A 288,358-nucleotide genomic window follows, 5' to 3' on the forward strand; every position below is an offset into this window, starting at 1 on the left:
ATGAGACCTTACTTGTCCACTGGGGTAACCTAGAGGTTTAAAGGGCATGTTGCATATGCTAAATGGAATCATGATTCCTACGAAAGTAAGTTAGGTTTCTGCTTGTTTTATTTTGTTTGAGTCTGTTTGCTTGAGGACTAGCAAACGATAAGCATGGGGGAATTTGATCATGCATAATTTTATGCATATTCTTTACATGTTTATGTGCATGACTAAGTGTGAAAAGTGGTAAATAATACTTGTTTGTTAGAAGATTTACTAATGTCAATCAAAAAGTAAATTGAGCAAATTTGTGCCACTTAGAGTTTTTAGCAAAATTTAATAAGCTTTTAGGAACTAATTTTAGAAAAGGGTGTCTTTTAAAAATTTTGAAAATTTACAGATTCTTTTAAAAATTTTCCTAAAAAAAAGGTTTAACCCTAATCTTTTTTTATAAATAGCATCATTAGAAGAGAAGGGAGCCTCTTTCCCACCTTGAAGCTCACCCCCCCCCTCTCTCTCTCTCTCGGTTTTCTCTTCCCCTCTCTTAGACCTTCTTCCTCCTTCTCTTCTCTTCTCTTTTCTAGCCTCTTCTTCGTCGGCATATTCTTTCTCTTTCATTTGGGGAGGGGTAACGTGACGAGCACACATTAAAAGGCCACTCTTTTCCTCAACCACTCCGTTGGAGGCAAGCCGCAAGGTGAGTGTTATCTCCCCCTTCTCTTTAGATTCATAGCTATTTTATTTTTTTTGTTACTACATACATATAGATTAATATGCTGAAGTTTTGCATCATAGCTTAAGGTTTAGTTTCATGGTTATTGCATCTAGGTTAGTTGACTTATTTCAATTATTTAAGCATATAGTTTAGGTTAGTTCCTCTTATCTTTCTATTGTAAGAGAGAAACATTATCTACAAATCCTGTAGAATTGCGCGATTCATAGATTACGGTTTTTTGGTCTGTAGAGCTGTGATAAATTAGTTTGGAAACCTAGAGTCACGTGCATCATTTTCTTATGGAGTCCAGTCTCACGTTGAACCAGAACAAGCAATTAACGTGTGTATTCAGTTCTGCGTGAAGAGCCAGCCATATCACACTGAATTCACAGTGAGTTCTGAAATAGCAATCAGCTGGTTTGCCAGATAAGCAGCCTAGGCATCATATGTTTTTGTGAAATCTGGATTTGGCTGAAATAATTGAGTGAAAACTCGGGTTTGTCAATCTCAACTGCAGCCTTTTCTTGATCTGGCAACTACAGATCGCAGTTTCGATTGGAGCGGACTGTATCTGTCAAGTCTGCAGCCTATGTTAAATGTTTTTCTTTGCAAGATACAGATTTGGCATGAAGTGTTGATTGAAAACCTGTGTTTACCAGTCCCGCCTACAATTTCATTTCTGATCTGGCAATTGAGTGTTGTTCTCATGGTAAAAAAATGATAAACCACTTATTTGCAAAGCCACATCTTTCCAACGTGAACTGCGAATCATGATTTTGATTGGAGCATACTGTACCATGCAAATCACGCAGATATGTACACGAGTGATCTGCGCAGTATTGGCTGCTTATTGCATGGTATTTCGATCTATTTTAAGAGTGTGCAATGTTCCATTTACTAGCAGCATAATGTATAGCACGAACTGCACGATCCAGTCAACTGTCAAGGTTGATCATGCTGAGCCCGTGACGTCCAATTGCTACCACAAGAGCACACGTTAATCCAATGTGTGTGTTTCCAGCTATCAGTGTGGCTAACATTGTTTCTCATCTACAGACCTGCAAGAATGCATTCACTATGTTAATAGTTAGCCATATTAAATTGATGCATTCAACATTTTCTTAGCCAGTTCTGTTAATATTTCTTGCAGTTAATCTAGATCTTTAATTGTCCATAGGCACATAGTAGTTAAGGAATGTCATGTGTTGATAGTTTATAGTAGTCCATTAGTTTTAAGTTTGCTACTAGTTACTTTCAATTAGTTAGTTTACAAAATGTTTTTATCAAAAATATCTCTTTAAAAATTCATTTCATAAAACTTACACCAAAGCATATGAATAAACTTTATATATAATCAATTTGGATCCATATAGAGTTGCTTAACTCAATGATTGTATCAAGCCTATTTTGAATGTCTGAATGATAATATCTCAACTTGGTGTGGATATGTAAATCCATAATAGCGTAATGAGATTTTATATATATCTTGAGGGTTATGCTTTATAAATAATTTATGATTCGTTACAAGAATCATGTAATAGGTCTGAATAATTGAGTATTGGATATTTTTGGATCCATGTCCTATATAACTCATGATTTTGCTCGAGCTTTCTAGCCTTGTATAAAGTTCAAATTTTAACTTGATGATAATGTCTCAAGTGAATTTCATGACTCATGTGAATTCATTGGAATCAGTATGCTAATAACATGGGTTTGGATTGTAGTCAAATCCTGTATAACCCATAATCGAATGCATAACCAAGTAGATATATTCTATAACTGGATATAGTATTATATTCATTCGACTTAGATGATAATCATATGAATTTTACATGATAGTCAAATTTTGAATGATATATGGTTGTTTGGCTTGATGAGAATATTCCAAGCCGGATTTGAATATCAATTGAATCTAATGAACTTGGTATTAGATCCATATATGGATATACATACTCATGTGTTTATATGATATCTCAAGAGTCTTAAAATAGGTTTATAACCTTTGACATAATCATTGTGATGAGATGAAAAAAAAATTATCATATTTTGATACAATTTATATCAAATTGATTAAAAGACTTATGTTTTATCCTAATAAATAATACATGATTTGGCATGTAATGTTCTACATTGATAAAGTGATATGTATGGGAAAAGTGAGAGCATATTAAGTTTTGATTTTCCATGTGAATCTCCTTATATGGTTTATGAAAAGTTAGTTGAATATCATAAGGCCAATGCATTGTGTCTAATATAAATTGGATAGACCAATTCATGACGATTTGGATATATATATATATATATATATATATATATATATGGTGAATGCACACAATATTGATTTTCTTTGTTATTTTTTAATGGCGCATATGTATAGTGAGAGTTTAGTTTACCAGTAAAAATGATATGTACTTATCATGGATCCATGCAAGTGATAAATATTTTCCATTAATGTGCATGTAAGTGTTATCTTTAAGTCAAAATATGACTTAATACAAACTATGTAAAATGTTGGCACAAGATGCTTGGAGGTCATGGAAGAGTCATAGGAGATCACAGTTGACCAATTTATACATATGAGATAAGATAATGTTGTCTATATGTGATGTATGAGCAAAAGCTTGTTGAAAATTTACCATGTAATACTATAGAGAAGAGTATAAGTTTGTTTGTTTTATTAAAATGCATAAGTTTGATGCATTATTTTGCACTAACGGTTGTATTAAAACGATGATTGAAAATTCTATATATCTATGTGAGATAAACATGACTTAGATCATGATAGTGGAATGCTAGCAAAAATGCCCTCATGATGTCGTGAAAAATGCATAGTATATGTGAATAAGTCTCAATCCTTAATATGCATGTTAATATGAAAACTCATATATCTTGAAAATTGTTATTCTCAAGATATTATAAAAAAATCTGTTTTATGCATAGTATGACAAATATGAGATGAGTATAAAATTTCATGTCCATGAGAGGTACACTGATGATGATTAGTATAACAACTAATATCATAGATAATTTCATGGCATGTAAATTATATCCCATAATTAACCTTTTGTTTAGTGCATGATGAAAATGATAACACTGGATTATTTACTTCCCTAAGATATGGAAGTTGATTGAAAATAAATGACCTTTAAGGCATGAGAGTCTCAGAAGACTCAAATTTTTATAAAAGCCTTATGAATAATAAAATAACTTTTGATTATGTTCCTTTAGGTGACATGGTAGCAAATCCGAAGATGTTTTTACTAGACATGTGACTCAGGTATATCTAAGTGAAAAGTGAACAAGTTCACATGGACTGTGTGAATAAAATATCACTCAAAAGTATGTATGCAAGGTTCATGTTGGGAACAAGTATGAAAACAAAGGGTGCATGCAAGGCTCCTATTGAGAACAAACATGAAAACACAATTTATAGCCAAGTAAGAGATGCAAAGTAGTGGCCATAAGAGGATTATTAGGAAGCCACCCCAACGGCCCCTCTCCCAAAAGGTTATAATTGTTCATACATATAACAGTTAATAATAAAGTTAATTCACTTAAAATTAGTCAATTAATCAATATTAAGATACTGTTACATGTATAAACATCAACAAACATATCTCTTAGGATGAAGAAATTTTTCTCAAGGATGTGTCTCAAATCAACCCCTTACAAGTTTATAAAAATGACTCTTTGAAGCCAAGATCAATGCAAGAAATCATATGAAAAAGACAAAGCAAGAGAAATTGAATTCTCTAGGTTTATAGAGAATTTCTGCATATTGAGTAAGACAGTTGGGAAGGACTCCGATGATTCCAAGCATAACTGTGCACACTTTAGCCTACCAAATACACACTTCCGTATTTGTAGTTTCCTACAATAAAAATTGCAGTTGATTTTAAAAGAGTTTGTTTTTAATTTACATAAATGAATGTTTATCACCTTCCTTTTCATTTTGAAAACATTTAGTGCATTTTTTTAATTACAAAAGGCATTTAAGAGAGTCATGTTAAAATGTTTTTTACTATTCATGAAATGATTGGTGAAGCAAGAAAAATTCTCACGGGACAAAAAATTGCTTATGAAATGTTTTGATATGATAACTTTTCTAAATAAAAAAATTTCACTTGTTTATGTAGTGTGAGAAATGTTGTGGGTGAATGGTTGCCCTAATCAAAAAGAAAAAATTCCTCCACCTATTCCGGTGGAGGAATTCTTCTTATAAAAAATCACACTTTAAAAAAAAACTATTCTTTCAATTTTTTTTTAAGCTCGTGTCATTTTAGTGGCAAGTCAAGCCAAATTCGAGATGACTTCTTACAAAAATATTACATTTTTTAGAGCTAGAAATAATAAGATTTGAAATCTAAACCAACTCCAGCTGAGTTGTTTAAAAAATATACATTGTTCCAAAATTGAAGGCAATAGGAATTGAACTCTAACCTATTGCTTGCAAGAAAAATGTTTGACCTGTTTATTTTGCACTTTACTTTATGACATAAAATACATCTATGAATATACATATTTTTGAAAGGCAAGCTGGGGTTAGGCAGACCCCTACTAGTTATACAACTATTCCATTGGGTTTTGAACCTGCAACATCCCAACACAAGGTGACGTGCACTAGCTATTCCTACCAACAAAGCGGAGGCCCCGATGGTTCATCTATGATATATTTATTACTGCTTAAGAATGTCAACCTTGTGATCGACTGGCAATCGCCATCACAACTTTAACTTTTTTTTATGTTCGACTAACCTTGAGAAAGTACGGTGATTATGATTTACAATCACAGGATCCAAGAATCATATATAAGGCATTGCAAACATGCCCCTACTGTTCATTATTTTGTTTCTCAGCCCTACTTGGAGGCATAAGTCTTGGTAATATTGGTATTATTGAAGACCCAAGCCTAGCTCTTTTTGTTTTTTGTTTCTTTTGGCTTGGCTAGTTGGAGCTAAGCGCGCGCACACACACACACACACACACACACACACACACACATATATGATTCGGTTTTGACGAGCCTCAAATTAATTACTATGTTTTTTTTTTCAAATTTGTGCAAAATTGTCGATTTAGTAAGCAACAAAGTAGTGATGGGAGTGTAGTGAAGCTTGGTGAGCAAGAAATACCGGTGGATGATTGTTTCAAATATTTGGGACTATCATTCAAAAGTATGGAGAAATTGATGAAGATGTAAATCATAGGATAAAGGTTGGGTGGATGAAATGAAAAAGTTCAATTGGAGTGTTGTGTGATCGTAGAATGCCATTGCGACTAGTAGGCCCACTTTACTATATGGTACAGAATGTTGGGTTGCCAAGAGATATCATATTCAAAAAATGAGTGTAGCTGAAATGCGTATGCTGAGATGGATGTGTGGAAATACAATAAAAGATAAGATTCAGAATGAGGAGATACGTAAGAAGATAGGCGTTGCACCTATTGAAAATAAGATGAGAGAGAATCATTTACGGTGGTTTGGACATATTCGGCGAAGGTCTAATGATGCTCCAGTTAGAAGGATAGAGAAATGGGAAAATATATTAGTTAAAAGAGGTCGGGGTAGGCCTAGGAAGACATGGATGGAGGTGATAGGAAAGGATATAAATGCTTTGAACCTCACCGAGGACATGGCATTGGATAGAAATGATTGGAGGAGAAGGATTCATGTGGAAGACCCAGAATGATTTTCTTTTTTGGTTCATATCGCCGACCCCAATTGTTTTGGGATGAAGGCGTAGTTGTTGTTTGTGCAAAATTGTTATCTTTTGCACATTTTCTTTTCTCTATGTTATAATGCGCTTATTATTAATATTAATTTTTTGTTAAATGTAAGTTTGATTTAACATTTAAACTTGATAACATGAGTGTCAAATTCTTTAATTTTTGTCCGTTTTCTGTTGACTTTTATTTTAAGGTTTACATTTAAATGGATCTGAAAATGAAATGGATCAGCAATGGTTCATCAGATATTGAAGAATTGACTAATCAGGATAAGTTTAACTTGCCTTATCACGATAAGAGACGGTCTAAGTAATGTCTTGAAGGCTCACCAAGACATTTGGTGTTCATCAACCCAGATCCCGTATTGAGTCCAGATCCATATGGTTATAAATGTATAATACAAATCTGACCAACCCTATTGGACTCCCAGGATCCAGCATCTCTTTGGGAAACTGTAAATGAAACACCCACTTTGGATTTAAAGTATGGGTTAAATTGCATAATAATCCTCTTTTTCCTTTGTTTTAGATGGATTTTTTTTATATAGAATTAAATTCCAATTTCACTCAATTCCATGAATCCAAACACACCCTAAAAAGCCAAGCATCACCCATACTGCAAATCCATTAACTTTTGATTACATAAGCAAAGGGTTCATATGTCTCACATGAACCCACATCCTGGTCCCACGCGCTCAACCAATCAGAGTGCCTAATGGGGCCTACAATTCTTGTAGAAATATGGAAATGATTGGGGTGGCCGTAGGGATGGCAGTGGACCGGGGCGGGGGACAAAGTCTTTACCCCTGCCCGCCTGTTTCAAAATCCGAACCTCCACCCCTGCCTCCATCCCCGCACAGAGATGGATTTTAACCTCCACCCCCGCCTCCATCCTCGTTTCATGTCCTCCATCCCCGGTCCAAACGGGGGCTAGGCGGGGCCCCGTTTCCCCTTAGTCTATAGTCATTCCTTAAAGGATTGGGGAAGGGACAGGACAGGTCGGATGGGGCGGGGCGGGGTTAGGCGGGGACGGGGCGGGGAAAAGCCTAAGTTCATCCCCGCCTCCATCCCCACACGGGGATAGATTTTAACCTTCATCCCCGCCTCCATCCCCTCACGGGGATAGATTTTAACCTTCATCCCTGCCTCCATTCCCGCTTCATGCCCTTCATCCCCGGTCCAAACGGGGCGAGGCGGGGCGGAGCCCCGTTGTCCCCCGGTCCACTGCCATCCCTAGGTGGCGGCCCCCTTGTTGTATCTGAAGAACAAGTCACCCTATCACTTTTCTAGTAACATGTAGGGGTGTCAACGGGTTGGGTTTGGTTCAGACCCAGGTGGAACCAGACTTGGACCTGATTTTTGGGTATGGTATTGGGTCTAATCAGATCCATTATAAGGGAAAACTATACCCAGACAAGATAAGAACTATATGAACCAAACCCAAACCATACCCTGTAAAATAATAAATTTTATCATTTTTATAATGAAAATTTGTGGGTCTTAATCGGAACTCAGGTCAGGCCAGAGTCTGGTATAAAATTTCACAAACTATAGCCCGGTCCATGAATTAATCAAACGTTCGGGTCTGGACCATAGTCTTAATCAGGTCTTCTTATTTATCACCATATCCGGATCCTATAAGGTTTGGTACTGGTCCCGTCCAGGTAAACCCGACCCGTTGACACCCCCAGCAATAAGTGACAGGGCTATCAACCTGTAAAGTTTGTCCCGAACCAACCTGAACCAGAATTTCTGGGGTATTGGCATAAAACACGCATACCTGAATAATATGCCACTTGATGGTTGGAAGAGAAAAAGTGAAAAAATAGTGTGATTATTATTTTAAAAACAAAATAAGATAAAACTTGCAGGCGTTTGGTCAATTTGACACCAACTTTTTCTCAGGATGACTACCCGTGGTGTGAATGGGCTATCAACCGGCCAGAGCCCCGCTAAAATGGATGAGTCCAAACCCAGATCCTACTAAGTGATGCGGGTATCAGATTCGGATCTGGATTTGTGTCTGACAGGATTTTTGATAAGAAAAACCATACCCCTATCTGATAAGAAATACATGAACCAGATTCCGTCTATACCTGGTCAAATAATATTTTTTTAAGTTTTTTACAATGAAAATTTGCAGATACTTAATAGGAACTCGGGTCTGACTCAGGTTTGATATAAAATTTCTTAAATCATACCGGACCCATTTAATAATTGGACCTCATGGGTCCGACGTGGGACCATTTTCTTTGTAACCAAACCCGAACCCTATCACATCTGGTATGGGTCAGAATTGGGTCATACCTGATCCATTGACACCCCTATCCCTAACTGCCCTGCACGAATGGTTTCCTTCGTTATTCAAGCAAATTTTAAAATTAAAACTTGATCAATCATATCATTCTTCACGATTATATCCCTACAAGAATTGAGTAAAGGTGACAATAGATTATTGAGAAATTTCCTCTAAATTAGCATTTGATTGGTGGAATGCACTTGTCCTTCAGACGAGCATAAGGTCCCCACCAAAGTGGGACGCAAGTAGAGCTGGTAAATAAGCTGAATAAGACGAGCTTGAAGTGTTCAAGCTTGACTCATTCATGGCGAGCCAAACCAAGTTCAAACCCATAATCAAACCGACTTAAATAAGCTGGGTTCGGGCTGGCTTGTTTATAGAAAAAATACATTGTTTTAGAGCTGGAAGAAAGATGATTGCAAAAAAAATAAATGTAAAATACATATCAATATATATAGATAGATATTTTACATGTACCTAACAAGCGTATAAGAGTTGAGTCAAGCCAAATATCTATTATTCATATTCAGTTTGTTGAGCTTATTTTACAAGTTTGAATGAACTCTTTATGAGCCAAGCCATGAGCGACTCATCTTGTTCCTGAATCGTAGATGCAAGGGGTGCAGCAATTGCGTCCAAAGTATCAAACAAACCCTTAATTACAGATTCAACTCATTTTACCATAATGAGAAAATGCCCCTTTTTTTCATGATGGGAAAACTATCCTTGGGATCAGAGACCTAATCGCGTTGGCTAAGCCTATCGTACTTACAATTGCTTTTTCGGCGGTGTAAACACATATCCCACTCATTGGTCCCAAGGAGTTGAGTAGCTTCGGCTGACCAGGCTTTATCCCTTGCCCTCGTTAATGCAAGAGATTTGACACTTATGGAAATGGAACCCGCCCATCTAGTGACAAACACCCCCTCAACTTAGCCAAAACCCTTTGGAAAAAGTTGCATAGTGGGTTGGGAGCTTGGCTGCTAGACGGGCAATCAAGGTTCAATTTTCATGGGTGTCGCCCTTCTGCGCAAGCCAACGCATAGCAGGCTCCATAGGCAGGGGTCTTAGCTTAGGAGTTTTACACTGTTGGCATGACAACAGTTGGTATGGCAGGCTGATCCAGCACGGCCAGGTCTCCGTGCCAGGTGTGGTTTCTTCGGGTTATAAATCCAAGAAAAGTAGCACCCCTTAACCCTAAGGAAGTGTTGTCATATGATTTTGACAAGTTATTGAGTTAAATTGCTTTCCTCAAATAGAGCCAAACCAGCCCCACCATGATGTGCACAAATGAAGACTCAAGAGGTCTTCATCTTGTTAACGTGGATTACAAGCAAATGCTTCGATAGAGGAAAGAGCTAAATGATGGAGGAGGAAAGATGATACAATCTGGAAACTGAGATCGCAAGGAGAAATCTACAACTTTGAATTAACTAGGGAAAAAACAAAAAAATCAATAAAAATATAAGAAATTAAGTGAACTGAAAATATCATAAATAAATAGAAATTAAGTGATGCTTATGTGTAGATGAGTGCTTCCAAATTCTAATTAAATCAAAATACTTAATTTGGTAAACTTTTAATTAGGTCAAACATAACAAAAAAGACATGAACCAGATAAAATAATTAAACTCATAACCAAATATAAAAAATCTAAAAATAGAAAGTAGGCCCAATTAAACTATATGGACCCAGATCTATCTAGCTATGCTCCTGCATCAAAAAGATTAATAGGAATTCCAATTTGTTCATTGTTGGGTCGTGGATATATTTTCTCAACATGAATACTTAAAATATGTTGTGTATGTGTGACTGTGTTAGAAAACCATTTTTTCTAACATATCTCAAGATTTTCCCTTGTCAAAAAAACTTGAGAATCAGATTTGTGACTGTGTTACGGATTGGACAGTGGAAAGATTTATCCAACATGAATATTGATCCCAGCGCCGACCCATTATTTAAGCTAAAAGATTAGCTTTCCAATGACATAAGAGATTATTCTATTTATGTTTTTGCATGAGGTATTCTATTTAAATTGGTGATGAAGATTATTTTTCACGTCCTTTTAAATCCATGAACTGACCAAGCTTGGACAAACATTCAATTAGGACTGCTGCTTGACCCATTACATTATACTGGGACCTACCCAAATAACAAATCATCGGGTTTGGGTTCGTGTTTTGTTGGGTCACGAATATGAAATCTCAACCCTAACCCGCATAATTTCAAAACTTTATTTTTATTAAAAACACATAAAATACTCGAGTCGGTTCGGGTACTTGAAAAAAAGTCGGGTCAGATCGGGTACCCAGCAAAAATCATGACCCAAACCTGGCCTGCATAATGCTAAGGTGGGGTTTCGGTCAATCTGAACATTATTTGGGTTGGAGTTTTTCAAAACCATACCTGAGAATTCGGGTTCAGGTACCCGATACCAATCCTTTAACAGCCTACATTCAATAACTCTAGCACCTTGAGCAAGCTAAGTTCAGGCTACATTTGCAACCTACTCTTACCAACTGATCTGCTATACATGACAGCCATTAATGTTTTCATGCATCCTCACCATAGTGACAAATATAGCGTGATTTATGAAATTCTTGCGATAATATCTCGAGAAATGGCCTGAATGTTTAAAACGGCAATTTCTTGCAAGATTTTCAAAATATCGTGAGATTTATGAAAAACATAAATACCACGATTTAAACACAGTATTTGTGTTTTAAAGGGCTATTTATCATGAAAAACTGTGTATTTTTATTTTTAAATATTTTTATTAATATTTTCTTGTAAAAATAATTTTTTAATTTTTTAATTTATTTTTTTATTGCCGAGATTTTGCCAAAAAAATGCAAGATTTATGTAAAATTTTCAATTTTTCACAAGTTTTTGAAAAACGAGATTTTGGCGAAAAAAACGTTTGTCACTATATATGATCCTCACTAACTAAGATTATTTTCAAAACAATAAGGGGGCATTTGAATGCCTTCAGAGATCCACACATGAAAAAATAGGGGATTATTTGGTTGGTGATGCTGAAAAGCTAATAGCACACAACATGCAAAAAATGTGGACATATTAGCAGGTGTCTAACATGTTAATAAGCTTTTTAAACATTCAGCGACATTATATCGTCGCTGAAAAGAATTGTAACAATTTACACTAATTTATCACCGTGAGGTCCACCCAATTGGCCAGCAGGATAGTTGTGAGGGTACTGAGCTGAAGGCATCGGATCAAACCCCACTGGTGCACGGGTGTGTCTGTAGCTTCAAGAGGTGAACCACGTAAGGCAGGGTGATCATGGGCCCCATCCGGGGTTTTCCTCGCTTAGGCAAGGGTTCCTTATCATAAAAAAAAAATCATTCAAAAGAACACACATCAAATTTGCCTTCATCTTGAAACTTTTATGGAATTAAGACAATGTAGAATCAGCTTCTGCACTAAGATTATATAAGTTTACACCAAACCGTATAACATATGATTTGGTGATTATCAAAAGCTGAAACTCATGTTTCCCTTGGGAACTAGGTCCATTTGTTTCACACTTGGCCGTGGGAAGCACCTTACATATGAAAGACCCATGACCATGAGAAACAACCAGGCTTACGTGGGGCCTGTCTTTTGCTGCAGGAAAATCCTTTCTCAGGGCAGGAGCTACAACCAGGCTTTCATATAAAACCCCTGCACAGTGAGTGAAAAACGCAGAGCCCATGTCAGCCAACCTTTTCCCCAGATCCGATGTGCCCAACACCATATCAGACTAATCGGATGTTGGATAAACGGACTCAGATGGTGAAAAGCTCTTACCATATCCGATTTTCCACATGTAATCGGATTCAGATATCCATCAAAATCCAGAAATTTGTAGCAAAAAATCAAAACCATATCGGCATCCAATTATAACTGGATATCATTTTGGCTTACCAAATCCGAGTAAATAAAGTCGGATCCAGTTGGATATTGGATAAAATCTGATCCATTGACATCCCTAGTTTTGCAGTCTGTGGGGAAACAACCATTTTTATAGTAAAATGGTGACAAATTCAGCAGCTTGTGGCAGATAATCTCAGGGTGTGAGAAATTCAACTAGAAGTTGTGACTTCGGAACTAAATTCTTAACCTCATTATAGAATAAGCTTTCAAAGAACTCTTCTGGATCTTTTTCGAGAGAATAGATAACATTTGTTTAACAGATAGGAAGAATTATGCACAACAAATAGAAAGAATAGATGATGAGTGATCACTCTACAAGAAAAATAGGAAAACCCAACTCAAGAAAAAAGAGCATAGAACAAATGAACAGAGTAAGAAACAGAGCACATTAGGAACTCTCCACGCCTAGTCGAACAAGTATAACATGAGTCAGAAACATCGACCAGTGCCAGATCCATTTAGCTGATCTAGGGCTGTCAACATGTTCAGTTTTTATTGGGTACCCGAACCAACCAGAACCGAATTCCTGGGTATGGGCATGGAAAGTGTCAAACCAAATAATATTCAGGTCGACCTGAACCTGACCTGAGCAATATGTGGGCTGGGTTTGGGTCATGATTTTTGTCAGATACTCGATCTGAATCAGCTTTTTTGTTGGGTACTCGACTCGACCTGAATATATTATATATGTTTTTAATAAAAATAAATTTTTAAAATTATGCAGGTCCGAGATTCGATCTTTATGACCTGACAAAACCCGAACTTAAACCCGGTTATTAGCTATATTGGTGTGTTTGGGTCAACCCTGACCCAACCTTAACCCTAAGCTTATCCACATAAACCCTAAAAGAGTAAAAATATATTATTGTTTACAGCAATTTGCATCCTTCTTAGATCTGAATTCTTTCTGCACTGCCAATAGCAAAACGTCCAGCCATTTCCAAAATCTTGGCCCTAGTGCAGCCATTTCCAAAACTTAATCTTGGCATTTCTTGTGATGGGTGTGGTGTCCATCTCCAGGAATGTTGAGATGAATGCTCGGCTGTAATGGAGCTGCATGCAGCACTGCTGCATAAAAGGTGACAATGAGCTATACATGCACAACAGGCTAACTAATTATGTAAAAAAACAAATCAATACTCTTACAACTCAAGCACTTCAATTCTTCTCAGAACAAGGGCATTACACACTAGCGATTCTTCGTGTTCTCAAGTACTTTACAAAGTACTCGTGCTCGATCACTGGATCTGCTCGGCACTCCCCCCCTTTACCAACTGGGGCTCCACTTGTCTGGTAGGAGCAGCTAGTGCACCTCACCTTGTGTTGGGAAGTTGCAAGTTCAAAACTCAATGGTATAGTTGTATAACTGGTAGGGGTTGCTTTAAAAAAAAAAAAGAATACTGCTCTTTGTTTCCCAATAAAAACCCTTAGAAATGAGGCCATAATGCCACACTGGATGAAGTGAAAAGTGGTTTCTTAACACTCTTCGAAGCGTTAAATATGCTCATTGAGTTAGCCCTGTCACGAAAAATGATCCAACTAAAAAAAAACTAGAGATCGAGCGGATATTGTGCTCGATCTGAGTAGGGCCAGTTGGGTAGTCACCGTCTTAGAGGCGTTTGGATTGAAGGGACAGTGACCACTCTCTTGGAGAAAGTAATGCAAATGGGTCGGATCCAGGATAGAGGTTTTGCAATTTTGGGCTTTTTTTATTTTAATATGAATCCCCATGTATTAGCTGTTCTGAATCTGAACCATTTGCATCATGGAGGGCCCCGAGATGCATGGTAGCATCCTGTTAATACGGATATCTATCCGTTTCCTAGGAAGCCGGTCCACATTTGGCGTGAAACTTTCCTTTCTTGTGTAGCGTCCATTATTGTTGTTTGGGTGATAATTATCTCCATAGAGAGAGTCTATCACCAGTCACTTGTTTTCTTGTTTAGTGTGGTTGTAGCTGCCTATATTATATTGTAAAGGGTAGTAAGCTCAGAATAAAGTATGAGGGAGCGTCATCTTCTTTGTGGATGTAGGTTGATTTTAATTTTGTTTGTGAGTGTGTCTTTCCTGAATAAGGTGTAAATCGTATCATCGTGTCTCCTGCAAATCACGATAACCCAGCAACCACACCAAGAAAATCGTATCTCGAGAATGCTTGTAAATCGTGTCACGATTTACACTTCGCCAAGTATATTGTAACCCGGTGTTGCTCATAAATTGAGTCACTGTGTTGCTTGTAAATCATAACACGACTCGTAACATGGTATCAAAGCCAGGTTGCTGAAGCAATCTTGCAGACATCTATCCTTTGCAGAAAGACAGAGCGGACATGGCCGACCAGTCTATCAATCATAAGGTCGGTTGCCATGATCAAAGTTTTTTGCTTAAAATTACAAACTCGCTATTTTCGGACTGACTACCTGAGTTGGGCAAAAAACATGAAGTTGGTCTTAGTGGTAGATCCAAGCTAGGATATATCACTGAAAAAAATCTGAAGCCAGACATCTAAGATCCCACATATGAAAAATGAGAATTTGAGAATGATATTGTTATGAGCTGGATTTTAAATTCTATGGAACCAACTATTGCAAGAAGCTTCTTATTTATGAACACTGCAAAAGAGATTTGGGATGCGGTTCATGAGATTTATGGCGAACAATTTAATCTCGCCAAAGTTTATGAACTCCAACTCGAAATCGCCAAGTTAACTCATGATGACAAGTCGTTCAACGAGTACATAAGTACCCTTAGAGGAATATGAGACGAATTGTTGCAATATCGTCCTCCAATCGGTGACATACTAGAGAGTAAAAGGAGGTTTGAAGAAGATAAAGTGTTTAAGGTTCTTGCTGGCCTCGGTCCAGACTATGAAACTCTGCGAAGTCAGATCCTGATGACGACGTCGATGCCCTTATACAATGTTGTATGTGCCATGATACAACGAGAAGAAACTCAGCGAAAAGTGATGAATTCAAGTGCAAAAAACGAAGATGAACTACCTGAAAAAATGGCATTTCAGGTAGGATATAAGAAAAGGATGTCTTACACTGAGCCCATCAATAGCTCTAGTCGCAATCAAGATCCATTCAAAACCGGATCAAAACTCAAATGTTCCTACTGTAAGAAAGTGGGTCATTCCAAAGAACGATGTTGGGATCTGGTGGGACGTCCCAACCATGATGTCAAGTCTAAACCAGAAGCTGCAAACTTTGTTACCAAAGATGAACTTGCCCTATTTTTCCAATAAATGACAAAAATCAATTTAGCATCCACAGCTTCTATCAAAGATGATATCGCTACTCAACAAGGTAAATCTCATGTGTTTCTGTCTCATATTTCAAATAACGAATAGATTGTTAACTCAGGAGCCTCAGATCACATGACGAACCATGATACCAGTTTAGCCGATTTTTCAAAACTGGTTTACACTGCCGATGGATCTATCATGATGGTCACCGGCATGAAAAACATGAATCTTATTAATCAAGAGTAGAAGTCAGAAGTTCTCATTATACCTAAGCTCACTGCTAATCTCATGTCAGTAAGTAAGATCACTAAAACTTATGATTGTTTGGTTGTTTTTTCTTCAAAGGGTGTAAAGTTTCAGAACAGGAGAACGAAGAAGACAATTTGGTAGAGGCATAGAACGCGATAGATTATATGTCTTCAGCCGACCGTTGCAGGCCTTGCTCAGCTACGCTCAATCTAATAATGTCTATAGTCTTTGGCATTCTCGTCTTGGACATGCACCAGCCAAAGTCATCAAGATGTTGTTGCCTGAAGTAAGGGATGACAACTTGGCTTGTGATGCGTGCGAATTTGCTAAGTCCTCTAGACTTCCTTTTCAAAAAGTCGTTCACCAAAAGTAACAATTTGTTTTAACTAGTTCATTCTGATGTGTGGGGTCCAGCCCCTATAGACTCAGTTTTTGGGTTTAAGTATTATGTCACTTTTATTGAAGATAAATCTTGGACTACATGAGTGTATTTTTTAAAACAAAAGAAGAAAGTGAACTCAGTTTTTAAATCCTTTTATAATCTTGTGCTCACGCAATATGAACACAAGATCAAAATCCTGAGATCTGATAATGGAGGTGAATACCTGAATGAAGTCCTTGATGATTTTTTGAAATAACATGGTATAATCCCTCAAAACACGTGCGCAGGGACTCCCCAACAAAATAGAGTCGCTGAAAGGAAGAGCCGACACCTTCTCAATAATGACCGGTCTCTCATGTTTCATATGAACATCCCTCAGCCCTATTGGGCTGATGCCGTAATTGTCACGGCTTGTTACATCATAAATCATATTCCAAGTTTGAGTTTGGAAAACGGTATCCCAATGAAAAAGTTAAGGGGCCATAAAGTGTCTAGTTAGCATTTGAAAGTTCTTGGATGCAAGGTGTTTGTACATGTCCAAACCAACTTTCAAAATAAGCTTGAAAAAAGAGCCGTCAAGTGCACTTTCATTGGATATTCGTCCTCAAAAAAGGGTTTGAAATGCTTTGATCCTATTAAAAAAAAACTCTATGTATCTCGAGATATGAATTTTTTTGAAAATGAACCCTACCTTCAGGGGGAGATTCAGGTCGAGCCTACTCTAGGTCCAAGTTCCATTTTACCTATTTTTGAAGATCTAAAATTGTTTGTTCAAAATAATACTCCTACCTCTGAAGCAAGTCCTTTTGATACCGACACTGAGACAAACCCTTCTAGTGTTGGTTATGAGTCTGGTATCGATCCAAATCAGGCTACGATTATGCCCAACCTTGGTCAAAAAAGTGGCCATATTAAGAAATCATCTCGATCCACTCAACCACCAGTTCGCCTGAGAGACTACTACTTATATTGTGCTAATGAATCCCCTAAGTGTCATTCCATAGAACAACAATTTGATTTTTCAAATTTGACAAAGTCCCATCGAACCTATCTGACCAAGATCTATACACATCATGAACCAACACACCTCAACGAGGCTCTCTAAGATGCTTAATGGAAGGCGGCAATGGACGATGAGTTAAAGGCATTACAAAAAAATAACACTTGGACTCTGGTCAAGCTGCCACATGGGAAGAAAATGGTAGGATGTCGGTGGATATACAAAATCAAGTACAACAGTGACAACTCTGTAGAAAGATATAAAGCAAAGCTGGTTGCTAAAGGGTATACTAAAAAATAGGGAATTGATTTCACTGAAACTTTTGCTCATGTGGCCAAGATGAGCTCTATTCGTATTCTCCTGTTAGTTGTTGTCAATAAACGGTGGGGCATCTATCAATTAGATGTAAAGAATGTCTTCCTTCATGGCGAACTAAAAGAAGAGGTGTACATGGTTCCTCCTTCCGGATACAACTATGATATCGAAAAAGTATGCAAATTAAACAAGTCTATCTACAGCCTCAAGCAATCTCCTTGGGCATGGTTTGCAAAACTCAGCGAGGTTCTCTCCAATATCGATTTTAAGCGCAATACTTCAGATTATACTATGTTTGTTCACCAGTCTAATCAAGGCACTGTGATATTTTTGGTTTACGTTGATGATATAATCCTGACAAGGGATAATAGAACTATGATACAGAAAACCCAATAAATCTTACATGCCCGATTTGAGATCAAGGATCTTGGCAAACTAAGGTATTTTCTTGGCATCGAAGTGGCATTCTAAAAAAAAAGAAATATTCTTGTGCCAACGCAAGTATACTCTAGACCTTCTTAAAGATACTGGAATAATTTAAGCGAATGTTGCCGAAACACCTCTTGAAGCCAACTGCAAATTTAAGAAAAATGACGGAGATCTGATTGACAATACTGAAAGTTTCTAACGTCTTGTGAGAAAATTGATATATCTCACTATTACCCATCCAGACATTTCCTATGCGGTGAGTGTGATTAGTCAATTCATGCATGAACCTCGATCTTTTCATGTTGAAGCCGCTCACAGAATCCTAAGATACCTCAAGGGGACCCTTGGTAAAGGAATTCTTATGAAAAAGAATAAAAATCTTGATATAGTCGGATTCACCGATGCCGACTGGGTCGGAGACCCAAATAATAGAAGATCCACCATGTGTTTCTGTTCATTTGTTGGAGGAAATCTGGTTACTTGGAAGAGCAAGAAGCAATCTGTTGTTCCTAGGTCCAGCGCAGAAGCGAAATACCACGCAATGGCAACGTGCACATGTGAACTTGTCTGGATTAAAGCTCTCATCAGAGATATGGGTATAAGCTTAACCCAACCGATGGAACTCAAGTGTGACAACATGGCTGCTATGAACATTGGAGCAAACCCAATGTTTCATGAGAGAACTAAACACACTGAGGTTGACTGCCATTTTGTGCGGGAAAAAATTCAAGCCAAAGAAGTTCTCACATCATACGTTGGGAGCAAGGAACAATTGGAAAATATTTTTACAAAATCTCTAAATCGTGAAACACATCTCAAACTAAGTCACAAGTTGGGCTTGATTGACATCTACACACCAACTTGAGGGGGAGAATGTTAATACAGATATCTATTCTAGGAAGTCGGTTCACATTTGGCGTGAAACTTTTCTTTCTTGTGTAGCGTCTGCTATTGCTGTTTCGGTGATAATTATCTCTATAGAGAGAAAGTCTATCTTCAGTCACCTATTTTCTTGTTTAGTGTGGCTGGAGCTGCCTGTATATTTTTCTGTATATTGTAAAGGGTAGTAAGCTCAAAATAAAGTGTGAAGGAGCATCCTCTTCTTCGTGGATGCAGGCTGAATAAGCCGAATCACGTTAATTCTGTTTGTGAGTGTGTCTTTCCTGAATAAGGTGTAAATCATATCATCGTGTCTCCTGCAAATCGTGACAACCCAACAACCACACCAAGAAAATTGTATCTCGGGAATGCTTGTAAATCGTGTCACAATTTATACTTCACCAAGTATATTGTAATCCGGTGTTGCTCATAAATCGAGTCACTGTGTTGCTTGTAAATCGTAACATGACTCGTAACACATCCGACTAACCAGCCTACTTTGCTAAGTATTGGGGCAAAGTTGGTTCCTTATCCATTTTTTTTTGCCATTTAGAGCTATGCATAGGACTCCGCTTATCTGGTAGGTGTGAATTTTGAATGTCACCAAGTTGATCAGACATCATGACTTTGAAATCGATTCGCGCACATCCTTCACTGTGATGCTAAGGGCACGTTTGAAAGTGAGAAAGATGTAAGAAAAGTGAAGATAAAAAGGAAAAAAGTATGATTTTCCCCACCCTTCCAAAGAAAATTTTTCTCTTAGAGAGTTTTTCCAAAAAAATCACTTTTTGATAGGAAACATTCTTAAAAAAAATTCTCTCTCTCTCTCTCTCTCTCTCTCTCTCTCTCTCCATCCTGTGCATGCCCATCGGCGCTGAGCTCGAGCACCCGGATTTTGGCTGCCTCAAGGCCGGAGCCGGCATGGCCAGGGGCGAGGGATTGGCCTCCCTGCGGTGCTTCAGGCACATTGGTGTCGGCCTCGGCCTCCATGATCTTGAGGGAACCCTGATGAGCAGCCCCCGAACAAGGGGTTGAGGATCATCTGGGAGTCGGCGAGGCTGAATGTGTCCAGGCTGAGGATCATCTAGGAGTCGTCCGGCCCCGATCAACATTTTTGATGATCTTACTCACCTCCTTCTGCACCTCAATGCATCCAGCAGAGAGAAACTTTTTTGTGTAGCTTCGTTGACCCCGATTTGTTTATGCTTCTTCTTCTTCTAGGTAGACAAAATAGCAGAAGGATTGGCGGAGCATGGCAGGGATGACTTTCATGAAAATTTTCATTTTATTTCTCATACTAGACAAACAAGGAAAAACTTTTCATTTAGAAAAGTTATCATATCAAAACTTCTCATAGGCAAAATTTTCTTTTCCTATGAGAGTTTTTCTTGATTCCAAATATGCCTGTTGTGTGTATTCCCTGGTGAGAAACAAGGGTTTTATGCCAATGAACTCATTGAGCAAGATAGTTTTTTTTTTCAGTTATTTAAAAAAAATGACCTTCAGTAAATGACTTTTTCCATATTCTGTATTTTGACATTATTTATATAAACAATCCAGCTTTCTTGTATTCAATACTCTCTGTTGCTCATGCACACATATAGTTTAGTGATAGCAACATGATATTTCTATTCAATGCACATCAGGCTCTAGACTACATGATCTTTGAACACTTCCTATGTGAAATATTGAGAACCTTTCCTACTTTATTTTTGGCTATCGTCAATTAGTTGGCCTAAACTACAAAGGTCAAGTGGGCTAAGTTATAGGCTCAGTGGAATAGCTAGCCTTGGTTCAGATGGATAAGTTTGTTTTCAGTCAGCCAATGTGTTTGGAAATTTGAGATGGGAATGAAGAATAGGTCGAATCGTTTCAGTCAAGCTTTGCTTGCATTTCTATAGGAAACTGAGCTGGGCTAAGTTTGTTCAGAAACCCCGTAACTGTGTCTGGAATAGTTACAAATCTCGTTCTTGGGAAAACATGATTCGGGGAAAATCTTGCGATTTTTTTAAAATATTGGTATATGGGTATGCGGGTGCCTTTAACTGGTGGGCTCTGTAAGGGCCGAGGTGTCGGTGACCCCACCCAGGGGTTTACCTTGTGTGTGGGGGGGGGGGGCATTAAGTAACCCGGTTCTTAGTGAGGGTTCCTTGTCATAAAAAAAATGGTGTACATAACATTACAAAATATATATACCATATATAAGGGGAATGAAAAACCTACCTACCAAGAAACATTTTTTCAGATTTGTTTTTTTTTTTAATTCTGACCTTACAGATGTGATCTATGCCCTTGTTTTTATAGGAATCAGTTCTTAAAGCATTTGATTCCGATGCATGGATAGACTTTTATAAGGTTTCAAAAATCAATGGCATAATTTTTTTATAAAATTTCGAGGCTCTAAATACCATTTTTCCATCCAAAATGCATTATCCAAATGTCAATTTCTAGTAAATCAATCAGAACACATTTGTAAGGCCAAAATTTTGAAAAAACACTGAAAATATGATAAAATGTTTCTTAGTGGGTAGGTTTTCATTCTCCCATATATAAATATCCATATAAATAATTTTAAAAAACTGCAAAAACTTTTTGATCGTGTAAATATCATGTAAAAAATAAAATGCTATCAAAGTAAATGTTATCTTTGAAAATATTATGTTTTTTAGCAATAATATTAGACTTTCAAACTATTAGCAATAAGATTGCATTATTTTCAAAATATCGGAGATATGGTTGACAGTGGTACAGACAGAGGTGTCTAAATGCTGCCTAAGAAAGGCACGCTACCACCAGCAATTAGGGCTGCAAACAGTATATGGTCTGATATCCAATCCAAGTTCGGCATGATATTTCGGGATGTGGATCTTTAAGTAAAATCTAAATTTGCATTCTGATCAGATTGGGCTCTATTCAACCGGTTTACTTTCTGATTCAGGTCAGATTTGGATCAGTTTCTTAGGTCAGATCTGGAGTTGATCCAAATCACAATCCAGCCGGATTGCAATTTTTACATGTTAATAACTTGTTTTTGTTATAGTTTTTCCAGATCCGGTACTCCCACATGTATTTATGATTCTCATCCAATCTTACCTCCTCTTATCTGATTCAGATAGGGATCCAAATTTAGATGTACTGCTTACATTTAGGATTCAGATTCGGATCTTGCAAGATCCAGCCCCAGTCTGACCCGTTTGCCCCTTGGCCAGAATCCTTGGATTGTGACCAAAGTTCAGGTGAATTTAGACATTCTGGTTTAGCCAAGCAAGCATGTGCTCTCGAAGGCACCTACGACCGCATTTGCTCAAAAAAAAGAAGGCACCTACGGCAGCAGCAAAGACACCATTAAAGACCTCAACACCTTGCAAACTTCCCTACACACACAGGTTTCTGCTTGGCAGTAGTACCAGCCTTTAGAGATATAGAGAGAGAAAGAAGAAAGATGATCCCATCATACTTGCAGTAGTCTATAGAGAGAGAGAGAGAGAGAGAGAGAGAGAGAGAGATTGTGTCACATCCATCACCCTTGCTGGTGGTCCTTCCCATAGTCTGCGGATGCCAAAGTAGTAAAACAAAGGAAAGAAAACTCTCTCACTGCTCGTGGGGGTAAGAAGGCATCGAACACCAACTTTTCCTCTCTCTCTCTCTCTCTCTCAAAAGGCTGAAACCCCTTCTTATTCATCCTTTCTAACTTCTAAGAAACACCATCTCCAAGAAAGGAGATCAGATCAGGTCCAAGAGGGTACCCACAAAAAAGAAAGTAGAGCAGGATATGATAACACTTTTTTGGTCTACAATTCCTGTTTTGGGGTGTCAAGGTGGCAAAAATGAATAGTCCTTGATCCTTTCACATCAAACCATGTTCATCTTTTAAAGGGTATCTTTATGGTCTAGGCGCCCTTTAATCACCAACCTAGCCCATTTCATTAGACCCTTGTTCATCTGGCATTTTTTCATCTTACTGTGGGTGTGTTTTTGGGGAGTCAGCGTCCATGTCAGACGGAGATTTTGATGAGGAGGAGGTGTGGCCTGCTGTTGGATATAATGCGTCCAGGGGTAAGAAGAGCAGAGATGCCTCTACACCAAAGAGACTGGAACATAGTGCCTCTGGGATGATCCCTAAGAGTGGGAGTACTGCCAACAACCCAGTCAGAATTGTCCAACAATCTGCCCCTGTTAACATTCCTGACTGGTCAAAGATCTACAAGAAGGATGTAAAGGCACCTTGGGATTCTGATGACGATGATGGTGGCCATGGTCATGGTTTTGAAGATGGTGATGATAATGTTGTCGTTGTTGTTGATGATGATGATGATGATAGAGTACCCCCACATGAGTTTATTGCCAAGAAGCTTGCAAGGAGCCATATCACACCCTCTTCTGTTTATGAAGGTGCTGGAAGAACCCTAAAAGGGAGAGATCTCAGAAAGGTCAGGAATGCAGTTCTTACTAGAACTGGTTTTCTTGAGTAAAAGAGTATACCAACCTTTTAAATTTTCAAACCCCACATTAGAGCAGTGTTGCATCTTCTTTTCCCTTTTTTCTTTTTTTTTTGGGGGTGTGTGTGTGTGTGTGGGGGGGGGGGGGGGGGGGGGGGGAGGTGGATATTTTGATGTTGGTTCCCCTCAAAGTATTTTTTGTTTTTGCAGATGATTCCAGAGTCAGGTGCCTCTTTTTGGACACATTGGAAACCTGAGTTCTTGTGTAATGTGCCTTCCGTTTAGGTTTTGGGAGACAGGGGTATGTTATCTTTGAGGTCTAATGTAACTACTAGATTCATCATGTTGTAGTTTTAGAGAAATGAATGTCGAGTCATGAATAATTTGAACCTTTTGTCATTCTCTTCTTTCTCCTCAGATACTACATGTTCATCAAATCAGGTTCACCTTGTCTTGTGAAAACTGTAGCATGGAAATCGACTCTCTCTCTCATGTTTTTTCCTTTTAGTTATTTCCTCTTTTTTCCGATTTAATGTGGTAATGCAGTGTTTCCTCTGTGTTTCTCCCTCTTACATATGATCCTCATATTCGAATATGTGTCTCCTCGTATGGGTGCAAGCAAAGCGCTTTGTTTTTGCTTATGTCTTGGAAAGTTTGGAAATATGGAAGCAGAACTTTTGGTTTATTTTCACTGCAGGATGTAGGAAATTCATGGATATCTTGATTTCTTCTTGTCTTTTGCCTTCTTTTGAGTGGTTGCTGCAGGCTTCTGTATGCCTTGTTTTTTAGTGTATTAATTAAACAGCTATACCTGATAATAGTGGAAACTTCAATGATAATACCATTTTGTTGTGGGTATGTCTTGTTTCTTGGCTACCATTCACCCCAGGAAATAGTTGAATGAGATGAGTATGCACAGTGTATACTGTTTCCTTGTCACCATACACCCCAAGAAAAGGTTCAGTGAAAAGACTGATAACTACTGTCCCGTTAACATGTGATGACCAAAGATGTCTCTTTTGATATTACGTGTGCTTACATATGAATCCCGGGATTTCAGTTTCTTTAGTTGAATAATATAGGCTACTAAAATTTCAAAAGGAATATGACCCTAGTATACGGCTAAAATGATACATTTTTTGAAATGCCTCATAATTTTCAAAAAATCTGCTTAATATCTAAATTTACAAATGTTTGACTCTTTTAAGACCATTTTACCATTTCCATGAAAGAAAGTTCATGCGATATATCGATATATCAGTTGAAGCTGCACGTTTTGTAAAAAATGTCTGACACTTAGACTCATGGCCAGAGAGTAGGCTCCCTCTCTATCTACTTGTCAAGCCCGGTTGATACTTCAAGGTAAGAAGCATCACCTAGTTTGTAATATCTTCTTTGCTTTTGTTGTTGTGTTCCAACAGTACCCGATGGTGTGGGTGTGAGTCATTCAAGACAGTTTTTTCAGTCGTTATTTTATAATAAATAAATTCAAAATTTTCTACAATAAAAAAATGAGAAATATAGGTAAACAAACAACAACAACAGAGACAAGGAATAGGCTACAAAAAGCATTTCAAAAAATAAATAGAATAAGCTATTGACAGTGAGAAAAAAACTTGAAAATGATGCAAGTGTTCTTTACTCATGTTTACAATACAAGATATGCAACATATAAACAACTAAACCTAAAGATAGAAGCATATATAGGTAAACAGGCGAGCAACATAGACAAGGAATAGGTTATTGAAAAAGCTTTACAAAAAACAAACATATTAGGCTATTGACAATGCAAAGAAAACTAAAAAATGATGCAATGCTCTTTACTCATGTTTATTCATAATAGATAAATAACCAATTTTGATGATAGATACATATCAATTGTTAAGAAAACAAAGGGACAAACGAACACTCATATGCAAATGTTTTAAACAAAGAAAAAAATGGATTATATAAACATGCATAAATAACTTGAAAACTATTCAAAGTAACTGGTTCATACAAATGTTTCAAAAAAATAACTTATTCATGACTGTATTTCAAAAAATAATTGATTTAGTCATTTAATATATGCTTACTGAAAAAAAAAATCATTGTCAATTATTCTTAAAAACTCATCGGCATTGATAAAGTGTCTCTAGTAACGATGTTGATTCATCAAAAATAGATGCCGAAAATTTTGCTAGGAGGAAGAACATTAGGGACTAAAACAAAAACCTAGTTTATGTGAAAATGTCTTTGGGTTGCAGAGAAGGGGTTTTAAAAAGGAAGCATTGCATTTAATGCTCGAACGAAATTTCGTATAAAGGAATTTCGCAAAGTCCTTGCTCCTAACATTTGCAAAATTATGTAAAGTTTGCAAATTAGTCAGCAATTCTATATATACAGAGTATAATCACAATCCAAACACAAAAATCATACAATATATGCGAATTTAGTAGAATATTTGCAATGTTATGATATTAGTTACAAGAAGTTTATGAATTTGGTTACGCAAACTTCATACTATATATGATAAAATATTTGCGTTGTTATAATTTTAGTTATAAAAAGTTTGTAAATTTAGTAATGCAAATTTCATACTATATATACAAATTTAGTTAAATATTTGTGATGTTATGATAGGTTCCAGTTACAAGAAGTTTGCTAATTTAGTTATGCAAACTTAATACTATATATGTGAATTTAGTAAAATATTTGCAATGTTGCTACATGTATCAGGAACTTCATAAATTTGGCTTGCAAATTTCATACTATATATGTGTACTTAGTGAAATATTTGTATTGTTATAAGTTTCAGTTATAAAAAGTTCGCGAATTTAGTTATGAGAACTTCATATATATATATAGTGAAATATTTGCAAAGTTACAATAGGTTTCAGTTAGAGTGAGTTTGCATATTTGATTACGTGAACTTTATACTTTTTTATCTTTGTTGTGCGATAAAATTACCATGTGCATAGTTGTTACTGTTGTTGAACAATGTTTGAACGCGTCAAGACTGATTTATAAATCAGTTTGGATGGCAGGACTGTTCCATACATTTGAGTTGATTGATACGAATCAGAGATTCATATTTAGATTCATATTTTTATTTACTGAATAGGCTGGGATATGGTTCATGAATAGTTTCGTGTGGCTCATAAAATAGCCAACATGTTGTTCATCTATGGGTTTGGAGCGCACACCAACTAGACAAGAAACACCTCAATGACTTGTTTGGTCTTTGACACTTTGCATGAACAGATTCTGAATGGCTTTTAGGTTCTCCCTTTGCGAAGCAGGTTATATGTTCCCCCCCCGAACAGGGCAGTTAGCTACATCTCATGATCGGGAGTCCCAAAGAGCACCACATATGTAAGCATGTGCGTCTCGTATCCCCATGTTTGTCAGCATTAATTAGCGTTGGAGTTTGATAAGATTGCAAAGACTTAAGTACCCTTTCCTCCATTGGTGCAAAAAAAAATGACGGTTCTTGAAAATGAGTGGTTGTAAAGACTTAAGTGCCCCGAAGATGATTATTTAAGACTCAGTCTCTGCACTGCAGGATTATCCAAGAAAGAAATCTCCCCTGGAGGAGGCCATGAACATCAACCCTCTCACTCTCTCTCTCTCCCTTCTATTTCTGCTTCTGTGCACATCCATTAGAAGATCATATATTGCTCCATCAAGCACCGACTGACCTGTACATTGACTCTTGTGAAGCCTGATTCAGAGTTTTTACCCTTACAGGAGGAGGGTTTGGGGGCTCCTCCCAGCGTGGGTATCATCATTCAACTAAATGAGTTGTAGATCCTGATTCAGAGTTTTTACCCTTACAAGAGAGGGGTAAAAACTCATCTCAATCTCTCTCCCTTCTCTCTCTACTTCTGTGCACATCCAACAAACGATCCAACATTTCTCCATCAAACACCGACTGACCTGCACACTAACTGTAGCATCGTTCAACTTGATGAGTTGTGGAGCCTGATTTAGAGTTTTTGCCCTTACAAGAGGGGGGTTTGGGGGCTCCTCCTAGCGTGGGTAGCATCATTCAACTTGAAGAGTTGTGGAGTCTGATTCAAACTTTTTATCCATTCATATTTTAAGGCATTAGATCTCATTTTTGAACATCCACGCATGTGCAGTTTGCTTTCATCATGTTCAGTTGTTTTCTAGATTATACTTTGAATTCTTGTGCATTTTAGATCTATCGATTTGTATGTAACCAGAGCTCATTTTAATCTGAATTTTTTACTGCAACTTCATGCATATATCTTCATGCTCTCCACCAAAAATCAGATCATTCTAAGTTTGTTGGCTTACTTTAAAAATCGAGATTCAAAACCTGTTATTTTGCACCGTCAGGATTTTAGCAGAATCAGGACCAACTTGCTGAAGTGATTTCTCCCTAACCAAAGATGATCTTTCCGATCCGTAAAAAGGGTTGTTTTCTAAATTGAATCTAGTTTGTTCATACCAAATTTCAGTGATATCTATGGTGTTTTCATACCAGTTTCGGGTCAAAAACCATAACCCTGTCACCCTATGTCATTTTAACAGCTTAGATTTTGATCCATTTTGTTTGAATTTTATTTTCCTAATGGGAGATCATTTTTCAATTCTGTAAAACGGGTTCTCTTCGTTTATGTGTCTAGTTCATCCTTGTAAATTTTCAGAATTTTTCATGTTCAATTACTATTTTATTGTGATTAAATACCAGAACCTTGTATCCAGATTTTATAAATGTTCTGATTTTGGCCCCCATATCATGACTGTTGTAGCACTTCTTCAACAAATCGTTATTGGATTGGCAATATTCTTCAGCAAATTATTGTTATGATTTTTTTGAGTCTCTAATGAGTCCCTACTATGATTTGTAATATTTTTGGGTCTCCAACGAGCCTCACAATGATTTATAGTGTTGTCTGATCTTTTAACTATGATTTATAGTGCTTTAGGGTCTCCAATGAGCCCCATAACGATTTGTAGTGTTTTTCGGTCTTTTAACTATGATTTATAGTATTTTTGGGTCTCTAACGAGACCCACAGCGATTTATAGTGTTGCTGGACCTCGCTATAGCGATTTGTAGTGTTTCTCGCTAAACACTACAACGATTTGTGATACAAATCGCTATCTGAATCAAGACCAACTTGTCAGGGTCATATCTCCCTAACCAGAGATTGAATTTCAAATCCGTAAAAAGTGGTGTCTTTGTTATGAAGTCTAGTTTATTCCTGTAAATTTTCAGCGATTTCTATGGTCATTTGATACCCATTTAGATCTAAAACCAGACCCCTATCAGTCTGCCTTATTTGAGTGACATAGGTTTTTATTTCATTTTGTAAGAGTCATATCTCCCCAACGAAAGATCATTTTTCAAATCCGTAAAAAGGGCTTTCTTCCTCTATGTGTCTAGTTTATATCTGGAAAGTTTTATAACTTTTTATGCTCATTTGATATTTCAAACTTGTTAAAAATCGAGACACATAGAGGAAGTTTTAAACTTTTTAAGTTTTAAAATATTTTATAACATGTCTCGGTTTTTAACAGGTTTGAAATATCAAATGAGCATAAAAAGTTATAAAACTTTCCAGATATAAACTAAACACATAGAGAAAGAAAACCCTTTTTACGGATTTGAAAAATGATCTTCCGTTGGGGAGATATGACTCTTACAAAATGAAATAAAAACCTATGTCACTCAAATAAGGCAGACTGATAGGGGTCTGGTTTTAGATCTAAATGGGTATCAAATGACCATAGAAATCGTTGAAAATTTACAGGAATAAACTAGACTTCATAACGAAGATACCACTTTTTACGGATTTGAAATCCAATCTCTGGTTAGGGAGATATGACCCTGACAAGTTGGTCTTGATTCGGATAGCGATTTGTATCACAAATCGTTGTAGTGTTTAGCGAGAAACACTACAAATCGCTATAGCGAGGTCCAGCAACACTATAAATCGCTGTGGGTCTCGTTAGAGACCCGAAAACACTATAAATCATAGTTAAAAGACCGCAAACACTATAAATCGTTGTGGGGCTCATTAGAGACCCCAAAGCACTATAAATCATAGTTAAAAGATCGGACAACACTATAAATCATTGTGAGGCTCGTTGGAGACCCAAAAATACTACAAATCATAGTAGGGACTCATTAGAGACTCAAAAAAATCATAACAACAATTTGCTGAAGAATATTGCCAATCAAATAACGATTTGTTGAAGAAGTGCTACAACAGTCATGATATGGGGGCCAAAATCAGAACATTTATAAAATCTGGATACAAGGTTTTGGTATTTAATCACAATAAAATAGTAATTGACCATGAAAAATTCTGAAAATTTACAGGGATGAACTAGACACATAAACGAAGAGAACCCATTTTACAGAATTGAAAAATGATCTCCCATTAGGAAAATTAAATTCAAACAAAATAGATCAAAATCTGAGCCGTTAAAATGACATAGAGTGACAGGGTTATGGTTTTTGACCCGAAACTGGTATGAAAACACCATAGATATCACTGAAATTTGGTATGAACAAACTAGATTCAATTTAGAAAACAACCTTTTTTATGGATTGGAAAGATCATCTCTGGTTAGGGAGAAATCACTTCCGCAAGTTGGTCCTGATTCTGCTAAAATCCTGACGGTGCAAAATAACAGGTTTTGAATCTCGATTTTTAAAGTAAGCCAACAAACTCAGAATAATCTGATTTTTGGTGGAGAGCATGAAGATATATGCATGAAGTTGCAGTAAAAAATTCAGATTAAAATGAGCTCTGGTTACATACAAATCGATAGATCTAAAATGCACAAGAATTCAAAGTATAATCTAGAAAGCAACTGAACATGATGAAAGCAAACTGCACATGCGTGGATGTTCAAACATGAGATCTAATGCCTTAAAATATGAATGGGTAAAAACTTTGAATCAGACTCCACAACTCATCAAGTTGAATGATGCTACCCACGCTGGGAGGAGCCCTCAGACCCCCATTTTTTGTAAGGGTAAAAACTTTGAATCAGACTCCACAACTCTTCAAGTTGAATGATGCTACCCACGTTGGGAGGAGCCCCCAGACCCCTCTCCTATAAGGGTAAAAATTCTGAATCAGGATCTACAACTCATTTAGTTGAATGATGCTACCCACGCTGGGATGAACCCCCAGACCCCCCTCCTGTAAGGGCAAAAACTCTAAATCAGGCACATAAGTAGAGAGAGAAAGGAGAGAGAGTGAGAGGGTTGGTGTTCATGGCCTTCTCCAGGAGGAACCCTTTACCTCCCTTGATTTCTTTTCTAGAGAGAGAGAGGGTTTTACAGTGTTTTACGAAGAAGGAAGAAGAAGAAGATGGAGCAATGTAGGATCGTCTGTTGGATGTGCACAGAAGTAGAGAGAGAAGGGAGAGAGAGTGAGAGTGAGAGGGTTGATGTTCATGACCTTCTCCAAGAAGAACTCTTTGTTTCCCTTGATTTCTTCTCTAGAGAGAGAGAGGATTTTAAAATGTTTTACGAAGAAAGAAGAAGAATACATGTTTGTCCTTTTTTTGAATAGAAAAAGAAGAAGACTTTGAAGAGTCAACATCATCCTCGACTTTCTGGATGGAGGACATGTTTGTCCTTTTTTTGAACTGTTTGTTTTTTCTTTTTTGAATGAAGGGCATTTTTGTCATTTTCTCAAACCATCACTTTATGAGAAGAATAGCAAGAAAGGGTACTTAAGTCTTTGCAACAACACCAGAGTCCGATGCAAAGTTATGTCAACATACACGGGAATACGAGCCCCATGTGCTTGTATACGTGGTGCTCATTCAAAGCCCCGAACACAGACGTGGGATTCAGTGAATCATCGGGGGTGAACATACACCACCCTCTCCTCCCTTTGTTGTTTGCAAACAGGTCATTCGACGTTGAAAAAAATAGTATAATTAACACCCAATTACATTCATTTAGCAGTGATGTCCTTTCACATTGATTGCCCTCTTATAAGTAATAGCAGACAGGCTAATGAACAATCTTATACCTGAAAAAGGGAAGCAGGCTAACGAACGGTCCTATACCTAAAGGGAAGCACATAAAGCATTGTTCACAGAGTTGCGCACTATCAAGTGCATGTATATCAGGTTTCCACTATGGTGTCCCTTAGCATAACCCGCCTAGTTGACGTCGTCAACTAGTTTATTTCTTTAATACTTTTACTTGGCTTTATTGTTTTTCATATATATATATATATATATATATATATATATATATATATATATATATAGCTCTTCTAGGGTGGTACACACTTTATTTACATAGATCTAAGTGTCAAAAGAAAAATCTAACCATTTGATCATGTATAACATGTTCTATTTATTATTTTTCATGTGTTAAAGTTGAGTCAAATGTGACATTTTATGTCATATGAATTGTTAGCCATTGATTTTTAACCATCTTATTATATAATCTTATGGTGTATTAAACATTATAAAACCTTCTAATATAGTAAACAAATCATGTTAAACATGTCGGTATAGTTAGATCTACCATTTAGATCGTACAAACAAGAGTGTGTATACCATAAGGTATCATGCTACAAAGCCACCATATATTTTTTCATATATATTATGGTTATGTGCCATGATACTATAGGGTGCTACACACTCTTGTTTGTACAGATCTAGCTACCAAATAGTAAATCTAACCATATAATGTATTTAGCATGATTTATTTATTATATTAAAAAGTTTTATCATGTTTAATACATCATAAGATTCTATTTTTAAGGTGATGAAAATCAATTGCTCAAAATTTATGAAAATAAGAGTTGTTTAAAAATGGTATAAAACATCATATTTGACTCAACTTTATCATATGAAAATAATAAATAGAATATGTTAAACATGATTCAATAATTAGGTTTTCCTTTTGCTTAGATCTATGTAAATAAAGTGTATGTGGTGCTACTTGGAGCTAACTAAGAGGGACATAGCGGTGCAGTGAAAGGAGATAAAACCAATGTTGTCAGTATGGTATCAGCCCTGAATCGTTTGGCCACCGATTCATCTGTCCCATATTAATACTCAACTGAATTCGTTCTGTATTGGCCCAAAAATAATAAAAAATAATTACGTGTCAATCATAATGTGACATGTTAAAACCACTAAAACAATTTCATAATAATATTAAAAAGTTATTTTTTGGTATTTTTATATTTATTAAAAAATAGCTAATTCAGGCTTGGAGCAGCTTATCGATTTTGGGCCGATACTGATAACATTAAAACAGAGGGAAAAACAGTTTATTACAGCTTCTGCAGCATACAGGTGACCTATTCTTTTACCCCCAAGTTTTCACCTCTAACCCTAACTCCTTCCGTACTATCCATTGGGATCCATTGATTGGTTTGTGTCTTCCACCATTCCTGTTAATTATTAAAGATTCCACCACCACACGTGATTTGTGGGGTTCAATGCCAATCACGAGTGGGCCTGCACCGTTCATTTGGATACAGGAATAAACTGCTTCCTCGAAAGCATAAAAGAGGCTGCCCATAAAAGCAAAATGGTACTGAGTGAGGAATAAGGGACTTCTTGGTAGCCTCTGCCAGCATACCAATGTTTACAACATGAATAATTGGTTGGTGGAGACACACCACCCACAGACTTGGATCCCTCCTTTTCTTCAAAGGCAGAATGAGTCTGTGTGCTTATGAGTGGGCATCTTTAATGTTTCTCCAGTCAGTAGCCAGTTTAATATTTCTTTATTGCAGAAGTGTTGTTTTTCTTTTTTTGTGTATTATAGGTATTATAGGATAATAAAAAGAAGGGTTAATATTTGGTATTATTGGAGGCACAGAATTATATAGAACTATTGATCTGAAAAATCCAAAAAATATGATTTTTTTTTAGCATGAAATTTATTGTATTGTAGCAAGCTTATGTGTCACAAATCTCATTTCTCACTAAAGAAAACTTGTAGATCACATTCATAGGATATAATCTAAAAAAAAAATCTAAAACCTATGATTTTCAGCTCAACAGTTCCATGTAATAGCATCCAATATTAACCCTAAAAAAACATGAAAACCTAAGCTTTTAACTAAACATGGCCTTGAGGCCCAATGCGTTTGGTGCAGTACTGGAAGGAGCCTTGGCCACTATCAAGGTCAGCTTTACCCGGACCAAACCCTATAGGGTCCGGGTATGGTGACAAATAAGAAGATCTGATTAAGACTCGGGTCTGGACCCGAAGGTCCGATTAATACATGGACCGGGTATAGTTTTGTAAAATTTTATGCCAGACCCAGACCCAACCCGGACCAAACCCTATAGTGTCCGGGTATGGTGACAAATAGAAAGGCCCGTTTCTGGACCCAAAGATCCGATTAATACATGGATCTGAGTATAGTTTGTGAAATTTTATACCAAAGTTCTGATTAAGACCCACAAATTTTCAATGTAAAAATGATAAAAATATTATTTTACCAGGTATGGTCTGAGTTTGGTTCATGTAATTCTTATCGGTTCGGGTATGGTTTTTCCTATAATTGACCTAATTGAACTTGGGTCCAGACCTGATTGAACCCTGGTCCAGACCCGATACCATACCCAAAAATCTGATAGAAGTTTGGTTCCACTTGGGTCCGAACCAAACCCAATCCGTTGACACCCCTAGTCAGGAGTACTTCCCTTATGCAATATAGATAGTGTCTTCTCTTTGCTTTGGCCGTGCAACAAGGGATATGCACGCCTCGAGTATTTAACACTCAACATCCTTCATCTTGAAACAGCCAGGTGCGCGAAGCCCTTGTGGGCTCATAGGTCTATAGCTTGATAGCTTGCCAAGATGAATGTTAAATTTTTGCATAACCAGATTTATTCAGCATAAAACCAACCAACCTATGCACCATGAAGATGTACTTGTCCAAGCAAGACTTTGTTCCAATTCATGTGGGTTCAACCTGGATCCAACTACGGGATATCTGATTGAGTGTTCTGCCCAGAACACTGGATCTGCTTTACATAAGTTTCATCATCTTATGCCAAGGCACTATTTGGCGACCTTGCATAATGCAATAGAAGCACCGCTTTTATGTATTGCTTAAATATGGTACTGTGAAAACGTCTTTGAGACAGTCGCCAAAAGGATCATCTTATGAACAGTGTTGAAATGTGTTGTTGCCAACTCCATTCCCAATGCAGCATTTTGGTAACACCATTGCTCCAAACAAGAGAGGCCCACAAGAGCTCTGAACATCTGGCTAGGTGGGTCAGCTTAATGCTTTCAAGTTGAAAGAGGTCGAGAGTTCGATATCCGGTGTGAACACCTTTTGCTGTAAGGCCAAAGCCATATGGGAAACTATCCCCAGTGGTTTGAGAGGAAGCACTCATGGAGTTTTACAATACGGACGCTGACCAATTCCACGATCAATGTGACACTTCTCGGTTTGTTTAGGGATGTCCAAACCACAGTAGTGGTTTCTCTGCGATAAAAAAAAAACAAGTGGGTTGGAGAAACCACAATGTGCTGCCCAAACAGCAAAAGCTGTTCAGGAATCCGGAAAGCACCTCCAATTCAAAGCTCCCAAACAGATCCTTGAATGCTTTTAGATTAAACCCACCAGGTACAACTGAGCCTGAGAACTAAATATTTTGCTATCTTGGCTTTTTTACAACCCTACACTTTGGGCAATATGTGTTATACATTAATTAAGGAGCCAACTAACAGTCAACCCACTTGAACTATTTCCTTCTCTCCTTTTGTATTTTTGGGATAATAATTCATTGGTAAATTCAGGTCACACCTTATTTGGTAACAGTGACATTTGTTTTTGTACTAACTCCTTTCTTCAATGATTTAAGATAATAAAAATCCAAACGTCACCTTAAAGGATAACAGGCAGTATGCAATCCTTTGAGATCTCTTGCCTTAATTGTAGCAACCAGGAGGTGAAAGGATTGGCTGTAGTAACTTGATAGTGGCATTATGGCTTCATTGCCTCATCCTAATAATTGTATTATATCTGTTTAAGTGGAGCAAACTGTCTTCTTTATCCTTGTAACAGGAAGATGCAAAATGCTTTGTTAGTGCTGTACTTTTGCAACCAAAGCCACGGTTTTCAAGGTGGTGGAATTCATGGTTGTCACCCTTTATTGCCAGTGATGCATCTCATTAATGGCATCCCTTGGGTTTTCATTTCCTGTCTCCTTGGACCCGTTTGTTCACAGGAAAGGAGGCGTGGTTCTGTGTCAGCCCATTCAAGAGGGGGTGCAGTACACTGAGTTCCCTTCTTTAATAAGGGGTAGAGCTGTCAACGGGTCGAGTACCCGACCCATTAGGGTATACTCAAACTCACCCATGTAACAAATTGTCGGGTTCAGGTTTTTTTGGGTCATGAGAATAGAATCCAAAACTCAAACCCGCATAATTTCAAAATTTTACTTTTACGGAAAATACATATAAAAATACTTGGTCGGGTTGGATTCGGTATCCAACAAAAATCATAATCCAAACCCGGCCGGCATATTACTCAGGTCAGGCTTTGGTCGACCTGAATATTATCGGGTCAGCACTTTTCACGCACATACCCGGGAATTTGGGTTCGGTGCAAACCCGACCCATTGACAGCCCTAATAAGGGCACCCCTTTTTTTTGAGGGGGGGCAAGTGTTCTGCTACAAACATTGGATATGCTTCCCATAGAAAAGGCAGTGTTTTTCTTGAGAATGGACAGACACGAGAAATTCTCTAACCGTGCCCTTCTCGTGAAAGAGCTTTCTTACGTACGGGGCCTGCTGAAAGAAAGGGCCTCCTAATGTCCTGCCAGATGAAAAGAGCATTTTTTTTTTCTTTATGTGATTTGAACTGGTTACCCCTCAGTGATGATTAGGGGTGTCAACCTGTAGGGTTTGGTTCGGACTTAGGTGGTACTAGACTTGAACCCGCTTTTGGGGTATAATATTGGGTCTGGGTGCGAGTCTAATCGGGTCTACTATAAGAAAAACCATACACGGATTCGAAGAACTACACGAACCAGACCCGGTAAAACCATATTTTTATCATTTTTACACTGAAAATTTGTGGGTCTTAATCGAAACTCAGGTTGGGTCTGGGTCTGGTATAAAATTTCACAAACTATATCTGGATCCATGTATTAATCGGATCTTTGGGTCCAGACCTGTGTCTTAATCGGATCTTATTATTTATCACCATACGCAGACCCTATATGGTTTGGTTCGGTTCAGGTCAGGTCCGGGAAACCCGACATGTTGACACCCCTGGTTATGATAATGCGACCTTACCATCCAGTTATCTCATTCGACCCTAAGGAGCTAATGCATCTTGATTTTGCCAACCATGTATGGTATCCCTCGATTGGATATGTACTTGCAAGTTACTCGGTCGATCACTGGATAGGATACAACATGTCATGCAAATACTAATGAGTGAATGTCAAGGTATCACATGAAGCACCACTTTTTCCCTGGTGTTGTTTTTCATGATTTGGTCTTCAAAGCCACGTTTGGAGATGTTAAAACTTTTCCTGAAAATCTTGGAATATTTATTTCATATGAAAAGCGCGAGATTTATGGCTTGAAAATTTTCACCACCATTTCTCCATTAATAAGCTTTTCATATGAACGGCTAGCATTCATACAAAAACATGCAAACTTTTCAAATGAAATTTTTCTCCTTAATGGGAATAACATGAAAAGATTTTGCTTTTCACATATCCAACAAAATTTTCATTGTTTTTAATCAGATGTAGATGAGAATCTTGTAGAGGTTAACTTTATATGTCAACAATGGCGATTGGGCATAATAGTAGACACCTAATTGTCGGATGCGCGTCGAACATTAGATTGAGAGAATAATAGGTCACTACAAGAAATCTGTGGATTAGCGACGGCCGCAATCTGTCGCTAATCTGTCGCTGTAGAGCTTAGCGACGGATTAACGAGGGCTAATTTTCATCACAAATTTTTAGTTGCTAATTAGCGACATAACATATCTGTCGTTAAATTGTGACGAATTAGGAATGCTATGATTCGTCGCAAGGCCGTCGTTAATCTATAGAGATTTGTGTTTGCGACAGATATGAATCCATCCCTAATTCTGTCGCTATTGTAGCGACAGAATTGCGACAGATTAAAATCCGTTACACAACATCAGTCGATTCAGTTTTGCGATGGTTAAATATTCGCCCCTGATTCGTCGCTAAATTGGAGGCCGATACTAATTAACGACGAATAAAATTCATCACAAAAATAAAAAAATTTGTTTAAAATATAAATATCGATAAAAAATTTCTCGTGATACAATTTATATATCTTGTGTATAAAAAACAAAGTACACATAAAAAATACATATACAAAGCAACTAAAATAGTTTATCGATCCACTATAATCCTAGCCAAGTTCTAATTATTTACAAGTGAACATTTACAAAGAGTTTCTTTTGAAACAATAAGATGGTACAGCAAATTGAACACATAAATCTAATCATCGCCAAGATTCTATGCATAATCTTTTTTATTGTGTTGATCTGCCCTTTCAGCTCCTCTACGCTGATTATCTCCAGCATCCTACAAGAGAAAAAAAAGGTTAATATTGATAAACAAAATATAATGAAATAAATTATACACAATGCACCTAAGCTAAGGCAATCAAAGTAACATGAGTGAATTACACATAGTCTAGCTAGCAATAAAGTGAAGGATATTAACATAATTCAGATGTGTTCTAAGGCTGACAAAAAAAAAATCATAATGATTCAATCATGCAAATATATGTTCTAGGGTTGTCAAAAAACTCTAATAGTGATTCAATCATGCATATATGTGTTCTAAGGTAGTGAAAAAACTTTCGTAGTGATGAAGTCATGCTTATATGTGTTCCAATGTAGTAAAAAAACTTTAATAGTGATGAAATCATGCGTATATGTGTTATAAGACAGTAAAAAACTTTCATAGTGATGAAATCATGCTCATATGTGATGAAATCATGCATATACTAGCTTGAAATCTAACGACATGAAACTTTCATACATGACAGGCACCTGCAGACGAAGTTTCCCTGTCCTGAAAAAAGCTGCACAACTCATTACGAATAATGTCAGAAATTGCTTCATGTAAATAGTCACACATTGTGTCCTTAACAAGTTGGCGGACACCATCCCAAGAATTAGGCAGGTCAGTCGAATGCTTGGAGCTGATGCTGGTGGGAGAACTCTGAGAGTCGTGACTGGAGGAGGCAACGACTGGTGAGGTGTTCAAATTACTCCCAAACCCGAACACACGACCCTTTTGGGGTTCACCTGTTACAGTCACTCATGTTGCAGGATCAAAAGGTGAATGCTGAGTGGAGTCATCGCCATATCGCTCTAACATTTGTTGCTCATATGACTCCTACCAAGTAGTGATTACAGTGTGGATTAATAATTAAGAATTATAATATTTATGATAACTTATATATTACAATGTTTATTAATACAATAAATATATATCGTTGTCGTTCTCGCCTTCTCTAATACGAACTCTTTCGTGGTCTTATGTTTATGTGTTTCAATAAACACATCCTTGTATGACACAATACCTCCTTTTTCTACTTCCTGCGAAGTTAAATGATAAAAAAATTATTTAACAGGTATGCAACAATACTTATAAATTTGAAAATATATATTGATGAGTTACCATTTTCTTCAGGTGACTCCCAAAAGTCCTAGATCCACCTGTGTGTAGATGGGCATCAGGCATCGTCGCTCGGTTTTTTGTAGCCTTTGTTGAGCGGTTTTGAAATTCATGCCCCACCCACTTGTCGCATATTGCATCCAAAAAATCTGACCTGATAGTAGGAGGGTCATGGCCCTTCCACTGCACTGGATCATCTATCCCGCCAGATGCTTTTCTTGTTGCAGTCTTCATATTATGCAACATGTCTGCAAATCGACTGGTAGCCACCTTCTGCCACACCTTCCTCGCGTCCTGCTCCTCCATCGTAGTCGCGAAGCTATTCAAAGTCTACAAATAATTTCAGAAAATTAGTAGACATGACTATAACAAAAAATTAAATATGAAACACATTAACTATGAGAAATGATTATATACCATGAATACAGATCACAATCTATCCAACACCTCCTTCGGGTACTCTTTTCATTGAGCGACCGGTCCTGGTAGATGTTGAACTAGTGACTGCCTAATCTCTCATATTACTTCTTATGGCTCGAACCTCGCGCTGCACATGAATTGGTACACATTAACTATCAATTTATAATATTTATAAGATAAGTATAGGATAAGTGAAAATAAAATACTTACAGTCGATTATCGATATACACTATTTGAATGAGTCATCGTGTGTGAGACTGAGAAGTCCTTGCATCCGGCGTTGTCTCGAGACGTGTATGAATAGCTGGTGTAGGTGGGTCATGTGCAGGCGAAACATCATCTATAGAAAAATGAGTTAGAAATTCATACAATGCGCATTTAAATTAATCAAGTATACAATTAGTTAAATGATATACCTATCGAAGCAGCCCGTGAAGATGAAGGCTGAGACTGGCTACCACTGGGTGCTCGACCACTATGACTTCCATGAACCATATTCTAACAAATAAAAAACATCATGCATCAACTCATTCAAACATTGCAATACATTTTAATACATTCAAATCATTCACATCAAATATTGCAATACATTAAAACATAAGATATGGCATTACTTGCTAATCATGGATAACTTATCCTTAACTTGCAATACAATTGGATCAGTTACACAACTCTATATCTTCATGGATACATAATCAAATCGAAAATAACTTCATGCATGACATTCAAATATTACAATATATTCAAACATGTTACAATACATTCAAATCATAACTCTATACCTATCGAAGATACATAATCAAATAAAAAAAAACTTCATGCAATACATTCAAACATTGCAATACATTCAAACATTGCAATACCTTCAAATTATTCAAGTCATTGCAATACATTTCAATACATTCAAATCTTTCACATCAAATAGAGGTATGTATTACAAGATGTATTTCATCAGCTCGAGAATGCTTCCTCATCACTTATTTAACTTTCATATTCTTCTTTTTCCTCCTCCTCTTCGTTATCTTCTTCTTCATTGGGCGCCCATCTACTTGGTATATCATTTGGATCACATTCTTCTATGCATGTGTCATCGAACAATGAAGATATGACATGCATGCCATGTGCGACATCGTGACCATAAAAGAAGTCATACATATCATCTGATTGATAGTAATCACTCTTTTCAGTTAACTTGTCTTCTTGTAACTGATCATACTCGGGATATAGTTTAGATTTCACCTTACAAACTGCCCACCATTCGTTTCTATCTGACTTTCTTGTACTCAAATATGAAGTATAGTAAACTTGTTGAGCTTGCGAGACGAATATGAATGGTTCATATGTTCCAAACCTTGATTTATGATTCACCTCCACAATGCATGAGGCTTTGTCGACTCTTGTTGTTGTGGGATCAAACCAATGACACTTGAATAAAGTTACCCTATTATTTATGCCTAAGTAAGTCAACTTCATTATTTCTTTTATAATATCATAGTAGTCATGTTCATTTTCACCGTAGCTACTACCCTTGACACACACGCCACTATTCATCATTGACTTGTTTACACCATAGTCTTTTGTATAAAATCGATAACCATTTATAATATACATGTTATAACATTGCACAACTTTGGTTAGACCATTTTGTAAATCACATATTCATTGATCTTTAACATCACCATGGCGGACTTACAAGCATAAACAATAAATGTGATCACGACCAATTAAGTAACTTATTATTGTTTACACGAAAAGAATGTATGTCATCGTCCTTAACAATTCTTTCAACCATGCTACAAACTTATTTTCACGTTCTTTCTGTACTTCTGCATCAGTGAGATGTGGAAGTTCTCTTCACAACTCCATATCAAATCGTCTACACTTAACAAATACTTATATTACCGAACCATGTACACACATATAAAACTTAGTGTTACATATTAAGTATACTTACTCGATGTATGGGTCAATCATTGAGCAATTAAAAAGGATATAGATTTGTGTTGTGTCTTGCTCTTGATCTTTCAAGAGTCTTGACCAACAACTGTCAAAGGCATGCCCAAGTGGTTGAAATATCTACAGTTTGTCAGCTATAGTAAATTGTTCTTCATCATCATTATGAGGTACGCATGCGTAACATGTTAGAATATGAGATTCAAAGTACATGGATGAGAAATTTGAAATCTCTTCTAAAGTGTATGTCTCACAAATAGAGCCATTTACTCTTGCTTTATTCTGAACCTTTTTTTTGAGGTCAAACATGCATCTGTCAACAATATACATCATGGATTACAATAAATTTCTTAATAGCATTGAAGAGAAAATCATAAAAAATATATACCTTTCAAATAGGCACATCCACCGATATTACACAGGACCACCAACCCTTAATTCATATGGCAAATGTATGATCACATGTTTCATAACATCGAAAAATGCTGGCAGAAATATCTTCTCTAGCTAACAAATAGTAGTGACGACAAAATCCTCGAGATTCTTTACCAAAGATACTACGACTTCCGTTGCGCACAATGTTCTAAAAAATCTACTCAACCCGGATAATACCCCCCCATATAGGTTTGTCTAACATATCATGGAATGCTAGGGGTATCAACCGCTGCATAATGACATAACAATCATGACCCTTCAACCCATATAATTGTCCATCATCTATCTTCATAGCCCAAGAAATGTTAGAGACGTATCCATCTGAAAATCTTAACTGTATCAACCATTGACATACATGATTTATTTGATCTGGTTCAAGCACGTACCTTGCTTTTGGTTTCAGTACTTTGCCATTATACTCTTTGAGTTTCAATTCTGGTCTTTTATATATTACTTTTAAATCCATATGGGCCTTCGAATTATCTTTCATTTTCCCTTTGACATTAATTATTGTATTGAACACATTATCAAACACATTTTTCTCCACATGCATCACATCCAAATTATGTCGTATAAATAAGGTCGACCAATATGGTAGTTCCCAAAATATAGACTTCTTTGTCCAATTGTGATCCTTCTCAAATCCAAGGAAGGGCGTCGGGCTACGGGCATCTGTCAGTCTATATGAAAAGTATCTCAATCTTCTTAAAATCTCTATGCCAGACAACCTTATAGGTGGACCTTTCATTTTAGTTGTGCCTGCTCGAAACACATTCTTTTATCATCGAAACAGATGGTCGCTGGGTAAAAATCAACGATGACAATTAAACCAGCATGGCTTCCTTCCATGCTTCAATCTAAAAGATTTTGTATCATCCATGCAGTACGGACATGCCAACCTCCCATGTGTACTCTAACCAGATAGCATACCATATGCAGCGAAGTCACTAATTGTTCATAGAACAACAGCCTTTATATTGAAGTTTTGTTTTTTATGGGCATAGTACGTGAGAACACTATCATCCCACAATATTTTCAGTTCATCAATCAATGGTTTTAAATATACATTACGATTTTGACTTGGAGAAATCAGACCAAGGATCAATAGAGACAAGAAAAGATTTTGACGCTTCATGCACAAGCTTGGAGGAAGGTTGTATGGGGTGACAAATACTGACCAACACTAGTATGGAGTTAATCTACCCCCAAATGGATTAAATCTATCAGTACATAAACCGATCCTAACATTTCTCACTTTCATTGCGAAGGTATGATGACTACAATCAAAGTGCTTCCAAGCTTCCGCATCAACAGGATGCATGATCTTGTCTTCATCATTTCAAACTTTATTTGCATACCATCTCATGTGTTTAGCTGTCCTCGAAGACATATACAATCGTTGCAATCTAGAGGTGAGAGAAAAATAGCATAGTGACTTGTATGACACTTTTTTTGACCTCGTGCTACCATTGCCTCTTGTCTTTAGCTTGAACCGAGAATGCCCACATGACGAGCATGATCTGCTATTTTTTTTATCTTTGAAATACAACATGCAGTGATTTGGACAAGCATTTATCTTTTGATACCACATACCTAGAGCATTGACCATAACCTTCGCACAATAGAAATTTTGTGGCAATTTCCCATCTTTGGGCAACATACTCTTCACAATAGAGCACAGACGGTCAAAACATGATTGACTCAAATTAAACTCAGACTTCAGATTCAGTAATTAAAGAACTGCATACAAGATAGTGTGACTCTCGCAACCATTCCAAAGTGGCTCATCAGCATCTCTAAGTAAATCATAAAATCTATTAGCTGCATTGTTTGTTGATTCTTCCTCTACCCCAGTTGGTACATCAATAGAATCCATAGCAGAACCCACTTCTGGTCTTGCGGCATCAAATATCAAATTCACATATGGATTATCATGCACCACATTCACCCGTGTGTCAAAATTGTTCTAAAATTCTTCATCATAAAGTGTTCAATTCTGATAACCACTGACAAAACTCTTCCTATATAGATGATGTTTAACGCCATGAGGTTCTACAAATCGATTGTTCTTACACATCGTGCAGGGGCACCTGATCCGACCGGTGAGATCCACTGTATTGATACTTGCCGATGCAAATTTAATAAAATTGTCAACACCATCCATATATTCAAGCAACACCTCATTATCAATTATCCTACGGTATATCCATTCACGGTTTGCAGCCATGTTGTCCTATGATGTTACAGATATTATCTTAACCAGTTAAAAGAGAATCATAAGAATGCTATAATAAAGAAAATATCAATTTTATTATGCATTCGTGGTAGATGTAATGATTTGATATCTCTCTCTCTCTCACACACACACACACACACATATATATATAATGTCATTCAATCACAAGAACTATGATGCATGCATTGATAACTTAATATTTTTATGTGCAAAATCATTCATTTGAAGCATGTTTGAAGCATTGATAACTTATCATTCATTTTCATGTGCAAACTTATTCATAACATGATACATTCATTTAAAGCATGTTTTCATGATACAATTTCACATGAAAGTCATAATCAAATTGAGAGTAACTTCATGCAAGAATGGATACAATCACATCAAACATTGCAATACATTCAAATCATTCATATCAAAACAATGTCAAACATATATCTGCAGCAAACACACTCCAATATCCCGCTAACTACTACCATGACTTGCATGAAATCCGAACTCCAAAAATAAGAACACTTCTATTTTCATACATTAAAATCATGCTCAGTATGATCTCAGAACTCCATCAAAGCAGTCCTAGATATTCACAACTAAGTGAGTGTATGAACAAAAAAGTGTTGCATCCAAGAAATTAAATAACCTGTGATGCACATGCATCACTTACTCACCATGAGTATTTACTCGATTTGCATTGCTTTTGTCACTTACTCACCATGGATTGTAGGGCACAAACGGGATCCATTGCGAAATCTGTAAGTGACACTGTGTTAAAATGAAGTTTATTACTTGGTGACAAGGGGGTGACGCCTCCTGTCGGAAATGAGTCTGAACAAGGAAACACAGCCCTCTGCTGAAAGCGAGACAGGCAGGGGCGTTGCCTTTGCCGGTAGTAAGGTCAAGGTAGGGAGCGAAACCCTCTGCCAGAACATTCACAGAAGGTAGGGAGTGAGACCCTCCGAAAGGAAGTATCGGGCAGCAGAGGCTGAGCACCCTGTCGAGAATCAATCATGAGGCAGGGGGTCTCGCACCCTACCGAGGCATTCGAAAGGACAGAGGCGAAGCCCCCTGTCCTGCCGGAGATCGGGGCAAGGGGAGGGCCTGGCAGAGGCAATCGAGGCCTCTGCCAGCCCCCGTCGACTACAGAGGGGTGGGGAGGGCCTGACAGAGGATGTCGGGCCTCTGCTGGCCCTTCGGCAACCATAGGGGGAAAGGGGAGGCTCTAACAGAGGTTGGCGACCCTCTGTCAAACCACGCGTGACCCTTATTTCAAGGGGGAAAAGCAAGGGGGAAAGGAGGAGGGTTACCTGCGGGAGGCACCGACGAGAGGTCGCTGGCAGGGTCATCGCAGACTGGGGACGTCGGCTCACCGGAAAACACAGAGGAGGAGCAATGAGAGAGAGAACATAAGAGAGAATGAGAGAAGAGGTCGTCGAACGGGGCTCACCAGAAAAAACAGAGAGGGAACAATGAGAGAGAGAACGGGAGAGGGAACGAGAGGGGAATGAGAGAGGAGGTCGTCGGGCGGCGGGCGGGCGACAGATGAAACAAAAAGGAAAAAGGGGTTCACATTAGGGTTTTACGGGGGAAATTAGTGACGGATTAATGACAGAACAATTTCGTCTCTACTCCATCGTTACTTGGCGATAGAGTAGCGACAAAAAATTTATGCCGATAATCCATCACTAAAGTGTGAAGGAACTTGAGACAGATTTTTTCTGTTGCCAAGTAGCGATAGAAGTTTTCCATCGCTAATTACGCAAATGTTAGCGACAAATAGTTTTCTCTAGCTAATCCATCGCAAATTGGTGATGGATTATTTTCGTGGCAAACGTCTGTTGCTAATTAAAGTTTTTCTTGTAGTGGGTGGTCACGACCACTGCTAATGTGTTGGACACAAAAATGATGTTTGTCACTGATCCGTACGCGATCAGCAGTGGATGTTGGTCCGACAACAATGGATGAATTGTTCATCTATTGTTACGCCCTACTCTCGACAATGGTACTCATTTAAAATTATGATAATCCTTGTTCTTCACTTCACATGTCTCATTTTTGTTTCCCTTTTTCTTATATTTTCAGACGGCAAAAATTTGTAGCCAACCCAAGATTCTTTCCTTATGATGTTGTAGCTCTGACAATTCAGCCATTAAATTCAACCCTCCATCGTGTAAGATCTCATGCAAATACTTCATCTCTAAGGCTATATTTAGGAGCTTTGCAATGAGATGTAGGGATGGCAGTGGACCGGAGGAAAACGAGGCCCCGCCTTGCCCCGTTTGGACCGGGGATGAAGTGCATGAAACGAGGATGGAGGTGAGGATGAAGGTTAAAATTCATCCTGGTGTAGGGATGGAGGCAGGGACGGACTTACACTTTTTCCCTCTTCGCCCCATCCTCGTTAATAATATTACTAAAATACCCTAAGCTAAGTAAAATAATTACAAAAAAAACACATTTATATATACTAACTTACTAACCCTAATACTAACCCTAAATCATGTTAGCCAAAAAATGGAGTCAGCATAAGAGAGAGAGAGAGAGAGAGAGTTTTGGGGGATCAGGAAGATTTTCATTTTGCTACTGTTTGAAGATTATTATCTTTTATTTTTCTGTGGTTTGTTGATGATTTTTGTTATCATTGGAATAGTTGATGATTTTCGTTCATTGGAATAGTTTTTTTTTGTTTGATTCTAAAGCAGCATTTGAAGGTTCCTCCTACTTTGAATCAGTTCACAAATACACTTGACAAAAATGTTGGTAAGCTCTCTTTTTCTCTCTCATTCATATTATGTGTTAGCTCCTCATGCATCAATGCATTAACTGGACATCATATATATGTAGTTGCAGTTTGTTTATTGTTTGAATTGTCTTGCATCTTCTAAAAAAGGGATTTCGTTAGTATTCAAACTTAAAAAGTCTTTATCCCTTTCTTGTGACTGTTGGGTGATGATTATATGTCCCACTTATCCTTCTCTTTTAGCAGTAATATGAAACACTAACCTGATGCAGTTTATGCTCAATCAACTGTATTTCGTACATCACTACTATCTTTTCTTTTCTTAAAATATAGACGTCTAAGATTGTATGTTTAATATGAAGCATCATTGACTAATTTTTATTCAGTTTTCACATTTGGTTCTTCCTTTTGCTTAGAATATTGAGGAAAAAGTGACATCTAGAAGCAGAGGGAAAGTTGTCGTTGTTGAGTCTATAAAGAAGGTAGTAACTGTATATTTCTTATTCAAGGTGAAATTTAGTGTACCTTAATCGTCTTATAATTCCTTTTGTTAACATTGGATGCAGAAGAATGGGTACAAGGTATTGATCATGATCAATGATGGGGCATCAGAACTTGAGGTAAATGTGGTGCTCAAAATCAACTTTTTGCCCTCATTAACTTACGTGCAACGAAAGAATCCACATATGCATTTAGATTCAAAATGAGAACATTAATATTCTTGTTGAGCCATTTATTTTTGCCTGATATTAATATTTCAACAAGTTGATTATTTTTCCTATTTTGAGTTTGGGGCGGGGGCGGAGCGGGGATGGAGCAGGGGAGGAGGAGGGGGCGTGGAAGGGGGCAGGCGAGGACGGGATGGGGATGGGGGCGGAGATAATTATTTTCAAACGGGGCGGGGGTGGACGTCCAAAGTCTCCCCCGCCACAAGGATGGACTGGGGATGGAGGTTAAATTTTTTAGACGGGGCAGGGGTGGAGATGTTGTCCCCCACCCCGGTCCACTGTCATCCCATTGAGATGGAAACACTATTTCCATATTTTTGCCAGAATATGGTATTGCCAAAAATGTGGTGTTGAGGTCAACCTCCTATGAATAGTATTAAAATGTGGTGTTGAGCTTTTCAGTTGTAGTATTTTTAGGATTTGATGGATTAGATGAGATTTCATCCATCAATACCCTATGTTGGTTAGTTTTCATATTTGTTATAGACAAAAATTTTGCATCCGGATTACAAACGTATAAATATATAATTTGAAAACTTGAATAACATGAAAAAAAAGTTGGAAAATTTTACTCTATAGCAACTAGGCTTGATATATAATTTGAAAACTTGAATAACATGAAAAAAAAGTTGGCAAATTTTACTCTATAGCAACTAAGCTTGAAGTAGGTAGGCTCGGAGGAATGTGTTACACAGGCTATCTTTCAAGCAATAGTTGTCCTACTTAGAATCAAGTTGTTACAATGGGTATTCGTACAACTTTGCTCCTATGATATAACATCTACTCACAAACATCAATACACGCCCTGTACTAGGTGTGACCGATAGTTTCATTCTCTAGTTCTTTTGGACATGCCTCTATGAGAACGTACACCATGTTTGCAAATGTGAGAAAAATGTGGAACATTATGTTTCCACATTTTGAAGTTAGTGTCATCGAACTTGAATTGCTTGGGTAGCACCTAGTTGCCAATCTCGACAGTTATCACCATTTTGCAAGACTTTCGTTTGAAAATTGTTGAAAAATTTTACTCAATGAGTATGAAAACTGATCTTAAACCAGATAGACTTAGAGACATGGGTTAGATGCACTATCTTTTAAGTGATAAATGCCTCACTTATAATCAAGTTCTTAGTGTAATGAGTATTCGTGCAACTTCATTTTCAGGATATAATCAAGCTTTCGCTTACTCGTGAAGGTTGGCACATGCATTGCAATCTGTGAGTCAGAGCAACTCGACATATACCACTTTCAATAGCCTCTTGACTTAGTTAGAACTGAGCATAACCTAGGATCTATATAAAAACTCTTGACTAAGTCAAGCTAAACTCACTAGAGAGAGAGAGAGAGAGAGAGAGAGAGAAAGGATGAGCCCAAGAGAGATAGCGCATATGAGAAAGAGTGATTGAGAGAGCAAGGAGCTCGTGGGAGAGAGAAGGGAGAGGAGATGAGAGCTTGAGAGAGTGATGATGATAATGAGAGAGGGCTGAGGTATAAGCCCATGCCCCAATAGCGAGCAATAAAGGGATCAAGTTGGCCAAAGAGCTGAACATAAAGACTCAAACAACTAGTCGAAATGGCTAGAAAGACCAAGAAAAAAAGGCATGGTCAACGGTCTAAAGAAGCTCTATTGAGGTCAAAATCATTCAAAAAATCAAATAGGCATGATTAAATAGGTTGGCTCAAGAATGTCCGATAATAGATGAGCTGCAAGAAGGAACATTGGACCAAGTCAAGGGTTGCTCCAACAGTGGGGTAGACTCGGTCAAGATCTTAAACCGGTCAGTCAAAGCTTGTATAAGAGGTTGGTCAAACACTTTGGAATAAAAATGACCTAAGAGCCAAAAAGATTGATCAAAGTTCAAAAATGCCCATCATCAAGACCAAACCAAACTGAATTGAATTGAACTGAGTCGAGCCGGACTGGACAAGAGTGCATCTAACCTAAACCCAAACTAAAATCCAAATTCAAGTTCAAAGTCCAAGGTTCAAAACTCAATTGACATGCCTCTAATGAGCCTTGTCATAAAAACAACTATAACCCTTATAAACCCATGTGACCTTATCTCTCTTCAATCTAAAATTAAACTTGTTTTTAAAAAGTATAATTTTTTCTCCAAAATCAAACTTAGGCCAATGATGGTACATAGGTTTGCTTAACTAGGATCCCACTTGATTTTGAGCCAATCTCCAACAAGAATATGAGCTTTTAACCATGGATATAGGTCTTTGGCCAAATCACGTATATACAATATTGTCTTTCTTCTTTTTAATTTCTATTACATTCTTTATTCAGTCATTTCTTTACTTTTTATAAATGATGCACAATTGCTTGACCTTGTTTTGTAGTAAAAAATGTTCCATAGCATACATCTAAGTGGCAAGATGTGGTAAGTTCTACCTTAGTTCGGGTTGGAAAAGCCCTTTAAAAATATATACAGATTAGCACTTTAGCACTCTTTTTTTTGGAAGGGGGGGATAGATCAAGGAAAAGCCCCCCCCCCCCCCGTCACTGGCACATTTGTTGACCTCCAGTTAGTAAAACCCTTGAGGGAGTACACTGAGTTTCTACACTGCGGCAAGGACCGATCAGGTGCAATATGATTGCACAAATATTTGTGCATTAAGCACCCTATCACCCTCCATCTTAAGGTAGGGCTTGTCAGGTGTGGGGTCCAAGACCTGTTGGAGGGCGATTGGTTGCTTAATGCACAATTTTTGTGCAATCATATGACACCCTATCCGGACTCTGAACGCCACATGGGCATGACTCTCTCACTTTCACTGGCTGGCAAAACTAGTGGCAGACAAACCACACCAATGAATGCATTCATCATGAACTACAGGTGCCACTAATTGCCTAGTTTTCTGCAGAAAGTATCATATAGGTGGAAAATGGCTAAGCACAAGCACAGTACGCCAATACTACTACAAGACGTGAACAAGGATATCATCATTTAATATGGGGCGGGTTTATCTAGCCCTTGATTGGATGGCTAGGATTAAATGTAGAATCATCTAGCTTTTTGAGAAAAATTGTGTGGGTCTATATAACATATCACACATTATAAGCCATCTTATGTTTAGGTTCTCTTTAGGTGATCTAATTCGGTTGGGCGTTATGGTATCTCATATATTTTTATGTGAAGGAACCTCTTATGCTTCATTTGACTTTTCTGATTTTATGATGGGCTGAATTAAAAAGAAACTTTCAAGTGGTTACAATTAGGTTATGCTCCTCAAACTTTATATAGTGGTTTTCTCTCTTTAGACTCTACATCTACAACAAGAGAAATCAATCATTCTCATAAGGTTTAGACAAAGGAAAAAAGTCATGTATACAAATTCTAAAAAATCAAACTTGTCAACGATCTACCAGAGCGTCAATGAATACAGGTACGCTTTTGCATTAAGATTCAATTTATGTTTTGTTTTCAACGATTTAGCGTGAACATGATTATCAATGCTTTTAGTTTTTTTAGTAGATTCTAAATCCAATAATTGGTATTAGACCTACATGTTTCTGATGAATCGTTGAAAATTTGATTCTTATTGCATAATATTTTTTTTATATTTGGCGGTGCCAATCTAGTGCGATCGGTGGTTGGGCGTTTCAATAGCACCCGGTTGGATAAAAAGGACCATTCAACCCTTTTTCATTTGAAACATCGGACTACACAGGCGAAAGCGAAGCAGGTTATATGTCCCCCCCCCCCCCCCCGAACAGGGCAGTTAGCTACATCTCATGATCGGGGGTCCCAAAGAGCACCATGTATGTAAGCATGTGTGTCTCGTATCCCTATGTTTGTCAGCATTAATTAGCGTTGGAGTTTGATGCGATTGCAAAGACTTAAGTACCCTCTCCTCCATTGGTGCAAAAAAAATGACGGTTCTTGAAAAGGAGTGGTTGTAAAGACTTAAGTGCCCCGAAGATGATTATTTAAGACCCAGTCTCTGCATTGCAGGATTATCTGAGAAAGAAATCTCCCCTGGAGGAGGCCATGAACATCAACCCTCTTACTCTCTCTCTCTCCCTTCTATTTCTGCTTCTGTGCACATCCATTAGAAGATCATACATTGCTCCATCAAGCACCGACTGACCTGCACATTTACTGTTGTGGAGCTTGATTCAGAGTTTTTACCCTTACAGGAGGAGGGTCTGGGGGCTCCTCTCAGTGTGGGTAGCATCATTCAACTTGAAGAGTTATGGAGTCTGATTCAGAGCTTTTACCCTTACTGAAGGGGGGTCTGAGGGCTCCTCCCAGCGTGTTCATAGCCTTTTGCTCTTACAGGAGGGGGGTCCGGGGGCTCATCAACCCTCTCTCGCTCTCTCTCCCTTCTATTTCTGCTTCTGTGCACATCCATCACAAGATCCTATATTGCTCCATCAAGCACCGACTGACCTGCACATTGACTGTTGTGGGTCCTTACTGATGAGCTGCCTCTAAATGTATTCGACTCTGGGTCCTTACTGCACTTGAAGTTGAGTCGTTGTATTTTTTGTTATTCGGTGGGTGGTGAGGCCCTCCTCTACTCTCTCAAGACTCTTAGCTTGGGCAATCTTTCTTTTGATGATTGTGGTTGTAATGTATCGTTGAAGTTAAAATGGAGAATGAAATGACAATAGAAATCGCTGAAAATTTACAGAAATAAATGCCCTCCTTCTAGAAAACTGAATCGTCGGTTCCTCTTCCTCGGACGGACATAAATGCCCTCCTTCTAGAAAACTGAATCGTCGGTTCGTGAAAATGACAAAACTGCCCTCCATCGATATCGCGGGAAAACGTTCTGCAGAGTTTGCGTATGTAGCAAGAGTTATGTTGTATGATACAAATAGTTCAAAAAAATCCTTTCTCGCTCTAAGCACTCTACCGGAGATTCTTTGCTTTCATCTTGAGTTGCCGAAGCATCATTTCCTTTTTACCAGAGTATCTGTTTCTGTCTTACGCGCAGTCGCAGCATCGTTGCCACCTTCTGTTGCGTATTAGTTGTTACTGTTGCTTACTCTACAGTTGGAATATCCAAATTCCCATCGTTTCGGTGAGTTTCGTGTAAGTTTTCTTTCTTCAATCTGAAGATTGGTTCTTATACAAGGATTTGTATTATGAACCCAAATATTCTGACGATTTCTAATAATGATGATCGTGTATTGTGTTGTGCAGGTTAGCAATGTTTGCGCCTCATCAGATTAGAGATACCCCGTCGTTCTATGGGTTGTCTATTAGAGAAGTGTTCCGCCAGTCCCATCTATCTAAAGTTTTTGAAAGATACCAAAATATACTTAAGATTGAGAACAATAAAGACAGGGGAAAAGCCTTGGAATCGTATTATGCAGAGGATTATCCATCAGATATCGAGGCTGCGGACCAAAGGAAGAACTCTGAAGAACGAAAGATGCAAAACAAGGATGACGAAGAGAAGGCAAAGGCCAGAAATATTGATGAGAATATAAATAGAAGGCGGAGGATTAACGCACAGCAGATGGAAAAGAGGAAGAAGAAGGCGAAGGAGTGGGAAAGGGATGTTAGCAATATGCTGGCGGAGGCTCATAGGAGAAACTTGGAGAGTAGAGCAATGCGACACAAGGCAAGGCTACTGAAGGAGGCGGAGGAGAGGCGAAGGCAAATGAATAAGGAGGAGGAAGAGAAGGAACAAAATATTCCTCAGTTTGAGGAAGAAAAGGAAAGGCGAAGGAGGGAGTTGGAGTTCGAGGAAGCTAAGGAAATGCAAAGGCAGCAGAAGGAGAATGAGAAAAAGAAGGAAAGGCAACGGAAGGAGAAGGAGGAGGAGGTAGAGAAGGAAAGAGAAAGGAAGAAGCAGGAGGAAGAATTGCAGGAAAGAAGGAAACAACAACTGCAAGAGAAAGAAAGGCGGCGGGAGGAGAAGGAGGAAGAAAAGGAAAGGAAAAGGAAGAAGCAGGTGGAAGAACTGCGGCAAAGAAGGAAACAAGAAATCGAAGAGAAAGAAAGGCGGCTGAAGGAGAAGGAGGAGGAAGAAAAGGAAAGGGAAAGGAAGAAGCAGGAGGAAGAGGCGAAAAGGGAGAGACAAAGGAAGCAGAAGGAGGAGGAGATAAAGGAGAGAGAAAGGAAGGAGAAGGAGGAGGATGCGAAAAAGGAGAGAGAAAGGATGCAGGAGGAGAAAAGGGAGAGAGAAAGGAAGGAGAAGGAGGAGGAGAAAAGGCAGAGAGAAAGGAAGCAGAGGAGGAGGAGGAGAAAAGGGAGAGAGAAAGGAAGGAGAAGGAGGAGGAGGAGAAAAGAGAGAGAGAAAGGAAGGAGAAGGAGGAGGAGAAACGCGAGAGAGAAAGGAATCAGAAGGAGCAGGCGGAAAAGGAGAGAGAAAGGAAGCAGAAGGAGGAGGAGGAGAATAGGGACAGAGAAAGGAAGCAGAAGGAGGATGAGAAAAGGAAGGCGAGAGAAAGGCATGCGACGGTGGAGCCGGTAGAGATGGAGATTGAAAGGCAGTTGGAGGCAGTGGACCCACCAGAAAGTCCCAGGTTGGAGGGAGAACAACAGAAAATAGCGACCAAGGTAAATATATATGTCCTGTCTGCGAAGATTTAATAATATGTTTAGCAATTTTGGTATAGCGATTACTGTGTTAGGTATTGATATTTATAGTGATTACTGCGATAGTATGTCTGCAACCGATATTATTTATAGCGGTTAGTAGAATAGTATTTATAAGTACAAATGGAAGTAATTTATAATTTGTAGGAATAATATGTTATTTTGTGTTACAGGGGGGTCACAAGAGAAGTAGAGCACCAGGTGAAAAGCTCGGAGGTTGCTGTTAATGGCCTGTAGTTCTGTCTTGGTATGGTCAACTGAGTGCATATCAGAAGGACCGACTACGAAATATGCACTTCGGTGGCCTTTTGGACCAGCAGTATTTTGAAACTTGCTGGAATACCATGACTTACCTGGTAAATAAGTGGAATGATAAGACTAACACATTCCAGTTTGATTCTTTTGAGATCACCATGACTCTAGAAGATATGGCGAGGATCACTGGCCTTAAGTGCGATGGCAGTGTTGTCCTATTACGGCATTCAAACTATAACGCAAGGGAAAACTGCACTGCACTTCTAGGAATGTCGATGGACGAATGGAGTCAATGTATTTCTGGTGGAAGCAATTCCACATCAATGAAGGTCTCAATTTTTCGTAATAAATGGGAAGGCCACTCCGCTACTTGTGCATCTGAAACAGCTGACCAAGAGTTGCGCGGCTTCCTTCTATATTTTTTTGCTCTTACATTATTTTCCGATTGTTCTGGTTCGAGAATAAGTTCCATGTGGCTGCAGTACCTGGCAGACTTAGACGAAGTCGACAACTATGCCTGGGGTGTCGCTATGCTCGCACACCTGTACAGTCAACTCCACCGTGCGAGTAATGGTACGAAAATAGTTGGCGGATTTTGGCCATTTGTTCAGGTATTTGTTGATTACATACTTAGTATTTGTAGACAAATCTCATTCCAGTCTGTGGCGTTGCTAATAATATTTTTTTGTTAGGCCTGGGCGTTGGAACATATTATCTCATTGCGTCCACGGTGTGGCCCTCCGATTTGTGGTTTTCCAAAGATCGGTCGCTGGGCCAGAATAAACGTCGTAGTTTATAATGCTAAGTCTATTTTAGATGGGCTGCAATTAAACGAGGTAAACGTTCTAAAATTGTTTACAATCGCGTCAGCATTTACCATTGAGTATTATAAATCGTTGTAATGTTCAGCATTCTTAAGTATACATCGCTGCAGGATTGTCTTCCGTAGTACATATCGTTGTTGCCATATCATGCATAAATAAATTTTAATATATTTGTCATTCGTTATTAAAAAGAATTACCAATGTACAGGTTTTGTGGAGACCTTATGGAGATGGGGGCGATGATGAAGACGTTGTTGCGGAGGCTGCCAGATTGTCTGACCGCGATTTGTGGCTATTCTGCAATTTTGAAGCCGAGTTGCAGCAAGGTAGTCGAGTTCTCCTACAATCTGGCTTGGGGCAGTCTATCCCAAATAAGCCTTTGCAGGTGAGAAAGAAGATGAATATTGGTGGGGGCAGGCACGTGAATTGGAGCGATCGCTACAGGGACGAATTATTAAATTGGAACTCAGGTGGTTTCCCTGCCGTATCGTATGATCATGAAGGACGACAATTTGATCCCTTCTATTTCGAAAGCTATTGGGAACCAATGAGGCGAAATTGGAAGATTGAGAAAATTGTCAACCCATGCCTCCCAACTGTCCCTTCTCATGTTGTAGCCCAGCCTCTACAACCAAAACGTTGTCTCGCTCTGGTTAATACGACTAGTCTCTCAGTAACAAATCACGAGGAAGACCGAACACTTGCTCTAAAAGAGAAGACTGTCTCTGCCGCAAGGTTCGAACTTATTGAGAGGGAGAATAAGAAATTAAGGACAGAAGTAAGCACTATGAGCATTCAATTGAATGCAGTGGTGGACATGATGACCAGTCTTTTTAGGCAAGGTTTCGCAACGAAGAGGCCACCCAGGATAGACAGTCCACCAATAAAAAGTGAGAGACAAGTCTATGAAATTTCATCAGATTCGTCCAGTGACTCGGAATAAATCCTAGATTTTCATTTTTATCACGCTATACATTAGTTGTAATTGTATAATGAGTTGCGGTAACGTGAAATTCTTTTACTGTTTAATTCTTTATTATTACATCTTTCCGACTTTGGGTCTCGGTAATAAATAAACTTTAAACGAAAATAGATGTTTCTTCAGAAATCGTGGCATTGCCTAACCTCTTTGGCATCGCTAAGATATAGCATTTCTGTTTAGCAATCGCTATATTTGTCTTCGCCTCGAAAGAATACCGCACAAAGTATTGGCGATCTAAGCCATGAACAATAATTTAACGAGTTCTGACAGCATAAAGGTTTGTATCCATATACGATAATTGTGAAAAGGTATTTGTGTTAAATAATCAATAGATAAGGAAAGGATTTGTTGCCATCGCTGGATACTTCGTGCTTTGAGTCGGAGAGCATCGCAGCATAGTGATTTGTGGGTATTGTTCGAATGTCAAATCACACGTGGAAAACGTATTTTTGAATATTTAAAACTTAATGAGCGGCATGGAAAGACGTATTTTTGAATACTTCGAACTCAAGCATTTAATTTGGCGGCGGTTATCAAAAAAAGGTGGCATGCGAAAAGCCGTATTTATATTTTTTTTAAACGCAATCAATTAATTAGCGGGCTGTTTTCAAAAAATGGCTACACGTTAAAGGACTTTACCTTTGTAGGTGAGGACGGCGTTTCAGTATCTGCGTTGCAAAGGTGCCATCGATATCTCCGTCCAGGCATGGCGTCGAAGAAGGGGACAATCGGAGCAGTACGACCAGCCATGGCAGCCAAGAAGAGGACGAGTGGAGCAATACGACCCAGAACGACGCCAAAGACGATGAGAGAACTACGATCGGGCATGGCGGCAACGGAGAGGACGATGGTAGCAAAACGACCAGGCACGGCGCCAGAGGAGTAGACGAGGGGAGAAAAATGACCAGGCACGGAGCAAACGGATAGGAGGATGGGAGCTAAACGACCAGGCACAGCGCCAATGGAGTGGACGATGGGAGCAAAACGGCTACGCACGACCCTGAACAAGAAGACAACCACATCCACAGTACCAGGACTAGCGCTTAAGAGGTATATTTTTTGAAACGCCTGAGCGGTTTAGTGAACATTTGCTTTTTCATGTCGTATTTGGACTAGTGTTGTTTACTGTAGACAATAATTTCAATATTCAATCCTGAATACCACGCTCATGGTGCACTCAGTGCAACATCCACAGTCTCGGGTGGGCGGCAACGCCCTGACAAGTTCGTAGATGACATCGAGCAGATGCAAGATGAATTTGCAGATGGGAACACTATCAGTAATTTTGTAAGTATTTGTCCACTATCAATTTCTAGGTCATCGGTTTGCATGTTCTGAAGTTCGTAAATTTGTGCAACCAGACAATGTATGATTTTGTCAATTACATTCAGAGCAACCCAACGAGCAATACAGTACGCATCATCAACCCGTATTTCATGGTATGTTTGGGCCGCTGTTGTTCTGTTTGCTTTCATGACGTACTCACGTTTCTTGGTGGTTAAACCTTGCTATTTCGTGCAACAGATGTACGTCAGGCGAAAGCCATACGGCATAGGATTCGCAGATGCACTACCTTGTTGGAACAACGATGATGAGTGTGTAGACATTTCGAAATTTGGAAAGGTAAGTGAACAAACCTCTTATCCAAGGTTTATTCGTAACATCCCCATCACGATAAGTCTCTGGAACGAAAAATGATTTTATCGATTCGCAGATTTTACTTCCTACACTCTGGCAACATCCAGACCATTGGGTCCTATACGAGATAAATTTTCAGGTAAAACAACTATGGTGCTACAACTCATTGGACTGCCACAATGGCGTAGAACGCGATGCTATGCATTTGGTAAGCTTGTACCCAAAGGTGAAGTAGCTATTCGAGGTGGACCGGACTGTAATATATTATCCTTTTTTCACAGGCGGGATTCCTTAACGGGCAAATGGGTGTCGACATTGGTGAGTGGATGTTGCTCTGTGCTGACGATGCTCCGTTACAAAGTAATGGGGTCGATTGTGGCATATTCGTAATGAAGCATATTGAAGCAATATACAATGGAGAAGAACCTTGTTTCCACGTTGTATGAGCTTCGTATCCGATGTTATTGGGTATTCCTGTTATATATTGGTTTCACATTACCTGTTTTGTTGCAGGAACATATGCCGGTAATACGCGACGAAATATGCGGAAAATTGATTGAGTTTAAAACGAACGGCAGACAGAATAGTATAAAGTGAAACCTATCGATTGCTCTGTCTGTACAACCTAACGAGCCCCTCCATCACCGTTCTCGTCGTCCTCCTCGACAGCAACCCAGTCGGTGCAGTCGCGCTGAGGGTGGCCAGCAGGAGCTCCGCCAAGTCCTCTTCCTCTCCCTAGCGAGGTCTAAGCGGATTTGTCATTCCGGTGACGGGTGTTCATCTCGTTCCGGTGACGGGTGTTCTATGAAAAGTAAATTGTATTCAGAAATAGTTTTGTGTTGTATACGCATAACCAATGCTGGTAAAGTTGTTCTTAAGCAATGAAGAATACTGTACGGCAAAAGATATTTCTAAATATCGCATTACGTGAACTTATCAATAAGAAAGGTTTGTTCTTAGAAATCGCTGTATTGATGAACCGACGGTAATGTACACCTAAGGCGATTTCTTGAGACGTACTTGTGGATTTATTTGAGACCCAAAGATTCGGTCCAATCGCATTGACTACGATTCATAATAGCCCTCTGGCATGACATTGTTTTCATTAATGCGGAGTGCTTTTTTATTTAAGATTTGCTTTTGGTTTAATGAAACTGACGTATATACTCGAAAACTGACGGAGGGTGATAGAACGTTTCATTAATATTTGAATGACACAACAAACAGTTCCACTTTGCTTCGCGAATAAGAAACCGACATAATCGACAATTCCTGCATAAACGACTTATTCTTGAATCGAGTGCATAGGCGGCTTCGACGCAGTTGTCGTATCCGTCTATACCTTTTTCATAGGTCTGTAAGATCATAATTGAAGAAACCGTCGTTTAAAATTCAAGCAATTTTCAAATGCTGGCATAGGTTTTCATGGTCGTAGCAGTGTAGTTTGACGTTAGACCACCAAGCGTATCGCTTTGTACTATTCGTAAAATACGAACGCGACATTAAAGCGATGTTTAAGCATACAACATTTCATAGCGATGTTGAATATTATCATTTCGAACATTAGAAGTCTTTGTTCATTGCACACATCGCAGTCTCACCCTGCGACTGTCAATCACGCGGGTTGAGCGCACATCTTTTATCAATTACAAGCCTTTTAGATCCTCGCCTCTGTCAGTTTCTCCTCCGAAATTAGAAAAGACGTCAACTTTTTGCAGAGTTCTTCGCGGAATCCGGGTATATCAACCTGCAAAAACAAATTGTAAACTAGAAGCAATAGACATGCCCTTAATTCTCAATAACAGAGGCCAAGGAATGGCATACAACGTCGAAACAGGGTTCTGCACCATTGTATATCGCTTCAATGTACTTCATTACAAATACGCCGCAATCAACGCCATTATCTTGTAAAGGAGCATGGTATGCCGTGCGATAGATCCACTCGCTGACATCGACTCCCAAAATGGCTATGAGGAAACCGATCTGAGAATAATGCGACCTAAAGTAAATTCCTGACCCCAGTACACTACACGATACTCATATAGATGGAATCTTACGAGATGGGAAATGTCTAGCCGTAAACCACTGTCAACTTCCAACGAGTTGTAACACCATAGTTGTTTTTCGCGTAAATCCATCACGTATAAGACCCAATGCTTTTCAGACTGCCAGAGTGTAGGAATCAATATCTGCAAATAGATCGAAAAAATGTTGTTACCACTGTCACGCTGTAATATTGCACTGTAGGTTTGTTTGCTTACCTTTTCACTTGTCATAAGGTCTCTGTAGTGATTACCGTTAACCCAATAAGGTTTGCCGTCTTGAAATCCACTGGAGTATGGCAAACGGCGTAATATAGTCTGCAAACCGAAAGAAACATTGCTAACACCAACGTTAACATACGAATCAATTGGACTAAATCAATAATGAAAAGCAACATAAACTTCAACCGATATACCATGAAATATGGGCTGACGACGCTCACAGTCTGGCTTGGTGCGTTGCTTTTAATATAATTTACGAAATCGGATATAGTCTGTTTGCAGCAAATATGGTGTTGTATTGATCATACATACACATGGCTTACGTTTATAGACAACTACTACTAGTTTCATACTAACAAAATTACTGATCATGCTGTATTGTGCGAATTCACTGCGCATTCGGTTGATGTCCTCCAGGAGTGATTGACTAAGTTTTCGCCCAACTTCGTCGGTGGATGTTCGACTGAAATGAATGCGGACATTGCAACGACTGATATTTAAATTACATTATATAGTATACAAAAACAAATCGCAAAAAACGCATGAAAGAGACGGATTTTGCTGAACATGTAGACTATGTGTAGACAATATACCCATGATTCGCCATTGTTGGTCGTGTAGCTGTCTTCGTCTGCCTCGCCGACTACAATTTTCTATGTTCGAGGGCGGATCTCCAGGTTTATGAAGGAACCGTCGGTTTGGTTGTTGCTGGTTCACAAAGTAGAAGACAAACACACCTTCCAGTGCTTATGCGACTATTTATGACCTAAAAGATGTACTGCTCAACCAACATGATCAATGAATACTGTACGACAACTCAAACATTTATGGGTATTCGTTGGAAAATACACATTGAGTAGCCTTTTATTTATAATATATGGATACAACTTTTCACAAGATAACAATAATGATTTCAAAAGGCAAGTGGAGGTGTCAGGAACGCGAAAGATTTGCTGGAGAAGAAGTTGATTGGAGGTGTATGGCGATTTGTGGTTATCGTTGAATAGCGATTTGTGGCATCGCAGCACAGTGATTGACAGTCCTACGCTGCGATGCCACACATCGCAGCACACTTGAACAATCCTTCGCATCACGCTAAGATTGACAGTCCAACAATAATCAACAACGTTTTACGCTGCAATGCCACATATCGCTATTCAACGATAACAACAAATCGGCATACAACGATAACCACAAATTCGCCTTCCTGCAGAAGCAAAAACCCGCTATCTATCGATTTGAACAAATTCAACCACGAACCGCAAGTCGTCAATGACAAACGACTATAAACTCTCAAAAAATCCAGCATTGTGGAGATCGGGTCATGCAAAGAGGCATGACAACTAAGTTAATAGCCCACACGAGATTCCTGTGTCCCAAACCTATCTGTCGACTGCATCATAGCCTGTCATGAAAGAGAAAATATTAGACACTGAAATGCATACCTCCTCGCAACATCGATTACATACCAAAAGCCTTGTAAAACTGTAGCGATCGTTGTTGGAAATCTGGTCAGGAGGAATGTAGGTTTGAACATTTGCCGGTACTTCTGCAGGGTATTGCTGCATGATGGACATTACACGAGTTAGCTATTTGACAAGCTTCACGCAATGGGAAGCAATATAATGTTTTACATACATGTTCATTCGAAGGGCTTTGTTGTTTTTTATTACAGGTTGGTTGTTTCTTAGTCCTTTTCTTGCCAACCAATTCTAGTGCACCCTTTGCCCTCCGACGACTGCGATCAGAGGCAGGTTTTCTTTTGATACCCTGCGCTTCATGAATATGTCCATCATAATCAACAACGTTCACTACTGACTTGTTGAAGATAATGTTTACGCTTCGGCGCAACTTCTCGGGAGTGTCAAGCGAGACATGATTTTGACCTACGTTGTTCGATCCCATTATCTTCGGCTGGTATTCATTCGCTGCAACAGACTTAATGTGAATTAACTCCACGTTTTCAAGTAACTCCGTTGCAGCTTTTCTCACACATGCATAGCCTTATTCGCTTCTCGATGCCAAATCAGAAACATGCATGAATGACCTACACAGTTGTTGGTAACAGGAGGCTATGTGGCACTTCTCGTCAACACCAGATTTACTCGCATTGTCCATAACGAGCATTTTAATCTTCGCGCGTCTCGTCCATCTTCGCATTACGTAAGACTCAGGTATTTCTTGTATCTTCTCTTGATTGAGTGCCTTTAATGCATGACAGCATAGGATACCTTTGAATTCATACATTTTGCACGAACATTCTACCCTTTCGTTGTCGACATTGTACGTGACATGCGCTTCTTGCCTTTCCTGATGCTTTTCGCCCTAACAAAAAAATATGGTATTTGTGCATATTCTCGGTTTGCACCAGTTCTTCTATTTTGCAATTCATGACATGCAACACCTCTTTCTTGATCCATTCAAATACAATTAGTGTATACAGAGCTGCAGGTCGCATCAATATTTTCATGTCAAAAGTTAGAGGTCGTGTATTGAAGCATTTCACGTCTTGTTCAAGCTCATTCTGTCTTAGACCGTCTACAAATAATTCATATTGTTCCATGAAACGAAACATTGTTAAACATGAATACAGGGTTTTCTTCAGCGTGGCATGCATAGATTCGGCTCTTTGTGTGCTTATCATACCTGCACAAAAGTATTGTCTTCCATATGCCAATGCCCACTTCTCTTTTTCTGCATATAAATTTTGTAACCACAGACAGTCAGCAAGGTCGTATGTCTTAATCATTTTGTCCCAATCTGACTTAAAGGTGACCTCGTCTACGCTATGAAGTACACACCTTGTAAAATGTTTGTCAAACCCTGTATTCTGATTAAATATGTGTCCTATGTTCTTTGCTGCATTTTGAAAGATATGCCACAAACACAGGCGATGATGTGCATCTGGCCACACATGAAGCACTGCAGCCGCAATTGCGTGATCACCATCTGTAAGTACAGTTTCAGGATGCTTCCCGTTCATTGCCTGTGTAAATACTCTGAACAACCACTCAAAGGTTTCCTTGGTCTGGTCATACACAAAAGCACCGCCTAATATACAACTCTGTGCGTGATGGTTCACTCCCACAAACTGCGCAAATGGCCACTGTTCAGTGTTAATCTTTACTGTAATATCAAACACAAGCACATCATTGAAGCATTCATAATCTAATCTAGACCTTGAATCTGACCAAAACATATTCACAGCATATTCATCTGCGTCCACTTGCATTGCACTAAAGAAACCATGTTCATTGCTTGATTTATTCTGTAAGTAACGAACCAAACAACATATTTCTCCGTTCTTCATGTTATCTGTCCTCTTCCTGCTCAAGTGGTTTCTAAGATCCAAAGGTGTGAATGGCACATTTTCGCGACCACCATCTATGCGGGTAAATAAATTGTATGTCTTCCTTGGTGCAATGCCGGCGCTATCAGCTATTTCAGCCATTGCAGCATGAGCTACAGTTACTTTACGATGTGACCTTAGCATAGGAGTCATAAATGATGCAGATAAATCATGATTATGATCACTGATTAAAGTACGCACGACAAATTTCTCATTCGGATGTCTTCTCAAAACCAATCTCGCCTGACATCCACATCTTGATTCTGGCGTGCTCCTAGTTGGATTTCCCATTGATTTCTTCCAACCTTGCTTGGAACAGACATATGTCTTTCTAACCAAGACACCCTGTGCATTTTTTGACCAAGAAAACCTTCTCACACTGAAGCCAACTTTTAAGGCATAATCATTGTAAAATTTATATGCATCTTCTTCGTTATTAAAATGCATTCCTTCTACAGGAACATAGTCAAGTGCAATTCCATGTACATTCCCAGTTCCTACGGTTTTATTAAGTGTACTGACATCAAAATCAGGATCATTATTGAATTGCATTTCTTCTCCTGGAACATTGAAGTCAGGTGTACTTCCGTGTACATTCCCGGTGCATACACTTTTATTATGTGCGCTGTCATGGTAGTCTACCTCATCATTGAATTGCATTTCTTCCACTGGAACATTCAAGTCAATAGTGGGTCTAATGCCTGCACCCTTCTTTTCATGTGCATCGTTAGTGCAGATGTTCAATTCTTCAGTTGGGTCATAAGTATAGATATTCAATTCTCCAGATCTTTCTATTGATTGAGCTACATCGTCTTTATTACAACCTGATGATAAGCTCAATAATGTTTTAAGCAATATATCAATTTGTGTTTGCAGCAACATGGCAAACAAGTCAATATTATCTCACAAAAATGAGAGTTTGTTACTAATACAGCGGTTTGAGATACAATGCATATGATGAGTGAATGTAAGATACCTGATGGGGTAGAGGCCCTTCCTAGCATCTGCAAACAAGCATTCCTGTCAACATGTCCCAGCGTCTTACAAATATCGATAAGTTTCCAACCTTCGTAAGAACAAGATCTACCTGCAATAACCAAACAAAGCCTTAATGACACACAAGACGACATGCCTTCTTCATCGATAGCATGATGCTGGGAAGCTACTCACGCCGCCTTGATGGAACTGGTTGGAATGTTTGTGCATCATTGCTTTCTTCCTTAATGCCTAACAACAACGACAAATAAAAGAAGACAGTGGAATGTTTTGTAAGCAATATATCAATTTCCGTTAGCAAGCGGCATAGGTTTACTACGATTTAATCAGGATGCATATAAGAACGGATACCACTAGGGTTACGCAAGTCAAAGCAACGATTTAATGAATGAAAGTATCAAAGCAAGTGCGGTTTGATGTTTGCTTATGTTGAGCATCGACGTGTCGCTTACCATGCCAATAAAATAAACATGTCGTACATGTGTGTTGACGATAACGCTCTCATAATATCCACGAGGCTCTAAAGCGAGTTCAATAGAAGTCGCTGAGAGAGCAACGATATGCATGCGAAAATCGCCCCGCCATGCGTGTCAAGATGTGTTTCTGCACCCAAACATTTTCAAAGTCTGTGTACAAATATCTTACAAATACATATTACAAAACATATAATATCTTACAAAACGATATGTATATTGATTTGTCAGATATTGAAAATCGATACGGCAATTCAGTATTTATAACTTATAACTCGACGATACAAAAACATACTATCTAAAAGGTCGATAAATATATCGCACAATAAATTACAAATCGATAAAGAAGAACTTGAACATAATAGCAAACAAATCGATATTAACTAACAAAAATGTATCTCACAAAAACGAGAGTCTGTTACTAATACAGCGGTTTGAGATACAATGCATATGATGAGTGACTGTAGGATACCTGATGGGGTAGAGGCCCTTCCTAGCATCTGCAAACAAGCGTTCTTGTTAACAGGTCCCAGCGTCTTACAAATATCGATAAGTTTCCAACCTTCGTAATAACAAGATCTACCTGCAATAACCAAACAATGCCTTAATGGCACACAAGACGGCATGCATTCTTCATCGATAGCATGATGAGATGAAAAGCTACTCACGGTGCCTTAATGGCACTGGTTGGAATGTTTGTGAATCATTGTTTTCTTCCATGATGCCTAACGACAGCAGAAATGAAGAGAAGACACTGGAATGTTTTGTAACACAAGGCATGCATGAGAAGGCGACAGTGTGTTGTACAACAGGATAAAAAACAAGGTGGAAAGCTCGACTGGAGACGAAGGCAAAGTTTGCGTTGATAATGGGAGCAACTGTTACAACAGATGGCGCAGGCGAACGTCTCCACTTTAAATGGTTAACATCAAACTTTCTGGATGAAGGACTTTTTTGTCCTTTTCCCCACCCGTCGTTTCACAACTTTTGAATGGAGGATATTTTTCTCATTTCCTCGAACCGTCATTTCAGGGCAAGAAAAGCAAGTAAGGGTGATTAAGTCTTTGCAACAACACCGAGTCCGATGCAAAGTTATGTCAACATACACGGGAATACGAGCCCCATGTGCATGAATACGTGGCGCTCATTCGATCCCCCGAACACGGACGTGGGATTCAGTGAATCATCGGGGGCGAACATACACAACCCTCCCAGGCGAAAGGGCCGATCAGCCCTCTCCTTTGGTTTTAACTGAACGTCAGGCGGTGTGGATTATCGTCATTTTGTTTCTGTGGACACCGGACGGAGAGAAATATCGTTGTTCAGCCCTCGGATCGTTGGACGGGGTTGTCACTGAGTAGATCTCAAGATGCCGGACAGGAGGGATGTCGCTCGCTTAGGCCATCCGATGGGATAGACTTCTCGTCGCCCCATTTTCTGAACGATGTACAGCAAAAAGCCCTCCTCCCTCAGGTCGCTGAATGGTGAGAGTGCGGACACTTTTTTTTTACGGAACATTCTTGGGTTTCAGGTACAAAATTATCAGAGATCAAAAAGAACGAAAATAACACAGATTTTTACATGGGTATTCAACTCACTACAGCCATCGTTCCATCATAATATTTATGTGCACACTTGGAACCAGAATTACAAGTCTCAAAACTTTCTTTTCTTCTGTTCTTCACCCAAAGGAGTTTTGGCTGATGAGATCCTTAACGGCCACTAAATCTTATCTTCTTTGAGAGGCTGTATTAACCGATCAATGACAGGTTTGCAAAGATGCGCCCGGACCAAACAATGATGCAGCAGAAGACCAAGGTAGGTTGTAGGAAGTTGAGAGAGTTGATCACATCCGAAAAGATGTGAAGCCATAGCTGAGGCGTGCGCATCCACATTAAAGAGAAAAACTTCACTCTTAGCCTCATTTACCCAAAAACCCGACATTAGAGCGAAGGCTTTAAAGATTGCAAAGATACTCTGTCATTTGCTGCAGGGTTGAGTTGCCTCACCCCAGCACTCTCATGCTCTCTGCTGTTTGGTACTAGTGGTGTTGCCAAAACGCTGCATTGGAAATGGAATTGGCAGCCCCAACATCATGTTTCAATACCATTCACAAGAGGATGTTTTTGGCAATTCCATCCTCAATACAACATCTTGGCAAAACCATTGTTCTGCTAAGCATGGAATCGGCGTTTTCATAGGGATGCAAGGCTCCCAAACAGAGGTGGGCATCGTCGTGGGGTTGATAATTGCCACCTCTCATTGATGGCAGTCAGTTTGAGGAACTGTGAGGTAACACCTTAAAATTTGTGCAATCTCCAAACAGTTTCCAATGCTGGGGATTCCCAACTCCATACCGGAGACTAGTTTCCCAAACAGAGTTAATAATTAGAGTACCCGGATGAACGTAATTAGTGTTTTGAGTATGAAAGTTAACCTTTAAATGAAGTCAGGGAGAGAAATATTGCATTTATGTGGTGCATAGACATGAAACAAGTGCCTCATTGAAGGAAACGAGAGCAGATCATGTGATCTGCCAAATCACTTTAAGGAATGTTGAAACGGTTCGAACCCAGGTAGTACCAGACTTAGACCCAGTTTTCTGGTATGATATCGGATCCGGACCTGAGTCTAATCTGGTTCACTATAAGATAAATCATACCCAGACCCGATAAGAACTACATGAACCAGACCTGGATCATACCCAGTAAAACTATATTTTTTTATCATTTTTACATTGAAAATTTGTGGGTCTTAATTGGAACTCAGGTCGGGTCCGGGTCTAGTATAAAATTTCACAAACTATACCCGGGTCCATGTATTAATTGGACCTTCAGATCTGGACCCGAGTCTTAATCGGATCTTAATAATATTATTTATCACTGTACCTGGACCCTATAGTGTTTGGTTCAGGTTGGGTCCAGGTAAACTCGACCCGTTGACACCTCTGTTTGGCATCCTCACCATCCACAAATTGCATAAAGACCGTGGGGTCCTAGTGGGATGACGCAATGGACGGTAAAGATGTCAAAACTCAGGTAAAAGTCTAACAATTCTCCACCACATGATAAAGAAAATGAAAAGGATGAACGGCTGGTAATTAGCATTCATTGTAGGAGACTCTTGTCTACGTGTAGAACATGCAAGTGATGACTTTGTTTTTTAGCGATATTTATAATGACAATGGATGTCATTATTGCATAAAAAAAAAAGGGATGGTGCTCGCCGTAAAGGTTCCTCACACTTGGCTAAGTAGGTTGGCTTAAGGTATTCAAGCTGAAGGAGGTCACGAGTTTGATACCTGAAGTGTTGTCTCTTGCCTAATGTTGTCAGTTTTGGTATCGACCCTGAATCGTTTGGCCACCGATTCAGCTGTATTGGACTGATACCGATACTCAAGTAAAACGTTCCGGATTAAAAATAATGAAAAATTATTGCGTTTCAATTATAATGTGATGTGTTAAAACTATCAAAATAATTTTAAGTGCTTCCTCTACCTCACATTAGGGGTGTCAATGGGTCGGGTTTGACCTGAACCCAACCTGTACCAAACCCTATAGGGTCAGAGTTTGGTGATAAACAAAAAGGTCTGATTAAAATCTTGGCCAGATTCAAAGAATCCCATTAATATATGAAGCCAGATATGGCTTATGAAATTTTATACCCCAACCCGAGTTCCGAATAAAATCTGTTACTTCTCAATGTAAAAAAGATAAAAGAATATTATTTTACCCGGTATGGTTCGGGTATGGTTCATGTAATCCTTATAGGATCCGGGTATGATTTCTCTTATAATAGATCTGATTGGACCTAAGTCCAAACCCAGTAGTAGCATCTTAAATCAAATATGGGTTTGATCCACCTAGGTCGGAATCAAACCTGACCCATTGACACCAATACGTCACATGCATAGTGTGAAAACGTGTATACCTAACACACGTGCAAACAACAGCCACCTAATTAACTTGAGGACTATTATTAAACTCGCACATGCAATCATCAGGCATGTTTGAGGTATTGTCTTTGTTTCATAAAGTGAAGGCAATACTTACAATTATATGAGGACATTAGTTTTATTTTGGAATTTTTAATCCAATTAGTCATTCAAAGCATTTTTCTTTTATAGTCAAGATAGAGGTTGCCACCAAGAAGGTTCGAACCTGAGTCGAGAAGATAGTGTAAACTTCAACCAATCGAAGTTATCTTATTCGACCCTTAATCAGTGATTAGCATTTGTATATGAAAAATGATTCTCAGATACCAAAAAAAAGAAAAGAAAAGCAAAGGCCTCATAACTTTGTGCTACACTTGTAATGTTTCCATAAAATTGTCACAAATCCTAACTGTGATATCTTTCATCGAACTCGCCATCTCATTTCCTCTTAGGCTCTCTGTTTGGGAGCCTTGAATCGGAGATTTGATGCAGAGTAGCAGTATTGCCAAAGCGCTGCATTGGGAATGGATTCGACAGCTCCAACACCTCGTTTCAATACCTTTCACAAGAAGATGTTTTTGGCAACTCCATCCTCAACACCACATTTTGCCAAAACCATATCTCCACAACACATGGAAATGATGTTATCAATTTTCATCTCATGCAAAGCTCCCAAATAGAGCCTTAAAATAGCATCTCCATGACGTATTCTTTACCTTGAGACAAGGTTATTCCATGTAGAAAAGAACTAGTATAGGTGCATCACAAGTTGAGGAAACCTTGACCTGGGTATGCAAGATCTGATCATGTAGCATGCAGCCCACAAAGCACACTCAAGGTCTCCTTGCTTATTCTTTTTTTCTGGATAATCTAAGGGAAAAACCCCTACATCACAGACCTTACATTGGCTGGCCTCAGGTTGGTAAAACCCTTACGGTGCTCCCTACCCACCAGGGAGTACACCTTGCTTCGACCTTGCAGCAATGGGTTTCGAACTTGTGATGTCCCGTCAACTTGGTGACATTGACAAGTCACCCCTACCAGATGAGCAGAGCCTTTGTGGGCATCTCCTTGATTATCCTTGAACCTATTGAAACTAAAAGTACCAACGGGTCACCCAGTTGGTTGGGGCAAGCATGGAGACATTTGGAGGCCATAGAATCACAAGTTTGATTTCCCTTGGGGTCAAACCGAAGACAATAGCATATATGGAGCAGCACTACAGGGCCGGTCTACTCTCTTCCAGAGTTTGCCACTATAAGATGGAGCCAATTAGGGTCCGATCGTAGTGGGTTCCTTGTCAATAAAACTGGGTCGAATTTTCACCAGATCTATATGGTCCGGTCCCACATCTAATTATGAGGTGCTGGTTCCATGTCCAAGTCTGATTGGGCCTATCATAAGCAAACCACACCCTTGAGTCCTATAAGAATGACAAACCAAGGGTTCTGCCATGAAATTTCAAAACCATTCCCGACTCCATATGCCAGTCCGGATGGGGTGCAATCACATGGCACAAAATTTGTGCATTGATTGCCCTCCATCAGGCCTTGAGCCCCACAATGAAAAGGCCCTGTCCCAAGATGGAGGGTGATCAGGTGATTAATGCACAAATATTTGTGTAATCGATCTTTTCACCTCCATATGCTGACCTGAGTAGTTAATCAACCCATTTTCTTTGTTATCAAGCCCAGATCCTACCAGATCCAGTATAGGTCAGAATTGAATCATACCCGACCCATCCATACCCTGATTAGGTTGGACTTGGTATTGCATAGATCTGACCGAGTTCTGACTTGTTTACATCCCTAGGGTTAGGCAGGGCCCCACATTTTCCTGCAGGAAAATGTTTCCCCAGTGAGGCCCTGGGGAAGGATTTTCACACAAAACTCCAACATCATGCAGCGAAAAAAAGGGACTACTTGGCAGCGTTTGTCTCACGTGTCATGGGAAAACAACCATTTTTTGTATGAAAATGGTTGTAACTCCCACGAAACAAACCGCACTAACTAACAATTTGCCGAAACTGGAGGAAAATATTCAAGATCACCAATTTTACTAACTTCAATAATGCAAAATGTGAAATCTACAGAACCCTTGTTCTCAGTAGTTCAGGAAGCATCATGTCAAGTAAAATTGAACCAAGATTATAACCATTTATTCCAAAACGACCAAGTCAAATGATATAAGAAGATGACACATATTATTGACAACATTTAATTTAATAGACGACATGATGCTACCAAACAGAACAATAAGATGAATAACATTGTTGAACATAATTGATGCTGTACAAAACTCCTAGCTCAACAAAAATAGGCTGCTTGAGGGTTGGATGCATAGGCTTCAAATATTTGGTGGTTCATGTTCCAACTTGCCTTATTTTCTGGCAGCATGATAAAGCTCCATATAGTCCAGTGCAGGCCGGTTCCATGACCAGTCTTGCTCCATCACTTGCTTGCATAGGGAATTAAACCAGCTCCGTGTGTCGTACCATGCAGAGATCGCCCTGTAAATGAAAATATCCATGCAAGCCTTAGAATTTCAGGAGAGGTTAGAAGCATTGAAGGCACCCCAATAAAGGAACAAACAGAGCTTTGAAAATATTAATGCTGTTCAGAACTTATCAAGGAAAAGAGATATTCACAAAAGCACAAACGCCAGTCATGCAACTAGAACAGTAATGGCAGTCCAACGCATGCAGCAAATTGGGTGAAGATAGGAGGTCTACGTTTCACAATAAAAGATTGTTTGCAATATTGCTTCAAAAAATGTTTAACATGCAAAAAACAGAGGTTGCACCAGTGTGTAAACACAATAGAAATTCAGTGTTTAGAAAATATTTACAATGCAACTTTGTCACATAGGTAAGGGTGTGGGTACAGATGCTGGTGCAGGTACGTATACAATATGGGAGTTCCTAAAATCATGTGTACAAGGGTACAGCTATGTTTCTACAAATTATGTTTCATAAAAGTATGTATGCAAGTGTTTGTAAATCGTATCAAACACCATAGAACAATGGATGGAAATAACCCTTTTATCCACTGTCAATATGATCCTATCCTACATAATAGGTACAGGATGGGTTTGGATCAGATCAGGTGCAAAACTGGCCTGACCAGTAACCATGAAGTACAGGCACAAGTACCCATGTTGACAGGGGTTTGACACCCTTCCAGAAGTACCTATGTTACATAGCAATGCAATGGGATGCAATAGATGTTTAATAGTATATAGAAACATGTAATCAATTCATTGTTTAATATGCAACAGATATGCTAGATGTTTATAGTAAACAGAAACATGTTTAGTCAATTTATTGTTTAATATGCAACATGGATATGCTAGTGTTTATAGCAACCAGCTTTATCTTGTAACCAAATCGCCAGATTTGTTACCATTGATGCTGCCACATGGCTATCCAACCCAAGGCCCTCAATGGACAGAAGAAAAACAAAACACTATCATAAAGAATTCAGTGACTAGAAATGTGACAAAACCAGCATTTTTCCAGTATTTCGAGTCTTGACCACCCTTGCTTCTAACCCTGTATTAGCACATAGGGACGGTTAATGTTCTTGTGCCTAAATGGTCAATTTAGAAATATGTAAATCATTTATTATTTATGTTTCTTATAAGTGCCAGAGATTTTCTCAACTAAAACCACTTTTTAAATTCTCCAAAGAAAATATTAACGAACAAACCAGTATTTGTGACACATACACACATGACCACCACCACCCCCCTCTCCCCGCCAGGCACAAACTCTCACATACACACTTTGGTGATGCAATCTAAACCTAGAAATAGATTTCTTTCCTGATGTTATGATCCTTGATGGATGCATCCAAACTTGAATTAGTTTAACCATGGTCTATAAATTCTTTTTTTGTCATGAAGCCATGAAGTAATGTGCATCATGTGACAGTGATCTTTTATAACGAATTATGAAAGCAAAAAACACTATACTGTATATAAATTAAGCACTTAAAGTACAAACAACTGTAAACTATATCCCCCAAAATATCTTGCATCTCTGTATATCCTCTGTGAGTTCGATCACTTTCCAACAAGGACCCATTCCATGCATCCATTCTTTGTTCGATAACCATATGAAGTTGACACATTGGACAATTTGTTTCAAAGAGGAAGCTACATAACAAGGACATGGTATGGGCATCCGGTACAACATACTTTTCTTCGAATGCGTGCAGATACAACTGTGTACATGTGTGCATGTGTCTCTGTCTATGTTGAGACTGTAACAAGAAGCATCACCAAAGAATTAAGAAAACTGATGAAAGAGTACAAGGGAAAAACAAGTGTGAGAATGTAAGACACACATTGGACAATAAGTTTCAAAGAGGGAGCTTGTAATATCGCGTATTTTCTTAGCTAAATTTGAGATTTTCAAAAATTTGGCTAAGTATAGAAGAAAAATCGTTTGATTCTCGATTTTTGGCCGATGCTTTTAAGTCTGGGCTTGGCTCAGGTCTCATCAACTAGGTCTAAACAACCCACTTAAAATGTGAGAAAAAGTTTAATTTTTGACTTTTAAATTCAAGCAAGATTCAGGTTATTTTCAGACGAATTTTAGAAGCGAAATTTGAGTTATATGTCGTTGGACGCATTTCGGAATTCTGAGAGCAACGATACTTTATTTTTCTTGATTCGGGCGATGGTTGACCCAAAAATCGCATTTTTTCAAAAATTAAGCAGTTTGTCGATTCGAATCCAGATATGGATCGGACCAGATCTGATGGATTTGATCCAAATTAATATGAATTTGGAGTCCATCCAAGAACCATATAAATCTGGATTTGATCCAGCTCAAGACCCATTTGTATTTTTGAGATGGATTGGGATCTTGGATCCGGATCCAGATCCATGCCCAACGATTTTTCCAACTTTAAATTCATCAAAAATATTTAAATTGGGGTTTATTAATGTTAAGAAGCCTCCCAAGTTAATTTGGTAACTTTTGGAAGCTTCTAGAAATTTATTTACTATTTAACATTAAATAAATAAATAAATAAATAATTTAATGTAATTCCGAAAATTTATTTTGATACTTATTTAGGACTCTCACTAGAGCCCTTAAACCCATGTAAAATCACTTTAGAAGTGTTCTAGTTCAATAATATGATTTTTGGAAGCTTCTAGGTATTTATTTATTAATGAATAATAAATAAATAAATAAATAATTTTGGTTAATTCCGAGATTTATTTTTTTAGAGTGTTTAGGACTCTAAGTAGAGCCCTTAAACCCATGTAAAATCACTTTAAAAGTGTTCTAGTTCAATAATATGATTTTTGGAAGCTTTTAGGTATTTATTTATTAATGAATAATAATTAATTAATTAATCAATTAATTAATTAATTAATTAATTTTGGTTAATTCCAAGATTTATTTTTTTAGAGTGTTTAGGACTCTTAGTAGAGCCCTTAAACACACCTAGAAACATCTAAGAAGGTTGGAGAAGCATGGAGTTTCAAATAAAATAAAACTTTGAAAAAGTCAAACTTAAGAGTTCTGAAATTTTCGAAACTCTAAGAGAGAAGAGAGCTTCAGCTGGGGCTGCACTCTCTTCTTCAACCCATCTAGAGCTCTATAAATAAATCAAAAAGAAAGAACGTAAGAAAGAGAAGGAAAAAGAGAGAAAAAAAGGAAAGAGCAAGTGAGGAAAAAAGAGGAAGAAGAGGAGATTTGATCTTCTCCAACCATCTACTCACATTTTTCAACTTTCACCATCGTTTTTCTTCAAATTTTTATTCATGGTATGGGTTTTCTCTCTTGAATTAAGTGAGAAATTGATATAGATTGGCTTTCCATACAATAATTTGATGAGAATCTATGGAAAAAGTGTTTATAGAGGTGTTTTCTCACAAATATATTCTTGATTCTTTTCATCTTTTCAATGAAACAAAATTTTGTACATGCTAAAACAAAATTGTTATTTAAGGTAGAAGTATTTGTATAGAGTTTCTTCTTGATGAACATCGATTTAGATGGATGTGTTTTGGTTTTATTCATCTTTTCACAAGCAAGATTTTGTATATGCTTAATTACACGATAAGACAGAGATTTTAATGATGTTAAAAGTTGTTCAATACGTGTTTGTTCCATGCTAAATTAATTCCCATGATTAACCCCATGTAAAAGTAGTTGATGTATTCATTTATGTTTGTATACTTAGATAAAAGTGCATATGCAAAAACGTTGAGGGTGATCATGGCCATGTGTGCATTGTTGCTGCATGAACCTGTACATGCATGCTAATTTGATTGAAAAGATGCATGTGAGCACAGGTCTGAAAAAAAAAACGTGATGGTTGGGCCGGCTGGCAGCCAGCCGAGGGAAGCTCCGTTGACTGACAGACCCTGGCAGAACATACACAGGCCCAGGTCGAGCCTGTGCATGGTCTGACAGACCCAGCCGAGTGACTCGGCTGGGCTGGCTTGGCCAGCCTGGACTGGCAGGGCGGCCAGGCACAGTCGAGCCAACAGGCTGGACTGGCACAGGCCTGGCAGCCCAGCCGGGTCTGATCAGACCAGACCCAGCCGACCAGGGTTGGCTGGGCCTGATTGGGACCCCAACCAACTGGTGATTTAATTGAGGAGTGGAAGGAGCTCGAGATGTGAATAATGCTGGATCTGTCACCACAAAATTATCGTATTTGTTGTGATTTTGTAAAATCCTGGTTGACATTCAAGTATGCTACTATCTATCTCTATCTCTCTTTAAAGTACTAGACACCTTTACAGAAGTTGATGTCAGAATAGTAATAAATGCCTATGCTTAATGAAGCTCATGTAGCAGCATTTTTTTTTCAGATATCAGCAAACCTATCCACCTGCCAGGTAACCTGAACTGAAATAATGGGTGTACATACATCCACACAATTTGGTGATGTTTTGGGTTGCCTCAAAGGCCACGAGCACGGTTGATTAGCTGGAAAACCCTGGGAACAGAGTGACGTAACATGTTAGCAAAGGACCTTAGCTTTATAGCATAATCCATTTTTGGTGAGGGTCAAGCAATAATTGGATTAGAGAGCAACTCAAAAAAAAAATCAGATTTCTTTTTGGGCTGACTACTGCCAGTCGTCGGTTGCATGCACAGGCCGGTATGGGCTTTTGTGTTGGCTGCCAGGCCCAGCCGACCACGTCGGCTGGGCTGGAGCCGAGCCCAGCCAGACCTGGCCAGACCAGGTTAGCCCCTATACGGGTGCTGACTGACCTCATTACCAGGCCTGTTGGGCCATTTAGGCCCAGCCGTGAGGGCTGGGCTGGGCAGGTGGGTGCCTTTAAAAAAGAAAAAAAAAGAAAAATATATATATGGGGTCTTAAGAGAGTCTGGAATTCTAAAGTTTACATGTATGTTAACTTCAGATTGTGTTAAATGTATACATGTTATAACTAGAGACTTTCACATGCCTTAACTTGATAGTACATGCTTGAGCAATATAATATTTCAAAGCCGTTTCAAGTGCATGTGCAAACATAAAATGAAGGTGTTCAGTTATGGAACTTGATCTCTAGTTTTGCTATTTGCATTAGACTTGCTTATGATAATGACATTTGTCTTATGTATGTGTGCACTTCGTCTGTCATGCTTAATTCAAGTGTTAATATACAATTGTTTTCATTTCCATGGGCATACTCGATATTATATGTTTTTGCATGTAATAAATGCATGAGTGCTTACATGTTTAATTGAATAGATTCATGAATGAAAGCAGACATTGGTTCACATGTTTTCTTGAATTGGCCCCTGAATGAGAGCATGCTTTGGGTATGGTTATGTGAATGCATACATCTGAATATAAATATATGCCTAAAGAATATAGTTATTGGCATTCATGTGTGTGTGCATTGAAAGACATGTGATATGAAAAGAAAGCATTGGTATGTTCCTTGAGATTTTTTGCATAGGAATGCACAGATGATTAAGATAGATCATCATAGGTTGTGGAAGCCTTGAGCCGGTGTGCTCCTTACTTGTTTATGCATTGCAAAAATTATATTTGATGTTGTGGTTTTTATTGCACTGATTTATTGTTACCACGGGTGGTAGACCGTGAAGAGCTGCGCATGTTGACTTGCGAGCTTATGTTTGCATATTAATTTGCAAATTTATGAAATTCATTTTAATAAGAAGAAAAGAAAGAGAACAGTGCAATTAATGATCTCTTGATGTTCTTTCTACGTAAAGGTAATCTTTGGTTTAGCGGTTTGGACATCCTGAGGATACAAAAACTTTGTGTGCATTATTGTTGCCCCTGAACCCGATATTGAGGTTCTTTTCCTTACCACGGTTTTAGAAAAAATCTGCAACTTTACCTAGGGGTGGTGTGTAGACACAGTTGTTGTTTTGGTATACCAAGAAAAGTGGCACTTATAGATGGGTGGTCCCGAATGTCCTCGACATTAGATGGATGGTCTAATGTTCTGAAGGTTGTTTCGGTCGAGGGCTAAGTTTGAAACCTAGTAATAAAATACAACTTGTGTGCTAAGTTACCCTAGGAACCTAACTTGACCTCTGGGATTTTACTCGTTTGGTGTATCCGCGGGCAATGGTAATAATAAAAAGAAGAACTTAAATGTTGTTCATCTAATAGGGACATACATATGAAAAAAGTACTTTGATAAAAGATAATAATTTATTCATGCATATGCATAGAAATCATGCATAATCCTGCTATGCATTAGATCGTGCATATTTACTTGTTCTCTTAGTTGTGATGTATGGATAAATACATGATTCGTGCTCTCTATTGCATGATAAATGTCTTTAATGTATAATTAAGGTTCCCTGTTAATATTAATTGTTCTCTCTTAATTAGCATTTGTTTCTTGTTACTTACATGCTGATAGAAATCATAAGTTCCTTCTCATACACAAGACTGAGCACAAGGTGAGAGGAGAATACGTGAGTTGCAGAATCCTCAACTGGAGGCTGCGGTATTGGGCTTCCCATTAAATACACACTGTTACAATTACTAGGGTATGAAAATACCCATCATACAACAAAAGTAATTTACAATATGCCATTAATACTATTAATGAACATGTGTTGAAATCTGTAATTAGATAAACACGAATTGGGTTTGGATAAGCAGTTCGTGAATGATGACTTTTTTTCATCCTCCCTCAAGTTGTACATGGTTTTGAACCATGAACAACTTGCCTTTCAACATCCAGAATTTGTCCTTGATAAGCCCTTTGGTAAACAAGTCAGCAACTTGATTAGCAGTCTGAACAAATTCTGGTTCAATTTCTTTCTCTTCGACTTTCTGTCTTACAAAATGTTGATCAATTTCGATATGCTTGGCACGATTATGGTAGATAGGATTGAATGACATGTTGATGGCACTTTGATTGTCACATAAGAGAATACATTTAGATATCGATTCTCCTACTTATGTCAATAGATGTCTAATCCATGTTACTTCAGTTGTAGCAGCTGCCATTGACCTATATTCAGCTTCTGTGCTTGACCTGGCAATAGCCCTTTGTTTTCTACTGCTCCAAGAGATAAGATTTAGGCCAACGAAAACACAGTATCCTGAGACTGACCTACGTTCATCTGGATCTCATCTGTGTAAACAAGAAATTCATGCATGTGATGTTAAATCATACTCTTTATGTATACAAAAGACCATCCCCAATAGTTCCCTTCAAATATCGGAGAATGCGTTTAACAACTTCCATATGTCCAATACGTGGTTCATGCATGAACTGAGATACCTGATTGACTGAATAGACAATATGAGGGCGAGTAAAGGTGAGATATTGAAGCATCCCTACTATCCTGCGATATCCTATAGGATCCTCATATAAATCTCCATCTTGGGAACTAAGTTTCTGATGTACACTGGGCGTGCTTAGAGGCCTGCAATCTTTCATACCTGCCTTACTGAGAACATCAATAGTATACGTATGTTGGGTAAGTGTCATGCCTTCAATAGTTCTGTCAACTTCTACTCCAAGAAAATATCGCAATTTACCAAGGCCCTTCATCTTAAACCTGTGATTCAGGAGTTCTTTGACTTGCTCAATATGTTCATTAGAGTTACCTGTAATGATTATGTCATCAACATATATCAATAACAAGGTAACTGTGTCTTTGCATTTGAATATGAAGAGAGAGTGATTAAGAAGAGATCAACTAAAACCATATTTATCTATTTCAAGAGAAAAACTGTCAAACCAAGATCGAGAGGCTTGCTTCAAACCATATATACCGTTCTTTAATCAACACACATATTCTTTGGAGTTTCCTTCTGCATACCCGGTGGGTTGCTCCATGTACACTTTCTCCTTCAGAGTTCCATGTAGAAATGCATTTTTTACGTCCAACTGACTGATAATCCACTGATGCTCAATAGCCAATGATAATATGATTCAAATAGTGCCCATTTTCACAATCGGACTGAAGGTCTCATCATAGTCTTGTCCTTGCTCCTGAGTGAATCCCTTGGCAACCAGTCTAGCCTTATATCGCTCAATATTACCGTCCAGCTTATATTTTATTTTATACACCCACTTGGACCCAACCACATTTCGGTCATGTGGTCTGGGAACAATCTCCCAAGTGCCACATTCATGAAGAGCCTCCATTTCTTCATTCATAGCTTCAATCCATCGCTTAGAATTTGTTGCTTAATGAAATGTTGTGGGTTGTTCTTCCTTACCTAAAGAGGTTAAGAAGAGTTGAAAATCCATAGTGAAATTCTCATAACTTACCCATCTATCAATAGGATGTCGAGGTTGAGTGGATCTTCTCGGAACAGAGGATGGAACAAAAACAGAAGAAAAATTCATCTCCTGATCAGAATTGGAGAGCGCCCCCTTCTCACGTCGAGAGTAAACAATGCCTTTATACCTTTTGGGGGGCAAAGGTAGATCTGAAAGTATACTTTCTTGAGTCCTTTGTACATCATCAGACATGTTTCTCTCATCTCTTTGATTACATTCTGAAGGACAAACATCATCAACACTGAAAAAGAGATCAGAGTTCAACCATGGGTGATAAACTTCAATTTCAGGAACGTTGTTAACATTGTGGTCAAAATTGAATTCATCAAATACAACATTCCTGGATATTTTGATACACTTGCTCAGAGGATCATAGCATCTGTACCCTTTATAATCATCAGCATACCCCACAAATCTGCACTTCAAGGCCTTATCCTGAAACTTGTGTCGCATTGAACTGTCAACATGAATATAACATACACGCCCGAATACTCGCAAATCATGATAATTTGGATGAACACCATGTAAAGAAAGATAGGGTGATTTGTTTTCCAGGATATTCATGTGCAATCGGTTTATGATATGAACGGCTGAATGAAAAGCCTTTGCCTAGAAGGTAACTGGAAGGTTACTATCATGCATCATGCTCATTGCACTCTTGACAATATGGTGATGCTTTCATTCAGCAATCCCATTCTGTTGAGGTATATGAAGGCAAGACACCTGCCTACGTATTCTCTCAATTTTTATTTTTTTTTATTTTTTATTTTTACGATTGGTATGATAAAACCGAGGCAGAAAAATAGAACTACGCAGTAAGAATCTGTTTTGAATTAAAAATTCAAACAAATTGACACGTTACTTGGAAAGTAACGTGTTTTCTTTCAAAATATGAGAGAATATAGACAAGCAGTGTAAAACAGAGAAGAATATAGAGTCAAGACAGATCTGGGATCACTTCTAGATCTGAATCTGATATGTCGTCAGATTGCAAAAGAACGTGATCCTATTCAAGCTTTGAGATCACGCAAAGATCGAATGGTTTAAATCCGAGCTTGCGTGATTATTTAGGTTGTTAATGTATAAGATCACATGCTGCAATATGCCAATACAAAAGCATGAACAGAAAATCAACAAACAGAGAATCCAAGTTTTGGAAGAGGAAGACGTTGGATTTTGTAAGAAAAGGGAATACGTTATTTGAATGATTTGATTTGAAGACAAGGGGAATAAAGGAGGAAATAAGAGGACAATAAGAAAAGGAGTAAGAAGCTTTACCGGATGGATAAGAAGAAAGAAGAAGATCTAGAAGATGAAGAAGCTTTATCGGATGTTCATAAGAAGATCATGATCCTTAAGGCTTGATCTGAGGCTCTGATACCATGATAGAAATTGTGGGTTCCTTCTCATACACAAGACTGAACACAAGGTGAGAGGAGAATACGTGAGAGCTGCAGAATCCTCAAGTGGAGGTTGCGGTATTGGGCTTTCCATTAAATACACACTATTACAATTACTAGGGTACGAAAATACCCATCATATAACAAAGGTAATTTACAATATGCCATTAATATTATTAATGAACATGTGTTGAAATCTGTAATTAGATAAACACGAATTGGGTTTGGATAAGATCCAAACCCAGTTCGTGAATGATGCCTTCTTTTCAAATGCATCCCTCTAAATTATTGCATGAATTTTATCTGTATTCTTTATGCTTATTTATTTCATTAAAAATATTCATACGCAAAATTCCTTGGATTCTGATGTTTTTTTTTTCAGCCTCAGACTCCCTGTGAGGCAACTTGCTTTTGACAGAAGTCACGAGGGGACTATACGACTGCTTGGCAGATTCCTTTGGACGGCGTGGCTCTTCTTTTGTTCTTTTTGCTTTATTTACATTCTTATTTGCTTATGTCTCAGACTCCATGCATTTTAATAAATAAAGTTTTGGTTTGGTATGGTTTGAAAGATGCGTATAAGATCCCTTGTGGTGGTAATTGTGTTTAACTGTAAAGGCCTTGGGTCTCTGGGAATATTTTCGCACTTATTAGAAAAAAAAAATTTACCACTTTTTCATAGCTACAAGTTGGGGTCGTTACAGAGCTACATAACAAGAATGCTAGTATGGACATCCCGTACAAAACACATTTCTTAAAATGTATGCATATACAACTATGTATATGTGCATGAATGTATCTCTGCCTGTGTTGAGATTGTAAAGAAACATCACCAAAAATGAGGAAAAGTGAAGAAAAGAGTATAAAAGAAAAACACATAAGAATTAAGATAACCCTAAACACCACCCCCAACCCACCCACCAAAACATATGTGCACACATATAGTAGTAGAAGCATTGAAGGGGCAAGCATTTTGGCGTACCCATGTGACATGAGCAGAGCATTTTCAGTTTCCTAATTGAAAAACCTTTGATAGCACAGCAAGTATGGTATTCTAGGAAAATAAGTTTCTATATTGACAAGCATGGGATGCACGGACACTTAACATGAGAAAATAAAGATTAAATTGTTTTTTTTATGCCATCTGTTGCTTATACGTATACATCATTTTCTTTATCAATTACTATCTTTGTCCATGAATTAACAATTTGCATCTCCATTTCCAGTCATTGATGAAACAGTGACAGAATGCAGGGTTGGATGGGTGGGTGGTACCTATGGATTTCACAATCCATGAAAAAACAAATTTTTCACCAAAAAAAAATCAAGAGACAAGGACTACATAGACCTATTATTCACCATGGTAAAAAATATTATGGATCAGGAAGCATCCTGTGTAATGGAAGCATCATAGCGCAAGCTTCAAAAAAGAGGTTTTCTTACAATGTCACATCAGTATCGGTGACGGTGCGGCGGGTACAACTTGGCAATTTCAAAAAACATTTCAAGGTTGTGGTATAAATATAGAGAGAATGCAATCATAAATATACAAATGAACTAAAAACAATTTAAAATTTTTAATGTTACATTATCACCAATATGTAACTATATGTTATGTTTTTTTTAGTTTGTAATGCCTTTTAAAACTTGGACAAAGTTGATCGAGTCCAAAATTGCACAAAATGGTCGGTGAGGATTGACCACAGCCATCTCTGTCAAGTTCCGCGCACACACTTCCACCCATGATGCACCATTTGACAGGAGGGGTTAGACCCTTTTGAAGATTCACAATGACATAGTTTGCTTATTTAAAATTTCCAAAGTGAACAATACACAGACACTGAAAATATCAAACCGTGATTCCTGAAAAAGCAAATGGCTAAAACGACATAAATAGATACTAATATAATAACTACTGAGACAAACAAACTCATTAGATATCCATTTCATATTTGGGAAAACAGGCAACTAACCTGTTAAGTGCATAATCCACACCAGCAATGTCAGCGCCTTCAAAATTGAACCCATTTGGTTCAAGGCCTTGTTCCTTAGATCTCTCTCTATCATGATCAACATCAAATACAGTGTCATTAAGTCCTGCAAAAAAACAATAAAAATGGATCAATATGTAGAGCATTTAGCAAAATATGCTACATCTAAGTCAAGTACACATTTAGATTGATGAAACCTAATTAACTATTAATGTATGGATTCCTAAATATTGGATTACCCCATCTCAGCTTCTATTCATATCTTAAAAGATGAACCTACTGATGAGAATTTTTAACAAATTTGGATAGAAAGGAATCAAAATCAAGCTTGAAGATGCATCCTGATTTTCATGCACATAGTAAACATAAACACTAGTTCCGATCCTGAAGGACAGGCACCAGGTTATATGTTTAGTTGGGGCTGATGCTTACACTATAAATCAAAGTGTGTATGCTTCTATGTATCACTGGTCACACTTTGCACTAATGTGGTGTACCATCATGAGACAACACTGTCCTAAACAGTGATCAACTAACAGTAATAGAAATATAGGCAAACAATCATACAGTAATAATAGTGACTGCTGATCGATACATACACATATACATACATATGTACAAGCATACATATATGTGTACACACACATGATAATAATAATTTTTGTAGAAAATTACATGTCCACATCCAAATTTAAGTGAAACTGCAAAGTCTAACATGTGAATAGAAAGATTGTGAAACAGGGAAAACTGTCATTCTGGAACACATTGATGAATAATAATAAGGAACTAAAATACGTCCAAAAAATATACCTCCAGTTCTACGCACAACAGGAATAGATCCATATCGCATTGCAATTAGTTGTGTTAGTCCACATGGCTCAAAAAGTGATGGAACTAGAATAAAATCTGCACCTGCATATATCTATTGAAATCCAAAATAATCAGTTCCAACAGTTCAGTATTAAATATACTATGGTAATGTCCACCATGTGCAAGTGAATAGTGACATCCCTACCAAATGAGAAAGAGGCTCATCATAGGTTAAACAAAGGCGGGCCCGATCAGCATGTGAATTATGTAATTGGTTTGCTAAATTCGTAAAATCCTTTTGTATCCGAGGATCTGGCGCTGAACCAAGCAAAACAACCTGGAGACAAATCTATAACTGATAAAGAAGAGCAAGATATATAGCACATAAACTGCCGAATATAACCATGAATGCTGAAAAAGAAGGAATATAGCGGCTAAAAGAATAGGCACTATGGTATTAAATATTTCTGATAGAAGCAGCGAGTAAAGGAACTAAGAGACATAATATCGTACCTGTCCATTACGCTCAAGAGTTCGCCAGATTGCATGCTTTATGAGGTGAATTCCTTTTTGAACAGTTAAACGTGTGATAATACCCACTAAAGGATGATCATATTTCCTTAAACCAAGTCTCTGCTGCAAGACCTCCTTAGCAGCCTTTTTTCCTTCAACAACATTCTCAGATGTGTAGGACACCTGAAATTGCAGATATGAATTATATAAATATCATCTACATGATCCTAATAACCACTAAAACTAAGGCAAACTTATGCAATAATCACCAAAATTTTACTTAATACACAAGAAGGGTGGATTTTACTTTTTTCTTCTAATGAATAATCAAGTACAACTGGAATTCCCTCTCATTTTGAAAAGTTAAACCAAATAAAGGACCTCCTTAGGGGGGGCAGGTTTATCTAAGAGCTAAACGAAACAGGACCAGCTTGGGATTAAAGCCACATAAAAGCATTTACTAGTTCTTTTCCTCAACATCGACCTTCCAACTTTATGACGTGGTTGAAGGTTCAAATAAATATTAATAAATAGGTATGGTACACACTAGAGATTGATTAAGGCTGGGAAAATAAAAGACCAACATGAAAGCATTCTCAAAGCAATTTTTGTGCCCCTCATTAACGTTCATAGAGGTGAGATGGTAAAATGGTGGTTAATTAATTGTCAAATTCTAAGTTCTATCACTAGGGATTTTTTTCCCTTGTCTGCCTATTTCTATAGCTAGAGATAGCTGTGTGCCAGCACAAAGCAAGAAATGGAAATGCAACCCTAGTGATGTATTTTTTGAAACTATTGACATCAGCTAATACTATAAGAAACCCTGTAGGTGCTTAGCTATTCCATAAAAAATAGTTGTGGTTAGGTCGGCAGCAATCTCGACTATGAGGGAGCAGCGACTTAGATTACTTATGATATGTGATCAGATGGTGACGGCTTAAGAACCATTAAACTGTCTCATTAGCAGGTCATGAGAAATGACCCCATGTGATCATTACCAGTGGCAGGATTTTGGTTTTGTCACACATTGAAACCCGCAATTGACCCATATTGTCCTAAGCCTTACATAAGTCATTCATGGTTCAATGGTCGATGTTCACCTACTGTACATAGTGGATGAATCTCAAGCTACTTTGGTTCATGACTGTGGCTTCATATGGGGCTGCTTATAATGCTGGGTGCAGAAATACTTGTCATAGTAAACATACACATGAATGAGGACAGGACTCAGTGAAATCCAGTATATGTCAATGAAGAGCATCTGATATTCATGGTCATGATTTGTTGCAGGGTCCAAAGCTTAAAATTGGAAGTTGGGAAAAAAAATCTTAAAAGCTTTCTGAAGTTCATTTTCTAATTTACATGCATTTGGACCAACATAGACTAATCTGGTTCTGGAAATTCAATTTTCACCATGTATACTTGGATTTGGATTTTATATCAATTTATGATCCATTTTTTGGTCGATAATCTAAATTTTTTTCTATCGACCCATATCACAGTCCAAACACAAGATCCATATAAATTGCCCCCTCATATAGAGCCTATTTTCTAATATTCTTGAGCTATAACCTATAACAATCTTTGGGCTTGTTTAATAATTAATGTAGAATAAATTGGGTTAGTTCTGGATCAGTTACCTGACCCATATCCACAAACCCAAGAAGGCCCAGACCATAGGTACTTAGAAGCCCTATCTTGGTCTTACATGAATTGAACACATTCATTTTTCGTAGTTATGTGTTTTCATTTAGTTTTTCAGAATATTGGTTTGAACCGAGAATGTAAAACTATAAGGCATTGTTCAGTGGCATTTTAGTAAGTTTCTTAATGGCCATGGCTGGTGTTAGTAGATTCTATTACAGTTTATTGGTCCCTAAGTTTCCTAAATTTATAAAATCGTCAAGCAGCTCTCATGTAAGACATATTCTCAAATAGTCTCCTAAGAGGCAGAAGCCCCTAACATAGTAGTCACCGTTCGGGTTCATTGGATAACCTAGAAAGTAGAAACCCAAATATGGGCTTTACACACCAATAGATTGAGGCAGAAGGGTTTGTCTGAAATTTCTAGCCAGATGAAGGAGAATGAGCTGTGAAAAACAGAATATAGTCTTTCATAGCAGACTAGAATTGAATACCTAGTCTAAGTATCAAATTTCCTCTATCCTTTAAGGTTTTCATTGGTTTCAATAAGCAAGCTTCCAAGAGGCATGTTTATGTAACTTTCTATTGTTTAATTCATCTATTTATTAAATCAGATTCTCAAACCATCAATAGATTTTTTTAATATTATATTGTTAGTGTTAGGTTAGATTTGCTTTCAACTCCTGGGCATGGTTTTACTTTCTACTTATTTGATTTTAACTTGGAATTTATGTTGATGTTAGCATGAAAAACTTGTTGAATGTATGTGCAGTCTGATGTACGTTATTAAATCATATATATATATATATATATATATATATATATATATATATATATAAAATACCCGATATGGGTATTATAGCCTTTTCACAGTTGTTTTATTAAACAACTATTTTTTATTTTCTTTATTTTCTGTTTTTTATTTTTTTATTTTTTGTTTTGTTTTAATTTACGCCAAATAGGGGCCCCACAATAGAGTTGTTGGGGGCCCCAACGACTCTTTGGGAGCCCCCTTTTGGCCTCCTTTTTTGAACCCTTAGTGTGTGTATAAATAGGGATGAAACCCCTTGTATTTTCTAGTGAAGCCTTTGTGCTCTCTTTCAATAAAAGAGATTTTATATTTTTAGTTTGTGATTCTCTTAAGCAACATGGAATGTGGATTTAGTAAGCAACGAAGTAGTGATGGGAGTGTAGTGAAGTTTGGTGAGCACGAAATACCGGTGGATGATTCTTTCAAATATTTGGAATCTATCATTCAAAAGTATGGAGAAATTGATGGAGATGTAAATCATAGGATAAAGGTTGGGTGGATGAAATGGAATAGTGCAACTGGAGTGTTGTGCGATCGTAGAATGCCATTGCGGTTGAAGGGAAAGTTTTATAGGACGACTATTAGGCCCGCTTTACTATATAGTACGGAATGTTGGGCTGCCAAGAGACATCATATTCAAAAAATGAGTGTAGCTGAGATGCGTATGCTGAGATGGATGTGTGGAAATACAATAAAAGATAAGATTCAGAACGAGGAGATACGTAAGAAGGTAGGCGTTGCACCCATTGAAAATAAGATGAGAGAGAATCGTTTACGGTGGTTTGGACATATTCGACGAAGGCCTAATGATGCTCCAGTTAGAAGGATGGAGAAATGGGAAAATATATTAGTTAAAAGAGGTCGGGGTAGGCCTAGGAAGACATGGATGGAGGTGATAAGAAAGGATATGAATGCTTTGAACCTCACCGAGGACATGGCATTGGATAGAAATGAATGGAGGAGAAGGATTCATGTGGAAGACGCATAATGATTTTCTTTGTTGGTTCATATCGCCGACCCCAATTGTTTTGGGATGAAGGCGTAGTTGTTGTTGTTTGTTGTTGTAGTTTGTGATTCTCTTAAGGCTTGTGTATGTATTGTCCCATACTGGACTTGGCTATTATTTCCCTTGTGTATTTGTCCATTGTTAGACATTGTGAATGCTTGTAGCATTCTTTATCTTTCCGCATACTTCATTACATGGTATCAAAGTCATTCGGTTTATAGAAGCAAAGGCGTGATATTCATCTTTTTACTCATTGTCTTTATTCTTCAGACACTTTGGTGGCATCGTGGAATCCAAAATCGATCTATCATTCAAGCTCAATGGAAAGAACTACATGATGTGGGCATCGGCAATTGAAAACAACTTCAAAGGTAAGAAACTTTGGGGTTATGTAATGGGTTTTATTCCAGAACCGCAATTAGAGCTCACTAAGATTGAAGGAGACCAAGAAAAGGCTCTTGAGGGAGATGCTCGCCTCAAAGCCATTGAAGACCATCAAAGGAAAGTTGAAGATTGGGAAAGCAATCACGTCAAGATTCTTGCTTAGTTCATGAACAATGTTGAACTCAATGTATGTGCAAATATAGCTAAATTCCGCAAAGCCAATGAGGCTTGGTTCTTTATGAAGGGTATGTATACCCAAAAAGACCTTGCAAGAGCATATTTTTTGCAAGAAAATATTAGAACCACCAAATAAGGTGATTCGAGTATACAAGATTACTATAGTGCATTAAATCCACTATGGGATGAGTTGGCTCTTTTAGATCTCAAAAGGGTTGCTATACAAGATGTTGAACTAAGACAAAAACAAATTAAACAAGATCGATTATTTCAACTTTTGATTGGGCTACGCCCCGAATTTGAGCAAGTGAGGTCATCACTTCTCCATAGGTCTATTTTTCCTCCAATAGAAGATGCTATAGCCGAAATCACACAAGAGGAAACTATGCTTGGCATGAGTAAGAATATTGATGAATTGTTTGTCGTATCCAAACCCGGCAACAATATCAAAACCTATAAACCACCCCACTTTGGAAAACAAGGAAATTATAGTGGAGGAAGAAAGATGATTGTATGTCATCATTGTTATGAGCCGGGTCACATTAAACCTGCTTGCCCTAAGCTAAATGGAACATTCAAGCCTAAGGTGGCTTCCCTTGAAGAATCCACTACCAAAGAAGATGAAGACAAGAGCGGCGACCTCAAAGAAACTCTTGGTCAAATCTCTATGGCTCTACAACAAATTCTCAAAGCCACTTCCTCCACATCGGGTGTGGCTATTGCATCTACTTCATCTCCCGGTACGTATTCTTGGATCTTAGACTCCGGAGCATCTTTTCATATGACCCCACATGAGAATGCATTAACCAATGTATGCACTAATTCAAAAATTTCATTTGTTTCCACGACCGATGAAACCTTTTTAAAAATCACAAGTATTGGAACACTTAACTCTAAAAATTCTCAAAATCTTTCTGTCCCAAAAGTTAGAGTTGTTTCAAAACTAAATTTAAATCTTTTTCAGTTTCCCAAATCGCCGACCATGGATGTGAAATATCTTTCTCATCTAATGGATGCTTTGTACAGGATCTCCAGTCCGAGAAGCGGATTGGGCAAGGCCATAGGAAGAGGGACCTCTACTATATGGACCATCTAAACTTTCCTACAAAATCTTTTTGTGCTTATGTCCAGGATAAAAGCATTGAAATTTGGCATAAAAGACTTGGACATCCAAGTTATTCAAAAATGTATCTTTTTCCATTTGAAAACAAATTTTGTAAGAAAATAGACATTAATTGCAAATATTGCATTTTTGAGAAAATGAAGGCTATTTCATTTTCAACTAGAACATTTCTTTCTACAAGACCTTTTGAATCGGTACACTCGGATGTTTGGGGTCCATCTCCGGTCATGTCTAAAGGTGGTTATTCTTACTATGTCACTTTCATAGATGACTTCACTAGATATGTTTGGATTTATTTTCTTAGTCATAAATCAGAAGTATTTTCCTTCTTTAAAGAGTTTCATATGAAAATTCAAAATCAATTTCAAAGCAATATATCCATTCTTAGATCCGATTCTGGTGGAGAATATTTATCTACCGAATTTCAAAATTATTTAAAACTAAATAGAATTTGTCATCAAAAATCGTGCCCTAAAACTCCACAATAAAATGAACTAGCGGAAAGAAAACATATGCATATTATTGAAACCGCTAAAACATTGCTTATCTCTAAAAATATTCCAAAAAAATTCTGAGTTGAAGTTGTCTTAACCTCAAGAATGTCTCTCCATATGAAAAACTTTTCAAATTTTCTCCAGACTTCAATCGCCTTCGCATCTTTGGTTGTAAATGTTTTGTCCTCTTACATAAGAGAGATAAGTTATCCCCAAAGGCGATTGAATGTGTTTTTTTAGGCTATGGAGAAAATAAAAAAGGCTATAGGTGTTTTGATTTAAAAAATAACAAACTATATGTTTCAAAAGACGTAACCTTTTTGGAAGATGAGAAATGATTTGAAAAACTAGATAAACAAAATAAGATTGACTACATGTTTTTGCATGAACTTATAGATGATATATGTGATGATTCTATGAATCATCTTGAAAATATAGAGGATACTTGTGATGTATCCAATATTGATATATCACCATATAATAGTGATATCAGTAATGAAAATATTAATGTTTATACCCGAAAAGAACAAGAAAGGCCTATTAGTGCCTTGGAGAAGTATTCTCAACTTACCGAATCTTTGAAAGAAACCTGTTAGGAGATCTTCTAGAGAATCAATTCCACCCAATAGGTTTGTGTCATATGAGTCCCTTATACCTAATTATCGGGCTTGTCTGATAACACTACATTCATATTATGAACCTGCTTATTATAATCAAGCCAAAACTATACCACATTGGGTTGAAGCCATGAAGATGGAATTAGATGCCTTGAAAAAGGCCAATACTTAAGAAATAGTTAAACTACCTTCACATAAAAAACCTATTGGGTGTCGATGGGTCTTTAAGGTTAAAACCAAAAGTGATGGATCCTTAGAAAGATATAAAGCTAGATTAGTGGCTAAGGGATATTCGCAAGAATATGGAATTGACTACGAGAAAACGTTCACTCTTGTAGCCAGAATGACAAGTGTTAGAATATTAATAGTTGTTGCATAAACCAAAAAATGGCCTATATATCAACTCGATGTGAAAAATGCTTTTTTAAATAGGAATCTAAATGAAGAAGTATATATGGATCCGCCACCCGAAGTTAACATTGGACAAGGTCAAACCCTTAAACTTTTAAAAGCATTATATGGTCTTAAGCAAGCCCCCAAGGCTTGGTATGATCGATTTAGTGATATCATGATTAAATTGGGATTATGTTCTTGTTATACTGACACTGCTCTTTTTGTGAAAAGTGTAGGTACGAATATTGTTATCTTATTACTTTATGTTGATGACATGATTATCACAGAAAATGATCAAAATAGTATTGTTAATGTTAAAAATATGCTAAAAGATAGCTTTGACATGTCTGACTTAGGTTTTCTTAGATATTTCCTTGATATTGAAGTTGCATATTCTCCCCGAGGATATATGTTGTCAAAGATGAAGCTTGTTGCAGATATATGTACTAAGTTTGGCATTTTGGATAATAAAAATGTGGAGACTCTAGAAGTAATAAATGCAAAATTAAGGTTGAACGATGGGGTTCTTCTAGAAGATCCCACACCCTACAAACAACTCATTGGATCTCTCACATATCTGACTATCACCAGACCTGACATCGCTCACGTTGTTCACTCTGCTAGTCAATTTCAGCATGCTCCTACAACTATGCATATGAGTGTCGTATTCCGGGTCATCCAATACCTCAAGAACACCATAACTAAAGGGCTATTTCTATCCTCATCTTCTTCATTAAATTTACTTGCCTATATTGATGCAAATTGAGGAAGTAATCCTAATGATAGAATCTCAACTACTGGCTTTTGTGTCTTTTTTGAAGTTTCTTTAATTGCTTGGAAAGGCAAGAAGCAACAGAAAGTCCCACTATCTTCTACTGAAGCTGAATACCAGGTTATGCCAACCACTACAATGAAACTTGTTTGGCTTTAAAGTCTTCTCAAATATATGGGGGTTGAAATTATTGGAGCTTCAAAGCTTTGCTGTGACAACAAAAGTGTCATTTATATTGTCAGCAATCACACCTTCCATGAACGGACCAAACATATCGAAATGGACTGCCACTATGTCCGTGATGAGTATCTACGTAGAACAGTTACACTACCATATGTCACATCAGAATATCAGTTAGCAGATTTTTTCACTAAATCTCTTCCTACTCCACGCTTCATGTTTCTCCTTGGCAAATTTTCGGTCATCTCCCCTTAAAGTTTGAGGGGGGGTGTTAAATCATATGTATTAATACATATATATATAATACCCGATAGGGGTATTATAGTCTTTTCACAGTTGATTTATTAAACAAGTATTTTTTCTTTTCTTTCTTTACTGTTTTTTCTTCTTCTTTTTTATTTCACGCCAAATAGGGGCCCCACAATAGAGTCGTTGGGGGCTCCCAACGACTCTTTGGGAACTCCCTTTTGGCCTCCTTTTTTGAACCCTTAGTGTGTGTATAAATCAAGGTTGCCAAACTAGGAAGCGGAAGCGGGAAACGATACGGGAAACGGAAGCGAGAAGCGAGGCATTTTAAAATTTATACGAAGCGGGAAGCGAAGTTTCAATTTAAAAGCAAAATATGAATAAAAAATGAAGCAATATGGAATAAAAAAAGAAACAAATAAAAACTAAAATAAAATTGATCATTCTTATATTTCATGATTTTAATGTAAAAGAGTTAAATTTTTGTTAAAATCTAACAATGATGGTTACCAATTTAAAGAAAGTACATGTAAAGTGAGTGAAAGCGTGAGAGAAAATACATGAACAAGATGAAAAGAAACGTGAGAAAAATAATATAGTATGCATAGACCATGTGTATGAGAAGCATAGAAGAAGCGTGGGGGAATCGAGCTTCCCATGAAGTTTCGGAAGCGAGGAGTATCGTGCTTCTGAAGCGAGTTTCCGGGAAGCGAGTTTTCGGGAAGCGAGCTTCCCACCTACCTAAGAAGCTTCTGGTAACTCTGGTATAAATAGGGGTGAAACCCCTTGTATTTTCTAGTGAAGCCTTTGTGCTCTCTTTCAATAAAAGAGATTTTATATTTTTAGTTTGTGATTCTCTTAAGTCTTGTGTATGTATTGTTCCATACTGGACTTGGCTATTATTTCCCTTGTGTATTTGTCGATTGTTGGACATTGTGAATGCTTGCAGCATTCTTTATCTTCCCGCACACTTCATTACATACGTAACATCAAATTACATTTTGTTCATTAATGCATAGGAGTAAAATATCATTCTAATCTAACATAAAAGTTTGATATGCCATACAACATCATGTTAGCATGTTTTTTCAGATATACTATAGTGTACTCACTGTGTCATAGTATATCCTTTTACATACTAAATTTTGAATTTTGACCCTTTTACAATCATAAGTTGTTTGAACTTCACGTGAATGAATGTACAGTGGGACTATTTTTAATGAAATATATTATAAAGTGAACTGTTTAAATACATACTAGGGCTTTGCGTGCAGAAAATAGTATGTTGACACTACTACGAAATTACCTCCTTTGATAAGCAAATTACATAATTTTTAACATTAAAAATATGAAAAGGTATAAGATTTTAAAAAGAAACAAGTAATTAAAATTTTTAAATAATGTGTCATGACCTTTTTTACAGAGTTAAAACATCTCCTATCAAAGGGAAACATGCAGAACACATGCAAAATCCAATTGCTATATGCACACCACATATTTCCCACACGATTCAGAAATGTTAGGTTTCATATTTTGGTAACAGTTTCATAGGAAGCATGTTTCCAACATGTAGGTGGGGTTTCCAGCAAGGTTGTCAGACTAGGAAGCGGAAGAAGGAAACGATATGGGAAGCGAAAGCGAGAAGCGATGTATTTTAAAATGTATAGGAAGTGGGAAGCGGAAAGCGAGGAATAAAAAGTGTATATATATAAATATAATTATATATGATACCTGTTAAAAAGTGTATATATATAAATATAATTATATATAATATATTTTAATATATAATATATTATTTATATTTTCCTTTTTCTTTTTCTTTTTCTTTTTCTTTTTCTTTTTCTTTTTCTTTTTCTTTTTCTTCTCTTTATTTTTGTATTTTAGGATTGTCTAGTTCATATTGAACTAGACTCAAAACTAGTCAACAATTTGACTAGTTTTGAATAGCCATTGGATCTAGTCCAATGGCTACAAATAGAGCCGTTGGACTAGCTCCAACGACTCTGTTGAGTCTTCTAAAAGCTATTCTCTCTCCCTCTCTCAATGTATATAAATAGGGGTAACTCCCCTCTCAATGTATCAATTCTTGTTAAGCATTTTATGTGAATGAAATAAAGTTTATTATTTTTCTTTTGAGTTCTCTCATTTATGCCCTTTAGTGGGTTATGATTGAAGTGTCTTTGATAGACACTTACTGCAAGCATTTGTGCTTTCGTGGAAGATTCTCATTTTCTTACAATACCAACACTTTTTTAGAGACTTGAGTGAACCTTATGCTAATAGACTTTTCTATCAACTCTTTTGTGGCCAATTATTCTTCACAACAAGAAACAAGAAACATGATCTAATCACTCAATTCACATAATAATTAAGGCAATATTTCAGACATGAAATTCTACAAACAACAAACAGTAAAATACAAACAGGCTTTAACAAGACCACCAAAGCAGAAATTGTTGCTCAATAGGGTTGCCTCCCACTGAATATTGGTTCTTGACTTCTTGATTTACAACAAAAAGAATACATCGAATAAACATTAATCAGAAATAAACTTACAGGTATGAAAGGATCATTGTAAGGATCCCAGATATCAGGATCAATACCATTTAGAATGCCATGGAACTTGTAAAGATGTGGGGAAATTACTGGATTTCCAGCAACCTCCTTTGAGTACGTGTGTGAAACCTGCAAGAACAACATTTTATGAAACATAAAGGAGAAGATAACATGATTATAGTGGTACTACGTAAAGAGTGTACCACTATAAAGGAGAAGATAACATGATTTACAACAAAAAGAATACATCGAATAAACATAAAGGAGAGAAGATAGCAAAAATTGGAAAGGAAAGGCCAAAAATTAATCCTTTTCAACACATGAAAAGAATGATTTCCTTTCTTTTCCAGTATTTCTGATAAATTCAAGGATGAAATTCTATAATAAATAAATAAATATAATATGCTTGTGTGATTATCTGTCTTTCCATTTCCACAAATGCAAAATTGTGTGCCAAGCTAATCTGAGCACATGTAAAAGTGAATTGTTTAAACATTCAATCAAGCCACAACAGAACAGGGGATACTGTTTCAACAACTAGACGTACTGATGTACAAAAAGTCCATATAGATATCAAATTAGCATCAATTCAAATCAAAATACATAGTACAAAAGTTTAGGTAGTGCCTGAATGTATTTATATTCTGTTTACTTTTATTTTAAACAAAAGCCCATTTTCAGGGAAATTGTTATTTCTGTTAAAGAAACATAAACAGCCCCATCATCCATGCCACATTAACAGAGTCAAAGATTTTGACACAACATATTACAATTGCCAAAAAAGCCTTCAATAGGGGATTCTTTAATATTTACATAATATAATATATATATATATATTAGAATTTCCATTCTGTCGCCCGGTAGCTACAACAGTCTTTTTGATTGGTACAGCAGTAGCCCTTTGATTAGGTAGTTGGAGCAACATTGCCTTTTGATGAATCTCTAACTTTCAGCCTTTTTCAAATTTGAATGGATCTTGAAATACTAAGGCAGTATTACATGTGTCTGGTCAGGCATACTTTAATGTTCGTCCTCCATAGATACATCACTTTAATTTGATTATTATGAATCTATTCTGAAGAATCCACAAATACAGACTATACGGTGTTAAAAGATAATCATGTATCATATATACATATATATATATATATATATACATACATATATATATGTATATTTTTTATGTTGTACCCAAAATACCCGATAAGGGTATTTTGATCTTTTCATCATGTATTTTTCTCTTAGGTTTATTTTCTTATTTCTTATTTTCTTATTTTCTTATTTTTTATTTCTTTATTTTTCTTTTATTAAATCTATCACATGGGACCATTGGGGGCCCCACTTGTGTAGTCGTTGGGGTGCCCAACGGTCATAAACATGACCGTTGGGGCTCCCCAACGACTACCTAGTGGGAGCCCCAATGACCCCCTCAATCTCCCATTCTCCTCTTGTATATAAAGGGGTCTCCCCCCCTTCTCAATGTGTGGTTTTTGGGGTTTTACCTCCCACCAATAATGAAGATCATTATTTTTTAGCCTTTGTGGCTTTGCCCCTTAGTGGATTTGTGTGTTGGCACTTTATGTGCATTCGGTTACCCCTTAGTGGGTGTGTGTATTCGCACTTCATGTGCATGTTTATTGGTTCATTCTTGAACCTATTGTATTCAAAATCATTTCCTAACATAGTATCAGAGTGAGGTCGTGATCGGGTTGTCTTTTGGTGCATCGGAAACCGTGTTGCTCAAAAAAACTTCAAAGAATGGTGAAGTATTCATTGTTTCTCTTCTCTATCTTTTTGAAGTCATTCGGTATGTACTATTTTGTTTCTTGAAAGTAGCATGAATCATAAAGCTATTTGTTTGATCATTTATATGCATATGTTTCCGTTATCATTATGTTGCATGTTGAGTGATTGTGTGATTTGGGTCTTCATTTGAACCCTTATTATTTTCGTATATCACATTTCACTTACTCGCATGTTTTAATTAAAAAAAATATTAATTGGGAACTTGTTATTTTCTAGATATATGGTTGCTCAAGACATACTTTAATGGGTCGTTTATCTCCCAAAGCATAATTTGATCTTACTCGTGTATGGCTTTAGGAGGTTCTATTTCATGTCTTGCATATGATTTAAAAGCCTTGTATGTGGTTGTGATAAAATCTTTTAACACTCTTTAAAGAGTGTTTGAAAGCATAAAATCTTTTAACATTTTTCGAATTTAAAATTCTTCTAAAATAACTTTCATACTTTGAAGTCATCAATTGCATATATTTTCTTTGAAAGCATATGTGTAGAAAGCTCTTAAAGAAAATTGGGTTGAAACTTTTAGTTTATTAAGAATTGGGATAATTCACATTCTTCTCTACACATCTATCGATTTCCCATCACATACAATAGTAATTTATGAAGAATCCTCTATAGAGTGATGTTTTTCAAAATTGTCTTCAATTATGTAAGATTGATGATTTTTGCATAGGTGTTTCATGATTGACTTATAAGATAACTTCTAAAATTATATGTTTTCTTGCTAAATTATTGGTCTTTGCTTAATGCTCTTGACTCTCATATGAAACCTAATTTGTTTTGAGGTCCTCTCTTGTTTATGGGTTTTAGTGCATTTTTTATGAAAAAATGATATAATTCTTGTATGTGAATTTCTCACATCTAAATCTTTGTTGTTCACTTTTGTATGAATCTTAAGTGGTTCTTGTTAATGATAACTATTTGTGAGAATTCCGCGATTCTTGTGAATAGAAGGATTGTAAAGATCTTTCAATGTTTTTGGTTTATTTAAAGATTTTTTTAAATTTTTTGTGATAAATATGTTGTATGAACCATTGTGTTCATTAAGAAAGATCTTTTAAAAGAACTTCACACACTATATAGAATCTTGATATGCATTATTTCATAGTGTTTCTATTGCATCTTTTGGTATAAAAGATTTCATTAGTTTGGATTTTCTTCTAATGATGCAATTTTATAAACTTGTCTGTTTGTATTTTTCACATAAGGTTTCAAAACCTCTTGATTGTATCTCTTCTTTTAAAGGATGCCTACGTTGGCTGTAATATGGTCTCCTTTGTCTTGCATTGAATTGCACTTGTTAAGCATATAATTGCATAATCAAAGCTTGAGAGACTCAAGCATTCCCTCTTTTTATGAAATGCATGCCTTAGTACATGTTTGCTCCTTTTACGCCTTTTTTGTGTATTTGTTTAAGTATTGTTTGAGTGCCTTTGTGCACATTTTTTGTGAAAGTATTTTAGAGTCTTTTATATTTTAGAGACTTTATCAAGGCTTGTGAGTGCATTGTCCCTTAATGGACTTGGATATTGACTCTTTTGTTTGATCATTATAAGACATTGTTAGTGCTTATAGCACTTTGTATGTTTCCGCATATCTCATCACAATCAAAGAATATTAATGCTTGCGTGGGATTTAATCCCAATTTTATAAATTTATTTTTCAAGTATTTTGAATATCCTTTCTTTGGGTATTGTGTTTAAGCTCTCTTTGTGAAATGTTATGGTTCTTGTGATTCCTTTGTGAAGAGCTTGGTTTTTCTCTTGATTATCCCAAGATGATTTTTTTACATGTCATTCTGTATTTGAAAGAGTATTTTTGCCTTTTATGGCACTTATTTTGTCCATCATAAGTTGTTATATGACACATCAATCCTTTTTTGCCTTGTTATTGTTCTACTAGAGATGTATGTTGAGGTGAGTTACGGGCACCTCGTGTTATGTCGTTTTAGATTGTCAACTTGTAGTTTGACTCTAAATGACATGTTATGTGATCTCTAATTTTGAGTGTCACTCGTTTGTTTTTGGCCATTGTTTTTTTTTATGCTCTTATTTATGTATACTTATGATGGATGTTTAAAGTTTGGAACCATAGTGTTTCAAGGTATATTGAAAACTTGATGATCTTTAATTGTATTTTCATTTCAAGCTTTCCTTCTTCAAGTGTTTTCTCCGTTGTTTGCCCCTTATCCAAGTGTCACCATATGTAGACAAGAGTTGGCGGTTTACACTTTTTGTATGTAATATGTTTAGCTCGTTAGTGGCTTTTGTTCTCTTGGTCTAGTGGTTGAACACACTTATCTTGAGTGTCATTATATGTAGACAAGGCACGTTGAATCACACCATTGTGTGTGATTTTAGTCCATGTTGGCATTTGTGTCCTTATTCTAGTCGCTGAGATGTATACCCATGGTTGGCTTTTTTCACTCATTTCAAGTGTCATTTTATGTAGACAAGAAATGTATTGTCACACCTTCGTGTGTGTTTTAGCCCATGGTTGGCTTGGTACTCTTGTTCTAGTAGCTAAACATACTTGATTTTGAGTGTCATTATATGTAGACAAGAAAAGTTTATTCACATTTTTATGTGTGATTTTAGTCCATGTTGGCATTTTTTTTCTTGTTCTAGTCGATAATACTCATTTCAAGTATTATTATATGTAGACAGGAGGTGTTTTATACACACCTTTGTGTGTGTCTTTGGCCCTTTAGTCGCATGTTTTTGCGCTTTTTGTCTAGTCGATGATACACTTGATTTGTGGGTTTTAGAGGTCTAAAGAGGGGATTGTTTGTAGTGAAAAACCTATTGTAAAGATTTATGTGTATTTTCAACGTGACTTCACTTATAAATTATATGACCAATGAAATTTTATGAGCAAAAATGATTATCAATGTCTTTGCATCATGTAATCTTTTGCTTTTGCCTTATTGGTATTTATCTATTAAGTTTTTTCTCTTAATATGTGAAGTTCTCTACTCAAACGATATTGATTCTTGACTCTTAGGTGGATGGTTTTTTCTACTTAATTGGATGTTAAGATATGTTGATATTAATTGAATTATATATTTTCTGTCATATGGCAATATGCATAATATTGCACAATTCGTATGTGCATGTGTTCTTTTGTGACTAAAAGATATATCTTTGTCCCATCAGTGGACTTGCATATGGTTTTTAAAACTATGTTCCGGTGTAAAGTTTATGCCTTTTCTTTATAAGGCTTTCTTTTTAAGCATTTCCTAATGTCTTTGAAAAATCGTCATATAATGACATACCTTAGTGTTGATTTATTTCATTATATGATGTCGCATATGCTTGTAATGACTATTATTCTTGAGCATTTATTGGAATTTTTTCTTTCCTTTTTGCTTATATCCAAGTATTGTATGACTCAATTTTGCATTCAATGTTTTGTTTTTCAAAGCTTATGTGAATCATTGAATGCAAAGTACATCATATGATTATGAATTGAAGATTCTTACTTGTTTTAAATGTTTTCTTGTATACTTTGAGCTTTCTGTTTTGTTTGTTTCAGGACCTTCAAGGCAAGATGAAAGCATAATTCTATTTTTCTAAGGGAGCTCATTGGCAAGAACAATTGGAATAAGTCATTTGCTAACTTCACCAATCTTCTATGAAGATGGCGCCTTTTTATTGAAGACTTTTGAAGATTGAGGCCTCTTGCTATTGTATTCAAACTTTTCGTTTTCCCTCGCAAAGTTTGAGGGGGGGGGTGTTAAAAGATAATCATGTATCATATATATATATATATATATATATATATATATATATATTATGTTGTACCCAAAATACCTGATAGGGGTATTTTGGTCTTTTCATCATGTATTTTTCTCTTAGGTTTATTTTCTCTTTTCTTATTTTCTTATTTTTTATTTCTTTATTTTTCTTTTATTAAATCTATCACATGGGACCATTGGGGGCCCCACTTGTGTAGTCGTTGGGGTGCCCAACAGTCATAAATATGACCGTTGGGGCTCCCCAACGACTACCTAGTGGGAGCCCCAATGACCCCCTCAATCTCCCTTTCTCCTCTTGTATATAAAGGGGTCTCCCCCCTTCTCAATGTGTGGTTTTTGGGGTTTTACCTCCCACCAATAATGAAGATCATTATTTTTTAGCCTTTGTGGCTTTGCCCCTTCGTGGGTTTGTGTGTTGGCACTTTATGTGCATTCGGTAACCCCTTAGTGGATATGTGTATTCGCACTTCATGTGCATGTTTATTGGTTCATTCTTGAACCTATTGTATTCAAAGTCATTTCCTAACATACGAAAGATTTCCGCTTTCTTGTGTGTTAACATCCACTGATAGCCATGGCAGTTGAGAGCTCTCACATGTATATATATATATATATATATATATATATATATGCATGTGTGGATCGCCAGGGGTAGGAGGAGCTGTAAACTTAACTTCATCTCATTAATTATGTTAGAAAATTGTAAGTTTTACTGTAAACTGCCTCCAGTAAAAATTATTCATCAAATTCTCTCTTATCTCCTTTGTCTTTTCACCTTTAATCACCAAATGACCCACTGTCAAACAGGTAAGCCTTCAGTATATTAGAAGTTTAGGAACCCAATGCTGTGGAAGGACAGGGCAAGTGTGTTGACTATTAGAACCTCGTCCACAATATGACCCATGGGTTAAACCAGATTCAACTCATGTCAATATGGATCCACTTAGTTTTTTGCCAAATCTTAAACACATTGTAAGAAGATGACGTACAGATTGTTAAAATACATGTAATCAATATATATATATATATATATGTGGATATCCAATCATACCCGATAAGGGTATTCCTGTAATTCTGCCCAATAGGGGCATTGTAGTCATTTTTATATTTTTTCTTCTTTTCTAAATTTTCCTTTTTCTTTCTTTTATTTTTTGTTTTTCTTTTTATGAAACGCATTTAATGCATTCACATTGGGGGTCCCAACAACACCTTGTTGGCCCCCCCAAATGTGGTCTCTCTCTCTTTCTCTTCTTCCTCTCTCTCACTACTCCTTTGTCTATAAATAAGTGGGGTCTCTCCCTTTGTAAAGCATGGCTTCTTGAAGCCCTTTCTTGCATTTATAAGATTTTATGTTTGCAAGCCATTGTTGGCTTTTGTGTATGTCCATTTTTGGGCTTGTTATTTGCTTTCTATGTCTCAATGTCCATTGTAGGACATTGTACTTATTTCCACATATTTCATTACATGGTATCAAAGCAAGGTATATGCTCTTGATTCTTGATATAGCTAGTTGACTAATTATATTTTTCATATTGTATTTCTCTATTGGTTTGTCTTCTTCTTGAGATTAATATGAAAGGAGAACAAAAGATTAATCTCTCCTTCAAACTTAATGGTACCAACTACATGATGTGGGCCGCCGCTATGGAGAACAACCTCAAGGGTAAAAAGCTTTGGGGATATGTCATGGGCACTATTCCGGAACTGCAACTCCAACTCACCAAGATGGATGGTGGTCAAGAAAAAGCACTTGAAGGAAATGCTCGCATAAAGGCCCAATCTAAAGTTGAAGATTGGGAAAGCAGGCATGCAAAAATTCTTGCTTGGTTCATGAACAATATGGAGCTCAAAATTTGCGCCAACATTGCTAAATTTCGTATGGCAAATGAAGCATGGTTCTTTATGAAAGGTATGTATACTCCAAAAGGACCTTGCTCGTCAATTCTTTCTTCAAGAAAAAAATTGTACTATTAAGCAAGAAGAAATGGGTGTAAGAGATTACTTTAGTACCTTTGGACCCTTATGGGATGAGATATCCCTACTAGAACCAAAGTGGGTCTCTAGTGAAGATGTGGAACTAAGGAGAGAACAAATGAAAAAAAAACACTTTTTCCAATTTCTACATGGGCTTAGGCCCGAATATGAACAAGTTAGATCCTCCCTACTTCATAGATCTAAGCCTCTTCCTTTGGAAGACGCCATAGCCGAAATATGCCAAGAAGAAACACGTCTTGGCATGATTAAGGGAGGAGATGAAGTTTTGGTCGTGTATAAACCCGATAATCATGTGAAAGCTTATAAGCATCCACACTTTGAGAGGCAAAATAACTATAATGGCAACTATAGAAAAGTCATTTGCCATCATTGCCAAGAACCGGGTCTTATAAGACCTAATTGCCCTAAGCTAAATGAAGCCACAAAAGGTAAGGTTGCCTCCGCTGAAGAAATTACACAAAAGAAGGAGGAGCCCATCAAAGGGAAGGAGTCCTTTTCTCTTGCTCAACTATCGGAGGCACTTCAAATTCTACTCAAATCGCCATCAACTTCGGGTGCCGCCATATTCTGGAGTTTCCTTTCATATGACCCCTCTTGAAAATAAGCATTCAAATTTGAGTAATAACTATAAAAACTCTTATGTTTCAACGGCCGATGGTACATCTTTACAAGTAAAAAGTTTTGGAACTTTAAATTTTTTCAAAGATTTCTTTGTGCCAAACGTAAGAGTAGTACCTCAACTTAATTTAAATCTCCTTTCTGTTTCTCAAATATGTGATCATGGATGTGAAATCTCCTTCTCAACTAAGGTTTACTCTATACAAGATCTCCGGTCCAGGAAGCAGATTGGGCAAGGCCATAGGAGGGGAGATCTCTATTACATGAGCAACTTGAAACTTTCCACTAATTCTTTTTGTAATCATGTCCAAGCTAAAAATATTGAAACTTGGCACCAAAGACTTGGATATCCAAGTTTTTCAAAAATGTACTCCTTTCTTTTTGGAAAGAAATTTTGTAATGAGAAACATTTTGTTTGTAAGAATTGTATTTTTGGGAAAATGAAATCCACTCCTTTTCCAAATAGAACTTTTGTGTCCAAAAGACCTTTTAAGTTAGTTCACTCGGACGTATGGGGTCCTTCTCCGGTCATATCAAAAAAAGGATACTCCTATTATGTTACTTTCATTGATGACTACACTAGATATGTGTGGATCTATTTTCTCAATTTAAAATCCGAAGTCTTTGCTTTTTCAAGAAATTTCATATGATAGTCAAAAATCAATTTTCAAGTAATATTTCTACTCTTAGATCCGATTCAGGTGGAGAGTATCTATCAAATGAATTTCAAAATTATTTGAAAACAAATGGAATTTGTGATCAATGATCATGTCCTAGGACTCCTCAACAAAACGGTTTAGCCGAAAGAAAGCATAGACATATTTTGGAAACCACTAGGACACTTCTTATTTCCAAAGAAATTCCTAAAAGTTATTGGGCTGAAGCCGCTCTAACATCAACTTACTTGATAAATAGAATGATATCTTCATCCTTACAAAATACATCTACATATGAGAAATTATTTGAAAGAACACCCAATTTCAATAGATTAAGAATTTTTGGGTGTAAATATTTTGTCCTTACACATAAAAGAAATAAATTATCTCTTAAAGCTATTGAATGTGTTTTCATAGAATATGGAGAAAATCAAAAGGGTTTTAGATGCTTCGACCTTAAAAATAACAAACTATGTCTCTAAAGATGTAACCTTTTTAGAAAATGAAAATGGTTTTGAGAAAACTAAAGATATTGACGAAAGTGAATATGCTTTCTTATTTGATCTTCTCTCTCAAGAAGATGTGACTCCTCAAGAAGAGGAAATTTCTAATAATATGTTGAATAACCTAGAGGATATTCCTCTTAACAATGTTGAAAATGAAAGTGATAGACCAATTCAAACCTATGTTAGGTGTGGTCAACAAGTTCCCATGAGTGCCTTAGAAAAATACTCTCAAGGTTCCAATATAGAAGAAACTTCTTAAAGGAGATCCTGTCGAATCTCCAATCCTCCTAATAGGTTTGTTTCCTATGAGTCTCTAACATCAAAGTATAGAGCGTCTAATTGTGTTACATTCTTTTCATGAACCGTCACATTATAATGAAGCCAAAAACATTCCCCAATGGGTTGAAGTCATGAACTTAGAACTTAGTGCCCTTGAGAAGGCAAAAACCTGGAAAATAACCTCATTACCCATTGGAAAGAAAGCTATTGGATGTAGATGGGTCTTCAAAATTAAAACTAAAAGTGATGGGTCATTAGAACGATATAAAGCCTGGTTGGTAGTCAAGGGATACACTCAAGAATACGGTATATACTATAAAGAACCTTCGCTCCCGTAGCTAGAATGACTAGTGTTATGACTGTAATACGAGTTAAAAAAAAAAAAAAATTTATTAAGATCGGACCCGGGTCGGGTCCAGACCCGACCCGGATCCAACCTGTGCCAGCCCCTCGAAAACCCTTTTCGAGGGGACTGGCAGCCCACAGGGGGAGGGGAGCCTCCGGCGACACAGGGGGCGAGCCCTGTGTGCGCCCCCTCCCTACTAAAAGACGAGAGGGGAGAGGGGAGGGCCTACGAGCCTCCCCCGACCCCCCGACTCTCTCTCTCATCTCTCGTCTCTCTCCCCTCTGCTCTCTCTTCCCCCGACTCCACCTCCCTCTCCCTTTTTGCCGACGCAGGACAACCCCTCCCCCCCCCCCTCTTCACGGCGCCACCCTCTCCGGCGAACCCCCTTCACGGCAGCCCAGGTAGCCTCCTCCTTTTCCCCCTCTTTTTCCCCCTTTTTCCTCCCCCTGATTCGCCGGAAGGCCGGCAGGTGGCCGGCGGCCCCTGCCGAGCCTTCCTCCTCTTTTTTTCACGACAGGCAAGGGGCTCCGCCCCCTTGCCTTCCTCTTATCTCGACAGGCAAGGGGCTCCGCCCCCTTGCCTTCCTCTTTTTCGACAAGCAAGGGGGCTCCGCCCCCCTTGCTTTCCTCTTCTTAGCAGGCAGGGGGCGGAGCCCCCTGCCCTTTTAATTTTCCGGCAGGGGCCATGGCCCCTGCCCTTCCCTTTCCACGTAGGGGCCGACCCTTCCCCTTAAGAGAGGGGGGCAGGAGCCGAAGGCTCCTGCCCCACCCCTCGGAAACCAAGCAGGGGCCATTTGGCCCCTGCCCCTCTTTTAAACCGACAGGGGCCAGAGGCCCCTGTCTCTTTTCTGTCGAGCAAGGGCTCGGCAGGGGCCTTTGGCCCCTGCACTCCCCTACCTCCTCTCCTTTTGAGCCGCAGGGGGGCCTTTGGCCCCTGCGCTCCCTCCTCCCTACTCGTTCCATTGGCAGGGGCCATCGGCCCCTGCCCCTTTCTTTTAAGAAGGCCCCTGCACCCATCTCCTTTAACGGCATAGGTCATTGGACCCTACCCCGTTCTCTTTCGCAACGGTAGGGGCCGATGACCCATGCATTGAGTTGCGGAGAAACCGAGCTTTCTCCCTACCTATATTCATTTTATGCATGCTAAACTACGTATTTTTGCAGTTTACGCAACGGAGCCCGTTCGCGCCCCGCGAACTAAACCGACAATCACTTACGTTCGTAGACGGCTTCATTCTCGCAATACTCCAAGGTAGGAGAAGATGCACAAGGACTTAAATAATTAAATCAAGCTTAAATAATTGATAATCGAAAGGACTTAATGATATATTTATATACTTATATGTATATAAGTACACTTTTAAATCAAGGACGCGGTTTCGCGATCCTTGTCCTTTGCTTTCGCATTTCAGTTTGCCGTCGCGCTTTGCGCCCAGGCTTTTACTTTCGTATTTACTGCTTATTGTCTTTTAATTCAAGGACGCGGTTTCGCGGTCCTTGTCCTTTGCTTACGCACTTTCTGTTTCTGTTGCCGTCGCGCTTTGCGCCCAGGCCTTTGCTTTCATAAGTTACTACTTACTGTCTTTTAATTCAAGGACGCGGTTTCGCGATCCTTGTCCCTTGCTTTCGCAGTTCCTGTTTGCCGTCGCGCTTCGCGCCCAGGCACTTCCTTTTCGCATTATTATCTTTTGTTTCTTTTCCTTGCCATAGACTCAGTGTATTCGAGAGGAATACCTATTCCTCTTTCCACCCGATATGTTTTGGGAAAACCCTTGATCTGGGGCAAGACCAAGTTGTTGGGTGATAGGTTCCTTTGTGAAACCCATTTACCAAAACCAGTGTCGTGACTTACAAAGCACCCAGACACTGCGTCATCGGATGTCAGATTCGAGAAAATCACATGCCTTATGTTGGCAAGATTGTGTGTGGTTTCGAAAGATTTGATATGTTAAAATAGTTTTTTTAAAAAAAAAAAACATTATATCTTTGCGAAACACACTCCCGAGGCTCCTATTAAGGACCTGTATCCCTTTTCTCGTAAGTATACTTCTTAAACATGCGAGACATGTTAGTACTACGACGATTGGATGAGAGTCTTATGACTTCGATTAATGCTTAGTGCAGGCTGTTGGAAACACATATAAGAGTGGGATCGCCTTCATAGGCAAGATGCTCGTTTCGGTCTAATGGACCAGAGCATGTAGAATGAGGCAACGGCTAAGAAACCCCGTCGCGCTCAATTCAACCTTGCTTCGTCAAGAGAGAGGACGAAGGGTACCAACTCCGATAGACAGTCCAATTATGGCTTTCAAAAAGGGCAAAAGACCCATTTTTCCCCAGTCATCGGAGGTTAGGGGGAGGGATAGGGGCTACATAAGTTAGCCTAACACTTCTGCAGAAGTTGGATGCATCCCTATCAGGCCTTGGGGACTTACTCTCTCGACCATCGGTCGTCTCCATAGGAATAGGATTCAGTCAGACCACCGAGGTATATTAAAATACTTAACATAATGAACACTCGGCTTGGACTCGACTGTTTCGACTCACGTGCCATGTATGTACCCGCATGGTCGGTTATCAAGTAATAACTAAATTGAGCATGCACACCCTTTTCAGTTTGTTGTACTTAGCTTATTCCTCCAGTCTATTTGCTTAGTTTGCTCGTTACTACCTGCTGCATAAATTATCTATGCCTAATTTAGTTCTTTCTGTCTTTGTACTCTCCTGCTAGTTTTTCGCAAAACTAACCCATTTCATGGGCACAGGTGACGATTAGGTGCATCAGGCGATGGCGCGACTGGGAGATGATTTAAGGATCCACTGTTTCTGCTCGTAGTGTTTCTCCTGGACATTTTTGGTTTTTGATACGGTTTTCCCTTGAGGAAACCCAAATTTTGTACAAACTTAATACTCTCTTCAAATAGAAGGAATGGTTTCCTAAGTATTATTGCAGATCGTCCATGGTAAATCTTTGTTTTCTCGCTAACGTGCCCAAGGTTGTCAAACCCATCTTTTTTTTTCTTCTAAAAGAAATCGTTTCCGCTGATTTAGAAATAAACTCTGTAAAGAAAAGGCATTTTCCAACTATTTCAAGGAATTTATAAGGTTCGAAATTTTGGGGCGTTACAACTTGGTATCAGAGCAGATCGAAACAGTGATTCTTGGTCATCGAGCATCCGCATCGCGCTGTAAGTAATTTAATTTCTCTTTTTCTATACTATTAGACTAGAGTATACCTTACATGAGTATTTGGGATTTTTCTTGTCCAAAGAAAATGAACCCTCCGGATGGTGAAAGATTGGGACGCAGAAGGGGTGCAAGAAGAACGCGTTGTCGTTCTGTGAGGGGCAGAAGCTCTGTGGTAGGAAGACTTGAGTGTTCTTCTATCGGTTCAGATCATTGGACCAGCGGGCCGCCCCCTCCCACTTTTGCGGATTCTTGGGGCTTTACGCTTCCGGATACCTACCAGGCACCGCTAGTCGCGACATGGGCAGCAGTACACTTTCGAGAAGGAAGTCGTGTGCCAAATCATGTTTTAGTTAATCGACACACTTCTCGGGAATCCTCTGAAGCAGAATCCCCCTGGCAAGCCCAGATGGGATGCAATTTTTGTGGCGAAGAAAGACATACGATGGATAATTGTCAACTCAGGGAAGCATACGATAGAAGGGGGACTGCAGCACAAGATCTGGAAGACACAGCATCCTCTGTCCAGGGTACTTATGACACACCATCGTGTGATGGACAAATATTACCCCTAGAGAGTGCTCAGGACATCGCTCCACCCACTCATATGCCTTCCCCCAACTCACCAATTTACACACCATCCCCAGACTCGCCACAGTATATATCGGATACTACGGTAAACACTCCGGCTTCACCGCTATACATATCGGATTCCCCGGTATACACACCAGCTCCACCGCTGTACATACCGGATTCTCCGGTGTACACTCCGGCTTCGCCACCCTATGCACCGGATGCCTCACCACATTACTCCCCTACTACTCCTCTTCACAGGCAAGGAGTCCCGAATGAGGATTTGCATCCTTTTCCCCCTCTACGCGGGTTAAGGCGCACGGGTATCGCAAGAGAGTACTTGAGGAAGTACTCTCATCATCCCTAAAGGATAAAAAACTCGTTGGTTTTTGTACCGTGGACAGTTGTTGTTTTAACTTTTTGTAAGTGCCCTCCTATACCAGCACTGCTGGGCTTTTTGTAATCTCTATTACTCGGAAATATGATAAACTTTTTGATATTACTCTTCTCTTTCAAAGTATTGACTTATGTATCATCTGGGTATTTTAAGGATGGTTCGAGGGTCGAACGAAGGTTCATCTGACGAATGGTCAGATCAACGGGGATTCATCATGGAATCGTTGAGCGCATTGGCTAGCGCCATGCGAAATCAAGCGCACAGCCAAGTACCTACCCCAGAACCAAGCCACCCTGCGACAGTATCATATGAAAAGTTCTTAAAGCTCGATCCTCCAACCTTCGCAGGCAAGCCCGACCCCGATGCAGCTGAAAACTGGATTTTGGAAATAGAACGAGTTTTCCAAGTTTTGACAGTCCCAGAAGACAAGAAGACCCTTTATGGTACTTTCAGACTTTTGGGTGCCGCCCGCCATTGGTGGGACACGACTCGGAACATACAGTTCCCGACAGACTCGTTTATTCCTTGGGAGGCTTTCAAGAAGGCTTTTTTGGAGAACTATTTTCCTCCTCATGCGAGGGAGAGGAAAAAGGTGGAGTTCTTGGAACTTTGCCAGGGTTCGTCAAGTCTGGTGGACTACATCTCCAGGTTCCAGGAGTTGGAGCGTCATTGCCCCAACTTATTTGCTGATGATCGGGAGCGGGCGGGTAAATTCATCCGCGGATTAAAGGAAGGACTCCGACCAAGGGTCCTAAACAGCATGCCATCAACTCTCGCCGCAGCTGTTGCTGCAGCTACTCTCCTGACGGAGGATTGGGAACGCTCTAAGAGCACCCAAAGCAAGAAGCCACCCGTTGTGGGTAGCGATCAAAAGAAATATCCCTCTGGCGGTCAAACCAAGCGACCGCCCTTTTTCGTAAACAAGGAAGGTGGAAGAAAGCCATATCCTCCTTCCAAACGTCAGCGTCATCAGGGCAACCCTCCCGCCCGGCAGCAGGCGGGCGATGTCTGCCCCAAATGCGGACGACCTCACCCCGGGCAAGCATGCCCTCTTCTTACAGGCGGATGCCTGTACTGTGGCAAGATGGGCCACTTTGCACGCGAGTGCCGCAAGAAGGCTGCTGACGACCTCAGAAGGAATAATGGAGCACCTCTGCTCCCCCGACCACCGCCGCAACATCAACAACAACAACTTTCTTACCAGGCGCAGCAACCACAGTCCAGCGGCCAGAAGAAAGCACCAGGACGCGTTTACACTGCCACGGTCAAACAGCTGACCAAAGGCGAGCTTGTGCAAGGTACCATCTTGATTGCTAACCAAGCAGCTTTCGTACTCTTTGATTGCGGTGCCACTCATTCTTTTGTTTCTGTAAAATTTGCTGAACTCTTGCACGTACCTGTAAGTTCGTTAGATAATGCCCTCAACGTCTATAACCCGATTGGGAAGAGCACTATATGTACGACCTACGTGCCAGCTTTGGACGTAGTCTTGGCAGATCGACATTATCCGGCCTGCACTATCCTTCTAGATATGATCGAATTTGACGTCATCCTAGGCATGGATTGGCTGCACAAGTACCATGCCAAGATCTTTTGCCATGAAAGCAAAATTGTGTTATCTCCACCAGGAATGCCTAAGGTGGAATTCAAGTTCGTGAAGGCGGTCCGTGCAAGCAAGATGATTTCTTCGCTAAAGGCACAACATTACCTGAGAAGGGGATGCACTGCCTTTTTAGTCAATGTCGTCCAGTCCGAACCGACACTAGTTTCGATTAGAGATCTAGAGGTGGTTCGGGATTTTCCAGACATCTTCCCAGAGGAGCTGCCAGGACTTCCCCCACCACGAGAGGTTGAATTCAACATCGAGTTGCTACCAGGTACTGCGCCAATTTCTAAAGCTCCATACCGTATGGCGCCAGCCGAGCTCGAGGAACTCAAGAAGCAGCTACAGGAATTGATGGATCTAGGTTTCATTCGCCCCAGTGTCTCGCCTTGGGGAGCCCCTGTTTTATTCGTTAAAAAGAAAGATGGATCATTGCGGTTGTGCATCGACTATCGAATGCTCAACCAGGCCACGATAAAGAATAAATATCCGTTACCGCGTATCGAAGATCTGTTCGATCAACTGCGGAATGCCAAGATTTTCTCAAAGATCGACCTTAGGTCAGGATACCATCAACTCAGAATTAAGGGAGATGACATCTCCAAGACGGCTTTTCGAACCAGGTATGGGCATTTCGAGTTTACTGTCATGCCTTTCGGACTCACCAACGCTCCTGCAGCCTTCATGGACCTCATGAACCGTGTGTTTAAACCCTTTTTAGACACCTTCGTCATCGTGTTCATTGATGACATCCTGGTGTACTCAGAGACCTGGGATCAACATCGCGAACACCTGATCATCATTTTGGAAACCTTGCGGAAGGAGCGTTTGTTTGCTAAATTCTCTAAAAGCGAGTTTTGGCTCAAGGAGGTTATGTTTTTGGGACATGTTATATCCGAGAAAGGCGTATCCGTAGATCCTGCAAAGGTGGAGGCCGTACTAAGCTAGCAGCAACCGAGGAATGTTCGTGACATCAGAAGTTTTCTTGGATTAGCTGGATATTATCGAAGATTTATCCAAGACTTTTCCAAAATCTCTCTGCCTATGACAAAGCTGCTAAAGAAGGAGGCTAAGTTCGTGTGGGACGATTCGTGCGAAAACAGTTTTCTGTTGCTGAAGGAACGACTTACTACCGCTCCTATCTTAGCCTTGCCTTCGGGATAAGGCGGCTTCGTAATTTATACTGACGCTTCCGGGACAGGCTTGGGCTGCGTCCTAATGCAGAATGGTAAGGTAATCGCCTACGCATCGCGTCAACTTAAGATTCATGAGAAGAATTATCCGACTCATGACTTGGAATTAGCGGCAGTGGTTTTCGCATTAAAGATTTGGCGACACTATTTGTATGGGGAACAATTCGAGGCTTTTACGGATCATAAGAGCCTCAAGTACTTGTTTTCACAGAAGGAGCTTAATATGAGGCAACGACGGTGGCTAGAATTTCTCAAGGATTACGATTTCACCCTTTCCTACCATCCAGGAAAGGCGAACGTGGTAGCTGATGCTCTCAGCCGTAAGGCTTCTAGCATTTTCGTCAACCTATTATACGTTGGTTGGAAGTTGATTGAGGATTTGGTTTCCTGGAAACCGTTTGCAGTCTCATCAAATTTTATCAGTCTTTCTAATCTGATAGCTCAACCTGAGCTGTTAGCCAAGATCCTTGCTGGGCAAAAGACTGATGCGCAGTACGAGAAGTTGAAGGCTCGTACACAACAGACCGATACTCCTTTCCGACTTAAGGATGATGGAAGCATTTGGCTCAAAAATCGTCTTTGGGTCCCAAATGATCCCGTTTTGAGAGACGAAATTCTCGTAGAGGCCCATAAGTCCAAATATACGATTCACCCGGGAGGCACGAAGATGTTCAAAGACTTGCAGCGCAGATTTTGGTGGAGCGGAATGAAGCGAGACGTGGCCGAATACATCTCTAAATGTTTGACTTGCCAGCAGATTAAGATCGAGCATCAACGACCTGGCGGAGTGATGCAACAAATGGAGATCCCACAATGGAAGTGGGAAGACATCACTATGGACTTTATCGTCGGTTTGCCAAGGACACGAAGAAAGAACGATGCGATTTGGGTGATCGTTGATCGACTCACCAAATCGGCTCATTTCCTTCCTATCCGTATTAGTCAGTCCTTAGACAGTTTGGCGGATCTCTACATTCGTGAGATTGTGAGGTTGCACGGTGTTCCGGTATCTATCATCTCCGATCGTGATCCGAGGTTTACCTCGAGGTTTTGGGGACAACTTCAAATCGCGTTGGGTACGAAATTAAAGTTTAGTACCGCATTTCACCCTCAGACTGACGGACAGTCTGAACGCACAATTCAGACTTTGGAAGACATGCTGCGCGCGTGCATGATGGACTGGAAGGGAGAATGGGATTCTCATACCAGTCTGGACGAATTCGCGTACAACAACAGTTACCACGCTAGCATCGGGATGGCCCCTTATGAGGCCTTGTATGGAAAGCCATGTCGTTCGCCCCTCTACTGGGACGAGGTTGGCGAGCGAAGGATGGAATCTCCTGTAGTGCTACAACACTACACTCAGCAGGTGCAGATGATTCGAGAGCGACTCCGTACTGCACAGAGTCGGCAGAAAAGTTACGCAGATCGTCAGCGTCGAGAGCTCACCTTCTCGATAGGAGATATGGTTTTTGTTAAGGTATCTCCCACAAAGAGCGTTTTTCGTTTTGGGAAAAAGGGAAAGCTAAGCCCTAGATTTGTCGGACCGTTCGAAATCCTGGAACGGATTGGTGAAGCAGCTTATCGTGTGACTTTACCTCCTCAGTACGCTCAGATCCATAACGTTTTTCACGTATCCATGCTTCGGAAATACGTTCACGACCCATCACACATCATCCATTATGATAATGTAGACATTCAGAAGGATTTGTCTTTTGAGGAAAGACCAGTCGAGATCGTTGATCGTCGAAATCAAGTGCTTCGATCTAAGACAATATCTCTTGTAAAGGTCCGTTGGAAGCACCATGGAATAGAGGAATGTACTTGGGAGCCTGACTCTGCTATTAGGGAGAAATACCCTGACTTGTACTTTGATCGTTAAGTTCAATTTAATTTCGAGGACGAAATTATTTTAAGGAGGGTTGGATGTAATACCAGTTAAAAAAAAAAAATTTATTAAGATCGGACCCGGGTCGGGTCCAGACCCGACCCGAATCCAACTTGTGCCAGCCCCTCGAAAACCCTTTTCGAGGGGACTGGCAGCCCACAGGGGGAGGGGAGCCTCCGGCGACACAGGGGGCGAGCCCTGTGTGCGCCCCCTCCCTACTAAAAGACGAGAGGGGAGAGGGGAGGGCCTACGAGCCTCCCCCGACTCTCTCTCTCATCTCTCGTCTCTCTCCCCTCTGCTCTCTCTTCCCCCGACTCCACCTCCCTCTCCCTTTTTGCCGACGCAGGACAACCCCTCCCCCCCCCCCTCTTCACGGCGCCACCCTCTCCGGCGAACCCCCTTCACGGCAGCCCAGGTAGCCTCCTCCTTTTCCCCCTCTTTTTCCCCCTTTTTCCTCCCCCTGATTCGCCGGAAGGCCGGCAGGTGGCCGGCGGCCCCTGCCGAGCCTTCCTCCTCTTTTTTTCACGACAGGCAAGGGGCTCCGCCCCCTTGCCTTCCTCTTATCTCGACAGGCAAGGGGCTCCGCCCCCTTGCCTTCCTCTTTTTCGACAAGCAAGGGGGCTCCGCCCCCCTTGCTTTCCTCTTCTTAGCAGGCAGGGGGCGGAGCCCCCTGCCCTTTTAATTTTCCGGCAGGGGCCATGGCCCCTGCCCTTCCCTTTCCACGTAGGGGCCGACCCTTCCCCTTAAGAGAGGGGGGCAGGAGCCGAAGGCTCCTGCCCCACCCCTCGGAAACCAAGCAGGGGCCATTTGGCCCCTGCCCCTCTTTTAAACCGACAGGGGCCAGAGGCCCCTGTCTCTTTTCTGTCGAGCAAGGGCTCGGCAGGGGCCTTTGGCCCCTGCACTCCCCTACCTCCTCTCCTTTTGAGCCGCAGGGGGGCCTTTGGCCCCTGCGCTCCCTCCTCCCTACTCGTTCCATTGGCAGGGGCCATCGGCCCCTGCCCCTTTCTTTTAAGAAGGCCCCTGCACCCATCTCCTTTAACGGCATAGGTCATTGGACCCTACCCCGTTCTCTTTCGCAACGGTAGGGGCCGATGACCCATGCATTGAGTTGCGGAGAAACCGAGCTTTCTCCCTACCTATATTCATTTTATGCATGCTAAACTACGTATTTTTGCAGTTTACGCAACGGAGCCCGTTCGCGCCCCGCGAACTAAACCGACAATCACTTACGTTCGTAGACGGCTTCATTCTCGCAATACTCCAAGGTAGGAGAAGATGCACAAGGACTTAAATAATTAAATCAAGCTTAAATAATTGATAATCGAAAGGACTTAATGATATATTTATATACTTATATGTATATAAGTACACTTTTAAATCAAGGACGCGGTTTCGCGATCCTTGTCCTTTGCTTTCGCATTTCAGTTTGCCGTCGCGCTTTGCGCCCAGGCTTTTACTTTCGTATTTACTGCTTATTGTCTTTTAATTCAAGGACGCGGTTTCGCGGTCCTTGTCCTTTGCTTACGCACTTTCTGTTTCTGTTGCCGTCGCGCTTTGCGCCCAGGCCTTTGCTTTCATAAGTTACTACTTACTGTCTTTTAATTCAAGGACGCGGTTTCGCGATCCTTGTCCCTTGCTTTCGCAGTTCCTGTTTGCCGTCGCGCTTCGCGCCCAGGCACTTCCTTTTCGCATTATTATCTTTTGTTTCTTTTCCTTGCCATAGACTCAGTGTATTCGAGAGGAATACCTATTCCTCTTTCCACCCGATATGTTTTGGGAAAACCCTTGATCTGGGGCAAGACCAAGTTGTTGGGTGATAGGTTCCTTTGTGAAACCCATTTACCAAAACCAGTGTCGTGACTTACAAAGCACCCAGACACTGCGTCATCGGATGTCAGATTCGAGAAAATCACATGCCTTATGTTGGCAAGATTGTGTGTGGTTTCGAAAGATTTGATATGTTAAAATAGTTTTTTTAAAAAAAAAAAACATTATATCTTTGCGAAACACACTCCCGAGGCTCCTATTAAGGACCTGTATCCCTTTTCTCGTAAGTATACTTCTTAAACATGCGAGACATGTTAGTACTACGACGATTGGATGAGAGTCTTATGACTTCGATTAATGCTTAGTGCAGGCTGTTGGAAACACATATAAGAGTGGGATCGCCTTCATAGGCAAGATGCTCGTTTCGGTCTAATGGACCAGAGCATGTAGAATGAGGCAACGGCTAAGAAACCCCGTCGCGCTCAATTCAACCTTGCTTCGTCAAGAGAGAGGACGAAGGGTACCAACTCCGATAGACAGTCCATTTATGGCTTTCAAAAAGGGCAAAAGACCCATTTTTCCCCAGTCATCGGAGGTTAGGGGGAGGGATAGGGGCTACATAAGTTAGCCTAACACTTCTGCAGAAGTTGGATGCATCCCTATCAGGCCTTGGGGACTTACTCTCTCGACCATCGGTCGTCTCCATAGGAATAGGATTCAGTCAGACCACCGAGGTATATTAAAATACTTAACATAATGAACACTCGGCTTGGACTCGACTGTTTCGACTCACGTGCCATGTATGTACCCGCATGGTCGGTTATCAAGTAATAACTAAATTGAGCATGCACACCCTTTTCAGTTTGTTGTACTTAGCTTATTCCTCCAGTCTATCTGCTTAGTTTGCTTGTTACTACCTGCTGCATAAATTATCTATGCCTAATTTAGTTCTTTCTGTCTTTGTACTCTCCTGCTAGTTTTTCGCAAAACTAACCCATTTCATGGGCACAGGTGACGATTAGGTGCATCAGGCGATGGCGCGACTGGGAGATGATTTAAGGATCCACTGTTTCTGCTCGTAGTGTTTCTCCTGGACATTTTTGGTTTTTGATACGGTTTTTCCTTGAGGAAACCCAAATTTTGTACAAACTTAATACTCTCTTCAAATAGAAGGAATGGTTTCCTAAGTATTATTGCAGATCGTCCATGGTAAATCTTTGTTTTCTCGCTAACGTGCCCAAGGTTGTCAAACCCATCTTTTTTTTTCTTCTAAAAGAAATCGTTTCCGCTGATTTAGAAATAAACTCTGTAAAGAAAAGGCATTTTCCAACTATTTCAAGGAATTTATAAGGTTCGAAATTTTGGGGCGTTACAATGACTCTTAATGCAGTTGCGTCAGTTAAAAAATAGCCTATTTATCAATTAGATATTAAGAATGCATTCCTAAATGGTGAATTAAATGAAGAGGTCTACATGGATCCTCCACCAGAAGTATGTATTGGTGAAAATAAAATTCTCAAACTTAAAAAGGCATTATATGGTTTAAAGCAAGCTCCAAAAACTTGGCATGATAGATTTAGCAATGTAATGACAAGTTTAAATTTTCGTTCATGTTATACTAACACTGCTTTATTTGTGAAAAGTGTAGGGTCTTCAGTAGTTATGCTACTACTTTATGTTGATGACATGATCTTCACTGGAAGTGATGAGCAAGGAATCAATGATATTAAGAAAGTTTTAAAAGAAAATTTTGACATGTCTGACCTTGGTTTCTTAAGATATTTTTTAGGTATTGAAGTAGCATACTCTCCCCGAGGGTACATTCTCTTTCAGATGAAAACTTGTTGCTGACATTTGTTCCAAGTCAGGCATCTCAGATGATAAGAAGACAGAAACCCTTGAGGTTATCAATGCAAAGTTGAGGTTGGAAGATGGAACACTTCTCAAGGATCCTACTCCCTACTGCCAACTTGTTGGGTCTCTGACATACTTATCCATCACTCGGCCAAACATATCTCATGTTGTTCACTCAGTCAACATGCACCTACAACGGTGCACATGAGTGCAGTCTTAAGAATAGTCAGATACATTAAAAACACCATAACTAAGGGAGTTTTTCTTTCCTATTCATCATCACTTAATTTAATTGTTTATACTGATGTTGATTAGGGAGGAAATCCCAATGATAGAGTCTCAACTACTGGTTTTTTTGTTTTCTTAGGTGACTATGATTTCTTGGAGATGCAAGAAGCAGCACAAAGTATCATTGTCCTCAACAGAAGTGGAGTATCGTGCAATGGCCACTACAACCATGGAGCTTGTGTGGCTTAGAAGTCTCCTCAGTGATAAGGGCATAGTCATCTCTACTCCTTCGAAGATGTGTTGTGACAACAAAAGCACAATTTATATCGCAAGAAATCACACCTTCCATGAACGTACTAAACACATTGAGATGGTCTGCCACTATGTTCATGATGAATACCTAAGTGGAACCATAACACTTACGTTACATCCGAGTACCAGTTTGCGGACTTCTTCACTAAAGCTCTTGCTACTCCTCGTTTTATATTCCTTCTCAACAAGCTTTCGGTTATATCTCCGTAAAGCTTGAAGGAGGGTGTTAAAATACATGTAATCAATATATATATATATATATATATGTGGATATCCAATCATACCCGATAAGGGTATTCCTGTAATTTTGCCCAATAGGGGCATTGTAGTCATTTTTATATTTTTTCTTTTCTTATTTTTCCTTTTTCTTTCTTTTATTTTTTGTTTTTCTTTTTATGAAATGCATTTAATGCATTCACATTGGGGTCCCAACTAAGAGTCGTTGGGACCCCAACGGTCACAATGACAACTTGTTGGGCCTCCCAATGTGGTCTCTCTCTCTTTCTTTTCTCCCTCTCTCTCACTACTCCTTTGCCTATAAATAAGTGGGGTCTCCCCCTTTGTAAAGCATGGCTTCTTGAAGCCCTTTCTTGCATTTATAAGATTTTATGTTTGCAAGCCATTGTTAGCTTTTGTGTATGTCCATTTTTGGACTTGTTCTTTGCTTTCTATGTGTGAATGTCCATTGTAGGACATTGTACTTATTTCCGCATATTTCATTACACAGATCCACTTAGTTCCATTGCATTTAGTCGTTGCATCTGTTTAAATAGGATCGAGCAACACCCCAATATAGGTTTTAAATAGAGACCATTTAAACACAATTCCAGGGCAATTACAAACCAACCTAAACTTAGATCCTCATGATTCAAGTAACTATTAAATTTGTAAATTTTAATTTTAAATCAGTAAACTCATTTAAACACCATCAAAGAAAAACTCATTTAGCCCAATTTGATCCAACCTAGATGCAATTCATTTATGTTAAAACTTTAAAGGCATTTATTTTAGAAACTACTTCAAACAGATTGTAATAATCGTTTTATTTTTTATTTTTTATAAATGTTCATAGGTATTGTTTCTATTTTATGCATGAATGCTAAACATCATAAATGCATCCAAACATGGCCTTTATTATTCCAATAATGTTGGAGAAACAACTGACATTGAAAAAGGAAAAAAAAAGAATGCTAAAGTCAACAGAGTGAAATAGTAACAGCCTAACAGGATGATAGAAAGGGGATACTGACTGTAGTAGCTTTGTCTGCATGTGTCACTGCTTTCCCAATTAAGCCTGCTCCAAACTCAAGATTATGGATTGTGAAAACAACTCTGGCATTACTTAGACCATAATGCCTGTAGTTCTCTTTAAATAACCATGAAACTGGTGCAGTCGACCAATCATGGCAATGCAAAATATCCTGTTCAAAATAAAAGATTCAAATGAATTAACAAAAAGAATGAGCTGTCAAATGAGAAAGTGTAATCATTATGTTCCAATTTATCAAACAAGTGCTTCAAAACTGGTAGTAGCGCAAAAAGAAAGAAAATAAACTATTGTCCATAGTTAGTTTGACCTGACTCATTTAGTTAACTGTCATGTACTTGAAGGTATAAGGGTATTTCTATCATAAAACTATGCAACATTCAAAGAGCTAATAGAAAGGACACCAACCCTGAGGCTGCATGCTTTTGAACCTAAAACTCCTCAACCTGATTTTAACCATTCAAATCACCTCTAATGCATGAAAGTCCAAATGTTTGTACTGTAATGAAATGGTGATATTCAAATATCACCACCAAAGTCCACCAAATGAATACACAAGTGGATAATCAACAAAGGAGTCCACACACAAAACCCACAAAGGGGTATTCTCACAAAAAACACACAAGGGTCACACAAGAGATAAAATAATAATAATTCATTGCTAACGGAATGCAAGAATGCATAGAAGACAAATAGGAGAGTCATCCCCTTTTATATATATCATGGGAGACTCATAGAGCCGTTGGAGCTAGTCCAACGGCTATAATTATAGCTGTTGGACTAGCTCCAACGGCTCTAAGCCCTCTGGTCAACTTGAGTTGACTAGACCAAAAAAAAGAAAAAGAAAGGATTATTTACGATAAATATATATATATATATATATATATATATATATATAATATATATGTACACATATGTATACACGTATTCCTACATATACACACATATATATGATATATACATATGTTATATATATATACATTTTAACATGTACATGGCATTAGAGCCACCACCAGGCTGACGTTACACTTAGCTCAGTGAGGGCTTTATTTGAAGTATGGGTTTGGGTTGTTTGAGAGGTGGTTAAGTATTTTATAAGATTTTTGCAGATTTTGTGAAGTGTTCTACATGGGACAATCCCATGATTAGCGTGTCCTTGATTTGGAAAATAGTAGTGTGTTAATGGCAAGTTGGTGTATGGATGTATCTATGATTGTGGGAATTTGCATGGTTGTTTTTCAGTTGTTTTGAGGCTTCTATGTCCAAAAAGATGGTTATTGGTGTTAGAAATATGAACCAAACCAGGGATATTTCTGTCCATGTAAAAACCGTGTATATTTATTGCAATATACCCATCATCATTAAGGGTACTTCTGCCATGACAAATGTTTTAATATAAAAACAGAAAAGGGTGTGACCTAATAGAATCACGACCCATTGTTCTCCCTCACCTTCTTTTCTCTTGCCTTCTCCTTGTTTTCTCCTTGACAGGGCACGATTCCCAAGGCAGATTCTGACATGGTATCAGAGCACAGGCGAGAGTAAGACCCCGCAAATCGATTGACACAGCTGATAAGATTCAGGTTTGCCGATTTCAATCTTTCTTCATTCTTTCTAAACCCTAATCTCAAATATCTCCTCTTTAACCTAGAAAATCCTTCTTTCTTGAAATCAAGAATCCTTTCTTTCCTTTATTCTCACTCAAATCAATTTTCTTGTTCCTTTTGTTTCCTTCAAATCAAGAATTGTATTCTTCTTTAATCAACGTTTTTTGTTTCTTGCTTCCAAATCTTTTCCAATATTCTTTATCGTTTATTTTCTTCTCAAAAGATCATCAAGGCAAGGTTCCTCAAAAAAAAAACTCTTCCTGTATTGTCTTGCTGATTTCCTCTATATCAACAGCGAGCCGTTTCAAAAAAACAGAAAGGAAAAGAGGATGTCTTTTTATTTAAAAAAAACTGTTGAGAATAGGTGGTTTTATGTTAAGTACTCTTATATTAGAGTTTTTCTGAAATTTTACTCTTATAAGGATTTAGATGTAATTTCTCTTTTTGCCTCTCTCTATTTAATATAGAGAGAAGCCCTAATCAAGATTGAGTGATTGAGTTTTCTGTGCAGCCGTCTCTCTCTCTCTCTCTCTCTACGCAGGTGGCTGCCCCTGTCTACATGGTATCAGAGCTTGCGATCTCGGGAGCGTGATTTCGAAGAAGATTGATCTTCACCAACGGAAAAAATTTTCAGACTGCGAGAAAAAAAAATATATCAGGTTTGCTGTTGCACTAGTGTGGAAGATCTGATAACAGATCTGGGATGTTACCCAGATCTGTCGTCAGATCTAAGGATGGATGTTACCCAGATCTGTCGTGATCTCCTGGAGCTGTAAACAGTTTTATCTGTTTTTTTTGGATTTTTTATCTCATGTCGTGATTTTCTGGAGATAGACGAGTTCCTGCTGATGCGTGCATGTTGTGATTGACGTGCTGCTATTTGGGTAACGCAGCAGGCTTTTGTGCTGTTGTGTCGCAGCCGAGAGTTGTTGGTTGTTCCTGGCTGTTTGGGCCACGCAGCAAGTGTTTATGATATTGCGTGCCAGCCGAGAGTGTCATATTTTCTGTGCTGATTGCGTGACTACCGTGATTCTGAATTTTTTTTTGCGTGTGATCGAGATATGATTGATCTATTTAATTGTTTGAAGACTGATTGGCAGTTATGCTTTATATGTTTTGGGAACAGCAGTTGTCGTATTCATATGCGTTGCAACTGAATAGTATTGTTGGTCGTGGTGTGTTTGGGTGCAGCTATGGTCTTAACTCCCTGCTGGGGTGAGTTGTGTTTCGTGCTGTATTAGTTTCAGCTATCCATTTGTCGTGGAAGCAGCAGGAGTGATTACCTGCTGGTTGTGGACTGTTTTGTGGAAACAGCAGGGCTGCTTCCTTATAGTGGTGGAAAACTCTACTTAAATACTTGTTGTTCTAGTGAACAGTATGGCTGAAATTTCAAAATATGATTCGAAAATGGAACAGATTGGGGAGTATAAGGCTTTTGCCAACCCCTTCTCATATGGCTCTTCCGTTAGGTTGAATGAAACCAACTATGCCCGATGGTCCAGAACTTTTATGATGTCGGTATTTGGACATCGTCAAAAACACATTTTGTTGGAAGGCGAACCCATTGAGAAGTTGGGAAAATATGTTACTTGGGATGAAGATAATGATATAGTTATGTCATGGATCATGAATAGTGTCGAACCCCATATTGCAGATGGATTGATCTACTATAATTCAGCAAAACTGATGTGGGACAATCTTCGTGATACATACTCACAAGAAACGAATGTGAGTCGTATCCTGCAAGTCGAACAAGAAATATATAATTTGCAACAGGGAAATCAGACCTTGGCCCAGTACTATGCTTCTGTCAAAGCTGCGTTTGAAAGACTTAATGCTCACAGGCCTCTTTGTTGCTCGAAGCAAAAGGATCATCAAGAACAAACCATGGTTGCTCGTTTTCTTACAAGTCTTTCTTCAGATTTTTCTGTTGCAAAAGTTCAAATGTTGACTGGATCAGATGTTCCCACTATTGCTGATGCTTATAATCGTCTGAGTAGACTTGCGATCTCTCTGCCACAGTCTCAGCCTGTAACTCAGTCATCTGCTCTTGTTGTCCCATCTAGTTATGGGCGTGGAAATATTCAGAATATCAGAGGACGAGGACGTGGACGTGGTATGGGAGGCAGAGGAAAGCTTCAATGTACATTATGTGGAAAATCTGGACATTTAGAAGATCGTTGTTGGGATAAGCATGGTCGGCCAACATCTTTTTCATCAAAGTCATATACTCCTAAAGCAAATGTGACTACTCTCGAGGCAACAATGTACAAGAGAATATCGCTGAAAATGAAAGTAGTATCACCCTTAGTCGTGCAGAATATGATGAGCTGATAGCTCTTCGTCCTCCTGTAGCTGGTGTTGCATATTCAACCGGAAATCATCTTCATCCGACTGATAGTAAGTGGGTTATTGACTCTGGTGCTTCCAGACATTTGTGTGGAAATTCACATGTTTTTTCAGATCTTAAGGATGTTAAGGCTCAGCTTGGAGTCTCCTTAGCCGATGGGAGCTCCTCCCCGGTTGCTGGTCAGGGAAATATTTCTATATCCTCCTCATTACAGTTGAATAATGTTCTTCATGCTCCAAACTTTCCTCAAAGTTTACTCTCTGTTAGTTGCCTTATAAAAGAAAAAAACTGTAGAGTAATATTTGATCAAATGGGTTGTCATTTTCAGGATTTGCTGACGGGGAAGAAGATTGGTGAAGGCTATGAAGAAAATGGAATTTACTACCTACATCATCCAATGGGTTCTGTTCATGCTGCAGTGGAACATTCATTCAGTCTTGTTCAGTGGCATCGTCGTCTTGGTCATCCTTCATTGTCAAAACTTCGGTCGGTCTTTCCTCAGATTCCTTCCACCACATCATTTCAGTGTGAAGCATGTCAGTTGGGCAAGCATCATCGAAGTTCGTTCCCTTCTAGTCAGAGTCAGTCTAGTAATAAATTGTTTGAACTTCTTCATGCAGATGTATGGGGTCCTAGTAAGATTCCTACTAGGACTCAGTGTCGTAATTATCTTGTTATTGTTGATGATTTCTCTAAGTTATCATGGGTATTTTTAATAAAAGAACGATCTGAAGTTCCAAGTCTTATCAAATCCCTAATTCTTGAAATAAAAACTCAGTTTGAATCTATTGTCAAGATTGTTCGCACTGATAATGCTCTCGAGTTTAAATCAAAAGGTTTGTTACAATTTTACCAAGATCATGGCATCCAACCCCAAACTTCATGTGCCTATTCATCTCAACAAAATGGGGTGGCTGAGCGAAAACATCGGCACCTGCTTGATGTTGCCAGGACCATTATGATTCAATCCAATGTTCCTGCGTTATATTGGGGTGATGCGATTACCACTGGTTGCTATCTGATCAACCGCATGCCTTCGTCTTCTGTGGGTGATCAAATTCCATTACATATCCTAAAACCTAATGCCCCACTTTTTTCTTTCTCACCAAAAATATTTGGATGTGTTTGTTTTGTACACAAACTTGGCCCTGAGCGTGATAAATTAGTCGTTCAAGCTACAAAATGCATATTTATAGGTTATCCAAAAAATCAAAAGGGCTATCGATGTTATGATCCTATTTCTCGCCGAGAGTATGTCAGTGCGGATGTATCTTTCTTGGAATCCTCTCCATATTACTCTATTTCTGGTTCCCCGCTGCAGGTTGATCCAGCTGAGTCTTTTCCATTACCTATACCTCCTTTTCCTTTGGAATTTGTGCCCTCATTACCGAACCAAACTTCATCCTCTTCCAGATTTAATAATCCTCCATTGGTATATGTGCGTAGAGCTCCACTTCCGCAAGAGTCTTCATCTTCTTCTTCTCCTGAGGTAAGTTCTACTGACAATAGTGATCTTCAGGATGATGATAACATGCCTATTGCTCTACGAAAGGGGACACGACAATGTACCATATATCCCATATCTCATTTTGTCTCCGATGCCAGAATTGGAAATCAGATGAAGTCTTTTATTTCAGCCTTATCTGCTGAAACCATTCCTCTGAACTATCAACAGGCAGAACTTGATAATCGCTGGAAGCTGGCTATGCAAGAAGAAATGAATGCTTTAGTATCTCAGCATACATGGGATCTAGTTGATTCTCTAGCAGATGCTGACATTGTTGGATGTAAATGGGTATATACAATAAAGTACAAATCTGATGGTTCTATTAAAAGGTACAAGGCCAGATTAGTCGCGAAAGGGTATACTCAGACATATGGAATTGACTTCTTTGAAACTTTTTCTCCTGTTGCACGGATGGGTACCATCCGTCTTGTTCTCTTAGTAGTTGTTCAGCATGGTTGGAACTTGTGTCAATTAGATGTGAAAAATGCATTTCTATATGGGGATCTATCTGAGACCGTTTACATGCAACAACCTCCAGGTTTCGAGGTTGAGGGGGAGTGTCAGAAGGTGTGCAGATTGAGAAAGGCGATTTATGGCTTGAAACAAAGTCCTCGTGCATGGTTTCAAAAGTTGTTTGACGTGATGTCAAGATTTGGCTTTAATAGATCAGCAGCAGATCATACACTTTTTATAAAGAAAACTAGCTCTGGCATAGTTGTTATGGTGGTATATGTGGATGACATCATTCTTACAGGAGATGATGTGAAAGCTATTGAAGCCACAAAGGCTCATCTTCAAAAACACTTTGTTACAAAAGACCTTGGGTCACTCAGGTATTTTATGGGTATAGAAGTCGCTAGAAACCGTGAAAGGATGGTTTTGTCTCAACGGAAGTATGTTCTTGACTTATTAAAGAAAACGGGCATGTTGGGAGCTAAACCAGCAAATATTCCCATGGACCATAAAGTTCAATTGTTTGAAGAAGGGTCAAAACCAGTTGATAGCAAAAGCTATCGCTCCCTAGTAGGGAAGTTATTATATGCAACTGTGACCAGACCAGATATTGCTTTAGCAGTAAGCAAAGTTAGCCAGTTTATGGATAAACCAACTGAGGTACACTGGAATGCAGCCATAATGATTCTCAGATATCTAAAATCTTCTCCTGGAAAGGGGTTATTGTTCAGGAAAGGTGGAACTCTGGAGATAGTAGCCTATTCTGATGCTGACTATACTGGATCTGTAGTAGATAGACAGTCTACCACAGGATTCTGTGTGTTTTTTGGAGACAACTTGATTTCATGGAGAAGTAAGAAACAAAATGTGGTTTCCAGGTCGAGTGCAGAATCAGAATATCGGGCTATGGCCCAAACAACTGCTGAATTGATATGGGTTCGCACTGTTCTTCATGATCTTCAGGTGAAGGTTTCCTCTCCAATGACCATGATGTTCGATAACAAAGCGGCAACATATATAGCAAACAATCATGTCTTTCACGAGAGAACAAAGCACATTGAGGTTGATTGCCACTATGTAAGAGATATGATTCAAGCTGGTCATATCACTACAAAATACCTAAAGTCGGAAGACCAAGTTGCAGATATGTTTACAAAGCCTCTTGCTAGGCCAAATTTCTCCAAATGTTGTGACAAGCTGAGCATGATTGATATCTATGCTCCAGCTTGAGGGGGAGTGTTGAGAATAGGTGGTTTTATGTTAAGTACTCTTATATTAGAGTTTTTCTGAAATTTTACTCTTATAAGGATTTAGATGTAATTTCTCTTTTTGCCTCTCTCTATTTAATATAGAGAGAAGCCCTAATCAAGATTAAGTGATTGAGTTTTCTGTGCAGTCGTCTCTCTCTCTCTCTCTCTCTCTCTCTCTCTCTCTCTCCACAGGTGGCTGCCCCTGTCTACAAAAACGTTTTAGAGACAAAACATACCAAAGAAGGAAGAGGAAAGGCATCTTACCCCTCACAGTCTGGTTCGTCTGATCGTCCCTGCAACAGCAAAAAAAAAAACATTGTTGACGTCATATTTATATGTGCTTTTGTTTCTTCCTCCTGGTTCCGTATTCCAGTCAAACCTCCTTATTCTATTTGCCATGGCCTCCTCTAGCCCTATTAATTTTTCCTTCCTAAGACAACTAGTCACTGACAAATTAAATGGATCCAATTTTATTACCTGGAAAAAGCAAATCATACCCTTTATCAGCAGTCATGATCTGATGGGGCATCTCGATGGATCTGAGCTTCCTCCTGAATTCGTGTCTAAGATACAAGTGGAAGCTAAAGAGGGTGAAGCTATCAAATCAACTTCCTCAAAGAACCCAGCATATTCTATCTGGCGAAAGAATGATCAGGTTGTGGTTGCATACATCACAGCGTCATTGTCTCAAGAGGTTCTACTCCACATCCCTACAGGAGTCTGCACGTGATTTATGGAAGATTCTTCACAAGTAGTTTGAACAGATATCAACACCAAAGATCTATCATCTCAGGACAAAATTTGGCTTGTTGCAGAGAGGAGATTCAAGTGTTGTTGAATTCTTGAATAAAGTTAAGTTCACTGCAGATCGGTTGGCAGCAATACAGTCCCTTGGAGGATCTTGACATATGCACTCAGACTTTAAGAGGTCTAGGTTCAGAATACAATACTTTCATTGCCATGTACCTGAGTCAGAAACCTAGACCACCATTTGATGAGCTTAGATCTTCAGTTCTTGAACATGAATCCACGTTCAATATATTTGTGAAGCGTGATAATCAGTCCATGCATCATGAAGTAATGGTAGCTACTAATGTTGGTCATGGCTTCAATAATTCGGTTAGAGGCGGCCGAGACAGAGGACGTGGCGGTTACACAGGCCAAGGAAGAGGCATACTTCCTAATCCAGCAAGTGGGCAGCACTCAAATACCACATGTCAGATGTGTGGTAAGAAAGGCTACACGTGTACAGATTGTTATTGGTGCTATGTTCCAACTTTTAAACTGCCAACCATATCATATCCTGCATGTTTCAAGCCTTGCCTTCGGCAAATCCCAGGCCAAGCATCCAACCACCTTACCAAGGCAATTCCTCATTTCAAGGTAGTTATCCAGCCTCTGTGGCTACTCTGCAAAATCCCATGCAAGCTGGCCATAATACCTTTTCACCAGGGCAACAGCGTGATATAGACTTTCTCAGTTTAGCATTCAGACAAACAGGATTGCACCATGGTTCTGGAGTAAATACAGGGCAACATTACTTAGGACAGCATCATTCTTTGGGACAGAATGTTCAAGCTTGGCCGACATCAACAAGTGTGCAAGGAACTCCTCAAAATACATGGCTGATTGACTTAGGGGCAGCACACCATGTCTCATATGACTCAGGTAAACTCACAATCATTGTACCTTATCATGGGCATGGTAGTATAGTTACGGGTGATGGAAAGCATCATCTCATTAAACATATAGGAATCGCCATCATTCCTACTAGTCGTGGTAATCTATATCTACCTGATACCTTCCTTGTTCCTAACATCTGTCGTAATCTCATTTTTGTTTCTCAGTTGATAAATCAAATAAAATTTGATGTTGTCTTTTCTGCTCTTTTTGTTCCTGTGAAGGACCCTTTCACGGAGGAAATCCTCGCTGAAGGAGAAAGAGTTGGAGGTCTTTATGTTATTAACGAAGCTCTAACAAGTTCGGTTTATAGTTCGTGTAGAAGTCCTGCCGTGAAGCTGATGGATTCTCTCCTGAAGTCAAAGTGGTCATTACAATTTGAGTTTTGTCCAAACTTTATGTAATAAAGGTCTTATTTCTTTGAAGAATAAGATACCTAAAGTTCCTCTTTCATGTTCTTTTTGTCGTTTATGTAAGAGTCATACTCTACCTTTTGATTCTGCTAATAAAAGAGCTTTGTTTCCATTTGAATTGATTCATTATGATGTCCAGGGGGCTGCTCCATATGTGTCTATGTCTAATTCTCGTTCCTATGTTCTTTTTATTGATGACTTCACTAAGTATACTTGAATTTATTTTTTGAAAAGCGAAGACCAAGTGTTTGAAACCTTTAAAAGATTCAAGACTTATGTTGAAACCCAATTTGGTAAAAAAATCCTTCATTTCCGTAGTGATGGTGGTGGTGAGTATATGTCGGTAGCTTTCACCAAATTGTTGCATGAAAATGGTATTTTGCGTGAGGTATCTTATCCAAAAAAATCTCAACAGAATGGAACAGCTAAAAGGAAGCACAAACACATAGTAGAGATTGCTCTAACTATGTTAACAGAGTCAAAAGTAAGGAAGGACTTGTGGGGAGAAGCCTTTCATACGTTCGTGTGTTCGTGCATTGCATTAATCATATGCTTCTCTAATTTGGAAGGATGGTGTAACGCCCCCAAAATCCCGAACTTGTAACTTTTAAGGAAAGCTTTGTAATCATTCCTTTATCAGAGTTTTAAATAGTAATTCAACGGAAAATGGTGTCTTGAAATAACAAGTCAACAGACCTTGGATGCATTACTTGCGAACATTTCCTTTACACAACGATTTTTAACTCCATACATTCATTGAAAGCAAATAGATTCAAAATAAGGTTTTAGAGTTTATACCAAAAGTGGAATTTCAAAGAAAACCCTTACACCAAATTACAAGAAAAATGTCCTCAAGAGAGAAATATAAGGGAAAGAGTCTCATCTTGATAATCATCGCGTCATCGTATCATCGCTTGTCGTTTCAACCTAATTATCACACCCATGAAACAAGATCAAATCGATAAAAATCGGGTAGGTGTATAGATATAACAATTTAGAATAAGACTAATGCATGCATAGTTCCATTTGTGATATGCAGTTCAGAATAAGCAAAAATGAGCATGCTAATCTTGTTTCTGTATCGTTTCAATTTTATCAGATATCTTCGACGAGTGAGCAAAATGAGCATGCTAACAAAATTCAGAACCAAACTAACATATGTGTTGTTCCTTTAGCGGTGTGCAAGTCAAAATAAATAAAATGAACATGATAACTTTGTTTTGATATTAGCTGTCATGAGGGTAATGCATAGGAAAAACGTAGAAACAACTGAGATTGTCCGGAGGTTTGTTATTCTATATATTTTGATACCCCGGGCAACTAGCTGAGTTCATTCCTAAGGAGACGGCCAGTGACCGAGAGAGAATTTTCTAGAGGCATTCGTGGCAAGGGATGCATCCAACTTCTGCAGAAGTCCATGGGAACTACCACCTAGCATAATTTTTTATAGCACTGTCCCCTAACTCCGATGACTAGGGACACTGAGTCATTTGCTCGAGGGTAGTTGTTAACAACCTATCCATCAGAGTTTTTGTACCATCTCATCCCCTCTCTTGACAGAACCAAAAAACGAATTGGTATGTTAGTTTCTATTTTAACCGACAACCCATTCTACATGCTTTGATCTTTCAAACCAAATCGAGCATCTTACTTGTGAAGGCAATGATCACCATTTATGTGATTTTCATGTTATCATTGTTCATTTGCACGCTACAAGGTTACTATAAACCTCTCATCCAATCATCGTAGTACTAACATACGTGCATGTCTGATAGTACTGTTACGATGAGAGGGGTATTGGTTTCTAAGAAAGAAACACCAACCTTATTATGTTGTGAAAGAAATGATGTAACCATTTTAGTTTAATTCGACATGCTCTGGTCTTTCAAACCAACTCGAGCATCTTCCATGTGAAGGATGTAATATCTTATATTTTTCACACAGTTAAATTTGAGATTTTCGAAAATTTGGCTAAGTCTGAGAGAAAAATCGTTTGAGGCTCAATTTTTAGACCGAAGTCTTTGAGTCTGGGATTGACCCAGGTCTCATCGACAAGGTCGAGATGAGCCAAACGAAACGTGAGAAAGAGTTTTATTTTTTACTTTTAAATTCAAGCGAAATTTAGGTTATTTTCCGTCGAAATTCAGAATTTTATATGCGTGTAATATATCGTTGGATGCATCTCAAAATTTTGACCGCAATGGTGTTTTACTTTTCTAAATTTGGGCTACGATTGCCCCAAAATTCGCATTTTTTTTAAAATTGAGCAATTTGTCAGTTCGGATTCGGACTTGGATCGGGCCGGATCTGAGGGATTTGATCCACATTAATATGGATTTGGACCCTATCCTAGACCCATATTAATCTGGATGTGATCCAGTTTGAAACCCATTTGGATTTCGGATATGGATTTGGATCTTATATCCAGATTCAAATCCATGCCCCACGATTTTTCTAACTTTAAATTTATCAAAAACCTTTAAATTGGGTTTATTTATGTTAAGAAGCCTCCAACATTAATTTGGTAATTTTTGAAAGTTTTTAAATAATTTTAATTAATTAATTAATATTAATTCCGAATTTTATTTTTGGGGTTGAGTAGGACTCTTTAAAAGAGTCCTTATTCCAGCTTAAGAGAGGTTAGGAAAGAGTTTTAAAAAGGATTGGAAGTTTTTTTTTTAGAAAAGTCAACATTTGGTAGTGTTTCAAAAAATTAGGAAACTAAAAGAGAGAGAGTTCCATTTTTTTTTTTTGGAAACTCTCTTAGAGAGAGCTGGAGAAAAAGGGAGGGGCGACCTCCCCTATGGGGCCTATAAAAAGACCCCAAAAAAAGAGAGAAAAGAGAAAGAGAAGGAAAAAAAGGAGGAGAGATAAAGTAAGGAAAATGGAGGAAAAAGGAAGAAGAATAGGAGGAGGTTGGGATCTCTAACCATTTACCCACGTTTTTCAACATCCACCATCGTTTTTCTTCAAGTTTTTATTCATGGTATGGGTTTTCTCTCTTAAATCAAGTGAGAAATTGATATAGATTGGATACTCATGCATTATTTTGATGGAAATCCATGAAAAAAGCGTTTTTATGCATGTTTTCTCAAAGATACATGGAAGATGATCCATGGATCTTCCTCCATGTGTGTATTTTTTATTCTTTTCATCTTTACAATGAAATAAAATTTTGTACATGTTAAAACAGAATTTTTATTGGTGGTAAAAGTTTTTTTTCTAAGGTTTCTTTTGTTAGTTTTGATCTACATGGATATTCTATTGATTGAGCCAATAAGTGCATGGCATCTAGGTCTAGATTTTGTTTTGGATGCATGGGTAAAGGCATATGATGTCTATATACCTGTATATTTTTTTTCATTATTAGTGTGTATGACAGTAGTGATACCTATATATATATAATTGTGTTTTCATAGGGCCATGAATATTGAATTTTCGTTGATGCCTAACAACCCATGCAGTTTGATGATGTTAATGTTACGTAGTGTTTATTTGAAAACAGTTTGGTAAATCCAAACTCCTTGAAATAGATGTTGGCTGGCCCATATGGCTGTGTGTATGCAGATCTTTTGAGTTTATTAGTTTAACTTCAGTGTTTATAAAACAGTTTCTACATATACGACAGATTTATTCAAACATGGATGCAGTTAAATTGGGCTGCAAATAAACTTGTTTTTCTGTGAGCATGCTTTGATTCTTTAGAAAGCATGATCTGAATGTGTTTGGCCAGTTATACTTCTTGTGTTCAGATGCTGCCAGATCTGGTGGACAGGGGTTCATGAAATAAAAATTATCGAGCAGGATTTTTTTTTTCTCATAAAAAGGGAGATTAGGGGATGGCTGGCAGCCAACCGAGCAGGGCTCAGCTGACTGCCAGGCCTTGGCAGTCTTATGTACAGGCCCTGCCAGGGCATGTACATTAACTGTCAGGCCCGGGGCTGGACTGACAGTCCCCTAAGTGGCGATAGAGAGGACCCTGCCAGACCTGCACAGGCCCAACCTGTGCAGGGTCATCTCGACCCCAGCCGAGTGGGCTCAACTGGGGCTATGCCTTGAAATTTTTCAGAAAAAAAAAATATATTAAATAGTTTATGTTAGGCAACAGTCTGGCCAGCTTGGGCCAGACTGAGCCTTGATCCCATGGCTCCTACCAGACTGTTGGGCAGCAACCTCCACTCAAGAAACTTCTTTTTATAAAAAAAAAAGCAAGTTTTAAATAAAACTTTTAAATTATGAGTGGTTGGTGTGGCTGGCAGCCAGCCAAGTGGGTCTCAGCTAACTGCCAGACCTTGGTAGCCGTAACTAGTGGTGCTGGCCTATTCTTATTCAAAAAAAAGAAATAAATGAATGTATTCCATTTCTATGGTGCTGGCCTAGTTTATTGGAAAATTATATATTGATGATATGTGTGTTGCGGCGAGTTTTAAATCATGCTGGGAATAAAAGATTTTCATGTGCTTAACTTGTCATGACTTCCTTTAAGCATTGTGCTCCATGTAGGTTAATTTAAGTACATGACATCATTGCATTTATAGCATGAATATTTCGATTTTTGCATATGATGCATCGATGGTCAATGGATCATCGCGGGCCCGGTGAGCCGGAGCTTAGATTGCTCCTTTACTTGTTTTTATGCATCGCAAAAATCACATTCCCGACATTTTTCTCTACATGCATTGTTCTGCATTTTCCACGGGTAAACGTACCGTGATGAGCCTCGCATTTGGAAATGCAAATTTGTGGTATTAATTTGTCATTCATGGTTGTAGATAGAAAAGCATGTGATATGTAATGAATGCATTGACACATTTCTAATGATTTTTGCATATGAATGCATAGGTGATCAAAGTGGATCATCATGGGTTGTGGGATGCCATGAGCCGGTGCGCTTCTTGCTTTACTTGTTTATGCATTGCAAAGATCATATTTGATGTTGTGGTTTTAATTGCATTGTTCTATTGTTGCCACGGTTGGTAGGCCGTGAAGAGTTGCGCATGTTGACTTACGAGCTTACGTTTGCATATTGATTTGCAAATTCATGGAATTGATATTAATAACAAGATAAGAATGAGAACAGTGTAATTAACGATCCCTTGATGTTCCTTCTATAGAAAGGTAATCTTGGGCTTAGCGGTTTGGGGACCGTGAATATACAAAAAACTTTATGTGTGTTGTTGTTGTCCCTGAACCCGATATTGAGGTTCTTCTCCTGGTCACGGTTTTAGAGAGAATCTGTCACTTTGCCTGAGGGTGGTGTGTAGACACAGCTGTTGTTTTGGTATACCAAGAAAAGTGTCACTTGTGGATGCTGATGTCCCTAGTGTCCCTGACATTAGATGTTGATTTCTAATGTTCTAATGAATGATTTTTTTTCCTGATATCGGTCGAGGGCTAAGTTTGAAACCCAGTAATAAAATACAAATTGTGTGTTACGTTACCCTAGGAACCTAACTTGACCTCGGAGATTTTACACGTTTGGTGTATCCGCGGGCAACGGTAATTAAAAAGAGAAACTTAAATTGTGTGCATTTAATAGGAACATGCATATGAAAAAGAAAACTTGACTAAAGATAATAATGTGTTCATACATGTTCATTGAAATCATGCATACTCCTGTTATGCATTAGATCATGCATATTTACTTGTTCCCTTAATTATGATATATTGATGAATGCATGATGTTTCTTCTCTATTGCATGTTAAATGTCTATATTGCTTAACTTGTGGTCCTTATTGATTATTAAATTGTCCCTCATGCTTAATAATTATTTCTTATTGTATAAATGATTAATTGAATTACGAATTTGTCATAAATACATCCCTCTAAATTATTGCATAAATCTTATATGTGTTCTTTATGCTTATTCATTTCTTTTGAGGAATTCATACGCAGAATTCTTTGAATTCTAACACCCTACTTTTTGTGTTTTTTGCAGTCTCATATGCCTAGTAGGAAGGACTTGCTGTTGAAAAGAGTCATGAGGGGACTACACAACTACAGGGCATATTCTTGGGACGGCGTAGCTCTTTCTTTTTGCTTTATTTACCTTTAATTAATTGTGTCTCAGACTCTTTACATTTGAATAAATAAGTTTTGTTTGATTATGGTTTGGTATGAAAAATGAGTATAAAATCTCCTGTGGTAGTGGTGGTATTTAAGTGTAAAGGCTCCGGGTCTCTGGGAATGTTTCCGCACTTGTTTTAAAAAAAAAATATTTGTCACTTTTTCTTGGGTATGAGTTGGGGTCGTAACAAAGGCGATCATCACTATTTATGTGATTTCTCTATTTAATATTTCGCAATTTCACGTTACAAGGTCACCATGAACCTCCCATCCATTTATCGTAGTACCCACATGTTGCACATGTCTTATGGTATTGCTACGATAAAAAGGGGTATTGGTTTCTTAGAAAGAAACCTCAACTTCTCGTGCTCTTGGCCAAGGAGATCCAAGTCATTTTCGGATATCAAACAAAAGACCATATGTACCTCTTAGAGCTATGCAGGTTTAAGGGAAAGACTTGGTTGCGAATGAGCAACTGTCAGGTATTCGTTTTTGCTTTTCGAAACCATGCATATTCAAATACTGAAATCTCGCAAGAAATCCCTTTTTCTTTAAAGCTTTGGCGAACATGAGTGAATCCGCGTCTTTAAAAAGAACAAGCGTAATACAGGGTAAGAAAGAGTACGCAAAATTGCATACCTTACAAGGTTGTATATATGTATAATACATATATCACAAAGTGCAGGCCTGTGCACATTACAGCGTGGCGGTAATGTATAGAGCAAGACTCGATGTGCGAAACTACACATCGAGTTAAATAAATTGTATAAGAGTGCACGAGGTACGAAACTGCACCTTAGCTAAACAAATGCATAAGCAGTGCACGAGGTACAAAACCGTAGCTTGGCTAAATAAATACATAAGCAGTGCACGAGGTACGAAACCGTATCTCAGCTAAATAAATGCGTAAGCAGTACATGAGGTATGAAACCATACCTCAGCTAAATAAATGCGTAATCAATGCACGAGGAACGAAACCGTACTTCAGCTAAATAAATACAAAAGCAGTAGTCTGAGCACGCAATAGAGCGGCAACAAGGTAAATGACATAAAGCAAGACTCGATATGTGAAACCACACATCGAGTTAAATAAATTGTGTAAGCAATGCACGAGGTATGAAACCACACCTCAGCTAAATAAATGTGTAAGTGCACGAGGTATGATGTAATATCGTGTATTTTTATACTTGGTTAAATTTAATGGTTTCTGAAATTTGGCTGTGTTGTAAAAATATAAGAAAGCCCTCGATATTAGGATGCGATAAGTGAGTTTGGGCATGGCCCAGGTCTCATTGACGAGACCGAAATGAGCCAATTAAAATGTGATAAAGAGTTTTATTTTCAACCTTTAAATTCAAGCAAAATTCGGGCAAATTTCAAAGGCAAAAAGCAAGTTATATATCGTTAGATGTGTCTCAAAATTTTGAATATAATGGTATTTTACTTTTTCGAATTCGGGCTCTGGTTGGCCCAAAAACCATAATTTTTCAAAAAAAAGACTACCTCGATGGGCTAGGTCCGGTTTTGGATCGGACTCGTTCCAATATTTTTTATCCAAATTAATATGGATCTGGACTCTATCTAAGACCCATATTAATCTAGAATTCATCTAGCCCAAGACCCATTTAGGGTTTGGACATAGATTTGGATCTTTGATCCGAATCCATATCCAAAACCCATGCTCAATGAAAATACAACTTTAAAATCAATTTTTATTTTTTAATTTGAAGTTAACTAGTGTTAAAAAGACTCCCATAGGGATAAGGTACCCTTTGAAAGTTTCTGAATATTTAATTATTAATAAATAATTAATTAATTTTAATTAATTTTAATTTATTTTGAACTTTATTTTGTTAAGTTGTTTAGGACTCCTTGGAAGAGTCCTTATATGTGTATTGGGTTAAAGAAGGTTTGAAAAAGTTTAATTAAATTAGGGAAGAAGATTTGAAAAGTCAACTTTAGAGTTTTAAACGTCTTGGAAAGAGAGAATCTAAATAGGAGATTAACCTCTAGACCTCTCTAGAAGGGTTGGATGGATAAGAGGGGGTGTAACCCCCCTTTTCACATATTTATAGCTAAAAAAAAAGAGAGAGAGAAAGAGAAGGAAAAAGAGAGAGGAAGATGGAGGAAGAAGAAGGCTTTTTCTCCAAACAACACATTCGTTCTTAGTTTTCATTCGATCTACGGTTAAGGTACGGGTCTTTCTCTTGAATCGGATGAGAAAAAAAGCATGGATTTGTATTCCATGCAAGATTTTAGCAAAAAACCATGAGAAAAGAGTAAATCTAAATATTCACGCTAGATTTATGGTTGAGATTAATGTATTTTCTTCTTTTCGAAATTTATTTTGAAATACAAGGAAATGTGTAAAAGTGTATATATATATATATATATATATATATATATATATATATATATATTGATGAGCTGCCGATCTAGCGTACTATTGCTTTAAAACAATTTGTGTAAGTCTATTTCCATGTTAAAACAGAAATCATGTTTTTGGATGTATGTTAAAAATAATGTGTTAAGATTGCATGTTCAGTAGGTGCATACACATGAGTACCTAAATTTTTAACTGCATATACATGCCTAATGAATTTTGAATATGTATATTGGGAGTATGAACCAGTACTTGCATGCTAAACTGAATGGAAACATGCATATGCATACATGCTTGAAAGATGAAATAATTTTTTATATATATTTGTGTACCTGTGCTGGACCGACTGGCAGCCCAGCCGAGTCCCTGCGGGTCTGGCAGCAATTGCCAAGTGTTGGCAAACTCTACCTGGCCCAACCGATTGGCTGGGCAGGTGTTATCTTTAACAAAAAAAAGTTATAGATGATTTCAAAAAAACATCTGTTTGAGTTTCTAGCCAACTCAGTTGGCTGGACTGAACTGAGATAGTTTAGTCCTAGCCAACTGGGTTTAGCTGGGCTGTTTCCTGTTCAACAGGACACAGACCCAGCCGACCTGGTTCGGCTGGGCCATGTGCCTGAAAAAAAAAAAGGAATGTTGATATTTCAAAAAAAAATCTAATAAAGTTTTTCTGATGGGGTGGTCGGGCCAGGCCAGACCTGGCCTAGTGCCGACTGGGCAGGCTGGGTCCAGTCCAGACACTCAGCTGGACTGGTGCAGGCCCGGCAGACAGACTGCGTGTTAAAAAAAAAGAAAAAAAAAGGAATTGTTTTAAAAACAAAAGTTTTTAAAGAGAGGTTTTTATGCATGTTATAGCTGGTCTGGGAATTATCCAAATTTCTCCATGTGCTTTGCATGATCAATTGTGCATAGATGATTTCAGATTTTGTACATGACAAATTTTCATTCTATTTCCGCTAGTTGGGCTTAATCGAGCTCGAATAAAGATTTCAGTTTGGCACCAAAGTTTTTCAAATTTGCTTATAACAATAGATTTAGCCTTATGCATGTAAAAGAATGAAAAGTCCACATGCTTAGACTTGTTATGTTATGCTGAATCAAAGTATTAATGCAAGGTTGCTTTCATGTGCACATACATACATGAAATTGATATGTTTTTGCATGTACATAATTGCATGAGTGTTCACATCAGTGTTATTAAAAACATGCTTCAAGGCGCAAAAAGCACGCCTCGCCTCAAGGCGAGGGGCTTTATACCTTGAGGCATATGTGTAAAGCGCAAAAGCCTCGAGGCGTGCGCCTCATACGCCGTGAGGCGCACGCCTCGAGGAGAGGCGTGCCTGAGGATGAGGCGCATATGACCCTCATTTGACCAAAAATTAGGGCTTAAATATAAAGGGGTCGGGGGCCCTTTATGTTTTGATTCTCGCTTTTTTCTCACCCCACTCTCTCTCTGTTTTTTTTTTCACGGCAGTCTCTCTCACTTGGCTCTCACAACATTCTCTCTCTCGTGGTGGAGCCCCGAAACAGGTACGCTCTCTCTCTCATTTCTAGTTTTTTCTCTTTCTCTCTAATTCTCCTCTTCTTCTTATCTCTTCTCCTTCTCAACGCATTTACACGTCTTCCTTTGCTTAAAAAACAAAAACAAAATCGATCTCTGTCTCCCCCCGTCTCATGTGATTCTTTTGTGCATGTTTCAATTTTATCTTGTGCATGTGAATCGATGTTCCCTTATATGTCAGGTGAATATATTTGTTATATCCCTTGTGTGTTGTTCTTTTTTTCTTCATTTTTTACGGTGTAGGGGGTGTACATTTGTTTTTTACCTTTGTTGAACCGGTGCATGTTCTTATAATAACCTGAATGTCTTTTGTAGTTGTTTGTACTTGTCATGATGGAAGAGAGGGTTGCAAGTCCTGAAGACCGTCTTAGCAAGCTCCATGACTATCTAATACATCACATTTAATATTGTTTTCCAATAAGAGATGCCATGAAAACGACTTGCTATCAATGAGGTGGGTTCATTTATGGGTCTCAATGACACGACTGGAGTTTGATGAAATCAATTTCATTGCACCCCATGTTAAAAAAATTACCACTGAACAGACAATGAGGGCCCATGAAAAAGATAAGATGTTGGAAATCTGTCAGACTGAGTTCGTCTCTATGGTCGATCGATGCCTTCGTGTGAACATTGACCGACCGGAGTGGCTGAAACTTCGTTTCTTTGGAAGAGAACATCACATTGTCACCGTTGACAGGTGGAACCAAAATATTTTTAGTAGAGCTGGTATCAGTTTAGTTGATCTCGCTTTATGCGTGTATTTCAATTTTACTACACACACTTGATAGATTGGATAAATACAAAGCCTTAGGTTCATTGAGGAGGATAGTGTTATAAAAAACGAAGATACCGGTGATTGTGATGCACTGGTTTTTCCTATACCTTTTTTAACATTTTTTCTGTTAATAAAATTGCAACTTTTCTTCATATTTTTATCTTTCTAAAAATTAAAAACATAATTATTGATGCAGCTGTTACAACAAGAAATTTTTGAGGCTTACGCTTTACCAAACAACCCCTTTGCCTTTTTAAATGCATTGATTTGTGTTGTAATTTTCAATCGAATATTTGCATCAGAAACCAATTTTTCAACACAATCATAAAAGCTACTCATAACTTCTCCATCCGGGTTGAAGTTGTCACCATAATGAAAATGAGGATTTAAATAATATGTTGTTGCATGCAAAGGCTTATAAAGTTGCAAGTCTCATCGCCTATCAATGATATCCCAAATAGGTTTATATTTTTTTTCAACCTTATCAAGGTTTCAAGCAATTTCCTCTTTTGCTCTCTTCATTGCCTCGTACAAAAATCCCATAGCAGGCTCATCTGCATCCACTAATCGCAGCACTTTCACGAGAGGCAGTGTAGCTTTAATTGCATATGATATGACAGCCCAAAACTTATGATCATTAAGAATAATATAAGAAATGTTCTTAGCATCATATTTTTTATAATAATAAGATGATCTATAATTTAAAGACAAGAACATCGATTTCAACTATTTCTTATAACATCCAATACTATGAAGCGTGAGATATGTTGTGACAACAAAAGTGTCATGTGCATTGCTGGGAATCATATTTTTCATGAGCGCACTAAGCACATCAAAATGGGTTGCCATTATGTCGGAGAAGAATTTCTGAAGAAGACGATTTCGCTGCCACACATCATATCTGAATATCAACTTGCAGACTTCTTCACTAAAACACTTCCTTCTTTTAGGTTTCATTTCTTATTAAGCAAACTTTTGGTGATCACATCGTAAGTTTGAGGGGGAGAGTCAATGTATATACATAGGGATATTTTAGTTTTTTTTATAAATAAGGGTATTATGGTCATTGTATATTATACACCCTTTTTCTATTTTTATTTTTTTACATTATATAATAGGGTTGGACTTAGTGGTCATTAGACCATAGAGCCGTTAGGATCTCCCCAATGGCTAGAAATGTAGTCGTTGGGGAGGCCCCAACGCCTACTCATGGTCTCCATTGTGTATATACTATGTCACATGGGTGCGGGTGCGGGTGCGACACGGGTGCGGCACAATTCAAAAAAATTTGGACACGGGGACTCAGCTATATATATATATATATAACAATAAATTAACACATAAAGATTGTAAATTTTAAAGCAAAAATAAAAAAGCAATTCTTAACAATACAAACTTACCAAAATATAACACATAAAGAAGCTTCCGAGTGTGATAAACAACAAAACTTATCATAAATCTGCCTCGTCGTCTGAATTAGAGGGAAGAACAGGATCGAGGTAGTCCATGTTGAGAGTATGTAAATTATGTTCTCCCTCCCAGTCAAAATCTTCTGGATTTACATCACAATTCTTGGATGGTCTACAACTGTATCAAAAAATGACTATATTAGTATCTAACTTAAAACTTTGAATACAAATATTTAAATACAAACTTTGAATACAAAGAAAAAAAAGTACCTATACTCTTCTTTGGTGCGGCGAGAAATTAATCGTAGATTTGAGTGAACATAAACCAAATCCTCTGCTCCTTTACTAGTGAGTTTGTTTCTTTTAATGTTGTGAATTTGAGCATATGTACTCCAATTTCTTTCACAACAAGATGATGTAGCAGGTTGGGATAACAACTTCATTGCAAGACGTTGCAGATTTGGTGTCTCTGATCCATATGTTGCCCACCAATTAAAAGGATCTTCCTCGTCCCTTGCCAGAAGTGCTGCTAAAGAATCAAATCTCCCAGTAGAAAACTTGTCAAACTCACTAGTTACAACCTTAAACATGTGAGGATCATTAAAAAGTCTTCCCAAATATATCATTTTATTTCTTGATATCTCAGGATCTTCATTTAGAGAAACACAACCAACACCTGCTGTCAACCATTTTTTGCATAGTATTTTGGATTGAGAGAGTGTGTCATGCAATGCAAAGGTGTATTGCTTTTATCCCATCTTCTCACTAAAACTGAATGTACATGATTGTAAAATTCTGAATCATCAAGTGCAATATCTTTCTTCTCATGTTTAAAAATGATACTTTGAACTTTTTCAATCATATTGTCCCACATTTCATAAATTCTATGAAGCATGGGTACATCTCTGTCAACTTCTCTCAACATTTCCCAAATAGGCTCTGTAAATTCAACAAAATATGTAATTTTATCCCACCAAAAATCATCACAGATGCATTTTTTGATAGCTTGAGCCTTGACATCATCTTCAGTACGATAAAAATCTCAATCTTGATCAGCCACCATCATCATCAATGCATTCTTGAGTTGCTTAATTCTTTTTATTATAATAATGAGAGAAGCAAAACAAGTTTCAGCAACTTTCAGTAACTTGAGATCAGAATGCCTATTAAATATAGAAAGGGCATGATGATGGTTTACAACAAAATTTCTAATATTTCGAACATCATGCTCTATTTCCTCAATCCATAAGCACATTTCATGTGCATGTGCATCATCTTTTGATGGATTGCATATACTCTTAAGTGCCAAATTTAAACTGTGTGCTACACAAGGAATCCAAAAAATATGTGAATATGTATCTTCACTTGCCAAATTCATTCTTGCACGACTGCAAACTAGAGCATTGTCAGTAATGATTTGCACCACACTTTCTTCACCCACTTCTTTTATCACTTCGACAAATAATCTCTTTAAATATTCAGCATCTTTATACTCTCCAGATACATCAACAGTCTTCAAAAAGATTGGCCCATTAAATGATTAAGCAATGAAGTTTATCAGTGGTCGCCTTTGTATATCAGTCCACCCATCAGAAACAATCGACACTCCATGTTGTTTCCATGAAAATTTTTTGGTCTCTAACAAGTCTTTAATTCTATTTTTTTCCTTTGCAAGAATGACTGTTCTTAGTTTTTCTGAACTAGGAGGCACATAACCACTCAAATTGCAATTAGCCAAAGATGTAATCATATCTTTCCAGTATGGACTTCTAGCTACATTAAAAGGAATTGAGCTTGAGTAAAAGAATCGACCAATCTTTTTATCAATTTCTGCTCTTGCCATGTTTTTGAATGACGCTTGTATTGTTTTATTGCTTTTCATCTTTCTTTTCTTTAAAAGCTCTTCTTGTATATCACTAGCAGTAGAAAAAGACAAATTAATCGAATCGCTTCTCATCTCTGCAATTTTCTTCTTTTCAGCTTCCTCTTGTTCTTTTTTTAATTGCTTTAACATGTCTTTGTCAACCCCAGAACATGCCCTAATTCCTTGTCCACGAATATGCAAAAGATGTGCTTTCACACGCGTATAAGAACCTGTGAAAACAGTCTTACATAGATTACAATGAAACTGCACATTCCCACCGCCACCACTACTAGCTTTTATCCCTTTTGTCACAAGCCTCCAAAGTGGTTGAGAAACTTCTAATTCAGGGTTAGAACTTGAACCAAATGTATTGACACTACCGCTAGAACTCGCCATTATATCTGAAAAATGAAAACTGAAAAGAAAATAAGTAAATAAAATAAAGTTAATAAACACTTCAAAATAATAGTAATAGGAGCTCCAGGTTCGTTCCCCCTGTGTAAATCAGGTTCAAACCAGGCCCTCCTCTGCAAACCATGTTCGAGATAGGGGGCCTACCCACTATCTGACACAAAAAGGAGGGGCAGAGCAAGCTCCTACTGAACCTTATCCTTCCCCCACTCCTACTTCTTACCCCTGTGATAAAAGGGAAACGAGGAGGCGCTGAGCCCCTCTTCTGCGAGCAGAGGGTACGGGGGAGGGGCCTGCCTGACATAAGCGAAACGAGGAGGGGCCAAGCCCCTCCTTTGTGAATAGGAGGCACAGAGAGGGGTCGAGCCCCTCTTCTGCGAGCAGAGGGTGCAAGGAGGGAGGCTGCGAGCAGAGGGTGCAGGAGGGTTGATCGATATACCTGTTGAGTGTTGACGAAGGGGGAGACGGTGGCTGTCTGTGCGTACCGTCGCCGGAGTCTGGATCGTCGGCGTGGGTGTAGGAGAAAGCTGTAGGGGCTGAGGGGGTGAGGCAAAATCGAGAGGGTAAGCCCCTCTCCCTGTCGATAAACCCCTTTTAGGGTTCGGCTGCAAAAGAAATTTGGATCTGGGTCAGGTCCGGACCCGACCCGGATCCAAAACGTAATTTAAAAATCGAAATGGACATTTTTGGACTCGGTCAAAGTTGACCGAGTCCAAAATGTGGACGGACTCGGCCTCAACTCGTTGAGCGAATCTGACTCAGCGTTGACCGAGTCCGAGCCGAGTCCGAAGCCGCACCCGTGTCGGAGCGTGTCGACTCGGGTGCGGCACCTCCTTAGCCGAGTCCGTGTGACATAGTGTATATACTATATAATGGGGTTGAAACCCCACTAATTGTATGGCTTTTGCTTAGAGTTGTTTCTTAATAACATTCAATATTTTTATGTGTTGTATGCCTATAAGTGGCTGATTTGTGTGTTTTTTGTGTTTATGTAATTGACCTATAAGTAATCATTGTGATTGTGTATGTCCATAAGTGACATTTGGACTTCTTTTGTATTACATTATGATAATGTGTTAAGCTTCAATATAGATATGATAAAGCAAATAAGCACCCAAATCAGCCCATCCTACCTATAGCCTCAAGGTAATACCAAGGTTGCCAAACTAGGAAGCGGAAGCGGGAAACGACATGGGAAGAGAAAGAGAGAAGCAAGGCATTTTAAAATTTATAGGAAGCGGGAAGCGAAGTTTCAATTTAAAAGCAAAATATGAATAAAAAATGAAGCAATATGGAATCAAACAAGAAACAAATAAAAACTAAAATAAAATTGATCATTCTTATATTTTATGATTTTTCTGTAAAAGAGTTGAATTTTTTGTTAAAATCTAACAATGATGGTTGCCAATTTAAAGAAAGTACATGAAAAGTGAGTGAAAGCGTGAGAGAAAATACATGAAAAAGATGAAAAGAAACGTGAGAAAAGTATATAGTATGCATAGACCATGTATATGAGAAGCATAGAAGAAGCGTGGGGGAATCGAGCTTCCCATGAGGTTTCGGAAGCGAGTATCGCGCCTCCGAAGCGAGTTTCCGGGAAGCGAGCTTCCCACCTACCTAAGAAGCTTTCGGTAACTCTGGGTAATACCATCATTATGTCAGTTGAGAGAAGATATGATTTTCTTTTGAAGCATTTTCTAATACTTTATTTGGTATAATGATTTAGTGGAACAGACATGGGACTATTGATCAAAATTTTGTTAAGGAGAACGAGTGAGTTAGTGATCGCTAGTTACTCGGACGAATGTAAAACATAAATCATAAGGGCACTGTTTAAGATAGCCTATTATATATAATCATAGTTAACGTACTTTGTTTCAAAGGTTGACTCTATAATCTCCATGCCAAGTCAAACATCCAAGTAATCTAGAATTCCATCACAGTTAATGTACTTTGTTTAAGCAGTTGATTCTACAAAATTCATGTGAAGTCAAATACACGTAGAAACGAGAAATGCTGTCCCATATATACATAATGTGAAGAAAGACTGTCCTCTTCATGCCTTTTTCCCATTGAACTGAATCCAAATATATAAAATCTAGAAATTGCCATGCCACCCTAGTGTCAAAGCAAGTGAAGAATAATATCAGCATTGGTTGTCTCTATGATTGACTATGTGTGGTGTATACTTCATAGAAGAGTTATTCTTTGCAAATTCCCAAACACTTAAAAATAAAGGACATACCACCAGAAGAATAATCTCAAAGAAACACATGAATTATGTTTTTACTTGCGTACTAAGAATGTATGTCTGCATGAAAGCATGTTGCTTCATACAAAACTATGGATAATTATGTTTACAGTGGTGTCAGTACAAAGCAATTACATATTGAAAAAGAGAAAACGACACTAATACAGGTGGTCTAATTAACCAAACCAAGAATCCAAACACTGAAAATAACCACACAAAAAAAACCAAGTTCTTTGCCAAACTTACAGGGTGAGAACCACTTTGCAGCAAAAACTCGAGTGCTGCATGACAAAAGAAACCAAATCGCTCTCCATCATTTTTGCAACCATATATGCAATGAGCCCAAAACATTCTGAAAAATACACAGCATCGACAAAAGAATTAACAAAAACTCAATAATTAGTAGCCGGAAACACTTACAGATACTGATGTATATCTAGACATAAAAATGTGCATATGTCAAACAAATATCAATTACAGCATCAACTGCTGCAAGCCTGCAATATATATGAGAAAAGTGATATTTCATGGAAAGTTACACTAACAACGCAACTATCTTTATAGGCCAATGATCTTATTTTTAATTTTTTAGTGCTAAGATGCATGTAATTGTGAGCTTTGCCTTCAGATCCATTCGCTGCACACAAGACAAACAACAGGAGGGAGAAAGAGAAGAATTGCAGCCAGAGAAACGTCCCAGCAAAAGAAAGATTAGAGCTGCTGGAAGTCCTCTCCCTCCCTCCCTAACAAAAGGAAATGGGAAGAACAAGATTTGCATGCTCTTTCCAATACTTGATGCATCATGTTTGGATGTTACTATGGATTTTATATATGACTAAGATGTACGGCCTTGGTCATCCTGTGCATGAATGACCACACAAAACTTTCTTTCTACAAGCCTATCTTGCGCTGGAGAGAGGACAATATTTTCTACACAAACACAAAATTTGAGCCTAAATCCATCAAGCAATTGGAAGCCAGCATGCAAAACCTGGTTCTCATTCCTCACCATTTATTTCAATTAATGCATAGTTTGAATGAATCACTATCCAAAGTGGAATTGTGCTACAGACCCTTTCCTGCTCTGGGTCTGACTAGCCAGATCCACCCCAATCAGGACCTGCCCAGTTGGAGTCCCACCCAGTTAGGACTGTGCCTAGTTTCCCTTTCTCCCAGGACTCCCAAAGAAATCCGCCCAACCTAGAGTCCTACCTAAACTGGGACGCCCCCCTTAGAGTCCTCTCTAGGGTGAGAACTGTGTGTAATTTTACACTTTTGCCCTCTTATAAATCTATAAATAGATCTACCTTGCTTAGTTTAATTTTAATGAAGTTTATTCAGAGATTTCTCTAAGCTTCATTCTTGGTTTGTGTTCTTGTTCTCTAAGGGAACGCATTTCTCTCTCGCCTCTCTTCCACACCTATCATCGACCCGGAGGAAACACCTTTTCTCTCTCCCTTGCCGTTGATCCCCTATCCAGCTCAAATTTCCCTCTGTAGCCGACCAGGAGAGATGAATATCTCTCCCATGACTATCTCTTTCCCCAAAGTTGCACGTCCCTCCTGTTCGTGGTGCGTGCCTCCCTCGCTCAAGTTGTGCCTCACGTCCAGCTCACCAGAATCCATAGAATCATCCTCCGTGGGAGTTTAGGTTCTATCAAACTATTGATAAAGTTGAAAGTTTCTATCCTTTTTATGAAACTGACTCTCCGATGATGCAGAGAAGCCATTTAGCTGTCCTATCACATTTTACACTTGACATATTTCCTTCTCTACAATTTTATGAATAACATAATTTCTCTCTCAAATTCACTCTTAACATATCTAGCATTGTTAAGAAAAAAATCTCCTTCACCCACGAAGTCTAGGTTCAATAGAACTATAATACCCCCTCTCCCAACCATTGAGAAACTTAAGTCCGCTCTTCATAGATGGATAGTATTTTCTTATTTTCATGAACTAAATATAAATGTAATGATTAGCCAATATCCCCCTCCCAACATGCACACCAATTCATAGAAACCCAAAACTATAGAAAAGAGGCTTATAAAGCAGATTAAATTATAAATGTTAAATTCCAATCAAATCCCTAACATGAAGAAACTAGATTGAATATATGAATCACATGAAACCATCCATATGATCAGTAAGATCAAAAATTCTGATGATTTTTAATTGCATGATCTACTCAAAACATGAACAGTTATATAAATCATAACCCTGATTTTATTCTTAGGTTTTTTAGCAAGCACAATAAAATGCAGTAAACAGATCATTCAACATGATAAACTGCAAATATATCTGAAGATAATACAGTGATTTACCAGTAACACTGACAAAGCCATATCAGGATCAACAAAAATTCAATAAGATTATGTAATACAGTACAATTGTTAATATTCAACATGTAGAGACAATGGATTAGGCTGCAAAAACTTCCAGATAAACAAGCAACCAAAAATGAAGAAACCAATAAAAAAAAAGAAAAAGGAAAAGTAAGCAAGAAATCTTACCCATTCTGAGGCTCTAAAAAGTACACAGAAAGACCTTCCACCTTGCCAAACCAGACCTTAATCTGAGTCCCTCCCCAGCCATACTCTCTGAAGAATCGCATATCCTTTACCTGTGTATATAACCACACATGTATCGTTGGTTAAACTACTCAAGAAAATCCCACACAAAAGAACTAGGATGCTTATGACATGATGAAGAATGGCTATTACATGGTAAAAGGAGCAATTATGCACAAAACAGACCTAATCTACTAATTTGATTAAAAACGGTGATATTTATTCAAACACAAGTTGGTATCTTAAGGAATGGCATTTGGCTTCAAGAAATAAAATCTAGGAAAATGAAGACAAAACTAAACAAATGGGCTCAAGGTCAAAACTTGTAACAAAGAACTTAACTAAATTAGTTCATTTTTCCCCACTTTTAACAGAGGAAAGGGTGATTAAAACTAAGTAAAAAATCTCATGATAGATATATGTAGAATTGCATTGCCAATGTCACCCACATCAACAAGGAGGCACCTTTATTACACTCCCTTGATGATCCTATTATTCTTCATTAACAAGTTAAATTTCAGTTCCACTGAGATATACTAGCTAGTAATTGGAATCCCAGTCTATCTTATAAATAAATGAATATATAATAAATACATGCATACATTAGTTCAAAACAAATAGTCGTAGGATTACATCAGCATCTGACATAATTTATGTGTGACAGTATGACACTGAATGAAGACGCTAGTTTTAAACTAATGAGATCCAATTTGTTTCATTCAAGCTCACATGATTGCTTATGAACCATTTGCCATTATTTCCATTAGATGAAATTTATAGTACTAGACAAACGGGCCCGTCCTTACAGCTGGGTGAAGAGAGAGAATTTAAAAAGGATATACATAAGAAAGATGTGAAAATGCATGCAAATGGGATCCAACATATATGCTCTTTTCAAAAAACACTGGATTAAGCAGTTCATCCCCCTCAAGTAAAAACACATGCTATTTTGCCTGGTTTACAGAAATAACATTTTTTGACACTGATCCATAAATAGATATCCAAAGATTTGCACTGACTTATTTGTTTTAGCCATTCATTTGTATAGAATTTCACATTTGTCTGTGAGCTGAATGTGAAATTTTAGCTTACGAATTTTGAAATCACTCATTAATATATACTTTTACATTTATTTTGCATCAACCAAATAGGCTAACTGGTTTCTACTGACTAGAATAACTCATTTGACCTGTGGTAGGCAACTCGTTAGTGGTTACAATCAAATTTTACAATCTAAAAAGGGCAAAAAAATGTTAATCAAATATGTACAGAGCTAAAGCCCAGTCATCCTCTTTCAAAACAACAACACCGTTCACTCTCTTTCTTAAGGAAATGTATATAATATTATATATATAAATATATATACAGTTTAATACATTTTAACAATGAGGTGCACACAAATCACCTCAACAAACATCTCTGACCCCATCATAATAAAAGAGGTGCACACAACTCACTTCAATCAAGCTAAAAGAAATAAGTGATGAAGACTCAAAAGAGATACTGTGATGAGATTAACCAAAAGCAAAAAGGCCACAAGAAAACCTCGAAAAAAAGAGGTTATGAATAAGAGCTGATTTGAAAAACAAAAAATTTAAAATCAAATTTAGCAAAGGGAGTTTGAAACCTCCAATGGATTAAGGTGCAATCATATGATCAACAAGAAGACAAGATACAAGCATATCACTTAAATCCCCATGAGAGACTATAAACAAGACATTCATAAGTTTCACAAACCTTATGCAATCAAAGGCAATTTAAGGACTCAGACAAGGGTGAAAGCTTCACAATTTTACTAGGCCAAAACCACATAAAGGACAAGGAAGAATGTGCACAGGCAATACAAATAAGCCACTAGAGGTAAATAGCTCAAGAACATGCACAAACAGAACCCTCAAAGCAAAAAAATTATTCTATTAATCAAAAATCCTCACAAAGAAAGATCATAATCAAACCTTACAAGATAATTTTGCATATGTAATGAAATAGCTTTCAAGGGAGCAATAGTACAAAGCCACCAAGGCAAATACACAACAACCCCTAAAGGGCAATAGCTCACTCACCAATCCACTAAGGGCACCCATATAACAACTTTATTAATAACAATATGCATTCAAATCAAAACAAAATTTTTTGCAATAATATGAGATTTAATCCATAAGGACCAAAATGTTCACAATCAAATATCAATAGAGCCATTACTTAACAAAAAATGATATGATCATACAATAATCAATAAAGTCCTAATAAGCAATTGAGTGATACAACTCACTCACAGAACCAGAGATCAAATAACCTCAGTTAGAGCCAAACACAGGCAATCTAAACTGACAAAAAAAATGAGGTGCACATGTGAAAGTATCTCCAAAGAAGTCACTATGATCAAGACACTAAGTTCTTGATGAATAAAGTGTGCACAAAGGCACAATAAGAACACTTAGAACACTTGTGCACAAAGGCACCACCCACAATGTCTCACAAATGCATAAAGGCATAAAAGAATATGAAAAGCTTTATTAAACAAGAATAGCTTTGACTCAAAGCCTTAACCAAATACAAGGGGATGAGCCCCTTTTATAGAGCAACTAAGTGGGCCTTGGAGGGGCTCCACTTTTAGTCGTTGGAGCCCCTCCAACGATCACAAATGTGACCATTGGAGGGGCCCAACGACTAGAGTGTGCCCCCCCCCCAAGGTACACAACTTATAATAAAAGAAAAAGAAAAAATAAAAAAGAAAGAATTACAATCATATTTAAAAACATGAATATGCGTAAAATATAGAAATGACTAAAATACCCTTACAACTAATACAAGAAAGAAATATATTTTTGTATATATAAGTAGATAGATACATGTACATGCATATGAAATATATATGTATATGTATCTTCTTTTATACATATAAAATATATATAGAAAATGCATTGTCTTATGAATTACAATTTAACACCCCTCCTCAAACTTAAGGCATAATGACCGAAAGTTTGCTAAGAAGGAAGTTGAATCACGGAGAGTACAGCGCTTTGGTGAAGAAATCTGTCAACTGATATTTTGAAGTTACATATGGAAGATCTATGACTCCTTTCAGATATGCTTCTCGGACATAGTGGCAGTCCATCTCGATGTGTTTGGTCTGCTCATGAAATATGTAGTTTTTGGCAATATAAATTGCACTCTTGTTATCACAGCATAGCTTGGTGGGCCCTTCTACATTATCCCCATATCATCTAATAGCTGATGAATCCATACAATCTCCATGGTAGTAGTTGTCATGGCTTGGTATTCAGCTTCGGCAGAGGATAACGATACCTTTTGTTGTTTCTTACAACTCCATGAGATTAGTGAATCTCCTAAAAACACACAAAAGTCAGTGGTGGAGTGACGGTTATTTGGATCACCTTCCCAATCAGAGTCAGTATAAGCTATTAATTTTAATTCAGAGGAAGAGGATAAGAATACTCCCTTATTCAACGATCCATTTATGTATCTAATGATCCGCAAAATTGCACTCATATGAACGAATGTTGGTGCATGTTAAAATTGGCTTGCAGTATGAATTGCATGTGAAATATCTGGTCTAGTAATACTCAGATACATCATCAATTTTCATTTTGGTTCCTACTATAGCAGGAGTTTCACAAATTTTATCATCTGTAATACCTGACCTGTCAAGAATCTCAGAAGCAAGTTTAGTTTGAGATAAAAAATAACCTCTATGTGAATATGCAACTTCAATTCCTAGAAAGTATGTCAGACATTTCAAATTTATCTTTTAAAATAGATTTTATGTTCTTAATTCCTTTAGAATCGCTTCCAGTTATTAGCATATCATCGACATATAGAAGCAATATTATTATTCCTGCGTTGGATTTCTGACAAATAAAGTTGTGTCAGTAAAACATGAGGAGAAGCCATTTTTCAATATTACAGAGTTAAATCTGTCATACCAAGCCTTGGAGCGTGTTTTAGTCCATAAAGTGCTTTCTGAAGACGAATTACTTTTCCTTAAGGAGTCTCCAATCCTGGAGGAGCATCCATATACACTTCTTAATTAAGATCGTCATTTAAAAAGACATTTTTAACATCCATTTGGTAGATGTTCTATTTTTTAATAGAAGCGATGGTAATAAGGCATCTGACAGTAATCATTCGTGCAGCAGGGGCAAATGTTTCTTCATGGTCAATCTTGTATTCTTGACTATATCATTTGACTACTAGACGAGCTTTATATCTTTCAAGAGATCCATCGTTCTTGGTTTTGACCTTAAACACCCATCTACACCCTATGGTTTTCTTCCTGTTAGGAAGATCTTGAAATTTTTAGGTCTTCGCTTTTCTGAGAGCTCTAAGTTCATTATCCATAGCTTCTATCAATTCAATACTTTTTTTGGCTTCTTCAAAGTTTTGGGGTTCTACATATGAGTGAATGGCACTAAGGCAAGCTCTATGTTTAGGTGTGAATGAATCATAAGAAATGAACCTAGAAAGGACTTTTCTATTTCTCTTAGTTCTTCGTGGATTTTCTTTATTTGAAGAGGTAGTTCCACTAGATTTATTATATTTTTCTATTGCACTTCTAAAACTATTTTTATCTCTATGGAATATGTGATAAGATCTCTAGATGTTCCTTCATCAATATGTTGATAGGTAGGTGGGTGTAATAAAGAGTTATTTTCCTCAACTTCATTATCACTAAAGTCATTAGGTAGGAACTCATCATCACTAGCATCATCATTTCTAGATAATAACTCAAATAAAAAGAAATAATCCATATTTTCTTCATGAGGTTCACATCTTTCAAAACCACTAACATTTTTCAGAAAACTCACATTTCTGGATACATATAATTTGTCGTTTTTAATATTGTAACATCTAAACCCGTTTTGAGTTTCGGAGTAACCAAGAAAAGCACATGTGATAGCTTTTGGTGAAAGCTCGTCATTCTTGTTCGTAAAAACAAAACATTTGCATCAAAAAATTCTTAACCTATTATAATCAGGTTCTTTTGTGTACAACATTTCAAAAGGCAAAATTTTGTTTAAATTTTTGGATGGAAGCCGATTTATGAGATAGAAAGATGTGAGAGTCGCCTCGGCCCAAACTTTTTTTGGTATGTTTTGCGAAATGAGAAGGGTTCGAGTAGTTTCAATAATATGTTTATGTTTTCTTTCGGCTAATCCATTTTGTTGAGATGTTTTCGGACAAGATTTTTTATGAAAAATATGATAACTCTCAAGATATGATTTGAATTCATTTGATAGGTATTCTCCTCCAGAGTCAGTTCTAAGAATTTTCAAGTTACCATTAAATTGGTTTTTTATCATCATATGATATGTTTTGAATGTAGTAAAAACCTCAGGTTTGTGCTTAAGAAAAAATATCCAATAATATCTAGTGTAATCGTCAACAAAAATCACATAATACGAAACCCCTCTTTTGATAAAACAGGTGTCGGTCCCCATAGGTCTGAATGAACAATTTCAAATGGTCTTGTTGTAAACATAGATCTTTGATTAAAAGATAAACTTCTCAACTTTCCAAGAGTACAATTATTACAAGTGAAATCAATTTTACAAAGATGTTTAACAAAAGGTAAATAAGAATTTTTAACAATATTGGGATGTCCAAGCATTTTGTGTCATACATTAATATATTTATGTTGGACAACATTACAAAAAGGGTTCTTTAAAATTTTAAGGAAGTCGACATGGTATAGATCTCCCTTCCTAGAGCCTTCCCCAATCAACCTCCCGGACCGACGATCCAACATTTATCATATGAGAATTTTATATCACATCCATGGTCCAAGAGTTGAGAGACCGAAAGAAAAATTAAGTTTAATTTTGGTATAAATCTAATTTTTGAAACAAAAAAACCTTGTTTTCAAAATTTTCAATTCCTTTTATTTCAAGAGAAGTTCAATCCGCGGTTGAAACAAAGGATGGAGAGAAATTTTTTGAATATTCGAAAAAAAAAACAAATACTTGGAAACATATAAAAAGAAGCACCCGAATCTAAAAGCCATAAAGTCTTACCGGAAAGAGAGAAAGTTGACATGACGGCTCCGAAAATTGCCCCCTTGAGAAGAGGTTAAAGCGCTTTCACAATTTCATGCAAAGAGAGAGCTTCATTGGAAGAAGATGAACTTTTTTCCTTTTGGCGTTGAGATGTGGTAGTCATGGCTAGTAACTTCTTCCATTTTGGACAAACCGGTCCGGTTTGATGTGCCCCGGTTCCTTACACAAGTGGCACACAATTTTACTATAATTTCTTTTTTTGCCTTGCCCACTATTTTCCCTTCTTGATTTTGATTTTTGAAGTGGTGAGGTTTGTAGGTTCTCAAATTGTTTCACGGTCTTGAAATGACACTAACACCTTCACCTTCTTCTTGGTTGGAAGGTCTTGCAAGAACACTTGGGTTATTTTTGCTTATACCCATACGAGTCTCTTCTCCACTTAATTTTATAATTACATCTTCAAGAGAAGGAGAAGTAAAGGCGGATAGAAGAGAGTATCGTATTTGTTCAAATTCAGGTCTAAGCCTATTTAGAAAGTTAAAAAAGTGATCATCTTCTAATTGTTTATGCCTAAGCTCAATGGCTTCACCACTCCATTTGGGCTTAAGCATGGCAAGCTCATCCTAAATAGAGGACAACTCCGCGAAATACTCTCTAATAGTCATTTCGCCTTGTTGGAGGGTCAAGGCCCTTTTTTTAAGATAGTACTTGTGGGACAAGTTTCTTGAAGTATACATTTTTTCAAGATATTATCATGCTTGAGAGGTTTTTTTGAATTTGATAATGTTGGCATTGATTCTTGCCTCAATGGATGAGAAGATCCATGATACAATTTAAAAATTTCTCATCTCCCATTCCTCATGCTTCTTACTATAATCTTCAAGCGCTTTGATTCTCTCTTCACCTTCAAGAATCTTTATTTCTCCTCTTTCTACTAAAGTAATCTTTGGTTCTGGTTCTGGTTACGGTATTGAGCCTTGGACATATCCTCAAAGCCCTTTACCCTTGATATGGGCTTTCATATTATCTGCCCAAACATGATAATTTGAGCCATTGAGTTTGAACCCAAGAGAGAAGTGAGAGTCTTTTTCCCCCATTTTGAGAAGGAATATAGAGTGAAGATCTTACCACAAGCAAGTCTTTAGAGCTTACTTGATGTGGTATGATTCTCTTGATATATATTGCAAGGAGTCTCTACGCCAAAAATCAAGAGAAAGGTAGGTGCGCGTCTTTCGAGGCACACAATTTTCTTCAATAATAACCCTTCTTCTTCAATAATAACCTTGCTATGATACCATGTGAAAGTATCTCCAAAGAAGTCACTATGATCAAGACACTAAGTTCTTGATGAATAAAGTGTGCACAAAGGCAAAATAAGAACACTTGTGCACAAAGGCACCACCCACGATGTCTCACAAATGCATAACGACATAAAAGAATATGAAAAGCTTTATTAAACAAGAATGGCTTTGACTCAAAGCCTTAACCAAATACAAGGGGATGAGCTCCTTTTATAGAAAAACTAAGTGGGCCTTGGAGAGGCTTCGCTTCTAGTTGTTGGAGCCCCTCCAACGGTCACAAATGTGACCATTGGAGGGCCCCAATGTCTAGAGTGTGGGACCCCCAAAGGTACACAACTTATAATAAAAGAAAAAGAAAAAAGAAAGAATTATAATCATATTAAAAAACATGAATATGTGTAAAATATAGAAATGACTAAAATACCCCTACGACTAATACAAGAAAGAAATATATATTTTATATATATATAAGTAGATGGATACATGTGAATATATATGAAATATATATGTATATGTATATGTATCTTCTTTTATACATATAAAATACATTGTCTTATGAATTATAATTTAAGAAAACATAACTCACCCCAACAAATATCTCTCGTTCAAACAAAAGTAACATGGATCCAGAGGCCAATCACCTATCAATCAGACCCAAGGCAAGTGTCAACATGACATTAAAAAATAAGATAACTTGAAGTGCACACAGCTCACCTCGACGGCTAACTCTGGCTCCACAACATCGAGGTGCACAAGAAACAAATGAGTGACACAAGACACTCATAGAACCAGAGGTCAATCAATCGTCAGTCAGAGTCAAATCTTTTGGCAATCTATACTGACAAGAAGAAAGTGGTGCACACATAACTCACCTCAATAACTAACTATGGTCCCAAAACATAGAAGTACATACAACTCATCTCGATAAGGCCAAACAAATAATAATGGATGTATTGAAAGAAGAGTGATGGACTTATACAACAACAACAACAACAACAGCTACGCCTTCATCCCAAAACAATTGGGGTCGGCGATATGAACCAAAAAAGAAAATCATTCTGGGTCTTCCACATGAATCCTTCTCCTCCAATTATTTCTATCCAATGCCATGTCCTCGGTGAGGTTCAAAGCATTCATATCCTTTCCTATCATCTTCATCCATGTCTTCCTAGGCCTACCTCGACCTCTTTTAACTAATATATTTTTTCATTTCTCCATCCTTCTAACTAGAGTATCATTAGGCCTTTGCCGAATATGTCCAAACCACCGTAAATGATTCTCTCTCATCTTATTTTCAATGGGTGCAACGCCTACCTTCTTACGTATCTTCTCGTTTCGAATCTTATCTTTTATTGTATTTTCACACATCCATCGAAGCATACGCATCTCAGCTACACTCATTTTTTGAATATGATGTCTCTTGGCAGCCCAACATTCCGTACCATATAGTAAAGCGGGCCTAATAGTCATCCTATAAAACTTTTCCTTCAACCGCAATGGCATCCTATGATCGCACAACACTCCAATTGCACTTTTCCATTTCATCCACCCAACCTTTATCCTATGATTTACATCTCCATCAATTTCTTCATACTTTTGAATGATAGATCCCAAATATTTGAAACAATCATCCACCGGTATTTCTTGCTCACCAAGCTTCACTACACTTCCATCACTACTTCGTTGCTTACTAAACCGACATTCCATATATTCTGTCTTACTCTTACTCAACTTAAAACCTCTTGCTTCCAATGTCTGTCTTCATAATTCTAACTTAGCATTAACTCCAACTCTAGACTCATCAATCAAAACAATATCATCAGCAAACAACATACACCACAACACATTTTCTTGAATTGATCTCGTAAGTTCATCCATCACTATAGCAAATAGGAAATGGCTTAAAGCAGATCCTTGATGTAACCCAACCGTTATAGGAAAATAGGTTGTCACCCCTCAACAAGTGCAGACATTGGTTACTACTCCTTCATACATATCTTTAATTATACTAATGTACTTGAGAGAAACACCTTTCTTCATCATTGTCCACCAGAGAACGTCCCTAGGTACTCTATCATATGCCTTCTCCAAATCAATAAAAACCATATGCAAATCTTTGTTCCTCTTTCTATTTCTCTCAATAAGTTGTCTAAGAAGATGTATAGCTTCCATAGTTGATCTTCCAGGCATAAAACCAAATTGATTCTCCGATATCATGACAACCTTCCTCAAGTGATGGACTTATAAAGCTAAATAATAAAAACCTTGAAAGACGCATTTCAAGGAACAAGAACTGATAGGACAAAAAATTTCAAGTCAAGAAAATCATCAAGTAATTCAATTATAGAGCCTTCAATCATGAACAAAAATGTCCACTAATATTAAGTGAATAAACACAAAAAAGGTTCTCTTAATTCTCAAATTAATATTTTATTAAAACTAAGTATGCAAAAAAATTATAATATTTAAATCTCATGCAAAACATGCAAGACCATGTTCATTAAAGAGCCATGATACAAACAATAACACAATCACAAGAACCACAAAAGAGCCAACAAAAGAAACACCCAATAACATAATTATTTTTAATAATTTTTAAAGATGAACATATTTAAAAGGCATTCATAAAAGTGAATGATTTCCATAAGAAATCATGCTCAATACCTAGTGCACGAATAGATAATCTCATTCATCATGTAACACAATCACAATTGCACACAATTTGAAGCCACACACCTTCAGAAAACACCATAAAAAAACTCAATACAGACAAAAAAAACTCAATGCATTAAAAGAGATAGAAAGAAAAAGAGGCAACCCCACCCAATAAGAAAGCAGAAGCTGCATAACCCATCGATTTTAAGACACCCACCATCCCAAAAACTATCCTCAATTTCTCCAAACTCCAAATCAAGACTATTATTTTAGCACCGATATGTTTGTGTATGAAAATGTGATGGTGGGGGGGAAGTTGGGGAGAGCCCAAAAGACGAGAGTGAGAAAGAGACGGCTCCTTTGCTTCTCGCCTTCTGGGCTTAAGACTAATCTTCCTCCCTAATTATTATTAATTACCTTAACCAAATGTCATTTGCAATGCTAAAGCCTGGTACTCTCTCAGGAAAAAAAAGTTTAGAGCTTGGGTAGTCAATCTGTTGCTGATTCTATAATGCCATCATCCACTTAGGGGTTTTTGCTGCTCAAGGGATCGAAAGATGGATATATGGATGAGAGAGAGAGAGAGACCATTTTTTTGTTAACATAAAAGGCATTAAAACCATCCTTATTTAAGCGAATGACTATAAAAATCAAAATGCTTACTTTGTCTTTTCTCAATTTGGTGCATGACGGGGGTATATCTTAGAAGACAGAAAAAACCCAAACAATTTTTAAATGACACTCAACCCACACCATTTCCTTTGCCATTTTGAAAAGTTAAAACAAAACCAATTTTTGGTCCATTAATGCCCTTCTTCCTTCCATTATAAGTAGTATAGATTTAGTTGCAGGTATTACCTTAAGTGGTTTAAAGTTTAAACACACAATTGCAAGAGTAGTGAAGATGAATGCTATTACCTTAAGTGGGTTAAATTTACAATTGTTTCATTCACTGTAGATTTTGAATATTCTTTCAACTAGGTGGCCACAATAGTGAAGATGAATGAGATTTTTATATTTTCATCAAGTTCAGAGTGCATATTACTTCAATTTAGATATCTCTGTCTCCATACACCACCGCAAAAGACAAAGCAGAGCTGAACTTTTCAAGTCAATGTTAATTAGATTAGTTACAGTGCTAGCAGCTCTCCTACTAAAAGAAGAAAAAAGTAGGAGAGTAGAGGAACAAAGAGCAGTTTAAATCTATGTAACCATGCAGGTGATAATAATATTTATTCCACATGCATACGTATCAAAAAGGGCATATTTTCAACTGAATGACTGCAACATAATCTTAAGATAAAGTGTGTTCCTTAAATTTGATAGTTTAAGAGTCCCAAAAACAAAAAAGTTAAACCAAGGTTCAATAGAAGATACTCATCCTGAAACTGCATAAAGAAAAAGAAAAAATTCAATCCTTGGAATCAGATAGTGGCATCTCACATTGTTAAGGTTCAAGATATCATATTTGGGAAGAATAATCTCAACATTATGGCCTAATTCTTCCACAGCACGAGAAAGGCTTGTAACGACATCTCCTAGTCCACCAACCTGCAGTGAGATTAACAACATAATGATGGAGAAAGACAATGAAACCCAAAACTGAACTCAGTAGTCTTATAGAAGTTCACAAAGAAGCATTGGTTATTATACAAATGGGCCAATATGTTTCAGAGGCGAGCTTCAAATGTTTTACAGACAGATAAATAATCATTGGATGTGAATAAAAAGCAACAGAATCCAGCACACAAGAAAGATACATCACATAGAGAATTTCATCAAGGAATCTAACAGCTGAACTAGACCAAAAGAAGTAGAATGTTTCACATTTATGTTTACCTGCATAAGTGCAATAACAACAATGATAATGGATAGGGATGCATCATGCAATGTCCTCAGACAAGCCTGATCTGGCCTGTTTGAGCTCAGCTTCATGGTGTAACACCCCATGCTCAAGCTCACCTCGGCTAATCCCGAACTGAGCTTATGTAACAAAATCAGTAAAACTGAGAGGGCAGGGGTTGAACCCTTGACCACTGTCATCACAAAAAACCAACTGTAGAACCAAAATGTTGATGTGTGTTAAAAGGCAATATATATATATAGAGAGAGAGAATATGGACCGTCCAACCAAAGGTCCAAAAACTACAACCGATGACAATCGACGGTGTTCCTTCTCGAGTTTTTCATCGATTGGACTTTGCATATTTGATTTTTAACATTCATTTAGTGAGTGACATGTTTTGGATTATAAACTTTTGATGTTTAGATGTGTTTTTTAAAGCGCTAAAGATCAACGGCCCACAATACTTTGTATTGTAAAGTTTTAAATGCAATGTGAGCCATCAATTTTTCACGTTTCAAAAAAACATGTCTATATGTTATAAAGTCTTCGTGTAAAGCATATTTCTTACTAAATAAATTATAAAGAATAAATATATGGCATCCAATTGATGAGATGCTCAAGCATTGGAGAAGGGGAGCCGTCCGATCATCGTTGGTTGTAGATTTTGGACATTCCTTTGGGATTGTACCCCTTCCCTATATATATATATATATATATATATAGAGAGAGAGAGAGAGAGAGTATCAAAATATCCTAAATATTATAAAAGCAAAAGCAAGTGCATCAGGTGCAAAAAAATGGATGCTTTATAACTTTTTATTAATTGACATTCTTGCCATATGAGTTGAGAATGTAATTAAAAATTTGTATGGGCATTTGTATAGGGTTTTCATAAAAAAGGAAATGTTACATGGCACATTGTAATTTAAAAAAAAAAATAGTTGCTATTTATAACTGCTCTCTCTCCCGCTTTTTAAGGGTCATAAAATAAAAAATATTTTATAATGTTTTACATTTATCAATATGTTTATGATTCCGATTATGTTTTCTTTCAATCTTGATAAATGTATATGATTTAAAACTTTTTTTAACCATTTAAGTTATCTTCTAGGGCCCGACCATATGGACTGATCAATTATCTAGTAACGAAAAGGGAAAAAAAAAACCATCATCTTGACCAAGATATTTGGAACTGCAAGACATCCATGGACAAACATGCATGTATCTTCGCCTTTATCATTGTATGCTAAAAAAATCAGGCAAAGCTTGAGAGTTCTCACATAAAATAGACACGCCACTACAAGGATTAACATAGAAAATATGCATCAAAAGCATGAATCAGACTTTTCATGACCCCAAGGAAGAACACTCACCATGTAACCGTGTTCTTTCAAAGTATCCCTAGGTCTAAAAGATAGAACCGGTAAAACCATCTACCAATTTCTAAATAGAAAGGTAGCCTTGTACAAATCAAGCATCCATTAAGTATTCAAACAGAAACTTGTCAATCACTTTTTTCAAAAGTGAAAGATCAAGATGACTAGAATAGTAGGTTGTTGATGATCACAGGTTTTGGAAATCTAATTTCTCTGTCTGGTACAATATTAAACAAATATCAAACAAAAAAGAATGCAACTTCAAAATGTTCCAATAATGAAATAGCATTCTAAATTAATCAATCAATGCATTTTCAACCAAAACAAAAACAAATGATGGTGATCTACTAGCCTTTGCAATAGGTGCCATCTCCACAGCAATATGGACAATATGCATTGGTGGCTCCCTTGTAACTCCACCAACCACAGGAACATGGTAGTCCATCCCATTCTTATTGTCATAGATCCCACCATCCTCTCTTTCGGAAAAGACAAAGTCCATCAAGTAAGCATCCAGTGGAACCTTGACTGCAAAAGGGAATGAAGGATAACAGATGACCAAATATTATATCCATTAATCTATTGTAAGCATATTGTACAACAAAATTAGAAGGTATGAACAATAACATCCAAAAATAACCACTGAATCACCTTTACTCACATAAAAGAATAAGACCTTGATAACTTTCAACCTAGAGAACATGCTATACTCATGTATAAAAACAATAATCTTCCATTAGGATCATGTTGTTAACCCACAGCCTCGCAGCCCTTTCCTACTCAATGACAGTTGTTCCCCTCCTTGATTACATTTGTGATATAATTTTGCATCCACTAGTAATAGACGTTGAGAAACACATCAGTCAGGCATGCACACAAAAAATGCACTGATTCAGATACAGACATGTCACGTATAGTTTGGCGTAGTGGGATGGGACCTAGGCCACTAGGCAGGCGGTCTAGAATCAATCCCATGGGAGTCACCCCTTGCGCAAGCCGAAGCGTGGCGACTCCCTGGTGGCAAGGGGTAAGCTCATGGAGTTTTACACTGCCAGGACAATGATCATAAGTACAGCAAGCAGAGCCAGCTCGACTAGATCTCTGATCCTAGGGGTGGTTTCTCCATGTAAATATAAAAAAAAAAAGACATGTCACGTATATGTACGAGGCATATGTACACAGCATTCAAGTATAATATAAGGACTTATTTGTTTGAATAGCATGGAAGGAGTTGCTTAGGAAGCATGTGTATACGTACATATGAAGCGATAATATGGAAAAACAAGGAGATTGCCTTGGGAGCACAAGCACACACATATACCCCTTCGAATCTCTCTTTTCTTCCACACTACTTTCAAGCTAGGAGCCCAAGTTGGTATGATCTTGGAATAATGCAAGAGTGATAACTTTCTGAAAAACAACCACTGGAAAAGAATACCTTTAACATTAACAAGAGACATCCAGAACCTCGAATAAAGGGGTTTGTTATGTAAGTGTCTAGATTTCTCTTTAACCAAACTCTTATGTGCAATTCCAACCCATTATTGTTTGTTCATGCCAGAACAATACCCCATATGTTATGCCAACCAGTGTTAAAGATGTGACATTTTGCCATATACCATATCTTTATGAAACAATTTGGTTAGTTACTAGATTGGAATCTCTCCCTCAGTTTCGCCCTTATCAGGTCCTTTTCTTCTTCCTCTTACCATTATCCCTATGTGAACTTTCCTAAAGGCTGGATTCATTCCATAATTTTTCCAACTGTCTTTGATCTTATATTTCTTTAGCATAAATCCAGCTCCACTAATTTGAACTTTCAACTAGGAAAATTCCCTAGACATATGGAAGAAATTCTCACTGCCCATAACTGTTAGTTTGTTAAGTCTTAGCAAAACATTGGATGCTTATGTTTTTCTTTGTATTTTCAATTTGAAGGTTTTTGCATTCTTTCGCTTTGTTCTTTGTTGTTTCACTCATCTTTCCACAATTTTTACAGTACAGGCATCCAACTAGTTAAGAGAAATGAATAACAGCAATAACTAAGAAACAAAAATTTTCTGACTATGTTCTTGCTAGTCATGGGTCAAAAGACATCATTTTGAGAAGGGGATTAAAAATGTTCACTTAATCTGAAATTATACAATACATGAAGCAATGGTACAACTTTAAATTTCTTTAAACCTTCCTCTCATTTGTTTACATTTATTAAATGTTTACTTTTTATTGACTCATTTTTATATTCTAGTTTGTTTACCAACAATAAAACAGAGTCTTATGTATAAAAGTGTGCAACCAGTCCTCAAACAAACATGTGTCAGCTGACTTTCAAAACAGCATTTGCTATCCATCTCCTTTCCCTCACGGCCTCACATGATCACATATGAAATTCTTTAGAAAATGGATTAATTTTGATCAATATAAACACTATTAAAATGTATATATAAGGGTATTTTGGTAATTCTGTATCTAGGGGTAAACCAAACACATAGAAATGGATTATCACTATGTTAGGGAAGAATTCTTAAAGAAGACCATTACATTGCCATATGTGACATCGGAGTATCAACTAGTGGACTTCTTCACCAAAGCGCTTTGATCCCCGAGATTTTACTTTCTTTTTGGCAAACACGCAATTGTGATACCGCGAGTTTCAGAGAGGTGTTAAAATATAAATTTGTGTATATACATACATATATATATAGGAGTATTTTGGTAATTCTATATCTAGGGTTATTTTGATAATTTTGTACATGTAATAGGGTCTGCCCATTAGGGGGCGGAATTGATATTTTTCTGTTTTCTTTATTTTTGGCACTCTTGCCTTTTTAGTTCATGTTGGGGGCACTATGGTCAAAAGACCATAGTCATGTTAAATTATGTAATCAAATAGTGTAATCCAATATATATTTTATATATATAAGGTAATACATATACATATATTATATATGTATATGTATCTACCGAGTATATATATATATATTAGCCGTAAGGGTATTTCAGTCTTTTTCTCTTTTACGCATATTCATCTTCTTGAATATGTTTGTATTTTGTATTTTGTATTTTTATTTCTTTTCTTTTTTTCCTTTTTTAAAATATGTACTTTGTGTACCTTGGGGGGGGCACATATAGTCGTTGGGTCCCTCCAACGGTCACATTTGTGACCGTTGGAGGGGCTCCAACGACTACATGTGGAGCCCCTCCATGGCCCACTAAGAGCTCTATAAATTGGCCCCTCTCCTTTGTATTTTTTAGGGCTTTGGGTCAAAGCCCAATTATTCAATAAAGATTATATTTTTGCATTTTGTGAGATTGATTGATTTGTGCTTGTATGCACAAGTGTTCTTAGTATTCTTATTGTGCATATGTGCACTTGTCTTTTATCAAGAATATTGGTCTTGATTATAGTATCTTATTGAAGATACTTTTGTTAAAATGTACCTATTATATATATATATATATATACATATATATATATATATATATATTCTGTTTATTACATCAATACCCGATAGGGGTATTTTTGTAATTTCACAGTTGTTTTAGAAAACAACTATTTTTTCTTTTTTGATCAAATGTAATTTTTATTTTTTATTTTTTCATTTCTTTTTTTATTATTTTTGAGGACCAAAAGGGGCTCCAACATAGAAGTCGTTGGAGCCCCCAACGGTCACAAATGTGACCGTTGGGGGCTCCCAACGACTCTATGGGAGCCCCCTTTTGGCTCTCCTTTTGAGGCCCTTTGGCCCTCCTTTTTCCTCCTCCTTCTCTTGTATAAATAGGGGTGATCCCCTTGTGTATTTTCATCTTGGAGAGCTCCTCTCTCTTTTCAATAAGAGGCTTTGTATATTGTTGCCTTCTTAAAGGCTTGTGCTTGTATTGTCCCTTCGTGGACTTGTGATATTTTCTCTTTTATTCATTGTTGTATGTGCTTGTATGCACTCTTTATATTTCCGCAATATCTCATTACATGGTATCAGAGCCACTCGATTCTTGAAGGAAAGGTGTGGTTCGTGTATCTCTTATTTTGGTGGACATCTTCTCACTTCTTGGCAACATCATGGAGACAAAGATTGATCTTTCTTTCAAACTCAATGGAAAGAACTATATGATGTGGGCATCGGCAATGGAGAATAATCTCAAAGGGAAGAAGCTTTGGGGTTATGTCATGGGGACCGTTCCGGAACCTAAGCTTATGCTCACAAAAATGGAAGAAGATCAAGAAAAAGCTCTTGAGGGAGATGCTTGTCTCAAGGCCATTGAAAATCATCAAAAGGAAGTAGAAGATTGGGAAAGCAATCACGCAAAAATCCTTGCGTGGTTTATGAACAATGTGGAGCTTAAGGTATGTGCTAATATAGCTAAATTTCGTCGAGCCAATGAGGCTTGGTCCTTTATGAGGGGTATGTATACCCAAAAGGATCTTGCAAGAGCATACTTCTTGCAAGAAAAAGTTAGAACCACCAAGCAAGGTGATTCTAGCATTCAAGACTACTATAGTGCTCTTAACCCACTATGGGATGAATTGGCTCTTTTAGAGCCAAAGTGGGTTTCTATGGAAGATGTTGATTTAAGACAAAAACAAATGGAACAAGAGCGATTGTTTCAATTTCTTTTTGGGCTACGCCCCGAATTTGAGCAAGTGAGATCCTCACTTCTCCATAGATCTATTTTTCCTCCTATTGAGGATGCTATTGCCGAAATCACTCAAGAGGAGACAAGGCTTGGCATGAGTAAGCATGTTGATGAAGTCCTTGCCGTATCCAAACCGGGTAACAATGTTAGAACCTATAAGCCTCCTCATTTTGGGAAACAAGGGAACTACAATGGAGGAAGAAAAATGATTGTTTGTCATTATTGCAATGAGCCGGGTCACATTAGACCCGTTTGTCCAAAGCTTATGGGAGCCTTCAAGCCTAAAGTAGCCTCTCTTGAAGAAACCACCTCCAAAGAAGATGAAGGCAAAAACAATGACATTAAAGAAACTCTTGGACAAATATCTATGGCTCTCCAACAAATGCTTAAAGTTTCTTCCTCCACATCGGGTGCGGCCATTGCTTCGACATCATCACCCGGTACGTATTCTTGGATCCTTGATTCCGGAGCTTCTTTTCATATGACCCCTCATGAGAATGCACTTAGTGATGTTTGCATCAATTCAAAGGACTCTTGTGTCTCAACGGCCGATGGAACTTTTTTGAAAATTTCAAGTATTGGCTCTTTTAAAGATTCTCAAAATTTTTGTGTTCCAAAAGTAAGAGTTGTTCCCAAATTAAATTTAAACCTTTTTTCGGTTTCTCAAATTGCCGACCATGGATGTGAAATATCTTTCTCATCTAATGGTTGCTTTGTGCAGGATCTCCGGTCCGGGAAGCGGATTGGGCAAGGCCATAGAAAGGGAGACCTCTATTATATGGATCATCTTGATCTCCCTACAAACTTTTTTTGTTCTTATGTCCAAGAAAAAAATATGGAAACTTGGCATAAAAGACTTGGTCATCCAAGTTATTCCAAAATGTATCTCTTTCCTTTTGGAAACAAATTTTGTAAGGAAAAAAAAATTAATTGCAAAGATTGCATTTTTGGAAAAATGAAGTCTATTCCTTTTCCAACTAGATCTTTTTTCTCATCAAGGCCTTTTGAATTGGTGCATTCGGATGTTTGGGGTCCTTCTCCGGTTATGTCTAAAGGGGGTTATTCATATTATGTTACATTTGTTGATGACTTTACTCGGTATGTTTGGATTTATTTCCTTAGTCATAAGTCGGAAGTATTTACTTTCTTTAAAGATTTTCATAAAAAGGTTCAAAATCAATTTCAAAGTAACATATCTATTTTAAGATCTAATTCCGGTGGTGAATACTTATCTCACGAATTCCAAAACTATTTAAACCAAAATGGCATTTGTCATCAAAAGTCATGTCCTAGGACTCCTCAACAAAATGGCCTAGCGGAAAGGAAACATAGGCACATTATAGAAACCGCTAGAACATTGCTTGTGTCTAGAAATATTCCAAAAAAAAAATTGGGCGGAAGCCGTTCTTACCTCAACCTATCTAATCAATAGAATGCCCTCTTCTAAGTTAAAAAATGCTTCTCCCTATGAGAAACTCTTTAAGTTTTCACCCGATTTTAATCGACTTCGTATTTTTGGTTGCAAATGTTTTGTCCTACTACATAAAAGGGATAAGTTATCTCCCAAAGCAATTGAATGTGTATTTTTTGGATATGGTGAAAATCAAAAAGGGTATAGATGTTATGATTTTAAGAATGATAAACTATATGTTTCAAAAGATGTAACATTTCTCGAAGAAGAAAACGGTTTTGATAAAATAGAAGAGACAAATGAAATTGATTATGTATTCTTATATGATCTTATTGATGACATACAAGAAGATTCTCTTGAAAACATAGATGACACTCACAAGGTATCCCCTCTTGACATAACACTCTCAAATGATAATAATTCAAATACAAATGTTCATGATAGCAATGCCAATATAAATGTTTACTCAAGAAGAAATCAAGAAAAACCTATTAGTGCCCTCGAAAAATACTCTCAAATTTCCGAATCCATTGAGGAACCACAAGTTAGGCATTCTTCTAGAATATCAATACCCCCAAATAGGTTTGTCTCCTATGACTCTTTAACTCCCAACTATCGGGCATGTTTGATAACTCTACACTCTTATTTTGAACCAACCCACTATAATCAAGCTAAATCTATACCTCATTGGGTTGAAGCAATGCAAGTTGAACTAAATGCTTTAAAAAAGGCCAATACTTGGGAAGTAGTTGATCTACCCTCACACAAAAAACCTATTGGTTGTCGTTGGGTCTTCAAAGTTAAAACTAAAAGCGATGGCTCTTTGGAACGATATAAAGCAAGATTGGTTGCTAAGGGATACTCCCAAGAATATGGTATTGATTACGAAGAAACATTCGCCCCCGTAGCTCGTATGACAAGTGTCAGAACCTTAATAGCTGTCGCATCAACCAAAAAATGGCCTATTTATCAACTTGACGTAAAAAATGCTTTTTTAAATGGAAGTTTAAGTGAAGAAGTTTATATGGATCCACCACCCGGAATAAATATTAAGCAAGGTCAAACACTTCGGCTTTTAAAGGCATTATATGGTCTTAAACAAGCTCCTAAGGCTTGGTATGATCGTTTTAGTGATATCATGATAAAATTAGGATTTCATTCTTGTTATACTGACACTGCTCTTTTTGTTAAAAATGCAGGTTCTAGTATCGTAATTTTGTTGCTTTATGTTGATGATATGATTATCACTGGAAATGATCAAAGTAGTATTATTAATGTTAAAAATATGTTAAAAGATAATTTTGATATGTCTGATTTAGGTTTTCTCAGATATTTTCTTGGAATTGAGGTTGCATATTCTCCTAGAAGATATATTTTGTCACAGATGAAGCTTGCTGCAGATATATGTTCTAAGTCTGGGATTTCTGATGATAAGAAGGTAGAGACTCCCGAGGTTATTAATGCCAAGTTACGGTTAGAGGATGGGGTTCTTCTGGAAGATCCTACACCGTACCGACAACTCATTGGGTCTCTTACATATTTAACCATCACCAGACCAGATATCACTCATGCGGTTCACTCAGTCAGTCAATTTCAGCATGCTCCTACAACCGTGCATATGAGTGCGGTTCTCCGAATCATTCGCTACATTCGGAATACCATCAATAAAGGGCTATTTCTATCCTCCTCTTCCCCTTTGAATCTTCTTGCTTATACTGATGCAGATTGGGGAGGTAATCCCAATGATCGAGTCTCAACTACTGGTTTTTGTGTCTTTTTAGGGGACTCATTGATTGCCTGGCGATGCAAGAAGCAGCAGAAAGTTTCACTATCATCCACTGAAGCTGAGTACCGGGCAATGGCAACCACAACAATGGAACTTGTATGGCTTCGCAGTTTGCTTAAAGATATGGGAGTTGATATTACTGAAGCCTCCAAGCTGTGTTGCGACAATAAGAGTGCCATCTATATTGCAAGCAATCATACTTTTCATGAACGTACGAAGCATATCGAAATGGATTGCCACTATGTTCGTGACGAATTTTTACGAGGAACTATTGCTCTGCCATATGTCACTTCAGAATATCAGTTGGCAGACTTCTTCACTAAAGCTCTTCCGGCTCCTCGGTTCATGTTTCTTCTCGGCAAACTTTCCGTCCTTCCCCCGTAAAGTTTGAGGGGGGGTGTTAAAATGTACCTATTATATATATATATATACATATATATATATATATTCTGTTTATTACATCAATACCCGATAGGGGTATTTTTGTAATTTCACAGTTGTTTTAGAAAACAACTATTTTTTCTTTTTTGATCAAATGTAATTTTTATTTTTTATTTTTTCATTTCTTTTTTTATTATTTTTGAGGACCAAAAGGGGCTCCAACATAGAAGTCGTTGGAGCCCCCAACGGTCACAAATGTGACCGTTGGGGGCTCCCAACGACTCTATGGGAGCCCCCTTTTGGCTCTCCTTTTGAGGCCCTTTGGCCCTCCTTTTTCCTCCTCCTTCTCTTGTATAAATAGGGGTGATCCCCTTGTGTATTTTCATCTTGGAGAGCTCCTCTCTCTTTTCAATAAGAGGCTTTGTATATTGTTGCCTTCTTAAAGGCTTGTGCTTGTATTGTCCCTTCGTGGACTTGTGATATTTTCTCTTTTATTCATTGTTGTATGTGCTTGTATGCACTCTTTATATTTCCGCAATATCTCATTACAACTTTTACATGGTATCAGAGCTTGGTTCAAGTAAGAAAGATCGTGTGTTTTTCACATTCTTGGGTGACTCGAAAAACATGCCCTCAAGCTACAGGAGATTAGAGTGGATCATTTCCTTCGGCCAATATTTTAGAAGTCTTCTTTGTCAAGAAAGACTTAAAAATATATTAAGGTACGTGTTTTTTTCTTGTTTATCTCCTCTCTAATGGGCGAAAAGGACTCTCACTTCTCCCTCGAGTTTAAACTCAATGGTTCAAACTATCATGTTTGGGCCGGTAATATGGAAGCCCATATTAAAAGAAAGGGGCTTTGGGGATATGTTCAAGGTTCGATACCGGAACCCGAACCAAAAATTACCATCATGGAAAAAGGAAATATAAAGATTCTTGAAGGAGAAGAAAGGCAAAGAACTCTTGAAGACTACTCAAAAAAACATGATGAATGGGAAATGAGAAACTTCAATATCTTATCTTGGATTTTCTCATTTGTTGAAACCAAGATCAATGTCAATATCATCAAATTCAAGAAAGCTTCTGAAGCTTGGCTATATCTTGAAAAAATGTATACATCAAGAGATTTATCGTACAAGTACTACCTTCAAAAGAGAGCTTTGACCCTACAACAAAATGAGATGACTATTCAAAAATACTTTGCCGAATTATCTTCTATTTGGGACAAGCTTGCTATGCTTGAACCCAAATGGAGTGGTGAAGCTATAGAGCTTAGACACAAACAACTAGAGAAAGATCGCTTATTTAACTTCCTAAATGGCCTTAGACCCGAATTTGAACAAATTCGGTCATCTCTACTTTCTTCTTTCACATCTCCCTCCATTGAAGATGTAATTACTAAATTGAGTGGGGAAGAAACCCGTATGGGTATTGGTAAAAGCAATCCTAGCATCCTTGCTACCTCTTCTATTCAAGAAGAAAGTGAAGGGGTGAATGTCGTTTCAAGACCGGGTAACAATGTGAGGACTTACAAACCACCTAACTTCAAGAATCAAAATCAAAGAGGAAGTGAGCAAAGTGAAAAAAGAGACTATAGCAAACTAACTTGTTATTTTTGTAAAGAACTGGGGCATATCAAACCTATTTGCCCAAAATGGAAGAAATTGCTTGCAATGGCCACCACAACTCAACCAGAAGAACGGCCATCCTCTTCCAATGGGTCTCTTTCTCGCTTCAACCTCTTCTCAATGGAGGAATTTCCGGAATCGCTATGACAACCTCTGCACCCCCCGGTAAGATATCTTGGCTTTTAGATTCTGGTGCATCATTTCATATCACTTCAAGTGATTGTTCTCTTTCCGAATATTATAAAAATTATTTTTCATCTTTTGTCTAAACAGCGGATGGAACATCTCTTGAAATTAAAGGAATAGGCAATTTCGAAAAACAAGATTTTTTTATTCCAAAAATTAGACTCATACCAAAACTAAACTTGAATTTACTTTCGGTTTCTCAACTCTTGGACCATGGTTGCGATATAAAATTCTCTTCTAATAAATATTGAATACAGGATCGTCGGTCCGAGAGATTGATTGGGGAAAGCTCTAGGAGAGGAGATCTCTACTATATCGACTCTCTCCAAGTTCCCAAGAATCAATTTTGTAATGTTGTCCAAAATAAAGATATTCATGCATGGCATAAGAGACTTGGACATCTGAATATTGTTAAAATCTCATTATTACCTTTTGTAAAGGAGATTTTCTATGTAATGAATGTATTCTTGGGAAAATGAAAAGTTTACCCTTTTGTCAAAGATCCATGTTTACAACAAAACCTTTTGAAATCGTTCATTTTGATGTATGGGGTCCCGCTCCTGTGATATCTAAAGGAGGATTCTCATATTATGTGATTTTTGTTGACGATTTCACTAGATATTGTTGGATATATTTTCTCAAGCAATAAGCATGAAGTTTTTTTGACTTTTAAAACTTTTCATATGATGATTTTAAATTAATTCAATGGAAACTTAAAAATTCTTAGATCCGACTCTGGAGGAGAATACCTCTCAAATAAATTCAAGAGTTATCTTGAAAGTTATAATATTCTCCATCAAAAATCTTGTCCAAAAACCCCTCGACAAAATGGATTAGCAGAACGAAAGCATAGGCATATTATTGAAACAACTCAAACTTTGCTTATTTCGCAAAACATTCCAAAAAACCTCTGGGCTGAGGCAGCCCTTACTTCGATCTATCTCATAAATAGACTTCCATCAAAGAATTTAAACAAAATTTCACCTTTTGAAAAAATGTATGAGAAGGAACCTGACTATAGCAGGTTAAGGGTTTTTTGTTGTAAATGTTTTGTCCTTATAGATAAAAATGATAAGCTTTATCCAAAAGCCATTCCTTGTGCCTTTCTTGGTTATTCGGAAACCCAAAAGAGTTATAGGTGTTATGATATCAGAAATGACAAATTATATGTTTCCAGAAATGTAAGTTTTTTGAAAAATCTTAGTGGTTTTGAAAGTCTTAAATCTCATGATGAGAATGTGAATTATTCCTTTCTATTTGAATTACTAACTAAAGATGATGATGCAAGTGATGATGAGTCAACTCAGAATGACTCAAGTGATAATGAAATTGAGGAAATTATCACGCCTCCCCTCTCCCATCCTCATCAACATATCGATGAAGGATCATCTAGAGATCCCATCACCTATGTTCATAGAGATAAAAACACCTTCAAAAGTGCTCTTGAAAGATATGATGATATCGGTAGGACTGTTCCTCAAAATGAGGAGAACCTACAAAGGACAGAAAGACATAGGAAAGCTCCCTCTAGGTTTATCTCGTATGACTCTTTTTCACCTAAATATAGAGCATGCCTTATTGTCATTCATTCATACATAGAACCTATAAATTTTGAGGAAGCACGAAGATGTTCTCAATGGGTAGAAGCTATGGAGAATGAACTTAGTGCTCTAAAAAGAGACAAGACTTGGGAATTTCAAGATATTCCTAAGGGTAAGAAAGCAATAGGATGTAGATGGGTATTTAAAGTAAAAACTAAAAGTGATGGATCTCTTGAGAGATATAAGGTGAAATTAGTTGCTAAGGGATATAATCAAGAATATGGAATTGACTATGAAGAAACTTTGCTCATGTGGCTCGTATGGTCATTGTTCGATGTTTCGTCACAATTGCCTCTATCAACAAATGGAACATCTATCAAATGGATGTTAAAAACGTCTTCCTAAATGATGATCTGAATGAAGAGGTATATATGAATGCTCCACCAGGAATAGAGACTCCCAAAAGGAAAGTACTTCGCCTTCGCAAAGCCCTTTATGGCTTAAAACAAGCCCCCAAGGCTTGGTATGATAGGTTTAACTCTATAATGTTAGAAAATGGTTTCTCATCATGTTTCACTGACACTGCCTTATTTGTTAGAAAAACCAATGCAGGGATTGTCATTCTGCTTTTATATGTGGATGATATGCTTATAATCGGAAGTAATTCTAAAGGGATTAAAAGCATAAAATCAATTTTGAAGGATAAATTTGAAATGTCTGATTTGGGATTCCTAACTTATTTTTTGGGTATTGAAGTGACATACTCTCATAGAGGGTATTTTTTATCTCAAACTAAGCTTGCCTCTAAGATTATTGATAGGTTAAGTATTACGGCTGATAAGGTTTGTGAAACTCCTTCCATAGTGGGAGCCAAAATGAAGATTGATGATATTATTCTTCTCTCTGATCCCACCCCGTACAGACAACTTGAGAGATCATTGATGTATCTGAGTATTACTAGACCAGATATTTCTCATGCAGTTTATACTACAAGTCAATTCCAACATCAGTTCATATGAGTGTCATCTTGCGAATTGTAAGATACATAAAGGGTACTCTAAACAAGGGAGTGTTCTTATCCTCTTCTTCTGAATTAAAATTAATTGTTTATACTGACTCTGACTGGGGAGGTGACCCAAATAACCGTCACTCTACCACTGGTTTTTCTGTGTTTTTAGGAGACTCGCTGATCTCATGGAGATGTAAGAAGCAACAAAAAATGTCTCTATCCTCAACAGAAGCTGAATATCGGGTCGTGGCGACTACTACCATAAAAATTGCATGGATTCAACAGCTATTAGAAGACATGGGAATCACAATAGAAGGGCCCACCAAGCTATACTATGATAACAAGAGTGCAATATACATTGCCAAAAATCATATTTTTCATGAGCGGACTAAACATATTGAGATGGACTGTCACTATGTTCGGGAAGCGTATCTGAAAGGAGTTATAAATCTTCCATATGTAACTTCAGAATATGAGTTGGCAGATTTCTTCACCAAAGCTTTGTGTGCTCCGCGGTTCAATTTCCTCCTTGGCAAACTTTCGGTCATCTTGGCCTAAGTTTGAGGGGGGGGTGTTAAATTATGTAATCAAATAGTGTAATCCAATATATATTTTATATATATATATGGTAACACATATACATATATTATATATATGTATATGTATATGTATCCACCGATTATATATATATATATAATATATATTAGTCGTAAGGGTATTTCAGTCTTTTTCTCTTTTTACGCATATTCATCTTCTTGAATATATTTGTATTTTGTATTTTTATTTCTTTTCTTTTCTTTTTCTTTTTTAAAATATGTACTTTGTGTACCTTGGGGGGGCAACGACTACATGTGGAGCCCCTCCAAGGCCCACTAAGAGCTCTATAAATTGGCCCCTCTCCTTTGTATTTTTTAGGGCTTTGGGTCAAAGCCCAAGTATTCAATAAAGATTATATTTTTGCATTTTGTGAGATTGATTGATTTGTGCTTGTATGCACAAGTGTTCTTAGTATCTTATTGTGCATGTGTGCACTTGTCTTTTATCAAGAATATTGGTCTTGATTATAGCATCTTATTGAAGATACTCTTACAAGTCATTGGGAAGGCCCAACGGCTATATTTCTAGCCGTTGGAGCCTTCCCAACAGCTATAGAGGACTCTCTTTTGGCCCTTTGCTGTGTATACATAGGGTCATAGTGTCCCCCTTGTTTCTTATGCATTCACTAATGCACATTATATGAAAAAGCCTATATTTTTAAGTGTGCTCTTGTGTTGAGTTTGTGGGTGCCCCTTTTTGTGGGTCGTTCTTGTGCTTTTGCCGATAGTAGGCATAATGCATTTCACTTTTGAATCTTTGTGGATTCTGTTAAAATGTATACTCAAAAACCTTATTGTAAGTATAAATATATATATATATATACTTATATACATAGAGATACGTATACATATGTTATATGTATACGTATCTCTATATATAAGTATATATATTTATACATTTTCCCCTTTTTTACCCGAAAAGGGTATTTTAATCCTTTTACTGTTTTGCGCATATTCCAATTGGAATATGTTGTAACTTTTTTTTCTTTATTTTTTAATTTCTTTATTTTTTAATTTTTTCTTTTTTGTAATTTCAAAAAGGTGCCTTGGGGGTCTCCCCAATATAGTCGTTGGGGAGCCCCCAACGGTCACAATTGTGACCGTTGGGAGCTCCCCAACGACTCCTTTGGGGAGCCCCCTTGCACCTCCCATTTCTTGTATAAATAGGGGTGTTCCCCCTTGTAAATCCTCAAGCTTGAGAGTCTCAAGCATTTCCTCTTTTTTATGAAACACATGCATTATTGCATGTTTATTATTTTTACGCTTTTCGCGTATTGTGTTCAAGTGTTGTGAAAGTGCCTTCGTGCACTTCCTTTTTAAAAGTATTTATGCTTGTATGCGTATTGTCTCTTCATAGACAATTTTACATGGTATCAGAGATCGGTTGGTGATTAAGGATCGTGGGATTCTTCTTTTTTCGAGTGCCTCGAAAACCGTGCCTTCGGATTCTTGGAAGTTAAAGTGGTGGATCTTGCTTCTCAAATATTTTAGAAGGAGCTTGTGCAAGCTAGAAGTTGAAACATTGTGTTGGTACGCCTCCTTCTCTTTTTCTTTACTCCTTAATGGGTGAAAAAGAGTCTCACTTCGCCCTTGGCTTCAAGTTGAATGGGTCCAACTACCATATTTGGGCCGGGAACATGGAGGCTCACATAAAAGGTAAAGGATTATGGGGTTATGTGCAAGGCTCTATTCCGAAACCAGAACCCAAAATAACCGTGATGGACGGAAATGAAATCAAGGTTCTTGAGGGAGAGGAAAGGGTCAAAGCTCTTGAAGAATACTCCAAGAAGAACGACGAATGGGAAATGAAGAACTTCAAGATTCTTTCTTGGTTCTTCGCATCCGTTGAAACAAAGATTAATGCCAACATTATCAAGTTCAAGAAAGCATCCGAAGCTTGGCATTATCTCGAGAAAATGTATACATCAAGAGATCTATCCCATAAGTATTACCTTCAAAAGAAGGCCCTCTCCCTTACTCAAGGTGAAATGTCCATTAGGGAATATTATACCGACCTCTCCTCCATTTGGGATGAGCTCTCCATGCTTGAACCAAAATGGAGTGGAGAGGCAATTGAACTCCGCCACAAGCAACTTGAAGAAGATCGGTTCTTCAATTTTTTGAATGGGTTAAGACCGGAATTTGAGCAAATAAGGTCATCTCTTCTTTCCTCATTTACTCCTCCATCTCTTGAAGATGTTCTCACCAAATTAAGTGGTGAGGAAACTCGTATGAGCTTATGTAAACAAGGATCAAATGTTCTTGTGGTTCCTTGTAATCATGAAGAAAACAATGAGGTCAATCCCGTATCAAGACCCGAAAATAATGTAAAGACCTATCGTCCTCATTTCAAATTCCAAAATCAAGGAGGAGATGGTGGACAAAGAGGAAAAAGAGACTATAGCAAGACTATTTGTCACTTTTGTAAGGAACCGGGGCATATCAAGCCCGTATGTCCCAAATGGAAGAGGCTTCTCGCTATGGCCACCACCGGTGTACCACAAAAGGAAGAGGCATCATCAAATGGGTCACTCTCGTTGAATCAAATAGTGGAAGCCCTTCAACCTCTTCTCAAGGGAGCTACATCCGGTGCCGCCGTGTCTACCTCTTCCATTCCAGGTAAAGTCTCTTGGCTTTTGGACTCAGGTGCATATTTTCATATGTCCCCAAACATGTTTTCACTTTCCGATTTTTCAAAAAATGTTTCTCCATCCTTTGTTTCCACTGCAGATGGAACCTCTCTTGAAATTAAAGGAATAGGTAATTTTGAAAATCAAAGTTTTTCCATTCCAAAAATTAGATTTATACCTAAACTTAACTTAAACCTTCTCTCAGTTTCTCAACTCTCGGACCATGGATGCGATATTAAATTTTCATGTGACAAATGTTTAATACAGGATCGCCGGTCCGGGAAATTGATTGGGGAAGGCTTTAGAAAAGGAGACTTATACTATATGGAATCTCTACAAGTTCCAAAATCATTTTGTAATGTTGCCCGGAACAAAGATATAAACATATGGCACAAAAGACTTGGTCATCCTAATGCCACCAAGTTATCTTATTTACATTTTGCGAAGGATTTATGTAAAAGTTCATTTTCCTGTAATGATTGTATTCTCGGAAAAATGCAAAGTTTATCGTTTAAGCAAAGAACTATGTTCTCATCTAAGACCTTCGAAATTGTTCATTCCGATGTTTGGGGACCCGCACCTGTTGTTTCAAAAGGAGGTTTTTCTTACTATGTTATTTTTGTGGATGATTTCTCCCGGTATTCATGGATCTATTTCCTAAAGTACAAACATGAAGTTTTTACATGTTTTAAAACCTTCCATTTAATGATCAAGAATCAATTCAATAGTAATATAAAGATTTTTAGAAGTGACTCTGGAGGAGAATATCTCTCCAACCAATTTAAAACATATCTTGAGGATCACAGAATTATTCATCAAAGGTCTTGTCCTAAAACCCCTCAACAGAATGGATTGGCCGAAAGAAAACATAGGCATATCATTGAGACCACTAGGACCCTGCTTATTTCTCAAAATATTCCTAAGAACTTTTGGGCTGAAGCAGCCCTCGCTTCTGTTTATCTGATAAACCGCTTACCATCTAGGATATTAGGAAAAATATCCCCTTTTGAGATCTTATATAAACTTGAACCTGATTATAATAGGTTACGTGTTTTTGGGTGTAAATGTTTTATTCTTACGGATAAAAATGACAAGCTCTCTCCCAAAGCTATCCCCTGCGCCTTTCTTGGGTATTCCGAAACTCAAAAAGGATTTCGTTGCTATGATCTTCGAGGTGATAAGTTATATGTTTCTAGAAATGTAACGTTCTTAGAAAATGAGAGTGGATTTGAAAAAAATGTTTCTCAACAAGAAAATTTTGATTACTCATTCCTTTTTGATTTATTGGCTAGTAATGATGATATATCTAGTGATGATGATGTATCATCAAATCACGATGAGGAAATTGATGGTGATGTCGAAGAACATAACCCTCTCAATGATCAAGAAAACAGGTTTTTAAGTGATCCGATAACCTACTCCCGTAGAAACCAAGACACCTTTAGAAGTGCCATTGACCAATATAGTGAGCTTGTACCTACTCTCGATCACAGGAGATATGAGAGGAAACCTTTGCTCCTGTAGCCCGAATGGTTACAGTTAGATGTCTCATTACCATTGCATCTATTAAAAATTGGAATATTTTTCAAATGGATGTGAAAAATGCTTTTTTAAATGGAGAACTTAACGAAGAAGTGTATATGGAAGCCCCACCAGGCATGACGATTCCTAAAGATAAAGTTCTTCGTCTTCGAAAGGCTCTTTATGGTTTGAAACAGGCCCCCAAAGCCTGGTATGACAGATTTACCAGTGTAATGCTAGAAAATGGTTTCTCCTCATGTTATACTGACACTGCTTTATTTACTAGGAAATCTAAAGCAGGGATTGTAATATTGTTACTATATGTTGATGACATGTTGATTACAGGTGATGATGTTCAAGGAGTCAAGGGTATTAAGTCCGTCTTGACTTCAAAATTTGAGATGTCAGACTTAGGTTTTCTGACATATTTTCTTGGAATTGAGGTTGCTTATTCGCAACGTGGTTATTTTCTATCTCAGTCTAAACTTGCTTGTGAGATTATTGACAGATCAGGAATCTCTGATGACAAAGTATGCGAAACTCCTGAAGTTGTGGGAGCCAAAATGAAGATTGACGATGGTGTTCCTCTAACCGATCCTACTCCCTACAGGCAGTTGGTAGGTTCTTTAATGTATCTTAGCATTACTCGACCTGATTTGTCACATGCTATACACATCGCCAGTCAGTTCCAGCATGCTCCCACAACCATTCATATGAGTGTTGTGCTTCGCATTATCAGATACTTGAAGGGAACGGTGAATAAGGGAGTACTCCTATCATCTTCTTCTGAATTAAAATTGCTTGCTTATACTGACTCAGATTGGGGAGGTGACCCTAGTAACCGTCACTCCACCACTGGCTTTTGTATTTTCTTAGGAGAATCTTTGATCTCATGGCGATGTAAAAAGCAACAGAAGGTCTCATTATCATCCACTGAAGCCGAATACAGAGCCATGGCATCTACCACCATGGAAATAGTATGGATTAGACGCCTTTTGGAAGATATGGGAGTAGTTGTCAAAGAACCAACAAAGTTTTGCTGTGACAATAAAAGTGCAATTTACATTGCCAAGAACCACACATTTCACGAGCGAACAAAGCATATAGAGATGGACTGCCATTATGTCAGAGAAGAATACTTGAAGAAGGTCATTGATCTACCATACGTGACGTCTGAGCATCAACTTGCGGACTTCTTCACAAAAGCACTTTGTTCGCCTAGATTTCATTTCCTCCTTGACAAACTTGCGATTATCACACCGTAAGTTTGAGGGGGGGTGTTAAAATGTATACTCAAAAACCTTATTGTAAGTATAAATATATATACTTATATACATAGAGATACGTATACATATGTTATATGTATACGTATCTCTATATATAAGTATATATATTTATACATTTTCCCCTTTTTTACCCGAAAAGGGTATTTTAGTCCTTTTACTGTTTTGCGCATATTCCAATTGGAATATGTTGTAACTTTTTTTTTCTTTTTTTTTTAATTTCTTTATTTTTTAATTTTTTCTTTTTGTAATTTCAAAAAGGTGCCTTGGGGGTCTCCCCAATAGAGTCGTTGGGGAGCCCCCAACGGTCACAATTGTGACCGTTGGGAGCTCCCCAACGACTCCTTTGGGGAGCCCCCTTGCACCTCCCATTTCTTGTATAAATAGGGGTGTTCCCCCTTGTAAATCCTCAAGCTTGAGAGTCTCAAGCATTTCCTCTTTTTTATGAAACACATGCATTATTGCATGTTTATTATTTTTACGCTTTTCGCGTATTGTGTTCAAGTGTTGTGAAAGTGCCTTCGTGCACTTCCTTTTTAAAAGTATTTATGCTTGTATGCGTATTGTCTCTTCATAGACAATTTTACAGATTCATTACAAAACACATCCAGTATCTTTGTGCAACCAAAGTTACAAGTTGAACCATAAAATGAATGGACACCAAAATAGAGATGAAAGCATAGAATGCCAACTAGGTAGATCAGAAGGCATGTTACCAGTTGCTTTTACATGAGAGCTAGAGTCAACAGGAATCATTTTCTGCACAGGTAGAGGACCAAGACGATGTGTCCAACAATTAAATGAGCATGTCAACCATATATCAGATCTCCCATTCAAAACAGTGTTGGCAGGATTATAGAAAACTGTCACTGGGCGCCCTCCCTGGACATCAAGCGGGTCGGTGTAGACTATATGCTTTTGGGAAAGTAAAAACATTTTCAGTGTTCTCTCTTTTGTCTCTGCCTTCATGCGTGCAGTTTTCTCTGCCTGTAAGTGAAGATGGTGAAAAAAAGGGTAAATAAATAAGAGTGTATACGCAATAGGCTTAGTGATAGTCAATAATTTTAGCTGAAGAAGGATTAGAAAGCACCAAGCATAGGGACTAAAGACACATAACAGAGAAACCAACATGTTTATGACAACTAAGAAAACAATAATTTATCCTTCCTCATGCACTTTTCTGTGCTCCTCCTTATTCAAAGACACTGATCTTGCTATATGATGCAAAATCCACATATCTATCTGGTTTGGGGAAGGTATAGGTTCGCTACCCAGACGGGCCCTATGTAGTTGCGGGCCTTCAACCCAAGATAGAATTTTTGCTTGGATTCTCTTGTCAGGGTGCATTCATACACTTGACGTGGTAAAGAAATATTTGTACCAGCTTGCACATCATTGGGAATTATGTAAGGAGGAAGAGGAATCAGCTCAGCACTTCCATTGGTTTGTTCCTATTTCCAGGCCTGATTCAAGATTGTATGGACTGATCTGGAGTTCCATGTGAGCTTTTCTTCAGGCTTTAGAGAATTGTTATTTGGTAGAGAATCAAAAGATCAACAAATTGGAAGTGGTGGCTTATGTCGGCTTGGTGGTTTCCCTGGCTGGAGCAGAACCAACACACATTCACAGGGCTAGAAGCTAGTGTTGGCAAGGTCCACATGAGAATTCAAGGGGACACTGGCCCGAATCAGACCTTCAGGGGATTGGGACTGCTCAGATAGGGCCCTTAGGACTTTGGTTTTACTATTCTTATTAGGATTGCTCTCTTCATTTTGTATACCAGTGACCTCTTGTCAGTATTTATATTTCAACAATCCATCTGCTCAAACCTTACAACCATACCCAGCGGTTTACCTCACCTTCAAACGCTTAGCCTCCTTCTTAAGCCTCCGTTCTTGCTGAAGCTTTCTGTATATCTGGTGCTCCTCTTCGACCCAATACAGACCTTCAGGGATGGGTTGAGGTACAATAGCACGAAAATCCTGACGTTGATTGTTATCATATATTTTTGCATTCTCCGGGGCTCCATCGGTAAACACCCAATCAAGGATAAGAGCTTGATCAGGAACAATAACTGCAAGAGAGAGAAGATTGCAAAAGGCTACCTTAAGGCGCAAAAACAACTTTTCCAGATTAATACTTGCATGCATGACCACACACATGAATAAGTGGACTTAGCAAACTTAAGCTATCTCAAGTTTCTACTTATGGCAAGTCTAGGATTAGTTACAAATTCAAGTAATTAAATGCTTCTATTCACATCATTTATGGACAGCTAAAAGTTTGATTTGCAGTAGCAAAACCATGTGAGTTATATGTAAATCATGCCAAATATGAAAAGAAGGTTCCAGCCTACCATCTGCAGACCACCAATCTCGATTCATGTTCTCTGAATGGTCTAGCCTTTCAATGATTGTTAGCCCATCTCGCCAGTTGTTATATCCTCCATGAATCCATACCTCCCTGGAATGAGCAAGTGGTCCAGAGCTGCGGTTGTAGAATATTTTAACCTTGTCCCCTCCTTTGAAGAGAGAGGGTTCTATGTACCATAGATCATGAACTGACTTGACAGCCTTCCTCATTACTTGCTGCAATATTTCTCTCCTCTTGTCAGCTTCAATCTTTGCTTGTAATTTGTCTGCTTCACTTGCAGCTTTTTCCTCCTGTAATCGGTGTTGCTCTGCAGCTTGTCTTTCTCTTTCAGCTTGCTCAACTGCAAGTTTCTCAATCTCCCTCCTTTTCTCCTCAAGCAAGAAATCTTCAAAAACGAAAATATCCATTCCACCTTCCACAGGTATAGAGAAGTCTTGTGAATTATTATTTTCATAAAACTTGTCACCATTAAAAAATACAAAATCCATCTTGTATGTTTCTTTTGGAATATGTACTTTGCAAGACCACCAATCCCCTTGAATGTCAGTCTTCTGCAACTGTTTGGTAAAGGACTGCCATCTCCAATCATTAAAGGCACCCATTATTAAAATGTTCGGTTCATTTTCTAGAGTAGACATCTGCCTGTTCAGAAACACTTCAATATCATGATCAGCTTTTGCGACTTCAGGATAAACAAAGACTTTCTTCCCACGTGAAAAGTTCGTAAGTGCAAGGCTTTCAAGCAGTTGCCTGTATGCCAATCTGTCATTTTCTGAAGTATTTTTAACTAGCTCATCTGCATCTGGAACCACGTCATCTCCACTTTTGTCTCTTAAAAGGTCTTCTAAGTTATGCCTTCCATCAACCGTTTCATTATCTATAGCACCATTTCCGAATTTACTCAAAGTTATCGCAGCTACTGTGCCATCCAACTTCTCCATAGAAGAAACTGCTTGTTCCTCCAGTGGTTCCAACACAGTGGATCTGATGGGACTAACTGCTTCAGATTCATCTGCAGTCTGTCTTTCCTCCAGTACATCAAGTTGAATCTCATTAGGTCTATCATTAGGACCACAAATAGAACTTTTTCCAGATGATTGCTCTGCTGCTGCAATATTTTTTGTGCTTGTTTCAGTCAAATTTTGAGTTCTGAATTCAGCCTTTTCGTCACTTTGAACTTTTTTCTGGATACTTCTATCACCCTTTGACCTTGACGTGGAACTTGGAGTGTATCCCTTTGAAAAAGGAACTTTAGGTTTAGAAGCAGGGCCTTTTCTTTGTTGCTTCCTTGAATATTCTACAAGTTCATCAGTAATGTCCCAATAAAGAAAAAAAGAAGGAAAAAAGGGGAAAAAACAAATGTTACTTGAGTACAACAAAAATCATCACCATGAAGCCAAGAAACTTTTATAAACATAAAGTTCACCACGTATTTGATCAACTGACCTGAAGTTGCAACTGTATTAGATGGAATTTTGAACTCTGAATATCCTTTGGACCGTAGTGATGACTGGAATTCAAACAAAAAATGATGCAACCAAAATCCATAATCAGCAAGGAATAGAAACTATGTTGTGAATCCTAGTAGAAACAGAAAAACTCTTAAATTTTTCTGAAAATGGTCTCATAATGTACCGGCAATTCAAAGTTTATTCCCTCCATCAATAACTATGAACCAAGGTCTAAGAAAATATGCTTTAGTTTTCTAAGAAAGCATGAATTTATTTATTTCATAGTTCAGTAGATGATGGATTTTAAGTTAAAAATTTTTAAAAAGAAACAAATGACATAAATACAAGTTGATCGACCAATGTTTGTAAAATTACTCGTTTTTCTCAAGAAAAGCCCCGGAAGATCCCCAGAACCCCGTACAAATGACAGTTTCGGGCAGAAGGTGAAGGAATTAAGAGAAGAAAAGGCCATTGGAGTTCTAATAATCATTATATAGAAACATGAAAACTCTTGGAATAACAAAGATTTCCTTTTTTATCCCAAGCTGATCCTCATCGAGAGTCGAACCTAAGACTCCTTGAATACTATGATTCTAAAAACGCAGGCATCCCATTCAACTCGGACAGAAACAATCAAAGAGAAAAATCAACAAAAAGCCTATATTTCAACTGGTTAATTCTTTCATGGTAATATCATGACAGTTCAAATCTCCCAATGTTTTCAAAATATCCTGACTGAACTGCTCCAATTTAGTTTATGGATACACAATTTTCTCAATGCAATAGATATACTTACAAATGAAGATCCTGTAACTACTGTTTTACGCCATAAGAAAGTGAACCAAATAAATGGTGCTCACTTTTTTGAACAATTCTCTTAGTTTCAACCATGATCTTGTGACACTTCTCTTTCCTCAACACCATACACATCATTGGCATCATGCCCAATTCCTACTTATATAAGTGAAACACACTGTGAAGTTGGAAAGGAGGGAGTTTCCACATTACAATTACAATAGTCACCCACAAAAACTCTCACCCGGCCCTCAACCGGAAAGAATCCAAAATGACAAAGAAAATCGCTTCTGTTAGTGGTCTCCGACGCAGTTGCGTTGTGGGTATCGCCAAAAAGACTCTCTTTTCGATTCACCTCACTTCATATTCAAAGAAATATCCACCCCGTCCAATTAATATGCAATAACCAATAAAAAAAAGGAAGGCCACGCAACAACAAAGGCAACCATCAATCTCATTCATCAAAACCAAACAAAAACTCCATGTAAAGGAAACGAATTAAAGGAAAATGCGAGATGGGTGTTGAAGAATACACAAGAAGGCATCGCCCCCCATCGACCACCATCAAGAAAAGGCTTCCCGCAACAACTAAACGATCGATTTATGTGGAAGCTGGCTTCCATCGTGCCTCACGTAACCAGAATGCCTCTCTCTCTCTCTCTTCCTCGGTTCCACAGATTAGAAAGATCTCGTCTCCATCAGAAACAGCCAAATGGGAGAGAGTTCACGGCTACTAATGAACGTGGCGATAAGAGCGACCCATTTTTTATGCTTCCCATTTATTATTATTATTTTGAATTTCCAACTGGCAAATTGTGGACGGCTGATGCGTGCTTCATTGTGGTTCTGTTTGTTTGTTTCCGGGAAACAGAAATTTAAAAACAATTTTTTGGTCTTGAGGGTGGGCCCGGCTGGCGCGGTCGTGATTATTTTCGTGATAATGGTGGGATTATGGGGAAAAGAAAATCCCGAAAAAAGTGTCGCTTTCGTGATTTCAAGATGCGAAGATTCCGAATACGAAGTGACGAGCAAAAGGTTAATAGGAATCGCCTTCTGATTGGGTTAAGGGCTAGGGTTTTATCTTTTTTGCATGATGCTTTGGTGCATTTTAAAGAGTCCCAAGGAAGAAAATGGCTGCCTATCACAATCTGGTCTGCCTATGTATGGCATTGGGACATAGATGGAATAGCAAGTTCGTGGATTCACATTCACTAACTCATCCTGAAATAATAACAATAATAATAATATTTAGTATTATTATTATTATTATTATATTAATGGAAATAATAATATACTAATAATAAAGATAATCTTTGAATTAACTCGTTAGAAAAAAACATAGTTGGCATTTACTTGTAAGCACATCACAAATCCCATACAAAAACATTTATGTTCTTAAGTTTTCAGATACTTAAAATGTCTCGTTAATGTTTTAGTAATGGCATCATTAAGTACAAACGAGTTTGCATCTCTTATGTACAGGTGGTTTTGATACAAACCAACCTGATGGATGGATTCAACATGTTCAAAATAGTGAGAACAGGCTTTTGGATCATGTTTTTTTTTATGAAAAAACAAGATTTTATGGTCCGCACAGCCTATTTTTTAAGCCTTATAAAATCCTGCCTGCGTGTCGTAGTCAGATGATTCAAAAGCCCATTCTCACTAAGTGCATCATGTAGATCATGTCTGTAAGGTAGGTTGGTTTCATGAAAAACAACTCAAGAAAAAAAAAATTAAAAAAAATACCGATACTCAAGTGAATCGTTCTCTATGGGCCAAAAATTAATAAAAAAAATATTATGTGCCAATCATAATGTAATACATGTTAAAACCATTAAAATAATATTAAAAAATGATTTTTAATACTTTTTACATTTATTAAAAAATAGCCGATTCAAGGATGAAGCCGTATCGATGTTTGCACATACCATACAGGCCGATACACACCGATACTAATAACAATGCTTTTAGGGCAACCACCTAAGTATTTTATCGTATATTTAACGATTTGAAATGACATTTTTAACCTCTTTTTTAATGATTGAAAATCATTTTGTAGCTATCCATGTCTGTCACTATACTTGAGGGCCAAAAAGTAATTTAAAGGGTTGAACAAAAGTTTTCTCCATTGATCACCCAAGCGTTTTTCTTTAAAAAGTAAGTATTTATCTTAAAATGCTTAGAAACTGAATCATCTAAATGTAAATTTTCAATACATTAAGTGCTAAATTACCTAAAAAACCTTGCACTTATCTCCTCCCCTATGCTAAAATAAATTGAAAAACGTTTAATGATAAACATACGTGTGTTACCAACGGGGTCTACCCTTGTCTAGTTGGAGCAGCTGGTGCACGTCACCTATTGTTGGGACGTTGCAGGTTCAAAACCCAATGGTATAGTGTGCAACTGGTAGGGGTCTGCCTAAGCCCCATCTTGCCTTTCAAAAAAAAATGTGCGCTGTGTAAGATATATATCGCTTGTTCATATAAACAAATTAGTTGGTGGAGGGACTTGGATATGAGAAGCATAGACTTTTTTTCCTTTATTATTCTTTGGAAAAATTGTGTTTATAAATTTGGAAACTCTATCATTTCTTATTGCTCATCTTCAAAAAATGAATCTCTGTTAAGTGAGCCAGCTTGAGCTCGGGTTAGGCTCGTAATGAGTTAGTAATGAGTTACGCTTGGGCTCGGACTAGAGAGAGAGGATCAGGTGCAATGCGATTGCACACTTTTAGTATGCGGTAGCACCTGATCTAGAACACTTTTTTGAGCAAAACAAGGTTAGGTTAGTTTGTTTGGTTCATTTACTAGCGCCTATAGCGCGAGGGTGTTGCATTCATGAAACAAACAAGACCATAAATGATAACTAACTACATTTGGTTTGAATTAAATTTAGATTAGATCCTTATTGTATTGTAGGAGGAAACATGAGTAGGGATGTCAACCGGTCTGGTTTGTATAGGATACCTGCTCCGACCTGAAATGGAATTCTTGGGTATGAGCATGGAAAATGCCAACCCGAATAATATTCCGAGCATTATGCAAGCTGGGTTTGGGTCATTATTTTTGCCGTGCACCCAACCTGACCCAGCTTTTTAGCTGTATATCTAACCCAACCTGAGCATGATATATATATATATATATATGAATGAAGATGATAGGAAAGTATATGAATGCTTTGAACCTCACCCAGGACATGGCGTTGGATAGAAATGATTGGAGGAGAAGGATTAATGTGGAAGACCCAGAATGATTTTCTTTTTTGGTTCATATCGCCGACCCCAATTGTTTGGGATGAAGGCGTAGTTGTTGTTGTTATATATATATATATATATATCATAAAAATAAAATTCTAAAATTATGTAGGTTAGAGATTCTATTTTCATAACCCAACAAAATTCAAACTTGAACCCAGCTATTTGTTATACGGCAGGTCCGAGTCAACCCTAACGCGAACCCTTGACAGCCCTAGACATGAAGTACAGCTTGATGGGATTTCAAGCACCCATCCCAATATGAGTGGGGCCGGGCTGCAGATTGCATACTGGTTGACTTGACTACTAAACAAGCCCTTCCCCAATCCCAAACCAAATTAAAGTTGAATCATCTCGATCCAAGAAAATCTAAGCCTAGCATGAACCTGATAATAATAGGGATGGCCTTATTTAAGGCACCATTTGGGCCAGCTCGACCTGGCCCAATGTCCTAGTTAATTCAGACCCAAAACTAACTTTAAATATAATAATTGACATGAACATACGGAAACAGGGACATGTAAAACTACATTTTGAAGCCAACACTAGATCCGATAAATTCAAAATCTAGTATCCAAATTAAATAAAATTTGGTATATTTCTTTCAATCAAAAGTTCATTAACCATATCCTGCACTAAGGGATGGTAAACGAGCTGAACGAACGGAGTTTAAAGTTTAAAGTGTTCAAGCTCGGCTCATTCTTGTGGGGAGCCAGGCCGAGTTCGAGCTTGCAATGAGTCTGAGTTAAACAAGGCGAGATTAAGCTGGCTTGTTTATAAAAAACAAGACTATAAATGACACATAATTACATTTGGTTTCAATTATTTTTAGATTTGAAAATTATTGTAAGGGGGAACATGAGTAGGGCTATCAAAGGGTCCGTTTGTATTGGGTACCCGCCCCGACCTGAAATGGAATTCTTGGGTATGAGCATAGAAAGTGCCATTATTGGTGTCGACCCGAGCAATATGCAAGCTGGGTTTGGGTCATTATTTTTGCCGTGCACCCAACCCTACCCGGCTTTTTAGCTATATATCTTACCCAACCTGAGCATTATATATATATATATATATATATATATATATATATATATATATAATAAAAATAAAATTCTAAAATTATGTAGGTCCAGGTTAGAGATTCTATTTTCATGACCAACAAAACTCGAACTCGAACCCAGCTATTAGTTATATGGCAGGTCCGAGTCAACCCTGATGGGAACCCTTGACAGCCCTAGACATGAAGTACAGATTGAATCATCCCGAACCAAGAAAATCCAAGCCTAACATGAACCTGATAATAATAGGGCTGGCCTTATTTAAGGTACCATTTGGGCCAGGCCAGGCCGGCCTGGCCCAATGTCCGCCTCTAGTTTATTCAGACCCAAAACAAACTTTAAATATAATAATTGACATAAACATGAGGAAACAGGGACGTGTACAAAGTTAAAGAATGGGTGATCCACATTGGGGTCTGAATTTTATTTGAGTGGAAAACTTCATTTTGGAGCCAACATTGGATCCGAGAAATTCAAAATCTAGTATCCAAATTAAATAAATTTGTGGCATATTTCTTTGAATCAAAAGTTCATTACCATATCCTGCACTAAGAGCCGGTACACGAGCTGAACAAACCGAGTTTAAAGTGTTCAAGCTTGGCTAATTCTTGTGGGGAGCCACGCCGAGCTCGAGCTTGCAATGAGTCCGAGTTAAACAAGGCAAGTTCAAGCTGGCTTGTTTATAAAAAATATATATTATTCTAGAGCAGAGAGAAATAGGATTGCAAAAAAAATGTAAAATGTGTAAAATATTTCTAAAATATATTTCTTACTACCTAACGAGCTTCTATAAGTTGATCCAAGCTGAGAACTTATTATCCATATTCAGCTTGCCAAGCCAATTTTAGGCGTTTGAACTTTTATTCTTTATGAGCCGAACATTAATCAAGCCACAAGCAACTGGGCTTGTTTCCAAGCCTTACCTACACTCTGCCCAAGTTGGTTACTCAAAACCAAAGATTATATTGGATATTCTTAGCTAAATATCGGTCCAGTAAAAGCTACGAAAAACCCCAACTAGATTCGAACCTTAAGACCCCTCTGTTATCATAGAGAGATCTAGGGTTGCAAATGGGTTGGATTCAAGAGGGGGCTTTTGCAAATTTTGAATATCTCGGATCCAATCTGACTCCCAAATGTTTTTTCTGATCCGAAATTCAAACCGTTAGCAACCTTAGATCTAACATGGCCTTTGGTATTAATAATGGTGAGTTCGATATCTTTTGGAATGCTTTGCTCCCATATACATCTCGCCATTAATGGCATGTATAACCGCAAGATTCTCTAACCGTTAGATATTGTCGTTAAAACACATTAATGATCTGAAGATCACAATGATATAGATCATTAGTGAGAAGATTCTTTTGTTGTTATAGGTTTTACTCTATAATGACGATAGTTATATCACCATTATAGAGTGACATCAGCATTGTTAAAAACGTGTCTCAAGGCGCAAAAAGCATACCTTATCTTGTTCAATAACGATCAGAAAATCTCAGTGTTATTGATCAATAACGACAAGATCTGACTCTCTTTGTTATGGGGTTTTACTATATAACGACGACAATTATGTCACCCTTATAGAGTGACATTTATAAAAAGGGCCCGACGAGCCGTTTTTATATTTTGCTCTCTCTTGAGTGTCAAGATTAAAAGGGTGAATCATTTTTCAAAATGTTTTAGTAAATCATTATGACTTAAATTTTGTTAAAAATAAAAAACATGAAATGTTTTGTTAAAATGAAATATGCTGTTAGAATTTACCTAAATAGTTCAAGTGTATGCTGCATCATGTCATAAAATGAAAACCATGAGTTATCCAAAATTTACTTGCTTTCTAAACATGGATAACAAGCATATGTGGGATCAGAGCTTCATTTTGAAATATAGCTCAAGTAACCAAATGGTTTAGAGAAAGCTTATTTATTTGGTTTGTACTCACCACAGCTTGTATCGGTTTAGTGTAATGAAATGGCCTTGTATCGGTTTAGTGCAACCAAATGGATTTGTATGGGTTTAGTGTGTGAGAGAAATGACTCTTTAATTAGCTATGCCACTAAGATACAGGTTCAAAATCTTTTGAAAAATTGGATCCGGGGTAATTTTTAAATTTTTAATAATTAAAAAATAATTTTTGATTTCTTCATATATAAAAATTTATTGTTATTGAAATATTGCTAACAAATGGTGTTCAAGCTCGGCTTGTTCTTCCAGCAGGCTGAGCTCAGCTGAAGCTCATGGCTGGCTTGTTAATTTTTAGAAAGAAATAGCTCAAAAATAAGAGAAATCGAACTTATTGAGCTGGTTCATTTATGAAAGAGAGTTATCACCCCTAGGTATTCTCTATCTACTCACCTGAATCAGTTTCAGGTACAGGTACCCATTACCTGTTGAACATCGTTTGAGCTTTCTTTGAGACTATTGCATGAGTTACTTCAGCACCGTAAATATATTGTTTCAAAGCTGTAAGCAATATGATTTCAACTATAAACTTATGGTTTGCAAGTCAAATACTTCAACCATCTAAACTCTATGATATAAAATGTATGTAAATATAGACACACTGTTTTTTTGTTTAAGTTGGCTCTAAGTTCTACAAATTCCCGCTGGACCCAGTCCGGTCCAAAACTGGAAGGATCCATTTTTTAGAGTGATCCATAGGAGATAACATAGGCCTCGACTTGTGTGTCATGCCTAAAAAAAAGAGCCCAATTCCCTAAGAACTTCTAAAGATAGAGTTCTTCTAGGATGATGTCCAAGAATCTTCCATCCCAAGAAAACAGAATCCAAAACTACTTAAGAGTCCTAGCTTATCACAACTCCAAAACCACTTAGGAATCTTACCGCAATTGAAACCTACCTCTCAAACCAATTAAGAGTTTCATCACAGCCTTGTCCATACTTGCTCAGTTTTGAGCTCGAGCCGATTCGAGCTTTATTCAAGTTTTTAAAAAAAGTATTAATCACTTTTGAAGAGCTGGGATTCGATCCTCAACCTCTCCAAAATGGTTACAATTGCCTCAGTGTTAGGCCAGGCTGACCATTTTTTACTATTGTGACAAAAAAATTATACATATTCTAAAAACGCAGGCTAGGTTATTGTAAAATGTGAAAAGTTATATTGGCAGCAGATTCAATACCGTGACCTTTACAAGAAAAGACCAAAGCCTGTCTGTTAGAGAAACAATTGTTTATATTTTTTCAAACATATTTTATATATACTATTTTTGCGAGCTTAACCAAGCTTTTTGAGCTCTATTGAGTTTAGTGGTTTGATCAAGCTCGACTTGTTTATGTAGATCAAGCCTAGACTTGTATACAAGCTCGGCTTGTTTATGTTGATCAAGCTTGGACTTGTATACAAGTTCGACTCATTTACTATCACAGATGAGCTCAAGTCAAGCTTAAACAAGCAAAGCCCAAGTCAAGCTTGAGCTAGCTTAGTGTTTTGTGCATCCCTAATTTGAACCTGTTTAGAGTTGAATAATAGTAGACCTAAACCTCTTTATTTGAACCATAAGAGTCCTGAACTGATCAGTTATATATATATATATATATATATATATATATATATATATATATATATATATATATATATATATATATATATATATATATATATATATATATATATATATATATATATATATATATATATAATGCAAATCAAAACCGTTTGGGCACATATTATGGGAATCATGTTAGATATTTTATGTGAGCCTACATATGTAATTAATCACTTATTATAAATTGTCTAAACTGAAGACCCATTTAAAGTGATCTTATACGGTTGACCCATATGACATCTTATACAATATTGTTATAATAATGTGTAGATACCTTATGTACTCTCATATGTCAATTTTTTATTTTATGATGAGCTAAATTGAAAAGAAGACTATAGGATGGTTACAATTAGGTTATGGTCCCCAAAGCCATATACAATAGCGGTTTCTTTTTCCTCCATATTAAGAAAAAAATTCTCTCTCTCATTAGGTTTAGAGAAGGAGGAAAGGCCACCAATAGAGGTTTTGAAAGATCTAATGCCATCAAGATCTACTGGTGCAACAATGGATTTGGGTACGCTTTCGCATTATACTTTATTTATTTTTTATATTTTCAATGATTTAGCATAAACAAATTTAGGAACAAATAAAGATATTTTTTCTAAATTAATCCAACAAATCAGACATACTTTCCTAACTGATTTTCTTAAAATCGATTTGAGTAGGATCAAGAACTGATCTACTCGTGGATCAATTCTGATCAACCTCTATAAATGGACCAGATCAGTCCTACCATGTCGGGTATGGGTCTCTTTGTGTGTTGCAGCTATGATACAAGGTGCTAATCCATTCGTGGATCGGTTCCGAGAATTTCCTTGGATCTAACCAGTCCTGACCCACCCCTATAGAGGCTAGGATTGGTTTGTTCAAAAACAAAATAAAATAAAACAAAGAAAAAAATGTTAGAGGTGATGTCAATTTTGGGTGTAAATTCACAACAAGGATTCAAACTAGCATGGTGGACCGAACCACTTATGGTTTAATCATGACATAGTTTAACATAAATTTAAAAATAATAGACCTATTAAACTTAATCTTATTCGGTGTTGTGGAAACCATTAGATTTATGATGCGATCATTTATTTTTGCATTTATTGTTAATTCCATTCATGTATCATTCTTTGTAATTGATGCCCATGGTAAATTGATTCATGTGTGTTAATGGCATCAATTGTGGATTTTCAGATGTGTGGGTAGTAACCAAAAAGAAAAAAAAAGACATGCATGCTATGATTTGATTTTTATTTACTTTTTTGAGTAAAATTATCGATGTGAATATGGCAATCGACCACTACTCGGTAAAATATTTGTATCTTCCGCGTTATGAGTTGTTTTTACGAACGGTTTGTAGCATATGAAAACTAAAAAGAATGTTCATGTACTATAGAAAAATGAGCTCTACAAAAAAAATGAGCTATGGTCTCAGTTTGTGTACAACATGGTGATTGTTGTAACAACAAAACATTTTTTGCCTAATTGGGTTTGAAATTGAGTATAAGCTGGTTAGCTATGCAAAATATAAATTTCTTATGTTAATGCATAGTTTTGAATGCTAAGTTAATATGTAATTATGACCTGTAGTATTATATAAATGCATGCTTTAAATCCCTAATAAGCATGACACTGCTTAAATTGTTATTGCATATCAATCATTAAATGGACACTACTATTGTGTTGCATATGAATGTGCATTGTAGTGTGGCATGTGACTATGTGTGGGTGCATGTTATTAATCATATTCAATGCCTAAGAATGAATGTGTAAATATAGGTGAATGTATTAGAATTAGCATGCAAGACATGAAAACATTATTGACATTGAATTATGCATCAAGGTGCCTAAATTGGGAGCACGAATCTTAGTGATAGATTCATTGTGTGTGTGCATAAAAAAACAATAGAATTAATATAATTAAAAGAATATGGTATGAACATTAATTCTATTGAAACTTACAATGAGATGATAAGCAATATACTTTAAGCTACATGGAACCAAGTTTTAAGCATAGAAGGTTGTTCTTCCTCATTCACGGAAAGAGGGAAAGCCTCTATAATATTTACAGGGTATTTGGTAATGAACTCATGAGTGAAGTCTAATATATCAAGTTAGAGGTCGTGAGAGCTCTCTTGACTAGGCCATCCCTCACTTAGGAATGGTGAAAGGTGTTCGACCAGGGTTAAGCTACAACTTGTTTAAATATATCTCTCCTGAACCATGACCCTGATCTAGATTAAGTTTGTGTAGTACTCAAAAGAGCCAAAAAGTGAAACCCTAAGTGTATTTGCGTTTATAAAGTTATGACATGCATAACATAAAAAAAACTTAAATAAAAGTAATGAAAGTCACTCAATGCATGAAAAGGCTATCATTTTTTCATCAGTAAGTGCATGCATTGTTTATCTACTCATGCATAAGATTGTTAATTATTTTTTAATATTATACTTGCCTGAATTAATGTTTGAATTTATTGAAATATGCACATGCATACTACTTTTGGTTTACCAGTGTTAAGTTAGTACCTTCTACTTGAGGGCCTGATGAGTCTGATCCAAAAATATCATGCGGGTACTGATTGAGGAGGCCTAACGATGATAGGATATATTGACAAGTCGATAGCCAATCTTTTCCCTTTTTAGAGATTTTTGGTGTGACACTAAATTTGACTCTGATGTTATTTTAAATTCATGGGACTGAATTAAGTTATTTATGTGATTGATAAATTCAATTTAATTCAGTATATGGTTTGATGAATCTGTAACATGTCCAATCATTTTAACTGATCTTTTTAGCAAATGATTTCTGCTGTTAATTTTAAAAATATTAAAAAAAAATCTTGTGATTTTCGGGTTAAAATTTTGAGGCATTATAACTTGTGACTTTACTTAATTTTTTTTTGATAATTTTTGGTTTTTGTCCCATATAAATGCACATATAAATACTTATTTTTGTTTATTTCTTGTCAATATTCAGTTATTTTGTCAATATTTATCTTTGTTTGATTAGGGCTAAGGGTTGGTTGTGTGGTATTGTGGTTTATTATGGGTTGTTGGTTTTTAGAGTTGTTAACTTAGTGATGCATTGTATAGTTGATGTAGGCAGTTATAATGGTTGTTGAAATGGTATTTGTAAATCATTGTAGCATTGAACAACTCTTTTAGAATATTTATAATGGCCTCTAAAAACAACAAATATAAGGAATTTCTGGCATTAATGTCTCAAAAAACCAAATATATGAAAGAGTTAATTATCCTTCGGTATGAGTGCACTCCAAAATTGGATGAAGATAATTGAACATAGCTCTTGGAAGGTGATGATGTACAATCAATGTTATGTAAGAGAAATATTTATTTAGTTGCTAATAAAGCTACACAAGACATGATCAAAAGCGATGTACAATAATAAAATGATGAAAATATTGTAGATAATATGCGTCTATCTCAGCCACCAGTTATTGAGCTCACTCCTCTTGCGAACATTCCATTGTTCCTAACAGAAAATGATGAGATGATCAATGCAAATGATGTGAAACCAGTTGGACAAATCAGTGCCAATGATCTTCATCACATGATGTTATATGATACCTAGCCTTCCAACGCAGATGACAAATATAGGTAAAGGTTGAAGCTCTTTCTAATTTATGCTTAAATTGAAGGTATTATTTTTTAATTAATTTTAAAAGTTGGGATTGCAGGAATATTGCATTTTTTGAAGCAAAGAGAGCCATAAATATGACGAGTTTTGATTTATTTTGTTCAACCGATCAATCATTTTACGCTAGCAGCGATAACAGGAACAATGCATAATTAGATGATAGTGATGATTTTGTGTATACTACATTGGCTGAGTTAGACTAAAAAATGATAGGAGATGACCAAATTAGTGATTATTTAAAACAAGTGCTAGTGGGTGAGAATGATGCATGAATGATATTTAGAAAGTCAAACCCTTAGTTCTCAATGAGCGAATTCTCATTCAATGAAGAGCAATTGAAAATAATTGATGTAAAGGCTTCTCAATTGTATGATGAGTGGAGCAATGAAAAACTTAACGAATGTAAATAATTTCAGTACCTATCAACGAAGTAAAATGATCGCGATATTGCTTGCGGCAAATGGTTTAGTGATCTTAAGCATTGTCATGAGTTTTTGAGAGATCATGTGGTTAGGAATAATCTTAAAACAAAATTTGTGAAGAACTACAATAACAGTCACTTTCGTATGTACAAGAAAGAACCCAAGGATTATGGTAGATTGCCTCTGAAAGATCCACTGCACAAAGATATGTAAAACAATATTTTTTAAAGTGAACAGGTATCAAAGCCAGCATACATATGGTGGATCAGTGGGCAACCTTGTTGCGAGAAAAGTGCCTTCAAAGTAAATTTTATATATTATTCACGAATGCTTGCACGATAACCCACAGATAACTAAAAAAGAAATCATGAACGACCTCATGGCATGAGTGTGAATTGACTAGGCTGATGATATATGGATTGCAAAGAGGTTTTTAGGATGTTTTTCTCTTATTGTCATCATTTGATGATGACTAATCTTTGACCGATAGTGTTCACTGAGACTGATACAGACAATAGATTTATGTACATGTTTATATTCTTCCGACCATGCATCGATGAATTTGTCAAAGGATGCCCTCCACTTCTTATGGTAGATGACACCTTTTTAAAAGAAAATTACATGGGCATTCTGTTGTCTGCCCACACTATTGATAATTTCGGTAATATGTTTCTTATAGCATTTGGAGTGGTAGATAAGGATTCAAAGAAGTCATGAAAGTGGTTTTTTAGGCATTTGAAGAACCAAATAAATATCTACAACGATGATAAGCTCAAGGTTAAGTAACAATGAACATTTATCTCAGATAAGCACAAAGGACTTTTGTATGTTGTCCCTCGCACATGGAGTAACTATTGTTATGGTTATTGCATGAAGCACTTGATTGAGAACTTTTTGAAAAAATTTAGTGCACCACTTAGTGCATACTGGTGCACCACCAATGTACCTACGAGATGACAAAAAATGAACAAGCATACAAATATATTGTTGATATTATAAAACCAATACATTGAGCTAATAATTATTTTTTTGCTAGAAGGTACAAGTACTTAACCTCTAATATAACATAGTACTTTAATTTGTAGATTCTTCTCATATGTGACAAACCCTTAATCCCATTTTTGAGAGGCTTCGTCTAATGTTGATAAAACTCTATGAGAAAAAAAGAACCAATGAGGAGAAAATGACTAGCATTATGGTGCCTGATATAATTACAAAGATTAAAGAGCGTCAGATAGAAGCATAAAAGCTACACATGGTAGTAGTGCATTGCCTCCACCATCTTTACGAAGTCTGTGACTGAAAGCATGGGTACTATATTGATATTAAGAGTATGCAATGCTCTTGTGAAGGGGGAAAAGTTAGCAGGATTCCTTGCAAGCATGCCAACACATGCATTTTGTACGAAGACAAGTTTTGTACAGTTGAATTGTATTGAGCTGCATATGGTGTTTATCTATTATATTCGATGGTCGATAATGTCCCACATGTCACTCTTCTGTCTCTTATTCTCGTTTTACCACCAACGCCAATTAAAGAAAGCAGAGTGACCTAAAGTGAAGAGATAGAGAACGAAACACAAGAAGGTAGGGACATACAAGTACAATATATGTCAAGAGCTTGGCCACAATAGGTGAATACACGATTAGGAAGTAATGTGTGAGTATTTGATGCATTTACAAAGTAGACTATGATATGCTCCTTTATTGTTTATATAATATTTTTTCAATATTATGCTTCTTTTGTTCAAGTACTCATTCAATTTAATATTGTGTTGCAGGTTAGTTTGCGACAATGAAGAGTATAAGTCGGAGGATGCACTTGTGCTTGTGGATGAAAACTGATGAAGGCGATCATTGCACTTGCGGTAATAAAAGTTGAAGTTGTTTGATTTTTATTTTTTTTAAGATGACTGAATTATGTATATATATATATATATATATATATATATATATATATATAACAGTGAATGGAGTTGTTTGATTTTGTTTTTTGTTTGATGTGTTATTTATATAATAAAGAATGAAGATGCCCTTACCAGAAGCACTACTGATCTTCTCACTGTTGATGATATTCTATCGATCTTCTCGCCATCGATGATATTTTGTTGATCTTCTTGTCGTCGATGATTTTTTGTCGATCTTCTCACCATCGCTGTTTGGTTGTGAAAAAATTACCATAATTTTTCACTGGTTGGATACCATAAAAAACCTAGTTTCTATGAAACCCTAGTTTTGCTTTTATACTATTTATAAAAAATTTTGCAAGAAAAAGAATTTTCACAATACTAGTGCAATAATTGTTTTGAAATTAGTAAGATACGAGCTTCCACAACACTAGAAAGGATTTTTGCAACGTGCATTGCGAAACTCATGATGAATTTCACAAATTGTTTCAAATTTTGTAAATTGTTTGGATTTTTGCATGCTTTTTTGAAATTTTGCAACCTCTAATGTGATTTTGTTGAGAAGTTGTGGGTGTATTATTTTAGCATCTTGATGTACGAAAATAAAAAATTCATTTCATACCTGCAAGGGGTAAAAGCGACAAGAAAAATTTGAGAACCTGCGATATTCGACAAATTTGGTAATTTGTGAAGTATTTTAGGAAATACATCATTTTTGTCGTAAAGTCATTTGAGTATATTAAAACTTTTTTCTACTGTGTTTGCATTGTCATAATTCACAATACTTATAAAAGTTGGTGATATTTTCAAAATATCATTTTTTTGTATTATAGTAGTATTTGTGACATAAGGTCTAAAATCAAACTTGCTCCTTCAAATTTGACCACGATAGTGGTCGCCGACATGGCCAGCAGGTGGCTGGGAGGGTATTGAAATGAAGGCACTGGATCCATAGCTTTTGGAGATGGGCTATGTAAGGCAAGGTGGACGTTGGGCTTCACCTAGGGTTTTCCTCGCTTCCACAAACGTTCCTTGTAAGACTGTCAGCAGGTATGGTTTGTATCGGGTACCCAACCTGACCCGAACTTGAATTCCAGGTTATGAGCATAGAGAGGGATGACCCGAATAATATTCGAGTCGACGCAAACCTGACCCGAGCAATATTTGAGCCAGGTTTGGGTCATGAGTTTTGCTAGGTACCAGACTCTACCTTACTTTTTTATGGGTACCCAACCCGACTTGAGTATTATATATATATATTAAAAAAAGCTAAAATTATGCGGGTATGGATTTTGGATTCTACTTTCGTGACCCGACAAAACCCCTACCAAATCCCGGTTATTAGTTATATGAACGGGTCTGGGTCAACCCTGACGCGGCCCTGATCCGACCCGTTGACAGCCCTAGTTCCTTGTCATCAAAACAGAAAAAAAAGTTCTGATTCGTGATTTGAATCGTTGCGATCCAGCCCCTATCGGATCCATTTACGCCCTTCTCGACTCGACTCCTCTAGGCTTTTGCCTTTCCGGCATCTCCCTGGCCTTTGGCTCCTCTCAGGCTATCCGGCGTCTTCCCAAGGTGATCTCTCTCTCTCGCTCTCAATTCCGTTCAGTATCTGTTTGGGAAACCCTACACCATCCTCAACCCTATGCTCTCTTCGTCTATTGGAGACAACATCCTGCGTTTTCATGGAATACCCACCATCCGTATCGGACCCACCCATGTTGCTGCGGCCTCTCTTTCATGGTGAGAGAAATTTTGGATCCCCAGCGTCACACAAATCCCCCTAGGAACGCCGTATTTCCTGGGAAAGACCTAACCACTGAAGCAAAGCCGATTAGATTTTAGCAGTATTCTGACTGCCCATCTTGCTGAGATAGTTGTTTCTGATGAGAGAAAGAGAAACACTGCAACCCTTTTGCTACACTATCTCCAATAACAATCTATTTACTAGGACAGCCCTGAATTTGAGGTAAAACCCACCTCTTTTTATAGCAATTTTAGGCATGCCCACGTTATTACTAGACCTGTTTTTTATGTGGAGTGCTTCTTGAAGTGTAGTCTTTGCCTAAATCGGTTTCTCTTTCGGTGGGTGCTTTTGTTTTTTTTTTCATTACTCAGTTCTCGTTTAATTGAAAAAAGAGAAGGGTAAAATCTTACTTTCAAACTCTTCTGAGTCTATGGGGCAGTTGAAGATTCAAATTTAAAGGCTAGGGCTGCTTGAGATCATTTCCATCTAAAAGGCCTCTGTACTTTCTTGTGGTGTTGCATTTTTGTAAAAGAGGTGACTGATTCTTCGATTCTTACATTTTTTACATAGTAGTACAATGCATAGGGTGTGCTACTAGACAAACCAGATATCGTTGATCTATTTCTGATTGATAACTGCTCTTCTCAGGTGGCAATCTAAAAGCCATCGATACTTTCATGTCTTATATCAAGTTACTGTCTGACGGGGAGAGAGAGCAAGTTCTCCTTTCTTCACCTGATACAGCCGCTACGACTCAAGAGTGTTCAGAGAGACGGAGAGGGGGAGAAGGAAGTCTCTGCAACTCTCTTTCTTCGCCCCTCTTAATCGAAGAAGAAGCCATGTTCACACCCTTCTCTTTTTTTCACTGCAAAAGACTCTTTGTAAGACAGTAGAAACCGGAATTCAGGGTTTTTTCCTGAAGCATTTCATCCTTGTGTGGACTAAAGACAACGATTTCATCAACATCCAGAAGAATTTCCATGTGGGTATTGTTCAGAAGGAATCATAGTTTTTCTCTTGCATTTAAGCACTGTTCTTCCTCTCTTTCTCAGCTTTCTCTTTGTTGGTTTTCTTCAAATCTATTGGAGAACCTTGAGAGGAAGGACGAGCATGAAAACCCAATAGCAGATGAGATTTTTAGGGACTCCCCTCGGTTGGGTTCTTACAGGAGAGGGGATTTGTCATTCTATCTGGTTGTTGAGAAGTATGCGAGTTCTGGGGATTTTGTTTCAATAAGTCTGGTTTTTTATCACATGAAGAAGGAGCATCGTGTTTTCTCAGAGAAGATATTCATACTAGTGTTCAGAGCATTTGGAAAATCTCGTCGTGTTGATGAAGCCATTAGTTTGTTCAATTCATTGTTTTGTGAATTTGAATGCAGACCAACCATCAGATCATTCAATTCAGTTCTTAATGTCATAGTGAACTCTGGTCAGTTTAATCGCGCATACCAGTTCTATTCCCGACACTTGAAAGATGGGATTTCGCCAAATGTGCTTACCTTCAATCTGGTTATCAAAGCTTTGTGTAGAGAAGGTTCAACTGACAAAGCTATTGAGTTATTCAGGGAGATGCCTCTTAGGAAATGTAAACCAGATGCATTCACATATAGTACATTGATGGATGGATTATGCAAGGAGAATAGGATAGATGAGGCAATTGCATTGTTGGATGAGATGCAGGTGGAGGGTTGCTTCCCTACATCTGTGCACTACAATGTGTTGATCCATGGTCTCTGCAAAAATGGAAATTTAAATCGGGCATCCAATCTTATTGAGAATATGCTGCTTAAAGGATGTGTTCCAAATGAAGTCACTTACAACACACTTATACATGGACTGTGCATTGAAGGGAAGTTAGAGAAGGCAGTTAAACTGTTGAATCAGATGATTTCAAGCAATTATGTGCCTAATAGTATAACTTATAGTACGATAGTGAATGGCCTTGTGAAGATGGGAAGGTCTATGGATGCACTTCGGGTTTTCTCTCTCATGATGGAAAAGGGGTGCCAACCAAATGAATTTACTTATTCAGTGCTTGTCAGTGGATTGTTTAAGGAGGGCAATTCAGAGGAGGCCCTGAAATTGTGGAGTGTGATGATCAATCAACAATGTAAGCCAAATACAGTTCTTTATAGTGCTCTCATTGATGGGCTCTGTAGAGATGGTAACATGGTTGAAGCTATGAGGGTTTTGAGGGAGATGAGTGAAAATGGTTGTCTCCCTAGTGTTACAACTTATAGCTCCTTAATGCAAGGGTTTTTCAAGTTTGGGAACAACAGAGAAGCAAATCTTGTATGGAAGGAAATGGTGGCAACTGGTTGTTCTCCTAATGCAGTTAGCTATAGCATACTGATTCAAGGTCTCTGTGGTGAAGGAAAGATAGATGAGGCAATGATAATGTGGCAGCAAATGATTGATAATGGAGTTGAGCATGATGTTGTTGCATATAGTACACTTATTCATGGTCTCTGCAATGCCTATCGAGTCGATGAGGGTCTCAAGCTACTCAATGAAATGCTATGTGGGGGGTGTCAACCAGATGTTGTTACTTATAATATCTTGTTTAATGGTTTGTGCAAACAAAACAAAGTGTCCCGTGCTATTAACCTGCTAAACACAATGATGGACAGAGGTGTTGATCCGGACTTGGTTACATGCAATATTTTCCTGCAGAGTTTATTGAATGGTGAAGCAGCAAATGGTGCTTGCAAGTTTATGGACGAACTGGTCAGTCAATTATATAATAGAGGAAGGGTGATGGCTGCTTCCAAAGTACTAGATACAATGTTGCAAAAATTACTAGTTCCTAACGTTCATACTTGGGAAATAATACAGGGCATTTGCAAACGACAAAGGGTGCAAGTGGCCATTGATAAGTGTTGGAAGGAACTTTTTGGTTGATTCTTTCCATGTAACATTACTTGTTGTAAAGTAATTTCACATCATATTTTATTATGATTTTTTTGACCATTCTTTTGGAGATATTTGTTATAGGTTATTACAGGAAATTAGTTTCTTCTGTATGCCTTCTTTTCCAATCAGTTGTAATGTGTCTTGCACACTCTCCTTAGATATTGTGATTGAATCAGCGACTCTAATAGGGTGCTTCTGGATGGCTTCTTTTTCTATCATGATGCTGTGTCCTGCACATTCTCCTTGGCTATTGTGATGTAATCAGATGTATGTGGCTCCAGTGGTCTGCTTCTGTGCAAGCTTCTTTGTTGATCATATTGTACATGACTCAGTTTCTTCAAATACCATCATGGAGTCAGATCTGATGACCTCTACTTTTCTGCTTCAAAGGAGACCATTAGATTCTCATACTGCAGTATGCATGTTTTCACATATTTGTTTTTTTTGGATTATTTATTACTATTATGCAGGATGCCTTGTGTGTGTGTCCTTTTTTCAGTTTTTCTAATTATTAGAGCTTTCTGTTGCTTTAGAGATTGGCTTTTTTGTCCTAGGTTGGCTAAACTCCATTTTCCTTTTTTGCAGAGTTAAAACATGAAAGTTTTCAGTTTGGTGAATCTTAAAGATTAGATTGCATCTTGCAAAATTTTGTATAATATAACTCGTTAAGAGAAGTATATAAACTTCTTTCTGCTTGTTGAAGTCCAATGCTTTCCACCTCATCATGCTAAAGCACATAATTTCGGTTCACCTTAGTCTATTTTTCTTGGACATGATTTTCTCATAATATTATATAGCATCCGTAACTTGATTTGAGTTTTTCATAATATTATATAGCATCAAATGCGCTTTGTTAGACAATTTGATTCGAGTTTTTCATTATTTAATAAACCAATTCACCTAGTGTACCGATTTTAACATTAGTTTGAGATTTTACATCTGATTACTGATGGATATTCAAACCTGATGAACATCCGAATCTGAATATATACATGTAAAAATCTGGACTCAGTTCCACCCTTTTCCATCTAAATCTAAAGCCAACTTCGAATACAATTAGCCAATATCTGATTAGGTTGGATTCAGTAAGTACTACAGCCAAATTGCATTGAATTCATTTACATCCCTAGCCACACCTCTCCCTTTCTCACACCCTTGACCTTGGAGAACAGATCAATTAATATACCAAGGCTCTGTTTGGAACCTCATGTTGTGGGGAGAAACGATGATTAATTTTGGAAATTCCAGCTAGTCCCCTGCGTAAGATCCACAATATGAAATTTCATTCCAGACCCAGGCCCGACAGGATTTCCGAATAAGATCCACAAATTTTCAATGTAAAAAAGATGAAATAATACTGTTTGTTCATGTAATTCTTGTAGTAATCCTTCTATTCATTATGTCTCCTTTCATCCACAGTCCATACACCCTCTTAGTCTCTTTGTGTGCTGCAGAAGTCTGCACAGAAATTCCCAGGTTTCGCACCCTTACAAGGTTAAACGCTAACGAGTCTGTCACTAACCAGAGCTGATCATAGTCTCATTAATGGAAGCAGCCAAGGCTCGGGCGTCTTGCAGTTTCCCCAAATGCTCTCATGCCCTGCAATTAGGGGTGGGCAACGGCCTAGTCTGGTCAAAGTCTGACCCATCAATTGATGGGCTGGGCCAAAAGCCCAGTTCGGGCTGGCCCACGGCCCACCCATTCCGCTCGTGCACCTAAATGGGCCGGGCCGAGTTGAATATATATATATATATATCTGTGTGTGTGTGTATTTGGGCTGAGCCGGGCTGTGTCAGCCCGTGTTGGCCCACCTCGGACCAAGTCAGGGCCAAGTTTACTCGCCCAGGCCCAGCCTATGGTGGGCTGAGCCAGGGTGGCGGGCCAAGTGAGCACCTCTACCTGCAATAGGAATGGAGTTGGCAGCCCCCCCACCACATTTCAACACCATTTACAAGAGGATGTTTTAGGCAACTCCTTCAAACACCAGATTTTGATAACACAACCTGTCACATGATGCAGATAATGCTCTGTCTGGAACAATGTTGTCAGTGTCGGTATCGGCTCTGAACCGTTGGGCCACCAATTCAGCTGTATCGTTCGATACTGATGCTCAAGTGAATCGTTCTGTATCGGCCAGAAAATAATAAAAAATATTATGTGTCAATCATAACGTGACGTGTTAAAACCATTAAAATAATGAAAAATAATTTTTACTATTTTTTGCATTTATTCAAAATAGTCGATTATGGGGTGAAGAGTATCGATTTTCTGCCTATACGTCGGTCCGATACACACTGATAACATTGGTCTTGAAGTGTTCAGGAAGGTATCTTGCAGTTTCCCCCACTATTTATGCGCACTCAGCCGATTAGGAGATGTGGTGTTCCCAAAATACCACATTGGGAATGGAATTGGCAGCCCCAACAAAACATTTCAACACCATTTTCAAGAGGATGCTTTAGGCAACTCCATGCTCAACACCATATTTTGGCAACACATAAAAATGGTGTTTCCATGGCAATGCAAGGCTCTCAAACAGATCGAAATGGCGAAAACCAAGTTCTGTTCTTAGGTAAGTATATTATAAGCTACACATTAAACAACCAAGGTTGTAACCTTGCCATTCATCCCATGTTGTAGAAGTGTACAACTAAAGCTAGAAATTGCATAATGTACACATGCCCACATTTCTATGTTTATTCAAATACTCAAAAGCTTAAAAACCATTCTTCCATTAATAGTTTGTGGGGTGTGTTCTAACAGTACTGAATCTATATATGCTGATCGAAACTTTCATGTCTACATCAGCCTGAAAAAGAAAATAGATGCAAATAGAAATGAAAAACTCAACAAAAACGAACATTTACATCAGACATGTAAAACTTTTGATTATGATTCCTTGGTCTCTTACCACACACATTAGCCATCGCACTTCAGCCTCCAAGAAAGGCCTTTCTGTTATACCAACGTAGTGAAAACAGGATTTCAGAAAAGAGAATTCAAGCCTAGAGGCACGTTCTTAAGATCACTATCTTTAGAACTTCAATCGCCCCACTCCGGAAATTCCAAAGATGCGAAAAAGGGTTTTGTTACGACTGAGTTCCCAGGATACAACTAGGCTTGAACCTCAAGAGAGTCACTGCTTCGCAAGAACAGATGACCTCTCCCACACATGAACTCTGCAAGCCAAACCGAGAAGAAAGAAAGGAGAAAACTGGAGAGTCAGAAATTCTGATATCCAAAAGACGAAAATAGAAGATATTTATAACCTTTTAGAGAGGTCAAAACGTTTTGCGATAAATGAGATTAAAGGCCATAAATCTGACAGTTTGAAAATAGGATGAAAGGTACCTGAACGGTCACCCACCTTTGACTGTCAATCAAAGGCCTCCAAAACCGTCCAACAGTCACAAAGCGCCTTAAACTCAATATAAATGCTATTAAAACCTTTCAAACGGCCAGATGTCTCAAAACCGAAAAATCAAAATGGATATTTGCGCCTCATATGCACCTCGCACCGCTGCGAGCGTGCGAAGTGCGCCATCAAAATGCCACATTGCGCCTCAAGCGTCCTTGCGCACGCACGCGCGCGCGCGCGAACGGCGCGTCCGTTGCTGCACGATGCGCAGCAACGTCCGCAATCAACCTAAATACTCAAGGCTTACCAAAGTAAAGAATAGATTACAAACTCTCTATTTAAACCTCTTGAAAAACTTTTCTCTCTTAGATATAGGACTAAACTTTTCAAAACACTTTTGGTAGTAACCATTAATAATTTAAAACTTTCCTAACAATCCCCCACTAGTTTTAAAATATATTTGGCTTGCATAGAAACCTATGCATTAGTGAGAGTGTCTGCATGACTTGAACCCCCACTATTTGAAAGAAAACCTAAATTAACCAAGGTGCTAAGTGGACTTACCTTGAACTTAGCTCCTTATATTGTTAACAGAGTTTTCAATCATACATCGGTTTCCAAAAGTTCGATTGTGTGAATTTCATGTTGGCACATTTAGAGCCTTGTGCTTTCCTGGATTCATGAGTGCTCTAGAGAATTGCCAATTCTTATAAGAAACGACTCACATTTCTACACTCATATAGGTGAGTTTGTCTAGGTGTACTGTAACACACACCTTAGCCTTAAGGCCTACAAACTCATTAAGATCTATTAGCTCAACCCTGATATTAGTTACAGCTCATGAGCACACATCAGTAATGGGCTTACATAAATATGCTCAATATCTGTCATTCACCAATTCGTTTCCCATTGAACCTATGCATGTGGGATCTCCAACGCTCTAGGTTGGGTATCCTTAGGTGATGACTTAATTGGCTTAATTCCCATTCCCCTCGATGTTTTATTGATGACATCTCTCGAAAGGCCTTTCGTAAATGGGTCTGCCAAATTTTGACATGACTTCACATATTTCAATGAAATAATATTGTCATCAATCATTTGTCTTATAAAACTGTGTCTTAGACTAATATGTCTAGACTTCCCATTGTATTTCATATTACCTGCTTTACATATAGCTGATTGGCTATCACAAAACATTGAAATAGCAGGTATAGGCTTCTCACCTAGTGGAATATCCACTAGCATATTCTTAAGCCATTCAACTTCTCTACAAGCAGATGCCAAAGCAATAAACTCAGATTCCATTGTAGAATGAGTTATACAGGTCTGTTTCTTAGACCCCCATGCAACTGCTCCTCCTCCAAGGGTAAAAACCCAACCACTCGTAGACTTGGAATCTTCAAAGTCAGTATTCCAACTTGCATCACTGTACCCTTCAATAACAACAGGAAACTCGGTATAGTGAATTCCATAGTCTAAAGTATGCTTTAGATATCTAAGAATTCTGTTCACTGCATTCCAGTGTTGATGACCAGGATTATTAGTGTATCTACACACTTTACTCATTGCATAGGCAATGTCAGGCCTTGTGCAGTTCATTGCATACATAAGGCTACCTACAACACTGGCATATTTTAATTGTTGAACACTAGCACCATCATTAGGAGTCAATTTCATATTTGGATCATATGGGGTGCATGCTGGTGAACTATTAAGATATCCATACTTTGTAAGAATTTTCTCAATATAGTGTGATTGACATAATATGATGCCATTTTTATTTCTTATTATTTTGATTCCTAAAATAACATCTGCAACACCCAAGTCTTTCATACAAAACAAGGAAGATAAAAATCTTTTTGTTTGATTTATGCATTCACTATTGTTACCCAAAATAAGCATATCATCAACATATAAACAAATAATAATAATTGAGCCACTATCTACTTTACTGTAGACACATTTGTCCGCATCATGAATTTTAAAACCATTATGCACCAGAGAACTATCAATTTTTTCATGCCATTGCTTAGGGGCTTGCTTTAATCCATATAAGGATTTCTCAAGTTTGCAAACTTTGCGCTCTTGCCCTAGCACTACAAAACCTTCAGGTTGCTCCATATATATCTCTTCATCTAATTCTCTATTTAAAAAGGCCGTTTTCACGTCCATTTGATGGATTTGAAGCTTATATATGGCAGCCATGGCAATCAGAATTCTAATAGTAGATATTCTGGTTACAGGAGCAAAAGTATCAAAATAATCAATACCTTCTTTTTGTTTAAAGCCTTTTGCAACCAAACGTGCTTTAAATTTATCGATTGTACCATCAGCTTTTAATTTATTTTTGAAAATCCATTTGCAGCCAATAGTTTTGCAACCAACAGGTAAATCCACTAATTTTCAAACATTATTGGACATAATTGATTCTATTTCATCATTAATAGCTTCTCTCCAAAAGGCAGCATCTTGAGAAGACATAGCCTCTTGAAAAGACACAGGATCATTCTCAATTAGAAATGTATAAAAGTCAGAACCAAAATTAGTTGGTTTTCTAATGCGTTTACTGAGTCTAACTTCAGTTTCTGGTTCATCAACACATTCATTAGAATATTCAATCATGTCATTTACAGGAAGTTCATCTACTATAATCCGGCTGCCATCAAGAAGAGAATCAAATGCATTTTTATGTTCTATGAAAGATGCATCTCTAGATTCTACAATAACATCATTAACAATGTCAAAAAATCTATATGCTTTACTATGTTCAGCATACCCAACAAATGCACATTTAAATGCTTTAGGTCCAACCTTCTTCCTTTTATTTTCTGGAATTTTAACATATGCTAAACAACCCCAAACACGAAAATAACTAAGATTAGGTTTCTTACCAAAACACAATTCATAAGGTGATTTATCAGATTTAGAATAAGGAACTCGATTAAGAATATAACAGGCAGAAAGTATAGCTTCTCCCCATAAGTTGGAATGCAAACCCGTATTAAGAAGCATAGCATTCATCATTTCTACAAGTGTTCTGTTTTTCCTTTCTGCTACTTCATTCTGTTCAGGAGTTCTAGGAGCTGACGTTTGATGGATAATACCATTATCTTCACATAATTTATCAAATTCTCCACCTAAGTATTCACCTCCTTTATCTGTTCTTAAATGTACAATCTTTGTTTTAAACCTATTTTGTACTTCAGCTAGATAAAGAAGAAATTTGGAAAATGCTTCAGATTTATGTTTCAACAAATAAACATAACAAAATTTTGAGTAATCATCTATAAAGGTAATAAAGTACCTATTGCCACCACGACTCAAAACATTATCCATCGTACACACATCACAATGCACTAATTTAAGCAATTTATAATTCTTTTCTACACTAGGAAACTGGAGTCTAGTTAGCTTAGTTTGAATGCATGTCTCACACTTATGTTTATGTTCTATTTTCACATGACACGGAAGAAGACCAAAGTTATTCATATTATGAATGCAACGAGAATTTATATGTCCTAATCTCGAATGCCAAAGAAAATAAGAGTCAACCATATAAACAGAAGTAGTAGCTTCATTTATGCTCATCTTGAACATACCACCAGTGGCAAACCCTTTTCCTACAAAGATTTTCCCTTTGGTCACAGTTACAATCCCAGACTCAATAACAATCTTAAAACCATTTCGTGACAGGAGATCTGCAGAGATTAAATTTTTCTGAACTTCTGGAGCATAGTGGACATTCTCAAGTGTTAGGACTTTCCCGGAGGTGAACTTAATTTCCACACTCACTTTTCCCAGCACTTTAGTTGAGGAAGAGTTTCCCATAAAGAGATTGCATCCCTCCCCCACTACTTCATACGACTTGAACAAGTTCCTGTCGTTTGCCACATGAACAGTGCTTCCAGTATCCAGGTACCAGTCCTTATTTGCAGCCACCATAAAGGTTTCAGAGATTACAACAACAAGCCTCTCCTCTGACTCATTTGGCTTAGGACCAGTCCTCTTCCGTTCTCTGCATTCTCTAGCAAAATGGCCAAACTTGCCACAAACATAGCAACTAATTTTCTTTTTATCAGTTGGCTTTTTCCCTTTCACAAAATTCTTTTTGATTTTCTGGGTTTTCATGATTTTGCCACCCTTGTTACTAACAAAATTCACTTTAAGATAACCTTCTTTAGGACTCGAATTCTTTTTGTCACGAAGACGAGTCTCTTCCTCAATTCGGATGTCCTTAAGAAGGCCATCTAAAGTGATTTTCTCATTTTTATGTTTTAGGTGATTCCTATATTCTTTCCAGGAATCCGGCAGCTTCCCAATGATGACAGCAACTTGGAAGTCATCATCAAGATACATACCTTCTCCTTTGATCTTATAGGCCAGTATTTGCATCTCATGAATTTGAGCAAGTATAGGCTTATCATCAACAATAGAAAAATTAACATACTGATCTACTATAAACCTTTTGTTACCAGCATCTTCTGCATTGTACTTGATCTCGAGAGCATTCCACAACTCTCCAGCCGACTCCAATGGTGAATACAGGTGAAAGAGTGAATCGGCTAAAGTGTTCAGGATATGCCCTTTGCATCTGTAGTTGTCAGTATGCCACTTCTCTCGCTCTTTCTTCTGTTCTTCTGTCTCAACTTCTCCAGCAACGACAGTGGGATAAGACTTTTTGAGGACAAAGTCGATATGCAGTTTGGACAGCAAGAAAGATACCTTTGATTGCCACCGCTTGAAGTTTGACCCATCAAATCGATCAAGTTTTTCAAGGTCACGGCTAAGCAGATTGATGGAGTTGGATGTCGAACCAGAGGCCATAATTGAAGTTCTAAAATTGTTATACCAACCTAGTGAAAACAGGATTTCAGAAAAGAGAATTCAAGCCTAGAGGCACGTTCTTAAGATCGCTATCTTTAGAACTTCAATCGCCCCACTCCGGAAATTCCGAAGATGCGAAAAAGGGTTTTGTTACGACTGAGTTCTCAGGATACAACTAGGCTTGAACCTCAAGAGAGTCACTGCTTCGCAAGAACAGATGACCTCTCCCACACATGAACTCTGCAAGCCAAACCGAGAAGAAAGAAAGGAGAAAACTGGAGAGTCAGAAATTCTGATATCCAAAAGACGAAAATAGAAGATATTTATAACCTTTTAGAGAGGCCAAAACATTTTGCGATAAATGAGATTAAAGGCCATAAATCTGACAGTTTGAAAATAGGATGAAAGGTACCTGAACGGTCACCCACCTTTGACTGTCAATCAAAGGCCTCCAAAACCGTCCAACAGTCACAAAGCGCCTTAAACTCAATATAAATGCTATTAAAACCTTTCAAACGGCCAGATGTCTCAAAACCGAAAAATCAAAATGGATATTTGCGCCTCATATGCACCTCGCACCGCTGCGAGCGTGCGAAGTGCGCCATCAAAACACCACATTGCGCCTCAAGCGCCCTTGCGCACGCACGCGCGCGGGCGTGTGCGCGAACGGCGCGTCCGTTGCTGCACGATGCACAGCAACGTCCGCAATCCACCTAAATACTCAAGGCTTACCAAAGTAAAGAATAGATTACAAACTCTCTATTTAAACCTCTTGAAAAACTTTTCTCTCTTAGATATGGGACTAAAATTTTCAAAACACTTTTGGTAGTAACCATTAATAATTTAAAACTTTCCTAACACTTTCTACATCCATCTGATCTTATCTTGAGCTCCTAGTACATGATTGTACCACCTTTCTGTGTTCATGTTGGTGAATATTGCTTGCTGCCTTTAGGAGTATGTTTTGACAAAAAGAAAGACGGCAACCTCTTTCCATATGAAAGGTTAATCAGCCTTATTAACATAAGGTAGGGTGAAATCTACAATTGAAAACTCTCATTTATTTAACAGGCAAGAGAGAGATTCTGAGGTGCGGTGCAATGGAGAGTTCAGTGGCAGGTTTAGGATGTAATCCATAAGCAACACTAACCACTGATATGACTCTGCCTTGGTAGGAAATGGGATTTGAACCTGTCAACTCTCTTAAGAAGAAGAAAAACTGTGTCCTCAATTCTAGGTTGAAATACCCTTTACAAATGTTGCCTTTTCACTAATGTCAAAGTAGATTTACAAAATATACATATACAACTCTAATATCTTTAACAAGCATAAACAAGTTTATCCAGCTCTTAATGAGCTCAAGTTCAAGCTCCATAACCTATTTAACTAGACAAGTTTGTCTCTATATGACAGAGCTCAAGCTGAGTTTTATGAGCCCAAGCTCTTTGCCACCCTTACCTGGACTAATGAAGGTTGCAGGTGCTGTCTAAAAACCCTTCAGAGCACTATGTCTGTGAAACTCATGGATGATTCAGTTTTTCTATTTCTAACAGTAGAAATTACCAATTACAGTGAAACCATCTGGTTTTTATCTGGGAAAACTAATTTAATATGCATTTCTGAGTGGATCTAGACTTCTTACTGAAAGGTACAAATACAATTGACCTTATCCACTTTTGCTATTCAAGTTGAAAACAGCCCCATTATAATGAATCAATCAATGCCTTTGAGCAACAAGCGTGTATATTATAAAAGTTTTCACCGGACCTTCTACTTGTCATTACAGGACCAACTAAAAAATTGTATTTTTTGTAAGAGTTTTCACTGAATCTTCTGTCTGTAATTACAAGCATTCACAAATGCCAGAAATGTGTTAAGGGAGTTAAGAGAATTGATGTAACGCCCCAAAATTTCGAACTTATAACTTTTTTTAAAACGGTTTAGAAGACTAGAGATTCCTTTTTCTTTTCAGAGTTTATTTATAAATTCAACGGAAACATGTCTTTAAAAGAAAAGATGACAATTCGAAAATCTTGGGTACGTTAGCTAAAAGCGCACAAATGACAAAGGCATAGCTTGTAAATATCTAGATGAAAACATTCGTATTATAAACAATTTCAAGTTGTACAAAATTTGGATTTTCTTAAGAAATCCATAACAAAAACCCAAAACAATCAGGACAAGAGCTGTGAGTGATAACAGTGGATCCTGAAGACATCTCGCAATCGCGCCATCACCTGCTAAGCATCTAATCATCACATGTACCCATAAAATGAGTTAGTTTCATAAAAAACTAGTAGGTGCACAAGTAGACAGAAATGTCTGAAAGAAGAATAAATAATTAATTATGCATGATGAGTAACTAAGCAGTTATTGAATTAACATGAGCAGTTTACTAGCATGGGTGAAAGTCTAACTAGCACATGCTATACATTATATCAAAGCATTTAACAATGAATGAAAAATCACTGAGCATTAAGCAAAACAACAATTCTATCTTATTAGGTAGAGTGTACAAGTTACTTTATATTTCATCATTAACTGGCCTGCGGGTACGCACAAACGCGATTCATAGAAACAAGTGAGACTAGTTCGGGCGTCTGTTATTCTATGTATTTTGAATAACCCGAAAAGCTAGTTGAGTCCGCTCCTAAGGGGACGACCGTTAGCCGAGAGAGGATTTCCCAAAGGCATTCGTGTCTACGGATGCGTCTTACTTCTGTAGAAGTCCAAAAGATCTACCACCTAGGATAATGTCTGGTAGTCTCACCCCCTAACTCCGATGACTGAGGACACCGAGTCTTTGCTCGTAGAATGGTTGTTAATAACCTGTCCATCAAAGTGTGTGTACTAATCCGTCCTCTCCATTGTCAGACAACAAAAAATAAATGGGCGTGTCAGGGGTTACTTAACCAACGACCCATTCTACATGCTCTGGTCTTTTGACCCAATCAAGCATCTTACCTGTGAAGGTGAAAAACAATCAATCTGTAATATGGTTTACCAATGTGCTCATAGCACATGTCGAACTAGTACGACCATCTCAAACATCCATTGTATTACTCACATGACATGCATGTCCATGAGCACGATACGAGGAAGGGTTCTAAGTCCTCAATAGGAGCCTCAACAACATAATTTGCAAAGATATAATGTCATTATTCTAAACTTTAGAAAAGACCAAAATCATGTGCCAACTTATGGCATACGATTTTCTCGAATCTCGCATTCGTTATCATAGTGTCAACATGCAACATAAATTTTGACACTGATAACGATGAACAGTGAATGCAAATTTCACATGAGAAAATTATGCTCAAAAGCTTACTCGAGTCCCAGATTTTGGAAAATCTTGAGCTACGTCAAAAATACTAAACAGAGTAGAAAAACTACTCCTTCCGAACGCTTTGATTCGGGAAAACCAACTGTGATGGCGCAATACCCAAAGCCTCCAGTTTTAATGGTAAAACTATTCAATCGATGAATCAGGGTTCTTACAAAGGACCCCTTCCATCATCGAGGTTGCAAAGTTTAAACCTTGCTATTCCTTGGTCGCAGGCATGAGAGAGGTGCAAGCCTACGTACGTTCCCTGAGTTTGAAACTATGAAACTTCGTGCTACAGGATAGTGTGTGCGATAGCAAGGTGAAAACAACAACAATAATGCAAAAACACAAGAGTCTGGGCATGAAGCACGATGGCAAATTTAAAGACGAAAAGCAGGAAATGCGAAAGCAAAAGCCTGTGTGTAAAGCGCGACGGCAGGGAACAAAAAATGTGAAAGCAAAGGACAAGGATCGCAAAACCGCATCCTTGAGCTAAAAGATAGAAAGTAGTAAATGCAGAAACAAAAGCCTGGGCGCAAAGCGTGACGGCAAATTTAAAGACAGAAGGCAAAAAAATGCGTAAGTAAAGGACAATGATCGCGAAACCGCATCCTTGAGCTAAGAGCATACTTATATACTTATACGTATGTAAGTATATATTTTAATTCTTCCGATCTTTAATTATTTAAGCTTGGTTTAGTTATTTAAGTCCTTGTGCAATTTCCCCTACCTCGAGGTGTTACAAGAAAGAGATCGCTTGCGAATGTAAGTGATTACAGGTTCGGTTCGTAGGGCGCATACGGGCTCCATTGCGTAACTGCAAAAACATGACTTTTTAGAAGGTAAATAAACGAGCAAAGGTAGAGAGGAGACTCGGCTTCTTCGCAATATAAGGTAGGGATCAATGGTCCCTGCCGACTTGAAACAAAATGGGGTAGGGTCCAATGACCCATGCCACCAAAGGAAGCAGGTGTAGGGGCCATCGGCCTCTACCAGATATTTAAAGAAGGGCAAGGGCCATCAGCCTCTGCCAGGTTTATAAAAAGAGGGGCAGGGGCCATCGACCTCTACCAGACAGAGAAGGGCAGGGGTCGATGGCCCCTGACGGAAAAGTAAAAAGGGCAGGGGCCGATGGTCTCTGCCGAAAAAATGAGCAGAGAGAGGGAACGCAGGGGCCAAAGCCCCTCTGCAGCTTTTAAAAGAGGAGGCACGAGCCAATGGCCCCTGTCGATCATTGAGAAAAAGGGCAGGGGCCATCGGCCCCTGCCATACTTAAAAAAAAAGGGCGGGGGAGGCAAAGGCCCCTGTCGACCTTGACAATTATCGGGCCAGAGGCCACGGGTCCCTATCGATGCTTTGGAAAAACAAGCAGGGGCCCTTTGGCCCCTGCCTGTAGCTGATGGGAAAGGAGGCAACGAGAGGGAGGGGACTCACCTGAGGGTGTCGGAGAAGAGGGAGGTCACCGGAGAGGGGAGGTGGTTGCCAGAGAGAGCCGATGGGTGAGGGTCGTCGGAAAGGGCGCTCGTCGGAGAGGGAGATGTTGCCGGTGGGGCTCACTAGAGAGGAGAGCGAGGGAAACGAGGGAGAGATGCAGAGAAGCGAGAGAGAGAGTCGGGGGTCAGGACCCGACCCGGGTCTGATTTTTTTTTCAACTGGGTTTTACAATTGAAGAATATGAATAGCAACATCCGACAACAACATCTGATTGAACACTAATTACAAGAACCAGGAAAGGCTGAAGCCACTTATATATGAGCAATATTTCAATAATTGAAGCTTCATTACCAAAAGATATAATCAATATTTAGTTAGCGTCCCTCATATTATTTTACTATTTACAGATGATTAAAACCTCATGCTAAACATATAAAATAGAAGTATGGAATCAGGTCGAATTGGTTGATGGTGTTGCATGGGACTATGGAATCACAAGCAAGGCAGTGAGAATTTTAGAGGAGAAAAAAAAATCCCTGAAAAGACATCAAGATTAGTCGCAAATTGAAAAACAGTTTTAGAAGAAAGCAAAGCTATCTTGAACTTCTAAACCATAATGAGCCTAAAATCAACATTTTCTCTAGAACACCCTAAAACCAGTATTGAGATTGAAAGACCATGAAAGCGGTAGCATTGTTTACTTCAGTTAATACACAATGGCTCTGTACTGTCCCACATGATCATCAGATAATTCTTACAAATGCATACCATTCAAAAGCTTCTATATTGTGCTTTTCACACTTCCTTCAGATTTCCAACCCCTTCTCCTTGTGAGCTGTCACACAGACACTCCATTTTTCCCTCCCTACCAGTGTCGACATGCATGTCCCCGTGTTGACACACGACAACACCTAAACATGCCATTTTACCTCTGTACATACAAGTTTGTATTAATTTATAATTTATAATTATATAAATAAACTGAATATAATCTAAATATATATGCTATAATCTAAATATATGCTATATCTAAAAAAATGAGAAGAGAGAGGGAGCGCAGGGGCCAAAGCCCCCCTATGGCTTTTAAAAGAGGAAGCAGGGGCCAATGGCCCCTGTCGATCATTGAGAAAAAGGGCAGGGGCCATCGGCCCCTGCCGAACTTTAAAAAAAAAAGGAGGGGGGGGGGGCAAAGACCTCTGTCAACCTCGACAGTTATCGGGTCAGGGGCCGCTGTCGATGCTTTGGAAAAACAAGCAGGGACCCTTTGGCCTCTGCCTGCAGCCGACGGGAAAGGAGGCAACGAGAGGGAGGGGACTCACCTGAGGCTGCCGGAGAAGAGGGAGGTCGTCGGGGAGGTGGTTGCCGAGATGTGAGCTTGCCGGAGAGGGGAGATGAGATAGAGCCGACGGGTGAGGGTCATCAGAACAGGAGCTCGCCGGAGAGAGAGATGTCGCCGACGGGGCTTGCTGGAGAGGAGAGCGAGGGAAACAAGGGAGAGATGCAGAGAGGCGAGAGAGAGTCGGGTGTCGGGGGAGAGGATCGTAAGCCCTCCCCTCTCGCTCTTTTATGAGGGGAGGCACACACAGGGGCCGGCCTTTATGTCGCCGGCGATCCCCCCCCGCCCCCCCCCCACCCCCCCCCACCCCTCTGTGGGCTGCCATCCCCCCCTGAAAGCCTCTTTCGAGGGGCTAGGCACGGGTTGGATCCGGGTCAGGTCTAGACCCGACCCGGATTTGATTTTTTTTCAACTGGGTTTTATATCCTACCCTCCTTAAAATAATTTTTTCCTCGAAATTAAATTGAATTTATCGTTCAAAGTACAAGTCAGGGTATTTCTCTCTAATATCAGAGTCTGACTCCCAAGTACATTCTTCTATCCTATGGTGCTGCCAACGCGCCTTGACAAGGGATATCATCTTTGACCTAAGTGCTTGATCCCAATGATCAATGATCTCGACTGGTCTTTCCTCTAAAGACAAATTCTTCTGAATGTCTACATCATCATAATGGATGATGTGTGATGGGTCATTCACATATTTCCTCAACATGAATACGTGAAAGACATTATGGATCTGAGCATATTGAGGAGGTAAAGCCACACGGTAAGCTGCTCCACCAATTCGGTCTAGGATCTCGAATGGTCCGACGAATCTGGGTCTTAACTTTCCCTTTTTCCTGAACCGAAAAACGCTTTTTGTGGGAGATACCTTAACAAAAACTATATCTCCCATCGAAAAGGTGAGCTCTCGGCGACGCCGATCTGCATAACTTTTCTGCCAGCTTTAGGTAGTACGGAGTCATTCCCAAATCAATTAAACTTGTTGAGTGTAGTGTTGTAATACTATAGGATAATCCATTCTTCGCTCACCAACCTCGTTCCAGTAGAGAGGCGATCGACAAGGCTTCCCATACAAGGCCTCGTAAGGGGCCATCTCGATGCTAGCATGATAACTGTTGTTGTACGCAAATTCTGCCAGATTGGTATGAGAATCACATTCTCCGTTCCAATCCATCATGCATGCACGTAGCATGTCTTCCAAACACTACAAGAAAAATGGCCATTAGCGATGGAAGTTTGCGACAGATTTTTTTCGTCGAAACTTTACGGCGGATTAACGAGAGAAACAAATCTGTCACTAAAATTTGTAATATTTACGAAAATAGCGATGGCGAAACTTTCGTCGCCAAATCCATCGCTAATTAGCGAGGGCTTAGCGACGTCAGGTTTTTGTCACAATACCCGTGACATTTAGCGACGGATTTGGCAATAGAGGTTTTTCCGTCGCTACGTAGCGACGACGTTAGTGACAGAAATATTTCGTCGCTAACTGGTCATGTAAATTTGCGATGGAAGTAGGTCTTCGCCAAATCTGTCACTAAGTTTCATGTAAATCCCTAATCAGAACCATTCTTTTTCTTTCTTGTTTCGTCTCTCACGCCCGATGCACTCCCCGGCCGCCGCCCTCTCCCGCCCGACGCACTCCCCGACCCGCTGTTTGATGCCCGTCGCTCCCCAGTCTGCCGTCCGTACCTCCCCTGGCCCATCGCCCCTCGTTCCGCTGCCCGTCCCTCCACTGACCCATCGCCTCCCATTCTGCCACCCGTCCCTCCCCCGGCCCATCGCCCCCGTTCCGCTGCCCGTCACCCACCGCCCGCCTCTTGGCATCTCCCAGGTAAGTGGGTCATTTTTTTTTCCGGTAGGGGGTCGCACCCCCTGCCTCGTTCTTTTTTTCGGCAGGGAGGGCGCCTGCCTCATTTTTTTTCCGGCAGGAGGTCGCCCCCTGCCTCGTTTTTTTTGGCAGGGGGGGGGGGAATCCCTGCCTCATTTTTTTTCCACCTGGGGGTCGCCCCTCCTGCCTCATTTTTTTTCCAGCAGGAGGTCGCCCCCCTGCCTCATTTTTTTATTCGGGCAGGGGGTCGCCCCCCTGCCTCATTTTTTTATTCGGGCAGGGGGTCGCCCCCATGGATCATTGTTTTTAGTAGGGGGTCGCCCCCCTGCCTCATTTTTTTATTCGGGCAGGGGGTCGCCCCCCTGCCTCTTTTTTTTCCCGGTAGAGGGGAGGACCCTCTGCCTCTTTTTTTTTTCTGGCAAGGGGTCGCCCCCCTTGCCGCATTTTTTTTATTCGGGCGGGGGGTCCACCCTCTGCTTTTCCGGTAGGGGGTTGCCCCCCTGCCTCCTTTTTTTTTCGGGAAGGGGGGCAACCCCCTACCTCATTTTTTTTTGACAGGGGGGGGGGGGGGGGCGACGGGCCAGAGGGTGCCCGACAATCGCCAGGTTCCTGAACCACGACATCACCCCGTGCCTGCCGCTCCGGGGGACGATCAATGCCTCCAGAGACCTTGTGCCACTATCATACATCACTGGCCTACTGACTAGCCGACCGAACTCAAAAACCTGTTAGGCCAAACAGAGAGGTGATCGACGCCTGAGAGGCATTCCACCTCGTTGGAATCCCATCCGACTTCGATAATTATGCTAATTTTTTTCCTTTCGGCAGAGGGTGACTTTATTTTAACACAGTGTCTCTTGCAGATTTCTCAACGGATCCCGCTTGTGCCCCGCCACCCGTGGTAAGTGATAAAAACAATGCAAATCGGGTAAATACCCGTGGTGAGTAAGTGATGCAAGCACATCACATGTTATTTAATTTATTGGATGCAACACTTTACTGTTCACACACTCACTTAGTTGTTGATATCTTGGACTGCTTTGTTGAAGTTTAGAGATCATGCTGAGCATGATTTTAATGTATGAGAATATAAGTGTTCTTATTTTTGGAGTACGGATTCCATGCTAGGCATAGTAATAGTTAGCGAAATATTGGAGTGTGTTTGCTGCAGGTACATGTTTGACATTTTTTTGATATGAATGTTTTCGATGTATTACAATGTTTGATGTGATTGTATCCATGCTTGCATGTAGTTACTTTCAATTTGATTATGACTTACATGTAAAATTGTATAATGAAAGCATGCTTCAAATGAATGTATCATGTTATGAATACTTTGCACATAAAAATATTAAGTTATCAATGCATGCATCATAATTCTTGTGATTGTATGACATCATATATTGCATGATAAATTTGATATTTTCTTCATCATAACATTTTGATGATTCTCTTTTAACTGGTTAGGATACTATTCGTAACATCATACGACAAAATGACTACAAACCGTGAATGGATGTACTGTAGGATAGTTGACAATGTGTTATCGCATGAATATATGGATGGTGTTGAAAGTTTTATTGAATTTACAACGGCAAGTGTTAGTACAGTGGATCCCATCGGTCGGATTAGGTGTCCCTGCAAGATTTGTAAGAATAATCGATTTGTAGAACCTCAAGATGTTAAACATCACCTATACAGGAAGAGTTTTGTGAGTGATTATCAGAATTAAACATTTTATGGTGAAGAATTTAAAAACAATTTTGATGCATGGGTGAATATGGTGCACGATAATCTATATATGGATTTGATATTTGATGCCACATGAACAAAACTAGGTTCTGCTATGGGTCCTAGTGATGTAACAACTGCAGTAGATGAAGAATCCCCAAACAATACAGCTAGTAGATTTTATGATTTACTTAGAGATGCTGATGAGCCACTTTGGAACAGTTGTGAGAGTCACACTATCTTGTCTACAGTTTTTCAACTAGTGAATTTGAAGTTTGAGTATAATTTGAGTCAATCATGTTTTGACCGTTTGTACATGATTGTGAAAAGTATGTTGCCAAAAGATGAGAAATTGCCACAAAATTTTTATCGTGCGAAGGTTATGGTCAACACTCTAGGTATGAGGTATAAAAATATAGATGCTTGTCCAAATCACTGCATGTTGTATTTCAAGGATCAGGAAAACAACATATCATGCCCGTCATGTGGGCATCCTCAGTTCAAGCCAAAGACAAGAAGCAATGGTAGCACAAGATCAAAAGAAGTTTCATATAAGTCGCTCTGCTATTTTCCTATCACTCCTAGATTGCAATGATTGCATATGTCTTCAAAGACAGCTAAACACATGAGATGGCATGCAAATAAAGTTCAACACGATAAAGACAAGATCACGCATCCTGTTGACGCTGAAGCTTGGAAGCACTTTGATCGTACTCATCAGAACTTCGCAATGGAAGTGCGAAATGTTAGACTCGATCTATGTACAGATGGATTTAATCCATTTGGGGGTAGATCAACTCCATACTCATGCTGACCAGTATTTGTAACTCCATACAACCTTCCATCAAGCTTGTGTATGAAGCGTCCAAATCTTTTCTTGTCTCTATTGATCTCTGGTCCGACCTCATCTGGCCAAAATATTGATGTATATTTAAGGCCATTGATTGATGAACTAAAAGTATTGTGGGATGACAGTGTTACCATGTATGATGCCTATAAAAAACAAAATTTCAATATGAAGGTCGTTGTTCTATTGACAATCAGTGACTTCCCTGCATATGGTATGTTATCTGGTTGAAGCACATATGGGAGGTTGGCATGCCCGTACTGCATGGAGGATACAAAAACTTTTAGATTGATGCATGGAAGGAAGCCTTGCTGGTTTGAGTGTCATCGTCGATTTCTATCCAGCGACCATCCATTCCGACAATAAAGGAATGTGTTTCAAGCAAACACAACTGAAATGGAAGGTCCACCCACAAGATTGTCTGACATAGAGATTTTAAGAAGATTGCGATACTTTCAAGATGTATTAACAGATGCCCGTAGTCCGACGCCCTTCCTTGGATTTGGGAAGGATCACAATTGGATAAAAAAATCTATTTTTTGGGAACTACTATATTGGTCGACCCTATTGATATGACATAATTTGGATGTGATGTATGTGGAGAAAAATGTGTTTGATAATGTGTTCAATACAGTAATGAATGTTAAAGGAAAAATGAAGGATAATCTGAAGGCCCGTATGGATTTAAAAGTAATATGTAAAAGACCAAAATTGGATCTCAAAGAGTATAATAGCAAAGTACTGAAACCAAATGCAATGTACATGCTTGGACCTGATCAAATAAAGCAGGTATGTCAATGGTTGAAACAATTGAGATTCGAGATGGATATGTCTCTAACATTGCTCGGGATATGAAGATTGACGATGAACCAATATATGGGTTGAAGAACCATGATTATCATATCTTTATGCAATGATTGATACCCTTAACATTCCATAATATGTTAGACAAACCTATATGGGGGGTATTGTCTGAGTTTAGTGAATTTTTTAGAACATTGTACGCATCGAAAGTCATAGTATCTGATGTAAAGAATCTCGAGGACTCTATCATCACTATTGTTTGTCTGCTAGAAAAGATTTTTCTGCCAACATTTTTTGATGTTATAAAACATTTGATCATACATTTTCTATATGAACTAAGGGTTGGTGGTCTTGTGCAATATCGGTGGATGTACCCATTTGAAAAGTATATGTTTTATTACATTTGCCTCTTCAATGACAAATATTTCAAATTTGAAATATATATTTTTGACAGATGCATGTTTAACCTAAAAAAAAAGGTTTGTAATAAAGCAAGAGTAGAAGGCTCTATTTGTGAGGCGTACACTTTAAAAGAGATTTCAAATTTCTCATCTATGTACTTTGAATCTCACATTCCAACACATTACACATGCCCACCTCGTAACGATAATGGAGAATAATTAATTGTAGCTGGCAAACTGTCGATATTTCAACCACTTGGGCATGCATTTGGTAGTTGCCAATCAAGACTCATGGCAGATCAAGAGCAAGATGCAACACACATCTATATTCTTTTTAATTGCTCAGTGATCGACCCATACATCGAGTAAGTATATGTAGACGCAACACAATTCTAAATCCTTTTATGTTCTATACGTGCACACATGGTTCAATAATATAAGTATTTGTGGTTTGCAGACGATTTGATCTGGAGTTGTGAAGAGAAGTTTCATATCTCACTGATGCAGAAGTACAAAAGAACGTGAAACTAAGTTTGTGGAGTGGTTGAAAGAGTTGGTAAGGACGCTCACATAAATTGTGTACTTGTAAACAACACTAAGTTATTTAATTGGTCGTGATCACAATCATTGTTTATGTTTGTAGGTCCGCCATGGTGATGTTACGAATAAAGGAATATGTGATTTACAAAATGGTTCGACCAAAGTTGTGCAATGTTACAATGAGTACATCGTAAATGGTTATCGATTCTATACAAAAGACTACAGTATAAACAAATCAATGATGAATAGTGGCGTGTGTGCCAATGGTAGCAGCTACGATGAAAATAAACATGATTACTACAGTGTTATAGAGAAAATATCGAAGTTGACTTACTTAGGCATAAATAATAGGGTAACTTTATTCAAATGTCATTGGTTTGATCCAACTGCAATAAGAGTCGACAAAGCCTTAGGCATTGTGGAGGTGAATCATAAATCAAGGTTTGGAACATATGAACCATTCATATTAGACTCACAAGCTCAACAAGTTTATTATACTTCATATTTGAGTACAAAAAAGTCAGATAGAAATGAATGGTGGGCAGTTTGCAAGGTGAAGTCCAAACTATACCCTGAGTATGATTAGTTACAGAAAGACAAGTTAACTGAAGAGAGCGATTACTATCAATCAGATGATATCTATGACTTCTCTTATGGTCATGATGTTGCGCATGATATGCATGTCATATCTCTATTGGTCGATGGAACATTCATAGAAGAACGTGATCCAAATGATATACCAAGTGGATGGGCAAACAATGAAGTAGAAGATAAAGAAGATGAAGAAGATGAAGAAGATGAAGAAGAAGAAGAATATGAAAGTCAAACAAGTGATGGGGAAGAATTCTCGAGCTAGTGAGCAAAATCTTGTAATACAAACCTTTATTTTAATGTATTCCAATATTTTGAATGTATTGCAATACTTGATATGAATGATTTGAATTATTTGAATGTATAGAAATGTGTGACAATGATTTGAATGTATGGCAATACTTGATGTGAATGATTTGAATGTATTGTAATGATTTGAATGATTTGCAGGTATTCCAATGATTTGAATGATTTGAATGTATTGCAGTACTTGATTTGAATGTATTGAAATATATTGCAATGATTTGAATGATTTGCAGGTATTCCAATGATTTGAATGTATTGAAATACTTGATTCGAATTATTTGAATGTATTGAAATACTTGATGTGAATGATTTGAAACAATTTGAATGTATTGCATGACATTTTTTATTTGTTAGAATATGATTCGTGGAGCTTACAATAGTCGTTCATCGAGTAGTAGCCAGTCTCAGCCTTCATCTTCACAGGCTCCTTTGATAGGTATATCATTTAACTAATTGGATGCTTGATTAGTTGAAATGCGCATTCTGAGAATTTCTAACATATTTTTTTACGGATGATGTTTCACCTGTATATGACCCACCTACACTAGTTGATCATACAAGTCAGGAGCCAACACAGGATGCGGGGTCTTCTCAGTCTGGCACAAGAAGACTCATTCGAATAGTGTATATCGATAATCGACCGTAAGTATTTCATTTTCACTTATTGCATATCTTATAAATATTGTATATTGATATTTACTGTGTACCAATTCTTGTGCAACATGAGGTTCGAGCCACAAGAAGTAGTACGCGATATCAGGAATTCACTACTTCAACATCTACCATGACCGATCGCTCAATGGAAAGAGTATCCAAAAAAGGTGATAGACAGATTGTGGTCCTCATTCACAGTATATAGTTATTTATTATAGTTAATGTGTTTCATATTTAATTATTTGTTATAGTCATGTCTACTATCTTTCTAAAAATATTTGTAGGCTTCGAATCGCTTCGCGACTACGATGAAGGAACATGATGTAAGAAAGATGTGACAGAAGGTGGTTGTCAATCAATTTACAGACATGCTGCACAATATGAAGACTGCAGCAAGAAAAGCATCTGGCGGGATAGATGATCCACTGCAGTGGAATGGCCATGGACCTCCTACTATCAGGTCAGATGTTTGGGATGCAATGTGTGACAAGTGGGCTGGGGATGCATTTTGAAATTGCTTAGCGAAGGCTGCACAAAATCGAGCGAAAATACCCAAAGCCCGTCTACACACAGGTGGATCTAGGACTTTTGGGAGCCATCTGAAGAAAATGGTAACTCATCAATATATAAACAAATCATTTTTATAAGTATTATTGCAAACCTGTTAACTAAATCTTTTATCATTTCACTTCGCAGGAAGCAGAAAAAGGAGGCATTGTGCCATACAAGGATGTGTTTGTTGAAACATATAAACGTAAGACCACGAGAGAGTTCGTATCAGAGAAGGCGAGAATGACAACAGTATGTATTTATTGTATTAATAATCATCGTAATATACAAGTTATCATAAACATTGTAATTCTTAATTATTAATTTATACTATAAACATTATTTTGTAAGAGTCATATGAGCAACACATGGTAAAACGATATGGCGATGACTTTACTCAGCATCCATCATTTGATCCTGCAGCATGGGTGACTGCAGCAGGTGAACCAAAAAATGGTCGTGTGTTCGGGTTTGAGAGTAATATGAACACCTCAGCAGTCGTTGGCTCCTCCGGTCACGGCTCAGAGATATGACAATGACTCTAGTAAGCATCCATCATTTGATCCTGCAACATGTGTGACTGCAACAGGTGAACCCAAAAATGGTCGTGTGTTGAGGTTTGAGAGTAATATGAACACCTCACCAGTTGTTGCCTCCTCCAGTCACGACTCAGAGACTTCTCCAGTCAACATCAACTCCAAGCATCCGACTGATTCTTGGGATGATGTACGCTAGATCGTTAAAGACACAATGCGTGACTACTTTCATGAAACAATTGTTGACGTGCTCCAGGATGAGTTCAACAGTTTTTTGCAGAACATGGGAGCTTTGTTTACAGGTGCCTCTCAGGTATGAAAGTTTCATGTGATGTATTACATGCCGTTAGATTTCATATAACTTTGATTGCCTTAACTTAGGTGCATTGCATATGATTTATTTCAGTATATATTTTTTATCAATACTGACCTTTTATATAATATTTTAGTATAATATTTTTACTGCCTTAGAACACATATGAGAATGATAGAATCACATATACAGTTTTTTTACTACCTTTGAACACATATGAGTACGATAGAATCACATATACATTTTTTTTACTGCCTTAGAACACATATGAGCATGGTAGAATCACATATACAGTTTTTTGACTGCCTTAGAGCACATATGAGTATGGTAGAATCACATATATAAATTTTTTGACTGCCTTAGAGCACATATGAGCATGATATAATCACATATAGAGTTTTTTGCCTGCCTTAGAACACATATGAGCATGGTAGAATCACATATACAGTTTTTTGATTGCCTTAGAGCACATATGAGAATGATAGAATCACATATACAATTTTTTTGACTGCCTTAGAACACATATGAGCATGATATAATTACATATAAAGTTTTTTGCCTATCTTAGAACATATATGAGCATGATAAAATCACATATACAATTTTTTGACTGCCTTAGAGCACATATGAGCATGGTAGAATCACATATATAATTTTTTTGACTGCCTTATAACACATATGAGTATGATAAAATCACATATACAGTTTTTTGCCTGCCTTAGAACACATATGATCGTGATAGAATCACATATAAAGTTTTTTGACTGCTTTAGAGCACATATGAGCATGATAGAATCACTTATACAGTTTTTTTGGATGCGTTAGAACACATATGAGCACGATATAATCACATATACAGTTTTTTGCCTACCTTAGAACACATATGAGCATGATAGAATCACATATAAAGTTTTTTTACTGCCTTATAACACATATGAGCACGATAGAATCACATATATAGGTTTTTTATTGCCTTAGAGCACATATTAGCATTGTAGAATCACATATAAAGTTTTTTACTACCTTTAGAACACATATGAGCATTATTGAATCACATATAAAGTTTTTTAACTGCCTTAAAATACATATGAGCATGATATAATCACATATACAATATTTTGTCTGCCTTAGAACACATATGAGCATGATAGAATCACATATATAGTTTTTTTACTGCCTTAGAGCACATATATATAAGTATGATAGAATCACAAAAACAATTTTTTTACTGTCTTTAGAACACATATGAGCATGATTGAATCACATATAAAGTTTTTTTCCTACCTTAGAACACATATGAGCATGGTAGAATCACATATACATTTTTTTGACTACCTTAGAGCACATATGAGCATGATTGAATCACATATAAGTTTTTTTTACCGCCTTAAGAACACATATGAGCATGATAAAATCAAATATACAGTTTTTTTATTGCCTTAAAACACACATGAGCATGATAGAATCACATATATAGTTTTTTTACTGCCTTAGAACACATATGAGCATGATAGACTCATATATAGAGTATGATTTATTTCAGTATATTTTGTTTATCAATACTGACCTTTCTTTTCTCGTGTAGGTTGCTGGCGATAATCGGTGTAGTAGAGCTGAAGGGACAGATCAAGATAATGAACAAGATGACACACAAAATCTTGGCGATGATTAGATTCATGTGTTGAATTTGTTCTACCTTCTTTTTGTTTCAAAAATATAAATGTTGAATTATAAATAATTAGAACTTGCGAATTTTACAGTAGATCGATTAATTGTTTTAGTTTCCTTTTATATGTATTTTGATGTGTACTTTGTTTTTTATTCACAGAAAATATAAATTGTACAGGAAATATAAATTGTATCATGAGAATTTTTTCTCGATATTTAATTTTCAAATAAATTTTTTTATTTTTTTTTGTTTGTGACGGATTAGCGATGGATATATCCATTGCTAGTTACTATTAGCGTTAAATGTAGTGACGGATTAGCGACGATTATAAATCCGTCGCAACACCAAAATCGTTGTATAGTAACGGCGACCTTGCGATGGATGTTGGCATTTGTTATTCTATCGCAACTTAGCGACAGAACTGGCGATAGATACATTTCGTTGCTACTTAGCGACAGAATGGGCAACATATATATTCTGTCGCTAATTAGTGTTAAAAAATTCATGATGGAAGCTATACATCTCTAATCTGATGCTAATTCATCGCTAAGCTGTTTAGCGATGGATTAGCGTAGGATTTAGGTCGTCGCTAATCCACAGGTTTCTTGTAGTGAAAGTCTGAATCGTGCGTTCAGACTGCCCGTCGGTTTGAGGGTGGAAAGAGGTGCTAAACTTCAAATTTGTACCCAAGGCCAACTGCAATTGCCCCCAAAACCTTGAGGTGAACCTTGGGTCGTGATCGAAGATGATAGACACTGGAACACCATGTAATTTTACAATCTCCCGAACGTAGAGGTCCGCCAGACTATCGAGTGACTGACTGAGGCAGATAGGGAGGAAATGTGCCGATTTGGTGAGTCGGTCGACGATCACCCAAATCGCATCATGCTTTCTCTGAGTCCTCGGCAAACCGATGATAAAGTCCATAGTGATGTCTTCATATTTCCATTGTGGGATTTCTATCTGCTGCATCACTCTGCCAGGTCGTTGATGCTCGATCTTAATCTGTTGACAAGTCAAACACTTGGCGATATACTCGACCACGTCTTGCTTCATTCTGTTCCACCAATAACCTCACTGCAGGTCTTTGAACACTTTCGTGCCTCCCGAGCGGATCGTGTATCTGGACTTGTGAGCCTCCGTGACAACCTCGTCTCTCAAAATAGGATCGTTTAGGACCCAGAGATGATATAAGCTTCCTTTAGACAGAAGGGGGTATCGACCTGTTGTGCTTGAGCCTTCAACTTTATGTATTGTGCGTCAATCCTTTGCCCAGCAACAATCTTTGCTAAAAGCATAGGCTGGGCCACTAGGCTGGAAAGTCTGATAGAATGCTGCGTGACCGCAAATGGTTCCCAAGAAACCAGATCTTCAAAAAGCTTCCAACCAGCATATAATAGATTGAAAGAAACACCGGAAGCCTTGTGGCTGAGAGCGTCAGCTACAACATTTGCCTTTCCTGGATGGTAGGAAATGATAAAATCATAATCTTTTAAGAATTCTAACCAACGTCGTTGCCTCATGTTCAACTCTTTCTGCGAGAATAAGTACTTAAGGCTCTTGTGATCCATAAAAGCCTCGAACTATTCCCCGTATAAATAGTGTTGTCATATCTTCAAAGCAAAGACCACGACTGCTAACTCCAAATCATGGGTCGGGTAATTCTTCTCATGGATTTTGAGTTGGCGCGAGGCGTAGGAGATTACTTTCTCATTTTGCATTAGGACACATCCTAAGCCTGTTTCTGAAGCGTCCATATAGATCACGAAGCCACCTTGTCCCGAAGGCAAGGCCAAGATAGGAGTGGTAGTAAGTCGCTCATTCAGCATCTGAAAACTGTTTTCGCACGTATTGTCCCACACGAACTTAGCCTCATTCTTTAGCAGTTTTGTCATAGGTAGAGAGATTTTGGAAAAGTCCTGGATAAATCTTCGATAATATCTAGTTAATCCAAGAAAACTCCTGATGTCACGAACATTTCTCGGTTGTTGCCAACTTAGTACAGCCTCCACCTTGGCAGGATCTACGGATACTCCTTTCTTGGATATAACAAGCCCCAAAAACATAACCTCCTTGAGCCAAAACTCGCTCTTGGAGAACTTAGTGAATAAACACTCCTTCAGCAGGGTCTCCAAAATTATAATCAGGTGTTCGCGATGTTGATCCCAGGTCTCCGAGTACACCAGGATGTCATCGATGAACACGATTACGAAGGTTTCTAAAAAGGGTTTGAACACACGGTTCATAAGGTCCATGAAGGCTGCAGGAGCGTTGGTGAGTCCGAAAGACATGACAGTAAACACGTAATGCCCATACCTGGTTCAAAAAGCTGTTTTAGAGATATCATCTCCCTTAATTCTGAGTTGATGGTACCCAGATCTAAGGTTGATTTTAGAGAATATCCTAGCCTTCCTTAGCTGATCGAAAAGATCCTCAATGTGAGGCAACAAATACTTATTCTTTATTGTGGCCTGATTGAGCATTCGATAATCAATGCACAATCGCAACGATCCATCCTTCTTTTTAACGAATAGGATAGGAGCTCCCCAGGGTGAGACACTGGGGCGAATGAAACCCAAATCCATCAACTCCTGCAATTGCTTATTGAGCTCCTCGAGCTCAGTTGGTGCCATTCAGTATGGAGCTTTAGAAATTGACGTGGTACCCGATAGCAATTCGATGTTGAATTCCACTTCATGAGGCGGGGGAAGTCCTGGCAGCTCCTGTGGGAAGACATCTGGATAATCACGCACAACCTCCAAATCTCTGATCGAAACTTGCAATGACTTAGACTGGACAACACTAATTAAAAAGGCAGTGCATCCCCTTCTTAGGTAGTTTTGCGCCTTTAGCGAAGAAATTATCTTGCTAGCTCGAGTCGGTGTCACGATCTTGAATTCCACCTTAGGCATCCCTGGTGGAGACAAAACAATTCTACTACCACGATAAAAGATTTTGGCATGGTACTTGTGCAACCAATCCATGCCTAGGATGACGTCGAATTTTGTCATCTCAAGCAAGATAGCACGAGCGGGCAAGTGTCGATCGACTAAGACTACGTTCAAAACTGGTATGTAGGTCGCACAAACAGTATTCTTCTCAATTGGATTATACACGTCGAGAACATTGTTTAAAGGACTAACAGGTAAGTGCAAGTGTTCATCAAACTTTACTGAAATAAAGGAATGAGTGGCACCACAGTCAAAGAGTACGAAAGATGCTTGGTTAGTGACCAGAATGGTATCTTGCACGAGCTCACCCTTGGTTAACGACTCGACCATGGCGGTGTAGAGGCGTCCTGGCATCTTCTTCTAGCCACTGGATTGCGGCTGTTGTGGTTGTTGCAGCTACTGCGGTGGTCGAGGGAGTAGAGGTGCTCCGTTGTTTCACCTGAGATCATTGATCGCCTTTTTGCGACATTTACATATTTAGTGGCCCATCTTGCCATAATACAAGCATCTACCGGTCTCACGAGGGCATGCTTGCCCAGGATGGGGTCGTGAGCACTGGGGGAAAGCATCACTAGCTTGCTGCCTGATTGGAAGGTTGCCCTGAGGGCGCTGATGCTTGTGAGGAGGAGCCAACCTCCTTCCTCCTTCGCTTTTTATAAAAAGGGGGCGACCGCTTGGCTTGGCCACCGAAAGGGGTCTTCTTCTGATCTCTACCCGCAACAGGTGGCTTCCTGGCCTGGGTGCTCTTAGATCACTCCCAGTCTTCGTTCAGGAGGGTGGCAGCCGCAACTTCCGCGAAGAAGGTTGGGGGCATGCTGGTGAGGACCCTAGGTCGGAGTCCTTCCCTCAATCCTCGAACGAACTTGCCGGCCCGTTCGCACTCACCGTCGAATAGGCCGGGGCAGTAACACTCCAGTCTTTGAAAACTGGCAACATAGTCCGCCAATTTGGAGGTTCCTTAGCAGAGTTCAAAAAATTTAACCTTCTTCTTCTCTCGTGCATGTGAAGGAAAATAATTCTCCAAAAATGCCTTTTTGAAGGCTTCCCAAGGAATCACAGACGAATCTGAGAACTGAACATCTTGGGTCGTGTCCCACCAATTGTGGGCGTCATCCTTCAATCAGAAGGTCCCAAACAAGGTCTTCTTGTCGTCTCGGACTTCCAGTACTCGGAAAACTCGTTCCACCTCTTTAATCCAGCTTTCTGCCAAGTTTGGATCGGTTTTACTGACGAAAATGGGCAGATCAAGTTTCAAAATTTTATCATATGAGACCATTGTACGTTGGCTTGGCTCGAAAGAGGGTGTCTGAGCGCTCATTTGGCCTCGAATTGCATCAGCCAAAGCACCGAGGGAATCCATGACAAATCCCTGTTGATCTGACCAATCATCAGACGAACTTTCGTTCGTACCTTACACCATTCTTAATATAAAAAAATACGTAAGTCAGGATTCAAAGAGATATAGTGAAGAACCCAAAATATCATAGTATTTCTAAGTGTCAAAGTTACAAAAACTTAGCAGTGCTGGTACAAAAAGACACTTTACAAAAAGCAATAGAGTACACAAACTCTGATATAAAAAGTTACTTGATAAACAAAAGGACAAACCAATTATAAGGAAAAGACGAGTCTTATATCCTTTAGGGTCGACGAAAGTACTTCAAGTACTCTCTTGCAATACCCGTATGCCTCATCCCTCGCAGAGGGAAAAAACGATGCAAATCTTCATTCAAGACTCCTTGACCGTAAGGAGGGGTCATGGAGGTGTAATGCAGCGAAGCATTTGGTGCATAAGGTGGCGAGGCCAAAGTGTATTTCGGAGAATCTGTTGAGTATTGGGATGAGTAGGAGGCAAGCGTGTATATTGGCGAGTTGGGCGAGGGTCTATAAGTGGGCGAACGATTGCCCTGAGCACCCTGAATTGAGGAAGCTGTGACTTCTAAATCTTGGGCTGCAGACACCTTCTTGTCGTATGCTTCTCTAAGTTGGCAATTAGTTATTGTGTGTCTGTCTTCGCCACAGAAAACACATTCCATCAAGGCCCGCCAGGGAGATTTTGCTTTTGATGATTCCAAAGTGGTATGATTGTTAAGCAAAATGTGTTTTGGCACATGACCATTTAAGGGAACTTGTATTTCGAGAGGCACTAACTCACCGGAATGGTTAGCATAAACGTGCCATGGGACGTGACCCCTATCCTGATAGTGCAATGATGCCCAAGTAGCAGCAAGTGGTGCTTGGTAAGCATTTGGCAGCGTAAATCTCCAAGAATCCGCAAAAGTAGGAGGATTCTGCCTTCTTGCCCAAAACTTAGCTCGGGACCCTTCACGGTCGTGACAAGAAGTAGTAGGGTTCCTTCCCCTTCTTGAACGGCAACACATCCGTCGTGCATCTCTGCTTGGTATGTACTCCGCACCGTCCGAAGGATTCATATTCTTTAAACAAGAGACCACAAATATCCATGTAAGGTATGCTTAAGTTTAATAGTAAAAACATGAATAGGAAAAGACATTACTTACAGCGCGATGCAGATGCCAGATGTCCAAGAATCACTGTAAACCTTCGGCTCTGATACCAAAGTTGTAACGCCCCAAAATTTCAAACTTATAACTTTTTTAAAGCGGTTTAGAAGACTAGAGATTCCTTTTTCTTTTCAGAGTTTATTTATAAATTCAACGGAAACATGTCTTTAAAAGAAAAGATGACAATTCGACAATCTTGGGTACGTTAGCTAAAAGCGCACAAATGACAAAGGCATAGCTTGTAAATATCTAGATGAAAACATTCGTATTATAAACAATTTCAAGTTGTACAAAATTTGGATTTTCTTAAGAAATCCATAACAAAAACCCAAAACAATCAGGACAAGATTTGTGAGTGATAACAGTGGATCCTGAAGACATCTCGCAATCGCGCCATCATCTGCTAAGCATCTAATCATCACATGTACCCATAAAATGGGTTAGTTTCATAAAAAACTAGTAGGTGCACAAGTAGACAGAAATGTCTGAAAGAAGCATAAATAATTAATTATGCATGATGAGTAACTAAGCAATTATTGAATTAACATGAGCAGTTTACTAGCATGGGTGAAAGTCTAACTAGCACATGCTATACATTATATCAAAGCATTTAACAATGAATGGAAAATCACTGAGCATTAAGCAAAACAACAATTCTATGCTTATTAGGTAGAGTGTACAAGTTACTTTATATTTCATCATTAACTGGCCTGCAGGTACACACAGACACGATTTGTAGAAACAAGTGAGACTAGTTCGGGCGTCTGTTATTCTATGTATTTTGAATAACCCGAAAAGCTAGTTGAGTCCGCTCCTAAGGGGACAACCGTTAGCCGAGAGAGGATTCCCCAAAGGCATTCGTGGCTACGGATGCATCCTACTTTTGTAGAAGTCCAAAAGATCTACCACATAGGATAATGTCTGGTAGTCTCACCCCCTAACTCCGATGATTGGGGACACCGAGTCTTTGCTCGTAGAATGGTTGTTAATAACCTGTCCATCAAAGTGTGTGTACTAATCTGTCCTCTCCATTGACAGACAACAAAAAATAAATGGGTGTATCAGGGGTTACTTAACCAACGACCCATTCTACATGCTCTGGTCTTTTGACCCAATCAAGCATCTTACCTGTGAAGGCGAAAAACAATCAATCTGTAATATGGTTTACCAATGTGCTCATAGCACATGTCGAACTAGTATGACCGTCTCAAACATCCATTGTATTACTCACATGACATGCATGTCTATGAGCACGATACGAGGAAGGGTTCTAAGTCCTCAATAGGAGCCTCAACAACATAATTTGCAAAGATATAATGTCATCATTCTAAACTTTAGAAAAGACCAAAATCATGTGCCAACTTATGGCATACGATTTTCTCGAATCTCGCATTCGTTATCATAGTGTCAACATGCAACATAAATTTTGACACTGATAACGATGAACAGTGAATGCAAATTTCACATGAGAAAATTACGCTCAAAAGCTTACTCGAGCCCCAGATTTTGGAAAATCTCGAGCTACATCAAAAATACTAAACAGAGTAGAAAAACTACTCCTTCCGAACGCTTTGATTTGGGAAAACCAACTGTGATGGCGCAATACCCAAAGCCTCTAGTATTAATGGTAAAAGTGTTCAATCGATGAATCAGGGTTCTTACAAAGGACCCCTTCCATCATCGAGGTTGCAAAGTTTAAACCTTGCTATTCATCAGTCGCAGAAGCGAGAGAGGTGCAAGCCTGCGCACGTTCCCTGAGTTTGAAACTATGAAACTCCGTACGAAGAAATGCTACAGGATAATGTGTGTGATAGCAAGGTGAAAACAACAACAGTAATGTAAAAACACAAGAGTCTGGGCGCGAAGCGCAATGACAAATTTAAAGATAGAAAACAGGAAATGCGAAAGCAAAAGCCTAGGTGCGAAACACGATGGCAAACAGGGAACAAGAAATGCGAAAGCAAAGGACAAGGATCGCGAAACCACATCCTTGAGCTAAAAGACAGAAAGTAGTAAATGCAAAAATAAAAGCCTGGGCGCAAAGCGCAATGGCAAATTTAAAGACAGAAGGCAGAGAAATATGTAAGTAAAGGACAAGGATCGCAAAACCGCATCCTTGAGCTAAGGGCATACTTATATACTTATACGTATGTAAGTATATATTTTAATTCTTCTGGTCTTTAATTATTTAAGCTTGGTTCAGTTATTTAAGTCCTTGTGCAATTTTTCATATCTCGGAGTGTTGCGAGAAAGAGGTCGTCTGCGAACGTAAGTGATTGCAGGTTCGATTCACGGGGCGCGTACGAGCTTCATTACGTAACTGCAAAAACATGACTTTTTAGAAGGCAAATAAACGAGCAAAGGCAGAGAGGAGACTCAGCTTCTTCACAATATAAGGCAGAGATCAATGGTCCCTGTCGACTTGAAACAGAACGGGGTAGGGTCCAATGACCCATGCCACCAAAGGAAACAGGTGCAGGGGCCATCGGCCCCTGCCGGATATTTAAAGAAGGGCAGGGGCCATCGACCCCTGCTGGGTTTCCAAAAAGAGAGGAAGGAGCCGAAGGCTCCTACTGGTTTTAAAGGAAGGGCAAGGGCCATCAGCCCCTACCAGAAAGAGAAGGGCAGGGATCGATGGCCCCTGCCGAAAAAGTAAAAAGGGCAGGGGCCAAAAATGAGCAAAGAGAGGGAGCGCAGGGCCAAAGCCCCCCTGCGGCTTTTAAAAGAGGAGGCAGGGGCCAACTCCCTGTCGATCATTGAGAAAAAGAGCAGGGGTAAAAAAAAAGGAGGTGGGGGGGGGGGGGCAAAGGCCCCTGTCGACCTCGACAATTATCTGGGCAGGGGCCAGGGGTCCCTGTCGATGCTTTGGAAAAACAAGCAGGGGTCCTTTGGCCCCTGCCTGCAGCTGACGAGAAAGGAGGCAGCAAGAGGGAGGGGACTCATCTGAGGGTGCCAGAGAAGAGGGAGGTCGCAGGGGAGGTGGTAGGTCGTCGGGGAGGTGGTTGCCGAGATGGGATCTTGCCAGAGAGGGGAGATGAGAGAGAGCCGATGGGTGAGGGTCGTTGGAAAGGGAGCTCACCGACGGGGCTCACTGGAGAGGAGAGCGAGGGAAACGAGGGAGAGATGCAGAGAGTCGAGAGAGAGAGAGAGAGTCGGGGGTCAGGGGAGAGGATCATAAGCCTTCCTCTCTCCCCTCTCGCCCTTTTATAAGGGGATGCACATACAGCCGCCCCCTGTGTCGCTGGCGATCCCCCCCCCCCCCCTCTGTGGGATGTCAGCCCCCCTGAAAGCCTCTTTCGAGGGGCTGGGCACGGGTTGGATCTGGGTCGGGTCTGGACCCGACCCGGGTCCATTTTTTTTCAACTGGGTTTTACAATTGCAGAATATGAATAGCAACATCCGGCAGCAGCATCTGATTGAACACTGATTACAAGAACCAAGAAAGGCTGGAGCCACTTATATATGAGAAATATTTCAAGAATTGAGGCAGCATTACCAAAAGATATAATCGATATTTAGTTAGTGTCCCTCATATTATTCTACTATTTAGAGATGATTAAAACCTCATGCTAAACGTATAAAATGGAAGTATGGAATCAAGTCGAATTGGTTGATGGTGTTGCATGGGACTATGGAATCACAAGCAAGGCAGTGAGAATTTTAGAGGAGAAAAAAAAATTCCCTGAAAAGACATCAAGATTAGACACAAATTGAAAAACAGTTTTAGAAGAAAGCAAAGCTATCTTGAACTTCCAAACCATAATGACCCTAAAATCAACATTTTCTCTAGAAAACCCTAAAACCAGTATTGAGATTGAAAGACCATGAAAGCGGTAGCATTGTTTACTTCAGTTAATACACAATGGCTCTGTACTGTCCCACATGATCATCAGATAATTCTTACAAATGCATACCATTCAAAAGCTTCTATATTGTGCTTTTCACACTTCCTTCAGATTTCCAACCCCTTCTCCTTGTGAGCTGTCACACGGACACTCCATTTTGCCCTCCCTACACCTAAACATGCCATTTTACCTCTGTACATACAAGTTTGTATTAATTTATAATTTATAATTATATAAATAAACTGAATATAATCTAAATATATATGCTATATCTAAAATATATATTATATACTAAAAATATAAAGTTATAAAATCTGGGTCAGACCTGAAGGGTCCGATTAATATATGGATCCAAGTATGGTTTATGAAATTTCATAGCAGACCAGGCCCCGACCCGAGTTCCAACTAAGATACACAAATTTTCAATGTAAAATAAATTATTTTACTGGGCATAGTCTTGGTCTGGTTCATGGAATCTTTATTGGATTGGGGTATGGTTTCTCTTATAGTAAGTCCGATTAGACCCAAGTCCAGACCTGGTACCATCATTTCAAATCAAGTCTGGGTTTAGATTCACCTAGGCCCGACCCATTGACAACCCCCTACTTGCCCTTAATTGTAGGTAGGGATGCACACAAGTCGAGTTTGAGTCAAGCCTAAGTTCGAACTTGACTCACTCAAAAATACCCCTGTTCAAGCTTGGAGCCGAGCTGGAACAACCTTGTTCAGACTAGGTTCCGAGCACGAGCCAAGCCGAGCTTAACCCGAGTTTTAAAAAGTTTTTCATCGTTCACTTTTAAAGGGAAAATGTGGGATTTGATCTCCAACCTCTCCAAAAAGTGGACAACTGCCTCACGGGTAGGCTAGGCTGGCCTGTTTTGCCGATTATGATAAAAAAAGAAATATATTCTAAAAAGACGGGCAAGGTTATTGTGTAACGTGAAAAGTTTTAATAACAGGAGACTTGAACCTTTCATGGAGATGTCCAAAACACTACCGGTTAGAGAAACACTTTTAATTTTTTTCTACAAACATATTTATATATACAATTTTCACAAGCTTAATCCAGCTTTATCAAGTTTAGTGCCTTGTTCAAGCTCAGCTCGTTTATGTAGATCAAGCCTGGATTTGTACAATCTTGGCTCATTTACTTTTATGGACGAGCTTGAGCTAGCTCGGTTCTTTGTGCACCGCTAATTGTAACACACCCTCTCTCTCTCTCTCTCAGATGGTTAATACAATATGACCATCCCATATGAATCACATGCCTTTTACAATCTCTATGTACCAACTTTTCTAAAAATCAACAAGATCACCATCTTCATTCTCTCAAAAGCCACCATCTTAGTTGCTCTTCAGAGTTAACCATAGTCAAAGGAATGGAAATAACTCAGGAGTCATCCGAGTAATTTCTTAAAGATTTAGACATTTATCTTAAATATCTGAAATCTGAGGTGGCTAAGCATAAGACTATATGTAAATGACCCTATATTCATTATACTAGCATAGCAAAGGTTTGCTTGCAATTTGCTCTCCCGAGCATCTAATCATCAACAATGAAGCAACCCTGGCACCTTGGCTTCAAAATGAAAGCTATTGCAGAACCCAAAACAAGCCTTCCTAGAGACCAGATATGAAATGTGCTTCTCTCTGATATGTTCCAAAGTGATCGGTTGGTAACAAATAATCATATAATACACACTAAACTTAGTTTCAGAGCAAGAAAAGGAAAAATCTCAAGGTCTTGCCTGTGATCATAGCTTTCTTTCCAGAAATTTACGCCAGAAAACAAGGCAATGAGCTATCAAATCCTTTCTAAAAATTAAAGTTGATATTCATCTTATTAACGTTACACCACGGTTTAAGGAAATCCAATTCATGGATGAAGTAAAAAAGAAAAGGAAAAAGATTGAAAGTATCATACAAGTTGGTCTTACCATGCTGGTCTCAACAACGAGCAACAAATCAACAAGTGAACCCGCAATCACATGATAAACATTACAACTAATCTATTCACATCCTTCAAACAAAACCAACGGTTAAAAAAGAATACAGAAGTAATTCCAAACATTCTCACCCTTGAAGCTGCTAGCCCTACACCCTGCTTCAAATTTGGATGACCATACCGAGAGGAATATGCATAACATAGCTTAATCTTCATAACTTTCAAAATTCACCAGGAAATCCTTGTATTCAATTGCATCAGGAAAAAGTTGCCATGAATGTTAGCAAGCCAAAATGTTGCCTTTGGAAGAAACAGGCATAACGCAACTCAGGTGTCTTATAACAACTCCATGAAACATGCACACCTTCAAATTACAGAATTTTGCTTGCAATATTTTCCTGAGCACCTCCACTTCTCATCATTGTAGAAAATTCTTCATAGTTGATCCTGCCATCCTGCAAATCATAAGAACATCATAAATTTGCTACATTGTGATATCAGAACTTGCTGAGTTTTCATTTCAAAAGAACTTACATGATCTGTGTCCACCTCTGCTATGATTTCCTTAATAGATGCCTCATCCCCCATCCCATAGTCCTTCATGGAAATTTCCAATTCATCTTTTGTTATAAACCTTTAAGGCAGTCAACAATGCAAATAAGCATAAATAGAAAAATAAGTATACAATAAAAAATCCCCAGTAGAAGTAAAATTGCAGCTAGAATTGCTTCATTTTTATAAAGCCGCCATCCTTTTTCTTTTTTATTAACAAGGAAACCGCCCATCATCAACTTACCCACTCTTATCTTTGTCAAAATATTCAAAAGCTTTGAACAAATTCTCCTCTCTTTCTAGTTTGTGCCGATGCATTGTGGCAGTAATGAACTCTATGTAATCAATTGTGCCATTCCCATCTACGTCAGCCTGACAACCAACAATAAGTGAACATTAACAAAGAAATTACACAAACAGATCTACTGTGTATTGGATTTTTTAGTCTCTTACCGCATCCATGAGTTGTCTGACTTCAGCCTCTGAAAGCCTTGATCCAAGGCGAGCCAGTCCAGTCTTCAGCTCCTCATATGTGATTGTACCACTTTTATCAGTATCTATGTTGGTGAACATGGCCTTCAGCCCTTTAATGTCCTCCTCTAAGAGATTTTCAGCAATTACCTGGAGGAAAAAGATCAACCAAGCACATCTCATTATGATTTCAAATGTATCAGAGACTAGTATTTGCTTGGGCAACCATGAGTGGCCCAACACTTTCTATATTGTCAAACATGACAAGCTAGCTTAGACAACATATCGAATGATCAACTCAGACCAACTGAAAACAAATTACTGTTTTCCATCATTAAAATCTATTCACTTTAAAGCAATTTATTAACTATGCATGAATAGAAATTTACTGGTTCATTGCATTTGTTTAGAAAGAACCCGAACTTTCCCGAGTGATATGAGTCAATTCAAAGTGATCATCAACCCAGAAGAGAATCAGGGGTTAAATACTAATACAAACACCACTACGGCACTACCTCAAATACTATTACAGAAGATTGGTGAAGAAAACTCAGACAGCACTACCTTTAATGCAAGTTTCTTTAGCTTGTTCATTGCCCGGAATTGCTTCATCCTTGAAAGAACTGCACTATCTATAGGTTTGTCAGATGCTTCCCCACCTTCTCTTATCCATGGGTGTTCTGGTTCATCAGCCATAACAAATATCAGAATGTCAAAAAGGATATGTTTAAGGTTATGGAAAGTGTAGTTCAGAAATCATTACTCACCAAGTACTTGTGCTGAAGTAATTCGTTTTTTTGGGTCCTGAGTCAACATCTTTCGTACCAAATCTTTTGCACTGTTCGATATGGATGGCCATGGTTGACTTTCAAAGTCAATCTCTCCCTGTAGGATAGCGTCAAATATGCCCTTCTCCGTTTCTGAAAATCCAGCATGCACTTATCAATGAAAAGGAACTTCAATCCTATATCCAGGAATGATAACAATAATAGTAGGGGTGTCAATGGATCAGGTTTGGTTCAGAGTCCAGACCCAGGTGGGACCAATCAAGGTTTGATTTAAGATGCTAGTATCAGGTCCAATCAGACTTACCATAAGAGAAACCATACCAGGAACCTATAAGGATTACATGAACTAGACCAGGACCATACCCTGTAAAATAATATTTTTTTTTCTTTTTTACATTGAAAAGTTGTGAATCTTAGTCGAAACTCAGGTCGGGTCTGGGTCTGGTATGAAATTTCATAAACCATACCCAGCTCCATATATTAATCAGATTCTGTGAAACTGCTCGGGATTCTAATCGGACCTTGTTGTTTAACACCAAACCCTGACCCTATAGGGTTTGTTATGGGCCGGGTTCGGGTCAAAACAGACCCATAGACACCCCTAAATAATAGTAGTTTTTTAGTGCATTTTCAAGTTATAATTAATGTTCATTTTTGTTATCCTTACCAGCCCAAAAGGGAGGTACACCACTAAGCAGAATATATAAAATAACTCCTGCACTCCAAACATCTATTTCCTTTCCATAACTCCGTCGGAGGACTTCTGGAGCAACATAATAGGCACTGCCAACAATATCTCGGTACACTCTTCCTGAAATGATTTCCATTAATGCAACAGTCAGCATGAATATCTTGAAGCAAATGACAATAACATGTACCTCTGCATATGAAATGACAATCCCTACCCCCTCAATAACAAAAAGGGAAAATAAAAGGTTTTTTTTTTTTTGGAGGGGTGGGGGGGTGGGGGGGTGGTACAGGCACAAAAGTAAAAGCCCCTGGACCAAGACTAGCAACTATTTGAATGGCAAGTCTATGAACCACTTCATTTGATCAAAGGAAACTACATGATTGGTTTCCAAGTGATCTGTCTTCACATTTCAATAGCCTCAACTGTCATGTAACATGAAACTCCAAAGTTTAAAACTTTATTGAGGTGATTTTTTTTTGTAAATGAATCATTGAGATATGCTTTGCCTGCCAACTGAAACAAGCACTTGACGAAGTTTTAAGCCATAATCCAAATTGTATTGCTTCATAATCTGTCAAACTATACAGTTACAAGGACATAAGAACCAATGTTCACAGTTGATCTTTCCCACAAAGCTGGGCAATACATTAGTGAATAGATTTCTTTAGACACAAGGAATGTCCAATAAAAACATAAAATTCATTGTTTTGACAAGTGCCAATAGGAACTAGCAATCTGAGCAATCAGTATCGTTATTTTACTTTTATCGTTTCTATCGCAATATATCTAATATATGCCACAACTTTTCTTTCCCTTTATTTGTTTATAAAGTAGATGAATTGCATCACGTTACTCAACGGTGGCTTCAAACTTCAGCACAACAATTAACAACCTTTCAGGGATAAATACAAATGAAGACATAAGACTGAGAAAAAAAGAAATAACCAGACAGTTCTTCATAAGTATATGAACATTTTCAGCATATCTAAAGAATGGAAATGACAAGGAAAGAGACAGTCTATGTCACATAGGTGCGGGTGCGGCGATGCGGCACTTTAAAAAAACTTGGGTGCGGGGGTGCGGGAGGATATATATATATATAATTTTTAACAGTAACATTAATAAAATAAAAAACAATTATGATAATATCATCAAATCAATTCATCATGCAAGCAATAAATCAAATTAACAATCTACAATTATATATATATATATTATATTATATGTGAATATATATAGATTTGATTGGATTTAATGAGACCCAAATGGGTCTCACCAAATCCAAAACCCAATTCCCAACTCTTTTCTCTCTCAATTTCATGAAATTCAAAACTTGAATTTCTCACCCCCACCTTAAAATTCAAAAAAAAGGAAATTCAAAAAAATCCACCCCCCATGATTTCCCTCTTTTTCCCTTTTATTCTCCTAAAAAAAACATTATAAATACCCCCCTCCCCTTTGTTTTTCTCTCATTCATGAAGTCACCCCCTTACCATATCTCTCTCCCTCTCTCTCGTGGTTCACGGAGGCCACCCCGTGACCACCCGACACTCCACCACCCGGCTTCACTCCCTCTCAGTGGGCGGACCACCGGTGGCAGCATCGCCGACCACAATCGGTGCCACCACCAACAGCCCAGCCGCACTTGTCACCATCCATTGCCTCTTGGAGGTGAGCCGGACGAGAGGGACACCACCGACATCCCTCTCTGTTGCTCTGCTTTTTTGGTAACCCCAGACACCCTGTCACCCTTCTCCTTTCTTTTTCTATGACAACGGCCACAGCCACTGCCTAAAGCAGCAGACTCCACCGTCTGCTCTGCCTTTTCTAGCAACCCCAGAAGCTCGTCCACCGCGATCCTCCTCTTTGGGGTTTTCCCGGCAATCCGACATCTCCCTTTGTGTGTTGACCGAACGGGAGGCAGAGCTGCCTCCCGCCTCTGCTTTTTCCCGGCAGCTGAGAAGAGAGAGAGAGAGAGAGAGAGAGAGAGAGAGAGAGAGAGAGAGAGAGAGAGAGAGAGAGAGAGAGAGAGAGAGAGAGAGAGAGAGAGAGAGAGAGAGAGAGACCTGGAGTTGCTGCACCGAAGATGGCTCAGAGGAGAAGAGGAGGCTTTGGGAGGGGGGGGGGTGACTTTTTTTCCCTAATCACCCTCCCAGCCCCATTTCATCAGTTTTTTTTTAAGTCCAGAATTGGACTGTTAAGACCCTAGGTGCGTTGACCACACCCAGTGTCGATTTGACCACACCAGGTGCCGCAGCCGAGTCGCGTCGCGTCGACGCGGGTGCGGCACCCTGCTGGCTGAATCCTTGTGGCTTAGGAGACAATTAAAGAAGAAGATGAGACTGAGAATCACTTTAGCTCTATTCAAGATATTTAATACTTGGAAGCTTTCAACTCATATAAGTGCTGCAACACTGCTTGAGATAAGCAAAGTTTTGTCAAACCATACCTTAGTATCTTCTTTGCCAATCGGATTCAATTGTATGCTTCAACAAAGAGGAAATGGAGCATTTGAAAAAGCTCAATAGGATGGAGAAGAATGGCACCAGCTAGTGCATAAGTAAAACCTGAGGGTGATCTTACATAGTGACTTTAAGAGGATCTCTCTATCTTCATGATCAACATCTTCATGAATTTGCAAACCCATGCAAAATCATCTAAGTTTCCAATTTTCTCAACTCTCAACAACATTTTTTTTTTCTCTTTTTATTTTGGATATTTACATTTAGAACAGGTCGGACTTGCATCTAATTAAGAATAACCCCAGATGGGTCAGAGTTCTAAAAATGGTCATCTAAGCTTTGTTTTATCCCTTAATTTTATCCTAAGTGATTAAGCACTTTATCTGTTTATCAAAACCACAACAATTAGTTCCTACAAAGCCATTCTATTTGAATTTGAACTGGTTAAAGCTTATCTAAGATAAATGGGTAGCTTAAACCTCCTTTAATGATTGGTTTTTTCTTCACAAAGTTTTGCCACCTTTATAGTAGAGCTATTAACAAGCATATGATTATGCAAATACACCTTAAAGTTTGTGTGATGAATAAAACAAGATAGAGGAACACCATAACTGATGTTTTTAGAAGCAACCAAGACCTTTATATCAAATGTTTTTCCATAACTTTTAGTTAGATAATATATGATAGTTATCACCCTCCCAACAATTTCCATTGCACTTCATGAAATTCTTTAAGGACGCTTCATATTAAAAGATCCGCAATTTTTATCAATATACTCTACATTATGTCAATATTTTTTTAGTCTTTGACATTCTCAAGGCTACTTTCATGCTAATAGTGTCAAACATATTGATGCACCTATTAAGGCGTAAATAGAAGGAACTAGTCAAGCATTCTCTGAGGAGCAAGATAACAGGGCAGAATCTATAAACAATGAAGCCCACAGAAAATATTCAACCCCATGAAATATAAATCAACAAAGTCAGTATAAGCAAACTGTTCAATCTGCTTCTTGGGTGCCTATTCAAACAGTAAAACAATTACACAGACACTGCCAAAGAATGATCCAAGTGAAAAAAGATCAATCAGCGAAGTGCGTTGTGAATTAACTAGTTAAGAACAAATTGGCAGCAGAATATCAACTTCAATTTTCAAAAAAAGTAAAATAAGAAAGTTAAAAATCAAACTTTTATACAGGAAAAGTAGAAGCCTTAGATTCTCATACAAATATAAGATATCTTCTCAACATCGTTTATTTTTATTATTTTAATCATTTTCCAACCATATATCATATGATACATAAGCCATAGAAGTGCTGATACTAATATTACAGGAAGGAAAAAAACATAGATTGGCTCATGAAATCAAAAGAAAAGAGATGGAAATTAGGAGGTAATTCTTTCAAATGGAAAGTTGAGCTTGTACTGATTGGAGAAGGTAATTCAAAGATGAACAGAAATTTCAGAAACAAAAAATAGAAAAAGTTAGGAAATATTTTAAGATCATCTGAGTTATGTTCAAGAATGCCACTTGGAAATATAGTTAATCTCATATCCACATGAAGAGAAGTCATTGCCTTTATCCTGATATATGGTTACTTACCATCCAGAAAAAGCTAACTTGTTCATAATACTTTGTCATTCCTCTCAATATGTTAACTAATATGAAAGAAACAGCCATGCTGTCCACACTTCTCAGTACTTCCTGTCCTTACTTTCTAACCACCTAGACATTTCCATCATCTAAAGTCCATTAACAATATGTAAACTGCATGAAAAAGTATCTTTTGGGATTAAAAATGAAATTGACCAAAAGCAATCTCACAAGAGAAACTTCAAAAGCAAAAGCAAATCCATCACACATTCCATATTGGAATAAGAACATTTTTTTGAAAAAAAGAAAGCTCTATGACATGGTTCTGGAATCAACTCCTAACCTAATAGTTTAAAGAAGAGGTGAGGAGTTATATTTTAATAATTCCCAATTGTACAAATCTCGCTATAATATTAATGGACCAAATTTTAAAAGATCAAAAGTGGCAGAAATAATGGAAAGACTAAAAAAATTCAGTGCATGTTCAACTCATATAGCATATTAATTATTATGAGGCTTAAGCCTTGACCTGAAGTGTAGAGTCAGAATTTTAAGGTATTAGGTTCACAGCAATCATCCATATCTTTCTAATCCTTGAGGCAAAAAGCTTGTACTGAAAGAAGTAAACCGTTAAAGGGAAAAGAAGAAAAGAAAACTAGAAAGAGAGGAACCAACACACTTTTTCAATAGAAGAGATTATCAAGTAGAAATAGACCATTAAAATATCGGCCAAAAAATCTCCATAGAAATTTCCCCAGTAATCAACTACAAACGTGCTAAGAAAAAAGAGGCTTTTTAGTACTCCAAATATATTTATAATCCAAACCACAAAATCAAGATGAAACAGCTAGCAGAAAGGCAGAAAATTCTCATAATGAATATGAGATATGTTTTGGATGTGAATAGTTAGAATCAGAAGTAGCAAGAAATGCACATGCATAGACATATGAGTTCTTCTTTCAACCGCATGGTGCATCAACTGTCAACCCCTTGTAGATGGGATGAGGCCTGATGATGATGATCCACAATGTCAACTATCTTCCCTTGCATCCCAGATTTCTATACCTTAATACTGTTTTGGGAAATAAGCAACCACTATACTGGTATAAAGCTAGCCAATATTTTTCTTTTCAATCAGCTGATTAGGTCTGTTTCTAATGCAATCAATAGCCTCAAACTTTATGGTAAAACATACAATCAACAACAAAAAAATCAGGATGGGATGTCCACACTGACTTTAGAAAGACAAAATGCCAATGAGGAAATGCATTCACTTAATTCACTGATGTAAGAGCCATTCTCTCACCAAAGCAACTGCATTCAAGTATCCACTGGCCATCAGCACAACCAAGAAATGCTAACACCCCAGAAGTCCACCTGTTACCTATTTAGTCACAATTCTTTCCTTAACTTAGAAATTCATCTAAAATATAACTGCAAATTGTCCATTAAGAGGTACAAGAAAAGTTCAATATCCTATTCTACCCAAGTTTAAGTTCTTATCCAAGAGATGGTACCAATACAAAGCGCTAAAAGATCCTAACAATTCTGCGGCTCACTTGTGAATATGTGACAACATGAAAGGCCATTGTATCATGGTTAGATTAAGAATAACAACTAATTGTGTTTCATGGTGTATGTAGGATCCAAAAGTGCAAAACAAAAGCCATCAAATTCCTTTGATACACAAAAGTAGCCAGTATTGGATTTTGAAAAAGAAAATTGCGACCAAAGCACTTTGAGACTACTTATAATTAAAGAAGGTTTCCAATAAATAGATAACTCAAAATTCTGTTCAATCATCAACTTCGATTAACACAATGAGGATAAATTAACTGAAGATGACTTAGAAGCAGAATCAATATACAGTCGTCTATTATCATTTGTAAGAATAATCTAAAAAAAATCTAAATTACTAACACAAACTGCAATGCAGACTCATTTTACTTATCCACAATCGGATAGACCATACATCTTCAGAAAGAGTGCGAGCTCAAAGCACACTTAACTAAAATGAGAAACAAACCAATAAACCAACCAGCACTCTATCGTCCAAATGCAGATAAATCACCCACATCTTAAAAGGAAAACAGAAAACCAAGTTCAGATGCAGACCTTCCTCAATAAAAACTGACAGCCCGAAATCTGTTGCCTTCAACATCGCGTTTGCATCCTTCCTTGCCAACAAGAAGTTCTCAGGCTTGAGGTCCCTATGCATCACACCCATGAAATGGCAAACGTGGACAACATTCACAATTGCCCTGCAAATTGAAGATGCTGCCCGCTCGGAGTAATGGCCTTTTGCAATGATCCGGTCGAAGAGCTCCCCGCCAGCGCATAACTCCATTACCACATGCACAGAATGCCTATCCTCATAGGCCCCCTTGAATTCCACAATATTGGGCTGGCCAGAGAGATGCTGCAGTATCTGAATCTCTCTCTTGATATCCTCCTTATCATTTCTATTGACAAGTTTCCTCTTAGATATGGATTTACAGGCATAAGCAGTTCCGGTTGAGATCTCAGTGCAGAGGTAGGTAACACCAAACTGACCCCTCCCCAATTCCTTACCCAAAGTGTAGAAGGACTTCACATCAGAGAAGGGCTTACCCAAGATGGTATCTGCCAAAGGGGCTGGATTTGGCTTCAGGGCAGCAGGCGGCAGCAACGGCAAAGGCGACGGCCTTACCGGCGACGGAGAAGCCTGGACCGGTTGCTGTGCCGGCCTCTCAGGCACAGGAATCTTGGATTGGGCTGAATTCTCGTAGTGATTATGTTGGGGATGGTCCCTTCCTCTTCCTTCCCCTTCATTTCTGCCCCTTATCTCTGCCATACCATTGGTTTTTGCCGCTGCAGCCCCGTGTTTACTGAAACAGCTACCCATCTCCAACACACAATATCTCAAATCACCAGAAAGCAAATCTCAAGTTCTAGAAAGAAAGAAAATAAAAGAACCCAAATCAGGATTAGATGAGAAAATGGTGAATCTGGGATTATAGAGAAAGATGCTCAGGATATCCTGTGTCAGAGAAGGTGGCGAGATTTGAATGGGAGGGAGGGAACCCAAGTCAAGAGTTTCATGGAAAAGTGATGTCTTCAAACGTTTGACTGGACAAGAAAAAACTAATATTGAATAACTTTAGGTTGGAACAGTGTCCAAACCAAGATTTAGGAAGTGAGTTCTGATCCTTCAAAGTAACTGATTCTGGGGTTCCTCAATCTGGAAAAAAACTCTCTCTCTTTCTCTCCCAGTATCTTTCTATGCCGAATCTCAATAGTGGGTAGGAGAGAATCAGGAGTGAAGGGGTGACAGTCAAAACAGGATTTGGAGTTAAAGAGTTGTCATAGGGAGATGGTGGTTGTGATATTGAGAAGATATTTAGGTGAAAAGGAAGACCCCCATCAAGTTTGTCTCTGAAGATGGTGAGTGGAGGGAAGAGGACAGAGGGGGTTGCCTGTTGAGGAACAGAGGGTACCACAGCCAATTTCTCATGCCAAGGAAAGAAGGTTGTGGGGAAGCCAACGGGAGGCTTCCTTCCTCCTGCATTCTCAAGTGGAGGAAGGATACGATGATGAAAACTTTTTTTTTGGTTTTCAATAATCACAGGAATATTGCTCCCACAAGAAGTCAAAAACGCGGTTTTAGTACCCAGAAAGAAAGAGTTCGGCATGGGTCCGTGCTAAATAAAATATGTTAAATGAAACGTAAAAATTGTTCATAAAATATGCTAAATGAAACGTGGAAAATGTCCAGTAACGGATAGGAAACTGTGGGCCCAGAAGGATGGAATTACCTAAATTAAAGAGATTTTATATGTCCAAGGATCAATTTGATTCTTTGATTTCTCAAACGACTACGCCGACTCATTGAATTACATTTTTATTTTTAAATTTCAATTATTGGTTTATTTTACAAAAGCAGACCAAAAATTTTATTGATAATTCAAATTCATATCTAAAACCTTATAATTCAAAATTATGCCTAGACTATCTTCGTTTATACAAATTCATACCCCTAGCCATTAGGGGTGTTAACCGGTCGGGTTTGGTTTGAACTTAAGTGAAACCAAACCAAATTTGATTTGAGATAATGGTATTGGGTTCAGACTCGGATCCAATTGAACCCACTATAAAAAATCATACCCTAATCTTATAAGGATTACCATACCCAGTAAAATAATATTTGTTATCCCTTTAACAATGAAAATTAAGTATCTTAATCACAACTAAGTTCAGGCATGGGTTTCATATGAAATTTTACAAACCATACCTGGCTTCATATATTAATTCCTTCGTGTTTGACCCAGATTTTATAGGGTTTGGTACGGGATGGATCCGAGTCAAAGCTGACCCATTGGCACCCCTACTAACCACTACTTTTGGCTATAATCAATACTTCATAAATTCAAAACTATACCACTTTTATCCTCATTAAATATGCTTCTCTTTGCCCATCTCTCTCTCTGTCTCTATCTCTCTTTGTATAAAACCGACTTTTTCTTAAATATAAAAGCATGAATTTGAGTGAAAATAAGAAAGACCAACTCAGAGACTGAGTATGCATTTGGTTATCTATAAAATAAATGAGGTATGCATTTTAATTACCAATTCTTTTGGGTATGAATCTGAATTGTGAAAGAAAATTTTGGGCATGATTTTGTATTGAAAATAACCCTTGCTTTTTAATTGGGATCTTTATTTCTTTATTAGTATAAAAATGATCTTAGTGCAGTTGTTTTGACTTTGGATAATGGAGTGAGTTCATTTCGAACTCAAGCTGGATCCAAGTAGGTGCCACATTGAGCCCAACATTAAGTTGGTTAATATGTGTACAATTTGAAGCAGGTTTGGATCATTAACACCTTGACCATAAGGAGATTATATGAATAAATATTGGAGGTATTGTACCCAAATTTGGCATGGAATGCTGTGGTCTGATGTTTATCAACTAGACCTGATCTGAATGAAGATCAGTCCATGGTGGGTCTTGACCAACTCCTTTGGAACAATTTGAGACTTTTTTAGGTAAAAAATGTTCCCGTTTCGAACTCGGTTAGAGCCAAGTGGATCAAGACCATCCAAGCTGAACCAGGCCCCAAAGGGAGAGCAGATCCTGTAAAACGCTGGGTGAGATTAGCAATCTCACCCAGCGTTTACAACCACAAAACCCAATCCTCTCCCCCAAAGGAGTTTGGCATAGTGGGATGGGGCTTAGGCCGCTAAGCAAGCGGTCTAGGTTCAAATCTCATGGGTGTCACCCCTTATGCAAGCCGAAGCGTGATGACTCCGTGGGGACAAAGGGTAAGCCCACTGAGTTTTACGCTGTCAGGACAATGACCGTAAGTACCGCAAGTAGAGCCACGACCAGGTATCTACTCCTCAGGAAAAAAAAAGCTGAACCACAGTGCATTAGATATGAGTCAGATACAAATAGGTCAACAGACCCCAATGAGTCTAAACTGGATCTAGGTTGGTTTTGGACACCTAACTTAGATCCTATAAGTTGATTTGAAGGGTTCCATATATTCAGGACTAAGTAGATCAAATTTGAGCCTAGTATGAAAAAACGTAATCAGCCCGATCATCCAAGTAGGTTCGAGTCAATATAGGCTAAATCCAAGTGGGTCTGATTTGGAACTGGGTAGGTCCAAAATTTGCTGAAGATGAACCTAGCTGGTGTATCTAAGTTGAACACAAGCATGCTACTTTTTTGGTCGGTGTGGATTGGACACAGTTTTGTACTCAGATTAGCACAACGTGGAATTTGGTTTTACCCAGACCTGATTTGAGATTGGTATCGGGCCTGTACCCAAGTTCAATCAGATCCACCATAGGACAAACCATACACTAATCCTATATGGATTACATGAACCAAACCCAGTAAAATAATAATTTTTATTCTTCTTACATGAAAAATTGCAGATCTTAGTTGGAACTCGGGTCGGGCCCAGGTCTGGTTTGAAACTTCACAAACCATACCTGGTTCCATATATTAACTGGACTCTTCATGTCCGACCCGGATTGTAATCAGACCTTATTTATCACCAAACCCTAACCCTATAGAGTGTGGTACAGGTCAGTCTCTTAGTTCTGTTTTTTTTTTCTTTGATTAGGGTTTGAATTAAAGCTTTTTTATTTAATTTTATGGTTTATTTTTCTTATAGCTCAAGATTTTTTGGTTTATTTATGATTTATTTCTTGCATTTTAAGGTTTTATAATTTACTAAGGTTTAATAATTTGATTTTTATAGTTAATTTGATTTTAGAGTTTGATATTTTTATGATAAACTTTCATAATCAGATGTAATATGACATTGATTAAATCATTTATATATAAAAAAATATCAATTCTTATTTTTCTTAAATTACTCAAAATTTAAACATTTTCTAGTTTTTAGATCAAATCTGAGATCCATACCCAAAGCTAAAATCTACAATAAATATGTTAAAACACTCGTATGGTTGAGGGGATAGAGTTGTCTGATCCAAAACAAAGTTATCTGACCCATTATTCATGTGTCCATGCATTCCACAAAGCGTAAAACAAACCAAACGTTGGACACAGAGCCTAGCTTCTTGTCCAGAACATGCATTATGTCTATTATGTTTGTTTGTTCCGTCCAAGTTGAGATCAAACATACCCTTTATCTACGCATGCACACATTTTAGACATCCTTTATAGTGGTAGATGTTAACGATCCCAAGCCTTGATGCAAATTATACTTAGAGCTGTTTTTCTATTTTTGTTTCATTACTCCACACTTCACATGTGCAGGCAAATGGAACAATGGGTTCCCATAGAAATCTCATAAAAAGGAAACCCTTTTATCACACACACACACACACCACATTTGAAAAACTCATGGCCTATTGGCAGTTGAACCATCCAACAAGGAACTACAAAGATCTTTATACAGAAGTAGGGCAATTGACCGGGGCGAGGGGCCGGGGGCAAGGTCTCCACCCCCGCCCCATCTCAAAATCTGAACCTCCATCCCCGCACGGGGATGAATTTCAACCTCCATCCCCGTTTCATGTCCTCCATCCCCGGTTCAAATGGGGGTGAGGCGGGGTGGGGGCCCGTTTCCCCTTGGTCTTTTGTCATCCCTTAGAAAGATCGGGGATGGGGCGGTGTGAACACCCCAAATTTTTCAAAATCTTTTAAATATCCCTTTTTTGCCCCTAACCCCATTTTCTGAGTAATTGAGTCACCTTTAAATCTAAATTTCATTTTATTTCTCAAGTTTTACTGAAATTAAATTCATTTTATATATCTGACTCAATTTCGGATCCGGATCCATTGCCAAGATCCAAATCTGAGCTTCGTTATCCAATTTTTAAATCAAATTCTCAAAATTTCCAAAATAACTTTTTGAAGAGCTCAGACAGTTAGTCCGGTATCCATTTGGATCCATCGAATTGTATTTCTCAATTCGAGGTTTAAAACTCGAATATTTTCTCAAAACTTGGGTCCAAACCCATTTTCTGAAGAAATTTCCCCAAAATAACCCTGACTTTTCATAAAAAACTCTTCTTTTATAAATATTTCTCAAAAAAATCATGAAATAGTTTTAAATCCCTTATTCTTCTTAGTTTCATAGTTTTATTTCAAAAATACCAAAAAATGGAAAATGCCAAGAAAAAGAAAAAGAAAAAGAATATATATATATATATATATATATATGACAAAAATCGGTTTTTGAAAACCTCCTTTTGAAAATATCCTATTAAAGAAAAACCTTTTTTTAGAAAACTTGGTAAGTGAGCCTCCTTTTTGAAAAATGTGTGAAAAGCCTGAAGGACCTCGTTAAAAACTCTTTAGGGTTTCTCTTTGAGGACCCTTCGCAAGAGGTCGAATGGCCAGGACCTTCTCCCTCTCACAGGTCATCCATTGCGCCTTCCCCCTTTATCCCGCCATCACCAAACCCCCATGTGCGCACCTCTCTCTCCTCTGTCCATCTGCAACGGAAATCTCCACTCTCAAACTCCATTCTCACCCTCCATCGCCCGGATCTTCCCTAAGCCCTTCATCGCCAACTAATCCCTTCTCGATTTTTCCTTCTTCCCCTATTTAACAAACCCCATTACTCCTTCACATGGATCCGTTTCCACCCTTTCCCCTTTCTTCCTTCTTCTCATCCGCGTTTCACCCCTCCATGTTCACCTCATTCCATTTCTCCTTTCCCCTCTTCTCACACTGGTTCGGTTGGAGAAAACCTTCAGAGTGGCATAAGACAATTCGGTAAGAGGCTCCCTCTCCCCTTCATCTTTGTTATTTTTGATTTAGTTTTATTTCCCTTTCTTTTTTTAGTTTTTTTGTTTAATCGCCTCATTAGAGCACTATTGGGATGTCGATTCTACATATAGCAGATGTCAACCCCCCTTGTGCAATATCAACGGGATGTTTGCATTCCAACCGTTTTTTTTTTATTTACTTTTCATAACTTAGATCTATATTTTTCTTCTTTCTATCTTAATGATAGTCTCTGTTTTGGAGTTTTCTTGTCGATTTTCAATTTCTTATGCATTTTTTTTCTTCCTTTTATTGTCTTTTGATTATTTGTTCGTGTTCTAATCTCCCTTTCATATCTAATTTTCGGATGATTTGATGGTTTAGAGCCCCCTATTGATCTGTTATGAACCTGGTCAGAATCACCGCAAGAGATGGTACTAGGGGCATTATGGGTCACTCAGGGGTCCCTCATAATCAAGTTCTAAAGACCCTTAGTCCCCATCGTCATTCTGTGGTTGCCCTGTATATTAATAATACCCTGTCACGGTGTGGAATTACAACTTCCATATTCCATTTGAGCTTACCGTTAGAAGTATTTCCCTTTTATCGTTAATTCCATTCACATTCCAATAGATGTGAAACTTGCATTTTCATTTTGGATGCATGACAACAGACACATTTTTTTTTTTACTCACTAATTTGCATTTGAATATAGCCTTCACGGTAATATCCGATCTGGTCTAGTACCAGATCGGATTTACTCTGTGGAAATTTCTGGTTAATCTCATATGTAAACTCACCTTGTTTGCTTAATACCATGCGTTCTGTGTTTTTGTATCTCTGTTTTACCATGACCACCATAAACATCAACATTCAACAAAGCTTTGTCCCTGTTATCTATACCCAATAAAGCTGGGGATTTATTTCCTTGATTAATATTTACCTTTGCTCTTCGTTGAAACTTCAAAGGGGTGAGGATATCATGAAAAGGGTTGCATTCGTCCAGATTACATTCGTTCCTTTTTTTTTAGTATATAGTAATGAAATTTGGTCTTGATATATGTTTGTTCTGAACTAATTGTGAAATTGTTCGAGTTACACCATGAAAGGGATTAGTGGCTGGGATTCCATCAGCCAATATCGTAAGGTAGGTTTATTCTTGAATTAATATTGCTTTTTCTCTTACAGTTCATTCAGATTTACCTATCAGCCATTTATCTCAATTTTGTGCATTACACTAACCTGTCACATTTTTTTTTCTTGAGGTGATACACTTGTCAAAATTCAATATGCACAAGCTAGTTTGCTGATCTAGGTGTAGTCACTGAGCTCGACAGATGGTTTGGTAGGTTAATTTGCCCTGATGACAAATGAGGTAAGCTGAGGGGTTGTGATATAGGTGATATCGTGGCTTTCCTGCCCATGACTGCATTATAAACATTACTAACTTAATGAAGTTAGCATTCTTTTTTTTTTATGCTTGTGAATGAATTTTGTGATGCACCTCCCCTTTTTCCTGAACAGGTTTAACATCATAGCCAATTTCATCACTCACATTATATAATCTATTCTGCAATTTTGTTTAGAACTACTTTTCATTTGGCATTCCATCTGCATTCATCAAACCCAGCATAAGCACCATGGCCTGTTGATCATATCATTTCTGCTACCCCTTTGCAAAATCCTGCACTGTAGCATCTGCAAAATGAAGTTTCCTGCAAAAGCTGGCCATTGGTCATGGTTGTCAGAAAGGATGTTTGCTTGGTTCCTTATACTACAGTAATGGAGACAATGGCATTCCATCGTTGCTGTTAAAATGTCACGGTGATCAAAAAGTTGCTCAACAGGACTTGGGACCAGCTTCCATCCTTCTCTTAAGGATCACTGATATAAGTGATAAGGGAACTTCCAGGACAGTTATTCTCTTATGCTTTTATCATAAGGACGCATGTATGTTGCTCATGGTGATTCCACTGCATCCACGTTGTCATGCCAAAATCAATAAATATCATTTGGATAAAAGGACAAGATTCTTAATCCTGTGACTATTCAACCTCTCCATACTGGAGGAACTTACATTCATCTTCGTAAATCAGTGGTCTGGGACTGTGATGTTGGGCATCATAGGATACGCAAAAGGGAGTATCACAATCTAATCATTTTTTTTCTTTCTTCTTCTTCTTCTTTTTTTTTTTATTTTCTTTCTCTTCTTTTCAATATTATGATATCATAATAATTGAATGTCTGTTCTTTTCAATTTAGAAGTTTTATTGATATTGCCATCACCCCATATTGTTGTGGCATCCATCCACCAGCTACATCATCTTCCCCTGCAAAAGAGGTATGGTCCCTCATTAATATGTTGATAAAGTCGCAGATGTAATATCCATCTTAAGAAATACCAAGCATGATGTTTGTTTGTTATGATTACTCTTGTAATGGTGAAATTGTTGTCATTAGCTTCGCACTATGAAATAATCTATGGGTGCTTTTCTAGTCTAAGTGAGCTTTTTCAGTATAAACCCTTTACCTTGTGATATGAGAAGGTCTGCGCCAGCCAGGCACACCTCCAGTGGGTTTGTGAAATTCGTTTCTAGTAAAGGGATATCAATAAATGATATTCATCTATATCAAGATGATCCGGAAGTGCCCTATGTTCAGGTTTCCCCGAATGGGAGAATTTCTGGTTTGTACCCTCTGAAGTAGCAATTTGTACAAGATTTCAGTACTATTATCAAAATATAGCAGAGCAAAGTTAAAAGCCGTTGGGCCTGTTGCAATATTTGTTGGTCTGCTCCAGATTGTTATTTTCATGTGCTTATATACCATGACTGCAGTGCTATGCAGTGCAAAGTTGTTAAAGGGCATATTTGTTGGTGCTTTTCTGTCCATGTCATCAACAACTGTGGTGCTCAAGTTTTCGGTGGAGTGTAATAGTACCAATGTTGTTCATAGCCAGGTCACAATCGGAACACTTATTTTCCATAATTGCGTTGTTAGTTTGTTATTTGCTTTGCTTCCAGTTTTAGGTGGCAATGGTGGCCTTATTCAAGGGATTGTATCCATAACAAAACTGTTGTTTGTGCTGTACGTGTTCCTGACTGCTGCATCCATATTGTGTTGGTCATTTGTTCCCCGTTTCTTGAAGTTGATGAGCCAGTTGTCTTCCCAGACAAACGAGCTTTATCAGCTAGCTTCTGTGGCTTTTTGCTTATTATTAGCTTGGTGCAGTGATAAACTTGGCCTCAGTCTTGGGTTGGGGTCATTTGTTGCTGGTGTTATGATATCAACCACTGATTTTGATCAGCATACACTAGGTCAGGTGGAACCCATTTGTAACCCATTTGCGGCACTTTTTCTTGCTAGCATTGGAATGCTTATACATGTCCAATTTCTGTGGAGCCATGTAGATATTCTTGCATCTGTCATTCTGGTTGTTACAATAAAAATAGTAGTGATTAGTGTGGTGACCAGGGCCTTTGGCTATGGAATGAGGTCTTCTTTCCTGGTAGGCGTTTCTCTTGCACAAATTGGAGAATTTGCTTTTGTCCTTTTAAGTTGTGCCTCAAATCTTCATCTTATTGAGGGAAAGATGTATCTTCTTCTTTTGGGAACTACAGCCCTTAGCCTGGTAACAACTCCTTTCATGTTCAAACTGATTCCTGCATGGATGCACCTGGGAGTACTCATGCATTGGCATCCATCGTACGTCGCCTTTTGTCATTACTCTGCTATCATTCACCATGCCTAATTCATCCCCTGTTGTATCCACCCTGCTACACATATCTGCACTCATAAGGCATCCAAGCACATATACATTCCCGTAGCATCTGTTAAAACTTATCTGATGTAGATCATTTGTATATTGAATAGAAATGCTTGAAATTTTGTTCATATCATGATTATGTGTTACTTCCTTAGCCATCACAATGTATGCTAGATAAAGCATCAGCTTTACCATGTTCCCACATCCCACAGCCATAGTCCAAACAACGAGTGTTGGATCTTTGAAGCACTTGGTCCAAAATCTCTTGTGGAATGTATACAACATAGAATGTTTGGCTGACGGTTCCAAAGATTATGTGACTGCAGCTGAATCCACAATTCAAGAGTGGATATCCAGCTCACTGAATTCTCTTTCAGAGAATTGATAGTCTGTGCATAGCATCTTCACTTTTCATTCATTCCACTGTACTGTTTAGCATACAACAACACCTCTTTTTCATTCATTCCACTGTATACTATTATCAACACTTCCCGTACCCCTTCACACCATTACATTCATGCTTAGTGCTTAAGGCACTGCTGTATAGTCATCTTGAGGATAGTATGGCCTCTCGGTGATCATTTGTGGTAAGTGTTGAATATTGCTACAACATTTTTCTTGCTCATCACCACCTCCATTACACTCTTTTTACTACTTACACATCCCTGCATCCATTTCTTTCTTTCTTTTTCCATTACTTGCCACAACATATACCTCATATGCCTACCCAGCTGGTGCAATAGCTGCCCACATCCTCAGCCATCCACTGTGCCTAGTGCTGGCACATTTCAATACATCCTTTTGCTAGCTATAGTCATGGCTGCTGCAACATTTATGATGCTGCCTACGGATACCAACCTCCCACTTACTACACTCTGCCTTTCCCAGCATATTGTGCTTGTCATATACCTGCTACACAGTGGCAATTTTGTTGTATTTTTACCTTCCCCAGCACACGGTCTCTTAGAAGACCTTCACCTTGTCATCATTTTCCCAGCATATGCATAACTCCCAACAGCAATGGGTTACCATTCATCTACATGGTCCTTTCACTACAACACTTGCATTCATCTTTAACCACAATTTGTATATGTCACATATATATGTATATATATGAACACCTATATATATATATATATGTATATACATACATATATATATACATAGATGTGTATATAAGTATATATATGTCATCTTCCATCTTCCTATCATTCATATCTTGGTATATGAACATTTCTTTAGATATCCATGTGATACATGTCATTTTTCTTCTATTTTCATGTTAATCCAGTTGTTTTGCAGTGAATATGTGAAAAATATCATTACTTGGGGGTTGTAAATTCAATTTTTGTAATAAATTAGATCTTAATGAGAATTTACATTTCCCGTTTTAGATAGAATAAATGAGCATTGTAAATATCATAAATTGCTTATTTTCATGCTTTTATCTTTATTTTCTAAAATCTCACAAATGGGAACACGAATGGCACATGCACCATTTCGTAAGAGGTAATTAATCCTAAGTTGATGATTTACATCAATGGCCATAGTCAGGATGTAAACAAAACTTAGGATTATTATCTTTTATAAAATAACATTGGATCCACACTGGATCCTCTTCAAAAATCATCATATTTTCAAATATTTTCTTCTTTTATTAGAGTTTAACTTAAAATTATCTCAAAATATATATCAATGGCCATAGTCAGGATATATTGAGAGTTAATTTCATTTTAAACTCTATAAAAGCACAAAAATATATTTTATTCTTCACCTGAATTTAAATATAGATTATTATATAATACATTCAATAACCATAGTCAGGGATGTATTATATCTTCAATCTTATTTTAATTCATTTAAAGAATGAAATATGCTGTTCAAATCCAATTTCAAATTCTTTAAATTCATTCATCATTTAGGATAAAATTACATCATATTTTCAAAAATTCTTTTCCAAAACTCCGAGTGATCTCAAATATCCTTTTCAATCTCTATTTCAATTTATTCTTCGATCTTATTTTTAAATTTCGATTTCAAAGTCCAATTTGGCTTTGAAATTTCAAAATTCAATGTTATATTCAAAATTCCATTTCCAAATTCAAGTCTAATTTTAAAGTTCAATTTAAACTTTGAGATCTCTGATTCATCTTTTGATTCCAAATTCAAACTTCAAATTTAAAGTCTAATTTGACTTTGAAATTCATTTGTATATTCAAGATTCAATTTCTAAATTTCATTTTCCAAGTTCAATTCAAACTTAGAAGTTCTTGATTCATCTTCTGAATTAAAACCCCAAAAATCCAATTCTAGATCTAGAACCCAGTTCCACCTTAGATCTCAGACTTCAGATCCAAAACCATTTTAGGATCCAGAACCCAATTCTACTTTGGATCTCAGACTTCAGATCCAATTCTATTTTAGGGTCCAGAATCCAATTTCATCTTGGATCTCAAACTTCAGATCCACATCCATTCTAGGATCCAGAGTCCAGTTCCATCTTGGATCTCAGACTTCAGATCTAAAATCCATCTTAGGATCCAGAGTCCAACTTTATCTTGGATCTCAAATTTCAGATCCTAAACCCATTTTAAGATCCAAAATCCATTTTAAGATCCAGAATCCAATTCCATCCTGGATTCCAGGTCTTGGAAACAATTCTATTTAGAATCCAGAATCCAATTCCATTCCCAATTCTAGATTTCAAATCCAATTTCATTTTCAGATCTCATCTGAACTTCCTAAATCTATTTCTATTTTTAAATTCCATTTGGATTTCTCAAATCCAAATTCCATCTTGATTTCAAATTTTAAATTCAATTCCATTTCAAATTTTATCTCTTCTCCTAAATCTAAGTTCAAAGTCTATTTTCTGACTTTTGAAATTTCCTTCCTTCTTCCTTTCATCTCAGCTTCAAAACCATTCTTTTCAAATCAAGATTTATTCTTCCAACTCTGATTATTTCAAAGACTTAGAACTTCTCTGATCTATCTCAAGTTCTAAGTTAGATTCAACCATTCAGATTAAATCATTTCTTCACTCCATTATCAAGTTCATCTTAGAAAACTTGGAAATTTTCAGAACATTTTCTCAAAAGAGCATACATCCTTGCATTGCACAAGTATGATTCTTTGCGCATTTAGACTTAGGATAAATTCTTAGATGATATTTTAGCAAAGCAAAAGGCATAAATTCGATCCTTGGTTCGATTACCCCTGGTAAAGGCGCCAGGAACGGTCGAACCTCGTACAGACGAGCGAACCCCGTCTCTCCATTTTCCCGCAAAATATTTAAAACGGAGGCGAGTAATTTTCTAAATATTTTCAAATCAAGATCAAGTGAGACCCCGCAAAAGAGTTCCTCTTCTTTTCTTCCCTTCTTTTCTCTTCTCTCTTTCTTTTCTGTCTTTTATTCTTCTCCCTTAAAAAAAGAGGAAAATAGAGGTTAGAAAAGGAAAAAGAGAAGGAAGAGAGAGAAACCACAAGAGAGAAAAAATTTTGCGATGATCACAGGCGGGGGAAAGCGTGAGTCCATCTCCGCCTCCATCCCCGCACGGGAATGGATTTTAACCTTCATCCCCGTTTCATGCCCTTCATCTCTGGTCCAAAAGGGGTGAGGCGGGGCGGGGCCCCGCTTCCCCCCGGTCCACTGCCATCCCTATACAGAAGGGTTTTCAACAAGTCTTTTCTAAATGGAATGTGAAGGCATGCATAATTGCATCCCATATAACCAGCAAATGAGAACAATAAAGCCTAAGCCCTTCTCGGTTGAGCAAAGCTTTTAGGATGAAAATCCCTTTCCCAAGAGCTTAAGGCACAACCTGCCTGTTCCACTATGGGTGTGCGCTATATATACAAGCAACAATACAGTACATTTTTTTTGTGCATGAAAGAAGTTTAAAGGTTTCATAAATGTACAAGAATAATAGAGATGCTTGTCAACCTGGAATGTAATGCCCAACCTGTATCAAAGAGAATTAAAGAACCGGAGTATAACCAGTTAGATTACACTATGAATATTCCAACTGGTACCAGAGGTGTGTTTCCTTGGCCGGAAGGTCGAAGGTGGGAGACTGGGTTTTCCCTTGGCTTAGCCCCCACCAAAAAACAAAAAAGAGCCAGATTCAATTCCCTTCCCACTAGCAAAAATCTCATGACAAGCTCATAGTATGGGGTTGAGAATTGCAAGCCTAATGAAGACGAATATCCACAGGGTGTCAGAAATTATATCCAATAGAGAAAACCAGTTTTTAGATTTATTTCACTAGATCTCGACTTGAGATAAAACCTTAGGCCACCCTCAAAAGACTAACAATTACCAAGATCCAACTAATCAATATCATACATGATACATCTTGGTGTCAGCCTCACATATATCCAGATCTAGTTTGCTACTACAGCCTTACCTTCTGTGGAACTTCGCGTAAGATTCCTCCATCATGTGAGTGTTCATACATGAAACTAGTTGGTGAGATTTTCCTATGTTCTTCAAACACATGACAAAGAAATCTCTAATGTGGATTTTGACAAAAATTAGTTTATTGACCACAATAAGAAGATGCAATATTACCGCATGTGGTAGGATTTACTTTAGGTCCTGCCAGAATTACAGGTAAAGCTAGTGGCCTCACTTTGCCAGAAGAATCAACAGATGTACAAAATACAACCACAAGCCAGCCTGCAGACAAATTAAGACAATTTCACCCATAACAGAGGCAGGGTCAGGATTTTTCGAGGGCTAGAAAGCTTTGCCGGTACCAAATCAAACACAAGCTTTCTCTCTCTCAAAACTTTAACCTCTCTCTCTCTCTTTCCCTCTAGAGGAAAAAGCACCACGCTAGCGGCTTGGTCTCCTATGATGTTTACTCATCAGACGTCAGATACCCTGCCCTCTTTCGTCAACCTCCACGTCAGATACCGTCAGAGGCCCAAGCCTGAGCCGAGTTTTGTCGGAGGAGCCGAGCACCGCCAGACTCCCCAACCCCCGCAGGTGTGCCTCTCTCTCTCGAGCTCCCCTCTCTTTCCCTCTTTGCAACCCCAGCACCAGGAGAAAAGGATGTAGAGATGGTAGCTTTGATCGTTAATGAGCAATTCCTTCTTCCCGATGATGGATCGATTGTCTGATCGTCTATTGGCATTCTTCCACGATGATCAGATTGTTTGCCTTCGGAATTAAGACTTAGGGCTCCATTGTTTCCTTTCATGATTTGTTGTTAGCACAAGTCCTCGATTTTGCCCCATCTCTCTCTCTCTCATCTTGTTCCCTTTTTCGAAGATCCGTAGGCCCCACCATCGACGCTCTTCTTCATCTGGATGTTCATGGTTTCCTTATGCGCCCCTCATCAAGCCTTTTCTGGGGGCTTGCTTCTGATCTCCCGTTGAGGGTCAACCAGCGAGCCCTCCATTTCATTGAGGTTGTGAATGATTGGGGTGCAACCTTTGTGCTATGCCGGTGGGGATTCAATGTTGTCCTACCTTTCAAACTCATATATTGGTTCTTCTCTAAGCTTTCGAAGATCCCCTGATCTTGCTTAGATGTGGGCTCCCTTCGTATTTCGAACGTCATGCATTTTCTACGAGCGGTTAGGCAGGAGCCTCTCGAAGCGTGCTCTGCTAAGGCGATGCTTGTTTCGCCTTTCTTCGTCCGTGAGCTTTCGAAATGGGTTGTTGATCGGGGATGGCAGTAGGTCCCATCCCCTTGGCAAAGCTCCTTGCACATTGTTCACTCTAGATCTCAGTTGAGTCATGCCAGGCTGGAGGATTGGTGGTGTGCTGCTTGTTTCTTTCTGAACTTTCAGAAACGCCTTGATTGTATAAGTGCAGCTCATCTTTTTTTTCTCGTCGTTGCTCAGTTTGGAAATGAAGGCAATCAAGCACCTCCCATCCCCATTCATCAGGGAAGACTCTTGTCACTCAAGATTTTTCTGGGTCGGGGCATCATCCTGCAAGTCAAAATACTTAGCAACCTCCCCGGCAATTATCCTTCTCGTCGTGGTACAGATTAGCGATCTTCAGAAGCTGACAAATTCATTCCATGCAGTCAAGATTGGGTCTATCTGGGTCTCGGTCTGGCTATAGCACATCGGGTTTTCTTTTCTGTCGTTTGCTCCAACTATGCCAGCCCCATCTTCGGTGTATGATGGCATCTCCCAGTCGTCGAACGTTCTGCCAGGGGTGGGTCTCCTAAAATCTGGCTCTGCCAGCAATGTTTCCTCTCTTGGAGATCTGTCGCTCATTATTTCTCCTGAATGGAGCTTGGCGTTTGATTCTTATTACGCCGATTCTCGAGGCAGATTGGCGACATAGTTGAGTAGGCATGCTTGTGGGGAGCAAATGATAATTTTTCCCTCATCGCCATCAAAAGTTCTGCCAGCGGTGAGCCCACAAAAATCTGGCACTGCTAGCAATGTTTTATCTCCTGGAGTTCAGTCACTCATTATTTCTCATGCTTGGGGCCCGATGTCTGCTTTTAATTGTGTCCCTTCCCGTAACAGCTTGGAGGCGTGGTTGGGTACGCTTGTGCATGGTGGACAAAGGACAATTTTGCCATCGTCCCTCATTATTTTTCCCTCCAAACATTCTGATTATTTGGTTATCAATCTTATCGTGTTTAATGCCAAAACGAACCTAGCAATCAGATACATGGTGCTTGGCTTCTCAGTTTTGCATCCTCTTTCTTTATCACATTATGTCTCTGAGGTTTTTTTCTTTGCCTTCACTTTTGGTCTTCTGCCAAACAATGTTTCATTCAATAGTCCATCATGGGGTCAGGCTAGCCACTTATTTATGCCTTTACTTCGACAGTGTCTTAGTTTGCAACCCCTGTGTGTTGAGGTTGTCGACGCAGCTAAGTTGTTGGATATCTCTCTCATTGTCGCAGATGCAAGCTATAGCTACTGACATGGATTCTACGATTTCAGCTATCTTTGCTATTATTAGGGACTCTCTTTGCCACTACGATGGAGCATACTGCGAGCAGATAGACATTTTCAACGGTCACTCGAGGTCGTCTGTTTGTGTCGAGGGTGTTCGGCAAATCATAAATGGTCAGCAAAGAAGGAGGAGTCATTATTCAATTGTTTCATCTACTGATGCTAAGTTTCCAAGAAGGTCATCTTGGTCTCACCAACCCTGGGTTTTTCTAGATTTTGTGTCATGAAGACTGTTTGTTGGAATATTAGGTGCCTGAATTGTCCCACAAAATGCCTGTTTTTGGTTAATTGGGTTAGGGAGGAGAAACCCGACCTGCTTGCTTTATGTGAAACTAAAATAGAGGTCATCCTACTCTCGGTCGCCTCTAGCATCTGGCGGGGAGCTGATTATTTCTTTAAGCATGCGGTCAACCATGCCAGAGGTATCCTTATCTTTGAGAAGCAGTCTTTAAATTTATCTAAGCTGGACGTGGGTCTTTAGTCTCTGTCTGTTGCTTTCAATTTGCAGGCAGTTGCTAGAAGGGTAGTGGTTTCTATTGTTTATGACCCTAATCTTGACGTCATGAGGCCCGCGTTTTGGGATGATTTAGATAGGGTTGTCATTTCTAGCGTGGAGTGTCACCTTCTTATGAGAGATTTCAATTGTTTGCTATCTATTCATGACTCTAATAACTTTGTCATTCCTAATCTCTCTATATGAGGTTTTCAAGACTTTGTTCATCAGCATCTCCTATACCTTATCCCTTTAACCGAGGAGTGCTTCTCTTGGTCGAATAGGTAGTCTCGCCCATGTTGTAGGGTCCTTGACAGAGTCTTTGTCACTCCTAATTTACTGGACCTCATTCCCGATGTTAAGTGTGTGTTACTTGCTCTCTCAATCTCAAACCATGGGCAGATCATCACTTATTGAGGGGATGACTTTAAATCCACCAGAAGCTTTGCATTTGAAGAATGGTGGCTCCAGGAGCCAGATTTTCTCACGATTATTGCTAATTCTTGGAATAATCCTTCTGATGAACATTGGGCAACTTTTCGGGTTCAAAAGAAGCTTTCTCGTCTAGCTAAAGATATCAAGGCATGGCTTCATAGTCGTAATATAGAAAAATTTTAGCAAATGGCTACATGAGATCATAAGATTTCTGTGTTGTATCAGTCTATGTCTTCTTCCGACTCTCTTTCTGATTTGCAACTTCTCAGTTTCCATGCCAGGTCCTTGGAGTTAACTATGCTCTTGAAAAGCTGGAGGGTCAAGGAGGAAATTTGTTGGAAGCAAAGGTCTAGGGTGAAATGGCTTGTGGCTGGTGATGGTAACACTAAATTTTTTCACTCATATGCTTTTCATCGTCATAGGAGGAAGGTCATTTCTTCTATCTCCATTGGGGGTGTTCTCTATCTCAATTAGCACATTAATCCGACAATCACACTATATTTTAAGGATTTATATTATGCTTCGTTCGTTGTGAAGGGTGTCATTGGTAATGTCCTAGTTGGGTTGATTCAGCATGAGCAAGCCAGATCTATGCAAAGGAGGTTCTCTGAAGATGAAAATTTTAAGGCCATTAAGGATTTGTCAGGTTGGAAAGCGCCTAGTATTAACGAGTTTCATGTCGACTTTTTCAATATCTTTTGGGGTTGTGTTAAGTCGGACCTGGTGAGCATGTTTGATGAGTTCTATCATAACTCCAGACTGCCTTATCATTTTTACTTAGCTATTATTTCACTTATTTCAAAAGATGATGAGGCCACGAATTTTTCTCGGTTCTACCCGATCTCGGTTATGAGTGCTCTCTATGGGATGTTTGCAAAGGTTTTGGCGAATAGGCCAAAATCGATGGCTCACTAGATTTTTTCAAACTCTCAGTTCGCCTTCATCTGTAATAAGAGGGTCCAACACTCGTTCATCATGGCGTCTAAGGTTGTTCATTCCATGCAGCATAGTGGTTAGCTTTATTTTGTCATTAAATTAGATTTTTATAAAGCTTTTGATTTTGTGCATTGGCTCTTCTTATTTCAAATGTTATCAAATTTCAGTATTGGTCATCATTTTTTTAGTTAGGTGAGGGAGCTGGTCTCAAATGCCTAGGCCATGCTAAATATCAATGGTGTTAGAGGAGATCGGTTCAAGCTGGGATGAGGTCTGCGGCAAGGGTGCCCTCTCTCACCTTTGTTGTTCAATGCGATTGTTGAGAGTCGTGTGGTCTTACTTAAGCGGGCCGCAACATCATGATTCATTGATCCTTTGCAGGTTTCAGACTTCCCAGGTCATATTCTTACTTATGCTGATGATATGATCATTTTTGTCATGCAAATGTTCAGTAGATGCTTAGGTTCAAGCTTATCCTTCAGTTCTTCCTCTCTCTATCCAGACTTTCTCTGAATTAGAACAAATGCTCTCTTACTATGTTCAATGTTCAGTCCACTATGCTTGCAGTTGAGAGGAGAATTTTTAATTGCATTATTTCTGAGTTGCCTATAATGTACCTAGGCTTGTCGTTACAAGTGAAACACCTCTCTTCAGCTAGATGGGCTCTGAATCTTCAAAAAGTGAAGCACAAATTACTATCATGGCAGTCGTCTTATCTCTCCATCGCTGGCCGTCTGACTTTAGTCAGACATGTTCTTTCAACTATTCCAGAATTTTTCATGTCTATGTTTGTGATGCCTTTGGGAGTGGAAAGGCAATTGATGCGCTTGCTGGCAGGTTTCCTATGGTCTGGGTGTCAACTCAAGGGTAAGCGTCACTTGATTGGTTGGCGTTCGGTGGTCTTACCTCGGTGTATGGTTGGCTTAGGTGTTCCTGCTCCCAGACTGCAGAGCATTCTTCTTGTCGCCAAGCAATGTTGGTTGGCCCACCAACTGGATAAACCTTGTGCTCATTTGCTTCTTGCTAAATATGAAGCTCCTGCTCTTATCCTGGTTTGCCTGGGAACCTAGGGTTTGGCATTCTCGCATTTGCGTAAATCGTGGTTGAGGGCTTTAGCCTTCTTCAGAGACCATTTAGAGAACTCCAACAATTTTGGTTAGTGGTTGCACTGGGCACTTGCGCCTAGCAGGGAGTTCCTCACCTTCAAAGTCTATAGATTGTTGCTCCCCTCGGGGGCCGATTGGTTGCCCGAGAGTGTGCTTTGGGCGAAGGGCCCTTCTCCCCGTTCTCGGGTCCTGGCTTGGTTAATTTTGCATGATAGGATTCAGACCCATAGTAATTTAAAGAAGTGGGGCCTTCAGCTCCTGAGTTGTTGTGTGCTTTGTCAAGATGCAGAAGAATTTATGTTTCACTTGTTCTCGTTTTGCCCAATATTTATGAATATCTTTAACAGAACTTGGAGGCATCCTAAAGTGTTTGTTAAGGAGGAGTCCTCTACGCTCGATCTGATCTTGGGTCTGGTTTGTATTAGGCGTAGCACGAGGTAGAGGTTGATCTGGCGGACGTGGTTGCTTACCTCTTGGTGGTTTGTTTGGATGGCACGCAATGATGCTCATTTCCATCAAATTTCGTTTAACATTCTGATGCACAAAATCTTGGTGGATGTTTATGTGATCCTGTGTATGCATCTTAGTGATCTCCCGCTCCCTTCTGCATACACTCCCCCTCTTTTGTCGTCCTCTAGGCCAGCGACTCCTGCGTGAGCCCGTTTTGTTCGTTTGATGTTCTTTTTCTCTTCTGCTTTCTTTATTTGTTTTGGCTTTTGCTCTTGTTTAGTTCATGGGTTCAATATTTTGTTGATCTTCATGAGTGGTAATGTTGTATTTCTTTCGGCTCTTTCTCTCTCATGGCTCCCAAACTCCATTATATATATATATATATATATATATATATATATATATACATATAAACCAAAATATTTCCTTTTATATTTCTCCTATTTACTAAAAATACTCACATGCATGGCAAAATATGTTTTACCAAGCTACTATAGGGAATCCTTTTATTTTTAGGCGGGTTAGGGGCAGGGTGTTCTTGTGGAAGTATACACATACAGATTGAAAATCCTTAATAATATAAGAAATTTTGGACTCCCTTCACTTAGCTCCACCCCTGCCCACAACAACCTCAAATTAGATGCAAAAATTGTTCAAACCATCTAAAGGATGACCCAAGCATTTCATTGCAAGAGTCCCCAAGTTGATATGTGTTACCTCGTGTGACCGTCTGAAAGCCTGCTCATTATTACATACAGCGTGACAAACTCACAAGCCTCTGGACTTTAGGTAGCATGATACAAGATGATGACTTTCAAATCTGATGCAACTAATCAAACTATCCAAACAAAAACAAAAAGATTAAAAAAAATAACTTTAAGCAAAATTAATTGAAGGTTAAGGTTCACAAGCAAGTTATAACACATGATGATATGTAAGCAACACATGCAAACAAGAAGCTTAAAATAAATTATGCGCGTACACAAGATACACATGCAAATGCACATATCAACCACAAAAACAAAAACTGATGTCACGTCTAGCATAAGGTTTTCTCTTGCTAAAACTATGAAAGGAAAAACAAAAAGGACATGAATGGCCAACACGATAAAGAACTAGGGCCTCGGCTGTATTACTTATGTTTACAATCACACATCCTTTATATTTTACATGAGATGTAAAATCTAGAAACAAGGAAATAATATATCAGTTACAACAAGATTTTGAATTTGAAAATATTTGCATGGCCGACACCCTATCTAGTGCATGATTTTAGGAGTTGCTTCCTATCCATGCCATATGGTTGGTTCATTATGGCTATCCTTATCCATGCGTGTGATTTTCAATGCTCCCCCCTCAAGTTGGAGCATGGGGATTTGACATGCCCAACTTGACAAGTAGATTGTTAAATTGATCCTTTGAGAGAGCCTTGGTCAAAATATCTGCAACTTGGAGTTTGCTGGTAATATATTGAGTTGAAACGATCTTTTGTTGATTTTTTTCTCGAATGAAATGGCAATCCAACTCTATATGTTTAGTTCTCTCATGAAAAACTAGATTCGCAGGGATGTGTGGGGCGGATTGATTGTCACAATATAAAATAGCTGGAGCATTTGGTTGGATGTCGAGTTTTGTGAGAAGAGATTGGAGCCAAATAATTTCACACGTGGCCATGGCCATGGAACGATATTCAACTTCTGCAGATTATCAGGATATTGTTGGTTGTTTCTTAGTCTTCTAAGATACAAGGCTATCACCAAGGAATGAGCAATAACCGGACGTGGAGCATCTTGTGAATGGTCAACTGGCCCAATCTGAATCTACATAACATTTAAGTTGAATGGTACTTTGAGCACTTAAAAAAATGTCACGTCCAACCGTGCCCTTTAAATAGCAAAGCAACTTAACAACAACATCCCAATGTGGTTGCCTTGGTTGATGCATAAATTGGATGAGAATGTTAACTGGATATGAGATGTCTGGTCGTGTGATAGTGAGATAAATAAGACACGTGATTAATCGTTTGTAAACAGTTGGATCCGAGAGCAGCTCTCCAACATGGTCCAATTTGAGATGTGACTCTATAGGGGTGTGTCTCGGTTTGGATCCAAGGTGTCATGTATCCTTCAGAAGATCCAAAATATATTTTCTCTGGTATAGAAAGAGCCTAGATTAATTTAACAACTTCAATGCCAAGAAAATATTTCAAGGTGCCTAGGTCCTTGATTCGAAATTTATGGTGAATGAAAAATTTCAACTTGGTGATAAATCGTTCATCATTGCCAGTGATGATAACATCATCCACGTAGACAAGTAGAAAAATCTTTTGTGATCTAGATATATAAGAAAAAAATGAATAATATTCGAGAGACTGTTTGAAGCATGCTTGTTTAAGGGCTTGTGAAAATTGTGCAAACCATTGTCTTGAAGCATGTTCAAGTCTGTATAAAGACTTGTTAAGACGACAAACAAGGCTAGTATCTTTCTCTTGAGGATGGCCAGGTGGTAGTTGCATGTATATCTCCTCTTCTAGATCACCATGTAAGAAGGTGTTATTAACATTTAGTTGAAAAATAGGCCAATTAGATATGGCAGCCACAGACAAAAGACACCTCATAGTCAGGAGCTTAGCAACGGGTGCAAACGTGTCATTGTAGTCCATTCTTTCTTGTTGAGTGTATTCCTTTGTCACTAGATGGGCTTTATACATCTCAATAGAGCCATCAGATCTGTATTTGATTTTAAAAACTCATTTGGATCCAATGGCCTGTTTTCCGCATGACAACTTAGCGATAGTCCAAGTTTTGTTGTCTTCTAGAGCACAAAGTTCATTTACCATAGCAGTATACCACTTCTCATCTTTTGATGTATGAGGGTAATTTTTGGGTTCATTATGAGTTGATATGGAAGCAAGGAAGGCTAAATCAGAATTTGAAAATTGAGAGAAGTTGAGGTAATTACAAAGCGGATATTTTGTATTCTTTGCTTTGGAGTTGATGGTATTGGCATAGAGTGTGACATACGAGCATTGAAAATCTTCAAGATAAGCTGGCCTAACCTTTGTTCTAGTAGACCTTCGAAGAGTAGGTTCAACATCTTGATGGGTAGTTTCATCAATAGACGTCTCAAAATTTAGCTGATTATCAAAATTATTTAAACAAGTGTCAATGTTGGGAGAAATAATATGAGGTTCATGATCCAAAATTGGCAATGGCAATACATGCATTTTGTGTTTTGATCTTTATAATTTTGAAAAGAAAACACTTTCTCATGAACAATCACATCTCTACTAACGAAGATGGTTTGGGTCTCAAGATCAAAAAATTTGTAACCTTTTTGGCCATAAGGATAACCAACAAAAATGCACTTTCTGGCTCTAGCATCAAACTTGTATTTGTAATGTATATTATGAGCAAAACATAGACTTCCAAACACACGTAAATGTGTGTAATTAGATGGTGAACCATAAAGGAGATCATGAGGAGTAGTTTTTAAATTCTTATCTAGGATATGAGTGGGAAGTCTATTTATGAGATATGCAACTGTTAGGATGCATTCTCCCCAAAAATGAATTGACAAGTTAGCTTGAAACCGAATGGCACACGCTACTTCAAGCAAGTGTCGATGTTTCTTTTCAACTACCCCATTTTGTTGGGGTGTTGAGACACAAGAATGTTGATGATAAATGCCTTGATCAAGGAGAAACTTTTGCATATCGTTGAAAAAAAATCCAAATCCATTATCTGATCGAATACTTTTAACATGGGTTTGAAATTGATTTTGAATCATTTTGATAAAAGATTGTAAAAACTCTTTAGTTTGGGCTTTGTGTCTCATCAAAAAAACCCATGTCGTTCTTGTATAATCATCCACTATTGCAAGAAAATAGTGGGCTCCAGTAATGGAAAATGATGGATATCCTCCCCATATATCAACATGTATGAGGTCAAAAACATGTAAAGTTTGAGATTGACTTAAAGAAAATGAAAGTCTGGCTTGCTTTTCCAAAGGACAAATTTCACAATGACGATTTTTAAATGTAATAGAATTGTTATTTTGAGACAAAAATTGAAGTCTACTAGATGATAGATGGCCTAATTGCCAGTGCCATAAATCAAAACTATAGTCTAAATTAAAGGAAACACCAACAAATTTATTTTCATCTTGAAGAAAATAAAGGCCCACACGAACTCTACTCACTCCAATCATCCTCTTTTAGCAAAGGTCCTGTATTTCACAATGAGAAGGAAAGAAAGTGACATTACAATTCAGAGATTTTGTCAGTTTACTAACCGAAATGAGATTGAAATGGAAAGAAGGAACGTATATGACTTGGTCTAAAGTAATGTTTGAGGAAACGTCTTTTCCCGCATAAGATATAGAGGCAAATGAGCCATTTGGAAGTTTGACAGGTTTAGAAAAGTATTCATAAACAGAAGACAACATAGAAAGAGAACAACACATATGATTGATTGCTCCCGTATCAAGAATCCAAATATTTGAAAAAGAAGGGGTAAGATTGCTCTCATGATTACCTATCATATTCACCATTGGGGTTGCTTTACCTAATGATAAAAGATTGAAAAGTTGATTATACTGATCCATGGTGAGTTGAGGCACAACAATGCTAGGAGAACTTGATTCAACCTTATGAGTTGGATCAGTTTGGACTTGATTTGCAATATTCTTTTATGAAAAACCGTGTAGATAATAACATCGGTCTTTCGTATGGCCCATCCGGTTGCAATGTTCACATTTTGGTCTCTCACGAAAATTTTTGCCTTTGTATTTGTCATCCTTTTGAAACCTATTTGGACAACTATGCCGATCAACAAGGGCATCAACCCTATTTTCTAAGGTTGGTGATATTCGAAGTTCACGTTGACGCTCCTCTTGAAGTAAAAGGCTATAATCTTTATTAACACTTGAGAGTGGATCCATGATAAGAATCTGACTTCTCACTACTATATAGGACTCATTCAGCCCCATGAGAAACTCGATCAACCTTTCTTGTTGGTAAAGCTCAGACATGATTTTGATAGCCCTGCAAGTATAAGAAGGAAAAGATATATGTGCAGCGAATTCATCCCATAATACTTCCATTTTGATATAATAAACTGAGATAGACATATTTTCTTGGTGTAAAGTCATAATGGATCTACATATTTGAAAAATACATGGTCTATTGGTTTGAGAGAACCTTTCATGAAGATCGTGCCATACCTCGGCCGCAATCTCTTCATAGATCACACTTTTAGATAACTCTTTGGTGAGAGAGTTCCAGAGGCAAGATAGGACCATATTGTTGTATCGCAACCAGGCCATATATGTTGGATTCGTTGGGTCTAGCTTGATCACAGATCCATCAACAAAACCCATCTTATTTTTGGCGAACAAGGCTACAATCATGGCCCGACTCTATGACGGATAGTTGTCATGACACCATTTAAAGGACTGGTTACGAGGACTTATCCAGGGTTGTCTGAATGATGTAAGTAAAATGGATTATCGATTGACTCACCAGTATTAGGAGTCACGGTCGGGGTGCCAGCTGCTACAATTCCTCCAGTCTGGTTTCCAGTCTCTCCTTCGATGCTCATGATGAAAAATCCTTTCAATGGTTTGATACCATGTGAAAGGAAAAACAAAAAGGATATGAATGGCCAACACGATAAAGAATCAGGGCCTCAGTTGTATTACTTATGTTTACAATCATACATCTTTTATATTTTACATGAGATGTAAAATCTAGAAACAAGGAAAGAATATCAGTTACAACAAGATTTTGAATTTGAAAATATTTGCATGGCAGACTCCCTATCTAGTGCATGATTTTAGGAGTTGCGCTATCCATGCCATGTGGTTGGTTCATTATGGCTACCCTTATCCATGCATGTGATTCTCAATAAAAACCTTAGAACCTATATGTTTTCTTCAAACGAGTAGTTTTAAATTTCTTATTAAGATGACATATCTGAGAAGCTTTAGTTTTTTAATTACTTATTAAGAATCTATATATCTCAGAACCAATATATTTTCTTCCTGGAGCAGGTTTCTTAATTTCTTATTAAGAATTAATAGATTTCCAGTTTCCTACCATAACCAATCTTTAAAATTTAAAAACATAGATATGTTTCACGGGTGATAAAAGGAAGATAACTCACAGGATGCCCTTAAACTTGCAGGAAACCCTACTCGGAAGAAAGTGATTACTTCCCCTTTGATATGCGCATGCCAAGTGCACTAATAAGAAAAGTTAATAGGTCAATTTAATTTTATTATTACCTTAACATTCTCCACAATGCACAAATCATCAAGGTTTTCTTTTAATTTTGTTTACTTTCTTTCCTGTTTTCTAATCTTATTGAACTTCCAAGCATTTTCACAGGCCTTGTGCAAGGATCAATCACAACATTACCATATATGATTGCAGAAAGGCTTTTCAGACCATCTAAGCTCACTAGTCCTCAATGCTTTCTTCCCACCATAGCTTCCCTATCCGTTTATACATCATCACCTATTGAGGTCAACAGTCCACAACACTGACAAAATGATCCATCACATGTGAACTTATCTGGAATCTTGATGCAGATAGGGTGCACATCATACTGCGCAACCAGTCGAAGTTCAGGTACCAGTGCAGCACAGTCCAGGCTAGGGAGTTCTGGGGCCGAGCGTGATAGAAACAGTAACAAGTGATCAAAATACAGCAACACCAGCAAGAAGCTGCTTTCTCTCTCTATGCCTCATTAAACAAAACACAAACACCAAGAAAAAAAAAATGAATAGAAATCAGCATCGATCAATATCAGTGATTTTGCACCACTCGTGATGAATGCTTATGCTCAAGTATTCCTACAACCATTTCCACTTCCCCCATCAGTTAGAGCTCTGGCTTATTGGTTACTTGAGGGAGGACTTGCAATTTGCACGGTGAAGGTGATGGAGAAAAAATTCGTAAAACCCTAATTCCTAAATAAACCCAGTCCCATAAAATCATCTTTTTCTCATAAATTAGTGTAAATAATTAGGTAAATAGTAATAATTAACAAGTTCCCATGTACCCAACTAATTATCTTTCTAGTTTTTATAAAATTAATGCAACTAATTAGGTAAATAGTAATTGTTACCAAGTTACTATAAAATTAGTTAATTTTTTAAAATTTTATATTATTAAAAAATTAATTAGATAGTTCAGGCCCATCGGGTTGACCAGGTAGCCTGTGGGCTGACCCGGGCCCGGCCCAGGTATATAACGGGCTGAGTTCCGGCTCGGTAGCTAATGAGCCTAGACCTAAAACCTTGACCCAAACCTGGCCCATCAGCTTGGCCCATCGAGCCGCCTTGCCCACCCCTACCTGCCACCAAAGCATTCATATTTTATGAAAATTTCATGAAATTTATTTGACAAGATGATGGATCCAAAATCAAGAATCAAGAAGTTGCTTCTTTAAAGCCTTGTTTTCTGACATTCTTGACTATGATACATGAATTGGTGGTTACTGGGGAGGAGAACCGTACACTACTTCAACCAAGATGTTGAGATGGAGGCTACTGCCTTTCAATCAGATGATGACAAAGATCCGAGTCTAGATGGGTTTCAAGCATGCTTCTACCAGATCTACTGGAACATAGTGGCTTATATCTGGATGGATTTCATGCATGCTTCTATCGGATCTACTTGGAACATAATGGGTAAAGACATATAACAAGCTGTGAAAGATGACTTAATTTGAAAAAGATACTCTTCTCTTGAAACTTATAAATACGACTAATCTGGTTCTTAATCCTAGGGTGCATATGCTCTTAGGGATTTCTGGCCTTACATAAGTTTTTTTTTTTTAAGGTGATGCTCAAACGGATGATAGATGCTCCCGTGCATCTTCTTTTATTTAATTTCAAAGGGCCTGCAGGTCCATTCAAGAGAACATCCAACTAGCTCATGAATTGATCTATAGTCTTTCTACTAGCAAGCAAGGAACGACAATGCTAAAATCAGACTTCTCGACAGTACAATATCAGTTGGACCTTTTTGACAATCTCTATCCCTGGGTAGGTTTGATTCCGCTGAAAATATGAGAACTAGAGTATGAATTGAGATTTTCACGAGTTTTTTATTCTTTTCTTTTGAATCTAATCATACATATGTGATCCATGTGCCCACAACAAAATTCAAGTACAAGAATTGCTTACGCTTTATGCCATATGCCATTATCTGATCAAATTATCCCTGAAAATTGATCCCCAACTTGCCCGTTTAACCCCAATCCAAAACAACAAACAGCAAACAAAAACGAAAAACTTCTGACCAAAGTTCAAAGTTGGTAAAGTCTTGGGAGATGATGACAATTGGGAGTTGAGTGGAAACGTAGGCTCTTCACTGCTATTACCGACATTTGCAGTTTTGGCGTTCTGCAACTTCCTTCGAGATCTTTCAGATTTCCTAACGCGTGGTGCAATGCTTTGAACTGGGGTTTGATTGAGAGAGAAGTTTAAATTCTCCACCTCCCTCCTTTCAACTCCATCCTCTAAAGGGGAAAGAAAGAACCAACAAATTAAGTGAGTTCAGGATTGAAGCCAACCAAACTGAAGGAAAACGAAATAGAACTCAACCTCCAAAGGCCTCCGCTTCCCTCCTTTCAACTCTCTGCTCTGCAAAGGAAGGGAATCATAGATGAGTTTAAATCTGAAAACAAGCAATTTTTCCACAAGGACTATAAGGTTGCAAAACTGCAGAGAGTCGTTCAACTTGTGCGTGCGTGCACGCACACACACATGCGCGCGTATAACAGTCTTAGACTGTGTGTGTAAGGAATACCCCCATGGCATATACTTGGGATTAGGGATGTCAACGGGTTCTGTTTACAGGGACCCCACCTGGTCAGGATATGGTAACAAATATGAAGACTTGGGTCCGGTCTCGAGGGTCGGATTAATACATGGATCTGAGTATAGTTTGTGAAATTTTATACCAGACTCGGGCTCAACCCAAGTTCTGATTAAGACCTGCAAATTTTCAATATAAAAGGAATAAAAAATATTATTTTATCGGGTATGGTCTAGGTTTGGTTAATGTTGTTCTTAAAGGGTTTGGGTATGGTTTCTCTTATAATAGACTTGGATATGGTTTAAGTCTGGTTTCACCTGAGTCCGAACCGACTTGGGATAAGGGTTGATGATGATGATAATTTGGTAGCCTCATGGCTACGGAACCCTTAGTTGTAACATTGTTTTGACAAAAACTAAATGTAATTTAAAAAGAGTTTTGCATCATGCGACTGTCACATCAAGAGTTTTAAAAACCAAAGGCTCACAACTAGGGATGGCAGTGGGGCGGGGCGGGGGACAAGGTTTCCACCCCCGCCCCGCCTCAAAATTTTATCCTCCACCCCCGCCTCCATCCCCATTTCATACCCTTCATCCCCGGTCCAAGCGGCGATGAGGCGGGGCGGGGCGGGGATATTGCGGGGAAAAGTGGTCGGGGCGGGGATTAGGCGGGGATCATGGCGGGGACGGGGCGGGGAAAAGTGCACATCCACCCCCTCCTCGCCTCCGCGGCGGGGATGGATTTTATCCTCCAGCCCCGCCTCCATCCCCGTTTCATACCCTTCATCCCCGGTCCAAACGGGGCGAGGCGGGGCGGGGCCCCGCTTTCCCCCGGTCCACTGCCATCCCTACTCACAACTTATAATTTACAAAGACCTGCCTAACCTTTGACCTATTTACAAACACAACCTAACATTTGAAATATTACAAAGAGCAGCTGAGGTTAGAAACTAATTCTCAAAGACCCACTTCTCCTAATCGTAGTCCTTTAACCCTAGTCAAACCCTGGTTACTTACTGTAAATTAACATTTTTACCCCTTCTGCAGGTCTTCACCATCTCCTCTCTCTCCCATGGGTTAATTGCATCTACTGTAGTTTACCCCTAGGAGATTCATTACCCATTGCTAAATGTTTTTTTTTTCACCACCCTTCATTGCATCAGCCACTCACTGAAGACTTCACTACCCTTCGATTACCACCATAGGGGGTTTCCATTGCCATCTCTCTCTCTCTCTCCTAGAAGACATGGGCCCTATTGAAATTAGACGATGCAAGCGGTGGAGACTGATCTGGAAGACATGGTTGCTTACTACTTGATGGTTTGTTTGGATGGCACGCAATGATGCTACTTTCCGTCAAATTTCGGTCATCTTTAATCATCTTGTCCATAAAATCCTGGTTGATGTATATGCAATATTACGTATGCATCTTAGAGACCTCTCCTCTCATCTGAACGACGTTCACTCAGCGGTGGTTTCTTCTAATCCTGCGGATCCTGGTTGAGTAGGCTTTGTTGTTTTGTTGCTAGCTGTCTGTAGTTTCTTTTCTTTAGCTTTGTTTTTTCTATATTTTAGCTTTGTTTCTTCTGGTTCATGGGTTCAACATTTTGTTGATCTTCATGAGTATTAATGTTGATATCCTTTCGGCTCTCTCTCTCTCTCTCTCCGATCACCATAGGGTTTCCATTCCCATCTTGCTGCTCTCTCTCTCAAATACCAAAACAAAATTAAAAAACAAAAAAAACTCCAACCAAATTTCTTAGTCTCAAATGCAAAAAGAACTCAATCAGTACCTCAATCCCAAATATGAAAGAAAAGGGCTTGTGAGTTTGGTCCAAGCAGAGGGAGAAGGGACTCCGGCATGGTACCTGTGTGCATTCTGGCAAAAAAGAGGCTCGACCTGGATTTGATGGTGTATCAAGCAACTCTGGTTTACCCCATAAGAGAAGGGGATTATGATGAAAGGGACATGAAAAAGGTAAATATGTCCATTTATAATGGATAGACAAGGTTTGACCAGGGTCAAAATACTAAAGTTTTGCTCAAGCGTGTGTTTGAGAATTCGTTTTTAAACCCAAGCAGCTTTTGTAATATTTGCCGGTATTTGTAAATAAGGAAAATGTTAGGTTCGTATTGTAAATTTTTCTAATTTTTTTCAATTCAAAAATCGCATTTTGATCACATAAAGAACACAAACTAAAGGTGTGATCCTTAGTAGGGGTGGCAATCTTGTCGGGTTGGCGAGTCGACCGTACGGGCTGGCGGGGTCAGCATACCTCAACCCGAACCCGACCCGTTTATTAAACGGGTCGGCTGTGGCAAACATGAACCCGACCCGTTTAATAAATGGGTAACCCGACACGACCCGCCAACCCATTTAATAAATGGGTTGGGTCGGGTAAACGGGTTCTTAGGTTCGTGGGTCAGGTTGGCAGGTTGTCGGGTCGGGTTGGCGGGTCGACGGGTTGGCAGGTTGGGTTGGCGGGTTGATGGGTTGGGTTGGCGGGTTGACCCACCCGCCTAACCCGTTTATTAAACGGGTCAGCCGGGTTGGCATACCCCCAACCCGAACCCGACCTGTTTAATAAACGGGTTACGCGGGTCGACCCATTTATTAAACGGATTGGCATAAGCCCAACCCGAACCCTTCTAAGAGGCGGGTTGTGTCAGGTTTTGCCACCCCTAATCCTTAGCTAAGAAACCTTCCTAAACACACGTTATGATGTCAAATTGAGTTTATAAGGCTTGCACTCATGATTTTTGCCTCTATAGCATGGTCAGGTCAACTTTGATATATATATATATATATATATATATATATATATATATATATATATATATATAGAGAGAGAGAGAGAGAGAGGTATTATCTACTCAATCAGAGCTGTAGGATCGTTTACTTTTGATATTAGAAAACGTGCTCTTAAACTAATCTTTTTGAGGTAGACATTTTGATTTTCATTACAACGGTTGTAGCTAGGGTATCAAACCCTATAGAATCCGGGTTTGGTGATAAATAAGAAGGTCCAATTAAAATCCAGGTCAGACCAAAAAGGTTCGATTAATATGCAGCCAGGTATGGTTTGTGAAATTTCGTACTAGTTCAGGGCCCTACCCAAGTTTTGACTAAGATCCAGAATTTTTCAATGTAGAAAGGATAAAAGTTATTATTTTATCAAGTATGGTTTGGGTAATCCTTATAGAATTTGGGTACGGTTTCTCTTATGATCTGATTAGACCTGGATTTGAATCCGATACCATTATCTCAAATCAGGTCTGAGTCTGGTTTCATTTGACTTCGAACCAAACCAGACCCATTGACACCCTAGTTATGGCCACTAATTTATGTAATGTTCCCCTTCTTCAATAATACAATTTGTAGAGCATTTAATTTTGAATTTTATTCTTTTCGGAAGGATGACTTAACGTAGTAGCCACAGTCGCTAGAATTTGCATGGTACCACTCGTGGATTGTGACCAGGGATGGCAGTAGACCGGAGGACAACGGGCCCCACCCAAGAAATGGGGGCCCGCCCCTCCTCGCTCTCGTTTGGACCGGGGATGGAGGCAGGGGTGGAGGTTAAAATCCATTCCCGGGGATGGAGGTTTGGATTTTGAGACAGGGCGGGGGTGAAGACCTTGTCCCCCGGCCCGCCCCGGTCCACTGCCATCCCTAATTGTGACCGACGTCTATGACTCAAAATTCTTGAGATATTTTCTTCTTCCTCTTTTGTCATTCCTTTTGAAGAAACGTTCATCATTGATGGTGTCCATTGCTTGTATTCTTGTGGTCCGAATTTGCAACTTTCAAGTGGTCTATGACTTTCCTTATAGTTGCCAGAAAATTAAATAGATACTAAAAGCTATGCGTGAAGCGGAAGCAGAATAATCAGGGAAGCGAGTGTTATAAAAAGGAAACGCATAGAAAGCACTATGAAGCATGGTTAGAAGCAATTAATAAATGACGTGAAACAAATAAAAAATTATATAAAACCAATACACAAACTTGTTATAAAAAATTATAATTTTTTAATATGAAAAACATAATTAGTGAGGGAGAAGCAACCAGAAGTGAGGGAAATGTTCAGAAAAGGAAAGGGAATCGTTTTGGGAAACAAAATGAAAGTGGGCTTTCCACTGAACGAAATGGAGATTTTCATATTTCAGAAGCAGTTTTTCCAAAGCTTCCTCGCGTTTCAAAGAAGCGAGAAATTTTCTGCTTCAGAAGCGAACTTCCCCATGGAGCAGGAAGCTTATGGTAACTATATGTAATAGACACAACTACACATCAATATTTTGAAAGTGCACTGACCATATATAGTTAGCATTCTCACCATACAATTAATTATGTTAGTCTAGTTAGTAATATAAGAAGTCAACTTATGGATTTGTTAGCAGGCCACATATCTTATAACTGCTCTCGTCCCACCATTTTCCAAAATTCATATTATTATCATCATTATCACAGAAATACAGTAAAAAAGGGTTTTCTAAGTGCAGAACTTACCTTGATATGTTGGTGGTGCGGATGATGAATCAAGAGAGATAGATCGATTTGACAAGTCAGTAAATGGTGGGCTATGGGATGAAGGTTCATTTGGTGCAGAAGAAAATGATGGATTGTAGGACTCAGATCGATTTGGTGAGGAAGGAGCTGATGGAGTATATGAAATAGACCTGCTTGTTGGTGGAAGAATCAAAATAGGCTGTGAAGGAGCAGCATCTGCAAGAGGAGGAGGAGGAGGAGGAGGAAGGGGAGGAGGAGGAGGAGGTAGTGGTTTGTTTGTAATTGGATAGGAGGAAGGAGGGTCATAGGTGATTGGTGCGGAAGGAAATGATGGATTGTAGGACTCGGATCGATTTGGTGCTGAAGGAGCTGATGGAGTATATGAAATAGACCTGCTTGTTGGTGGAATAATTAAATTAGGCTGTGAAGGAGCAGCATCAGCAAGAGGAGGAGGGGGAGGAGGTAGTGGTTGGTTTGTAATTGGATAGGTGGAAGGATGGCCATAGGTGATTGGTACATATGGCATATAGGGAACAGGTTGTGGGGAAGGGGCAAAGACAGGTGCCACAGGTGGCATGTATGTCATATTTCCCTTCTGCAAATACCAATATCATGAAACTTGGTTAGTTTGATAATCAATATAGTAACCAAGCCAAGGGAACAGGTCAGGAATAATAAGCATTACCTGCACATTTTTGCAATTCATCACTAGCCTTATCTGGCCTCCAGATCTGTCTCACAAACATGCAAAACAAAGATTAAAAAAAGAATGAAAGAAACATAGAATTCCATAAAATAAAAAAGAAACATAGAAGGGTTGTAGGTCACTGGTGAATAAGGACTTGGTGTAGCCCAAGTTTAACAAGGCTCTCAATAGCAAGTGACCCTAAGCAGGTCATGAATTGAGAAGTTTCAGTAAAACTGTCTGGATTTGGTACCTGTCTTCAAACTGGAGTGGCCACAAGGAATCATCATAGCCAACAACAAGGAGCGTGTCTAGCAGAACCCTGCATCAGAAACACATTTTTGAACTAAGAAAACATGATGATGATGAATCTGGAAGCCTTGCTAAAAAGGGCATTAACTCGTGAAATTCACCTTACTGTACCAATGAGACAGTCTGTTACCATGGTATTCTTGTTCCAAACTGCCACGCCAATTTCATGGTGTCCCTCAACAAGAGTGAAGGTAAATTTCTGCTTGAAGATTGGATCCTTAGGTTCGCCTGTATGAAGCAACAATAAAGTACTAATATTACAGTCCATTTCCTCACACAGGTTAAGTTTTTAACTTCACTAAACATGGTTCCATGTTCTTGGCAATTGCTATTTAAATGCTTTATATGCTACCCCCTTCTTTTCATGTCCATCCCATATTGCTATATAGAAAAGATCCATCATGGTTACACATAAGCCTAATTTCCAAGCCAGGTGCATGTCTTATGGAGATTTTGAAAACCTGCCATCAACTTATAATGAAGTTGGCTATATAGTCTCTTGCAGTATAAACATGGTGAATCAAGATAGTTCATTTTTTTTTTTTTGGATGTTGAGGAACTTGCCTAGGAACAAGCGACTCTTAATTGGACTCCCCTCCTAGGTAGTAAACCTTGGGTGAATGCCCTAACCTACAAAGGACACCCACCGGGCAAGCCACCAGTATGATCCCAATGAGGAATCGATCATGAGCAAGATGGGAATCAAGATAATCCATGCGAGTCTCTAGGGAATATGATTGATCATTGCACGAGCACTAGGATCCCATCTTAATTTGAAATAAAATGGGTTCCATCATACATTCAATCCTAGCCATCCAGCAGAACCATCTAGCCGTTGATTGAATGACTAGGATTGAATGTATGATGGAACCATCCTATTTCAAGTGATGGGATCCTTGTTTCGAACACTACAAGGCTAAAGCAATAGGCTCCCTGGTGGATAAGGGGGATGTCCTCGGGGTTTTATGCCATCTGGCATGGCGACCATAGCTTGACAGGACTTTTCAGCATGGCAGGTCTCTCAACTCACCGCGCATTTTCCCATGTAAGAAACCAAAAGAGAATCAATCCTAACTTAGGTCTCCTGGATTTCTTTCTAAAACAATTGATTAATGATCAGCATAAACTTCCACCGGCAAGAGAAGATTGCTTACCTTTGCATACTTGCGTCCGCAATGAAATGTTAGCATATTCAAGTCGGACATATGGGTCTTGGTCATGCATCCGGGTCGACGTATCCCTCAAGTTGTGGCCGCTCACAACTAGGAAAAGCAACCATGAAAGAGTGAAACACATAAAACACTCACAAATCCTACATAAATCATGATATGCAAGGAGAAGACGATGATGATGGTGGTGGTGATCGTGATCGTACCTGTTACCTCTATCTGTTCTCCAGGTATACCATTGATAGACATTTGTGGAAGGAAAGAAGGATGGCTTGACTGTGTGCTGTGTGCTGTGCGCTGTGTGCTGCAAGGCTAATGGAAGTCTTTATATATAGCTCCCAATTTAATCAAAGTCAAGTTACCAATGAGTTTGCAGAAAAAAACTTGGTGATTGTAGTAAGTTTTCCTAGAAGCAGAAGGGTGGCTGTGCTTGTCAACTGAGTGCCTCAATTATTTTCCTTCACAAATGAACGAGGAGCATCCAGCTAGCTTCCTTATATTGTCTTTTGGTGCTTAACATGTGGTTAGGCAACGTCCAAGTATTGCTTCTGCAAGACTTCTTTTATTAGGTCGTTGGCATAAATGTTACTCTTCCATATTTTTATTCAAGTAGTTATTTTGACTATTCAGAAGCAGTTCCTTCTTGGAAATAGTGGTCAAATTGTTATTGCAACTAAATTGAAATGTGGAAGTTTTGACATAGAATCATTTATCAATTGAAGAAGACTGGTTCTTTTTATGAAAAAGAACGATTTTTTAGTTCACAAACTTTTCTTGGTTTTCTGGCCACCGACTTTCGAATGGTTCTCAAATTTACCTAGTAGACAATGCAGATCACATCTAAGGGGTCGTATTTAGGGGTGTCAACCAGTAGGATTTACCCAGATCGCACCTGAATCAAACCCTATAGGGTCCGGGTACGGTGATAAATAAGAAGACCTGATTAAGACTCGGGTCCGGACCAGAAGATCCGATTAATACATGGATCTGGGTATGATTTGTGAAAAATTATACCAGACCCACAATTTTTCAATGTAAAAATACTAAAAAAGTATTATTTTACCGGGTATGGCCCAGGTCTGGTTCATGTAGTTTTTATTGGGTCCGGATGTAGTTTATCTTATGGTGGGTCGGATTAGACAGGGTTCATACCTGAAATTCGGAGCTAGGTCTGGTTCAACCAGGGTGCGAACCAAACCCGACCTGTTGACACCCCTAGTCGTATTTGATTAAAACATGTATCAATAAAATGCCAGAGAAAGGTAGGACGGTAGGGATGACTTTGGGGATCACTAAGAACCGACTTGGAAATTAAGTGGCCCGGAAAAGTGGCCTTGGACTATTACTGTTTTGGTGGATATGATAAGCATAGGTAACCTAATTATTCATCCTGTCTCAACAATTTGTGGACTTGGTCATTGTATGTGTATTTTTAAAATAAATTAATAGAATCTTATTTTCACGCTGACTTTTCCAAGAGATTGGATCAGGCAAAATCTGCTTTTGTGGTTCTTGCAAAACCAAGTCATGCAACGATGCATCTCAATCGAATCCATATAATAGCAAGTGGGTCCACTACATTGGATATTGTGTAGAGTTTTTTTTTTTGTAATACCAGTTTTTTTTAGAGCGTTTCTCAAGAAAAGGCACATCTAAGACAGCTAGGGATGGCAGTGGACCGGGGCGGGGGCGAGGGACAAGGTCTCCACCCCCGCTCCCATCTAAAAAAGTTAACCTCCATCTCCGGTCCATCCCCGTGGCGGGGGGACTTTGGACCTCCACCCCCACCCCATCTCAAACTAATTATCCCCATCCCCATCCCCGCCCCGTCCCGTCCCCGCCCAATATTAGGGTTAGTAAGTGGCGAGGGCACTCTCTCCAGCTAGGCATGAGAAAGGGAGAGGGGCAACGGGCTAAGGCTGCAGCTGGTGATGGGAGGCTGGTGTTGGGCTGCCTCTCACACGCACGCCAGGAGCCTAATCTCTGCACACTACCTACGTCTCTGGCGAGGCTCTCTATGGATTTCTGTCGGCGATCGACGAGAGGGAGAGGGAGAGGGTGTGCAGGCGGGGTCACCACCTGCTTCTGCAGAACGACGGTAGAGTTCGGCGACCGTGAGAGCTCGAGAGGGAGGAGAGGGTCCAACGACAATAGGGTTCTGATTTTTTGAGAGAGGGTGAGCTCGAGAGAGGGAAACCGAGGAGCAAAACCGAGAGGGACTAGTAAGTTAGTATATATTATTATGGTTTTATTGTAATTTTATTAGTTAGGTTTAAGTATTTTAGTAATTTCATTAACGGGGATGGGGCGGGGATGAGGCGGGTAGGGGGAAAGTGTAAGTCCATCCCCGCATGGGGATGAATTTTGACCTTCATCCCCACCTCCATCCCTGTTTCATGCCCTTCATTCCCCGGTCCATACGGGGCGAGGCGGGGTCCCGTTTTCCCCCGGTCCACTGCCATCCCTAAAGACAGCATTCTACATGTTCATGAGATAGTCTATTCAATGGCCTCAAGCAGGAAACATTGTGTATTGTTTAAAACGGACCTAAGTCTTATTCAGGTCTTATCATTTATCACCATACCTGGACCTATAGGGTTTTGTTTGGGTCACCTCAGGGTAAATCAGACCTATTGACACCCCTAACAGGGCAGGGACTCATGTATGACGACCTTCAGTAGCAGCTCTCACCAACATTTATTATTTGAAATGGTGCACACTAGGGGTGGCAAAACCTGACACGACCCACCAACCCGACCCGCCAACCCGCCTCTTAGGCGGGTTCGGGTTTGGAAAAAATGAACTCGTTTAATAAACAGGTCGGGTTCGTGTTAGGGGTATGTCAACCCGCCAACCCGGTTGACCCGTTTAATAAACGGGTTAGTCGGGCGGGTCAACCCGTTTACCCGAACCCGTCAACCCGTTTATAACTTTTTATATATATATATATATATATATATATATATATATATATATATATATATATATATATATATATATATATATATATATGATTCTAACCCTAAAGTTAGCATTTCCACTTTTCCAGTTCTCGCTCCTTCTTACCTAGCCGCAGCCGATAGCGAGCCGTGAGACGCCGAGAGGTCCGAGACCCCTTTCTCACTCGACAACATCCACCGCTCTCCCTCCTTTTGTTTTGGGTGTCTCTCTCTCTATTTCTTGCAACATCCACCGCTCTCCCTCCTTCTGTTGTGGGTTGCTGAGTTGCGTTTACAGGTCCACAAGCAAGTGGAATACCAACAACAGGCTGCTACGAGTGCCTCTGCATCTTTTACTGTGGAGGATGCACATCCATGGGGTTTCTCTCAAATTGGGTTGAGGCTTTTGTAGGGTTTTAGTTTTTCCTTCTAAAATTCCATTTTTCCTTTTGTTGGTGTTGTTTTGGCTGGAATTTGAGGGTTTCTTTTATGGTTTTTTAGTGTATGCTCTCATGCTAATCTGCGCTTGCTGCCCTATCCAGTTTGGTTACTCAATGTATCAGATTAAGTTGTTTTTTACCTACAGCCTGTTTGGGCTTAGTGGTAGACCTATCGTTGGTGGCATGTTTTTGGTTTAAATATTTTGTTGTTGCCTTCCATGATTCCATCTTTATAAAAGGGAAAAACCATTTGAAGCACATGGCTATATATCCCACCCCTTTTCACATTCATCAGTGTGAGTAAGAATTACTATTTATGTTGTTTCAGGCTGATCCTTTGCTGTGGCTGTTACCATTTATTGGTACATCAAACATCAGGTCTTTAGTATTATACTTGCATATTTACCTGTACATAGTTCAAATTATATGGAGAATGCATCTTTATACCAGCCAGGATATTCCATATTTGAAACAGATCAGTAGTATTGGTTGTTTTGACATTGCCTGATTCTACCTTGCAGTACTGCTTGTGTACTCGGTATGGTTGGAATTTTAGCACCACTTTGTGAAGAAACATTATACATGGGTTTTCTGATGGTGTCTTTGACAAAGTGGTGATAGTGAGCATTTGAATTGTTCAGAAAGATGCAGCTTGAAGAGCTGAACCCTGATGCATTCACTCTGTCAGCTCTTTTCATTCTGTTTCATCAATTGGCAGTTTTAGACTTTTAGTTTAACTCATCAATCTAAAAGCCAGTCAGGTTACTCGGGACGGTTATCGTGTCTATGTTATTGGGTCGACCTGTTTAATAAACGGGTCCTTGTGTCGTGTAAACGGGTCGTGTTGACCCGACCTGTTTATTAAACGGGTTAGGCGGGTCGTGGCGGGTTACCCGTTTAATAAATGGGTCGGGTTCGTGTTTGCCACAGTCGACCCGTTTAATAAACGGGTCGGGTTCGTGTTGAGGTATGCTGACCCGCCAACCCGCCGACCCGACCCGCCAACTCGACCCGATTGCCACCCCTAGTGCACACATGCACTCTATGCTTAATGGACATTAACAAAGGCAAACATTCTTCATCAACAAAAGCAGAATTTGAGGGTCTCTCCCTCCTCCAAGAATAAAACTCTATCTCTCTATATATAATAAACAACAAGTGAGAGATCATTGATGCTTCAGGTCTACTAGTGAGAAAAGCTAAAATCGTATTCATCCCTTTTAAAACTCCATGCCCATAGGATCTCCAACCTTCATCGACTTAGTGGGCAGCAAGCGACCACCCTTCCAATCATCTACTTGGGGCTGCCCCTTTTCAAAGAAATCGTAAGAGATAAATGTGTGAATATGGTTCAAAGAGTTTGCATAAGACTAGAAACCTAGAAGGGAAAATTCCTCTCAATGGCCGCTAGGGTCATTCTCATAAGGACGATTCTTCTTTCTTGCTTTAAAATCCCAACATGAGCATTAAAGCTGGAACTCGAGTCTATCATGCCAATTTTTTTGTGGTGCGATTTACAAGACAAAAAACATGGCAATCTCTTAGGCTGGAGTAAGGTGTGTAAATCAAAAGAGAGAGAGAGTGTGTGTGTGTGTGTT

General features: G+C 38.4%; 5 protein-coding genes and 1 pseudogene across 5 annotated transcripts; 3 read left to right on the forward strand and 3 right to left on the reverse strand.

Moving 5' to 3' along the window:
• Nucleotides 1-23,151: 23,151 nt before the first annotated feature.
• On the forward strand, nt 23,152-23,631 carry LOC149822865 (protein S40-6-like). Its single transcript, XM_089980401.1, has one exon. It carries the CDS (start codon nt 23,152-23,154, stop codon nt 23,629-23,631), a length of 480 nt encoding a protein of 159 aa, XP_089836527.1.
• A 47,453-nt stretch (nt 23,632-71,084) lies between these two features.
• On the reverse strand, nt 71,085-184,869 carry SS3 (starch synthase 3). Its single transcript, XM_089980130.1, has 16 exons — nt 184,666-184,869; nt 183,333-183,396; nt 181,870-183,183; nt 181,373-181,587; nt 180,230-180,500; nt 161,259-161,434; nt 159,128-159,235; nt 147,655-147,764; nt 145,389-145,494; nt 119,142-119,312; nt 94,929-95,057; nt 84,526-84,708; nt 84,218-84,349; nt 84,013-84,124; nt 83,185-83,308; nt 71,085-71,556 (listed from the first exon to the last, which is right to left on the reverse strand). Exons 1-16 carry the CDS (start codon nt 184,753-184,755, stop codon nt 71,427-71,429), a joined length of 3,435 nt encoding a protein of 1,144 aa, XP_089836256.1. The 5' UTR covers nt 184,756-184,869; the 3' UTR covers nt 71,085-71,426.
• Nucleotides 184,870-200,246: 15,377 nt separating this feature from the next.
• Nucleotides 200,247-202,855, forward strand: EMB1025 (Pentatricopeptide repeat (PPR) superfamily protein). The gene is made up of 2 exons (XM_089981292.1): nt 200,247-200,278; nt 200,393-202,855. Exon 2 carries the CDS (start codon nt 200,725-200,727, stop codon nt 202,645-202,647), a length of 1,923 nt encoding a protein of 640 aa, XP_089837418.1. The 5' UTR covers nt 200,247-200,278; nt 200,393-200,724; the 3' UTR covers nt 202,648-202,855.
• A 35,986-nt stretch (nt 202,856-238,841) lies between these two features.
• On the reverse strand, nt 238,842-249,202 carry LOC149822868 (calcium-dependent protein kinase 2-like). The gene is made up of 8 exons (XM_089980129.1): nt 247,647-249,202; nt 241,453-241,596; nt 240,765-240,917; nt 240,562-240,677; nt 239,980-240,147; nt 239,771-239,898; nt 239,509-239,608; nt 238,842-239,429 (listed from the first exon to the last, which is right to left on the reverse strand). Exons 1-8 carry the CDS (start codon nt 248,413-248,415, stop codon nt 239,346-239,348), a joined length of 1,662 nt encoding a protein of 553 aa, XP_089836255.1. The 5' UTR covers nt 248,416-249,202; the 3' UTR covers nt 238,842-239,345.
• A 1,533-nt stretch (nt 249,203-250,735) lies between these two features.
• LOC149822869 (K(+) efflux antiporter 5 pseudogene) lies at nt 250,736-257,515 on the forward strand (annotated as a pseudogene).
• An 18,577-nt stretch (nt 257,516-276,092) lies between these two features.
• LOC149822870 (uncharacterized) lies at nt 276,093-283,668 on the reverse strand. Its single transcript, XM_089981294.1, has 7 exons — nt 283,588-283,668; nt 283,367-283,474; nt 282,314-282,440; nt 282,154-282,222; nt 281,901-281,946; nt 281,216-281,810; nt 276,093-276,410 (listed from the first exon to the last, which is right to left on the reverse strand). Exons 1-7 carry the CDS (start codon nt 283,628-283,630, stop codon nt 276,094-276,096), a joined length of 1,305 nt encoding a protein of 434 aa, XP_089837420.1. The 5' UTR covers nt 283,631-283,668; the 3' UTR covers nt 276,093.
• Nucleotides 283,669-288,358: the final 4,690 nt, after the last annotated feature.

This window comes from Nuphar pumila, chromosome 11 (genome assembly GCF_984573655.1).
Source record: "Nuphar pumila chromosome 11, dmNupPumi1.hap1.1, whole genome shotgun sequence".
Classification (NCBI taxonomy): domain Eukaryota; kingdom Viridiplantae; phylum Streptophyta; class Magnoliopsida; order Nymphaeales; family Nymphaeaceae; genus Nuphar; species Nuphar pumila.

Coding starts and splice junctions, on each gene's coding strand:
- LOC149822865 (XM_089980401.1), top strand. CDS start 23,152: ATGTCAGACGGAGATTTTGATGAGGAGGAGGTGTGGCCTGCTGTTGGA.
- SS3 (XM_089980130.1), bottom strand. CDS start 184,755: ATGGAAGCCAGCTTCCACATAAATCGATCGTTTAGTTGTTGCGGGAAG. Junction 161,435..180,229: donor CTCTCATGTAAAAGCAACTG/GTAACATGCCTT, acceptor TCCCTTTTGCAG/TCAAGGTTCCACTGGATGCT. Junction 159,236..161,258: donor AGATGGCACCTATTGCAAAG/GCTAGTAGATCA, acceptor ATCTCACTGCAG/GTTGGTGGACTAGGAGATGT.
- EMB1025 (XM_089981292.1), top strand. CDS start 200,725: ATGTGGGTATTGTTCAGAAGGAATCATAGTTTTTCTCTTGCATTTAAG.
- LOC149822868 (XM_089980129.1), bottom strand. CDS start 248,415: ATGGGTAGCTGTTTCAGTAAACACGGGGCTGCAGCGGCAAAAACCAAT. Junction 240,918..241,452: donor TGTACCTCCCTTTTGGGCTG/GTAAGGATAACA, acceptor CTGGATTTTCAG/AAACGGAGAAGGGCATATTT. Junction 240,148..240,561: donor TAAAGAAACTTGCATTAAAG/GTAGTGCTGTCT, acceptor TTTTTCCTCCAG/GTAATTGCTGAAAATCTCTT.
- LOC149822870 (XM_089981294.1), bottom strand. CDS start 283,630: ATGTCTATCAATGGTATACCTGGAGAACAGATAGAGGTAACAG. Junction 283,475..283,587: donor AGAACAGATAGAGGTAACAG/GTACGATCACGA, acceptor TGCTTTTCCTAG/TTGTGAGCGGCCACAACTTG. Junction 276,411..281,215: donor CGCACCACCAACATATCAAG/GTAAGTTCTGCA, acceptor TTTCCCCTTTAG/AGGATGGAGTTGAAAGGAGG.